Raw genomic sequence first — 223,123 nt, forward strand, 5'->3', positions numbered from 1 at the left:
TTTTTGCATTGACTGAGGTTATCTTTATTCATTATTCAAATTCATGATCTGAAACATTTAAATGCATACTATGCAACATTTTTCAGTTAATTAATGTGTTCCATACCGTTTTGGATGATTAAATGAGTCATTTCAGGTCGAACAAAGGTTTTCTCTGCCGCCCTGGGGGTCTGTGGGGGAAATATAGCACTTGCAATTGCAAGAGCTCACGGCCCGCACACACAGAAGTCTCGCTTTACGGCGAGAACTCCATGTGTTTTTGCCCTGCCATTCACTATATGCACGCGCGAAAGCAACAACAAAGAACCGCGTGTTAACGTCAAATAAACATGCAAGCATATTGAGTTTTATTATTATTATTATTATTTTTTTTTATTTTTTTTTTTATGTTGGCGAGACGCTACCGCGGCGGCTGCGGCTTGGCGAGGCGGCGGCTGCGGCTTGGCGAGGCGGCGGCTGCGGCTTGGCGAGGCGGCGGCTGCGGCTTGGCGAGGCGGCGGCTGTGGCCGCCTCGCCAAGATAGCGCTGCGGGAAGCTTGATGTTCATACCTTCACTGTGTTAGTCATTGTTTGTACTGCCGTTTTTTTTTTTTTTTTTTACTTTTCGTTGCGTTCGCCTGTCTGCTAAGCTCAAAACAACCGCGTCTTGCTTGACGGAGAAACCAGAACAGCTGAGCATCTTTACGACAGTGCACTTTTACTTTCGCCCTCTGGGGGGAGCCTCGCTGGAAAATCAACCCCGGTTGCATAGTATACCTTTAAGCGTGACAACGCAAGAGGAGAAATCTTTAAGGGGCATACACTTTTCAGAAAAATGTAATTAGAATCTCTTTAAAACAGGGTACTGCATGTTCTGTCTTCTTTCCTTTCCTAAACCATGCCAGTTTCTTTTTAAATACATCCATGCCAAGATCTACCTATCTATCTAACTAAAGTAGATTACTGCACATTAACTCCTGTAAACTACAGGATGAAATTGTAATCTGATGTATTTTGGCCACCAGCAACAAAATAAGATGCAGAGAGATGTTGATGCAGGAATAAATCGATGAAAGTGTTTCCTTATTATCTGCCTAATTGTTTTAAAGTACTTGATTAATCTTAAATATTTATTTGCTGTTGTATTAACCCAGCAAGGCAAGGGGAAAACAAACCCTCACAAAAAAGACAAGTTGCATAACTGAAATGTAAAAAAAAAAAAAAAAAAAAAAAACTTAGACCAAATAAACCTACAGCTGGATGAAAATTCAAAAAAGTACAAAATCAACATCACTTGACAGGAAGTGTGTGCAGGTTGTTATCTCCTAAAATACCAATTGACAATATTTACTCAGGACTCATGACTCAGGCAAGATGAAAATTAAAGCAATTTGATTTGAGATAAAGCAACCTTCCAGCGAACACCAAGACAGAAACCAGACAGCATCCTTCAACTCAACACCAGGAAGCAGGAATGTAATAACTGTTCTTTTCGGTTCTTACAGGCACAAAAATCCACTAAAAGTAGATATGTTGGCCTCTGTTTTAAGAAATAGGCGTATGTACAAGCAAATTACTTAATTTGAAACAGCTTGGAAATAAACATCAAAAAAGTAAGTCCAGACTAGAAATTGGGAGATGTAATTCCTAAAAATAACTAAAAACATCTTAAGGAAGATTGAGGGCCCTCACACAAACACACCCATTGAAAGGTTGAATGTGTTTTGCACATTGACATATTTGTATTGGCTGCTTTTTGCAGTGTTTAGGGCAATATTATTACCAAAACACCAGCAGTCCGACTCAAATATGGATCAGCCAGTAGTAGTAGAAGCATTATGTGAGCCGAGTAACCACAGAGGTTTGAGGAAGGATGTTGCAATGAATAGTAAATGTAAATTCCCGAATAATCACCCACGTTTTAAAAATGTGAACCGCTTTAGACGTTTTACATTTAAAGTTAATTATTTGCCACCTTTACGGATTAATTTAGGGAAATTTACAGCACCTTCCATAACTATTGATTCCAATCAGAGCTCCATAATAGACGATGTTACAATTCATTGTTGTAATGTCAATGTGTGCAAGACAATATCACCATCGCAAAGGATTGCTTGGTGCAATAACAGATAGAATATTATATTTTGAGAGCAACAAATGCTAATTCTTCATGCCACTGATGTTATTTGGCCCGTCGGGTGCTCAGAGAGTGGGGAAGAAAAAAGAGCGATCCTCTAAAGTTGTTTTTCCACAGTAGCTGTTCTGATGTTTTTAAAATGTTTCTGTGGCTGTAGTTATGAGCGAGTTTAGACCAATAACCAGTTTCTTGTTGCCATTTCCTGACTTCTGAATTTAAATGTTGCCTTACAGGAGTACGATGCTCTCTTGTCTTTCCCATGCTGAAAAATGCCATTCTAATGATGAAAAGTGTATGCACAGCCTTATCAGCAGAAAACACTAAATTAAATAAAGCTCCAGTAATAATCTATGACAACTACAAATGGCACAAACAGCTATGGTTCTAGTGATTCTCCTTAACATGGGTTATGCCTCCACCAAAGAAAAAAGTTACTCAAATCAAAAAGGTTAAATTTTCCTTATATCAGTGTTGGGTTTGGCAATTGGGGAAGAAGCATTTAACATTTAAGTAATTTCTCCCTGGGATCATTAAAGTATGTCTGAATCTGAATCTGAATCTGAAGTCTGAATAACCTTAAGCTCTTCACACATCTTTACCAAGGGTACCAAAAAGGTGTGTCCCAAGTTAGTAAAGCCTTTTATCCAGATGTTGATGCATTTAGTGTATTTTATTATATTATTATTATTATTATTATTATTATTATTATTATTATTATTAAATTACATATCTTAGTTTATGTGCCATTGATAACGTTTGCATTGCAATGTTTTATATTTGAATGTGTGTTTATATGTATTTCTATAAAAAACTAATAGTACTAATACTTGTACTTTAATATGCCATAACCAAAAACACTTGATGATTCAGCTTCTATTAATTTATAACATTTTCTATAATATCTATAAAATACGCTGTTAAGGATAACAGATTATGTTTCTCTGTCCACAGAACAATATGCCTAACGATTTTTTCCCCCAAAACGCTGAGAGACATTCAGTGCGCACAAGAGCTGAAACACTACACTACACCCCACGGGAGAAAACAAATGTCCCCAAAACGAAAACCACATTCCTTGAAAGAATCGGAAGGATATCACTCAAAGACACAGCAGCGATGCAGGTAAGAAACAGTCATAGACGCACCTTTAACGTCGTGACAAGTTGCAGATAGTTGTCACTCTTCATTGGGTACCCTTAGCTTTACTTCTTCTATTTTCCTCCAAAGTTCCTCTTGCATACCAACGTCGACCCTCCCGCAGCGGTTTTTAGATCCCCAGCCGCGGACGCATGTCTCCGCTGACGGTGGCAGGAATGCCGCGGATCCTGCTCCACCTGTCTGCTTGCCTGCCAGCCGTGTTTCCTGCCCAGGTGAGCCGTCTGCTGCGGATGACACGTGAAACCGCTCACAGACACAGATACCACGAAGCTCCTCTGACAGACTCCAGGTTTAGCTGCTGATGACGGTGGTTACCTGTGGGCTAGTGGGAGCCCAGGTGAGACAGGAGCCGCTGTGGAGACTCCTGGTTGAAAGCGAATAGGAGCGGAACACTGACAAGACTCACACTCGACGTGCCAGGTGTGTGTAGGCATAGGCGATACTGGTAGTTCTGCTCTGTCTCACCTGTTCACCGGATGTGAACCAGCCCAATCACGTGTCCCCTCCCAACCAATCACCGTTAGTTGCCCTTTTTTTTTCTTTTTCTGCCTTGTCCTTTTATTCTTAATCTTTGTTTTTATCCATCAACGTGAAATTTTGATCGTTTGTGTTGTCTTAACATGTCCACGTAGTTTAGGACATAACAAAAAGTAAATTTATTTCTATAAAATTTAGAGAAAAATCATGTCCTAAAGTGAAATCAGACATTTGTTGCAAGTGGGATATTACAAAGTCTATTTCCTACTTCTTTTTTTTTTTTAAATGCAGAAATGTCAGCCTACAAAAAATCATGTGCATGTAGCCTATTACAAAGGAAATGCACTTAATACACAGTCTGTTTTGCATGTGTTGTATTAGTAAGGGAAGTTCCGGGTGCTTTATTAGCGGCCTCTGCATTACAGTCTTCCTCTCGGAAATGCACAGCTTCTCAAAATGCTAGGTCAGGTCAGGTGAGATTGTTGGCCAACCATGCATTGTAATGCCATGGTCAATAAACCAGGTGTTAGTTTCTGTTGACAGTGTGGGCAGGTCCCAAGATGAAAAGGAAATCAGCACCTATAAAGCTGGTCAGCAGAGAGAAGCGGGAGATGCTGTTAAATTTCCTGGTAAAAGGCTGCACTGACTTTGGACCTGATCAAACAAACAAAGTGAACCGACACAGAAAGGTGTCACGGTTCCCCAAATCATCACTGAATGTGGAACTTGAAGTTCTTGCAGTTTGGATTCTGTTTGGGCTGCACAATGTTGCAAATTTATCTCTATTGCATCATAACTTCACGGCATGTGCAGCTTTTTGTCATGCCATATGTGCAGCATTTTTTTTTAATACTAGGTATTATGCTTTTAATATATTTGATTACATTTTTTTATCGTGGCATAAATATCTAAAAGCAAAGTGGCGGTATAGATGGTAAAGTGATTAAGAAACTACAACTACCTCGTTTCCTTGGCAAAACATCAACTGTCGAATAGCAACGATCTTTTCAACAAAACCCTGTTGTTCAGATATACGATAAAGATTTTTTTTCTCACTACTTAAATAGACGACTGGTTATTTGGAGCAGTACTTTTTTCTTCCTATGAACCAAAAACAGGACGACCTCAACACATTTTAATTGTTTATTTATTTCTAGCATACCAGCATTCATACCGTATATTGTATGTTTTCTTAAGAGCAATCAGCCCCTTTATTCTGTGACTTGATCTGGAATCTCAATTTACTTTAACTTGGAAAGAAGACGTTGTACCAAAGAGCAACAGACAGGTTTCCTTTTCTCATAAGTCCAGGGATGGTCAGATTATTCTGACGTTGTATCTCGTTCAGGAATGCAATAGTTGACTTAGTTTAAAATTAGCTTTTAATTTATCTTATTAAACCTAGTGTGTAGACCTGGTGTGATCTGTCTACGAGCTTTTGCAACACTCATGCCTGAATCTCCCCATGGCAGGACAATAAAGGTATTTCTATTCTATTGTAGCTCATGTCATTGGCGCCAATGTGTGGAGGCTCTTGATACTTAGACTCCAGTCTAAGTCCACAAATTGTGAAAATCTATCCAAATTATTAAATGGGCTTTGCTTCACAACCCTGGTTATCCCTTTTTCTACAACACTTTTTCCTTCCACTTAGTTTCCATGAATAAAGTACAGCCACTTTAATAAGATATTTTACAACTTGCCTTCCTTGTGCAGAGTGCTAATGACCAGATAAAGGGGTTTTCCCTTGATTGTGTATAAAATAATATTGGCATAACATACCACACCACAATTTTGTATAGTTTTATTGTTTTAGGCAATATTTAAAGTCTCCGTATAAGCCACTGCCATTAAAATGAAGAGATAAATGCATGAAATATACATCACTTTGTGGAAAACAGACCTTCATCAGACAATAGATTGTAATCTTCCTTTTTAAAATAAATTACAAGAGAAAATGAATGTTTCAAAAATATTGTAATTTTTTTAAAGGCAACAGTATTTGAAAAATGCTCAAATCCTTAGTCACCCTGCTGCTGGTGATGAGCTGGGTTTAATAATTAGAGGCAGAAGGCCCTGAGTTTAGAATGCCTTGTTTGCCTTCTGACATACCTTCTTCACTGCTCAAACAAACTTGTTCAATCATTGTAGTCTTGAAAACATGCAGAACACGAACAAACAAAGACCCAACTCAGAAGCAAAAAGAGAAACTGTTGAAGGACAGACAAGACAACGCTTCAACCATCACATTGTCGTGAAGAAATGTTCTCCTTACAGAGATTTCTGCAACTACATGTTAAAAAGAAAAGCTTTCTTTCTTTCTTTCTTTCTTTCTTTCTTTCTTTCTTTCTTTCTTTCTTTCTTTCTTTCTTTCTTTCTTTCTTTCTATTCCATGAATGGTCAACAGCCGATATGTTCGGCTTACCGAAGGACAAAAGGCGCCACCTTGAGCTAGACAGCAGTAAGTGAAAGGATGGCCATGTTACTTGCGTTTGAGCTAGTTGGGCATTTGCATTGTAAAGGACTGAAAAAGGTTACCTCAAACACTTGCTGCCAATTATGGTTAGTGTTGATCTATATTTGGAACGTTGGGTTGGAGAAAAATATAACAATTAAACCGTAAAGGGGAAAGTCTCACAGGTTTCCAGATAACACCTCATGACCTGATCTTCATCCTCCTTAGACTTGGCTCTTTTTGGAAGAAAAATCAAAGCAAACCATCTGAAGTTGTTTGGAGCCCATGCTTACAGCTTCAGAGAAAGTGTAGCTAGATGAACATTTTACTCAACAGAAAAAAGTTTCTCTAATTCTCAATTCTTTTCTTATATATATATATATATATATATATATATATATATATATATATATATATATGTGTGTGTGTGTGTGTGTGTGTGTGTGTGTGTGTGTGTGTGTGTGTGTGTGTGCATGTATTTCTATAACACACATAAATCAACACCTTATTTGACACCTTATTTGTCTTTATGATGGTTACTCTTTTGTAACTCCAAAAAGTCCCACCAATAACCTTCCTAGAAATTGCATAACCAAAATTTTGCAACACCTGTTTTCTGTGTGCTTTCACTTCAGTGTCTTTAATCCTGCATGTGTTAGTTGATTAGCCAATGGCCGGATAAAAGCAAGTTGCAAAACTTTTTGAAGGAGGCAAAACAACATCTGCAAAATACAGATTTCAGAAAATCACAAATTCAGTGCAACATATTGCTTCTGTGATTTACTTGCATAAAGAAGTGAGGCATGAAAATACTTTATTGATTTCTTTTTCACTATTTACTAGTTCCCCACAGAGAGGAGATCATTTTTTTTTTATCAGTCGAACAATTTCTCAACTGCTGCTGGGAATCTGTGTGTTCATCTATTTGTGTTTACGTATGCGCAAGCAGGAGTTGGACAGAAAGGACAGTAACGAGGGTAAATGTGGGAGGGGAGTCCTCAAAGCCAGAGCTTAGAGGATAAAAGGAGCAACCAGCAAAGGCTCAATCTACACTGGCAGCAGATCAGAATCAGGTCGGAGGATGAGGAGAACTCTACTGCTGCTGCTGGCCTCTCTGGCCTTTGCATCCCTGGCTCCACTGGCTGATGGAGCTGCCCTGTAAGTAAACCTGAAAGTGAGATAATAATTAATGAAAAACAATGGTCAAATAAATGTTTTGTAAGTTTTATTGATAATTTGAATATTACTGAAATTAGTTGCTTTATTTTGTCTCATAGTTGCACTTACATATAGATCTCAAAATTTATTGTGTCAATGCCTTAGAGGTTTGTTGAGTTTGTTAGATTTTTCAGACGGTTTATTTTCATCTTTATTTCTTCTGATGATGTATATCTGTCCATTTTGGCCCTTGTGTTACCCAAGGTCTTAGATTTAAGTGGTTCCGGTAAGCTGACCTAGATTTTGTTCTGTGTTTGCGTAGCCTTGCATTGCTCCAGACACAGCAAACAGAGTCAATGGTCATATCACCAGTAGATTCATTGAACCACAGCTGGATCTTAATCAAGACAATCAATGGATCATTCATTAAGTATAAAGTCCAGACTGCAGATCACAGACCTCTGCTGAACAAACAAGTTTAGAAATGTTGCACAAAACTAAGACAGTAAACAAAGTACCTGTCCTCAGTTTGACCTTAAGCCAATAGGAAAATACTAGTTAATTTGAAATTCTGTTTCTTTTCTTCAAAAACACAAGTTTTTGTCAAAAGGCCAAATAGCATGCAATTTGCAAGGGGAACAAGCAACTTATAAAAATATTTATTTTAATGTTCACTATTCTGTCTCCCATTATAAGTGTATAAAAACCGGGAAAGGGGGAAGTTTAAAATCTCCCTTTTGTTGTAATACATTACAACAATATATTAATAATATATTACAGCTTCCTAAAGCATATGTAGTGAAAATTCCTGCTTTTGATTGGTCATCTGTGATCCAGGGATCATATCTTTCAAAATAATTATATACCATATCATCTACCTGCAGCAAAATCATGTCTGCCCCCAATCTGATGCGAGTAGGGACAACAGAAAACATCTTTGTGGAATGTCAGGACTGCACCGGAGGTGACATTCTTGTCAACATCAATGTGATGAACCATCCGACCAAAAGCAAGAGAATAACTGGGACAGCGGTCACCCTCAATAGTGGGAATAATTTCCAGGCGTTTGGGAAAGTAACTGTAAGTAAAAATAATTGCAATATGTTTCTGTAATCGGGCTAGTAATGTGCCTTGAAAGAAAAGTATGGTTTTCAGAACATGGTCCTGTTACAGCTTCTGAAATAAAATCATTTTTTTTTTTTTTTTTTTTGATTACAGATCCCAGCAGGAGAATTTAGTAAAGACCCCACTATGAAACAGTATGTTTACCTACAAGCTAATTTTCCAGACGGCAATCTGGAAAAAGTTGTCATGGTCTCCTTCCAGTCTGGTTACATCTTCATACAGACTGACAAGACGCTCTATACTCCCAACAGCAGAGGTGAGCATCAGGCTCTTTTGAAAACGCGACATGTCCAGGGTCAAAATCCTGCATTTCAGAGGGCGCTGGCAAAAAGTTTAACCTTCACAGAAGTGAAGCAATGGACTCATGAAATGTATATTTGTAAAAAAGAAAACAAATCCAAAATAAATGTGCCGTAAAGGTGTTTTTTTTAACTCCATCCACATGATAAATCAACCCTGGACAGCTCTAAATTTCTAAATTTTTGATAAAGGCTTTGTGTTGCAATCTCTACCCCAACATAGAACCGCTTAAAGTCTCGCTTATTTGCTCAAAGTATGGGAATACGTTATGCTGCTGCACTGTAACTCTCAACTGAAGCACCAAATAGCTTTAAAGAGTGAAATACAAAAAGCAAACATCCCCGGCAATACATGTTTCTTTTTCACTGTTGATAAGCTGAGCTTGCACAAAGGCATACAAAGCACAAACTGAAATCCACTCACTTCAGCCATCCATCGTCTATACCTGCTTATCCAAGACACACTAAAAACAATAATGCACGAACACACTCACATTTAAGGGCAACTTGGAGAGACCAGTTAACCTGACAGTCATGTTTTTGGACTTTGGGAAGAAGCTGGAGTGTTCAGAGAGAACCCAAACATGCACAGGGAGAACAGGCAAACTCCATGCAGAAATGATAAAGCGAAATGGGCTAATATATATATAAAGCAAAGCAAATAGAACAAATGAATCAAAAATAATTGTCCAAACATCCTCGATTTATTGAATGTCTCATGTTATGTAGACATTGGTTTAATACATGAGTTAAAATGTAAAGGATCTGCCCACCTGTCTCTACGAGAAGAAAATTATATTTTTTTTCTTTCTTCATCAGTTTATTACAGGATGTTTGCCTTAACACCTCAAATGGAGCCTGTGGAAAGAAATGACCAGAACCAAATTGACGCTTCTATTGACATCGAAATTGTGGTATTGTGTTTTATTCTTTTTGGAGTATAATTCGCCACATATATGGATCACTTTGATGATTCAGTTTCACATTTGAATCCTGCTGCCTCCCTGTGGTGAAAACACAGAGTATAAAAAGCATAAATCAGCTTAAATAATTAGTTGGATTAGTCAGTCAATAATATATGTTGGACTGAGTTTTAAGAGCAGCTCAATGTATTTGTCTCTCTTTCTTTGTTGCTTTTTCTCTAGACACCTGACGACATCATCATACCGCTTGATTCAGTCGCACTTAATGCTGGTATGTTCTCTGGAGATTACCAACTTGGTGAAATTGTTAGGTGAGTGGTTTATGGCTTATTTACTTTTGAAGGCTAAAAGCTGACTTGAGTACCCAAAAATACTTGGAACTTTTCTGATCATATTTAACAATATAATAAGATATGTTAAATATTCAGGATCTGTATGTATGAAAATGTACACACAAACAGGAATTGTAATTTAGATATCAACCCCAAAACTATAATTTTGATTCAAAAAGCATACTGGATTATTTTCTTAAAATACATAGAATTTTTGTGCTCTTCAATTTAAAGAAAAAATATAATTTTGATGGTTAAAACATAATCCATCCTTTCATCCATCCATCCATCCTCTTCCGCTTATCCGGGTTCGGGTCGCGGGGGTAGCAGCTTCAGTAGGGAGGCCCAGACATCCCTCTCCCCGGCCACTTGGGCCAGCTCCTCCGGGGGAATACCAAGGCGTTCCCAGGCCAGCCGGGAGACATAGTCCCTCCAGCGTGTCCTGGGTCTTCCCCTGGGCCTCCTCCCGGTGGGACGTGCCCGGAACACCTCACCAGGAAGGTGTCCAGAAGGCATCCTAACCAGATGCCCGGGCCACCTCAACTAGCTCCTCTCGACGTGGAGGAGCAGCGGCTCTACTCCCTGGATGACTGAGCTCCTCACCCTATCTCTAAGGGAGAGCCCAGATACATTGCGGAGAAAACTAATTTTGGCCGCTTGTATCCGGGATCTCGTTCTTTCGGTCACGACCCAAAGCTCGTGACCATAGATGAGGGTAGGAACGTAGATCGACCGGTAAATCGAGAGCTTCGCCTTTTGGCTCAGCTCTCTCTTCACCACAACGGACCACTACAGCACCCGCTTCTCAGCAGAGGCCGCACCGATCCACCTGTCAATCTCCCGCTCCATCTTCCCCTCATTTGTGAACAAGACCCCAAGATACTTAAATTCCTCCACTATGGGCAATACACCCTCTCCAACCCGGATAAGGCACTTTACCCTTTTCTGGTTCAAGACCATGGTCTCGGATTTGAAAGGACACTGATCCTCATCCCGGCCGCTTCACACTCGTCTGTGAACCGCTCCAGAGAGAGCTGCAGATCACACCCTGATGAAGCCAATAGAACCACGTCATAGCAGAGACGTAATCCTAAGGCCACCAAAACGGATTCCCTCAACACCTTGACTGCGCCTGGAAATTCTGTCCATAAAAGTTATAAACAGAATCGGTGACAAAGGGCAACCTTGGCAGAGTCCAACTGTCACTGGAAACGGGTCCAACTTACTGCCGGCAATGCGGACCAGACTCTGACACCGGTCGTACAGAGACCTGACAGCCCTTATTAAAGGGCCCAGTACTCCATACTCCTGGAGTACCCCCACAGGTCGAATGCCTTCTCCAGATCCACAAAGCACATGTAGGCTAGTTGGGCAAACGCCCATGCACCCTCCAGGATCCTGCTGAGGGTGTAGAGCTGGTCCAGAGTTCCACGGCCAGGACGAAAACCACACTGCTTTTCCTGAATCCGAGATTCAACTACCCGACGGATCCTCCTTTCCAGAACCCCGACACAGGCCCCACAACATCCAGAGCCTTAAGGTACTCAGGGCGAATCTCATCCAACCCCAGGGCCTTGGCACCAAGGAGCTTTTTAATCACCTCGGTGACCTCAGCACCAGAAATGGGAGAACCTGACCCAGAGTCCCCTGGCTCTGCTTCCTCAATGGAAGATGTGTTGGTGGGATTAAGGAGGTCTTCAAAGTATTCCACACACAATGTCCCGAGTCGAGGTCAGCAGCACACCACCCTCACTATAAACAGTGTTGGTACTGCACTGCTTTCCCCTCCTGAGACGCCGGATAGTGGACCAGAATCCCCTCGAAGCCGTACGGAAGTCTTTTTCCATGACCTCTCCCAACTCTTCCCACACCCGAGTTTTTGCCTCAGCGATCAGCGACCAGCCGACCCGCATATCATTAAAACATAATGATATGCTAATTTTACCTGGCTTTTGTGCGACATTTTCCTGAATAAAAACAAATTATTGAGCAAAAAATTGTTTTATTTACTAAAAAAAAACCTCAGGAGCTCGGGAACAATAGGACTTGTCATTTTACTGGTGTTAAATAATTGCTGAGAGTTCCTAGTTCATATTAAATTTTTCTCAACTTATAGTGGTGTGTGTGTGTGTGTGTCTGTCTCTCTTTCCAGCCCTGGACAGTGGAAGGTGGTGGCAAAGTTCAAAAGCAACCCACAGCAGAGCTTTCATGCTGAATTTGAGGTCAAAGAATATGGTAAACATCCAGTTACCGAGGCTGTTTTCATTCTTGCACATGATTCGCTTACTTTTAATGCGGCATAAAATAAATTATTGTTTTTATTTGGCAGTGCTTCCCAGTTTTGAAGTTAAACTGCTGCCTCTCGTGCCTTTCTACTACGTCGACAGCGAACAGCTTATCGTCAACATCAAAGCAACGTGCGTGAAAGAATTTTATTGGTTATAAAATAAAAGGGGAGTCTTTTTTTGTTTCTCCTTACAGTATGGCCTTAAGAGTGGGCATTCATTTGGTTGCAGGTATCTGTTTGGAAAGGAAGTTTCTGGGACTGCCTATGTGGTTTTTGGCATAATGGAAGATGGTGTCAAGAAAAGCCTGCCACACTCTCTCACACGAGTCCCGGTGAGCGCTTGTAATACTTTTTGCTCTTTCCCTCCATTAAATACTATTTTCATGTAAACAAAAAGCCAGGCTCACCATAACCTGGTGGCGTTGACTTACAGGTCTCGAATGGAGAAGGGCAGGCCATACTGAAAAGGAATCAGATCGTTCAAAGTTTCCAAGATATTAACAGCCTTGTAGGCAATGCCATCTTTGTATCTGTCAGCGTGCTGACAGATAGTGGTGAGTAACAGCGACTGTGTTTTTGCATGTCAAGTAGCTTTTATCTTGAGTTGTGGTCATTTGCTGGCTAAAAAATGTGCAAGCGTGCTTTTAAAAAAGTAAAACAACACCTGATTTGTCAGTTCAATTGTATTTAAAGTTTTTTCTCCTGACCTGATGAGAGAAAAAATTGTGCATGTCACTCAGAGCCGAGGAATCTTTCTGTCACGAATTACGCCTGTGTTAATTTTGTCTGCTCTTTCTTTAATAAAACAACGTTCTCCAGATGGACAGAGATTAAACAGCGCTATTCTCTCCATGTGCTTATTTTTTTCATATATAGGCAGTGAAATGGTGGAGGCAGAAATAAGAGGCATCAAGATTGTCACGTCACCCTACACAATCACTTTCACAAGAACTCCCAAATTTTTCAAACCAGGAATGTCCTTTGATGTTGCGGTACTGAACCAAATGTTACCTTTCTTCTTTTACTGTTAAATTAACTAATGGCTCTAAACATCATAAATTACTCCTGTTCAATGACTCAATTAAGATACACCTACTTACACTGCATATTCTCTAAACTAAAATATGTACTGCAAATCTGGTGTCGTTTGAAGGCTAAATTAATCCAATGTTGTTAGAGTTTCATTAAATGTGGTTTGATAAGGTGTCCATAAACTGGCTAATTAATTTTTCTACACTGAATGGCAGGTTGAAGTGGTAAACCCCGACGACAGTCCAGCAGAAGGTATACCAGTGATCGTCACTCCCGGGGAAGTGAGAGGATTCACAGCAGCCAATGGGATGGCAAGGCTCACCATCAATACAGCAGCAACAGATGCAAGGCTGAGAATCACGGTAAGCAGGCTCAAAGAATCAATATTTCAGCACGGCTTGGTGAAAACTCAAATAAATAGATGTGAATAAATTAATAGATAAGGAAGTAAATAAATAATGGAAATTACATTAATGACGGAAACATTTATGTGAATGAAACAATGTCTCTCCCTCCCACACACACACACACTCACACACCCAAAAAATTTATAAAAACCACTGAGTGACTCACAGTAGGCTGTACTTTAAATTAACACTTGTTCACAGACTGGTGTGCCTGTGCATCCGGCACTTTTTTATTTCTGTGGCACTTGTGGCCATTTTTTATGAAAGTAGGCTTACAGTAGGGGAGCTGAGAGAGAAGGGAAAGCCATTTGGCAAGGGTTCACATGCTGGAGTCAAAACCGGGATGGCCACGTTTTGGACTAAGGCATCCATATATTGGTCACCCAAGCCCCACCGGCAAGTCCAAGTTTGGTATTTTAAAGTGGTGTTTGAAATCCGAACTGTAAATGTTTGATATTACCTGCAGCACTAGAAGCTAACACTATGCTCACCACACCATGGAATAGGCTAATACTATCAACAACAAAGTATTAGTAAGAAACTTTGGCTTTTAAATCAAACATTGTGCCATAACAGTATATTAGGTCATATAATATTACCTATGGTAGGTTAATAGTATTTACTGGGATCACATAACCACATCTCTATACAGTAGAATATAATAATAATAATAATAATAATAATAATAATAATAATAATAATAATAATAATAATAATAATAATAATAATAATAATAAATTCCAACAAGTTATCCCAATTATTTTAAATGAGTACCAGGGTTAGGATCTTTGTTTTGTGGAGAACACAGATTTGAACAATATCAATCAACACTTGGCTCCAGTTTAGTGTTTTAATTCAACAAAATGTGATGCAATATGACACTATATAAATATGTAAAGGAATACAATACAATACAATATGATGTCACCTGATACAATACAGTTTAATGTTTGTTGAAAAAGTTTAGGCAAAACCAACAAAAGCAACAGTTCTGGTATATAGATTTTAGACAATGATAAAGAGCTGATTGTAAAGCTTAAAAATTGCATGTGTACCTTTTAATTACAGGCAAAAACAAATAAACCTGATCTTATACCAGAAAGACAAGCATCTGCTGTGATGGATGCTACACCGTATTCAACAAAAAGCAAGAGTTACATCCACATAGGTACGTTTACTCTAAAATCAGTCCACACAGTCAAGAAAGAAGATGTTAGCTGTGTAGAAGAACCGTGCGTGTCATCAACCTGATCTTTTAGGTCTCAAAACTCTCTGCAACTTTCCAATGCAGGCATAGACACAGCTGAGGTGAAAGTAGGTGACAACATGAAAATAAACCTCAATCTCAACAACCTGCAAGGGGAAACGGATATCACATACCTGGTGAGGGTTGTTTTTTACATATGCAAGTTAACCTGTACATATTTGATATCTACTAATGTGTTATTCTGTCAACCGCAGGTCTTGAGTAGAGGCCAGCTGCTGCAAAACAAGCGTTACAGAACAAGAGGTCAAGCACTCATTTCCCTAATTCTTCCCATCACTAAAGGGATGCTGCCTTCATTCCGCATTGTAGCGTACTACCACACATCCAGTAATGAAGTGGTGTCAGACTCAGTTTGGGTGGATGTGAAAGACTCCTGCATGGGATCGGTGAGACTCTGAAGCTGCAAAGCAAATCTTGGCACAGCCATGTGTGTGGATGTTCGCCATTTCAAGAGGTATTTTGTGCTATTTCCTCAACACGTAGTTGACCTTGGAATCAGCAAGACCGAATCCATCGTATGAACCTCGCAGGATGTTTAGTCTGAAGGTCACAGGAGATCCAGGAGCCACAGTGGGGCTCGTCGCAGTTGACAAAGGCGTCTACGTCCTTAACAACAAGCACCGTCTCACCCAGAAAAGAGTAGATTCTGCAATATCTACAACAGCTGAAATTGGTTATGTATTCTTGACTTACACTCTGTAACCCCAAGCCTGGTCGTTTTCCTTCTGTACCCTGCAGGTGTGGGATCTCGTAGAGAAGCACGACACAGGCTGCACACCAGGTGGTGGGAGCGACAGTATGAACGTGTTCTTTGATGCTGGGCTGGTGTTTCAGACAACCACTGGTTCTGAAACTCCCTACAGACAAGGTGGCTTCATTTTACCATTAAGGAAAAGTATAAGTTTCAAACTTAACAAAAGTTTACGAGTGAAATAGCTGTACAAAGTGTAGTTACATTAAATTATACAGTGCCAAAGAGCTTGTGTAAAAGAGCTTGAAATACATTCATCTTTTGTTGCAGTAGGATAATCTTGCACTGAATTTTTTTTTAAACAAATTCACCTGTATTGTATTTCCATTTACAAATTGGTAAGAATACTACCCCTAATTTGAGTGTATGAATCATGGAGGACAACAAATTCACCAAATAATCCACAGTGGCACAATTGTTGGTTCCCCTGCTTTTAAATACATTTTATTGTGTATTATACCTGGAGTCGCAAGGTGTGCAGACTCCAGGTGTTGTGTAGACATATTTATGCTCTATTTGGGTCATATTTTATAAGCTGCTCAGTTTTCTCTCTGTTTTCTAAAACATTAATTGAACAATTACACCTCAGTATTTGCTGTGGAGCTGCTAAACAACATGATTGACTTCCAGCTTACCAGTCTCAGGAATCCGCCATTTTTATTTCTCCTTGCGATTTTGTAGTCCATGCTGAGGCTTGCCAAAGCTACAAGTGGATAAGTCAGAATGTTTGGTTGTTCATTGTACCGTTCCCCCTGCATTCTACAAAAATGGCTGACAAAGTAGAGTGGAAAGGAGTGGGTGGGCTGTGAAGTTCCTCCTTTAGATTTGAAGAGGCCGCACCAAAACGAGTTTGGACATGACAGGGGTGAATTAACTAGTAATTCAGACCAAAGCATTACAGTTACACTTTACATAGGGAAAAGGAAGAACTAAAAAATGTTTAAATGTCCTTTTTAATGCTTTGCATAATTCTTAGCAAGCAGGATAGAAAATTGTCTTCTCATATAACAATTCACACGACTGGAGCATAGAGGGACTACTTCACTTTACATCATTTAACCACATGGCCCAGAGTCCAGGGTCCTGCTTTATGTTGTGTTCTCTTTACCTTGTCTACCTTTTTGGGTCTTAGGACTGTGAGGTCCATTAAAATGTTTTAATTTTGTTTCTGGTGAGCCATATCTGTGTTGATTTAGCCCTATATTTAACCTAATTAAACTATTGAAGAGACAAATGATGATATATTTGCTCTCAGAATCCAACATATTCTTTTTTTCAAAATCTACAAATATTTAATGATGCTATATACTACAAAAAAGGTATCCAGTGTATTTTAAAGTGTTGCTGGCCCACAAAAATAGGTCTTTTTTTATATAAATATTTCCAGTTTATTATGTTGAAAATCAATCAGTGCTGTTTGCACTTGAAAAGCACAGTCTTAGATTAATTTGACCAAAATATACAGTTACAGGAAAAGCCCAAACAGTTTATATCTATGTTTGTGATGGCAGGGTACAAGGCGCTTTGTCATGTATCTCAGATAAACCACTGCAATATTTTCTTCAGTTGACCAACTGAATTTTAGATATTTATTTTCTTAAAATAACAAGATAATTATACTGCAATTAAAAATGCATAACTTTAAGACTTTGAAAATAAACATCACAAGGTATGCATATAAGTGTCTTAAAAGGTAACCAACACACTTATACTTTACCTGGAAAAATTACCTTTTTGATGTCAAGGCTAAATATAGTCATTGCTGTATGATCTCATTATTGTATATTTAATGTCTTAAACATTAGCTTTGAAGAAAATATTAGTCTGATTGCAGAGTGTTTAAATAGGTATCTGAAAGATGTGGTTTGTGTTTTATTTCAGACTTGAAATGCAAGACGAACGCCAAGCGGAAACGAGCCGCAACTATCATGGATGTTAGAACCACCTTATGTAAGAAGCAAAGCCCCAGATCAACTCAATAACCAAATATTATGTCATTTATTCAGGTCTCAAACTTTTAAGATTTGCTTAGGCATATTTATTTGTTTAAACTGCTCTCTTTTTACATATGCATCCTTCCTTTTTTAATGCATAACCCTTTCTTTGTTTCCGTAGTGAGTGAGTTTGACACTGAGCTGCAGAGGGAATGTTGTTTGGATGGCATGAAGGACATCCCGGTTTCATATACCTGTGAGCAGCGTAGTGAGTACATCGTGGATGGTGAAGCCTGTATTGCTGCCTTCATGCAGTGTTGTTCTACAATGGCTACACAACCCTTTGAGAAGAAAGAAGAAAACCTCAAATTAGCTCGCAGTAAGAAACTGGAACTAATCAGCGGATTTAGAGGATACTTTATCCTTTAAAAGACAATGACTGATCCTATTTATAACAACACTTTAGGTGAATCAGATGACAGCTACATGGACAGCAATGAAATTGTTTCCCGAACCAAGTTCCCTGAAAGTTGGCTGTGGACAGACATCCAACTTCCTAATTGCCCAGCACAAGTACCCAACTGGTGAGGCATTTGAAACTTATATAGACCCAGATAGATCCAGTATAGTGCAAACAGACAATTAGGTCACTTAATTTGCTCAGATTTCACATCTGCTTTCACCATTTTTTGTTTCAGTGAGGCCACATCAATGCAGAGAAATGTTCCTTTGCAAGATTCAATCACGACCTGGCAGTTCACCGGCATCAGTCTGTCAAGAACACTTGGTGAGGAGTCTTTAACTACAGTTTATGTTTTACCCAATGATTTACATTGCTACTCTATTTTGGTATCTCACTTTTTGGTTTCTTTCATCTTTAAGGAATCTGTGTGAGCGAGCCGTTGGAGGTCATTGTTCGTAAGGAGTTCTTTATTGACCTCCGTTTGCCTTATTCTGCCGTTCGAGGGGAACAGCTTGAAATTAAAGCCATACTTCATAACTACAGCCCAGAGCCTATCACTGTAAGTCAACAAAAAGCAATAAATAAATAAAAAATACAGCAATCCCCGGTGATTGAGAAAATTAAGATTTTAATACTCAAATTAGTTATCAAGATAAGAACCATTTTACCTGATTTAAATATGTCCATGAAAAACTGTACAACAAAGTTCCTGTATAATTATTAATGAGAACTTTAGAAAATCATCACTTTGAACATGATTAACAGTAGAGACATATACTAACATATGTAACAAGCTGCTATACAATGGATGCATGGAAGTTTGAATAACCTGCATGTACTCCAACTTTATATTAGGTATTAATCTTTTTTCTCGTGTATTTCAATGTCTTTCTCTAACTTTATCCCATTTTCAAGGCTCGTGTGGAACTGATTGAGGAACCGAATGTGTGCAGTGTAGCCTCCAAGCGTGGGAAGTACCGGCAGGAGGTCAGAGTTGGGGCCGAAACTACACGATCTGTACCATTTGTCATTATTCCCATGAAGGAAGGAGAGCGTAGCATCGAGGTCAAAGCAGCTGTTAAGGACTCATCCCTCAATGATGGAGTTATGAAGATGCTGCGTGTTGTGGTAAGAGAGACTAAGGGCTTATTTGGCTAGAGCCTTTCACATGTATCTATGGGCTGTAACAGAAAGCCTAAATACTTGAAAACAATTGGTCTATTGCTTAAATAAAAAGAATAAAAACAAAACAGTCCACAAACCATTATCTTATTTGCAAAGCATTCGGAAAAGGTTGATGATTAAAAAGCAAAACATAAAATTATTTTTGTATAAAAAAGCCCAAATGTAGACTTTGAGAAAAGGGTATGCTTATAACATGCCTCTTAAATTATTTAGTTAAAGGGCACTTATTCATTTTTTAAACTTTACCTTTACAGTGTTGTTCAGGCTAGTACCTCAAAATAGTTATATTAATTTCCATAACCAAAATCAAGAGCTATGTAAAAAAGCATGTAATGAAAGAAAATTAAGCACAAGGCAGTACCTAATGTACCTAATAGTTGATATCTCCTCTGAAAAGGAGACATTTAGAGACCCAATAAACTGGCACCGTACTGGTGGATAAATAGCAGTTTTACATCACCAGACTAGCTTACTTTATATCAGTAAGCCATGCATAAAATGCAATTAGTTCTGCTTTTAGTTGTGAAGGTTTATCCACCCTATAATAATACAGTTAAAATACTGTGTGTCACAGGCCTTAAACTCTATCGGCCTGCAGTTAATTTCCCCACATGTTGTAACGCCCTAAAACATTGCTGCAAGCTAATGTTATACAATTCTACGGAAAGAAGAAAAGTTAAATTACTAACATGTAAACAGACAACAGCTTCGGTGACTCCTGCTCCCTCATTTGGCAGAGACGGGGAGAAACATTAGAAAAAGCTGAAACTAAATATCGTGGCAAAATATGCAGAAGAAAGGATTAGAGAGAGCATTCACTCAATTTAATTGAAGGATGTTTTGTACTGATGGAGAACACATAAAAACTTTAAAGACTGGAAAATAATTTCCTTTCCTGATAAACTGAATGCTCACAGGTACTAAATGGGTTTAAAGTTGATATGCGTAAGATTACTTCTTTTTATGTCGTTGACTCTGTTAGGGTTAGTTTTGTACAGACTCAAATGCAGACTCAGACTCAGGATATAAAAATAAATAATAATTTATTCTTTAACATAAGACGCTTCCAAAAAGGGAAGGAAAACAAAGGGATGCAAGACTCTCCAGTTAACTTGCGTATGGAAACTCACAGGACAAGACTCTTCAAAAACTTGCAAACCTGGACTTGGAAAAAAGGCAAAACTCTCCAGTTTACTTGAATGTATCCTTGGCTGTCGGTTTGGCTGGCTGGCAGGCAGGCAGGCAGGCAGGCAGGCAGGCAGGCAGGCAGGCAGGCAGGCAGAGGAATCTGAGCGGAATCCAACTTCTCCAAACAAAATCAAGAAGAACAAACTGGCGCCTGCTGTCTGGTTTCAGGAGGTTAAATACTGTCAGGTTGATCTCAGGATTGCCAGCAGCTGCACCACAAAACCAGGAAGGAACCACCACTATGCCACGCCCACTTGCACTGCACAAGATCACAACAGACTCCTTTGTTTCAGCAAAGTTAATTTATAAAATCACTTGTGTGCATTAAAAACAACAGAGAGTATGACTATTTTTGTGACATATTGTTGTGATTTTCTGTCTGTAATATCTTATGCTTGCCCTTACAACAACTGTGTATTTTTGCTTTGACCCACCAGAATCATTGACTTCATACTTGTCTCTAATATTTCTCCTGTCTTTCTTTTTCTAGCCTGAAGGTGTACTGGTGAAATCTCCTCAGATTGTGACTTTAGATCCAGTTGTAAAAGGCCAAAGTATGTTTACATAGTAGCATTCAGGTTTTCAATGATAAAAGCTTTTATTGTTTTTGTCCTAACTGGTTCCACATGTTTTTCTCCCTTCAGATGGTGAACAAGTGGAAATCCTGAACAGTAACATTCCCCGGAAAGATTTGGTACCAAATGCACCGACCAGCACACAAGTTTCTGTCACTGGTGAGAGTTACTGTTACACGTATACAGGGACAGTGACTGACAAATAACTGTTTATTGATTTGGAATCAACCACCATGCTGTTAGTTTGTCTTTAACATCTCTGTTGATATACCCATTTTATTTTGTACATGCAGGCAGAGAAGGTGTATCTGGACTTGTGGAGAATGCCATTAGTGGTAAATCAATGGGTACTCTTATCTACCAGCCCTCTGGCTGCGGGGAGCAGAACATGATTCACATGACCCTTCCCGTCATTGCAACCACATATTTGGACAAAACCCTTCAGTGGGAGGCTGTTGGTTTAGGCAAACGTAATGAGGCTCTTGGCCACATAAAAACTGGTAAGGTCACATAGATAAAAAAGGAATCGATTTCACTTAAACAGATTCCTCTGTCTACAATTGACTAAAAGAATGCGGGAGTGTTTGTTGATAAGCGTATAATTTCCTCTCTGTTTAGGATACAACAATGAGCTAGCATACCGTAAAAATGATGGCTCATTTGCTGTGTGGGCTTCTCACGGAAGTAGTACCTGGTAAGACACTCAATATTCAGTGATTTTGTTTGACAAGAAGTATGCTCACAGTATTTATTCGACAAACAGTTTGCTGAACATAACCTTTACATTTTTTGTTCTCCACAAGGCTGACAGCCTATGTTGCCAAGGTGTTTGCTTTAGCTAACAACTTGATAGCAGTGAAAAGTGATCACATTTGTGGTGCTGTGAAGTATCTAATCCTCAACGCTCAGCAGCCTGATGGCATGTTTAAAGAAGTTGGAAAAGTGCATCATAGAGAGATGCAGGTTAGTGCACCACTACTTTGACTATATATATGCACTTGACACAGGTAGGGAATTTTTGTTTGGTCGATACTTTTGCTTCTTTGCTAAAAAAAAAAAATATATGTAAATATATAAATATATAAAGTTATTCCAAGCATGACTCTTGAATGTTAATAAATTATCGCATTTCCTCTTGTTTTTGTTTTTTTCAAAATATATCATCTTATTCAAGAAATATCATTAAACAAGAGTCAACAGCAGAATATGATGTTAGACATTCATAGTTAGAATATTACATGTTTTTACTTGCACAACACATATTTAGCTCTGCTGCTCAATGTGGGACTGCTTTATAAAAGAAACACACTTTCCAACATTATACGATTTATTTCCAAGAAGCATGGTAACATAAAGAAAATCAGCCAACACAAATTTCCTACCTTCCAAAACCCAAAAACTTATGATTCTCTTCTGAAGCAAAACCTAGCGTTGTGTTTTCTGGTTCATGAAAACAATTTTCCCTGACTTGTTGGTGTTTGAATTTTTGCTGATGTAGGGTGATGTGCTTGGCGGAGACTCAGATGCCTCCATGACGGCCTTCTGCCTAATTGCCATGCAGGAAACGCGCACAATATGCGGAGAGACCATAAATGTAAGTACTTAACCAGCATACTCTTTCCTAATTTCCTGCTTTGAAGTTATTAAGTTCATCACTTTTCAGAGAAGGTTTGTCAATGAATCGTGAATGAGAGGATGACAAATGATTCTTTTCACAATGATTTTCTATATGGGTTTCCAATAAGCTATTACATTTCTATGTTCTCCTTTTTATTTACCTAGAGCCTTCCATCCAGTATAGAGAAATCAGTCAGCTACCTTGAGAGACGTCTCCCTAGCCTCACCAACCCTTATGCTGTTGCTATTACATCATATGCCCTGGCAAATGAAGAGAAACTTGACCGGAAAGCCCTCTACAAGTTTGCTTCTCCTGGTATTTACATACTCATACGTGTGTGTGTGTGTGTGTGTGTGTGTGTGTGTGTGTGTGTGTGTGTGTGTGTGTGTGTGTTTATGTGTAGTGATTTCTTGTGAAAAAATTTATTTATTATCTGTGTCATAAATATTTCATAATCTTACAAAAGTTTTGTTTGTCAGCATTAAACCATTGGCCTGTACCTGGACAAAGAACATTCACACAAGAGGCGACAGCTTATGCTCTTTTGGCTCTGGTCAGAGCTAAGGTAAGCTTTCATTCCAAAAGTATAAAGCCATTACTATGTTTTCATTATTACATTGAGAGATAAATCGTAACTTCCACTGAAGCAATTCACAGGTGTTTTTTTTAATGAAAACAAATAAATTATCTATTTTTTAGGTGGGATTGTACAGAGCTGTTAAAAGCAGGTAGTATTTTATCTCCAGTGGACAGGAGTCAGGGCCATTTCAATTTGTAGCTTTAAGAGTCAATTATCCAACAGATGTAAAGCTAATAATTATCATTAATAAGGGAATTCAAAAGGGAATTTCAACAACTTAAAGACTATTTTTACCATTTTGAGCAAACCCTGTATTAGGATATGTTTGCATCAGTAGAAGTATGTCGTTACTTGCTTAGCTGAAAAGAAACATGCTCTGTGCTGTTTGGCATAGTTGCATGAAAAGCGGCTGCTCAGTGCATCCTAAGTTGGCTGTTTGTCTGATTTTATCTAAAATGAGCAAGTACAGACACTTGGAGACAAATGCATAAAGGTATTGGGGCATCATATGTCATGGGGGCCAGAATTGTCAAGTTGTCAAATTGTCAAGTTGAAAGCATTTGCTGGCCACAAAAATTATTTTAAAACATTTATTGTGCTTTTTTTTATTTTATCTGCTCAATAATAAACTAAATAGGCAACGTGTGCAGAATTGAAATTTTAGCTTTTAAATCTCTATTTTGTTGTTAGAGTTTTCTTTTGTTAGAAAAAGAAACCAACAAATTGTGTATATTTATGGTACATACAAATATCTTCGCCCAAATTTAAAGGGTATGCATCACTTGGGAATTGAGAATGAATCAAAAATGGAGCTCAATTTGCAATTGTAAATGCAATTAACTATAAAAGTGGTTTGATAATGCTTTTTATATGGAAATCAATAGTGCAAAAATTAGGCAAAAATTGCTTTATTTGTTATGAAAAATGAAATTTGAAGAAAAATCATAATGATAACTTGCCATTTATTTGAATTTTAATAAATAAAGAGAAGTGCTAATATTTACAATATTATAATGTTTCTCTTTTGTCTTGTGTTTTTACTACATTGCAACAAACCTTTGCTCAAATTGCACATTGTGAATGTGCAGATGAATGACTAAAGTTTGCCTAAGACTAAATCTAAAATATACATACACAGGAAAATGCCTATGGATCCAGGAAGGTTAACTAAATTATTTTAAAAAGCAAAACATTTATAAATATTACTTTTCCATCTGTTATTATTATAGGGAAAGAGAGAGCCGCTTTAACCTGATGAAAGATAGCTGCAAATTGTTCTTATAACATAGACTTCATGGGCAGGATTGCTCCAACATGTATTTAGCTCAAACTGCTGTGTGAATTTAATGCACAGGTAAAGCAAATACCCAGGTAGAAAGGAGGATATTAAAATCATAAGGCATACACAGAGAAGAAACTGTTGCTTACAGAGATGGACTCTAACCCCAATTTCAGGAACATTCAGCAAATTTCTTTGCTGAATTTGTATTGCGCTGAATGTTGCCATTAGCAGATAAGATACTCAGCCACTCCAACTAAGAGACAAAAGTGCTCCTTTAAAATGTTCATTAAATTAATAGATACATTTGTTGGTATCTAGACAGGCTCCAATCCTCTCTTATGTTCTTTCCATAAAGCTCTTTGAAGATGCAAGACCTGTGGTTAGATGGTTTAATGACCAGCAGTTTGTGGGTGGAGGCTATGGATCAACTCAGGTAACTCACAACTTTTGTTCGCGCAAACTTCCAGACTTGTTCTTAGGGACCTGGTTTGATTAAACTGGATTTTCTTCTTCTCTCATGTGTGATTTATCTTTCTACCTAGGCAACTATTATCGTGTACCAGGCTATAGCAGAGTACTGGACCAAGGCTAAAGAACCAGATTACGATTTAAATGTTGACATCTTGTTGCCGGGCAGAGCAAAGCCTGACAAGTTCAACTTTAACCGAGAGAATCACTTCGCCACAAGAACATCTAAAGTGAGATCACAACCTCCTTTTAACATTTTCAGCACTCTGAGTTTTCATTTGCATTTCCCTAAATCACAAATTTCAATTTTAACAGATTAATGACATCAACCAGAATGTGAAAGTTACTGCTACAGGATCAGGGGAAGCAACAGTAAAAGTAAGTAACTTTGTTTTAAATTCTGGACTAGTCCCAGTTATAATTCTTCGTTATTATTTTTTTTTGTCAAGTGTGGCAGTGTAGCGCTGAAAATTGCTTTCTAAGTGGCAAAGAGAGCTCAACAGATTTACTTTCCCAAGGGAAGCATTACTGATTGTGCTATAGTTCTCCGCTTGATCCTCATGCAAAAAACGTAATTGGACATTATTTTGGGATTATTTCAAATTCAATGGACACAGAAACAGAAAGGTAAAGGAGAAGGAAAGGAACTTAGAAAGGTGAGGCAAAATGTTAATAGGGAGGAAATCATGACAAAATTAGAGTAGAGGAGAGAGTGCAAGATAACATCCTTGGAATCTGCTTCTACGCCTGCAAAAAGAGATATAGAAAGGACAACAAAAAAACAGAAAAAAATATCACAAATAACTAATGTCTTTGATAAAAATCACTGAAGAATATGCAGTATTATTAAATACAAGATGTATTTAGTGACAGCCAAAGCTAACTTTAGAATGTATCTGTATGGAAGTATAGCTGTGTGCACGAGGATCCAAAAACCTGTGGGTGTTTGTGTGAGTATTCTTGTGTATGTAAGGTTTATCCATAAGAAAAATGCTCAGTATTGGTTGTGAGGGGGCAAAGACCTGCACCCAGCACCCACACTTGGGAGATGATCCCCAATGTATATCAGTGAAAGTATATCAAATTAGTTGTCACACTACAGAGCCTGTAAAGAGAAATTGAAGGGAAAAAAATTAAACAGATGTTCTCGAGTGCACAGAAGCTTCTTTGGCTGCCGTCTTTAACATCAATAGAATGTAACTATATGCTCTGAACAAGAAAGTTTGTCTTTTTTTGTTTGTTTGTTTGTTTTCAAATTTCCTTCAATGTTCCTTTAGCAGCTATGTATCACATAGATGTATAAATGAACTTTTTATTTTTATTTTTTTTTACAAAATAATGTTGAACTTTTCCTTTTTTGAGTTATACTGCACCATAGTCTTTAAAATATTATCTGTTTTTTGAGAAACAAACTGTATTACATTATGATTTATTATTTATAAACCCTTTATTTATAAACCCTGTATTTTTATCCTGTACTGTAATTCACTGCAAGGTATCCTGTAGAGTTACTGCAATTTTTCTGAGCTGTATGAAAACGAAATTTCGTTCTGTATGCACTCTGTGCATACAAAATGACAATAAAGAAAGTCTAAGTCTAAGTCTAAGTCTTTAGTGTGTTTGATGCAGATTTGTTTTACTCTAAACTTGTAAAAACATATTAGAATATATATCCTCCTCTTTGATTGTTCAGATAAATAATATGGAAAAGTAGCAGGAAATTAGGAACAACAGTGGTGGTGTTGTGCTAGAAGGAGTGTTAATGAGTTGTTTGGTATTCAGGGAGGGAGTGTAATTTAGTATGTTATGTTAATGTTGGAAATAACCTGTTTTTCTTTTAATTGAAGTCAGAAGAGAGAATTGATTGTCATAAATTAAACATCTGTAAACTGTTTAATTTGATCATAGAATATTAATATTTTCAACCAAGAGTTGTGGCAAACCAAACATTGTTGTAGGTAAAATCCATTATATAAATTATTTGTTTCAGTAGATAAAACCCACAGTTTAGACAGATTACGTCTTGATGTGACATCGCAATGCAATGATACTACTCTCTTGATGTTACAGATGGTGTCACTTTATTATGCCATCCCTAAGGAAAAGCAAAGTGACTGTCAGAAGTTTAATCTCTCTGTGGAACTAATCCCAGGTAAACTGTCATTCATTTGTTCTGTTTTTTAATTTGCTATAATTTCCTCTGTAAAAAGTGTATCACACAAAAATGTGTAATTTATGTGGAGTTAATATTTTGTCTCTGCAGAAAAATCAAGTGACGATGTTAAGACATATATGCTCAGGATAGATATTTTGTAAGTCTGGTTCAACACATGTCCGCTTGTGCTATATAAGTATGGGAATTTATCTAAATTGTTCCGAACATTTTGCCCACAGGTATAAGGACAAAAACAGTGATGCAAAAATGACGATCTTGGACATTGGCCTGCTAACTGGCTTCACTGTTGAAACAAAGGACCTGGACTTGGTAAGAGATTGAATGGGATACCATCAGTTCAATCCACATATTTATATACACTGTATAAAAAGACACGTGACATTTTTTGTTTCACTGCTCAACATTAAATCAAACTAAACCTTTCCTCTTCTAGGTCATTCAAAATTACCCAAATTATTTTTGTTTCCTAAATACTATTTCTTGACTCAGTGAGTTTCCTCATAAACTTCATGTCTAGGTTTAAATGTTTTAGGTTTCCAGGCACAAGCTGCTCACAATAGTTTGCAGGATGTTGGCCAATTCCTCCTGAAAAAAAGTGTTTTTTAGACTTGCTCATGTGCATCTTTTTAGTCATACCTACAAGTTTTACGACAGCACTGAGATCAGGGTGTTGTCATCCGTACTCCAAAACATTTGCTGTTCTTGAACCACTTTGCAACTACCATGGTGGTATAGTTAGGTTTGTTGTGCATTTGGAAAACCCATTTGTGCCCAAGGTTTAACTTTTTGTATGATGTCTTGAGATCTTGCATCAATTTTTCCACTGAGGGTCCTTTCCTAATGCAGTGCAGCATCCCTCTACAGAAAAACACCCAAAATGCATGATGCTGCCACTGCCTAACTTTACTGCTGGAATGGTGTTTTCAGGGTTTTTAAACTTCCTCCCCTTTCCACCCAATGTAACAATAGTTGTTATTCAATAAATTTCAATTCACTTTGATTATTTATATATATATATATATATATATATATATATATATATATATATATATATATATATATATATATATTTATATATATATCTATATATATATATATATATATATATATATATATATATACATACATATACATATATATATGTATATATATATATATATATATATATATATATATATATATATATACAGCAGCAATCCCTCATACCGAGCATGCATGTAGAGACAGTGGAGAGGAAAACTCCCCTTTCACATGATGTAACCTCCAGTAGAACCAGGCTTAGTGAGCGGCCATCCGCCACGACCGACTTGGGATTTCAGAAGACAGAGCAGAGACACAAAAATAACAGAGAAGCACACATTGATCCAGGAATACTTTCTAGAGAGGGTATTGGCAGACTAGTTCCATAGGTGGTTGTGTCTAGGAAGGAAACACAGATAAGCAGATAAGTGCTGAGCCAGTATAAGACCCATCACTAAAAATAATGGTATTTGCCCCTGTGTGTTATGCAGATTGCAAACTTTTCATATTGATTTTATCTTCCTTGATAAGAGGTCTTTCAGCACTCGGTGTGTACAGGACTTGTTTCAGTGTTCGTAATGACACTCTTGGGCTTCAGCAAGCATCTTCACAGTCTTTTCCTTTTGTTGTAAATTTGATTTTATTCAACTTTCTAAACAATATAATGGCTGGTCATGACCATGGTATTTATACATTTACTTATTTGAAGTGTGTGTTGCAGCTCTGACCTAAAATATGTCCACAGATGGGCTTGTAAACTAATTCAAGTGTTATGAATTAGATTGTTAGAAAGCAGACATCAATCACTGGGTTTTAGTAAACTTCTGAACTTAAAGAAAGCATTAAAACAATTAACAAAAAGATCTCCCCCATTATTATTACATGTAGCAAATCTAAAAAGTCAAAAGGAAAAGATTATCTAATCATATTTTAACTGATTTCATATTTTAATGCTAAATTAACAAGAGTTTAGCATTGATTAAGTTTCAGTCAATGCAAGTTCTGTTTTATAGTTTAAAAGATGACTGAGGGCACTTGTTTAAATGTGTGTGCAGTTGTCCAAAGGACGTGCCCGCACCATTGCGAGGTATGAGATGAACACAGTTCTATCAGAAAGAGGCTCGCTCATCATCTATCTGGACAAGGTAAGAATCCAGTCTTTTGTTTTTTGTTACATGTTTGTTTCTTCATTATTGTTCAACCCTTATTTAAATATCCCACCAGGTTTCTCACACACGAACAGAAGAGATCAGTTTCAGGGTCCATCAAACTATGAAAGTGGGCGTTTTACAACCAGCAGCTGTCTCTGTTTATGAGTACTATGAGCGTAAGTTTTAGAGTAATGGGCTATAGGTTTTGTCTTCTTAGTTTTTTTGTGGAATGGCCTTAATGCTATTCCTCATTCACTAAAAATAAATTGAATGAATGTGTATATATTTTTCCATCTCAGAAACACCTTGTGTGAAATTCTACCATCCAGAAAGGAAGGGTGGAAAACTGCTGCAGCTCTGTAGAAACAATGAATGCACCTGTGCAGAAGGTAAACAAAAATGGTCTGTATGAAGAGATTAGGATGGGTAAAACATAACTTACTGCCATGCATTCCCAAAACTGACAGTTATTTGCAAAAGTATCAAAAATCCCAGAAGAGTAGACACATTCAATTTCAGTTTTTGCAAAATGTGAAAAATGTGGCAAGTGTATGTATTCAACCCCCTTTTCTCTTTCACCCCTAACTAAAACTCAGTGCAAGCATGTGCCTTGAAAAGTAGCCTAATGTTAATCTTACGTTCTTTGAAGGTCTCAGTAATTTGACACAGAACATTAGAAAAGGAACTGTAAAGACCAAAGTCATTGAAATGCAGAGGAGCACACCAGGTTGGCCATAGTAAGGTTGTGGTATCTCTAGAGAAGCTCTATAGATACACGACTCAGATGACAGAATTGTTTAATGGGACCAATTTTGGATCATTAACTCCAAAAAATCTGCCCTTGGTTGAAGAATGGAATATAAAAGTGTCTGTTAAAAGAAAAACAAAAAAATTCTCATTTTCACTTTGCTGTTGGGGACATATAAAATATGTTGAAAAAGATGGAAGGATGAGACCAAAATTTAAGTTTTTGGCCTTTATGCATACATAACTTGTTGTGTTGCAGAAAACCAGCATTGCATATCCACCTGAATGCACCATCTCCACTGTGATGCATGGTGGTGGCAGCATCATGCTGGGGGATGCATTTTTGCATCAGGGACAAAGAAGATGACCTTATTGTACATCCTCAGCTACAATGGGTTAATTTAGATCAAACCATATTCTGTGGTTAGAATGGCTTATTCAAAGTCCAGACCTGAATCCCCTTGATAATCTGTGGCAGCATTTCTAACATTCTTCATCTAGTTTGACAAAACCTTTGCTATTCTGCAAAAATGAATAGATGACCATTTCAGTCTCTTGATTCGCAAATTGCGAATCGCAATGCTATTGGAGACATATACCAAAAGACTTGCCGTAGTTTGTACAGCACAATGGTCCTCTACAAAGTATTGACTTCAGGGCACTGAATACATATGAAACACTTTATATTTGTTAAAGAATACAAAGTATATTTTCTTCCACTACTTTGTTTTGGTTTATTCTAACACAATAAAAAATATAGAAATATTCAAACAAAATGCATAGATAATTTAATAATTTGAAATGTTTTGCAAGGCCCTGTGAATTATTTCACTGCACTACTACTTGTATTTCATACACACATTCATATTGATTGGCAGTCCTCTTCCTTCTTTCACACTATCACAGATCTGCAACATACTAAAACAGCAACTGTTTTTAAACCTTTTTCAGAGAACTGCAGCATGCAGAAAAAGGGTCAAATAAGCAACGATGAGCGCACAGCTAAGATTTGCGAGAGCACTGAGACCAGCAAAATTGAATTTGGTAAGAAACAACAAGAGTGGTGTGATTCATGAAAACCCCTCGCCCCCCCCCCCCCCCCCCCAAAAAAAATACTTTTTTAGAGGGAATTATGTATTATGCTGAGAGCTCAAACCTGTACATTGTCTACCCACAGCATACAAAGCCATGGTGGAAGGGAATGACTTCGAGTTGTCTACAGACTCTTACACAATGCGGATAGTGCAAGTTATTAAAGAAGGTGGGTATTGCTAACTTTTAACGGCATGAAAAGGTTTAAGAACAATACTGGTATGTTTTTTGTTGAACCTAATTGCTTAAAAATACACATATCTTGTGGAAATGTAATACTACCCAAGTCAATGTATAGATTATTTCTACTGTAGTGTAATGTAATACTAATATAGTAAGTGTATTTCTTTCTTTCATTCCCTCCTCTTTTTACAAAAAAGTTTTTTCATGTCTGCATAACGATTTGATCTTTTTAAAGGGCTCTACATTTAAAGTTTGAGCTGGTGTGTGTGACAAAGTTACATATTTCACCTTCAAACCCTCATGTATAAGCTGAAGCTCTTTGTCTCTTCTTTTTCTGCACTACCCCAGGAAGTATTGATGTTGGTCCTGGTGGTAAGCTGCGCACATTCCTCAGTTATCAGCATTGCAGAGACACTTTAAATCTGGTAAAAGGCAAAACTTACCTCATCATGGGATCATCCAAAGACATCCACAGAGATGACCAGAAGCAAACGTAAGCAGCTGTTAATGCAACGGGATTCATTTGAAAGCTTTTTTTTGCTCACCAAAAGGGACAGTTCCGGTCAGAGCATTACACATGCTCATTGCCCTGGTTGTCACAGGAACTTTTTACTTTTGATGATTTATTCAAAGGTTTTTGGTATAAGGCTCGACTGACAATAAAGCATAAAATGGATCACTTTTATAAACAAGAAGTGGGAGGACAACTTTAAATTTCCTCTCACCTATGCAGCATATACTTACATTAACCCACACTAATATCTGGACAAATGTCCCTTAGCAAGTTGCTCAGACACCATATTCTTATTGCAGCCTTCAAGAATCTCCTGCCAAAATATGTGGATCTACGTCAGCAAATAATTAGTTGACTTGTTAAAGTTCATTTATCTTTTGAGCTTGTTGCAGAAAATCAATAATGAAAAATGAAATCCCAGTTTGGTTTCAGTGCTTAATATAAAGAGATATGGAAAAGAAAGGATATGTACAGCTGCTCATGCTACCATCCTTCCAATCACAGGCATGTCCAACAGATGGATAGTTATGAGCTAGGTTTATGCTGATTAATTCTTGACATCAATTGACTAACATGTCACGGTATCTTATTTAATGCTGGCCAATCTGTATGTCATCCCAAATCTTATTTTGTCTGTGAAACTACTCACTTTACCTTTCCTTGTACCTCTGCCCATGCCTTTTCCAGGTTTCAGTATGTGCTCGGGGAGAGGACCTGGATTGAGTACTGGCCCACAGAAGCAGAGTGCCAGCTTGATGAACATCGTCCTACTTGCATGGGCATGGAGGAGATGGTCGATCAGTACACCAATTTTGCCTGTCAGCAGTAACTGAACTCAAGAAAACAAGTGTCATATATCCAAATATGTTTTTTTTCTCGATATTTGTAAATGATGGCTGGTATGGCTTGTACAAGGGATAAAATTAAAGTCTGTTAATTAAACTCTAATGATACTTTTTTGTCTCACAGTCTTGGCCTTTGATGATGTTTGCATGAAGTATATGTTTTAAATATGCTTTCTTTTTTTCCACCTAATTTGTTCATTTATTTCTCTGAAGAACACCAACCCATTCTTTATTATTACTTCATGACAAGGGAACCATTAAAGTAAACGAGCAAACAACTCCAATCCACAACTGTGAGTTGCGGATTCAGTCAAATATCTTCTTAATTTACAATTTATACATTAAAACTTAGACATCAAGAGGGTTTTTGAAGTGGAAGAAAATGCATCACTGAATGATAACACAATCTGCCCAACCAAAATTTAATTCAATTCATTTCAATTCAATTTTATTTATATAGCGCCAATTCATGAAACATGTCATCTCAAGGCACTTTACAAAGTCAAGTTCAATCATATTATACAGATTGGTCAAAAATTTCCTATATAAGGGAAACCAGTTGATTGCTTCAAAGTCCCGACAAGCAGCATTCACTCCTGGAGAAGCGTAGAGCTACAGGGAGAGTCGTCTGCATTGTCCATGGCTTTGCTGCAATCCCTCATACTAAGCAAGCATGAAGCGACAGTGGGAAGAAAAACTCCCCTTAAACGGGAAGGAAAACCTCCGGCAGAACCGGGCTCAGTATGAACGGTCATCTGCCTCGACCGACTGGGGGTTAAAGAAGACAGAGCAGAGAGACAACAAGAGAGACAACAAAGCACAGAAGCACACATTGATCCAGTAATCTGTTCTACATTAGATGGTAATAGCATGTGAGCCGTCTTCTCTGGATGATGTCACAGTTAACAGAACGCCAGACCAGGTGTACCTACTATGAAGATAAAATAGAGAGAACAGAAAGGTAAAGCAGAAATGACGACACACAATGCATAATTGAATAACAGTAGAACTCTATAGAGTGAGAAAATTAGATCCTGATGTCCTCCAGTAGCCTAAGCCTATAGCAGCAAAACTATATAAAGGTAGCTCAGAGTAACATGAGCCACTCTAGTTATAAGCTTTGTCAAAAAGGAAAGTTTTAAGATTAGTCTTAAAAGTAGACTGGGTGTCTGCCTCACGGACCAAAACTGGGAGTTGGTTCCACAGGAGAGGAGCCTGATAGCTAAAGGATCTGCCTCCCATTCTACTTTTAGAGACTCTAGGAACCACCAGCAGACCTGCAGTCTGAGAGCGAAGTGCTCTGTTAGGAACATACGGGGTAGTCAGAGCTCTGATATATGATGGAGCTTGATTATTAAGGGCTTTATACGTTAGAAGAAGAATTTTAAATTCTATTCTTGATTTAACAGGAAGCCAATGAAGGGAAGCTAAAATTGGAGAAATATGATCCCGCTTGTTGATTTTCATTAGAACTCTTTCTGCAGCATTTTGGATCAGCTGAAGACTTCGAACTGCATTTTGTGGACTTCCTGATAGTAAAGAATTACAATAGTCCAGCCTTGAAGTAACAAATGCATGGACTAGTTTTTCAGCATCACTCCTGGACAGAACGTTTCTAATTTTGGCGATATTCCGGGGGTGAAAAAAGGAAACTCTGGAAACCTGTTTAATATGGGATTTAAATGACATGTCTTGGTCAAAAATAACACCAAGATTTTTTACTTTATTACCAGAGGCCAAGTTAATGCCACCCAGATTAAGTGATTGGTTAAGAAATTTATTTTTTGAGGACTCTGGCCCAAATATTGCAACTTCGATCTTGTCTGAATTTAGATGCAGGAAATTTAAAGTCATCCAGCTTTTGATGTCATCAAGACATGACTGCAGTCGAAGTAATTGATTGGATTCATCAGGATTTATGGATAAATATAGCTGAGTGTCATCAGCATAACAGTGGAAATTAATTCCATGCTGTCTGATAATTTTGCCGATCGGAAGCATATATATAGTCAAGGGAAAATCGTACGAAACGATGCCTTCGGCCGTACAGCCGCAATGATTTTGAATACTGTACGTACGGATTTACACATACAATCTGTATGTATGTGTTCGTTACGAGGTAGTGTACGTACGCGCGCAATAAAAGCTCCAGCATTTCGCCCGCTTGGTCCAAGTCGGCGTTTCGTACGGGCGTGCCGCCTTCCGTGCACCATGTGATGGCGCTCTCTTCTAGATTTAGCGTATCGGGGGGTGTGGGAGGGGGGGGCGCGTACGAAAGGAAGGATAGCTGTACGTTACAACGGATTAGACCGCCCAGGATAGCGCCACCAACGTGTCGGAAAGTGCACTGCACGAACACAACTACGGAGGGGTGGGGAAGCTTCTGCTATTGGCCGAGACCGTGGCTTATTTAATTAGGGGCGTTTTTTAGGGGCCAAGGCGTACATAAGGAGGGAGGCTGTACAGAACTATTTCCATTGCTTTACAATGGAAGGTGTACAGAAGGAGGGAGGCTGTCCGGAACGGGTTCCATTGCTTTACAATGGCTTATTAGCCCACCCAGCATAGCGCCACCAACGTGTCGGAAAGAGCACTGCACGAACCAACTACGGGCGGGAAGGGAAAAGTGGGGAAGCTTCTGCTATTGGCCGAGACCGTGGCTTAATTAATTATGCGTGTTTTTTAGGGGCCAAGGCGTACATAAGGAGGGAGGCTGTACAGAACTGGTTCCATTGCTTTACAATGGAAGGTGTACAGAAGGAGGGATGGTGTACAGGCCTGTCCAAATATCAATAGCACCAATGGTGGTGGGAAAAGGTACTGCAGCATATGGCCAAGAGTGGAAATCTGGGCCCGTTTTGTTTCTGGAGCTATGCCACCAGCCAAGCAATATTTGATTTTTGATAATTGAGGCCTTTGCAGCTCATGGATTTGGACCAAACTTGTAAATGCTCATTTCCTGGAAATGCTCTACAACATGCCACTAACCACATCTTCTTATCTCATTGCTAAAAGGAAGTAGCTATAGGAAGGGGATACAGGTATGAGCTCTTACCCGTTGGTAGATGCCTCAAAGGGGCTCCTGTATGCCGAGTTTGAGCTGGAACAGACAAACCGTGTGTGAGCTGTGTGCCATCAAAGGTTGCAAATTTTCACCTTTTGACCCCCACTGTGTCCACATGGAACCACCCAGGGAGTTCAAAATCACAGGTTCTGCTCCTCATAAGGTCACCTACAAAATATGTTAAAATCAGCCTCCTGTGAAAAAAACAAAAGCTGTTTGCCCCAAAAAATTCAGCCAACTTCCTAAGGGTTCAAGACAGTATTTGAGTCTCAAAAGCAGAGGAAGAAAGGTTTATTTATGCGCAGAGATACCAAACTTTAGATACGAGTTCTAGCTCACCCCTCAACCGCTGTCTGTGATTTTTGTGCCTCTGGGTGCTTGCGTCTAAGAATGGCAACCGTTTGAAGTATGAAAAAGAGATGCACAAAACACAGAAGCAGTGTATTTTGTGCCACTGTTCAGCATAGAAGCAACAAAGGGTCACAAACTTGGTACCAAACAAAAGAGTCAATGGAGACGATCGAAACAAGCCCACTTGAGCCCATGTAGCTTTTTCCTTTGTCTCCCAGCAGCTTGTTTTTTCACCTTGCTTAGGAGGCTCAATGGGGCCTCCTATAAACCAGTGTTCTGTGCCACTGTTTAGCAAAGCAGCAACGTAGCCTCACAAACTTGGTACCAAACGAAAGAGTAAATAGAGACGATCGAAACAAGCCCACTTGAGCCCATGTAGCTTTTTCCTTTGTCTCCCAGCAGCTGGGTTTTTCACCTTGCTTAGGAGGCTCAATGGGGCCTCTTATAAACCAGTGTTCTGTGCCACTGTTTAGCAAAGCAGCATCGTAGCCTCACAAACTTGGTACCAAACGAAACAGTACATAGAGACGATCGAAACAAGCCCACTGGAGCCCATGTAGCTCTATATTTTGTCTGCCAGCAGCTGGTTTTTGACCTTAATGAGGCCTTAATCAGGGCCTCCTAAAAAGAAGTGTACCAAACTTGGTACTGTAATGGTTTTCAGATGACGAGCCCACATGCAGATATGATCGGGAAGCAAAGAAACAGTTTTAAGATGTTTATTTAGGAAACAGGCAGATATAACGGACGGGACTATGGACAACTCGGCAGGGTCAGAACGTCACGGCTGGAGAGACTGCAAAGAGAAGAAGAGCAAGTGACTCTGAAAGGTGAACCAGGAGAACTACTAGAAGCTGCACTGCTTACCATAAAGCTGGGCAGAAGTGGGTGACAGATGGATTGACCAGAGTGAGGGAAGAACCAGCAGGATCCAGAAGCACCAAAAACTGTGACAAAAACAGGGAGATCCAAAATTAGTCAAAGTTCAAAAACGAAAAAACTCACCAGCAGGTTTTCAGGAGTTGGGTCAGAGGCCACGTCGTACCACCACTGCTTAAGGCTCTGGCGTCTTCCATCTGTCAGCGCTCTGCTTAAGAAGCCAGAGGAAGCCGCCTGCAACGAGCTGCAGGTGTGGGCCACACCCCCTCAGCCAACTAGGCACACCTGAGGAGTAGAGTTAGAGCAGGACAACACAGAGGGCCAAGGTGTACAGAAGGAGGGAGGCTGTACAGGCAACATGGAAGTACAAAACGGTTCTCTGCCCCCTATATATAGGGGCTAAGGGGTGTAGCAGAGTGGATAACAACACTGCCTTCCACCCAGAGGAGCAGCATTCAAATCCCACCTCAGCCATCATATTCTCATTTACAACATTAAAGTAAATAAACAATTTAGACTGGAAATATTTTTCTAATTTCTTAATAGGGCTCTGGAAGGGAAATTTGGAAACAGATTTAATAATAATTTGAACATTATCTTTTAAAAAGTGGCGTTTTTTTTTCGATCCTAGATGTACATAACACGGTAGCAGACGTACATATAAATTGTACATAACACGGTAGGTTACGGGCTGAAGGTGGGACTCATTGGAAATCAAGCTCCACTGTTGTGTCTGAAACTGCACTACACGACCACAACTACCGGGGGAGGGGAACAGCTTTTGCTATTGGCTGAGAGCGTGGCCTATGTAATTATGTGGGTTAAGGAGGGGTCAAGGTGTACAGAAGGAGGGAGGCTGTACAGGAAACATGGAAGTACAAAACAGCAGAGTGGGTGTAGCAGAGTGGATAACAACATTGCCTTCCACCCAGAGGAGCAGGGTTCAAATCTCACCTTGGCCATCATATTTTCATTTACAAAATTAAAGCAAATAAATATCTTGTACTTTGAAATATTTTTCTAATTTCTTAATAGGACTCTGGAAGGGAAATTTGGAAACAGATTTAATAATAATTTGAACATTATCTTTTAAAAAGTGGCGTTTTTTTTCGGTTCTAGATGTACATAATGCGGTAGCTGACGTACATCTAAAGTGTACATAACGGCGTAGCTGCCGTACATATAAAGTGTACATATCGCAGTAGGTTATTTTTAATAAATATAAACTATAACCTGCTCTACCAAACATTTAGAGATGTTGCCTGATGTATGTCAGAGCTCCAGCAGGGGGGGTCATCGTTCCAGCACTCTAGCCCAGAGAGAGGCACTCTTCCTGGGGAGAGGTGTGTGACTGATACCCCCCCCAAGCCTGGAGGTGGAATTTTTAAATATGTGTCAAAATGTCTGTGAGTAGTGGTAAGAGCTTAACTTAGCTTATCACTCATTTATTTCCTACAGTTTTCTCAAAACAGCGCAGGTTTTGTGGATGAGATGCTTCCAAAACCTGTCCCCGGGGCAAAGATCGGTCAGCATCTCACTGGAATGAGCTCCAGCAGGGGGGGTCATCGTTCCAGCACTCTAGCCCAGAGAGAGGCACTCTTCCTGTGGAGAGGTGTGTGACTGAGACCCCCCCCAGCCTGGAAGTGGGAGATTAATTTTTTTTTTTTAATTTCACATTAGGGGTCTGGAAGCTATATTTGCAAACAGGTTAAATAATAATTTTAACATTATATTAAAATAAGTGGCGTATTTTTTTTGAGATCTGTCTCCAGCATGGCGTGGATACGAATTTAACAGGAGTAGCTCAAATTATGCCTATGGTAAGGCAGACTTCCAGAAGGGGGGGTCCAGTCAAGCACTCTAGCCCAGCGAGAGGCACTCTTCCTGGGGAGAGGTCTCTGACAGAGACCCCCCCAGCCTGGAAGTGGGAGATTAATTTTTTATTTTTTTATTTCACATTAGGGGTCTGGAAGCTATATTAGCAAACGGGTTAAATAATTATTTTAACATTATATTAAAATAAGTGGCATATTTTTTTTGAGTTCTGTCTCCAGCATGGCGTGGATACGAATTTAACAGGAGTAGCTCAAATTATGCCTATGGTAAGGCAGACTTCCAGAAGGGGGGTCCAGTCAAGCACTCTAGCCCAGCAAGAGGCACTCTTCCTGGGGAGAGGTCTCTGACTGAGACCCCCCCAGCCTGGAAGTGGGAGATTAATTTTTTTTAAAATTTCACATTAGGGGTCTGGAAGCTATATTTGCAAACAGATTTAATAATAATTTTAACATTATCTTTTAAAAAGTGGCGTTTTTTTTAGGTCCTAAATGTACATAACGCGGTAGCGTACGTACATATAAAGTGTACATAACGCGGTAGCGTACGTACATCTAAATTGTACATAACGCGGTAGCTGCCGTACATCTAAATTGTACATAACGCGGTAGCTGCCGTACATCTATAAAGTGTACATAACGCGGTAGCGTACTATGGAGGACCAATCCTGCCATAATTAAAAATACACACAGAAATAAATGAAGGACTTAATAATATAAAATGGCTTAAGAAAAGTGGCTAATAATATGAATTTGTGTGCCATTTAATGTGACAAAATAATAAAAATACGATATTTCTTCAACAATTCATCAATTATTCATCAAAAAATATCTATTTTAACTTACACTTTTATTTTTACTTTTCTTCTTGCTTTTACGCTGACTTATTTTTAACCCTTGTATTTCTGAAACAATCATTTATTTCTGCCTCTAACTTTTTTAAAGCATGTGGAAAAAGAGGAAGTAAAAAAACACCAAGTAGAAATACATGAAGTGGAAAAAGAGGAAGTAAAAAAACACCAAGTAGAAATACATGAAGTGGAAAAAGGGGAAGTAAAAAAACACCAAGTAGAAATACATGAAGTGGAAAAAGGGGAGAAGGAAATAAAAAGGGCAGGCAAAAATTGGGTTGGTAAAAAAACAGTTAGAAAAGTTAGAGGCAGAAATAAATGATTGTTTCAGAAATATAAGTTTAAAATAAAATAGAAAGAAATATTTATGGTGGAGGAAAAACATGCTTTAGAAATGTTGCTTTAAAAACAAGAAGTAGAAATACACAAAGTGGAAAAAGGGGAAAAGGAAATAAAAGGGCAGGCGTAAATCCTTTGGGTAAAAAAACAGCTAGAAAAGTTAGAGGCAGAAATAAATATATGTTTCAGAAATATAAGGTTAAAATAAAATAGAAAGAAATATTTATGGTGGAGTAAAAACATGCTTTAAAAATGTTGCTTTAAATACAAGAACTAGAAATACACGAAGTGGAAAAAGGGGAAAAGGAAATAAAAGGGCAGGTGTAAATCCTTTGGGTAAAAAAACAGCTAGAAATGTTAGAGGCAGAAATAAATGATTGTTTCAGAAATACAAGGGTTAAAAATAAGTCAGCGTAAAAGCAAGTAGAAAAGTAAAAATAAAAGTGTAAGTTAAAATAGATATTTTTTGATGAATAATTGATGAATTGTTGAAGAAATATCGTATTTTTATTATTTTATCACATTAAATGGCACACAAATTCATATTATTAGCCACTTTTCTTAAGCCATTTTATATTATTAAGTCCTTCATTTATTTCTGTGTGTATTTTTAATTATGGCAGGATTGGTCCTCCATAATAATCATGTTGAGGTTGTAACATTCAGTTTAATCGGCAGCTGTTTACAAAATTGTAAAATAAAAATAAACGATTGATTATATATATATATATATATATAATCTTATATATATATATATATATATATATATATATATATATATATATATATATATATATATATATATATATATATATATATATATAATCATATATATATATATATATATATATATATATATATATATATATATATATATATATAAGCCTGGCCTGGCCACGTGTGGTTTTGCTGCCAATCAGGAGCGATTTTACTTGTTTGAAATAGTGGTTTCATCCAATACTGAGTAGGTTATTCAAGCCAGACCTGGCCAGCCGCGCAGGTTCGCTGCATTCATATGCTAATTAGGGCCATTAGTACAGCTGATCGCTCTCGACATACGTCATTGTCCGGTTCCGACAATTTGTGGCACTGACAAACGCGACAAGCGCGGGTTGCAAATTGTCGTCAACTGCCGAAAATGAGGGAGATCTGCGGTAGTTTCCGGGGACGAAAATCTCACTTTTCATGCAGTGCATGTCAAAAATAGGGCCCCTGATCAAAGGGAATATCTCCTTAAACAACTTGGTTTGGATTGGGTCTAACATATAGGTAGAAGGTTTAGATGAAGCAAAAATTTTAGATAGCTCAGAAAGCTCTACTGCTTCTAAACAGTTTAGACACTGTGCAGGTTCTAAAGATTCCTCCAATGCTGCCTCACTCACTGAGGACGATGTAATCATGTATGGGAGGATGCCAATTATTTTATTTTTAATGGCATCAATTTTATTTATGAAGAATTCCATAAAATCGTTACAGCTAAGAGCTAAGGGAATGGGTGGATCAACAGAACTGTGGCTCTGGGTAAGTTTGGCAACTGTACTAAAGAGAAATCTAGGATTATTTTTATTCTCTTCAATTAATGATGAAAAATATGCTGCTCTAACTCTGCGAAGGGTCTTGTTTTACAACAATAGACTGTCCCTCCAAATTAAGTAGGATTCCTCTTGGTGTGTAGAGCGCCATTTTCTCTCCAATTTCCTAACATTGTGCTTCAAAGAGCGCAGCTCTGAATTAAACCAGGGAGCCAGCTTTCTGTGAATAATCACCTTCTTTTTCAAGGGAGCTACATTGTCTAATGCAGAACGTAATGAGGAAGTCACACTGTTAGCAAAGGTATCGATTTGTGAATGGGAAGAAACAGCATTGCTGCCATCTACAGGGCATTTCTGCAATACTGAGGATATTAAAAAGGGGACAGACTCTTTAAGTTTTGATACAGCATTATCCGATAAAGATCTACTATAATGGAACCCTCTTTTGGGGGTGGAGAACTCAGTTAGATTAAACTCAAATGTTATTAAAAAATGATCAGACAGGACAGGGTTGTGAGAGAATACTGTTAATCCTTCACAATCAATGCCATATGTCAGCACAAGGTCTAAAGTATGGAGCCAAGAGTGTGTCGGTTTATGCACATTTTGAGCAATACCAATTAAATCTTGTCATGGTTTTCAGATGACGAGCCCACATGCAGATACGAACGGGAGGCAAAACACAGTTTTAAGTTCTTTTATTAAAGGAAAAATAAGCAGGTTTATGGACGGACTACTGGTACTCGGCTGGGTCAGAACGTCAAGGCTGGAGAGACTGTAAGAGAGAGAGCACGTGAGTTCTTCATAATGAAAGCCAGAAAAACCGACTAAGAGTTGCGCTGCTTACCATTAGGCAGGGCGGACCTAACCGGGAAGAAGTAGCGTCAGGAGAACTCTATGTGACTACTCTGATGGAGATAGGTGGCTAGTGGCTGAGGGCGGCAGATGTAGCTGGTGAGGAATCCGAGATGACCTCATCGGCAGCGGTTGACAGATGGATTGACCAGAGTGAGCACAGAACCAACAGCACCCGGGAAAGGGGATCTCAGCCCTCGCTGGGTAATTTCCAGGAAGTATGAGGGGAGCGCCAGAGCAAAATCTGAGCCGACAGGTCTGCTGGTCTGTTTCTTCGGACGAGACGTCAAGACAGGTGAGTGCATCCAAGCACCAAAATCTGGAGCACAGAGAGGTACAAAAATTACTCAAAAAGATGAGCAACAAAAAACTCACAAGCTGGTTTCCGAGAGTTGGGACAGAGGCCACGTCGTACCACGACTGGTTAAGGCTCCGGCGTCTTCCATCTGCCAGTGCTCTGCTTAAGAAGCCAGAGGAAGCCGCCTGCAACGAGCTGCAGGTGTGGACCACGCCTCCTCAGCCAACTAGGCACACCTGCGGAGTAGAGTTAGCAGCCAACACAGAGAATCCTGACACTACCCCCCCCTCAACGGCCGCCTCCTGGCGGCCCAGACGAAGACGTGCTGGGTTGAGTAGACCAAAAGTCTCGGATCAATTCCTCATTGGAGATGGTGGCTGCAGATACCCATGAGCGATCCTCCGAGCTGCGACCCACCCAATCCACGAGGTATTGGTAACCCCTTCCACGTCGACGGGCATCTACAATCCTGGAGACGCGAGAACTCTGACTGTCCTGGGAGGGTGGAGGGGGTCCGGAAGGAGGGTAAGAATCATTGTCCAAAACAGGCTTAATCTGGGATACGTGAAAAGTGGGATGAACACGAGAGTGAGGAGGAAGACGTAAGCGGACAGTGGTGGGGTTGATGACTGTTTCTATTTCATAGGGACCTGTAAACCGGGGAGCAAGTTTCTTGGTGGATGGATTAGTCAAAACATCTCTGGATGATAACCAAACCCTCTGACCGGGGCGATAATGGGGAGCTGGTCTGCGGTGCTGGTCGGCAAACCTCTTGCTCCGCTCTGCGGTGCGAGTGAGGGCTGTAACTGTCTCTTTCCATACTTTCTGGCAGCGAGCGATATAATCGTTAACGGAGGTGAAGGGAATCCTGAGTTCGTCTGAGGGTAGGAGTGGTGGTTGATATCCTAATGCAACTTCAAAAGGTGAACGTCCCGTGGCTGAGGTGATATGAGAGTTCAGGGCATACTCTACCCAAGGCAAAAACTTGTTCCAGTCGGAAGGAGTAGATGACGTGAGGCAACGGAGGGTGGTTTCTAATTGTTGATTCATTCGTTCAGTCTGACCGTTGGTTTGAGGATGGTATCCGGAGGTGAGCGTGTAACGGGCACCCAGAGCAGAGCAAAAGTGCCGCCAGACCTGAGAAACAAACTGGGGACCCCGGTCAGAGAGAATGTCAACAGGAATTCCATGGAGCTTGAAAACATGTTTAATGAGGAGTTGGGCAGTCTGGAGAGCGTTAGGTAGCTTACGGATGGGTATGAGATGACAGGACTTAGAAAAACGGTCAACCACAGTTAAGATAGTTGACATGCCTTGGGAAACAGGGAGTCCAGTAACGAAATCGACAGCTATGTGGGACCATGGACGTTTGGGGATCGGAAGCGGATTCAATAACCCAGAAGGTGGCTGGTTAGACGACTTATTTTGGGCGCAGACAGGACAGGCTAAAACGTAGTCTCTGACGTCCTTGGTCCACGATGGCCACCAGAATCGCCGAGACACCTGAGACTGGGTTCTATAAATGCCCGGATGGGCGGAAAACTTGGCATCGTGAACCCACCGTAAAACCTCAGGACGAACAGATCGGGGAACATACTTTAATCCCGGTGGGCCCGTACCAGGATCCGGATCTAATAACTGGGCCTGATTAATCCTGTCCTCTAGGTCCCAATGCAAAGCTCCAACTGTGCATGATGGAGGAAGAATTAAATCCGGTTGTTTCTCTTGTTCCACTTGAGCAAACTGACGAGACAGCGCATCGGGTTTAATGTTTCGGGAGCCTGGTCTGTAGGTTATGGTGAGGTTGAATCGTGAGAAGAATAATGACCAACGGGCTTGCCTAGAGTTGAGTCTGCGGGCTGTTTGCAGATAGGAGAGGTTTTTGTGATCTGTCCAAATTATGATGGGCTGCTCGGATCCCTCTAGCCAGTGCCGCCACTCCTCCAAGGCTAACTTAATAGCTAATAATTCCCGATCGCCTACATCATAATTCTGTTCAGCAGGGGACAAACGACGGGAGAAGAATGCACAAGGGTGAAGTTTATTATCTGTCTCAGACTGTTGGGAGAGGACCGCTCCTACACCGGTGTTGGAAGCATCTATTTCAAGTGTGAATTGTCTGGAAGGATCAGGGTGAACTAGTATAGGAGCCTGGGAAAAACGGGATTTAAGGTTCTTAAACGCCTCATCGGCTTCAGGACTCCAGAAAAAAGGAACCTTGGTGGAGGTAAGAGCATGTAACGGGGAAGCTACTTGACTATAGTTCCTGATAAATCGCCTATAGAAATTAGCGAACCCTAGGAACCGTTGAAGCTGTTTACGTGACTCAGGAACTGGCCACTCTGTTACCGCTCTAATCTTTTCTGGGTCTGATCTTACTTGCCCCCCCTCCAAAATAAGACCAAGAAAAGAAACTGAAGTCTGGTGAAAATCGCATTTTTCGGCTTTTACAAACAGGCGATTCTCTAGCAACCGCTGGAGAACAAGCCTAACATGTTGTTTGTGTTGATCTAGGTCACGAGAGTAAATCAGGATATCGTCTAAATAGACGAACACAAAAACATTCAAGAAATCCCGCAGGACATCGTTCACTAATGCCTGAAACACTGCTGGGGCATTACACAAGCCAAAAGGCATTACTAGGTACTCAAAATGACCTAACGGAGTCTTAAAAGCTGTCTTCCACTCATCCCCCTGCCTCACCCGAACCAAATGATAAGCGTTGCGCAAATCGAGCTTAGTGAAAACCTTGGCATTCTGGACTGGCTCGAGGGCTGATGAATAATAGAGGAAGTGGGTATTTATTCTTGACCGTTATCTGGTTAAGCCCTCGATAATCAATACAGGGTCGAAGGGTTCCGTCCTTCTTTCCCACAAAAAAGAAACCAGCCCCTAATGGGGAAGAAGAAGGACGAATTAACCCCGTAGCCAAAGACTCACCAATGTACTTCTCCAACGATTGACGTTCTGACCTGGAGATGTTATAGAGTCGACTCGCCGGTAAAGGGGCCCCAGGTAACAGGTCAATCGCACAATCGTATGGGCGATGTGGGGGCAGAGAACAAGCCTGAGTCTTACTAAAGACCTGCTGCAAGTCGTGGTAATCCTCAGGAACGCGAGACAGGTCAATAACGTCTCCGGAATTAGTCAGGGAAGAGGAGACCACTACGGGTCGAGCAGACTGCAAGCAACGGGAATGACAAGAAGGTGACCATGACTCTAATCGGGACTCAGCCCAATTGAACTGCGGATTATGGACCCTTAACCAAGCTATACCCAAAACCACAGGTGAACGCTTAACCGGGAAGACAAAAAAAGAAAGTTGTTCTCGATGGTTGCCGGAAACTATCACCTCCAAAGGTCGTGTGCGATGAGTAATAAGGGTCAAATTCTGCCCATCCAATGATGAGACCTGGAGTGGTTCGGGTAAATGATCCACAGGTACACGAAGCTGGTCCACAACCGCTTGATCAATAAGATTAAAATCAGAACCTGAATCTACTAGAGCCGAAACATCAAAACTCTCCTGGTCGAATATTAAAGTAAGTGGTAGACAACAACGAGAACCAGATGAAACTTTAACAGTCTCCCGGGGAATAGATCCCAACTTGTCCACCGATCCCCCCGTTAAGAGCGGCGGACTCGATCTTTTGGCCGAACAGGACAATCTCTGAGGAAATGACCATCACCTCCACAATAAAGACATAAGTTATCTGAGAATCGCTGCTGACGTTCCTTCTTGGAAAGACCCACCTGCCCCAACTGCATGGGTTCGGGAGGAGGTGTAAAGGAACGGGGTTCCCTCCTGGTAGGAAATGAAGCTGTGGAGGTGGATGGTTGCAAGGCAAGGTTGGACTTAACCCGATTTCGGCTGCGTAACCGAGAGTCCAAGCGAATAGCTAGCGCGACAAACTCCTCAAAGTCCTCTGGTTCCACAACCCGAGCTAATTCGTCCTTTAATGACTCGTCTAGAGCCTGAAAGAACGCTGCCTTTAACGGTCTCGGCTGCCAACCTGCAACCGCAGCAAATGTACGAAACTCCACAGAAAAATCTGAAACTCGACGACCGCGCTGTTTCAAGGTGAGGAGATGTCGAGACTGTTGTGCCGAATCCAACTCAGGTGCAAAAATTGTCTTAAACTCAGTAATGAAATCCTGAAAAGTTGTCCCAAATGACTGACAATCAGGGAATCTAGCCTCAGCCCACCTAAGAGCCCTACCCGTTAACAGGCGTAAAACGTAAGATATCCTTACCTCATCAGAGGCGAAAGTCTGGGGTGAACGGTTGAACACCAGGTTGCACTGGAAAAGAAAACCTCCGCAACTTCCGTCGTCACCGGAGAATTTCTCCGGACAAGGTGACGTGCCCTCAAGTGGTGGAGTCCAAGCCTGATTCTCCATGCTCGGAGCGTCAGAAGGCGGGGTTGCGAGACCTTGAGTGACAAGTGACGTCTTCGCGGAAGTAACTGTGTCCACTAGTAGGCTAACCTGCGCGGCTAACCTCTGAAGTTGTTCCTGAGTGGAATTCACAGCAAAACCTAACGTCTGCATCTGTTCTTGATGTGCGGCTAACTGCCGCCCGAACGTATCCGCTGGACTTTGGTGGCCGGAGCCTTCTTCTGTCATGGTTTTCAGATGACGAGCCCACATGCAGATACGAACGGGAGGCAAAACACAGTTTTAAGTTCTTTTATTAAAGGAAAAATAAGCAGGTTTATGGACGGACTACTGGTACTCGGCTGGGTCAGAACGTCAAGGCTGGAGAGACTGTAAGAGAGAGAGCACGTGAGTTCTTCATAATGAAAGCCAGAAAAACCGACTAAGAGTTGCGCTGCTTACCATTAGGCAGGGCGGACCTAACCGGGAAGAAGTAGCGTCAGGAGAACTCTATGTGACTACTCTGATGGAGATAGGTGGCTAGTGGCTGAGGGCGGCAGATGTAGCTGGTGAGGAATCCGAGATGACCTCATCGGCAGCGGTTGACAGATGGATTGACCAGAGTGAGCACAGAACCAACAGCACCCGGGAAAGGGGATCTCAGCCCTCGCTGGGTAATTTCCAGGAAGTATGAGGGGAGCGCCAGAGCAAAATCTGAGCCGACAGGTCTGCTGGTCTGTTTCTTCGGACGAGACGTCAAGACAGGTGAGTGCATCCAAGCACCAAAATCTGGAGCACAGAGAGGTACAAAAATTACTCAAAAAGATGAGCAACAAAAAACTCACAAGCTGGTTTCCGAGAGTTGGGACAGAGGCCACGTCGTACCACGACTGGTTAAGGCTCCGGCGTCTTCCATCTGCCAGTGCTCTGCTTAAGAAGCCAGAGGAAGCCGCCTGCAACGAGCTGCAGGTGTGGACCACGCCTCCTCAGCCAACTAGGCACACCTGCGGAGTAGAGTTAGCAGCCAACACAGAGAATCCTGACAAATCTAGGATAGTTTTAAAGGCTACACTAAGGTTATCACATTCAGTGTGAACATGGATGTTAAAATCACCCACTATAATAACCTTGTCAGTATTTAACACCAAATCAGATAAAAAATCTGACAACTGATCCAAAAACTGAGTGTAAGGGCCTGGTGGACGGTACAAAACAACAAACAGAAGAGGTTTTATTGCTTTGCAGTTTGGATGAGGGAAACTAAGGGGTAAATGTTCAAAAGAACTGTAATTATTAATTGGCCTGGGACTAATTAATAAATCAGACTGAAATATAGTTGCCACTTCTCCTCCTCTTCCCATAAATCTGGGTATGTAGAAATTTAAATAACTGGAGGGAGTTGACTCATTTATACTAACGTAGTCATCTTGTAGCCAGGTTTCTGTGAGACAAAACAAATCAATCTGATTATCAGAAATCAATTAATTAACTAACAAAGTCGTTGGAGGGAGAGACCTTATATTTAATAGACCACATTTAATTATTTTATTTTTTGGTTCAAAGTGATCCGTATGGATTTTTATTAGATTTTTATGATTTGTTCCTTTTAGATCAGTTTTTGATCTGTTAAGTTTTGGCCGTGGGAAAGACACCGTCTCAATAGGATAATGGGTGGGTAACAGTACAGAAGCTGGAGAGAGGTGTGTTAAACTACGTCTCTGCTTCCTGGTCTGGACCCTGGGTTGTCAACATTTAGGAGAACTAATAAATCCGGCCAGATTCCTAGAAAGAAGAGCTGCACCATCCAAAGTGGGATGAATGCCGTCTCTCCTGATCAGACCAGGTTTCCCCAGAAAGTTTGCCAGTTATCAATGTAGCCCACGTCGTTTTATGGACACCACCTAGACAACCAGCGGTTGAATGACGACATGCGGCTAAACATGTCATCACTTGTCAGGTCAGGCAGGGGACCAGAGAAAATTACGGAGTCCAACATAGTTTTAGCAAACTCACACACCGAAGCAACACCAACTTTTGTGACCTCTGATCGGCGTGACCGGGTGTCATTACCGCCAACGTGAATAACAATTTTGCGGTATTTACGCTTATCCTTAGCCAGTAGTTTTAGGTAGGATTCTATGTCGCCCTGTCTGGCCCCTGGTAGGCATTTAACTATGGTCCCTGGTTTCTTTAGTGCCACATTTCTCACTATCGAGCTGCCAATAATTAAGGTCGGCTCCTTAGCGGGTGCGTCGCTGAGTGGTGAAAATCTATTAGAAACGCAGACGGACTGGTGGTGATCTGGGGGCTGGAATCTAGAGCTATGTTTCCTACGAACCGTCACCCAGCCAGCCTGGTTACCAGGCTGTTCGGGTGCGACTGCTTTTGGTTCGCTATGTGAAGTTACTCAATGCAGCTACGTGCTAACAAAGGAGCGGCAATCAGCTGTTTTTTCAACAGCACGGAGCAAGGTTTTCAATTCTGACACACTCGCCTCCAAAGCTACAAAAACACTACATTTATTACATGTACCATTATCACTAAAGGAGGCAGAGGAATAACTGAACATCTGACACAGAGAGCAGCAGATAGGAGACTTAGTCAGAGACGGAGAAGCCATTATGAGGCTAAGGCTTGGCTAACGCTAGGCTAAAGCTAGGCTAGCGCCCTGTTACCACGCCAAAGAACAAACCGTGTGAAACACGAGGAGTTCCCAAACGTGATGAGCAGCCACAGACAATGTTTTAAAAGTGCTTATGTTTGGAAACAGATGTTACAGCAAAGAGGTTTAAAGATAAAAAGCGTGAGAGTCTGAAGCAAAAGACCGTCGTTCACACAGCAACAGGAAGTGACACAATACGCCTTACTGCAAACAGGAGGTCAGCATCAGCCAATTATTGTCCTGATACAAACAATAAATGGGTGAGATATATAACTGTACTATAGTACACATGAATAGGCTCTAAATTAATTACATTTACTGTACATCCCATGCTGAAGCAACATGCACGGCTTGAGCTCTTTATATTGTAGCATACCTTACGCAACAGCATTCTCATCATGGTGGCCTAAAACAAGACACCCATCTCAAAACTGTCCTACAAAAATAGATAACAAGACACTATGTTCGCTTAAGCATTTAACAGTCCGTTTTTGAGAATCAATATTACGTAACTGCCTCAACTCAATCACAACTGTGCTTGCCTAGCTGCTCTCTGCTTTAGAGAGTGAAAATCCATTCCATTTGTCTGTTTCATTTGCTCAGCTGTTAAGATGACCAAAGGGTTTTAATATTGAATTTAAGCTGACAAGAGCTGATTGAGTGGGGGAAGACAACTGTGAGTTGCGGATTCAGTCAAATATCTTCTTGATTTACAATTTATACATTAAAACTTAGACATCAAGAGGGTTTTTGAAGGGGAAGGGGAAGAAAATGCTTGACGTCTTTATATTGTAGCATCCCATACGCAACAGCATTCTCATCATAAAACCATCATAAAACTGTCATACAAAAATAGATAACAAGACACCATGTTCACTTAAACATTTAACAGTCCCCTTTTGAGAATCAATGTTACATAATCGCCTCAACTCAATCACAACTGTGCTTGCCTAGCTGCTCTCTGCTTTAGAGAGTGAAAATCCATTCCATTTGTCTGTTTCATTTGATCAGCCGTTAAGATGACCAAGGGGTTTTAATATTGAATTTAAGTTGACAAGAGCTGAGTGAGTGGGGGAAGACATGCAGCAAAGGTCCACAGGCTGGGACCTTGGATGGCCACGTCGAGGACTATGGCCTCCATATATGGGTTTTATGGGCATTTTCCACTGGCAGGATTCCCCAGGGAAGACCCAGAACTCGCACCCGAAAAGATGTCACTGGGGGCAGGGATGTCTTGTTTGTTTTTGCTCTACAACCTGATCTTGAATATGAAGAAGATGATGGATGGATCAATGGATTGGTGGATGTTTGAGATAAAGTTTAAAGATACTCTCTCTACAGAATCAGTCTGTTTAAATTAAAACAAGAATGTGTTTTCTTGAAAATTAGAGATTTATATAACTGATTAGCATATTTTGTATGAATTTGTATCTTCATTTATGGCTATATGGTCATTGTGTGATTATCTCAGGTGTATTACTATCCATCCATCCATTTATTTTTTTCACCCTCTTATCTGTGTGGGGAGCCTAGAACCTTTCTCAGCATTCAATTGGTAAGAGGTGGGGTACACCGGGTGAGGGTGATGTATTACTAATAGTTTGCAAAATATTAAATTAGTTTTCTAACAGTTCTTTTAGCTGTTTATGCCACATAAGGACTTTATGTGGCATAAACACCCCAGTGTTTATGCCACAGGGACCCAATGCCGGCACTCTGGGTCCCTGAGCAAAACCCTTAACCCCGATTGCTCCCCAGGCGCCGCACAGTGGCAGCCCACTGCTCCCCAAGGGGATGGGTTAAGATGCAGAAGTGAATTTCTCTATTGTGAGATCAATAAAGTTTGTTTATTAGTAACTATTATTAAAGTGCCTTGAAATTATGTGTTGTAAATTGGTACTGTACAAATACACTAAATACACTAAATTGAAGGTGGTTGTTCCATGATGGATTGGTGACCTGTTGAGGGTGGGCCCCACCTCTCGCCCAGTGACCACTGGAGAAAGGCGCCAGCCCCCTCTCCCCCCTACAAGGATAAGCAGGTGTAGACAATGGATGGATGGATGAACTGAATATTACAATGAGAATGAGTGAATGTAGTAGTCACAATTTGTAACAGATTAAAATAAATTGGCTGAAGGAAACCAGATTTATGTACTCACAAACCATAAAAAACACAGCAGTTCTTTTGTACACAGCAACATGCTCATTAACACAAATCAAATTGTTGCACATAGGGTATGCCGTATATAGCATTAACCTGACTCCGCCAGATGGATTTGCTCCGCATATCCATCTGGAAACCTTCCGTTGAAGTAATTTTGGGAAGGGGTGAAAATATTGGTTAGCTGATTGGCCTATGTTGGTGATAAACAGGCCAAATAAACCAATTAGATCAACGAAGCATATGACGTACTAACAGCGACGACGAAAACACAACCACAAGCTCTTGCCGAAACCAGTCGGGAGAAGAGCAAAACACTGCTCTGGAGGCTTTTCTCAGAGAAAAAGATGTTTTTGCTGAGAAAAGCCTCCAGAGCAGTGTTTTGCTCTTCTTTCAGTGAAGAAATACTCTGTAATTTGGATAAAACTTGCTCAATAGCCACGCTAACGCTAGTTTCATCGGCTGAAGCTGCCATGTTCTTTAGACTGAACTGTCGCGCTTCTCGTTGTGTCACACCTCAACCCGCCTCAAAGCCAACGCTGATTGGACGTTCGTTTGGTGAACTGCTCCAAATTTTCTTTAACGGAAAGTAGCCAGACTGATCTGCGAGTGAAACCTTGAAAGCTCGCGAGATCAGAATTGTCTCACGAGGCTAGTATAGCATGACAGTTTGGTAAATGGACTGAATTTCATATGTTGCTTTTATTGTCAGACTGACCACTCAAAGTGTTTCACACTTCATCAGCAAATAACCCTCACACATTGAGCAAAAGTAAAAACTAGAAAATGGTTGCTTCACAGTCAATGTACTTTGATCTCTACAATGCTAGTAAACTGCAAGTTATCTTGTTGAATTTGCTCAGAAGTGAATCCCACCAGAAAACAAAGAGATGCAAGAACAGTGATGAAATTGTTAACCTAAAACTGGATGGTAAATATGTGACAGACTACAAGAACAAATAAGTTACTTGATCACACAGAAGGACAATTTCGATGCTACAACTTTAACAGTGTGTCAATGAACTAGTTATCTTAACCCTCCTGTTGTCCTCATTTTCTGTATACACCCTGTGTCCTCCGGGTCAAAATGACCCGTCTTCACTAAACCCCCACTATAAGCAGCTTAATTGAATTTTAAACACCAGATTTCATCTTGTATATTGTAATTCACCACAAAATGTGTGAATACTTGAGTTTTCCCTCTCCACTTGAATTTCTATAGCTTAAGAAAAGAAAACAATGTGCAAAAAGGAGTTTCGAATGCATTTTTATTCAATGACTCATTTTCTTTTACTTTTCTCCAGTGAACAATTTAAGAGAATGTACAATACAAAAATATGAAAAATAACATAACCCATTCAACTAATTAGCACATGTAGGGCAGTATGCAAGTGCACCGCCTTTGCATATATGTTTCTTACACCTGCAGCACACAGTATGTGTTTTACAGTCCTTCTTTTGAGGGCAGAACTGACATCTCTTCCTCTTACTTGCTCTAGCTGGGGAAGTGGCTGTGGTAGATGGATCCTCAGGTTGATCAGGAGTTGCTGCCCTCTGAATAGCTTTCACAACTGCTGCTGAGGCTTCTGTGCGGGGGACATGCTTCCTTCTTTCAATGAGTGGAGTTACAAGTGCCTTTCCTAGCTGCTCCAGGAACATCCTCCTCTTGTTGTGCTTACGAGACATCCAGGTTGGGTTGATCTCTCTCCAAATCACAAAGGCATTGTAGGAGGACACATCAATGATGTTGTGGTAGATGACCAGGGGCCAGCGTGCAGTCATTCTTCTGCAGCTATATGTTCCAATCACTATCTAGGTTGTGCATACCTCCTTTGTTGCGGTTGTATTCCAGGATGATGATTGGCTTCCTGTCCTCACGATCACTATTGTCGCCGTCTTTATGCAGTGTGCTCAGAAGAACTACATTCTTGTTTTTCTTTGGGAGGTAGGAAACTAGAGTGGTGGTGGGCGTGAAGGCAAACTTTGAGGAGAAGACCTCCCACGCAAGCAGTGCAGGTGGGAGCTCAGTCTTGTTCTTTCGAACTGTACCAACCATGGTGATCTTCCTCTTCAAGAGCTGCTGTCCAAGTTCATAAGAGGTGAAGAAATTGTCACATGTCACATTGTGACTCCTCAGTCCCTCTGTCACATCAAGCACAACTCGCATCCCCTGGTTCTTCTCTGGGCATCCACTGGTTGACTTCCCAGTATAGACTTGCATTTTCCAAGCATAGCTTGATTTGGCATCGTAAGCCACCCATGACTTGATCCCATATACAATGTTTTGTTCTGCATGCCTGCCGTGTTGGTCATATGCTGCTGAGGACCATGTTATTTTGCCATTTTTTGAAAGGAAAGTCTCACTTTCAGCTTCAGGGTTTTCTTCTTCTGAAGATGATTCATCATGCTCTGGGTTGTATTCCTCTCCATCTTCTTCTTCGGATACATCCTCTACTTCCTCTTCTGAATCAGGGTTGTCTTGCTGGACATGTGAGAAAATCACCTCTAAAGCCTCTTCAGTGTTGTAATGTACACTCATGGCTTCAGCACAGACACAATTCAGGGTCCTGTTATGCAGGACCTTTATAACCTCTGGAAATAACAGGTGGTCTTCTGAAGTCTGCGAGAACACCACCTGATTTGCCTTGTTTACTTCTGCTACTGATTGATCTGAAACTCTCTAAAACTTTGTAACATTCTGTGGTTTGTAAATAACTGTGACCTTGATTTCAACTCTATTTGCCTCACGGGTCATTTTGACCCGAAGACCATCTTTGTACCTTTTTTTGTACAGCTTACATGGAAATGTGAAAAGCAAAATTTAACTTTTTCTATTGTTTTGGCCAATCTAGGAAAAGTCTTAAAATCTCAAGTTAAAAAAATAACATTTAGTGGATTTTTTGGGGGGTTTTAACACAGTGGCGGGTCATTTTGACCCGAGGACAACAGGAGGGTTAAAAAGTTCCTGTAAGGTCAGTTTATGTTCTATTTTAATTTTATTTTAACCAATCAAATCAGTTCCACTAGATTTCATCATCAGGAATGAACACATGTTTTTTGTTTGTTCTAACAACACATCCAAATCCTTGAAAACTGGGTGGGACAGAAGAAAGAGGAGGAACTACTAAAACCATTTAAAAAGGAGCCACATAGTGAGTGGAAACACTCAGAGCAGCGATGGGATTTAAGATGAGGATGTTTTGGGTCCCGCTGTGGCTCATGGCCTGCCTTGCTTTTTCATCCCTTTTTTCTCCAACTACTGGATCTCCAATGTAAGTAGGCCTGCCATACTCTACACAAGGATTTTAGTTTAAATATATTTATCATGTTAGACATACCACATTTTATAGTCATAGATCATCTGTTTGCTTTTTTGAAAGAGGTGAAATATTATTTCTACATTAAATTTAGTTTTACTCATCTGTTTTCTTTTGGTGTTACTGTCAATTGCTTGTCTTGGTGCTTTCATTATAACATGGATTTAAGGACATGAATATTTTAAATGGTTCTGAAACTTTCTTTAACTTTCTTTAACAAAGCATAAATGTTGGATTGCCTATTTATTGACCAACCTGTACAGATCACCAAGACATAAAGTTAACCGGTCACGTAAATCCATAGACATTATTCTTATGGACTTTTAGCTGTTCCCTCCATCATAAGAAGATAACATAAATTCACTCGTTTTCAACATCTTTCAGTGTATATAGGTTAAAACAACAGGCAATGGGTGACAATGGTATTGGCTTCCACAAAGTATTTGTGTTATTTATTTTGACACAGAAGCCATAAACCTTTGTTTGTTCAAACCAAGTAAATTAGAGCACATTTTGTTTACTTGGAGAAACATTTTTTTTTAATCAGACTGACAGAGTCGAGAACAATGATGAAATGTTTTGTTTATCTAATCAATACTGGGTCTTGGTCTAAGGTCAGGCAAAAAGTGCTGATTCTGTTTTCAGTAAATACTCCATATATCTCCTTCTGCGCTATATGATGATTTTCCTTTTGACTCCAGCACTTTTTGTAAAAGCCTCTAAAAGCAAAATCCTCTTTGAGCATTTTTGTGCTGCCACTTTTTGTCACAACGTATCACTGGCAAGTAACTCTTTGCATGTTCAGTATTTCAAAGTTCAAAGATCCGTATTCTTCTTCCCTGAGTTTAGATGATTAAAGATGTCTGTGAAAGACTACACATCAGGCATGAAGAAAAACTAGTCAAATCGGAGGTGGAAAAAACGTCCAACTCTCGTTTCAATAAGCTAACTGTAGTCAATATCACATAGCTTCAGGGTTTCTTAATGAGTATTTCCCAACGAAACGTTGACATTACTTTCATAATTGTAATGGTCTAGTTAAATTTTATTAATGTTTTTTTTTTATGGTGTGAAAACCAAAGTCTAAGAGTGAGCTTTCACACTCCTGGGATAGACCTCTAAACTACGTGTGCTCTTTTCTCAGGAATGTGATGACTGCCCCCAACGTGCTGAGAGTTGGAACAGAAGAAAGGATTTTTATAGAGGTTCAGGACTGCGTGGAACAAAATGTGGATGTTAGAATATCCGTGAAGAACCATCCAACGAAAACCACAGAGTATGCATGGACCTCTGTGACACTTACAAGGCAAAATGATTTCCAGGCATTTGGAAAAATTGTGGTAAATTAGCATTTTTTTCTTGGGAGTATCTGGTTTCAGTGCAGCAAACTATTTTTTGTTTATGATGTCTCATATCTAGATTTAAAATTTAGCAGCTGTGTTTAAATATTCCCACAAGTTTAGTTGTTATCTTCGGCTAAAACATATTTACCTTCACTGCTTGCTAAACGGATGCTAGCCACCCTCATCCTGATTCCAGACCTCTGGTTTGACATGGATCCCAAACAAAATTTTGTCCTGCTCTAATGTCTTTTATCTTCTTTTATCATCTCTATCACTTCAAATTGTGATGTGAGCATCAGGAGTAGAGATGACAGAAAGAGAACCTTAGGTAGCCGAGGTGCTTTAGAGTTATTGATGACAGATTCTTTCTCTTCCTGTGGTAATGCGAGGCCTCCTGGTCCATACAGATGTACAGCTACAGCACCACTGTTCTGTACTTTTTTGTAACGATAACTAATTTCACCGCAAATGATTCGGATTTTCATGTTATAAAACAACACAAAGTGGTACAGAATTGCAAAGGGGATCGAGAATGGTATAGAGGTTGTTGTGCTTTTCGGAGGTGATAATAGAACCTGGAGAAAAAAGTGGTCTGCAGACGAATTGAGACTAGGTCGGAGGTTCAGCTTCCAGCATGACTCCATGAGCATACAGCCAGAGGTACATTGAGATGGTTTTTAGATCACCGTAAATCCAGTAAATGTCCAAGGCCCAGTAAATGTTGAGTTTCTGTACCAAGTCTTAAAAAATGTTTTTACTTTAGACATCAACATCCATTCCCACTGGAAATCAGCTATTTTGTAAAGATTACATATAATTTACCTTCTACTTCCTAGTAGAAGGAAAATGTTGGTGTATCCCATGATGCACCAAGATTGGTTGGTTGTTGTCTACTTTATATTGCCGTAACTTATGAAATCCAAACAAAATTAGCTGACAATTTTAGCAGTATTGTATGAAAATTTGAAAAACTTTTCAAGGCGATGCATGTTGTTTGAGTTGACTCACAGGTGGTCATTTACTATAACTTATTTTTTATCAACATCAACAAGAGAAGGGATTTTGTAGAACATGTTGAAATACAACTCTTTATTTTACATATCTGTTTAACATGGGTTGTAGAGATTATTTTAATAAAAGACGTGTAGAATTAGAATAAGCTCAGTCTATAAAATAATTTAGGCCACAGCTTGTCAAATCATATGATCACTGAAAAAAATTCAAATGTAGTGACTCAGAAGACAAACCTGTCTTAATTGTTTTGCTTCTCTTGCTTCTCTGAAAAGGTAAGTATTTATAAATTTGAATGTTTTTACCCAATATTTAAAGCAATTGTTTTTATTCCCAGATTCCCGCTGACCGCTTCGTCAACAATCGCAATGTAAAGCAGTATGTTACTCTACAGGCCCACTTTCCTGGTCATCTGCTCGAAAAAGTAGTGTTAGTTTCCTACCAATCTGCTTACATTTTCATTCAGACTGACAAGCCCATCTACACCCCCGGCAGCACAGGTGAGTCTTTTAAGATAAGATAAGATAAGATAGGCTTTATTGATCTCACATTGGAGAAAATCACATGTCACATCAGCTCAGTATTCAGTAATCATAGGAAGATAAAACAATCTTAGCAGAACAAACAATCTGCAGAAATTTCTTTTTGTAGAATTTTAGTCTTAACAATGAGTGAGCTTAACAAGATTTTATCTATAGGGATCATTCATACAAAGAGTAGTCAAGATTGCTACACTGGAAAAACATAAAGTATCACATAAAAACAAACATTATGAGGAAATCTTGTCAAAACAAAGCAAAGGTAAAATGGCAACATTTAAATACACATTTTTTTCTAATAAAAAGCCAAGACATGATAGAAATTATAAACTCTTGCATCTTTATGGTAACAGTTTGACAGTTAAGGTTTTTAGATTCTAGATGCAGCGTCTGACCCTGGAAAGCCTATGCAGCATTTATCTAGGTCCTGTTTTAAATAGAAAAAATACTAATCTTCCCTTTCTGTGACCAAAAAACAATGACTTGTGTCTTCTTTGCATTGAGCAATAGGAAGTTTTGAACGATACCTGCATGACGTGGAAAAGCTGACATGAAAAATATCGTTGTATCAGGATAGTTGTTTTAGGAGATATTGAGATATAACCCATAATCTGAGCTTGTGAGGTAATTTAACGTATTAATAAAAGCAGCCTTCAACAACAGTTGAACCAAAATACTGTGGCAATCATAAAATAAGATAAACAAGAGCAACAAAATAGCATTATATAAAACAAAAGCTTAAATATTGTAACACTCCAATTTAGTGGATATTAAAATGTGAAAACTACTGTAAAATACCATCTTACAGAGTTCCTTTATAACAAAACCTTTGGGGTTTAAATCATTTCTTATTTTCTTTATTGTTGTTTATTTAGATTTTTAATCTTATAATGTATTTTTTATCCCTATGTTCAGTATTTTTGTTTTGTTTTTTGTTGATAACGTAGCACACATTATGTTTAAAGGAGCAATAAGCAAAATTTCAATATTTCAGATAGAAAAAACAAAAATTGATAATAGTAATATTTTCAGAGGGACTATGGTATGAATTCACTTTGCAGCTCTCTCTGTTGTTTACATGCCCGGGCCGGACCGTGCATGTACATGCGCACGTGTGCTTGTACGTGCATGTGAACAGCTGCCGCTGAGCTGCCACTGCGTTGTTCAGAGCACGCCAGCAGATCAAGATGTTCTCTTGCTAAAAGAATTATCAAGTTATGACTTACTTACTTCTTCACTTGAAATGTCCCTCCGAAAGGTGAGGCTGTTTTGATGTGTTTTTGTCCTTTACAAATAGGGGCATAGAAGGCAACGCGTGAGAAGGGAAGGAGGGGTTGGTTGCCAGGTTGGAGCGAGGCTCTGGCTTGGAGCGAGAGGTGCAGCTTGGTCTACAGACTTGTTTTGGTCTACAGACAGTGCTCAATCACCACCTAGTGGTGAAATATCGCTTACTGCTCCTTTAAAATGTAAACTTAATTATTTAAAAAATGTGGAGATGAATAGATGGACGGACAGATGGATGGTGCTTTCTGAACTGAATGCCACTTATTTCAACGTGCCTTCAATTTGATGGCAATGAATGTTAAACTAAAAATATTACTAAACAAGAATGAAAAGTAGACCGTAAAAATCAAAATGGGTTTAAAATTAAAAGCTAGTTCCCTTTAAAAAAATGATAATATCAGATATACCTGCTTTTATTTTTTGCTTTAGAATATTTTAAACAAAAGACATCCCTAGAAACAAGATTCAAAGCAATGAAGGCAAAAAAAACTTGGTTAATATGTAAGTTAATTTAAAGTGGCTTGAGATGACGGTCTGTGAATTGGCGTAATATAAATAAAATTTAATTGAATTTATAATAGGAACTTATTTAGGAATATGCTTCACGGACACCTGTAACACTTTTAACATGAATAACAACATAGAAGTAGTACTTATAATGACTAGCAAAAATAATAATTCCAGTTATCTTTCTGTTCATAAATGATTAGTAAAATATGTAACAAGTTCTTTAGCTTCTTCATGAAACATTTTCCTGCTTTTGTTTTTGTAATGTTGAATTTTATCTTGATACTTCAGCACCAGATGAAATTGCATAATTTACACGTCTCTTCCTGTGTCTCTGACAGTTCGCTACAGGGTTTTTACGATGTGGCCTGACATGGAGTCTCCATCGGATTCTTCGATTAATCTTGATATTATGGTATTGTACAATATGTTTCATAAATACATTGCTCTTAAAACGTATTACTACATTTAGTAAAGGGATGTATGAACACTACCAGTCAAAGGTTTGGACTCAGCTTCTCATTCAATAGTTTGTCTTAAATTATATTACTACTTTTGGGAACGTCTTCATTCCAGGCTCATCAAGAGAGAAGAAAAGAGAAAAAGCTAAAATATATAAGTTTTTTTTCCACAATTGCTTGTTTGATACATAATTCTATATACTTTTGAGTCATACTTGATGTCTTCAGTATGTATCTGCAATGTAGAAAGTCATAAAAATAAGGAAAAGCCATCGACTGACAAAGGTGAGTCCAAACCTTTGACTGGTATTATATGTTTTTTATCTCAATGGTATTGGGTGTGTTTATTTAATTGGGGAAAATAATTCTTAAAATAATTATTTCACAGTTATTAGCCTTTATGGTTTTAATATTTTGTTTCAGCACATTTAGCCAATCAGACAGCATCTATTCATCTCTTAAAACATTTCATACAGTTGGTTTAAATAAAGTTTAACCATTCCTTGATCTGCAGGTTTACTACACTGCCCAGAGCCGCAGCACTGATTAACACAGGCAATATAGGTAGTTGCCGTGGTGGCAACTGACCACCAGATCAGAAAGTCTATATTTAACATCCCCTTCTTGTTGTTAAACATGGGGAGATTGGGTTATGTGCAGGATTTTATCCTCCCCTCAAATCTCAGATCATTTTTTTGGATTTCAATTGGTTGGGGTGCTCCCAAATGACAAGCTCACAAAGGGAACCCATTAATTTGAGAACCACTGCTGGCATACACCCTTGGGTTCTTTCTTCCCTTTAGCTCTCCATACAGGTATATATTGGTTTAAGTCTGGGGTTGTAAATGCTGATGGGGAAAACAATCAACGATTTGTATATTATTTTGGGTCAGGTTATTTGGATCATTATGCTGATGAAACACCCGATAGTTACCCACTTTTAGTTTTTAGCAGAGACCACCGTATTATATTAGATATTGAAAATCCTGCGGTACTTTAAAGAGTTCATGATGGCCTTGATTCCAACGGGCTATAGTATCAAAGCAGGACCTCAATAGTACAGAGCACCCATTATGTTTCACAGTTAGCTTTCTTCTGACTTTCCAATTTCCAAAGTGAACAAAATAAATAACAATGCTAATCTAGATTAAAGGTTTCCAGATGTTTTGTTAATATGAAACTGCAAAAGAAAAAAATGTAGGATTTAATTTAGGATTGCCAGTAAGAGTGGTCTATTAATAGTTAATTCTATATATAATTAAGTTGTCAATTTTTAATATATTGTTTTATTAAGTTGCATATTTATTTTATGAAATCAGGATTTTTCTATTTTTCTATGTTTAATTACTACAATAACAGATGAATATACACAGTTGTTACACATCAGACCAGAATACATGTTAACATAGACTTTCTTACCAGCATTTTAAGGCCACAGTCTGTTAAAAAAAAATCACTTGTAACATGAAACACATTTATGCTGTAAGGGAAGAAATGAAATCTGAATCAGTGAGTATCAGCTCTCATAGATGCAGAAACTCTTAATCCATTTAAATAAACTGTTCTACTCAAAGGAACAGACATGTGGGCTGCATAGCGCCTCAGCTGCGAGCACTGTTGCTTTGCAGCAAGAAGGTCCAAGTTTAGATCCCAACTTGGGGGACCTTCTGCATAGAGTTTGAATGTTCTCCCTGTGCATGCCTGTGTTCTCTCTGGGTGCTCTGACTTTATCCCGCAGTCTTGTTAGGTTGGTTACTCTAATTTACCATAGGTGTGTAATGCGTGATTGTATGTCATGTGCATGGATAAGAAGGTGTTGATAATAAATGGAATGTACTTGTTGTTTATTTTTAGACCCCTGATGGAATTGTGGTAGAGTCTAAAGTAGTCTCCCTGGGGTCAGGAATCTACTCGGAAACTTACACTCTGGGTAACATTGTGAGGTATGTTTAGACATCTTTGAAAAATGCATGATTGAATTATTTATCTCCATCAGAAAGTCATCTCATACTTGTTGTGCATGTGTGCAGCTTTGGAAATTGGAAGATGATGGCCAAATTTCACAGCAACGAAGCAGAGAGCTTCACTGCAGAGTTTGAAGTTAAAGAATATGGTAAGTCTTTTCTAAACTCTTCATTTTAATTAAGACGTTTTTACCTGTATACACACATCCAACAATGTTTTGTTTCTCAGTACTTCCTAGCTTTGAGGTTCAATTGTCAACCCCACCTGAGAGTCCCTTCTTCTATGTTGACAGCAAAGAGCTCCAGATCACCATCAAAGCTAGGTAGGTTGATGCAGAACTTTGATTGTCCTGTTTTTTTTTTTTTTTTAGTGACGTGTTGACCGTTCCTGTATGTTTTAAGGTATATGTTTGGTAAAGAGGTGGATGGAACAGCTTATGTGGTGTTTGGAGTTATACTTGGAAATGAAAAAAAGAGCTTCACAAGTTCTCTTCAAAGAGTCCCGGTGAGTAGATTTTGTTTGCACATTATGCAAATTTGTTTGCTGAAAGTTGTTGGGGATTTTTATTTTATCCTTCACCTACAAGCCCAAACAACTGCTGTCTCCACAAAGATTTACCCCCATTAATGAAAGCATTTAAATTTAACTAAGATCTTAGAGTGAGCATTTGAGAATAAAACTGATCAGTAATGTTTTCTTCAGACATTAATAAAAATAGTTATTGACATTAACATCTGGGTAAGGTTGAGGCCTTCATCAGAAAGAAAAAAGTTTTCAGACTCAGATAAATAATGTTTTTCAGAAACTTTAACATTTAAATTTTTTGGGAAGCAAATGTAATCAATTTTAGGTTGTCTTGATAATTAGTCAGATAAAAAGCAGGCTATTAGAAAGTTAATGATACCTGACTTAATTGCAATTGGCTCAGGGAAAAGTTTTTGTCAGCCATGTTTACATTCAAGTAAACGTGTTGTCATCGCTGGTTTGCATCAAGAATGCTTCACTACCAGGGACAATGCTGGAGGGCACCAAAGTCATATTAATTGTTTAGTATTTAAATTCACTATATCATATAAATAGTTTCTTAACACTAGTATTTTTCTTTATTTTGGAACTGTTTATTTTTAATAACGTAAATGACTCAATTATCACCAACTAAAACTAAGAGCATTTTCCAAACATGACCATTGCCATTTCAAAGGTGATGATTTTCAAAATATATTTTTCAAATATTGAAATTTTATTACCACAGCTCTTGACAATAACATTCAAGTTTTACTCTTCCTCTCAGGTGTTTGCTTGGTAAATGCTTATCAACCTAATTAGTCTTAAAGCAAGGACGCAGCATCTTCTTTCTGACAGGAAGTGTCTTCCAACATGATTTTTCTGGCAATGAAAAAAGTACTAGCAGCATTAGATACTGATTGCTAGAACATACCTACAACGTCCTCTGCAGCAGAGGATTTATCCAGGTTATTTAGCTGTTGCTAATTTTGGCCTAACTATTGCATAATATTTTACAGATCCAGAGAGGTAATGGAGAGGTAAAACTACTAAGGGAACACATCACAGACGTCTACCAAAACATCAATCAACTGCTCGGGAACTCTATATATGTATCTGTCAGTGTGCTGACTCAAAGTGGTAAGAGACACCACCTTTAACTCTGAAGGTGAGGTAGATAAACAAACTGACCTGAGGGGAAAAAAACACTCAATTCTAAGTCCCTCTGATGGTAATCTGATGGGACTTTTCCATCGCCCTTGTCTCACATCACTCTACTTGTCCCGCCTGCGCTCCGCTCCACTGTAGTGCTTTTGGTTTTCAACAGACCTGGTAAGGAGTGTTGGTGAACACCTCCTGGCGGCGGCTTTAAGACTCACCTTCTGTTTTGCGTCCCGTTGCTATTAAGCATTACTCTGCGGCAATACCCTCTAAAAAATGTGAGAAACGGTAAAATAAAATCATAAAGAAATCATTATAATAAAAACATAAATAAAACAAAAAATACAAATAATGTAAATGCAAGAATATCTTGAATTGTTTTAAATAATAAAATAATCCACAGGATGAGTATCTAGACCATACATTTAAAAATTTAGGGCTCCACACCGCAGTGGCTGCCGAGAGAGAAGACTTGGTGTCGGTGTGAAGCCCGGCCAGAAGCCTTCGCTCTCAAAACCCCAGCAGCCCCCACGCCGCCGGCGCCGGCACCTGGTCACTTGAACAATATTGCGGCACAGAAGACTGTTGCGGCTAAAGGCAGACGGCTTTTCTTTTTTGTTATTCATTTGTATGTTTTATCGCCACTGCAAGCTCTAATCAAATACAGCAGAGAAGAGCTACTGGGACGTTTTTCCACCCGAGATACAATGGACAATAGGACATCCGCTCTGTCCGCCTCTTAGGCCTAATTTCTGGAGGAGACACAGGAGGAAAAGACGCGGATCACAATCATGCCTCCACACAAGGCTAACGGCTAATCCACACAGGCCAGCTCTGCCTTGTTTCCTCCTAGCGAATGTTAGATCCCTCGCCAATCAAATGGACGATATCCATCTGAGGATTGCCACACGTAAATTGGACAGCTGTGTAGAGAGATTAATTATAAATACGTGTAACACGTGTTGCACAGCAATAAAAAATATCAGAAGTTTCTGCTTGCCTGAGCAGGAATACCTAACAGTTAAATGCAGACCTTTTAAACTGGCTAGAGAGCTCAGCTCTGTGATTATTATTGCTACATACATCCAGCCTAAAGCTAATGCTAAACTAGCCCTGGAGGAACTACATTGTTTCATCAGTGGATTTATGAACAGTGGTCCAGATGTGGCTGTGATTGTGGCAGAAGATTTTGATCATGTTGAAACCCCCCCATCAGCCTCTCATCAGCCTCTCATTCTGCAGCTGCATCAACTGACCTCCTCATTGAAGAGAATCAACACCAAAAAGGCTGCAGGTCCAGAAATGGTGCCTATATCATGTGCTGACCAGTTAGCAGGAGTTTTTTCTGGACATTTTCAACCTCTCCCTGTAGCTCTCCACTGTTCCTGCCTGCCTGAAATGATCAATTATTATGCTTGTCCCCAAGAAACCAATCATCACCTGCCTCAATGATTATTGCTTGCTCAGACCCCTGTCATCATGAAGTGCTTTGAGAGGATCCTCCTAAGGTACATCAAGGAAGCCATCCCTGCTGGCCTGGACAGCCTGCAGTTTGCCTACAGGGAGAATCACTCCATGGAGGTGCTGTCTGACCGGCACTGCACTCAGCTCTGACTCATCTGCAGCATCTCAACACCTATGTTAGGATGCTCTTCATGGACTTCAGCTCAGCATTCACACCGTGCTCCCAGACATGCTGGCTCTGAAGCTCCACGACCTGGGATTATCCACACCTCTCTGCTACTGGATCAATGACTTCCTCACCAAAAGGCCCCAGGTGGTGAGGATAGGGAAACGCACATCTGCCCCACTGATCCCCAACACAGGAACGCCGCAGGGTTGTCCTCAGATCTGCTTTATTCACCCTTTTCACTCAGGACTGTTCTGCTGTCCACCCCACACACAAAGACGGTGGTGGAGTTCACTTTTTTTATCCTGCAAAGTTACTTTACTATCCTGCAAAGTTACTTCATTTATCCTGCAAAGTTATTTTATTATCCTGCAAAGTTACTTTATTATCCTGCAAACTTACTTTATTTTCCTGCTAAGTTACTTTATTATCCTGCAAAGCTACTTTCCACTGCAATTCACTGAAATTCTTAAGCTGTATGCAAATAAAATTTCGTTCTGTACGCACTCTGTGCATGCAAAATGATAATAAAGTTTCTCTAAGTCTAAGTTAGTGAATGACACCACTGTGGCGGGTCTCATCTCTAACAATGATGAGTCTCACTGCAAGGATTAAGTCAGCAATCTGACACAGTGGTGCTCCAGGAACAATCGGTCATAGCGGACTACAGGAGGTCCAGGAGGACTGACACACGCTCCTCTCTGCATACAGGGGGGAAGTGTAGGAGCGTGTTTACAGCATTAGATGGCTAGTGGAAAATGTAGAGTTGGTTACCGCTATTTTCATTTCAACAGTGTAAACAACATTAGAACATTTATATTTTTCATCTAGTCACATATTAATTCCACACACCAATAACAAATACAAATAGTTACTCTACTAAGAAAGACAAAACTTCTCTTTATTTTTTTTTAATATTTTGCAGGTGTGAGGTTTAACACAACGATTTGACTGAGAGGACTTTAACTATACAAAAATGAAAATATTCCACAAAAGTCCAGCTTGTCTGATAAATGTGCACACAGTGTAGAGGAATTAGGCTTTATTACTCCATTTAAATGCTGCAGAGGTGGAAGAAGTTGCTAAACCTTTGTTTAAATTAATCATTTGTATGCATTTTTGACAGGTGGTGAAATGGTAGAAGCAGAATTAAGAGGAATCATGATCGTTGAATCACCCTACACAATCCATTTTAAAAAAACACCTGAATATTTCAAACCTGGGTTGTCTTTCGATGTAATGGTAAAGTACAATTTTTCATACCTTATAACATCAGAATTGTTACACTATAACAGATACTGTGTGACTGAAATCAACTTACAATTGTTATATACTAATAGGTAGGGAATTTATTAGATATATAGTATGTAAATGATATAGCATAATTGTATTATATAATAAAGTCCCCTTTTTTATTAATGACAGGTCGAAGTTGTTAATCCGGATGGCTCTCCAGCAGACAGTGTACCTATTTTGGTTAATCCTGGTGGAATATCGGCTGTAACTAAAAGCAACGGGATGGCAAGACTTCCCATCAATACTGAACCATCTTTGCAACGCCTGGAAATAAGTGTACGTTTTCAGAAATTTCCGACTTAATGTGTTCAATCAACCTTGTTTTTTTTATCTTTTAATATATTGTATATTACTTTCTTTGTAAATCATAGTTGTGTATTTATTTCTGCATTACACCTAAGCTTCTCCAACTTTAACATTTGCATTTAAATATGTTACCTATTTTAATGTCTTGACAGTATTTAGTGTAAAAGCAAATCTTTAAAATATGGCATTTGCCATTTAAGGGGCATATCTCATAATTAAGAACCTGATAGGTTAGGTAATAGGTTGCAGAGGTGGGTAGAATTGTACTCAAGTAAAGGTAGCACTATTTCAGCATATTGTTTTACTCTTAAGTAGAAGTAAAAAGCCAACGAAAAAAGTAAAAAAGTAATTGGTAAGAAAGCCACATGTACTGAGTAACCAATCATAATAAGTGACTTAATATTCAAAATGATGTAACCAGACAGACAAAAATATAAATTTGTACAAATTCTGGTATTTTAAAGAATGCAATACAAAAAAAAAAAATAATAATTTAAAAATACAGAAAATCTAGGTAGAGTAAACACTGTCATCCTGAGAACAATACCTGGTCCATTGGAACCCACATCAGAGCTCTGATGACTTGGACCCATGATGATGGTCCGGAGACCTGGCAGTAAGTGGGTCCACCTAGACTCCATGCCTATAGAGTCTAGGAATGTGGACAGGCACTGAGGGCTCCCACTTGATACCCTGAAATAGGATCTGAGGCATCCTCCTGACCCACAGTAAGAAAAATAGGATCTGAGGCGTTTCCCGGACCCTCAGCGACCAGAACAGGATGCTAAGCATCCTCCAGACCCCCAGTGGCCTGAGCAGAAGCTGTGGTATCCTTCAGCTACTGGGGGAAATTCTGCTGGCAATTCTTATATGGGAAACTCTACAGTGTCAGCTAACACAAATGAGCCCACTAGTCTCTAGTGACTAGAGAACATGTTGGAGAGGAAATGCAGAGCATGGCCATGGAGGACCCTGACACTACTTCCAGTGTTGGAAGCGCTGCCGCATGGGACAAATAGCTTCTTTGCTGATGGCTGGATATGTGACGGCAAGAAACAGCTCTGGGCAGGACGAGTTGGATGGTGATGCAGAGGCTTTGGTCTGCAGCGACAGTTAGGACTCTGCAGCCCAGGAGAGAGTTCCAGGGAGTTTCTGAATAAAATCAACCCACTAACGTATGACACTTAACTAGTGTAAAACAACGTATGACACTTAACTAGTGTAAAACAAATAGCAAGACAGAAACACAAGGAAAAAGAAGGCCTATTGGAGAATGAAATAGAATATCTATGCAGACAGATAACAAGTTTGCCGTAGAAAATGAAAACCATAGCTGTTTGTACTACATTATGAGTGATACCAAAAGAAAGGACCTGTCATGATTTGGATTGTTCTTTGTGCTTTTGGACTGTTTGGCTGAACTTTCTCAACTCCATGCTCCACCCTTCCCAGTAACTGTTCACCTCACAGTCATTAGTTTCACCTGCTGTTGCTAATTAGGCCAATTCATTCCACCTGTTACTCCACCTATTTATACCTGCCTCACTCACCACTCCCTGCCAGAACATCTCTTCTCGTCTCACAGCCAGCATGTGTTTTCCCCAGTGTTTGTGCCGCTCAGCCTGCTGTGTTCTTGCCCAGCCCTTGCTAGTTGGCTTCACTAGTACTTGTGTGTGCCACCTGGTTCAGGTTGCTCCAGCCATTCCTGCTAGTTTGAGTGGCTGTTTGCAGAAAACCTATGCTGAATCAGGACCATAACCTGCCCCATAGTCAGTGTGAGCCAGGCATTATTCTAAAGGGCAAAATATATTGATGGGCCCTTGCTCCCAGCAATAGTAACTTTATTCTGTAAAATGTTTCCAAAAGACCTGGGTAGGAGGAGATTTATGTGTCGATGTGAAAACCAGAATGGCACTTTCTGTTCAAGTTCATCCCAAAGCTGTTCTGCAAGGTTGAGGTCAGGAAGTTTCTAAGTGTCAGGGGTTTTCAAACCTGGTCGTCAGGACTCACTGTCCTACATGTTAGATGTGTCTCTGCTCCAGCACACCTGGATCAAATGATTGCATTACCTCTACAGCAGCCATCAAGTGCTGCAGTGGCTTCTTCTTATATGGGGGGCAGGGAAACACCTGAAATATGCAGGACAGTGGGTCCCCGAGGACCAGGAAAACCACTGCTCTACACCAAACGTTATACACCTGCAGTCATAGAAGTTATTGGATGAGTGCCCCCCCACCATTTCATCTTGCTTAATTTAAAATCAGAAAACCAAATTTCTGTTTTGCTACATTGGCATATATTTAATTGTTGCTTTTACTCAGCATCACTCTTTGTCATATTACAAGTGCAACAATGTAGTGCATTTTGGGAGAAAAAGATGACTGATGCAAAGTCTTGGTTTATTTAAATTTTAATGAGTCACAAAAGGGGATTGTAGAGGACAGTTGTACTGAATATTTTGGTGGTGGTAAAATTACTTATGGAATTTGAAATGCATAAGACTGTGCTATACCTTAGGCTTATCTATGTGTATTTTACTTCACTGGAGTTGTTTCTTCACAGGCAAGGACCAACCATCCCCAAGTTTTATCGCATCGGCAAGCAAAAGCCACAATGGTAGCTTTCCCTTATAAATCCCCAACTAATAGTTTACTTCACCTAAGTAAGTGTTGCTCCGAGTAAGTAAAATATAAGTAATGCCAAACATGAAAGTGCAGTGTATTAAATGTGTACAAAAATCTGTGAAACAATATTTCAGGTGTTCATTCAGCTGAAGTGAAGCTAGGTGAACAGATGAAAATCGACCTGTACTTTACCAAGCCAGAAATTGAGCAAAAAGACATCACATACATGGTGAGAGTTATTCTGCAGTTTGCACATGTGCATGAATCATAATTGTTATAAGTAATGAAGGATTAATGAAAAACTTTTTTTCCATAGATTTTAAGTAGAGGTCAGCTGGTGAAACATTTCAGACAAAGGGGCAATCTAAAACAGATGGCATTTATGGTTGATATTACAAAAGAAATGCTGCCATCATTCCGCATTGTAGCCTTCTATCACACAAACAAAAATGAACTGGTATCAGATTCTGTTTGGGTGGATGTGACCGACACCTGCATGGGAACGGTGAGAGAAACAACAATAATGATGTCTAAAGTTCATGTACATAAACTAAATAGATGGTGCATTATTTTGTAGTAAAAGATCAGGAAATGTATATTTTCTATTCCTGTTTCCTTTAGCTGAAACTAGAAATGACGAGGCCCACTGCAAGCTATGAACCTCGCAGGTCTTTCAATCTAAAAATAACAGGAGATCCAGGGGCCACAGTGGGGTTGGTGGCTGTTGACAAAAGTGTCTACGCGTTGAACAACAAGAATCGCCTGACACAGAAAAAGGTACATTTTATGGTGTTCAGGGTTTCCTCTAGAATTTTTTTAACTGTGGTGGTCGAACGGGTGTGTGTGTGTGTGTTGGGGGGTGATAATAAAATCTCATTGAAATGCAACATCCATTCACATTACTTTATAGAATAATGTATGAATTTGTATACCCATTGCCTGAATCCATGCTATGTACATCTAGTTTTACCAAAACCACAGTAATCAGAGGAACACACATTGAACAAGGTAAATAAATTTCATTTCATTTATTTATTTATTTGAATTAGGACAATGCACATTCATCAACATGTCAGCTTAAGGCATCAATGTAAATATGCCAAAATTAGCACAACAGCTAATTTGCATCCACTGTCCTAAGGCAGGTAAGAACACTGAACATTAAACAAGACACTACGGGAAAGAACAGAGTGGACACAAACATCTAAGATGCCAATAACATAAAATCACAATAGAATTTGGTTAACAGGCCCAAGGAAACAGATCAATTCACCTGTGAACACATGTCTGGTAAGTTTTCAACCAATGTTTCAAGGAGATTTTAAAACTTATGCAGGTTGCACAGCCCCTAACATGAGCTGGCAGTGTGTTTCATAACTGTGCTCCTCTGATGGACGCAACCATTTGGCCAAATTGGTCCTACGCCGCTGAACATTACAGTCTCCTCTGGTTAAAGCTCTGGTGTTTATTCTTGTAATGTTTTTTTTTGCTTATAAAATCTGTTAGAGGAGGAGGAGCAAGTCCATTTAAAACTCTAAAAACCTGCATCCAAAAATATCTGATGACGTTCAAAGTCTAAAATGTTGTACTTACGTAAAGTGATTCAAGGTGTGTGATAATCAGGTAATTGGTGCAACGGTTAGAGAAAAAAAGAGACTAGATTAAAAACTGTTTCATATCTATATCCAGTTTTGTAATCCAGGGCAGAATCATCACCAGCTTTAGGTTGTACATTTGCAATGTGAAAACAGAGCAGGTCTCCTCGCTGCTCTCTTTGCTCTGACTGTATGCAGGGCTGTCAGGAAGAGTCAACTGCCTGTAAGACAGCGCTGAGGGAAATAGAGAGCCCTCACGATCGCACAGCTCTAACAGCTGTCCTGACACAGTAATGGTAGACATGATGTACGTTGACAGGAAACAGGCTTAAATCGGAGGCAACCAAACTTTCGTTCAGTTCTTTCTGAAGAGGTTTTGCCACCTATCCAGGAGTCTTTGTCAATTCTGGTGTCTCGCACTTGAGCAACCTGTAGTTGGTGCACAGCTGTTTTTAAGGACATGGAGGCCCATCCTCCTCTGCACATTCTAAGTCAGAGATCTTCAGAAAGAACTGAACAAAAGTCCAGTTGTCTCTGATTTAAGCCTGTTTGCTGTTGTGATGACCCGGATAACTGAGAATTTGCACAGGCATATATACATAGATGCCTCGTTAAGTGCTTGAGCGCATCCTGTGTCACCGCCAAATTGGATGGGTTTCTCCAAATCAAGGCTTGCATAGCAGCCAATTGGAGTAAACGCAGAGGGAGAACCTTTACCCATATTTTCTGCAGCTTATAGTTAGAATAACCGGGGATAACTATCGAAAGTTGCAGATCACCATTTTGGGCTAAGATTGGTTCTAAAGCTGAGTTTGTACCTGGTGAGAACAATGCAGAAACCCAACAAATGGACCATAATTGTATGGTCATTAATCTGTCATCACCGTATTTCACAAATTAAGGCTGAATCACATTGCCAAATTAAGTATCCTGGCGTTACAGCGTACCAACACATGCAAGAAGCTGTGCAAAACAGTTCTTTTTCAGGGGTCTTGAGCTCAAGCCTTAGGTGCAAGCAATGTAATGTAAAGCATTGGAATGACCTGGAAATTTTAAAGAACATATTTCCAAGCATTAAAAAAAACTGTGTGTATGCGTAGCACTCAAAGATATTTTTGTTGGTGTGTAGAGAAGGCTCAGGCTTGAACATGTGAGCGAGTGAAATACATTTAAATTAACTTGTTTATTTACTAAAATATAAAATGTATTAATTATTATGTATTAATGTTTATTGATTAATTTGTAATACCACATGTCTCTTTGTTTAAGAGCATAAAACAAAGTATTTCTGCATGACACCACATATTTATTTACATATTTAATAATATGGCATACCACACGACTTTCTTTGTTAAATAGCATAAAACAAAGTATTTCAGTATGAAATCACATATTTATATGTTAAGATGCCATGTGTTTGTCTGTAAAAAAACATACATTTATGAAATACGTTGTTTAAACATCTTTCAGCATTAAAACATATTTTTATGTGCAACAGCATCCTGTATCATAACCACACATCTCTGCCATTTGTAACAAACTAACCCATGTGAAAATTAAGTGATTATTTACGGAGTTATGATTTATTTTAGTTGGGCAAACAGCTTCCTCAGTACAATTAAATGCACTGGGGCCGCTTGAGAGACCCATCCGACATGCGCTGAAACGTCACCTCCAATAGGCAGCGTCTACAGAGAAAAGGTCACTAGATTTGTTTCTAGTTGCTTTTTTTAAAAATACAAGTTGCTAGAAGAGTCTGAAAAGTCCCTAAATACAGTGAGAGTCGCTACGGTGGGCAACACTGTACTGTCGTCTCTAGTTTTCCTTCAGTTCCAAGAGCAGCGCAACACAGTAGCCTCCAGTAGCTTCATTCACTAGCAGCTTTGCAGCAAGACAGAGAGGAGCCAGTGATGTTAGTTTTTCTAAATAAAGTAAATTTTAACATTTCATGTTATTTAAATTAATTTTAAACTCTGATTATGATTAGAATAAATGTGCAAATATACAGTAGCTATGCTATATTATGAGCTTTACATTGTTTTTAACATATTTTGTAATTCATTCTGAAGGTGTGGCGGTTTTAATTTTGATGTGGCGGGGACCACCATCAATTACATGTAGCAGAAACCCTGGTGTTCAAGGATTTTTCAAATGTACAGAACAAAAACTATAAAAATCTGAAGCTAAATAAAAAGTCAAAAAATGTTGAAGCCAGTTCCGAGGCTTTTTGGACGTGTATAAATGACAAGCAAGGTATATGATGCTCATGGATGCTATGAAAAAAACGTGATTTTTCATAAGACATTTGCTGTAGAGGAATATGTTTTTAATGTGTTCATATACTGTTAGAAAATGTACTGATTCATCCAGTACTCCCCCTGATTGTCCATACCTGCTTATCCCTATGGGATTGTTTAATCGACAGTGCAGGCAGTGCATACTCACTTATGTCAGGTGTTTTGCGTCAAACTGCCATCTTTTTATATTTTTCTGTAATTTGTATGTCGTTACCACAGTTATGTGCCCCCAAGTTTTAGCAATACAATGCAAAATAACCTTCTTATGTCCTCATTAAATCTGCAGCTGGTGGGTGTTAGAAAACTGCTGAAGGAGCACATGAGAATCTCTTTAGTAGTTAGTGGCTTCAAATGAGTCAGATAATTTACAGAGATTCAAACAGAACGCCACCAACATTTTTAGGATTTGTTAATTCTGGTTGAATTTGTTTCATTCAACGAGAATGCACCTCTAGGTAATCATTCCTCGTGAGGATCTAAATCCAAATAACTCCTCTTTTCCAGAAAGCAGTATGGTTGCCCAAGCTTCTTTTGAGGGGAACCAGGCAGCAGCAGGCAAGGGGGAAGATTTAAGAACAAGTAGACAGAACAGGCTTAGTATGCAGCTATCCGAAAATCCAACAGAAGCAATATCAAAATCCAGTGGTGTTAGTAGGAAGACCGACACAGTTCATGCGCGAAGAAGCATAGATCAGATATCCCAGGGCTTAGCAAGGCTCTTTGGTCAGGGCACATAAAACAGGGTCCATGTACAGAGACGTTGGCAGAGGTTAGATTAGTCCAGGGTTGGTGTCATGGTTTTTGCCAAAGATTTAACCCACATGCAGAAAACACTTAGGAGATCAACACAGTTTTTAAAAGGTTTATTGAAATGATGTGAGTTGTCAGGACTTCAGAATTGGGAGCTCGGACCGAAGGGCAGCAGAGGCTCTAAAGAGGAATGGATAGTTAGGAAATTGATGGAGAGGGATATCGTAGAAATGAAGGCTTGAATTCTTGCTGGGGTTGAAGTGGAGATCCGCCAGGGAGAAATGAGTGGTGGTGTGTTCCAGTCCTTCAAACAGACTCTTGGATCAGTCATCATAATCTACACACTCTTGGATCAGTCATCTTTTGCATCACCGTCATCAAGTACACTACTGTGCCTGAATGCACAAAGAATCCTAAGACTAACCCCCAGATTCCACATCCACTGCTCTGTTCACGTCCGACCAACCGACTACATTATGTTAATTAATGAAAACAGTTCCATATTCTCCATGAGTACTCCGAACATCATCGATGGACACACTCTCCAATACTGTCATGATCCTTGGGGGTTTGTTGTTATTTCCTGCATGCTTTCCTTAGTTATTTTTCATTAAAGTATTTACATTGGTTCTTACTTTTGTGAAGGATTGGTATTTTAGTCCTTGTTTAATTAACAGTGTTATACGCACATTTAGTCTTTAGCGTGCATCAAAATGAAATATTTTTAAAAAGATAAAATCACTGTGGTGGAACTCCAATCTCATGTCATGTGGTTACATTTTGTTTCTTTAATCTACCTCTCTGATTAGATATGGGATGTAGTGGAGAAATATGACACAGGCTGCAAACCAGGTGGAGGGAAGGATGCCATGAACGTGTTCTATGATGCAGGACTGTTGTTTGTCAACAACAATGGTGTAACACCGGACAGAACAGGTAAACCTTTCTCCTGTTTTCACTTGAGTAATGTCAAACTAGTCTTGTGTGTATTTGTGTTGTCCTGTGATGGACTTGTGACCTGTCCAGGGTGTATGCTGCCTCTCACCCAGTGATTGCTGGAGATAGGCAAAAGCCATCCCCATGTAATACCCGGGTATAAAAAATTTATGAGTGGATAATGTGAATACTTTATTCTCCAGCATTTTTAGCATCATGCTGGGGAATAAAGCTTTAGAGGGAGCATGAATGTGCTCAACAAAGAAGTTTTGTTCCTCCATCTCTCCGGCCCTTTACACTATGTTAGAGGTCATAAATTAGCACACAATGATAATCGCTACTTGAAGCTAAATTCATCCACAGTCACTTGCCTGCTGCTGGACTTTTTAAGTCTGGTCAGGTCTGGTCCAGTCCAAGTACAAGTACCTTTATCCACTTTTTTACGCCGAGGAAATGTATTTTCAAATTAATATTTGCTAAATAAATGGTGGAATGTTTGTTTACAAGATCATTCTCTCTTGTCGTCTGACTTCTCCATATTTTTGAGTAACATTCTTTCTTGTGCATCTGTTGCATAAACTATGTCAGCTATGATTAGTCAACAAGACTCGTTTAATAGGTAGCGTAAAGTAAAAAGAACACTCCTAATGCAGAATTTCACAGTAAATGATTGCTGTGGATAGCTCAATGGCAGCCTGACAACATCTACTATAGTCTACAATAACAATTTTAAGTTACTAATATATATTTTAATTTGGGTATAAGTTGGGTATTTAAACTTTGATGTTGATTAATTTATGGTTACCTTGAAATAAGTTCACTGACCATACTGACAACTCATTTGAAATGTTTTTTATTACTCAATGCTGGTAGATAAGGCAAAAATGACTTGGTTAACAGTGTGAGCTTCACTATCACCATTTTAGCATCTTTGCTGTTGGGGGTTAGATCATCCTGATGTACATTTGCGGATGGGCGAAGCAATGTTACAGTTGCCATCCAGTCAATTTCCACTTGCTAACATTTTGAAAAATGTTCTTTTGACAAGTTGAAGAAAATCCATGGATTATTTTTCAGCTATTGACAAGGTTTTGACACAATTCTGGCTGGATGTTTGATCCCTCATATTGGCAATGGTGGAATTAATTTAAATACATCAGTTTCAAGACAGCAACTTGGCTTTTAACTGTGGCAAATTGTTACCAACGGGAGATGGTGGACCCAGTATTCAGGCCGGACAAGCAGGCTGAGTGAAAAAGCAGGTTTAATGGAGGCGATCTTGACAATACAGGGAAAGGCAGGCTCAGTGGTCTCTATGGCAGTCCAAAAATCGGCACGCGAAAAGCAGTCCAAAAACAGGCAGGAGTACAGACAGGGATAAGGCAAGCTCGGATAATCCTAAGGCAGATTCGGGTTGGTAAAACGGGTAAGCAGTCAGACAGGGCAGAAGAAACAGGTTCAGGATACAGGCTGGCTCAGAAGTCAAAAAACAAGCAATTGGGTAACGTCGACAGAAAGACACAACGGGACTGCTGGACAAAACTCACCAAGGGCTCATAAAGACAATGATCTGGCAGAGTGCAGGAGACAGAGGCAGGTATAAATAGGGGAGTGAGAAGGTGAATTGAGAAGAAACTAATTACAGGAAAACAGGTGGAACTAATCAGAGGCAGGGAAGTGACTGACAGAGAACCAAACTGATAGGTTGGTGACTGCTGACAGGGGAGTGACAAACTGATTGGGTAAAAACAGGGAGGTTAGTTGGCAGGTGAACAGAACTGAACTAAAAGCTTGCAGAACCCTGACTGATAATATAAAACGAAGAACAAAAGCAAACCACAACAAAACTCAAACTATTCCATAAACAAAAACTAAGACAGAACCTAAAACTAAGACAGAATCTGTAAAATAGAAAGAAGTACAAAACAAACCAATAACAAAACTCCAATCATGACACATATTTGATTTAGGTTATGGGCCACTCTGTCATGTTTTGGACATATTTGGCCCACATGCAGAAAACACTTGGGAAGACTGAGAGCAGTTAAAGATGTTTATTTAACAAGTGCAGAAGTGGCAAGACAAAATGCAGAGAGTCACAACAGATCTGAGCCCGAAGAGGGCCGGGGCCGGTATATGTTCAGTCTGGGGAGAAAGGACAGGAGTTAGACAGGTTCACGGTGAGGGAGTGACGTGACTAAAGAACCTAGAGCTTACCACATAGCACGGAAACCAGACCTGGGGGAGTGGAGCGGAGGAGAGAACTCAGCGCTGCCTCGCCGTCATGGAGATTGGTGACTGAGCGAAAGGTGGGCAGCATGAACATGAATGGGGTCTAAGCAGCGCCAGTGGTGGTCAGAAACAGCTGGAGGAACCAGGTGAGTAAAGCCCAGCTTGGTACGACCAAGGGAGCACGAAGATAAAACCAGAGAGGAATCCAGGACAGGATGAGCACGTAGGCTCGTCTTGAGAACGGCAGAGCACGTAGGAACCTTTGAAACGAGATTCGAAGCATGAGAAAACCTGGGAGAACAGGAGACACGAATTAGTGAAGAGCGCGAGACTGTCGAAAACAGTGGCCACTGAGGCATACCACTGAGGTTAACACTCTGGGATCCTCCAGCTGCTGAGCGGTGCTCTTATGCTCCCACACTCGCAGAACGAGCCACAGGTGTGCGTGCCCCGTCCACCAGTCAACTGCAGTCACCTGTGGAGAGAGCAGAGGGTACAGCGCCAGCAAAAAACTGCAAGGTGCTGCCTGTTGAGTTCCGAAACACTTCAGGAACTTAATTTTTTTGCTGCTTTATCCATTCCAGTTTATATAAAACCAATGGATGTCCTTTTGGAACACTCAAGTGGTTAAAAATTGTAAATATCCGAGCTAGATTGACACGTTCACAAAAAATTCTTAAGGATTTTTGGGAACAGACATTCAGGCACAACTAAAGTAAATCATAACTTGATAATGCTTTTGGCAAGAGAACATCTTGATCTGCTGGGGTGCTCTCTGCCATGTTGGTCCAACACTGTGCTGTTCTGATGGTGGTATTTTAGGGCAGGGAGGGGCTAAGCCCTGAATGGCAGCTGTTCACATGCACGTACATGTGCACGCACGGTCTGGCCCGGCTATGTAACGAGACTGGAGAACAACACAGATCTGCGGTGAGACATCATCCCATAGTCCATCCGAAATATTACCTTTAGTTCTTCACATCATTATTTTTTAGTTATTTTTATCTAAAATATAAAAATGTTGCTTATAGCTCCTTTAAGTTTCTGGAATGGCTCTGACGTCCTGCTCAGTAAGCTGGATTCTTGTGTTTTTCTGGGTTCACAAATGCACAAGAATCCATCCTGTCCCACTTCCACCTCAACCACCAGGGAAGCAACCCAGCACAAGTGGGCCAATCACATTGCAGTATTATTGTTTTAAAGCAGGACATACAGCTGTGAAAGCTAGAGGGGCAGAGTCTACAGACAAACCAAAATAAACATGGCAGCACAGCAGGACTCGTGTTCATGCTGCAAAAACAGCAAAAATCACTTAACGATATGATTACATCAGTGTCACTATCCATCTAAAATGTGCCTTGAGTAGCATAACGTGTTGTGGTTTCCCATGGCACCTGCTTCTTATGACATTTTCATTTGATTGTAAAAAACCCAACCGTTTGGTAAACCGAGAGTGCTACATATTATCAATTTGGTTTGCAGGGTTACATCTGTGACAGGATTCCAAATAATCAATGACCTCTACCAATTCTGCCAAGAGGAATAGTCAGATATTTAGCCAGTATTTGTCAGAGGTTTGTTAATCGATAAAAAGAGAGTGTGGTTTATATGAAACTTGCAAAGAGGCTTTTAGCCAAATTCTATTATGTTCTAATGTATTTGAATTGCTTTATTTAAAAGAAACTGCATGATAAATTTAAGTTTGTGCATCAATCTCCTGTTTTTTTAATTAGATTAAAGTTCTAAAAATACTACTCATTTCTAAAAGAGGAAATGCACTGAAATGCATCATTTGAAGTGTTCAAAGTTCTCTGATCAGAAATAAGTGAGCATTTTTTGTTACTAGCCTTTTACTTATTATATATATATATATATATATATATATATATATATATATATATATATATATATATATATATATATATATACTCACCGGCCACTTTATTAGGTACCCCATGCTAGTAACGGGTTGGACCCCCTTTTGCCTTCAGAACTGCCTCAATTCTTCGTGGCATAGATTCAACAAGGTGCTGGAAGCATTCCTTAGGGAGTTTGGTCCATATTGACATGATGGCATCACACAGTTGCCGCAGATTTGTCGGCTGCACATCCATGATGCGAATCTCCCGTTCCACCACATCCCAAAGATGCTCTATTGGATTGAGATCTGGTGACTGTGGAGGCCATTTGAGTACAGCAAACTCATTGTCATGTTCAAGAAACCAGTCTGAGATGATTCCAGCTTTATAACATGACGCCTTATCCTGCTGAAAGTAGCCATCAGAAGTTGGGTACATTGTGGTCATAAAGGGATGGACATGGTCAGCAACAATACTCAGGTAGGCTGTGGCGTTGCAACAATGCTCAATTGGTACCAAGGGGCCCAAAGAGTGCCAAGAAAATATTCCCCACACCATGACACCACCACCACCAGCCTGAACCATTGATACAAGGCAGGATGGATCCATGCTTTCATGTTGTAGACGCCAAATTCTGACCCTACCATCTGACTGTCGCAGCAGAAATCGAGACTCATCAGACCAGGCAACGTTTTTCCAATCTTCTATTGTCCAATTTCGATGAGCTTGTGCAAATTGTAGCCTCAGTTTCCTGTTCTTAGCTGAAAGGAATGGCACCCGATGTGGTCTTCTGCTGCTGTAGCCCATCTGCCTCAAAGTTCGACGTACTGTGCGTTCAGAGATGCTCTTCTGCCCACCTTGGTTGTAACGGGTGGTTATTTGAGTCACTGTTGCCCTTCTATCAGCTCGAACCAGTCTGGCCATTCTCCTCTGACCTCTGGCATCAACAAGGCATTTCCGCCCACAGAACTGCCGCTCACTGGATGTTTTTTTCTTTTTCGGACCATTCTCTGTAAACCCTAGAGATGGTTGTGCGTGAAAATCCCAGTAGATTAGCAGTTTCTGAAATACTCAGACCAGCCCTTCTGGCACCAACAATCATGCCAAGTTCAAAGTCACTCAAATCACCTTTCTTCCCCATACTGATGCTCGGTTTGAACTGCAGGAGATTCTCTTGACCATGTCTACATGCCTAAATGCACTGAGTTGCCGCCATGTGATTGGCTGCTTAGAAATGAAGTGTTAACGAGCAGCAGAAATCTATCAAGCAATGGATTGTAATTAGCCCGAGGTTGGTGTTCCATGTTTTACAGAAGAGGATAAATAACTCAACAACTTAAACCAAGGTATAAACGGGCTAATATATCAATTTAAGCATCATACAAGAAGACAATAATTACATGCGTACTCAGTATCTCACATATTCCTAAATTCAGTATTTCTTCATCTTAAAGGAAATTCCTTGCTGTGTACTCTCTACTTTTAGGAATTTGATTATAAAATTGTGTTTTGGTGTTTTTTTATCTCTAGATTTAATATGTCCTGCCCACACCAGGAGGAAGCGAGCAAGCACTGTCATGGAAGTCAGAACCAGTTTGAGTAAGAATATTTTTTCTAAGCAGTCAGTACCTGCATATATTTTTAAGTGAGGTTGACAAAGAATTATTTTATGTTTATCCACTATTTTATATACCTTTAGCATTTGGGCGCACCTGAATTTTTTCTTTCTTTCTAATGATGCATGACAATGGTGCTAATGTCAAAACCATTAATGTTTCTCTCATGTAGATTACATTTTGCCATGATTTTGTATATTAATAAAGTAACATTATATGTGATGTTTATTTAATTTGCATGGCGCAGAAATGTTTGACATGTCTAATATCTATGGCTGAGTGTTTTAACTGGAGATCAGGTCATAAGACGTATGTAAGAGTTTAAAAAAAAAGTAGCAACAAGGGAGCATTTTACCAGCACTCGGTGTGTGGACACTGTGATGTGTACCGTTTGGTAGTGCCACCAGAGTTTTTACATTTTCTTCATCACTGCTTCTTGATATTAAGACTGGTATTTGCTGTCACTTGGATTTATGAGATTTCTTTTGTATGGCAATGAAGCCATATGTGAGAATTGCATGTATTATCTTTTGCTGTGTGAGAGGTTAAGTCTGATATTATGACAGTTTGCAGTCTGTCAGTTTAAAAAGGGACAATTAGATTTTTTTTTAATAGATTTCAAATATTTGCAATTTGTCAGTCAATTTATCTTGGAGGTCTGTAATAAAGGCGGAACTGTAATCTTTATATACTTATTCCTCCTTATTTTATGCCTTTGCTTTTTTCTCCTTCCTTTTTAGTAAGTCAATATACAGACAAATTACAAAAAGATTGCTGTTTGGATGGTATGAAGGAAACTCCTGTATCATACAGCTGTAAGAGGCGTGTTCAGTACATTGTGGATGGTCCATCATGCGCGCAGGCCTTCCTGCATTGCTGCGAAGAGATGCAAAAGCAGAAAGATGACAAGAAGGTGGAAGTCCTACACCTAGCTCGCAGTAAGATATTACCACAAAAATGAGCGGTACTTGCAATTGATTCTTAGTGTGATTATAAATAACATATTCAAAATAAAAATGGCTGCTGTTTTTAATTTCTTCCCAAGGTGAGATAGATGATGGTTACACTGACCGAAATGATATAATGACTCGTACCAATTTCCCTGAAAGTTGGCTTTGGAATGATATCAGACTGAGTGGATGCCCTACCAATGACCCTAACTGGTAAGAACAACAACACAAAAAATGTCTCCCTACAGTTACATTTTATCTCACCAAAATCATATTTTCCTTTTCTTTCAGTAAAACGGTGACTTTGACAACCAAAACATTTCCCTTTCCAGACACGATCACAACCTGGCAGTTGACTGGCATCAGTCTGTCAAGAACTCATGGTACGGCTAGGTGGTTTGCACAGCCTGCTTTGTCTTTTTTTTCCATGTAATCCTTTAAGCTTTAACCTTCTGATTTGTGAAATGATCACTTAGACCTCTCTGATGATTATATTGACAAAAATGGGACAACTGCGTGTATGTCTATTGCACACCTGAATCATGTAAAATAGAAACTAGTTTATTAAAGATTTTTTATTATTATTATTATTATTATTATTATTATTATTATTATTATTATTATTATTTGCTTTATTAAAGGTGTCTGTGTGGCCAAACCATTAGAGGCCATAGTCTGGAAGCCATTCTTTGTTGACCTCAGGCTGCCCTACTCCGCTGTTCAAGGAGAGCAGCTGGAAATTAAGGCAATTATCCACAACTACAACGACGACACCATAACTGTGAGTTTGAGCTGTTCCTTTTTAAAATGCATGTGTTGCACACAGTGTGAAGGACTTTAAATGGTATGTATTCCAATATTCAGATTATGGCAATTCATTTGTATCTTGATTCTCAGTGAGCCAATTATAAACCATTGTGGAAGTTTCTGCATTTTTTGTTCTTTGTCTCCACTTTGCTTTAAATATTTGACTGTTTGTCTTTTTGTCTTCCCAACTCTCCATTTCAATCTGTTTAAAGGTCCGCATTGAGTTTAAAGAGGAAGATTATATCTGCAGTGCAGCTTACAATAAAAAGTGGTTTCAAGATGAGGTCCAGGTTGGAGCCCAATCTACGAGATCTGTACCATTTATCATTATTCCCATGAAGCACGGATCTTTTCCTATTGAGATCAAAGCATCTGTTAAAAATTCTTACCTCTCAGATGGAATTAAGAAGATGTTGCGTGTGGTGGTAAGAGAGACAAATGCAATGGTTTGCTCTATGCTGTTATTGTGCTGAAACAACCTACCTGCAAAGTAACAGTTGTTTGGACTACGTTTTACATCTCTGACGAATACAATCAATTAAAACCTTCATAGGTAATACATTTTTGACATATTCAGTGTTCAAAGATCAATGAAAATCTTCACTTGCTTGCTTGTAAAAATGTATGAACAAAGGTTAAACATACTGCATACTTGGAAAGCCATTCTCAAAAGTTCTGCATAGGGCAGCTCGTTCTTTGTGGAAGTTGTGGAGAGGGTCCACTTCCCTCATTCCGTGGGATAAGTTTTTCAAGTTTTCACTTGACTTCATTTAAACCTTGAATTGGACAAAACTGGTGAAAAGCAAAATTTGAGACAACATTTGAAGATCACTCCACCCTGATTATCCAATGTACCAAATTCAGCAACATCCCTCAAAGACTGTATGTATGTTTCTTTTCTTTTTTTTCTCAACATAACCACACATTGGTGAAGTTCAGGTAATATGAATGAACAAAAATTGAATAAATGGAATCTTGTCCTCAGTAAATTGTTGTAAAAAAAACTTCAAGTTCTGGTGTGGGATAAACAAGTACAACCTCACATTTATCCACAGTAAAAATAGCAAAAATAACACAGGTGAAGATGTTTAAAATGTAGTTACACAGCATTTCAAAGGAGCTGTCCCCTGTTTAGCAAATTATTTTGGTGTAGTCTTTACTAGAGCAGACATGACTGTGATAGTAAACGCCATAGTAAGACTTAAAGAGTTGTCTGAGGCCTTTAAAGTAAGGTTTTAGCAGCTTATTTCTTTAGCAATGTCTTATAAGAATTTTAAATAGCCATGCCACTGAATGTTCAAAACAACTAGCAACATGCTGGATTCTGGTTGTTCATGTAGGTATCTGAAGTCGCCAAACTCCTAAGAGCAATTACAGATTGTTCATCCTGTTGATCACAGTCAAAGTATCTTTATTAGTCTCCCTTGAAATAAATTTGCCTTGGTTACAAGGATCAGCTGCATTGTGCTACATATTCAATCACCAATAAAAGGAGTCTCAGTAAAATAATAAATAATATACAATAGTAACAACAGTTCATAAATCACAATGCAACTAAAACGATCATATTAAAACAATTCAACCTTTAAAAATATAATAATTTCAAACACCACTGCCCTCCCAGTTTGCTGCTGTAGAACACAAGAGACCATAGATGTGGCTACCTACGTGTCCTAGCGCTTCCCCTGGTAATCTTCTCATGACAAACCATGCGCTCATTAACAAGTTTAATATGAAGGTGCCTGATTGTACAGTTAGAGTCTGCACAGGTGTGACTTTCACATGAGGTGTGCATTCTAATAACACCCTCGAGATGAGACTAAAGATTACCAGAACGAATGCACACAATGACCCAGACATTTGAAACCATGTTCACAGACAGAATACTCAAAAATAGAATTATTTGCACACCAGAACATGTTTGGTATAAAACCAAATACAGCATTTCAGGACAAGAACCTAAGGTCAGCTGTTAAGCATGGAGTTGAATGTGTCATGGTCATGTCCTAGCTAAACTCTACCATGTTCAGCTAGGACACGCTGCTTGAAGGAAATAATAGACTAGCCGTAAAATAGCCCACCAAGGACTAGCTGAAAATTAAGAAAAGCAAAGTCATCAGCCCAGTCAAGGGCTAGATTTTGATCTCGTTAAAATACTGTGGGGTGACTCGAAACTGAACTGAAACAAGAGACGCGAGACGCTATACAAGTTTGCCCCTAAACCCCTCAAATATTTCACAGCTGAAGTCAGAAACTGGTCAACGGCAAAATCAGGTGTCTAATTAGGTTGATTCAATCAAAGAGAGCCAGTCCAGCCTTTATGGGGTATGGTGTAACATTATACTCATCCATTTTGTTGAAAGCTTTTCTTTAAAGCGTAAAACAATAATGATGTTTTGGTGTATACCTGCAATTAAATAATTTAAAGAAATAATAAAACAGACAATAATTTGTGTTGATTTTTTTCAAAGTACTGAATATTTGGTCTGATATTGATTTCCCCCTTAACTTTATGTTTGTCTATCTGCTTAATGACTGACCTATTCAAATTCACATTCCTCTGCAAAACAGTTACAATAAACGTTTATGAAGGCAGTGTTGGTTAATGATATCTTTGCCAGCTCTGTCTCAAAATATTCCCCCACTTGAGAAATTGTAGATGATGATGAATTTTAAAACAGATTTCTTCTGGTAAACTTTTGCTAGGCCTGAATCTTTATTTTATCTTTGTGTCTTGGTTACGCCAGACACCCAGATTTGTAAATAAATTAACACAAGGTTTTTCCCTCTTGGTTTGTTTTTCTAGCCTCAAGGCGTGCTGATGACAGAATCAACAAAAGTAACACTATATCCTGCTAGAAAAGGTACACTCAGAACACCACAATATACTAACTGTAATGTTTGGTTTCCTATTTGTGAACCTTTTATCTTGACGTTTCATCTCATAGGCGGCAGACAAGTGGAACTTATTAACAGTAACGTTTCCATGGCCGATCTGGTTCCAAGTACACCTATGAACACCCTAATATCTTTGACAGGTGAGAGAAAGTAGTACATACAAAAACTACTTATATTGGATTCAATTGTATCCATATAATGTTGCAGCACTAAATCCTAAAAATTATGACAGCTGTTGAAGATGCTAATACTTCAGCACCCTTGTCTTGTGATATGGGGAGAACAAATTCCACACAAAGTCCCCTGATTGGGCAGGATTTGAACCCAGGACCTTCTTGCTTTGAGGGCACAGCTGCAAACATTGGCAACAAACCAACACACTAGAAAATCCATTTTATATAAGCTAAATGTAATTTGATTTTCCGTTCGTCCGTCCATTTTCTTCCGCTTATCTGGGGTCGGGTCACGGGGTTAGCAGCTTCAGTAGGGAGGCCCAGACGTCCCTCTCCCCGGCTACTTGGGCCAGCTCCTCCGGGGGAATCCCAAGGCGTTCCCAGGCCAGCCGGGAGACATAGTCCCTCCAGCGTGTCCTGGGTCTTCCCCTGGGCCTCCTCCCAGTGGGACATGCCCAGAACACCTCAGCAGGGAGGCGTCCAGGAGGCATCCTGACCAGATGCCCGAGCCACCTCACCTGGCTCCTCTCGACGTGGAGGAGCAGCGGCTCTACTCTGAGTCCTCCCCGGATGACTGAGCTCCTCACCATATCTAAGGGAGAGCCCAGACACACTACGGAGAAAACTAATTTCAGCCGCTTGTATCCGGGATCTCGTTCTTTCGTTCACGACCCAAAGTTTGTGACCATAGATGAGCGTAGGAACGTAGATCGACCGGTAAATCGAGAGCTTCGCCTTTTGGCTCAGCTCTCTCTTCACCACAACGGATCGGTATAGCGCCTGCTTCACAGCAGACGCCGCACCAATCCGCCTGTCAATCTCCCGCTCCATCTTTCCCTCATTCATGAACAAGACCCCAAGATACTTGAACTCCTCCACCAGGGGCAGCACATCCTCCCCAACCCGGAGAAGGAACTCTACCCTTTTCCGGTTCAAGACCATGGTCTCGGATTTGGAGGCACTGATTTTCTTCCCGGCCACTTCGCACTCGGTTGCGAACTGCTCCAGTGAGAGCTGTAGATCACGCCCTGATGAAGCCAATAGGACCACGTCATCCGCGAATAACAGAGACGCAATCCTAAGGCCACCAAAACGGATCCCCTCAACACCTTGGCTACGCCTAGAAATTCTGTCCATAAAAGTTATGAACAGAATCGGTGACAAAGGGCAACCTTGGTGGAGTCCAACTCTCACCGGAAACGAGTCCGACTTACTGCCGTCAATGCGGACCAGACTCTGACACCGGTCGTACAGAGACCTGACAGCCCTTATTAAAGGGTCCGGTAATTACACACCCTCTGGGTGTGTAATTTGATTTTTTAAACATAAAATTACAAATAAATGCTCACTCATATTATTAACCAACAATAGATTAATATTTGCTTTTTGTTTCCATTTACCGATGTTTTCAATTGTTTACATTTTCCTAAATCTCATACCAACTGTTTTTTTTTACTTGCTTTTATTCTGGCTTTATTTACTTATGTATTATTCATGTAAAGCACTTCCATTGTCCTTGTATTGAAATGTGCTATACAAATAAATTTGACTTGCCTAAATGGTCGCACACTATGCAGCAGAACGTAAACGTAACGTGTGCAATTCAAATATTTTGATTGGACGATCAGAGCTTAGGGCCACAGGATTTGTGCCCTAAAAGCGTGTTGGGCAGGTGCCCTGTGATTTCAGATTTTCATCATAAACAAACGTTGGTTGTCTGGCCCCAATATCAAGGCGCCTCAAGAGGATTTAGCCTTCTGAACTTGTCTTTGTTTTGGCAGACTTAGATATATAGACACAAATGTTTATAACAGGATGTTATTGATAACGGAATCTGTATTTCTTTACAATATTGCTCTATAAAGAACGATCCTGTTCCACTGATTATTGTGAACATGGAGCTCCACAGCGCCATCCTGTGGGGCCTGGCCCCACTGGCCCCAAATGCAGAGACACCACGGCACAGATAGCTGGAGATGCATGTGTCCGTTTGCCAATGACAAGATTCTGGTAAAAACCTTTTTACTTTGTAAACACAGGAATCGGGCAGATGAATTCGTTGTTGGATAATGCCATTAGTGGGGAGTCTATGGGTACTCTAATCAACGAGCCTCGTGGTTGTGGAGAGCAGAACATGGCCGCCATGACCCTACCTGTCATTGCTGCCATTTATTTGGACAAAACCAACCAATGGGAAGCTGTGGGCTTTGATAAGCGCAACAAAGCTATACAACACATTAAAACTGGTAAGTTTTATAGACCGCTTCTTAGGCCCAGATACAAAAAGAAATTGTTACCTGCAACATAATAAACAGATTAAAAATATTTAATACACACCGTAGATTTCCTCAAATTTCAGTTTCATGTGATAGGTAAATGTTAATAAAATGTTTTTGTTGACTTTTTTGCAGGTTACGGAACACAACTTAAATATCATAAACCTGATGGATCCTTTGCTATTTTTTCATACTCTAAAAGCACCACCTGGTGAGATACACACTTGATGCCATATTTTAACCCCTTAGTGGTCACGGGGACACCGCTGTCCTTGTGGAAAGAATTTCTGACTTCTAAGCATTGTGGTTTTTGCTGTAGGCTTCCATTTTAAAGACTGTGGTCTCAAAATGGTTGTCACTAACTTGGTGTCTGTGGGCACCAAGTAGCCCCTGAGAACCACATGTGGCGCCCACAAGCACAATCCACCAGTGAGCTGCATCTAAAACATAATTTTTTCACGTTACTTTTCTTGTTTAATCACGTTTGCATTTATATAGATTTAAAAATGAAAATATCTATAACAAAGCCCAAAAAAATTATTTATTGTACATAAAGTTAAGGTGAACTCCGACTCTTCTAGTTCAAAGATCAGAACTGGTAGTCCTTCGTATGACACAACCCCAATGAAGCAGCCCTCGGTCTCAAAGTTTGGGGACCCCTGGCTTGGCCCTCGTCCCATGATTAACACCTCTGGTGACCAGTTGCATTGATCTGCAGATTCTCCTGAACCAATTGTATTAACCATAGGTTATTTTTGAAACTCCCTCCTCATCCTTTTCATGCATGTTGCTCGGGCCAGTCAGTGCAGACATTCATTCTGAGGCATGCAGGTTGTTAACCTGACTCTCGCCAGATGTATGTCGCTCCACTTACCTCCACTCACATCCATCTGGGACATCTCCCATAGAGAGTGATTTCTCCAACCAATTTTAATGTCTAGCCAATCAGGACGCAGGGCTGGAGTTTCATAGATGTGACGTAGTAGAGAAGCAACCGTGACGTGAGACTGTTTTAATTTAGACAGCAATGGCGGCTCGCATCGAGGAAGCAAGCGTTAACATTGATGCTGCTATTTCTTCCGTGTTGTCCAATCTACCTAATATTGTTTCATTAAAAGAACATCAGAGAACGTCTCTGAAGGCATTTGTTGGTGGAAACAATGTTTTCGCCCTTCTCCCGACCGGATTTGGCAAGTTTTGTTTTCCGGGGCGCGCCCGTGGTGGAGCGGTTTGCGCGAACCATGTTAGGAGGCCTTTAGTCCTCGACACGGTCGGCCCGGGATCGACTCCGACCCGCGGCGCTTTGCTGCCTGTCTTGCCCCCTCTTCCTGTCAGCTCACTGTCAATAAAACGCGTGCCACTAGAGACGCAAACACATTAAAATGTGAGTGGAGCTAGGCTGAGCGAAATCCGCTGAGCGAAATCCACATGCCGAGAGTCAGGTTAGCAGGTTGTAGCCATTAAAATTATTTTCACATGGATGTATCACTTCTGGGGCTGGATAATTAAATCCCCACAGCCACTGCTGTGGAGATTTAAATATCCAGTAGCAGTTATGATTTTTAATTCTATTTTAGTTTTGATTAGTTTTTAGTATTTGTTTGCTAGTTTAGTTTAGTTTTTTTTATTTTGAAAATGCTTAGTTTCAGTTTAGTTTTTATTAGTTTGTTATAGTTTTAGTCTTTTATGTAATACGACTTACATACCAGGGGAAAGACTGAAAAAAATAAATAGAAAAAGTTGTGTAAAACAAAATCCTAAAAGAATTCATAGATTTTGAGTAATGCATTATGATAAAGACACACAAATGAAAACTCAGTAAATTTTCTCTTAAAATTTTAATTGTTTTAATTAGTTTTGTAAACTCTTATTACAGTTTAATTTAGTTTCCGTTGTTTTTGTTTTTTTTGTTTGTTTGTTTGTTTATTTTGTTTTTTTGCAAGGTCTTGTTTTAATTTTTATTTCAGTTAACTAAAATGTTTTGTCTTACTTCTAGTTTTTGTAATTTCACTACTTTTAATTGACAATAATAACCTTGGTCTGGATCTCCATTTTAGCAAAGTTTTGGAGAACGCCTGATCATATTCACAGAAAAAAGATCCAGAAGAGTGTTTTATGCCATGTCATAGAAAAGACTTGTCTCTTTTGGATCCTCTTTTTTTAGCCAGCACTTCCTTGCTTCAGTCTGCAGCTGCAAAACAAAGAAAAAAAAAAAGCAAAACAAGGAAAAAGCGTAGTTTGTGTGTGTTCCAACTTCATTAACTAAAAACTGGTTACCAGTACATCAGATTAGACTGCTCATTTAAAAAAAATTAAGTGTTACTATTACAAACACACCAAATATCTACTCCAAAAGGTTCAAAAAGCACATCTAATTGATTTTGGATTTGCTTTTTAGGCCTTTTTGGTATTTTAGGGGTGACAGTTGAGAATATTTTTAAAATAAGTTGATTTACAAGAAAATAATTTTTCTCTGCTGTCCTCTTCTCACCTCTCTACTGGGAAGGCTGACTGCCTATGTTGCCAAGGTGTTTTCCATGGCAACAAGTTATGCCCGCATTGATTCCAGTGTGATCTGTGGCGCCATCAAGTTTCTGATTCTTCACACACAGCAACCTGATGGCTTATTTGTGGAAATTGGAGAAGTCTGGGATAAAAATATGATAGTGAGTAAAACTAATACAAATAATGGATCCTAAATAATGTACAAAACAGAAAACAGAAAAGTTTTGTATCCAATATTGCACAGGGGGATGTGGGCGGTGTAGATTCAGATGCCTCCATGACTGCTTTTTGCCTAATTGCCATGAGGGAGTCAAGTGGAATATGTTCTTCCAGTATTTCTGTGAGTAACCCATCTATACATAAAATTGTCAGATTTCTCATACTGTTTGTTCGACACCATTTATTTTATCATAAATTAAAATGATTCATCACATTATAGCTCAGTAATACACTGTTTTTAACTTTCTATACTCAATGCTTTGGCACGGTTTTGAATTGTCATTGACATAACAACAATTTAAAACAGGTGAGTCACATACCTCAACAATGTTTTAAGTAAAGAGACTCTTAGAGTGTGCACATTTAGATTGCTGGGTTTTTGGAAAGAAAAATGGACCATGATAAAACCTGCTTGCAGTTAGTTATGTCAAATATTGTTTATAGTACTGGCAGATATACATGTAAGAAATCTTCCATTTAGTCAGGAAGTTTGTGTCTGATATGAAATTATATAATTTTTGATTATTTATAACCTCAATAAACAATGGAAAAAAGATTCATGAGCATGATAACAAGCAAACCCCTTTTATAATTGCTGACTAGCTTTGTAGATGTCTACACTGACATTTTGACAATCTCTTTTGGTGTTGAGCCCCAAAAAACTTTTTTAGGGGTTCGAAGGTCTCCTTGCCGTCAACCTAATCTTTAGCTTCTTTGACAGATTTTCTTTCAAATTCAAGGTGGGATTATGGCAGGGCCAATCTAAAGCATTAATATTATGTTTGGTCAGAGGAGACTTGTTGGTAAAATAAAGTTACTTTAACTTTAAGCCATTCAGGGGTAGGGATAATTTTGGGCTTAATTGTAGAGGGAATCTGATTAAAAATAAAGCACAGCTGTCCAAATCAGATTTTCCAAATGTCCATCCTTTCAAGAGAGGTTCCAGCGATTATAATGTGATCTTTTCGCCATTGTTCCTCTTATCAGGGAACATAGTGAAGACAGTCATCTATAATTAGATAAATTGTGAGAACACAGGGATATTACAAACAGTGGCCATTTCTGCAAAGAGACAAAGAAAAACTCTGAAAGAAACTACTTAGACATGTTTGTGGGCTACTTGTGACAACAACCTTCTGTAATCTCCCTATGTCTAGACAAAGTTGTCGAGTTTTAAGTCCTTTTAGAGTTTTAGGTGGTAGCTTCAATAAAGTGTGTACTTGTTTGTTTAAAGATTATTTCATCTACATTTTTCCTCTTAAGAGATTTCTTTTTGTTGTTGTTTTTTGCCAAATTGTGGGTTTTTTTCACATCAATAGTGGAAAAATGTCTGTAGTAACCCTACATATTAGCATGGGTGTTTATGATTTGAGATCCACTGTATGTAGAAATACTAAATATAGAAAACGCTGCAGATGGTGTGCTACAAACACAAATTATATTTGTAACCTAAGTATACTTAACTTGGAACTTGTTCTTGCAAGGTGTAAACTGGTACATTACTCAACTTTTTATCTCTTTTTATTTACTTATTGTAAATCATTTTTCATATCTTTGCTTTTTGAAAAGAGCCTTCCAAACACCATTAGAAAAGCAGAAACCTACCTGGAACAGCGACTGGGGAGCCTCACCAACCCTTACGCTGTGGCGCTGACATCATACGCCCTGGCAATGAATAAAAAACTGAACCGAGAGATTCTCTTCAAGTTTGCTGCCCCAGGTGTTCTTTCATAATATTTCATATCAAAACCTCACAATGCAAAGTGTTTAAAAATACAGACATACATAACATTTTCAAGAAGCTCATCACACAAAAGGTGTCTTAATAGTGTGTTGATGTCTTTCACAGATCGATCCCACTGGCCGGTTCCAAGGGGAATTATTATTGCACGGGAGGCCACTGCGTATGCTCTTCTTGCACTTGTTAAGGACGGGGTGAGTGTCGTGGCAAATAGCAGAATAACACAAAACGTCAAGTCAATTTTTGTGCACACACTATTATTAACTTATGAGTCTTATGGCAAGGATGCCTACGGTCAGAAATTTCCAGGATAATTTAAACATAAGTCCTTCCCAGCAAGAGTCCCTCCCCTTAAACAGACCAAGGTGCAGAAGTTTCTCAATTATTTACACACAAGACTGACTATGCACCCAAAAAACATTTAATAATTTGGCTTGTAGCAGCCTGTGACATTAATCTTAAAATTAGTATTAAAATAAAAATGTAAAGGTAAAAAGAAGTTACAATTCTGCTCCAGCACTTATCATAAGAACTTGATTCAGTTATATCTCTTCTGTACAGGGGCCCTGACCAGTTCTACAGGGGTACTAGCCCCTGTTGGCCCCTGTCTAGACTTTAGTTAAATATTGGAGTATAGTCTGAAATCTCAAAATTTTCAGATCAGATTGAAATTGTACTCATAATATATGTCCACTTGCACAATTTATTACCATCTCCTGTGATGTATTGTTTTATGTACATGTGATTTATTTATGGGCATATCCCATACAGCACAGATAAATTGTTTCTCAAACTTTCTAGTAGCCTGAGCTGTATCATTTATTTTTACAGATGGAATAATGATTAAAAGCAAAAACAGGTTCTCTGCTCCCTTTGTACAGAGAACTCTTCCTTTTTTGTATCCATGTTCTGTTTGCTGCCTCATGGTTTAAGGCCCTAAATATTAAATGGTTTGATTATGTGTTGTAATTAGTGGATAGTGTCAGGATTTGTCCTGATGAACCCGAACACTACCACACACACACGGAGCTTTGTTTTTTGAGTTTTTATTGATTAAGATCAGTTGTGGAGGAAGGAACAGGTGAATGATGAATGCAGGAGCTGGAGGACTGGAGAGGGAGCTGGAGAGCCAGAGATAGCTGTAGAGCTGCGGATGCTGCGCTGCTGAGACAGGAAGCCTTCGGAGCTGGCGAGAGTTCGTAGTACGCCGGGGCAGCAGTAATCCAGCTGGGCAGCAGAGAGAGTTCTAGAGACACAGGGGTTGCAGTAAATCCAGCAGGGCAGCAGAGAGAGCTTACTTGGAGCACAGGGATAGCAGGAGATCCAGTAGTGCAGCAGCGAGCTTTCTTAGCTGACAGACGTGGTGTGAGTGGAGACTAAAGATGACCCGGCGACGAGGAGCAAACTGAGGGAGGCTTTTGTAGGGAGACTGGCAGGTGGAGTAAGTTCTGATTGATTAGTGCCTAACAGGTGTGACTGATTGCTGAGGGAGTGGATGGTGAGCTGAGTGAGAGGAGGACGAACAAGAAAATAACAGAGAAAACAGCCAGGCCAAAACTAAACCATGACAGATAGACAATCTAAACCTAACTTTGCTGGGCACAGAGGTGGCACAGGGGTGGCAGATGCGACCCATATACGAAGGCCTTAGTCTTCATTGTGGCTGACCTGAATTTGACTCTGATCTTTGGACCGTTGCTGCATGTCTTACCCCTCTCTCTCAGCCCCCCTTTCTGTCAGCCAACTTTCAATAAAATGGCCAATACTACCACAATAATGACTAAGTGAAAAAAATGAATGAATTTTCCTAGTCCCAAAGCACCTTAAATTTTTTTTCTTACATGCTTTTGTCAAAGGCCATTGAAGAAGCGAAACCTATTGTGCGATGGCTCAGCCAACAGCAGAAGGTGAATGGAGGCTATGGATCAACTCAGGTAATACAAAACTGTACATATATAAACAAAATGTCTATAATATATTTTTTGTGATTTAAAATTGTGATTGTTTAATCTGTTCTTTTTTATTTACTCTGAATTATATCTTCTTCCCCAGGCTACCATAATGGTGTACCAGGCAGTGGCAGAGTATGCCTCCAATGTGAGAGAACCCCCTTTTGATCTTAATGTGGACATAGCAATACAAGGCAGGTCACTGATCGACAAAATAAACTTCAACAATGAAAATCACTACACCACTAGAACATCTAAGGTAAGAACACATATAAACAAGTGCTGACAGTGCATACACTTTTTTTCTGATAAACTACAGAAAGGGATATTTATGCATTTTGCATTTTCACCTTAATAGGGTAATCATTGGGGTTTTTTGTTCCCCTGCTGTTTGCAGGGGGTGCTGTTGTCACATCTAGAAGCCCTGTTTTTTTCTGGACAAAATAAAAGCAGTACCATCAGTTTTCCACCGACCCAGTTTCCCAGGTGCTCCAAAAGAATAGAATGATCACAGTGTTGAATACTGCATGTAGGTCCAATATTACCACAGTCTTCCACAATCTGCATTTATATGGATGTCATTGAACACCTTGACAAGGGCAGTCTCTGCACTATGGTGAGCATGGAAAATCAGCTGTTTTGCTGACTCCTCCTGAAAAAACCCTTTTCCCCTCAAAGTGCACAAATTACGCAATCTCACAGCCCCAAAAGGACTAACAACTGTTAATGGAAAGAATATTATGTAATTTGGTATCTCTTTATTATGAATAGGTCACTTCATTACATACCAGATATCTTACGTTAACTTTTTCAGTTTTTTTTAGAGTTTTATGCTTAGTGTTTTAAATGCAAACAATATCTGTATTAATAAAGAATGCCACTATTAAAATCTGATATGAGGTGAACTTTGGTTTGCAAAGGCTATCTGTTAAAAAACTTTAATCCCTCTATACTGCTCTGCTGCTTCAGGGGTTATGAAAGGGTCAGCGAAACAGCGCCCTCTAAGGTTAGAATCAGATAGATCGGAGAAAATGGTTTAACATACAAATGTGTTTTCCTTTATAGTAGCAGCAGTGTTTCCTTTCTTCAGTCTGAGGCGCTTCATCAAAGGATGTTGATTGAAGATTGGCGCACACAATCTTTCAATTGTAGCATAAGTGAATCTGTGATCGACCTCATGGTCTTTTGTAGACAGCCAAGGACGTACATTTAGCTGGATTACTTACACCTGGCTTGACATAGTCAAGTTTCCTGAGCCTGGATTGGGCTTTGTGAAACAGATAAAACCAAGACGCATTGATCACGCTAGTTCAAGCCTGGCTTTAGTGCTTATCCCGCATTTCCAAATTCGGCTTTTATGAAATAGGCCTCTGTTTTGAATGATAGAAAGGCAATAGTGGGTTAAAAACTCATTAAAACCAAGGTATTGAGAATACCACCACTGAACACATCCAACCTTGCAAATGCACGGCAGCAGCAATACAGCATCAATACAATACATTAGGTTTTCTTGCCCTACATGGCAAAAGTTACCGGGACATGCTGGTCATTCTAAGTTCTGTAGACAAATTAACTTTTAAAGGGGCCTTTATGAATTTCTACGCTGCTAGCTAACTCTGGTTGCATACAAAGGTTTTCTGATTAAATTATGCTGCTCCGTCGGCTTATAATATTTTTCTATGTTTTACACTTTGTTTTTGCTCTATTTGTTAGTAAACAAAGGGCTTTTGTATATATTTGTGTATATTTAACATAAGACCATATAACCAGAAGAATGATATTGTGCACAATGATTTAATAAGAAGAAGCAATGGAGCCCGCAGACATATGATGTTTCAATGACATTATAATGAATAAATTCACTCATAAATATATGTTCATACTCAGTGAAAGCTAAATGCCAGTAGATCAGGTTCACACTGTAAATTGGTTGCTACAATTTCACACAACTCATCAATGACATATTTTCTTGGAATTGCTTCACTATGCTACTTTCAATATGGAGGCGATGTTAACATGTGACTCAGAGCTCAACGGGGCATCTGCATGCATGTCTGTGATGGACAGACATGTCACACACAGTGCGGGTGAAAAGACAGGTTAAGTAAACCTAGCCTTGCAGATGGGTTGGTCTTCGACCACGCCAAGCTGCAAATAATTGTAGGATGGTTTACTGGCTCGTACAGTAGCTGCGTTACTTGTCACCACCTTGCTTTCTGATCATTCCACAACACTGCTGGCAGATGGCAAAGTTTGTTTCAGGCACAAGTAAACACTAAGGGGATGAACACTTGCTGTATATTGTTTTATTTTAAGGTTAATATATAGTTTCTTGTGTTTTCTTTGTATGGTCAAAAAATGTGACTAGCCCTCTTTAAAGCACTGTTCAATACCATTTGAACAGTGCTTTAAAGCCATATAATATTAATTACTAAGGAAGGTTCTTTTTTTTCAAGCAGCAGAAACAACGGCTGTTGTTTGGTTGTTACTTACTTTGGACTGTCAGGGTTCAGTTTTGATTTGGGTTTTTATTTACTATTTTTCAGTTCTTCCTCCTGTCTGGGTTTAGTTAGGTTCTGGCTTTTGTTTTGATTAGTTCAGTTTCCTCCTACCACTCCCACTCAGCGTTCTACTGCAGTTAGTCACACCTGCTAGCCACTAATTAGCCAGACTCACTTCACCTGCCAGCCTCCCTACTTAAGCCTCACTCTGCTGTCACTCCTTTGCCGGTTTGTCATCATTTAACACCCTCTCCATGCCAGTTACCTGTGTGCCTTTGGAACCCTGCTTTTGTGTTTTCTCATCTAAGGTTAGTCCTGCCAGTTAAACTCTATGAAGCTCTGTACCCTGCCAGCTGTCTCTCGTAACTCTGAAGTCTGCCTGTCGTCTCAGAGAAGCTGTGGACATTACTGCCTGTAGCGGGCCTTTTAGTCTCTCACTCCGGGCCGTCAGCTCCTGCCTTCATCTGCACCCCTGTTCCTGTGTATTTCTGGATCACTGGTTATATCACCCACCATCCCATCGAACCTGTCAATAAAACTCCTCAACTTTAGTCCTGTGTGTGTGGTTCTGGGTTCATCAAAGACAAATCCTGACAGTACGAACCGGCCAAATGATGAACTCAGACCCCGCATGGGGCTTACCTGCAGGAGTTGATGACCCGGAGATCTTGGAATACCTGGAGCTATGCGAACGCCGCTGGAAAGAATCTTGGCCCAAGAAGGCCGATCCACCGACCAAGGCCGACGCCACTCCCCTAGTGGTCCAGTCGGGTTTTCTTGTGGCTGGTCCTGAGCGCAAGGAGGGATGTTGTCCCGCTGTCCGACGTCTCGGTCACCACCTCCTGGATTCTCAGCTGGTTCCTCGAGTTCGACAACCCATGACGTCAGCCCGAGCTCCGCACATCGAGGAGACCCAGTTGTGGAGATTTTGTTACGGTGACCGAGACGACCTCCTTCCCTGCTGGTCTGCTGCTGCTTCCAAAGCAGCCTCTGCTACGCCATCTGGCTCCTCCCGGCACAGACGCCAGCGTGTAAAGGTCTCAGAGGGAGCTCTTCCGCCCCCGTCCGAGGATGTTGTTCCGCCTCCGTCCAAAGTCGCCGAGGGAGTTACTCTGCTTCAGTCCAAGGCCACCGAGGAAGCCTGTAGCCCGGCGCCGCTCTCCGAAGCCTGTAGCCCGGCGCCGCTCTCCGAAGCCTGTAGCCCGGCGGCGCCCGGCGTAGCAGAGGAGATAGTTCCGCCCAAAGCCGCCAAGGGCTTTTGTCCATCTCCATCCGAGACCTCCGAAGGATTGGCTCCGCCGGCGTCCGAGGAAGCCGCTCCGCTGCCGTCCGAGGAAGCCGCTCCGCTGCCGTCCGAGGAAGCCGCTCCGCTGCCGTCCGAGGAAGCCGCTCCGCCGGCCGCCGAAAGCTCCGCTCCGCCGGCCAACGAGGAAAAGGACCCGCCGGCCGATGAGGAAAAGGACCTGCCGGCTGTAGTCACTTAGGGCACTGAGGAAGTTGCTCCGCGTCAGCCCGAGGCCGCTGAGGGAGTTACTTCGCAGCAGTATGGGTCCTCATGTGATGTAACTCTCGCTCCCTGTTCTTCTGGTCGGGGTCGCCGTTTGCGACGCCCGTTTCTGTTCGGCCGGGGCCGTCGTTTGCGGTGCCCGCGCCAGACCTCTGAACCCGGCCGGGCCCGTCGATTGTGGTCCCTGAGCCACCTAACTCAGCCCCGCCGGGGTCGTCCTCCGCGACGTTTCCCTCGGACTCTGCTGTTTTGCCAGAGCCGCAGATTGCGGTCTCCGCGCCTCCAGACTCTGCCTCGCCGGGGTCGTCCTCCACAACGCTCCCCTTTGACTTTCCGTTTCGACCGGAGTGGCAGACTGCGGTCTCCGAGGCGCTTGACTTTGCCTCGTCGGGGCCGCCCTCCTCGAGGCTTTAGACGGGCGATGCTGCTCCGCCGCCTGCCTCGGCCTGGTCGACCTCCTCGAGGGCTCTTTGTGGCTTAGCAGCCGTTTTTGCCTGCGCCCTTAAGGCCTGTGCTTGTTTGTTGTTTTTGTTCGAGCTCTGCCTTAGTTTTGAGTAATATTGAATTCCTCAGTTTTAGAGTTATTTAGGGTTTTTTTGCTTTCCTTAGAGTACTTGAGTTTCTATTGTGCTTTTGTTTTTTCCAGCTCTGTTCTAGTGTTCTAGGTTTGCCTTTAGTCTTCTGGGTTTTGCTTTAGAATTCTGTTTTTTTTTTACCTTAGTCTTCCAGTTATTGCTTTGTGTACTTATTCTAGCTTTAAGTTATCTAGTTTTACATTTGTTTTCCTGTACATGTCCTAGTTTCCTTGTTTTGATTTTCTAGTTTTAGCTTTAGTCTTTCCTTGGGTTACCCCAGCCCTAGTTTCTAGTTTTGCTCTACTTATAATTTTTTTAGTTTCTGTTTGGATTTTCTAGTTTTGCCTTTTGTTTTCCAGTTCTTGGTTTGATTCCTTGGCTCAGCACTTTTTAATCTCAGCGCTCCTTGGTCCTTGCATTCATTTAGGCTTCAGATCCCTGGTTCTGAGCTGTTTCATGCTCTTTGCTTTGGTTGGTTTGAGTTTCCTTAGTTTTTGTTTTGCCTCCTAGTTCCCCTGTTATTCCTTGTCCCTGTAGTTCACCCATGTTTTTTAGCCCTGTTTAGGTTTGCCTAGTCCCCTCTAGCCTTCAGTAGTTTTTATTTTGCTTTGACTTCCCCTGGTATCTGTTTTTTTTCACCTAGTCCTCTTAGTTCTTGTTTTTCTCTGTGATTAGGCGCCGCTAGAGCCCTCCGGCGTTCCAATGTCGCCGGCTGAGCCCTCTGGCGCGCCCGGCCAGTCGCTTCCCCGGCGCATGCAAGCCGCCGCCTGAGCCCTCCGGCGCTCATATGTCGCCGGCTGAGCCCTCTGGCGCGTCAGCCTGTTGTTGCCCAGCGCACTCTCCGTTCCCAAGTATTTAGATTTCGTGTGTCCCTGGCGTGTTAGGACGCCCTTTGTCTCCTTCCGTTTTAGTTTCTTAGGTTCCCTGGCGTGTTAGGACGCCCTTTGTCTCCTTGCGTTTTAGTTTCTTAGGTTCCTTTGTCTCCTGGCGTTTTAGTTTCCTAGGTTTCCTGGCGCGTTAGGACGCCCTCCGCTCTTGTTTCCTGGCGTGTTAGGACACCCTTTGTTCCTGTTTCTCTGGTGTTTTAGATTTCTCGGTTCCCCAGCGTGTTAGGATGCCCTCAGTCTCCTGGTGTTTAGCTTTCTTGGTTCCCCAGCGTGTTAGGACGCTCTCCGTTCCTTGGTATTTAGAACTCTTGTGTCCCCGGTGTGTTAGAGCGCCCTCTGTCTCCTGGTGCTTAGATTTCTTGTGTCCCTGGCGTGTTAGGATGCCCTCTGGTTCCTGCCATTTAGATTTTCTTTTGTTTCTGGATGTATTTGATCGCCCTCAGGTTCCTGATATTCTCTGTTTTGGTGTTGTAGATGTTCCCGTTTCCCTCACGCCCCAGCGGTCTTCCCCTGGCGTTTCCATGCGCCTGTTTTTCCCCTGGCGTTTCCATACGCCTGTTTTTTTTCCCCCCTAGCCTTTCCATACGCCTGTTTTTCCCCTTTGGCGTTTCCATACGCCTGTTTTTCCCCTTTGGCGCCGTCGTACGCCCGTACGTACGTTTGTTTGGGTTTAGCCCACCATCCACCTTCCCTCCACCCACCCTGGCTCGGTCACTTTTTCTTTATTTTTTTAGGCCGTCCGGAGACCGGCCTTGAGGGGGGGGGGGGGGGGGGGGGGTAATGTCAGGGTTCAGTTTTGATTTGGGTTTTTATTTACTATTTTTTAGTTCTTTCTCCTGTCTGGGTTTAGTTAGGTTCTGGCTTTTGTTTTGGTTAGTTCAGTTTCCTCCTACCACTCCCACTCAGCGTTCTACTGCAGTTAGTCACACCTGCCAGCCACTAATTAGCCAGACTCACTTCACCTGCCAGCCTCCCTACTTAAGCCTCACTCTGCTGTCACTCCTTTGCCGGTTCTCATCATTTAACACCCTCTCCATGCCAGTTACCTGTGTGCCTTTGGAACCCTGCTTTTGTGTTTTCTCATCTAAGGTTAGTCCTGCCAGTTAAACTCTATGAAGCTCTGTACCCTGCCAGCTGTCTCTCGTAACTCTGAAGTCTGCCTGTCGTCTCAGAGAAGCTGTGGACATTACTGCCTGTAGCGGGCCTTTTAGTCTCTCACTCCGGGCCGTCAACTCCTGCCTTCATCTGCACCCCTGTTCCTGTGTATTTCTGGATCACTGGTTATATCACCCACCATCCCATCGAACCTGTCAATAAAACTCCTCAACTTTAGTCCTGTGTGTGTGGTTCTGGGTTCATCAAAGACAAATCCTGACATGGACATGTCGCTGATCTGTGTTTCTGTTAATAGGTGTTTAAAAATGTGCTGGAACTTAATTGTTGTAAAACAATTTGAAAACATGACTTAATGTTTTTTGCTGAAAAATAAGGGCTACGATAAAGCTGAATACAAATTTTGACTGAATATGTAACTTTAAATGAGACCTTTATGTCTTAAATTTAAGGTACATTTTTCAGTTTTTTTATCTAATTTCCCAGCAATGTTGCATATTGAATATGTATTTAAATGTTTGTTTTTCTGTAACTGATGTCTTATTCTCCCAACAGTTTGATGGTATCAATAAGGATGTCAAAGTGACTGCAACCGGGACAGGAGAAGCAATGTTTAATGTAAGTTAAACTCTCCTTTTTATATTCTTTTTTGTGTGTTTATGTAAGCTCATGAGACATTGTAAATAAATCTAATTTTGTAACGTTTCACTCTAAAAAAACTTTCAATGCTTGGCCCCCTTTCTCCGGTTTCAAACTTTCTCAAAAACTTCAAGGGAACAATCATGCTTTTCAACCCTTTCTTTGCATATTGAAATCATTCAGTTGTGGTCTACATGAAGTGGAACTGAGATGCATTGTTATGACTAGGGTTGGGAATTGAAAAGATTTTCACGATTCCGATTCCCTTATCGATTCTGTGAAACGATTCGATTCCTTATCGATTCTCTTTTTGATTCCAATTTGGGGAAAAAAGGAGAACAAACAGTTTGATGATGAGCATCAACTTTGTTTACTTAACTATCACAGGACCTTACAAACTAACAAGGTCAAGATTTTCACAGCAAATGTGCAACTGGAGTAACAGTTATATTTGTTTAAATAAAAAAAGGAATATAAGAACAAACTCAAATACATTAGATGAGTTGTTTAGAATACAAGAAAATGTAAGTTTGTTGTGACAGTTGCTTATTAATCTCTTTAGATAACCTTAGTCATCTAAATCTAACGGAGAAGGTATCCGTTTATTGAATAAGCATTATTGTACAATTTTGGGAAATATTTTAATTTAATTTAATTTAAATAAACAAGCGTCACCTTTCTGCCGCTCCCTGAACTGCGGAGCAACTTCATAGCATGTTTCGTTACATCCATTACAATAGCTAGAATCATGTAAGAATTCCAGCTACCAGTAGTTCTAATTAAACATGCTTCCAATGAAGGGCTGGATTAACGAGAAAGGCACACTCCCTTAATAACCACAAAGAGAGGTAGGAAATTGGTTTATTTCCAGAAATGGCATATGATTTACTAGGAACCACATTAAGCACAGCCAGTGATGTAAAACTAGCTACTTACTACCAGAGTTGCCTTCCATGCTGGTTGTAACTTTAGCTTCTGTCCGGTGAGAATCAAAAACACGGGATTCGATAAATTGTATGCCATGTTGTGTGCGCAGGTGTTTCTGCTTGTTGGATGTATTTCGTCCAGCGGATGTAATTGTCACTTTGCAATGATTGCAAAGTGCCTCATTGCCATATTTCTTTTAAATTTAATTTCCTTAAAATGAAGCCAAATTTTCGACCGCTTTATCCGATGGGGTGGCATTTTATTTTCCGCCTGGTCACGTCGTACTTGCTTACTGAATGCCGTGTGTGTAACTTGCGTAAAAAACGTGACGTAACTTGCTACCGTTGTGCTGCTCAGAGCCGCAGCACGACGGAATCGAAAAGAGAATCGTTAAGCGAGCTGCCAAACTGTGCCATGGAATTGGAACACACGGAACCGGTTCTGAACAGGAACCGGTTTTCGATTCCCATCCCTAGTTATGACATTTTCATTAATTTATCCCCACATTCCCACTTTTTACCCCTGTCATGAGGTTCATCTGAGAGCTACTTGTTATGGGGCTGTCTCTTTAAAACTAAAGGAGGCACTTCATACCATGCTCTTCCATGTAGCTGGGTGTTTGGCCATTTTTGTAGAATGCTGACGATGTAATGATCAACCAATATCCACTTGTAGCTTCAGCATCTTTGAACATGGACTACAAAATCCCTGCAAGAGATGACCCAAAAAGAATATAAGATAAGATATAGTAAGATAAAGAAATCTACTCAGCTCCTAGGCAGACTCAAATTTTCTGCACTTCTATAGATCCCAAGTTTTCAACAAAATGTACTTAAGGCCTAAAAATTGGATTTTTGCATGATATTTCCTCTTTAAGAGGTTATGAAAACCTATCCCTTAAAAGTGTACAAATCAAATCAATAAACACTGAGGTTTTACATTCCATATTTTTTTCTGTGCTCTAGATGGTATCCCTTTATTATGCTATACCAAGTAAAGAGGAGAGGGACTGTGAGATGTTTGACATGAAACTGAAACTCATTGAAGGTAACTCTTTATGCCCAATATGTTGCTTTCTGTTTAAAGGAGCTATAATCATTTCTCACCTGGGATGGAAGTAACATTCCCTATAAACTATTGGTCCTCTCTATAAACAATGTCTTAATCACGTTTTTCTCCTTTCAAACCTAAAGAACTCCTTTGCTCAAAGTGTATCTTGGTACAAGAGCAGCAGCCTGCAAACATGGAAGCCAGCAAGAGAAGCAGAACAGAAGTAGAACAGAATACAACATCATAGACCTATCCTGTATTAGTAAAAATCCAGAAGGACTTCACACCATTTAATAATAATATTAGACTGTTGTGAATGGCAAGCTGTTGTACCGATTTGTGCCACAAGGTGTCAGTATTACTTATAGCTCCTTTAAATTTAATGCTTCATAATCTGGGGTCTGGTTGCATTGTCTTTCTTGTTTCCATTTTCTTTTCTGCCAAAAATGTAGCAATAACCAAATATCTTGTTTTTGCAGTGAACAGTGAAGAAGGTGCGAGAGTGTACAAGCTCAAAATAGAAATTTTGTGAGTACCTCTGTCCAAGAGATACATTTGTTCCATTACATTTGTGACATTAAATAAATCACGAATGCAAAAATACAGCAAGAATAGCATGACAACATAACTTTTGAGACATTATTTGACATTATATATTCCCAAAGTATATTTGTTGTCTGCCATTTCATTGTGCTAATCTCCATGAGATATATCCTTCATGCAGTATGGCCTGCAAGATCAAGAATATTATTCTTGTCTAGTTACCAGTTTATGCCAAGTATGGTTTACACATAGGCTTTGTTTCATGAATAAAACATCAATGTGTCAATTTGTGGGTCAGAGTAGTTCCACAAGTCCTGGTGCTTTAGTCATTAGGAAAGCTGAAGGGCAACTTGAAGCCTGGCCAGTCATGTGCAAGCTGAACTGGTGTATTGTTCTTTGGTCCATGTAAACCGAATAGTTTACATGGACCAAAGAACAATACACACCAGCCCCAGTGGCAATATCTTAACAGTAGCTTCTTAAAAGTACCATAAGCTTAGTCCATAGATGTTTGTGTTGCATTTAATTGTATTAAGTTATGCAAGAGAAGTTGCGGCACAGAGACAAAGTGAAAACTATTTCAGACACTTCGCTCTGGCAGGAGGCTGCGGTCCATCAGGACAAAAACCTCACGCCACAAGAACAGTTTCTTCCCTTCCGCTACCGGCCTTATCAACAAGGCCCAGAGCCCCCTGTGACACTTGATACTGCCTCTCTCCCTCCCCTGTTCAAGACCTACAAACTACACCAACGTAGCATCTCCAGACCTGCGCTACATTAACGCACAGTGTACTGTGTATATAGCTCTAGATTTGGTATATATACTGTATCTATTTTGTCTGCACCATCAACACCAAGTCAAATTCCTTGTAAGTGCAAACCCACTTGGCAATAAACTTGATTCTGATTTTGAGCTAAGTTTCTCAAATAAGAGGCTACTTGCAGCAAAATGTTTTAAAAAGTAAATTATTAAGAGGAAATTTGCAAACTTACAACATGGGAAGCTAAAAAGCATAAATAACGAATGGATCGCCAATCACAATGATAGGCTCTCATTGTGTCACTGAGACCGGAAGTAGGCTGACTCGTTTTGAGCAAATATAAATTCACTTTTTTTTTTGTGTGTGTGTGTGTATAGGTACAAAAACAGGGAAAAGAATGCATCCATGTCAATCTTGGATGTTGGTTTACCAACAGGCTATAATTTTAACAAAAATGACCTAGACGCAGTAAGAGTTACACACAGACAAGAACATGGGAAGAAATAATCTTGAATCAGATATTTTTTTGTACTAACCATGAGCATTTCTAAATTTGGTTGTGTAGTTGTCCAAAGGGCATGACCGCATCATTGCAGACTATGAGGCAAACACAGCTCTGTCAGAAAGGGGCTCCCTGATTATTTATCTGAGTAAGGTAAGAATGGATCTCTGGCCTAATCTTTCAAATTCATGAACTGACTTTCACAACATTTTATAACCTAGGTCTAGAGAAATAAAACCTTAAAGCAACCTCATGATGATTTTCAAAGGTTTACATCACTACCCATTTAGATGTGTTATTTGTAAATATCAATAATATGAAATAGATATGTAAAAGTGAAATTATGGGAGTAAAATAAATCACACTTGGAATACAACGTACCACCTCTCTCCACAGGTGTCTAACACACAGTATGAAGAAATAACTTTCAAGATCGAACAGCAGATGAAAGTGGCCTTCTTACAACCAGCTGCTGTGTCAGTCTATGAATACTATAACAGTAGGTTTCTAAATGACTACTAACTACACAAATAAATGTTAAATGTATTTTTGTTAACGTTACAAAATTATGCAATCTGTCTGTGTTTTGAATAAGTTAACAACTTCCATCTCTGCCCAGAGAGCAGGCAGTTCAGTCAAGAATATGTTTTTAAATTTCTAAATGTGCAAAAATTTACACAATATTAAAACTGCATACAAAGTACCTGGCTTCTTCTTCCTTGCTGCAGAGAAACGGTGCGTGCAGTTCTACCGCCCTGGGAGGATTAGTGGGGAGTTATTGACCTTTCATCACAATGACGGATACTTGTGCGCTGAAGGTGATGTAATTGCTTAAACTATACTTTAAGCATGGCTTTTATGACATGTCAATCTATAAACCATGCAACGTACCAAAATTCGCCTTGCAATGCTATTTTAAAAACAATCTTTGTTGCCTCTTTTCTTCTCATCCATATGCAACACTATTGAAAGTGACACAAATAGGGTTGAAAGAAGGATGCTACAAGTGTAACTTTAAGTTGAAGCTTATATTGTGGCTATGGACATCACATTTAATGTAGGGGAAAACGTAGTTTGGATTGGACATGTCCACTGCTGCTTTTTGTAAGCGAGATCAAGAAACAGCTGAATATATATATATATATCTATATCTATATCTATATATATATATATATATATATATATATATATATATATATATATATATATATATATATATATATATATATATATATATATATATATATATATATATATATTAATTACTCATTTGCTTCCTCAGCTCATGGATGCATCTTATTTTTTTTTTGTTTAATTTTAGAAAACTGCAGTAAACAGAAAAAGGAGAAAATCAACAATGATGAACGTACAAATAAAGCCTGTGAATCCACAGAATCAAGCAAAATAGATTTTGGTAAGGATCATTACTATAGTCTGAAATAGTTTGTTAAGCCCTGCTAATGAGCTAAATAATACATTTCTTCCTTCAGTTTACAAAGTGATTGTAGAGGATGTTTTCAACAATTACACGACTGACACCTACAGTATGCGCATCTTGGAAACCTTTAAGTTAGGTAGGTGTTCTCTATTTGTTTTGATAGCTTTTAGATTGGCAGAACTAGCTGCATTGGCTAAAAAAAATATTTTGGCCTGCTATTGTTATAAACCACAGGTTTATAATAATGTAGCATTTTTAATAAAGTGTGCTTATGTCTAAAGGAAAACTGCCTTTACTGTTTTCCATAGCTTTCTATTCAGTAAATTGTGATCTCAAGAAATGTAAGTTGTTGACATGCTTGTTGTTGTTGTTGTTGTTCTGTATTACACATTTTTTTACAACAGGAAGTACCGATGTTGCTCCGAAAGACAAACTGCGCCTATTCCTTGGTTACCAGCACTGCAGAGAGGCGTTAGGTCTGCAACCAAGCAAAACCTACCTGATCATGGGTTCATCATCTAATATTCGCATTATTGGCACCTCGTAAGTTTGTTGTATGTAATAAGGCTTGTTTCAATAGGTTCTAGATTCAAGTGTATGGTGAAGCAGCAGAACTGGTGTAGAAGAGGTTTATGTGACTGGGTGATTTTTTTTTTCTGAACTGTTTCAAAGTTTTCTGCAAGGTGACTGAAGGATAAATGTGTAGGTTTTATTTATTTAATCCATGGCTCCTCCCTTAAATCTGCAGCTTTTTCATTTCTCAAGACCTGGTGCACCTATCTTGGTCTGCCCTCTTATAGTAGTATAGCAAAGCAAAAAGCTGCAATATTGTTTATAAAAATTGATTGGAGATTTACAAAAATTAACCACTATTGGTCATTAAGCTCATTAAAGTTATTATTTGGACAGTAAGCTTAATAACCTTTCATGATTTGTGGTGTTCCCTTAATTGTGTGGGTAAAATCAAGAAGTACTCCATTCAAACCCAACTTATTTGGATTATTGCTCAAATATTGGTAATAAACAGCCAAGTTAAGGTTTGGGAAATGTTTTATTTGAGATGTTTTAGAAAAATTAGAGGTCATCTAGCATTTTTTGTACTCAGCCCTTTTTTGGTCTAATAAAAATATGAATCATTAAAAAATCTGCCTTTGTAAAAACTCAACATATCGTAATTTTTTCTGTTTAGATTCCAGTATATCCTTGGTGAGACTACTTGGGTCGAGTACTGGCCAACCACAGAAGAGTGCCAAACTGACAAACACCGCCCTACTTGCATGGGCATGGAGCTCCTAGAGGAGCAGATTGAAGATTTTGGATGTAATATGAAGTGATTTGAAATGGAATGTTAGTTATTGGTTATTCTAAAACCCTTCTGAATAATTATTGTACCTTAATCCAGTTCACACTTGTAAAATTAGGTCTTCATTTATGTTTAGCTACTGTCACTAATCAAGGGCTCCCCTAAGTAGATGTTTAATTGAAGTGTAAAGTAATTATAACTAAAATAACTAAAAAAGGTGAATATGAAGGTGCAAAATTATTTTCAGGAACTTTTTTTTGCTTTAAGGTTACCTATGAATGGATATCATTTTTTTTCATTTAAGTACAGTAATAAAATCAAACCCTGAATTTGTTGCTTATTTTTTGTTTTACATTTTGTAGACAACCTTTTACAACCGATGCATCATAGGAATGACATTAAAATTGTGCAAGATCAAAATGACATGATATCGAATTGTTTGGTTTTAAAATTTCAAGTTCAAACTCCTTGTCCTCTTTGTCCTCCACATAGCTTAGGATTTTAAATTGTTTCTCAAAGCCAGATATTGTTTACCTGACTCTGCCAGATAGATTTGCTCCGCATATCCATCTGGAAACCTTCCGTTGAAGTAATTTTGGGAAGGGGCGAAAATACTGGTTAGCTGATTGGCCTATGTTGGTGATAGACGGGCCAAATAAACCAATCAGATTCGTCGTCGCTCTGTTACGAGCGACGACGAAAACACAACCACAAGCCAAGCTACTCTTGCTGCTGCAGGTAAAGGCTCGTTAGCTCAGCAAAGAAATACTCTGTAATGCCGATAAAACTTGCTCGATAGCCGCGCTAACGCTAGTTTCATCGGCTGAAGCCGCCATGTTCCTTAGACTGAACTGCCGCGCTTCTCGTTGCGTCACACCTCAACCCGCCTCAAAGCCAACGCCGATTGGACGTTCGTTTGGTGAACGGCTCCAAATTTTCTTTAACGGAGAGTAGCCAGACTGATCTGCGAGTGAAACCTTGAAAGCTCGCGAGATCAGGATGGTCTCACGAGGCTAAGATATTGTGCTGCAGTAACAAATTAACTTATAGTCCTTATTTGTCCTGTTACAGTTTTTAGTCATATGTTTTTTACTAATCACTTTTAATGTTCAAATGCAATTAATTTGAGTGCGTACTTGGTTTAGATAGAAAAAGACAGCAACTCAGATTTATCATTTCCAAGATGTTTACTAAATTCACATTTACTGACACGCCATGATTTGGTTTAGGGAAAACCAAATGTAGAGTGGTGAAATCATCAGGGTTTTAATGAGAAAAATAAACAGAATTTGCAATGTTGATAAGAACAAGGCAGGGTAATGGAGCAATGAGGAACGTGAAATAAACGGAAGAAACCAACAAAGCTCAGATTCTTTTTCTTTGACATTTTAGGACAGATAGAGCCAAATTTGTTTTATTACTCTCAACCAAAATTATTCTTCTCCATGTCTCAGGATGTCTGTTGCTGATCAGGAAAGAACTATGAAAACCAGTGTGGCTATGCATTGTGGGAAGGTGTGGTTAATGACATGGACTACAGGGCCCTTTTTTAGGAAGCACGGCAGATCTACCCTGGGTAGGAAACAGCTACTCTGAGTAGTTCTACCTCACTCTGTCATATTCAACGTAACTAAACATAGACTCAACCCTGATTTAAGAACGAGCATGAGCGGAAAGATGAAAGACGCCCTCATCAATGAAATGCAGATAACGTGATTCACCATGGCAGCAGTGTGCATTTTTCATCAATAGAATTAGAAATCTTAATGGCAACATATGGAGAATATCAAGACATAATTACCAAAAAGAAACAATGCTGTGGCTGCTGAAAAAAAGCGCATGTTAGTGGTAGAGAACTGTTGAAAAAGTCAATTTGACATTTTTTTTGACAGAGAATTAAAGCTGTGATCCCATACTATAATCATTTAACAAATAAAAAATTGCAAACACCATGACGCTGTGGAAAACCACCCTTGAGGCCAACTTTACGTCAATTGCACAAATCTCCATCAAATCTGGAATGTACCAGAGAGATGCTCTGTCCCCTCTGCTGTCCATTACCCTTTCTAACAGAAAAGATTCCTGGATCAGTGTGAGATTCTGTACTTTTTGTGTCTCTGCTCTGTATTCTAAAATCCCCAGTTATATGGAGCGATATTTGTGCCTTCTGATTGAGCGTGCAGGAACCAATCTGAGCGCACAGTGAGACAACACTGTTGTCCGGTCTGGCGCGCGCTCAACTCTAAAAAACTTCTCAACCCACTGTCCTCCTCGCGCTCAGTTCAATCTCTGCTCGTGTGCTCAACCTTTTCCTTCCACGCTCAACACCAGCTGTGCGCTCGCTCGGCTCTACTGCATTCAGATGGATTAAATCAAAATGTTCGTGTTCTAGGTATGCAGAAAAGGCTGGAGCCAGAAGACCTTAGTGGTCTGGAGGGTTGATACACTGATAAAAAGTCTGTGATGTATTTAGGTGCTGAGCCATTCCGGGATTTATAGACTAACAGAAGTATTTTAAAGTCTATTATCTGAGATACAGGGAGCCAGTGTAATGTCTTTAGAACCGGGGTTATATATAAACCGTGTTCAGTCCACCCACCAGTGCCAGATCGTCTCAAGTCAACCGGTGAGAAATTTCCAGCCACTCTGATTGCTTGCCTGTCTGTCTGTCTGTCTGCATGTTGCCCGACCTGTCTCTGCCCTCTGTTTCCGAGCCTGCCTGACCCCATTCTGATTCTGCCTGCCCGCCTGAGATTTGTTCAGTTCGGCCTTTGGACCTTGGAACCTGTCAACCCTGGATTGCCCGCCTGTCCCTGACCCTGCCTGTCTGTGAGTACTGTAACCTGTCTAATCCCTGTGATTCTCTGAGCCTGTCAGTTACTGGGCCTGGACTGGACCTGGACCTGTCTTTTGGATTGCCCCTCTGTACTGCCACTGGACCTTTTGCCTCTCTGTTACCGAACCCGGACCTCCCCTGGATAATGCCCCTGGAAAGGTCCACACTATCTGTCTGCCTACCTGTCGGCCGCTCAACGGCTTCAGCCCTGTCAGCCTGCAGATGGACCTCCGCTCCCGAACCAGCTCGCCTGTTACAAGTTGGCTCTCTGCACCCTGGTTCTCCTCTCAGTCTGGTTAGTGACCCAACTTGTCTCACATTGTTAGTGACCATTGCTGGTCACTAACCTATCTCTCTGCCTCCAGGGGTTTCCAGCCCATAAGCACGAGCTGCATGTCCCGAGAGCCCACACTTGTTTTTCCATTTCAATAAAGCTTGTTTAAACGTCACTGACTTGTCGTGGTTGAATCTTGGGTCTGATTCTTGTGCATTACAGTATTTCTGGTTCTTGAAGGGAAAATACTTCAGACATTAGTGTCTCTGTGTGTCTACAGATTGTTCTACACATTTCACATCTTCAGATCTTAGCACACATTAGCAGATTTTTGCACACATTTGCATATCTTAGCACACATTGGCAATCTTAGTACACATTTACAAATCTTAGTACACATTTGTAGATCTGAATACAGATTTGTGGATTTTTTTACCCATTTGCAAACTGGATTACACACACAAGTTTTACACATTTGCAGATTCTCGTGCAAATCTCCTCACACATTTAGAGATTTATTTACACATTTTCAAATCCCGCTGCAGACACAAATTGAGATACAGACACACAACTCTCCATACACATTTGCAAATACTATTGCTCCAGTAATGCCCCCATAGCACAACCTCCTTTTAACATTTTTAGCACTCTGAGTTTTAATTTGCTTTTCAAAGCAAATTGCAATTTTAACCAATGAATCGCATCAACCAGAATGAAAAAGTTACTGCTACAGGATCAGGGGAAGCAACAGTGAAAGTAAGTAACTTTGTTTTGAAGTCCTGGTTATATTTTTTCTTTATTAGTTTTTGGTTCAGTCTGGCAGTGTTGCACTCAGAATTGCTTTCTTAGTGGCAAAGAGAGCTCAACAGATTTACTTTCCCAATTGGAGCATTACTGATTTTGCTATAGTTCTCTGCTTGATACTCATGCAAAAAACATAATTGGACATTATTTTGGGATTATTTCAAATTCAATGGACACAGAAAAAGAAAGGTAAAAGAGAACAAACGGAGAAAGGTGAGGCAAAATGTTAACAGGTATGAAAACGTGACAAAAATAGAGTAAAGGAGAAGGAGAGTGCAATATAATATCCTTGGAGTCTGCTTCTACGCCTGCAAAAAGAGAAATAAAAAGAACAACAAAGCAAACATAAAATATAAGATGTATTTAGTGACAGCCAAAGCTAACTTTAGAATGTATCTGTATAGAAGTATATCTGTGTGCAGTTGGATCCAAAAACCTGTGGGTGTTTGTGTAAGTATGCTTGTGTATGTAAGGTTTATCCATAAGAAAAATTCTCAGTATTGGTTGTGAGGGACCAAAGATCTGCATCCAGCACCCACACCTGGGAGATGATCCCCAATGTATATCAGTGAATGTATATCAAATTGGTTGTCACATTATAGAGCCTGTAAAGAGAAATTGAAGGAAAACAAAAACTAAAAAGATGTTCTCGAGTGCACATATGATTTTTTTGGCTGCCATCTTTAACATCAATTGAATGTAACTATATGCTCTGCACAAGAAAGATTGTCTTTATTTTGTTTGTTTGTTTTCAATGTTCCTTTAGCGGCTATGTATCACATAGATGTATAAATTACAATAACAAAATAATGATTAACATTTCCTTTTTCGAGTTAAACTGCACCCTTGTGTTTAAAATCTTAACTGTTTTTTGAAAAACAAACTGCATTTATTTATGATTACTTATTTAGAAACCCTTTAGTGTGTTTGATACATAATTGTTTTTACTCTAAACTTGGAATAAGGTATTAGAATATATATTCTGCTCTTTGCTTGTTCAGATAAATAATATGGAAGTAACAGGAAATGAGGAACAACAGTGGTGGCGTTGTGATAGATGGCGTGCTAAAGAATTGTTTGGTATTCAGGGAGTGTAATTTAGTCTGTTATGTTAATGTTGGATAGAACCTGTTTTTTCGTTTAATTGAAGTCAGAAGAGGGAGTTGTATGGCCTAAAATAAACATCTGTAGACTGTTAATTTGGGCATAGAATATCAATATTTTCAACCAAGAGTTGTGGCAAACCAAACATTGTTGTAGGTCAAATCCCTTATATAAATTATTTGTTTCAGTAGATAAAGCCCAAAGTTTAGACATATTACATCTTGATGTGACATCGCAATGCAATGATACTACTCTCTTGATGTTACAGATGGTGTCACTTTATTATGCCATCCCTAAGGAAAAGCAAAGTGACTGTCAGAAGTTTAATCTCTCTGTGGAACTAATCCCAGGTAATCTGTCATTCATTTGTTCTGTTTTTGAATTTGCTATAATTTCCTCAGTAAAAAGTGTATCACATAAAAATGTGTAATTTATGTGGAGTTAATATTTTGTCTCTGCAGAAAAATCAAGTGACAATGTTAAGACATATATGCTCAGGATAGATATTTTGTAAGTCTGGTTCAACACATGTCCGCTAGTGCTATATAAGTATGGGAATTTATCTAAGTTGTTCTGAACATTTTGCCCACAGGTATAAGGACAAAAACAGTGATGCAAAAATTACGATCTTGGACATTGGCCTGCTAACTGGCTTCACTGTTGAAACAAAGGACCTGGACTTGGTAAGAGATTGAATGGGATACCATCAGTTCAATCCACATATTTATATACACTGTATAAAAAGACATGTGACATTTTTTGTTTCACTGCTCAACATTAAATCAAACTAAACCTTTCCTCTTTTAGGTCATTCAAAATTACCCAAATTATTTTTGTTTTCTAAATACTATTTCCTTGACTCAATGAGTTTCCTCATAAACTTCATGTCTAGGATCAAATGTTTTGGGTTTCCAGGCACAAGCTGCTCACAATAGTTTGCAGGATGTTGGCCAATTCCTCCTGAAAAAAAATGTGGTTTGTAGACTTGCTCGTGTGCATCTTTTTTAGTCATACCTACAAGTTTTACGACGGGACTGACATCTGGGTGTTGCCATCCGTACTCCAAAACATTAACTTTGCTGTTCTTAAACAACTTTGCAACTAACATGGTGGTATAGTTACGTTTGTTGTGCTTTTTAAAAACACATTTGTGCCCAAGGTTTAACTTATTGTATGATGTCTTGAGATCTTGCATAAATATTTCCACTAAGGGTCCTTTCCTAATGCAGTGCAGCATCCCTCTGCAGAACACTCAAAATGCATGATGATGCCACCGCCTAACTTTACTGCTAGGATGGTGTTTTCAGGGTTTTTAAGCTTCCTCCTCTTTCCGCCCAATGTAACAATAGTTGTTATTCAATTAATTTAAATTCACTTTTTTTATATTTAAATAGCACCAATTCACAACACGTCATCTCAAGGCATTTTACAAAGTCAATTCTATGAAATTATACAAACCAATTGGTTTATTTGAGGACATGCAGCAGATGGCATTGAGTTGATGACTTTCAGCATTCACTTCTTCAGGATGGACATCTAGCCACAGTGGACAGTCGTCTGCATTGTTGTTGACTTTGCAGTGTTATGCCATAAGCTAGTTGAATATGCTTATTATTATTATTAATTATAATTTGGTATTATAATTTAAATAATAACTCATTCAACTCAAATTTCCGCTATAACAAATATAGTTCAAATGGTGGTGATGTTAGCTATAAGCTTGTAAGTATTTATGTCACTAATGCATTAGTTAATTTGCTGTTATGAACTCATTTATGCTGGAATAAATGATTAGGTCGGACTGTTAACCGACCAGGTTTATCCAGCAGGCTGTGAGAACCCCAATGTAACTGCAATTAGAGTTTAAATCCTTATTCCTTATCACCATCCAATGATATTGTCTCTGTATTAATATCAGATGTTAACTCCAAAGGAGGTTAGCTCTGATTTCTGAATAACCATGTAACTGTGAATTGGACTGAACACAAAACAATGTCTATTCCGCAGTGGTTGGTTTTATTGAACCAAAAGCAATTCCCTGTTACAGTAATTCTCTGATTCAAACAACTTTGGAATTCTTACTCATTACTAAACTAACATGCAAAATATATATGTGGAAATAAAGAACAAAACAAAAATAAACAATGGATTAAAATGAGCGGTTAGCAGATCTTAACTTAACTCAAAGTTGTTTAACACCGCCCTCGAAACACCGGCATTTCACGTATCAGCATTGATAGACAGAACAGCTTCGGGAATCTCACTGGACGCTTTGATGTCTTACACAAAGCTAGTTCAGCTAAGCTACCTACAGTTCAGATATACGTGACCCTCCCAAGATGGCTGCTACGATGACGTATGAGGGGAGGTCCTAATGACGTAACCACGCTTACGCTGATGGGGTAATGCCTCGCTTCGAGAGGGGGGGCAGCTAACTGGGAGTTTAAAGCAAAGCCCGCGACTTGAGCTCGGACAAAGAAATTAAACTAATAAGAAGAAGCGAAAAGAGAGAGGGGGGGGAAGCAGGGAAGAAGATGGAAAGGAATGAAGCAATAACCCACGGCGGGGTTCTTGATGAATCACAAATCAAACAGCAAAATCAATTGTAAAATGCATGCACATACAAAGAAAATGTTCAGCAAAATAATTCCAACTTCGTCGTGGAATAAAAGCATTAACCAACACCTACAAAGTTCTACGCCTGCCCAGGCACTTCTAAACACCCTGTTGGTGAGACAGAAATAAAAAGGGGAAAAACCCCGTTACTTTGAGGTGCCTCGGGGCTGGATTTGGAGCGCTCCGAGTGTTGCGGCTTTCTGGACGCGTCTTGACGAGCGCAGATGTCCACAGGCTGCAGCGAGACGGGGAAGAAGCTGCTTCGTTTCTTCCTCCGGGTTCAACAGTCGCTTTGTTGGCCAGACAAAGCGGGGTCCTCTTTAAAAGTACTTATTTAAGTCGACCTCCTGTTATAAAGCAGGGAATAACCGTTGCGTCGAAAAATCTCGGTCCAGCGAGCAATCGAACACGTGGCGTGGGAATCACCCAAACGGAATCAGCTGTGTGTGTGTCTTCTCGGGTTGGCCAAAAGCCAGGGAAGAAGGAAGGTTGTTGTGTGTGATCGGCTTTTATAGCCATCACCATAGCAACCTTATCTTGATCGGCGGCCATTTTGCCGTGTTGCGTGATGGGAGTTGGTGGCCATTTTGACCACATTGCATCATGGGTAACGTAGTCCATTACGTCCCGAATTTGATGCCCGCTTTCTGTCACGTCTGAACTGGCACAACATACCCCCCTTTAGCTTTGAAGAGTGGGATGCTGGTCACAGTCTTTAAAGCTACAACCAAGTCCATTCTGGCGTGACGAAAATCCGTTGTGCATGAGTGGAACAACCTAATAGTCTTTCTAGTAGTCCATTGGGATTCATGCAGTTCAGTTCATCATCCAAGAGGAGGAAAAACAAAGCATTCATTGTGCCTGGGTCAGTGACCTAGCCTGGGCAGGGCTAAGCTATAGCTAGTCATTTCTATTGGCTAATAAGGCAACAATAAAGTAATAATAAAAAAAAAAGAAATGCAAACTTCACAATCACCATTGTCAATACATTCATTGGTCATCAGGTTTGAACTTTGAACCAAAGAAAGGAGAGAAGGAAAAAGGAAAGGAAAGAGACAGCGGTTCGTAGTCTAATCAGCTTATGGCCTTCAAGGAGCTGGTGCTACGAATTTGGGGCGACAAAGGTGAGGGCGTCAATCCTGGTTTGCAACTGTTTGATCTGCTTGTATGCTGCATACGCCATCGCGGTAGTGATGGCCCATCCAAATACAAGGAGAACCACAATAATGGTCATAATGTGAGTGTCGGTCGACTCTGTAGCTCTGGGGAAGCGAAGCAGAGGGACCGAGCTTAACTCTGATGAAGTGAGACTGAATTTAATCAGCTGGGTGCCTGCAAGTAAAAGCTGTCTTTCAATGCCGACACCAATGCTGAAATTGTATCCCTTAAAGACATCTATTATTTCAATCTCTGAGTCATATTTGTCAACGTCAAGGTGATGCAGAACCATGTTTCCAATGTGGACTACAGCGCCTTGAGGTGGGGAACAGAAAATGGGTTGCTTGGGCATACCCAGTGGATGTCTTTGGTTTTGGTACACAAATCCAATTAGGGACTAAATAAAGTTTGGGGTCAGCATCATGATAGGCCAATATTGAGGGAGTTTGTAGGTGTACGTGGGTCTCACCTTGCCAAAAACCGACATTCAATACTGATTTAAGCCTATACACATTAGCTCCTTCAATGATGGGAAGGTTTAGCATAAATCCTATCTCCAAGTTGTCAGGATTTACAAATATCGGAATTGCACTACCTAGGCTGTACGCCAGGTGTGTTTGTGGTGGTTGCAGTGTTTCACTAGAGGCAGATTTGAGAACCTTTTCGACCAAATCTACTGGTACCAGGTACGGAGGAATCCGTCCTTCAGCAAGGCTATTTATGGATGAGCTAACCTCTCGAGTGAGGTCCTGCATTAAATCTCTAACAACCTGAGTATACATCATGTCATTCTTTACCACTTCTGTGAGCGTTTCCAAAGCAATGCATGGTGTTATGGCTGAGTGTGAAATTATAGGCGTGAAGTTATGTATGGACATTTACTTTGTTAGTGCATGTTTAAAATGTCCTAATTGAACATGCACTTGTCCTATTTAATGCTATGCATTGTTCTCTTCGGCGGGGGCGGAGTTAGGCTCCGTTCCCTGTGAGGAGAGTTTGGTGGACGATTTTGTTCAGTTCGAATGAACCCATGTGTACTCTGGACTTTGCACGCTGGCTTCTAGGTTCTTTCGAGGCCACGCGAAAGTCGTTCAGAGACGGTCTTTTAAGTCAGTGACGCACTGGTGTGCAGTGTAGACGGTTGTCACACTGACGCCTTCGGGCTGGTAGATGAGATTCAGGGGAAGTGTCCTTTGCCTTCCTGTCATCATCTGGAAAAGTGTCACCCCTGTGGAGCATGGTGAGGTAGAGCGGACTAGCATTAGGACCAGGGGAAGCTTTGTATCCCGGTCCCTGTCATGGCTGCTGACATGTTCCTTTAACATGCTGACCACGGTGCAGTTCATTCGCTCCACCTGTCCGGATGACTGTGGGCGGTAGGGGATGTGGAATCTAACTTCCACACCCAACATGTCAGAAAGCACGGTCAAGATGTTTGACGTGAAATGCGTTCCTCTGTCCGAGTCGATGGACAGGGGAAGGCACCACCGGCTGAAAACGTGATTTAGCAGCAGGGCTGCTGTGGTGACAGCGGTGTCATTCGGTGCCGGCAAACATTCGACCCATTCTGTGAAACTGCCTGTTATTGTCAACAGGTATTTGTTATTTCTTGACGATTTGGGGACTGGACCGATCCAGTCAGTCTGCAAATGTGACCATGGAAATATAACCCCCCTTTGCTGAAGCAGGGCTCGGTCTAGTGGCCGTGTGGGTTGTAACTGGCTGCAGGTTAAGCAGCCTTGTACATACTCCTGGGTGTCCTGGGCCGTTAAGGGCCGGGACGCCACCTGTTGGAGAGTTTTCAGATTAGCTTTGCAGCTTCTGTGTTCTCCTACTGGTGAGTCATGGACGTGTGTCAGTGTGATCCCAAGTTCGTTTGAATCTTTGGGCTGAATGGGCTGAAACTCATAAAACAGCTCCTTAAGTGCCGTTTCCTCTGTTTCAGTGGTCAGTGCATCAGCTTTTCCCAGCTGTTGCATAATTTCTGTTTCGAAACCAGGGCAGGGCTCAGTGGGTGAGTCTCGGTCCCCTGGTTGATTTGGTGCTGGTTCTGTTGGGTTGGTTGCTATCGCATACACCAACAGATTTCCTTCAGCTTCAAGCGTTGCACCACAAATGGATCCAGCAGGCAGAGCTTCGTGTCGCCTGATTTGGATCATGTTGGAAGGAAAAGTAAACACGGTGTCTGGAGAGTCCTGTCTGCCGGTCAAGGATAAGGGCAGGTCTCCGATGACGGGAATGCTCAACTCAAAGTCATGGAAAGAGCTTTCGATGAGCACCCCGAGAGGTTTCTTCTCCACCACTTGGATCGGCATGTGGGTTGGATTCTCCACTAACAGGTAAGCTGAGCGGTTGTTCAGCTCAAGCAGGGGTGTGCCCCGGATGACCAGGTTGGATTCCTGGAAATAAGAAAGGGGTTGAAAGAAAACCTGCGTGCTCTGCATTTGTTGTCCTTTCAGGATGGCTAATCTAATAGGTACACCTGCAGTCTGTGGTGGTATTAGCATGTTTGTTTCACTAGCCACCTGGCAAGCCTGTGGGATGGTTTGCCCTGATCGCATGGCTTCAGGGGTGCTCAGGAAGGAACTTGGGGTCACGTGAGCTTGGGCCCACAGGACCTGGTTACAAGTGTCCAGCTGTGCACCCAGCCGTGCCAGAAGATCAGCACCAACAAATACTGGAGGATGTAAATTCTCCACAATGCTGAAAGGATGAGAGAGCTGTCTTGTGCCAATCTGTGCATAAAGTATGCACACCCCCGTTGCTTTCAGAAGCCGGCGAGGCCAGTCTGCTGAGAGCAAGTAGTGGCTGTGTTTTGTTTCAGCCAGATGGGGCTTTTCACGGCACAGAGAGTTGTACAGATCTCTGCTGATCGCAGACTTCTCTGACCAAAGGGCCAGCAACACGTCTGTCATGAATGTGCTTTCCAGGTGGACACCTTCGGCCACTCTGGGGTTATAGGGTTCAACTCCAGAGTGTTTAAGTGAGCAGAGGAAAGATGTGTGGCTGCTGAGAGAAGTTCTCTGATCGCTGAGAAGCGGTGGTGTGTCAGAGGATTTGGAAATCGGCTCTGTTGAAGGCAGAAATGGTGCTAAAAGTTCTTTGGGCTCCTCGGAGCATGTCACCTGGTTGATGGGGACGGACAGTCCACTTCCAGAAGTAAGGGGTTTTGGAGTCCCCACTTGGGCCCAAAGATGACCATGATAGCAGTCAATGAGTGGGGCTAACCTGTTCAACAGGTCCTGACCCACAAGAAAAGGTTCTGTGTCCAAAGTACATATGTAGATGGGGTGCACCAGGGTCATGTCACGGAAAGTGATGTCTAACCACGCCTGTTTGGTGATGCATGACTGATCCTGAGTGTAGCTGGTGATGCCCACGTTACAGGTCTCCACCTGGAACGGTTTCCCAAGAGACACCATAGCTCTGGTCACCTCATCAAACAAATCTGAGCACATTAGACTGATCTCGGAACCTGTGTCTAAAAGAGCATTTGCAGTTACACATCCTCCGATAACTGTCGAGCAGTATAAGCGATGTGCATTTTCATGATGGTTTATCTCACCTAAAAACCTTAGAAAAGTGGCTTTCTGATCACCTGCTGATGGGATCTTAGAAGGTTGTTGGTGAATTTTCGGTTGGTCCCCCCCCTTAATCAGATAAACTCTGTTAAAAGGGGAAGCCTGGTCCACGCCTAGTCATGCTGACAGGGGTTTTGGGCCTGGCTTACCTGGAGGGTCGACAGGATTGGATGGTGGCTGGTACGGCTGCGGCGCGATCTGATGCACTGTTTCGGCGAGCGACCTGCGAAAAGTCTCCTCTATCTCCTTTCTCATTGACTCCTCCATGCGCAGGTTCCAGCCTTTGTTGTCATGTGTGCTTTTCGGCTCTCCTGGCCTGTCAGTTTGCTTACCGTATCGAGCTGGATCCGGCCTGTGCCATTTTTGAAACCTCTCACCTTCCATGCTGCCATGCTGACCTCTCCTATCCTGGGAAGCTTTCTTCTGCTGCGGCTCAAGACCATGTTGCTTCTTAGGGCCAAATCTAGTTTTAGGTTTGAAGGGAGGCATCTCATGTCCCTCCAGACCTAAACTCTTTTCTGGTTCGGCTTGAATCTGCAGAACCTTTTTATCACTATCGGCTCCCTTGTTGGGCCGGACACGTGTTTCCCATGCCACCTGCGCGTATTTCCTGATTTCCTGCATGGTAAGTTTCTTGGTTCTACAATGCATGGTAACCTCATAACGCACGCTTTCATGAAGATTATGGAGGAACAAAGATTTGAAAGTGTGGTCTTCCTCCAAGCCGGGAGCATTTCGTCCCTGAAAGTAAGCAGCCCGCAAGCGACGGTAGTACTCTTTTGGTGCTTCAGTTCTCTTTTGCTGAATTGCAAAAGCTCCAAGAGTTGCAGAAGCTGGGTCTGTAAACGCCGAATATTCTTCTCTTAAAGCCTGACAAAGAGCTGAATAACGGTCACGTGGAGCTGGAGGGAGGCTTTCTATGAAAACATGGACACTTCTGGACGTGGTTTTCCAGATAAGCCTCAACTTTTCTCGAGCCGAGGGGCTATATAAGTCTAGCAGACAGCGCTCTACCTCTCTGAGATAGTCATCAATGGTGGATTCTGAATTGCTAGGATCAAAACGCTCTATGTCTCGGGCCAGGGACTCAAGTTGACGCATCCGCAGTCCCTGTTCAGGGATCGGAGCTGGTCCATCTGAGTCCTCTCCTGACGACTCTTGCCTGTGGTAACCACGGTGGGAGGGAGGCTCCAGTTCTGACCACCTACCTGGCATCGGCGGCCGTTCGTGGGACGCAGGGGGACCCTCCCTGTCATGAACTCTTGTCTGTGGACGCAGTTCAGAGGAGTGGGGTTCACCTGTGTTCCAGGAACGGTGCTCTCGTCGCCCTGGTGGGGGGAAAAGATCACAGCGGACCGTGTCAGGGGTCAGGTGGGGAGCAGGTGTTTTCCCATGATTTACATCATGTGGATCAGTCCTGATTGCCACCCTAAGTTGTTTAGGCATTTCTTTCCGTATCACACTGCTATATCTGTCCTGACCTTCGCTTACCCTTCGCTCAGAAGGTGTCTGAGGGCCCAGTTCATCCAATGTCCTCCAGGTGTGATCTCCATGTTTTCCTTTGGAGTTCTCACACTCAGATCCTTCTGTCTGCAAGCTAATGCGATCCTCCTCTCGCTCCTCTGTGAGATGACAGCTGCCCCGAACACTTCTTTGTTCTAGCTCCCTAACTCTTTCCTCAGCTGCGATCCGCATCTCAACCTCTCTGTTACGCAGATTGGTCTCTAGCGTTAACCTTCGGTGGTATAACGCAGTTAATTCACCCAAAACATCTGCTACCAATCTATGTTTAGGTTTGCTCTGGACCTCCTCCACCAATTCCTGAATTCTCCTCTCACAGTCTTCTATGCTAAACTGATTCAGATGGGTTTGTTCGTCCGGTGTCATTTTAAGCAGTGAGCTAATGACATCCTGGGCCTCCATTCCAATGGAATGGTTTGGACCTTCAGCTCCTTTGACTGAAGAACCGCTACTATCCATTCTTTGTCAGCTATGGATAACAACACAACAAGTAACACTGTAGTTTAGCAGAGCGCTAAATGACAGACAATAAATAACAACGCTGTATTCTAGCTCAGCGCTAAACAACAACTGCTAACACAACTGTTAAGTGGCTTCACTTTAACTGTTAACAGCAAACACGCACTATGACTCACTTTACTGCAGTAAGTGGATTCAAATATGTGCGTTTAATTAGGCTGCGCAGGGGAAAATCAACCCTGCGACTTACAACTCCTTTGTTTTAGGAGCGGTTAATATGCTTGTTTAACTTTGAGAATATTAACTTTGAGTGACATGGACCACTAACCTTTCGGCCAGTAATTAAGTGATAAAGCTGTGGCTTTGTTTGTGATGTAAGTTATTTCAGAACAGGTGCTCTACACATGTGTGGAAAATAGCAAAGTGTTTTGGAGTTTCAGAGGTGGCAAAGAATGACAGTTGAAAACCGCTAAATTGCAACCTTAGTTTCAAAATCACAGCTCAATTTTGACCACTTATGATGAGCAGAAGGGGATAAGGGAGGAAAGAAAAAAAATTTCAAAATAAAATAATAATAAAAGTAGAAAAAAAAATTCAAGAAGGGAAAAAAAAAAAATTAAGGTATGATAATAAGTTGGGGAAAAATTAATAAAATAAAATTAAAATGTCAGGGCGTAACCATAAGGCAAGTTTAAAGAAACTGACTTTCAAAACGGTCCCTCCGGGACACTGAGCGATCTAAGCTGTCTTTAAAACCGTGACTGCAACTACCTATCCTGGCCGCCAGATGGAGGCAGGGTGCCCTTCACTTTGGGAAGACTGAGCCGTAATTACACACAATGTCTAGCAGATGGGGAATCGTATCCCTCTTTCAAACAATTATGCTGCAATTACAAACAACGTCCACCAGATGGAGGCAAGGTCTCTCTTTTCAAAGCAGAACACGACACAGACTCTGATTGACAAGTAGCAGACGCTGGCTGCTGTCTATTTCAATCTAGCTGACTTCCAGTCCAGAAATCAATATTCAAACCTCAGGTTACAACCTCAAACCACCACAAACACGTATATATTTAGTAATGATACCTCCTTAATCAATTATGACTGAATAGCCCTTTTGGCAAGGTGAGCAGTCAAAATGCTGGAATATGGATTGTGTTCATTCAATTCATAAGTTGCTGGTTATTCGATTTAGTCTAAAGGAACGCCAATAAGTAGACTCCAGCCCACCCAGAGACGCCAATTTATGTTATGCCATAAGCTAGTTGAATATGCTTATTATTATTATTAATTATAATTTGGTATTATAATTTAAATAATAACTCATTCAACTCAAATTTCCGCTATAACAAATATAGTTCAAATGGTGGTGATGTTAGCTATAAGCTTGTAAGTATTTATGTCACTAATGCATTAGTTAATTTGCTGTTATGAACTCATTTATGCTGGAATAAATGATTAGGTCGGACTGTTAACCGACCAGGTTTATCCAGCAGGCTGTGAGAACCCCAATGTAACTGCAATTAGAGTTTAAATCCTTATTCCTTATCACCATCCAATGATATTGTCTCTGTATTAATATCAGATGTTAACTCCAAAGGAGGTTAGCTCTGATTTCTGAATAACCATGTAACTGTGAATTGGACTGAACACAAAACAATGTCTATTCCGCAGTGGTTGGTTTTATTGAACCAAAAGCAATTCCCTGTTACAGTAATTCTCTGATTCAAACAACTTTGGAATTCTTACTCATTACTAAACTAACATGCAAAATATATATGTGGAAATAAAGAACAAAACAAAAATAAACAATGGATTAAAATGAGCGGTTAGCAGATCTTAACTTAACTCAAAGTTGTTTAACACCGCCCTCGAAACACCGGCATTTCACGTATCAGCATTGATAGACAGAACAGCTTCGGGAATCTCACTGGACGCTTTGATGTCTTACACAAAGCTAGTTCAGCTAAGCTACCTACAGTTCAGATATACGTGACCCTCCCAAGATGGCTGCTACGATGACGTATGAGGGGAGGTCCTAATGACGTAACCACGCTTACGCTGATGGGGTAATGCCTCGCTTCGAGAGGGGGGGCAGCTAACTGGGAGTTTAAAGCAAAGCCCGCGACTTGAGCTCGGACAAAGAAATTAAACTAATAAGAAGAAGCGAAAAGAGAGAGAGGGGGGGGGGAAGCAGGGAAGAAGATGGAAAGGAATGAAGCAATAACCCACGGCGGGGTTCTTGATGAATCACAAATCAAACAGCAAAATCAATTGTAAAATGCATGCACATACAAAGAAAATGTTCAGCAAAATAATTCCAACTTCGTCGTGGAATAAAAGCATTAACCAACACCTACAAAGTTCTACGCCTGCCCAGGCACTTCTAAACACCCTGTTGGTGAGACAGAAATAAAAAGGGGAAAAACCCCGTTACTTTGAGGTGCCTCGGGGCTGGATTTGGAGCGCTCCGAGTGTTGCGGCTTTCTGGACGCGTCTTGACGAGCGCAGATGTCCACAGGCTGCAGCGAGACGGGGAAGAAGCTGCTTCGTTTCTTCCTCCGGGTTCAACAGTCGCTTTGTTGGCCAGACAAAGCGGGGTCCTCTTCGATCACTGGGAGATGCGGCGTCTCTCAGTCTTTTGATCAGAGGGAATTTAAAAGTACTTATTTAAGTCGACCTCCTGTTATAAAGCAGGGAATAACCGTTGCGTCGAAAAATCTCGGTCCAGCGAGCAATCGAACACGTGGCGTGGGAATCACCCAAACGGAATCAGCTGTGTGTGTGTCTTCTCGGGTTGGCCAAAAGCCAGGGAAGAAGGAAGGTTGTTGTGTGTGATCGGCTTTTATAGCCATCACCATAGCAACCTTATCTTGATCGGCGGCCATTTTGCCGTGTTGCGTGATGGGAGTTGGTGGCCATTTTGACCACATTGCATCATGGGTAACGTAGTCCATTACGTCCCGAATTTGATGCCCGCTTTCTGTCACGTCTGAACTGGCACAACAGCAGCAATCCCTCATACAGAGCATGCATGTAGAGGCAGTGGAGAGGAAAACTCCCCTTTCACATGATGTAACCTCCAGTAGAACCAGGCTTAGTGTGATGTGTAAAGGGACTTGTTTCAATGTTCGTAATGACACTCTTAGGCTTCAGCAAGCATCTTCACAGTCTTTTCCTTTTGTTGTAAATTTGATTCAACTTTCTAAACAGCATAATGGCTGGACATGACCATGGTTTTTATACATTTACTTATTTGAAGTGTGTTTGCAGCGCTGACCTAAAATATGTCCACAGATGGGCTTGTAAACTAATTCAAGTGTTATGAATTAGATTGTTAGAAAGCAGACATCAATCACTGGGTCTTAGTAAACTTCTGAACTTAAAGAAAGCATTAAAACAATTCACAAAAAAATCTCCCCCATTATTATTACATGTAGCAAATCTAATTCATTTTGGTAATCCTAACTGAAAAGTCTAAAGGAAAAGATTATCTAATCATATTTTAACTGATTTCATATTTTAATGCTAAATTGTTTAGCATTGGACGAGTTGATAGTTTTTAGTCAATACAAGTTTGTTTTATAGTTTGAAAGATGACTGAGGGGATGTGTTTAAATGTGTGTGCAGTTGTCCAAAGGACTACCCGCACCATTGCGAGGTATGAGATGAACACAGTTCTATCAGAAAGAGGCTCGCTCTTTGAATTGGAAGAGTAAGGAGAATCTCAGTATCAATCAGTATAGAGATCTTTTGTTGGATCATATTAATCTTGAGACAGCATCTGCTTCCACATCTGATCGATCTCTTTGGGCTCCTTTGATTAGCACCATCACTTAGTGGAATGGGGGGCGATGGGTTGCTTCCTGCAGGGCGCAGTGGCTGGGTGGAGGGGTTCCTGGGGCTCTGGGGGCACTCTGAGTGGGGCGCTTGGTGGGTCTGACTCCAGGGTCTGTTGCCCCCATCTGGGAGGAGCTTGGGAGGCCTACGGGTGGCCTACAGCGCCGCTTGCGTCGCTCTTGGGGAGCTACGCGGTGACGGACGTGGGTTACTGACCTGGGTGGGTCTGGGGGCCTGGGGTCCCTGGGGCGCGCCGCCCTCGGGCGGGGGCCCCGGCGGGGCCTCGGAGTTCCGGTTCCGGGGGGTGTGCCGCTTGGGGTCTGGGCCGGCGTGCGCCCGGGTGTCTGCCCCTGCACAGGGCCTCTGGTGCGCTGGGGGGCCTCGGGGCCTATTGAGCTGGTAGGGGGGCATGGTCATTAACATCTCAGGGCAGATGCTCTTCCTTTTCTTTGGGTTGGCACTCTACTAGTGGGGGGAGGGGAGGGAGGGGGAGTAGTGACTTACCCAGCCTGGATTGTCTACTGTCGAATGTATGGTGAGTTGTTTGAATGTTAGTGTTGGGGAGGGGTTAAGTCTACGGGTGGGGGGGGGGGACGTTCTGGTGGGCTTGTGTCCGGCCCCCAGTCCCGGTCCTGGTCCGTGTAGTCTCCCGGTGCGGGTTTCGCTTGGGGGGTGGGGATTGGGATGGCTCTTGCGGGCTGGCTGGCCAGGGTCCCCCATCTTATTAATTTATTTGTTTATTTATTTATATATATATATATATATATATATATATATATATATATATATATATATATATATTTTATTTTTATTTTTATTTTTTTTATTATTATTATTATTATCATAAAAAAAAATTGGGGGGGAGGGGGGTTAAAGCCAGTAGGCTTGGTGGGTGGGCTGGGGGAGGTGGAGGTGTTGGTCCTGGTGGGTGGTTGGCTGGCGGGCCCTGCGGCCTCTCCCCGGCCCCCGGGCTATGGTGGTGCCGCTGGAGGGGCCCCTTTCTCCGGTTGGGGCTTTCGGGGAGCGGGGGTGCCTATTGGAGTCAGTAGGGGAGCTGGCTCCCTGGGTTGGCTCCCCAGTCCTTTGCTCCCCATCCCCGGACTCCTCCCTCTGCCTGCTCCATCATCTCCTCCCTCTGCCGCCACACATGTAGGTCCTTGGGGAGGGGGCGTTACTGGAGATTGCCACTTTCTGGTGACGTCCCTCTCCCCAATTTTATCATGCATTTTAGACACTTTCACCTCAAACATTTTCACAATGCACATTCATGTAGGCCACAATATGGGGGGTGGGGGGAAGACGTCTGGGGGGGGGGGTTATGTTGTGTGAGCCTCTCTTCGGATGGCTCCCTTTACCCCCTCTCGCATTTAGACATTGAGGGTTGTGGGTAGTTGCTTGGAGGGGGGGTGCTGGCACCAGCTTCCTTCCGGAGGGGGGTGAGTTGTGCCGTGCACCCCCTTCGGTGCTCCCAGTTTTAAACACACCTGAGATCAACATGCAACAACACAACATCTGAGCGGGCGTAGGGAGGATCGGGGGTCTTTTGCACACCCCGATCTCCGATTGCGGCACGGAGTCTGGGGCCTGGAGGAGGTGGGGGCCACTGGGTCCGGGGTCTTGGCGGGGGGCTGCTGCGGGTAGCCAGCTGCTTGCCGGGTCTGGGGCTGACGCCTCTGCTCTCCCCAGGAAGGGATGGGGGGCAGGGGTGGCTAGGGTAAGGTCGGGGTGGGAAGGGGTTTATTAGGTATATAGTGGGTGAGGGGGGGTTCTGGTCGGGTGGCCCGTACGGGTCATGTTGGCCCCCCCTCTTTGGGGGGCCTGATCCGGGGGGCGTCTGGTCCGGGGGCGGGGCCGGGGGTCAGGCACAGGCAGTCGTATAGTTGAATTGTGGTGACCCCCCCACTTGGGATTTTGGGATGTGAATGTTATGTGGGAATGTGTGTACAGTGTCCTTTTTTATGTCTGTGTGTGGTGAGTGGGGCACTAGGGAGGAATGGTGTGAATGAGATTTTTTTATTTTTTATTTTTTTTCCAGGTTCGGGTCCGGTCTGCTCCCCCTCCCAAGAACATCTCAAGTCTCCGATAGGTGCGGAGCCCATCCCCCCACATCCTGCCCTCCTCCGCTGCGTTGGTGGGCGCCTCTTCCTTTTATCTCTTCTTTCTTTCACCTCTTCTCTTTCTTTTTTTTCTCTTCTTGTTCTTCCTTTACTCTCCCACTTTCCCATTGTAGTGTCCATATAATTTGAAATTCTCCCTGCAGGAATCACAATAAAGCTATTTACATGCACAAATCAAGCGGAGCATTATGGCGAAAGCTGTTTGCTCCACTTGTGAAAGCAAAATCTGTCGAGCTCTATTTGGCATTAAGACATCAATTCTTATTGCCACGTTGCTAGACAGAACACTGGGGGAAAAAAAATAAAAAAGAAAGAGGCTCGCTCATCATCTATCTGGACAAGGTAAGAAGTCAGTCTTTGTTTTTTGTTACATGTTTGTTTCTTCATTATTGTTCAACCCTTATTTAAATATCCCTACCAGGTTTCTCACACACGAACAGAAGAGATCAGTTTCAGGGTCCATCAAACTATGAAAGTGGGCGTTTTACAACCAGCGGCTGTCTCTGTTTATGAGTACTATGAGAGTAAGTTTTAGAGTAATGGGCTATATGTTTTTTTTTCGGGGGGAATGGCCTTAATGCTATTCCTCATTCACTAAAAATAAGTATATTTTGAATGTATATATATTTTTCCATCTCAGACACACCTTTTGTGAAATTCTATCATCCAGAGAGGAAGGGTGGAAAACTGCTGCAGCTCTGTAGAAATAATGAATTCCAAAAAAAAAGTAAAAAACTTTAATGATTGATCAACTGAACCTGGAGAGAACCAGGAGAACCTCCTGGGTCTCCATGTTGCAAGCCGGTGGTGAACCCTCGGGGATAGGAGTGGGTCGGCTGTAGAAAGACTGGAGAGCCAATCTATAGTGACCCTCTACCTGTCTTAACTTAATCTCCAACTCCTCTGAATACTAGATGAACAGAGCCTCCCTGACACTCTTAATGATGGGGGCATAAGCTCTCAATTTGTACTCCAACAAGTTATGCTCAGCATCAGGAGTGCCACCAGGAGGAGCTGTGGGCGTCAAGGAGCCAGCAAATGGATGACGCTGGTCTGCCGTACAGGAAGTGGCAGCAGGAGCACCGGAGGCAGCGGAGGCAGGGAAAGAGGTGAAGGGGTAGACGGTTGCTGGCTGTGATGCTTGGGCAGAGCATCAGTATCACAGAGAATGGCTTTGCCTGAACGAAAAGTTTGTGTCGGGGACGGGTTTATACTGGACAGAACGTACTGTAATGATTGATTAATTGAACCCGATATTCGACCAGACACGGAAAAAATGTTCAAAAGGGTTTATTCAAAAAAGGGGCAGACAAAAACTGAAGACAAAGCTATGTCCTGAATAGACAGGGGAGGTATAGCCATGATAAACAAAACCAGACATAGGGGAGATATAAGGTGCAGGGGCAGAGCTCCAGCAATAATCCAGGCAGGTCAAACGAGTGAACAGACAGTCCTATCCTAGGAAACGGACCGGGTTCCTGAAGCCAAAAGTTCCTCCGACAAAGTACTCACAGGGTGACAGGTTCAGAGTCCAGAACTTAATTAATAAAAAAACAGGCAGGCTGACAGGATCAGGGAGGCTCTGCAGGCCCAGAGATAAAAATAACAGGGAGAACAGGTCGGGCAACAAAGAATAGGCTCACAAGCAAAAAGGTGCTGGAAGGTTCTTACCGGTGAAAGAGTAGAGATGTTCTGGCACTGGAGACTTCTTCTTCTTCTTCTTCTTCTTCTTCTTCTTCTTCTTCTTCTTCTTCGTGTGGGAGGAGTGTGAGTGAAGGAGTGGAAGAGAGAGCGTTTGAGAAAACTCTGTTTGAGTGGTTTTTCTTTCTTTTTTCTGTCCTTTTTCACCGGGTGAGTGTAAATATTGTGTATATAGTTGTTTTACTTTGGTTGTTAGGGTTTTTTTGGTGGGTTTTGTGGGGTTTGGTGGCCGTCGGGTTTTGCCCAGCGGCAGGTCGGCGTCTTGAACGCCATGGTGGTGGGTGGTGGTTCTGGCGTCTTCTCCGCGCTGACACGGAGGAACGGCATCAAGGTGGGTGCCGGGTCTCCGTGCAGCGTGGAGGACGTTTGTTTGGCGGTGGGTGAGGTTATTGGTCATGGTTCCATCAAGTCCGCGGCTCCGTTCATGCGAGCCGCGGACTTGTTGTTGTTTGTGTTGTTTGTTGAGCGGGTTGAGCAGGCGAACCTGTTGGTCGAGTCGGGCATTTCTGTGAACGGCTCGTTCCTTCAGGTGTTGCCGCTCACGCAGCCCGCTACCAGGGTGATTTTGTCAAATGTCCCTCCGTTCATTAGTGACGAGTTTCTCGTTAAAGAGCTCTCTCGTCACGGAAAGGTGGTTTCCCCCGTTAAAAAGATTCTGTCTGGGTGTAAATCACCTTTGCTGAAGCATGTTGTCTCCCACCGGAGACAACTCTTCATGATCCTCAACAACCGTGACGAGGAGCTAAACCTGCGTTTCCGGGTGAGAGTGGACGAATATGACTATGTCTTGTTCGCCACCTCATCCGGCATGAAGTGCTTCGGTTGTGGACAGGAGGGACATTTGATAAAATCATGCCCAAACAGAGCCGGGGCGGCTCCGTCGAGCACCGCGGAGCAGCAGCCTGCGGCAGCCGGGGAGCAGGTGGGTGTGTCCGGCGAGGCTGGAGCTCCTGCCGCGGTGGAGGAGTGTGGCGCTGCGCTGCGGGGAACTCCAGCGTAGCCGTGGACGAAGCCGTGGCGTTGGCTCCGGTTGCTGGAGACCAGCAGGAGAGTTTAGTGGAGGAGAAAAATGTGGATGAAACATCTGATCCACAAAGGAGTGATTGTGTGGTGAGTGAGGGCAGCACAGTGGTGTGTGGTGGTGGGGAAACTTGTGTGACTGGTGAGGAAGTGGAGAATCAGGGTGAGATGGAGCAGGAGCGCGTGTGTGAAGAGCAGGAGGGTGTGACTGGTGTGTGTGGAGAGCAGGGAGGGAAAGGTGACGCGGTGGCAGGTGGAGGGGAGGTGAGTGTGGAGGAGCATGTGGTGGCTCCTATGGTGGAGCCTGTGGAGGAGAAAGGCGAGGGAGAGCAGGTGATGGAGCAGGAGGCGCTTATGAATTTAAAAAGGCGCAGTAAGAGAAAAAATGTGATGACTGCTGTTCAGAGCAGTAAGCAGGTCAGCAAGCTGGCCACAGAGAGAAAAGATGTGTCAGACAGCAGCGACAGTGAGGGTGAGCTCTCTGACAGCAGTGAGGTGTCTCTGTCACAGGGTAGCAGTGCAGAGGCACGTTATCCTGTTGAATCTTTTAAAAATATTTTCCCAATTTAAAAATATTTTATTTCTCTGCGAGATATTATATTAGAAGAAAAGAAGAGTCTGGGTTTTCTGATCAGGAGGTTTTTAGACTGAAGAAAATTATGGGAAAAGTGAGAAAACTATTTTGAATAGAATGATGAGCACTAACTTATTATTTTTATTGTGCGTATTTTATTGTGTTGTTGTTTTTAGCCTTTTACCAAACATGGATAATTTTAAAATAGCTTCTTTAAATGTTAATGGAGCTAGGGAGGCTGTTAAACGCACCATGATTTATGAAATAGCAAAACAGAAAAGAATTAGTGTTTTATTTTTACAAGAGACGCACAGTGATCTTAACAATGAAGCAGACTGGCGCAAGGAATGGAAGGGAGAAGCTTTTTTTAGCAACGGCACCTCCCAGAGTTCTGGGGTGGGCCTCCTCTTTTCCTCAGCTTTCACCCCAAACTCTTTTAATGTAGAAAGTATCGTCCAGGGAAGGTGTCTTTTAGTAAAAGCTCAGTTTGACCATTTTAACGTAGTTTTTATCAATATTTATGCCCCTAACGTCGGTGCAGAGAGGAAGCGTTTTTTAGAGAAAATTGGGGAGAGGTTGGGAGATTGCGGGTCTGATGATTATGTTTTTTTAGGTGGGGATTTTAATTGTACAGAAAACGAATTGTTAGACAGAAATCACAAAGAGCCTCACCAAGCTTCCCAGCAAGCCATGCAGAAGCTTGTCTCGTCTCACGGCCTGGTGGACGTGTGGAGGAGGATGCACACAGGCTCCAGACAGTACACTTGGTCCCACAGTAAAGAAAACCGCCTCTCTTTAGCACGTATTGACCGTTTTTATTGTTTTAAATATCATTTTAATGTGTTTAAAACATGTCAGATTTTACCAGTAGCTTTTACAGACCACTCTTTGCTTTTAGGGAATGTTTTTATAACAAACATTTTACCTAAAAGCGCCTACTGGCATTTTAATCTGGCTTTAACTCATGATCGTAGTTTTAGAGAAGCTTTAAGTTATTTTTGGACTGTTTTTAGACAAAGAAAGGGTGATTTTACTTGTCTAAGGCAGTGGTGGGACCATGGAAAAGTTCAAATAAAACAACTTTGTCAACAGCATACTCTTAATGTCACTTGTGACGTCACCAGATCTATCAGAGATCTGGAGATGAATATAGTGGAATTAGAACATTTAAGTGAGACCACAGGAAATCGAGAGCATATTGAAGCTCTCAAATCCAAAAGGCTAGTTTTAGCCAACCTGCTGGAGTCTAAAGTCCAAGGCGTGTTGGTCAGGTCTCGGGTTCAGAACATCACAGAGATGGATGCTCCCTCTAGCTTCTTCTTCAGCTTGGAGAGGAAACACGGGCAGAGGAAGGTGATCCATTCCTTACTATCTGACACAGGGCAGCAGGTGAGTGAACCGGGCCAGATCAGTAGGAGGGCTGTTGAGTTTTACTCCTCTCTGTTTGAGAGTGAGTATAAGGAGAACGAGGAGCTGTTTAGGGAGTTCTGTGGTGGGCTGCCCCAGGTCTCTGAGGAGACCAACGTACAGCTGGAGCGCCCCCTGGGGGTACAAGAGCTCCATACAGCCCTCCTGAATATGCAGGGCCAGAAGGCCCCAGGTATCGATGGTCTTACAGTAGAGTTTTTCAAAGCCTACTGGGACATCCTGGCGGAAGACCTACTGGAGGTCTATAATGAGAGTTTGGCCACTGGTTCACTCCCGCTTTCGTGCCGCAGGGCAGTCATCACCCTCCTGCCCAAGAAAGGGAACCTGCAAGACATTAAGAACTGGCGCCCTGTGTCTCTCCTCTGCACCGACTACAAGATCCTCTCCAAAGCCTTTGCAACGCGGCTGATGGAGCTATGGAGCAGGTCATCCACCGGGACCAGACCTACTGCGTCCCCGGCAGGTCCATGGTAGATAACGTCTACCTAATTCGGGATGTTTTGGAGGTCACCGGTTCATTGGGTTTAAGAACGGGCTTGATCGCATTAGATCAAGAAAAGGCGTTTGATCGCGTCGAACACGGCTTCCTGTGGAAAACTATGGAGAGGTTTGGGTTCGGCGCTGGTCTCTTCGCCAAGATCCAGGTGATGTACAGTGGCATTGAGAGTATGCTAAAGATTAACGGTGGTCTGTGTGCTCCTTTTAGGGTGCGTAGAGGTGTTCGCCAAGGCTGCGCCATGTCTGGGATGCTCTACGCGCTCTCCCTGGAACCCCTGCTTCAAAAGATACGTTCTACTGTTCATGGTTTGGTTTTACCTGGTTTTAATAGTAGAGTGGTTTTATCTGCCTATGCTGATGACGTTGTTTTTACTAAAAACCAGCAAGATGTCGACGTACTGAACGAGATAACAACTAAGTTCTCTGTTTTATCTTCTGCAAGGGTGAACTGGGGAAAAAGTGAAGCCCTGGCAGTGGGCGAATGGCGTGAAGGGCTCCTGGTTCTCCCTCAAGGACTTTTATGGAAAAAAGATGGTTTTAAATATCTCGGTCTGTTTTTAGGCAATGAAAACACTGAAAAAAAGAACTGGGAAAATATGGAACAGAAAATAGAATGTAAACTAGAAAAGTGGAGATGGCTACACTCTCACATGTCGTACAGGGGAAGGGTTTTGGTTTTAAATAACCTTGTAGCATCTCAGCTGTGGCACAAACTTTCCTGTTTAGACCCACCGTCTGGTTTGTTGGCCAACATACAAGCAAAAATGGTCAACTTTTTTTGGAACGGTTTTCATTGGGTGCCACAGTCTGTGTTGTTTTTACCCAGAGAAGAGGGGGGCCAGGGCCTTGTCCACCTAGCCGGGAGAACAGCGGCTTCTAGATTACGTTTTGTTCAGAAATACCTGGCAGGGCCCTCTGACTTAGTGTGGAGGGACGTGGCTAGCTGCATCTTTAGAGGTGTAAATAACCTGGGGCTGGATGCGGCTCTGTTTTTAACTGATTTAAATCTTTTAAAGTTAAGGGGATTGCCGAGGTTTTATCAGGGTGTTTTTAAATCATGTGCCCTGTTTAAATTAAAGCCATCCCAAACGACTAACTCTCTGCACTGGCTTTTACAGGAGCCTTTAATCTGTGGGTCCAGGCTGGACATGTGTGACGGCGCTGGACCAGGGCTGTCGGAGGCGCTGCGCCGGTCAAAGATAACAACCGTGAAACAGCTGGTGGAGACTGCAGGACCGTCCCTCTCCAACGTCGAGGCCATGGGTTCCGTGATGGGGGTACGGTCTGCCAGGCTGGTGCGGCGCTTCCTGGACCTCCTGAGGGGAAAGATGTCGGCCAAGGAGAGGAGCCTCCTCCGTGACTATTGTGAGAGCCAGACCCGATGGACTCCTTTCCTGGCCTGATCCTGGATCCTGGGTTCCCGGAGAGAAGTGGACCTCTGCTCTCCAGCCTGGACCCACAGAAGATGGTTTTATCCACTATGGACCAGAAAACTGTTTATAGAGTTTGTTCCAAAGTGATAAATCGAAGACACTTTGAGAACCGCGCAGTCTGTGTATGGACTGATAGACTTGCTGGTAGAGCACCCCAGTGGAGGACTTTATATAAGCCTCCAATTAAAAAGAGAACTGGTGATCTCCAATGGAGGATTTTACACGGTGCCATCGCCACAAACTCTTTTTTATCCATTATTAATCGGGCTGTTTTAAATGAGTGTCCTTTCTGCAGTCTGTCTGAGAACGTTTTTCATGTTTTTATGGACTGTAACAGACTAAAGACCATTTTTAGCCTTTTAACAAATGTTTTTAGTCTTTTTGGCACTGTTTTTACTACTTCTTTATTTATTGGAGGAGTGTGCCAAAATAAAAGTACCAGGGCAAAGGCCAGACTTTTAAACATTTTAATCAGTGAGGCGAAAATGGCTATTTATTTGTCCCATAGAGACAGACTGCAGGGAGGACCTCACCTTGATGCTGTGGCTCTGTGGAAGTGCAACGTTAAAGCCAGAATTAGGCTGGAGTTTCACTTCCACAGAGCCATGCAGAACATGGAGGATTTTATGCAGTTGCGGGGTTTTAAAAAGATTTTATGTGAAGTGTCTGAAAGAAAAGAACTTCAATTTAACAAGCTTCTTATTTAAGAATTTTATGTAAATGACTCTTGGTTTTAACTCAATTGTTTAATTGTTTGGCCTTTTGAAATTAAAGTTTTGTTAAAAAAAGTCTCCTCTATCATGGCGGATCGCAAGCAACTTTAAGGTGCATACCGCCACCTACTGTTCATGAGTGTGTAGCAACACTGTTTTACATCTCTTAAATTCTATTTGTTAATTTTGTATTCTGAAGATAATAAATAATAAATAAATTATGCTTTCCTTAATCTATAAATATCCTTTATATTTCCTTTATTTCCCAATAATCCTTTAAGACTCCATTCTTGGCCTGTCCTTTTATTCCCAACAAGTTTGTAAAATTGTTGAAGTTACATTTTCATCCATACTACTTTTAATTTTCATCCAATATACTAAACCTAATTTCATTCTTCTGAATTCCAGTGGAGTTTCTCCAGTCTCTACTAAAATAGCGTTGATAGGTGTTGTTTTCACTGCTCCTGTGCATATACGTAAAGCCCTACTTTGTAATCTATCTATTCTTTGTATTGTTGTTTTAGCTGCTGCTCCATAAATAAAACATAATGTATTATTGATCTCATGATAGCCCTATATATGTTTAATAATGATTGACTATCTGCACCACAATTATTTCCAGCCACAGCCTTCAGTAAATTTATAACTTTTAACTAAATAACACATTTTACGAAGTGATCAGTCCACAAGTGAAAAACCAGGAGACTTGTTGATGAAAATTCTGGCCATGATGCTTTTGTCATGGCAATCAACCTTCAAGATTTCTGACAAAGCCATCACATCACTTCTTTTGTGCATCAAACATTTCATGTGGATACTTGGAAATGTTGTCTGTGTGTGCTAATTCCCTCACTGCCTTTGCAAGCAATATTCCAAAGACTTTATTCTCCTTGAGGAAATGGACTGGTGTCCTCCGTGACAACTTCTTACAGTATGTGGTTTGTCCAAAATGTATGACAGTATACATGCTTACTGAAACCTACGAGCTCAGACGCGATGGCACAAAGGTTTGTAAGACTTGTGGTCACATACCATTCTACAATCACCCACAGCTAAAGTCTGCATTAAGGAAGAAATGTGGCTCAGTCTTGCTAAGAAAGGAGAAACCTCCCCCTGCAACACTGATTTGCGTTTGTATAGCTCACAGCATTTTCATTTACATGTTAAAGGAGAAGTCCGGTCAAAATCAGAATTCAAACTGCTGAAAGTACTTTAAATATAAAAGTACTACATACTGTGCAAAAAAATATAAGTTTTTTTAATTATGAATAATTTTCATTTAATCATGTTTATGTGGAGGAATCCATCTTGGTCAAGAATAGTACTGTCACCTCCCATTTTTTGACGTCACTCGGCGGACCCGCAGTTGAGCAAGTTTCAACGCTCTGTTTGTCACGGCGCACTATTTTCCAACATGGTGACGACTGGTGTTCTGTACGAAGCAGAGAGTGATGAAGTACTTAATGACAGTGATGAGAGTTCCGTGGAGCTATCATCATCTGATAGCGATATGGATTTTTTTAGAAGAGTTTCTTGACAGAAACCGGACTTTTGACGGAATCCAGCTTACCTATTTCCAGTGCAAACTCAGTCGGGTCCTACAGTATATATGTATACACACGCGTGTGTGTGTGTGTGTGTGTGTGTGTGTGTGTGTGCGCGCTCCGCCGCAGCACGGCTTTGCCGGCGCTGCAGCGGAGCGCGCACACAGACACACACAGTGGAGGAGAGATGGCGCTGAAGTGACTTAAGTTATATATTTTCCCTCTAGTAAATAGGGCAGGTGGTCATTATTGTATAAATATTAAAATATAAAAGCGTTCCAGCACATGCTGGGGCGGAGGGATACCACATCGCATGTGGTATCCCTCCGCCCCTCTGCTCGGTGACCATCCCCGCAAATTCTAAATAAAAAATTCTAAAATAAAAAATAACTTACCGAAAATCCTCGCTCTCATGTCATGTTCAAAACATTCTTCTTTGAAATGGTCACTGCATATGACGTGTTTTCTCTCTGGCCAGAAGTTAGATGGCAAATCCGCTCTCTTCAAGTTGGCAATCCAGCACCGAGCCCGGTGGCTCATGATTTGGGAAGTTGAAATAAGCAATGTTTTTTTCTACTTTTACCAGTTGTGTTGGAACATCCGATGGCCATGCACGTGGGCATTGTTGCTGTAACAATAGCTCTTGGGAATGTCAGCGGTGAAGTCCTCTGGAAATCCGAAAAAATTATTGATGATCGCAGCTATGTAGAACGGCTCCTATTGACTTAGCATGGAAAGCGGAGAGAAATGCTGTCACCGCTTCCGCTTTTCCACGCCCCAGGATGTGATGTCAAACGCCCCTTACTGCCCAAATATGGGCAGTAATGTCAGCCCCCATACACAGTAATTCAGACGACAATTTATGTTTTTATTTTCTTATTGATTAAAGATAAGTTCATTAAATAACCACAAACGTATTAGTTTTCGTTATAGCTAATGATACCCTGATTTTTCCTTGTTGACCGGACTTCCCCTTTAAAGCCTCCCCTAGAATTAGGAGGAGGGGGGTCATGGGGGGACAACTCCCAAGGAAGGCCCACGTCAATTTCTGACAATTCATGGCAGTTTTCGGTGTTGACTGCAAATTACCGCGAACAGCCGTTAACCCGAACTTCCACGACAATCTACAGTGCCGCATAGTGACGAAAATCACACTTTTCATGCAATGATCCATCCATCCATTTATTTTTTTCACCCTCTTATCTGTGTGGGGAGCCTAGAACCTGTCTCAGCATTCAATTGGTAAGAGGTGGGGTACACCTGGTCAGGGTGATGTATTACTAATAGTTTGCAAAACATTACATTAGTTTTATAACAGTTCTTTAAGCTGTTTATGGCACATAAGGACTTTGTATATAGTGGTGCCAGAAAGTTGGCCTATATTTTTTCTGTGTTTGCATAGCCTTGCATTGCTTCAAATACAGCAAATAGTCTTTCGTTGCATGACAAAAAGCTTTTTTGACTGCTGGATTTAATAAAGAAAATAAATAGAACATTTATTAAGTATTAAATCCAAACAAGAGATCTCGGTCCTCTATTAAAAAAGTAAGCTTAAAATATTAACAGACTTCTAGTTTAATCACAGGATACTTAGAAGTATGAGGGATTGCTGCAAATTCAACTATTTAATGTAGACAACTGTCCACTATGGCTAAGCACTCTTTCAAGAGGAAGTGAATGCTGCAAGTCAATAACTCAATGCAATCAGTTGGTTTTCATTACATAGAAAAACCTTTTGACCAATTTGTCTGCATGATTTGATTGAATTGACTCTGACGCTATGCCTCAAGACTACATGTGTTGGAAATTGGTGCTATATACAGTACAGACCAAAAGGTGGCTACTTTGAAGAACCTAAGACATATTTTCAGTTGTTTCACACTTTTTTGCTAAGCATATAATTCCACATGTGTTAATTCATAGTTTTGATGCCTTCAGTGTGAATCTACAATTTTCATAGTCATGAAAATAAAGAAAGCTCTTTGAATGAGAAGGTGTGTCCAAACTTTTGGTCTGTACTGTAAATGAATTGATTTGATTTGATGTAGGGCACCAAATCCCCTGACCCAGCATCTCCGAAACCTTGCACCTTTGTATGTATGCCTCTTTATAATATGAAACATTGTTATGAATGCAGATAATCATTTCTAAAAGTGCATCAAAATTGGTGTCTTGGCTGGCATGTGTCATCTGTCTGTATGATTTGACAGAATTGACTGCACTCTGGGTTCCTGAGCAAGACCCTTAACCCCCGACTGCTCCCCAGGCGCCCTACTGTGGCAGCCCACTGCTCCCCAACGGGGATGGGTTAAATGCAGAGAAGGGGGGGTTCGTGGCCGAGTGGTTAGAGCAGCGCGCTTGCACTCAGAGAAGGATGCAAGTACCTGGTTCAAACCCCAGTGCCGGCACTCCGGGTCCCTGAGCAAGACCCTTAACCCCCGATTGCTCCCCAGGCGCCGCACAGTGGCAGCCCACTGCTCCCCAAGGGGATGGGTTAAGATGCAGAAGTAAATTTCTCCATTGTGAGATCAATAAAGTTTGTTTATTATTAACTATTATTAAAGTGCCTTGAAATGATGTGTTGTAAATTGGTACTGTACTTATACACTAAATACACTAAATTGAAGGTGGTTGTCCCTGTAATGAATCGTGGAGATAGAACCCAAATGTGAGCCAGACACGGAGCTGAGTGTTGAAAAAGGGGTTTAATAACAAAATCCAGGAGGCAAAAAAGGGAAACATACGGGATTCAAACAGGACCAGACATAAGCTAAACGCAAGCTGACGGGAGGGAACTACACAAGACATTCTGGCAACAGACAAATAACTAAAGTGGGCTTAAATAGGTGACGGAACAGGGGAGCAGGGCGGGACTAATTAACAACAACAGGTGGAAGTGATAAAAGGAGCACACTGACTGATGGACAAAAACCCTAAGGTAGAAAATAAGACCAAACAGACACCAACAAAACGAGGATCCAAACAAGACAGAACTCAAAACAACCAGACAATCAAAAACAGGAGAGAGAAGGAAAACTAAAAATAATAACATAAACCAAAACTAAAACCGGAATATTACAGTCCCATGATGGACTGGTGACCTGTTGAGGGTGGACCCCACCTCTCGCCCAGTGACCACTGGAGAAAGGCGCCAGCCCCCTCTCCCCCCTACAAGGATAAGCAGGTGTAGACAATGGATGGATGGATGAACTGAATATTACAATGAGAATGAGTGGATGTAGTAGTCACAATTTGTAACAGATTAAAATAAATTTGCTGAAGGAAACCAGATTTCGGTACTCACAAACCATAAAAAACACAGCAGTTCTTTTGTACACAGCAACATGCTCATTAACACAAATCAAATTGTTGCACATAGGGTATGACGTATAGCATGGAAGTTTGGTACTTGGACTAAAATTTCATATGGTGCTTTTATTGTCAGACTGACCACTCAAAGTGTTTCACACTTCATCAGCAAATAACCCTTACACATTGAGCAAAAGTAAATACTACAAAATTGTTGCTTCACAGTTAATGTACTTTGATCTCTACAATGCCAGTAAACTGCAAGTTATCTTGTTGAATTTGCTCAGAAGTGAATCCCACCAGAAAACAAATAGATGCAAGGACAGTGATGAAATTGCTGACCTAAAACTGGATGGTAAATATGTGACAGACTACAAGAACAAATAAGTTACTTGGTCACACAGAAGGACAATTTCGATGCTACGACTTTAACAGTGTGTCAAGGTACTAGTTATCTTGAAAAGTTCCTGTAAGGTCAGTTAATGTTCTATTTTAATTTTATTTTAACCAATCAAATCAGTTCCACTAGATTTCATCATCAGGAATGTACACATGTTTTTTGTTTGTTCTAACAACATATCCAAATCCTTGAAAACTGGGTGAGACAGAAGAAAGAGGAGGAACTACTAAAACCATTTAAAAAGGAGCCACATAGTGAGTGGAAACACTCAGAGCAGCGATAGGATTCAATATGAGGATGTTTTGGGTCCCGCTGTGGCTGATGGCCTGCCTTGCATTTTCTTCCCTTTTTTCTCCAACTGCTGGATCTCCAATGTAAGTAGGCCTGCCATACTGTACACAAGGAGTTTAGTTTGAATATGTTTATCATGTTAGTCATACCACATTTTATAGTCATAGATCATCTGTTTGCTTTTTTGAAAGAGGTGAAACATTTGTTTTTTGCAATATAAGCATTTCTACATTTATTACATTTAGTTTTACTCATTTGGTTTCTATTGGTGTTACTGTCAATTGTTTATGTTGGTACTTTTATGATAAAATGGCTTTTAGGGCATGAATATTTTAAATCATACCAAAACTGTTTCATATTTATTAAAGACTTTCTTTACCAAAACATAAATGTTGGATTGCCTATTTATTGACCAACCTGTACAGATCACTAAGACATAAAGTTAACCGGTCACGTAAATCCATAGACATTATTCTTATGGACTTCTAGCTGTTCCCTCCGTCATAAGAAGATAACTTCAATTCACTCGATTTCAACATCTTTCAGTGTATATAGGTTAAAACAACAGGCAATGGGTGAAGATGGTATTGGCTTCAAACACATTTTTTGTGTCATTTATTTCGACACAGAAGCCATCAACCTTTGTTTGATCAAGTGCAAGTAAATTAGAGCACATTTTGTTTACTTGGAGGTAAAAATTTCATCAGACTGACAGAGCCGAGAACAATGATGAAATGTTTTGTTTATCTAATCAATACTGGGTCTTGGTCTAAGGTCAGGCATAAAGTACTGATTCTGTTTTCGGTAAATACTCCATATATCTCCTTCTGCGCGATATGATGATTTTCCTTTTGACTCCAGCACTTTTTGTAAAAGCCTCTAAAAGCAAAATCCTCTTTGAGCATTTTTGTGCTGCCACTTTTTGTCACAACGTATCACTGGCAAGTAACTCTTTGCATGTTCAGTATTTCAAAGTTCAAAGATCCGTATTCTTCTTCCCTGAGTTTAGATGATTAAAGACGTCTGTGAAAGACTACACATCAGGCATGAAGAAAAACTAGTCAAATCGGAGGTGGAAAAAACGTCCAACTCTCATATCAATAATCTAACTGTAGTCAATATCACATAGCTTCAGGGTTTCTTAATGAGTGTTTCCCAACAAAACGTTGACATTACTTTAATAATTGTAATGGTCTGGTTCATTTTTTTATGTTTTCCTGGACTGTGAAAACCAAAGTCTAAGAGTGAGCTTTCAAACTCCTGGGATAGACCTCTAAACTATGTGCACTCTTTTCTCAGGAATTTGATGACTGCCCCCAACGTGCTGAGAGTTGGAACAGAAGAAAGGATTTTTATAGAGGTTCAGAACTGCGTGGAACAAAATGTGGATGTTAGAATATCCGTGAAGAACCATCCAACGAAAACCACAGAGTATGCATGGACATCTGTGACACTTACAAGGCAAAATGATTTCCAGGCATTTGGAAAAATTGTGGTAAATTAGCATTTTTTTCTTGGGAGTATCTGGTTTCCGTGCAGCAAACTATTTTTCGTTTATGATGGTCTCATAACTAGGTTTAAAATTTATCTTCGGCTAAAACATGTTTACCTTCACTGCTTGCTAAACGAATGCTAGCCCCCACTCCCCCCATCCTGATTCCAGACCTCTGGTTTGACATGGATCCCAGACAAAATTTTGTCCTTCTCTTTTGTCTTTTATCTTCTTTTATCATCTCTATCACTTCAAATTGTGATGTGAGCATCAGGAGTAGAGATGACAGAAAGAGAACCTTAGGTAGCTGAGGTGCTTTAGAGTCATTGATGACACATTCTTTCTCTTCCTGTGGTAATGCGAGGTCTCCTGGTCCATACAGATGCACAGCTAGAGCACCACTGTGGCCCTGTTCTGCACTTTTTTGTTTCCATCACTAGTTTCACCGCAAATGATTCGGATTTTCATGTTATAAAACAACACAAAGTGGTACGGAATTGCAAAGTGAATCGAGAATAGTATAGAGGGTTTTGTGCTTTTCTGAGGTGATAATAGAACCTGGAGAAAAAAGTGTTGAGTAAATGTCGAGTTTCTGTACCAAGTCTTAAAAAATGTTTTTACTTTAGACATCAACATCCATTCCTACTAGAAATCAGCTATTTTGTAAAGATTACATATAATTTACCTTCTACTTCCTATTAGAAGGAAAATGTTGGTGTATCCCACGATGCACCAACATCGGTTGGTTGTTGTCTACTTTATATTGCCGTAACTTATGAAATCCAAACAAAATTAGCTGACAATTTAAGCAGTATTGTATGAAAATTTGAAAAACTTTTCAAGGCTATGCATGTTGTTTGAGTTGACTCACGGGTGGTCATTTACTATAACTTATTTTTTATCAACATCAACAAGACAAGGAATTTTGTAGAACATGTTGAAATATAACTTTTTTATTTTACAAATCTGTTTAACATGGGTTGTAGAGATTATTTTAATAAAAGACATGTAGAATTAGATTAAGCTCAGTCTAAAAAATAATTTAGGCCACAGCTTGTCAAATCATATGATCACTGAAAAAAAAATGTAGTGACTCAGAAGACAAACCTGTCTTAATGTTTTTGCTTCTCTTGCTTCTCTGAAAAGGTAAGTATTTATAAATTGAAATGTTTTACCCAATATTTAAAGCAATTGTTTTTATTCCCAGATTCCCGCTGACCGCTTCGTCAACGATCGCAATGTAAAGCAGTATGTTACTCTACAGGCCGACTTTCCTGGTCAACTGCCGCTCGAAAAAGTAGTATTAGTTTCCTTTCAATCTGGTTACATTTTCATTCAGACTGACAAGCCCATCTACACCCCCGGCAGCACAGGTGAGTCTTTTAGCAGAACAAACAATCTGCAGAATTTTTTATTTATTTATTTATTTTTTTTGTAGAATTTTAGTCTTAACAATGAGTGAGCTCAACAAAATTGTATCTATAGGGATCATTCATACAAAGAGTAGTCAAGATTGCTACACTGGACAAACATAAAGTATCAAATAAAAACATTAACATTATGAGGAAATCTTGTCAAAACAAAGCAACGGTAAAATGGCAACATTTAAATACACATTTTTTTCTAATAAAAAGCCCAGACATGATAGAAATGATAAACTCGTGCATCTTCATGGTAACAGTTTGACAGTTAAGGTTTTTAGATTCTAGATGCAGCGTCTGACCCTGGAAAGCCTATGCAGCGTTTATCTAGGTCCTGTTTTGAATAAAAAAAATTCTAACCTTCCCTTGTTGTGACCAAAAACAATGACTTGTGTCTTCTTCCTCTGCATTGAGCAATAGGAATTTTTGAACGATCCTGCATGACGTGGAAAAGCTGACATGAAAAATATCGTTGTATCAGGATAGTTGTTTCAGGAGATATTGAGATATAACCCATAATCTGAGCTTGTGAGGTAATATAACGTATTAATACAAGCAGCCTTCAACAAGAGTTGAACCAAAATACTGTGGCAATCATAAAATAAGATAAACAAGAGCAACAAAATAGTATTATATAAAACACACCCAAGTAGATTAGGTGTACAAAAGATTAAATATTGTAACACTCCAATTTAGTGGATATTAAAATAAATAAATAATTTTATTTTTTGCTTTCTCATTGTTTATTTAGATTTATAATCTTATATAACATATATTATGTTTAAAGGAGCAATAAGCAAAATTTCAACATTTCAGATAGAATACTGAAATAGTAATATTTCAGAGGGACTATGGTATGACTTCACGTTGCAGCTCTCTCTGTTGTTTACATGCCCGGATCGTGCATGTACGTGCATGTGAACAGCTGCCGCTCAGGTGCCACTGCGCTGTTCAGAGCAGCGCAGTGTTGAAGCAAAGCGGCGGAGAGCACCCCAGCAGATCAAGATGTTCTCTCGCTAAAAGCATTATCAAGTAAAAACATTATCAAGTTATGACTTACTTCTTCACTTGAAATGTCCCTCCGAAAGGTGAGGCTGTTTTGATGTGTTTTTGTCCTTTACAATTAGGGGCATAGAAGGCGACGTGTGAGAAGGGAAGGAGGGGTTGGTTGCCAGGTTGGAGCGAGGCTCTGGCTAGGAGTGAGAGGCACAGCTTGGTCTACAAACTTGTTTTGGTCTACAGACAGTGCTCAATCACCACCTAGTGGTGAAATATCACTTACTGTTCATTTAAAATGTAAACTTAATTATTTAAAAAATGTGGAGATGGATGGACGGACGGATGGATGGAGCTTTCTGAACTGAATGCCACTTATTTCAACGTGCCTTCAATTTGATGGCAATGAATGTTAAACTAAAAATATCTCTAAACTAAAATAAGAATGAAAAGTAGACCGTAAAAATCAAAATGGGTTTAAAATGAAAAGCTAGTTCCCTTTAAAAAAATTATAATATCAGATATACCTGCTTTTATTTTTTGCTTTAGAATATAAAAAAAACATCCCTAGAAACAAGATTCAAAGCAATGAAGGCAAAAAATGTGGTTAATATGTAATTTAATTTAAAGTGGCTTGAGATGACGGTCTGTGAATTGGCATAATATAAATAAAATTTAATTGAATTAATAATAGGAACTTATTTAGGAATATGCTTCATGGACACCTTTAACACTTTTAACATGAATAACAACATAGAAGTAGTACTTATAATGACTGGCAAAAAGAATAATTCCAGTTATCTTTCTGTTCATAAATGATTAGTAAAATATGTAACAAGTTCTTTAGTTTCTTCATGAAACATTTTCCTGTTTTTGTTTCTGTAATGTTGAATTTTATCTTAATACTTCAGCACCAGATGAAATTGCATAATTTACACGTCTCTTCCTGTGTCTCTGACAGTTCGCTACAGGGTTTTTACGATGTGGCCTGACATGGAGTCTCCATCGGATTCTTCAATTAATCTTGATATTATGGTATTGTACAATATGTTTCATAAATACATTGCTCTCAAAACGTATTAGTACATTTAGTAAAGGGATGTGTAAACACTACCAGTCAAGCGGTTGGACTCAGCTTTTCATTCAATAGTTTGTCTTTAAATATATTACTACTTTGGGAACCGTATTATATTAGATGTTGAAAATCTTGCGGTACTTTAAAGAGTTCATGATGGCCTTGATTCCAACGGGCTATAGTATCAAAGCAGGACCTCAATAGTACACAGCACCCATTATATTTCACAGTTATCTTTCTTCTGACTTTCCAATTTCCAAAGTGAACAAAATAAATAACAATGCTAATCTAGATTATAGCTTCCCAGATGTTTTGTTAATATGAAACTGCAAAAAAAAAAAAAAAAAAAAAAACTTCAGTAACATATACTTTAGGATTTAATTTAGCATTGCCAGTAAGAGTGGTACCAGTCTATTAATAGTTCATTCGATACATAATTAAGTTGTCAATTTGTAATGTATTGTTTTATTAAGTTGCATATTTATTCTATAAAATCAGGATTTTTCTATTTTTTATGCTTAATAATACTACAATAACAGATAAATATACGCAGTTGTTACACATCAGACCAGAATACATGTTAATGTAGACTTTCTTACCAGCATTTTCAGGCTACAGTCTGTTAAAAGAAAATCACTTGTAACATGAAACACATTTGTGCTGTAAGGGAAGAAAAGAAATCTGAATCGGTGAGTATCAGCTCTCATAGATTGCAGAAACTCTTGATCCATTTAAATAAACCATTCTACTGAAAGGAACAGACATGTGGGCTGCACTGTTGCTTTGCAGCAAGAAGGTCCAAGTTTAGATCTCAACTTGGGGGACCTTCTGCATAGAGTTTGAATGTTCTCCCTGTGCATGCCTGTGTTCTCTCTGGGTGCTCTGACTTCTTCCTGCAGTCTTGTTAGGTTGGTTACTCTAATTTACCCATAGGTGTGTGATGCGTGATTGTATGTCATGTGCATGGATAAGAAGGTGTTGATAATGAATGGAACATACTTGTTTTTTATTTTTAGACCCCTGGTGGAATTGTGGTAGAGTCTAAACTAATCTCCCTGGGGTCAGAAATCTACTCGGAAACTTACACTCTGGGTAACATTGTGAGGTAGGTTCAGACATCTTTGAAAAATGTATGATTGAATTATTTATCTCCATCAGAAAGTAATCTCAAACTTGTTGTGCATGTGCGCAGCTTTGGAAATTGGAAGATGATGGCCAAATTTCACAGCAACGCAGCAGAGAGTTTCACTGCGGAGTTTGAAGTTAAAGAATATGGTAAGTCTTTTCTAAACTCTTCATTTTAATTAAGACAATTTTACCTGTATGCACACATCCAACAATGTTTTGTTTCTCAGTACTTCCTAGCTTTGAGGTTCAATTGTCAACCCCACCTGAGAGTCCCTTCTTCTATGTTGACAGCAAAGAGCTCCAGATCACCATCAAAGCTAGGTAGGTTGATGCAGAACTTTGATTGTCCTGTTTTGTTTTCTTTTAGTGACGTGTTGACCGTTCCTGTATGTTTTAAGGTATATGTTTGGTAAAGAGGTGGATGGAACAGCTTATGTGGTGTTTGGAGTTATACTTGGAAATGAAAAAAAGAGCTTCACAAGTTCTCTTCAAAGAGTCCCGGTGAGTAGATTTTGTTTGCACATTATGCAAATTTGTTTGCTGAAAGTTGTTGGGGATTTTTATTTTATCCTTCACCTACAAGCCCAAACATCTGCTGTCTCCACAAAGATTTACCCCCATTAATGGAAGCATTTAAATTTAACTAAGATATTAAAGTGAGCATTTGAGAATAAAACTGATCAGTAACATTTTCTTTAGACATTAATGAAAATAGCTATTGACATTAACATCTGGGTAAGGTTGAGGCCTTCATCAGAAAGAAAAAAGTTTTCAGATTCAGATAAATATTGTTTTTCAGAAACTTTAACGTTTACATTTTTAGGGAAGCAAATTTAATCAGTTTTAGGTTGTCTTGATGAACGGTCAGATAAAAAGCAGGCTATTAGAAAGTTAATGATACCTGACTTAATTGCAATTGGCTCAGGGAAAAGTGTTTGTCAGCCATGTTTACATTCAAGTAAACGTGTTGTCATCGCTGGTTTGCATCAAGAATGCTTCACTAGCATGGACAATGCTGGAGGGCAGCAAAGTCAAGTGTTTTTGAATTATTAATTGTTTAGTATTTAAATTCACTATATCATATAAATAGTTTCTTAACACTAGTATTTTTCTTTACTTTGGAACTGTTTATTTTTAATAACGTAAATGACTCAATTATCACCAACTAAAACTAAGAGCATTTTCCAAACATGACCATTGCCATTTCAAAGGTGATGATTTTCAAAATATCTTTTTCAAATATTGAAATTTTATTACCACAGCTCTTGACAATAACATTCAAGTTTTACTCTTCCTCTCAGGTGTTTGCTTGGTAAATGCTTATCAACCTAATTAGTCTTAAAGCAAGGACGCAGCATCTTCTTTCTGACAGGAAGTGTCTTCCAACATGATTTTTCTGGCAATGAAAAAAGTACTAGCAGCATTAGATACTGATTGCTAGAACATACCTACAACATCCTCTGCAGCAGAGGATTTATCCAGGTTATTTAGCTGTTGCTAATTTTGGCCTAACTATTGCATAATATTTTACAGATCCAGAGAGGTAATGGAGAGGTAAAACTACTAAGGGAACACATCACAGACGTCTACCAAAACATCAATCAACTGCTCGGGAACTCTATATATGTATCTGTCAGTGTGCTGACTCAAAGTGGTAAGAGACACCACCTTTAACTCTGAAGGTGAGGTAGATAAACAAACTGACCTGAGGGAAAAAAAACACTCAATTCTAAGTCCCTCCGATGGTAATCTGATGGGACTTTTCCATCGCCCTTGTCTCACATCACTCTACTTGTCCCGCCTGCGCTCCGCTCCACTGTAGTGCTTTTGGTTTTCAACAGACCTGGTAAGGAGTGTTGGTGAACACCTCCTGGCGGCGGCTTTAAGACTCACCTTCTGTTTTGCGTCCCGTTGCTATTAAGCATTACTCTGCGGCAATACCCTCTAAAAAATGTGAGAAACGGTAAAATAAAATCATAAAGAAATCATTATAATAAAAACATAAATAAAACAAAAAATACAAATAATGTAAATGCAAGAATATCTTGAATTGTTTTAAATAATAAAATAATCCACAGGATGAGTATCTAGACCATACATTTAAAAATTTAGGGCTCCACACCGCAGTGGCTGCCGAGAGAGAAGACTTGGTGTCGGTGTGAAGCCCGGCCAGAAGCCTTCGCTCTCAAAATCCCAGCAGTCCCCACGCTGCCGGCGCCGGCACCTGGTCACTTGAACAATATGGCGGCGCAGAAGACTGTTGCGGCTAAAGGAAGCCGGCTTTTTTTTTTTTTTGTTGTTTTTTGTGTTTTGTATGTTTTATCGCCACTGCAGGCTCTAATCAAATACAGCAGAGAAGAGCTACTGGGACGTTTTTCCACCCGAGATACAATGGACAATAGGACATCCGCTCTGTCCGCCTCTTAGGCCTAATTTCTGGAGGAGACACAGGAGGAAAAGACGCGGATCACAATCATGCCTCCACACAAGGCTAACGGCTAATCCACACAGGCTAGCTCTGCCTAGTTTCCTCCTAGCGAATATTAGATACAAATGTTAAATACGTGTAACACGTGTTGCACAGCAATAAAAATGATCAGAAGCTTCTGCTTGCCTGAGCCGGAATACCTAACAGTTTAATGCAGCCCTTTTAAACTGGCTAGAGAGCTCAGCTCTGTGATTATTATTGCTACATACATCCAGCCTAAAGCTAATGCTAAACTAGCCCTGGAGGAACTACATTGTTTCATCACCTGCCTCAATGATTATCGCTCTGACCCCTGTCATCATGAAGTGCTTCGTGAGGATCCTCCTAAGGTACATCAAGGAAGCCATCCCTGCTGGCCTGGACAGCCTGCAGTTTGCCTACAGGGAGAATCACTCCACGGAGGTGCTGTCTGACCGGCACTGCACTCAGCTCTGACTCATCTGCAGCATCTCAACACCTATGTTAGGATGCTCTTCATGGACTTCAGCTCAGCATTCAACACCGTGCTCCCAGACATGCTGGCTCTGATCCACACCTCTCTGCTACTGGATCAATGACTTTCTCACCAAAAGGCCCCAGGTGGTGAGGATAGGGAAACGCACATCTACCCAACTGATCCCCAACACAGGAACGCAACAGGGTTGTCCTCAGATCTGCTCTATTTACCCTTTTCACTCAAGACTGTTCTGCTGTCCACCCCACAAAGACGGTGGTGAAGTTTGAGGATGACACCACTGTGGTGGGTCTCATCTCTAACAATGATGAGTCTCACTGCAAGGATTAAGTCAGCAATCTGACACAGTGGTGCTCCAGGAACAATCGGTCATAGTGGACTACAGGAGGTCCAGGAGGACTGACACACGCTCCTCTCTGCAGACAGGGGAAAGTGGTGGAGCGTGTTGACAGCATTAGATGGCTAGTGAAAAATGTAGAGTTGGTTACTACTGTTTTAATTTCAACAGTGTCAGCAACATTAGAACATTTTTATTTTTCATCTGGTCGCATATTAATTCCACACACCAATAACAAATACAAATAGGTATTCTACTAAGAAAGCCAAAACTTTTTTTTAATATTTTGCAGGTGTTAGGTTTAACACAATGATTTGACTGAGAGGACGTTAACTGTACAAAAATGAAAATATTCCGCAAAAGTTCAGCTGTCTGATAATTGTGCACACAGTGTAGAGGAATTAGGCTTTATTACTGTGTTACGTCCACCAGGCTCGTTTGGTGGGATAACATTACAAGGAGACCACACAAGGATTTTCTGCTTAAATTAAAACTAAATTTTATTAAATTATACTAAAGAAATAAAATCCCAAAGAGAGATTACCTAAAATAAGAAACCATGACTAACCAGAAATAAGCAAATGCAAAACAAACCTAACAAAACCCAACCATAAGACAAGCTACAAACCAAACCAAACCAAACCAAATGGGGCTCTGAGAAGGGAGAGCAGGAAGAGAGCCTCCCCTCTGCTGCAAGCATAGCAGCTTTAAAGCAGCAGAACACCAATCAGGGAAATGCAAACCACCTGCAGAAGGCCTGTCTCTCGAACCCCTAAAAGGAAAATAAGGCCAGGACTGACTGGAGCCGTAACACCTCCCCCCTTAAAACAGAGGATCCTACCTAGGACCTCTGTAACCATTTTCCTTTTTATGTTTGGTCTATCATAATCCGAAATCTAAGAAGGAGCAGCAAAATAAGTCAGAAGGAGCTGAACTATTGAAACAAAACTGAATACAAATTGTTTAAAAACCAAATAACCTGATGTAATTAAAAATGCCCATTAAGAAAAAACACAAATGACTTAGATGATGGCAACATGTGACCCCAAAAAGGGAGCACAACAGTCAAATGGATTATTACACGAAGTTACCACACAATACCACAAGTGGCAACTAATAATCCAAACCAACTAAGAACTGTTGACACCACAACACAAATGGTCACACACACCAAGTGGTTTAAAACCCACAAGTTACCACGTCAACAAGTCACACAAGTGACCAACAAAATGTGGAGAGTCACACCAACAAAAAGGATCAACATCAGCATGGTCCACCGCCACACTCAAAAGTTACTGCTTCAGAAAGCCAGCAACACAAGATGTGATCCAACCACAAGTAGGCTAACCTCTCCACATCACCAAAGGTCACAATACAAACACAAGACAGACACTGAAGACGGACATCTCGGACAACAGGTTTATCACAACATGTCTTGCAGCTTCAAAATCAGTTTTAAAGTGTTCAGCTACTATACGGATCTTCTCCTTTGTAAGTTTCTCAGTAGCTTTACAGTTGGGGAAGACAAAAAAAACAGAACCCACAAAACCCATTTTTGAATAAAATAATCCAACTTACAAAACTAGTCAGAAAAACCAAACATTGTAACCAAACACTGTCAGGAAGTGCATGAGTGGTACAAACAAATGGCAAGTCTCCATTTCCTGCAGCTAACTGAGTGACCAGAACCCTGCCTAACCTTAGCCTAGTCTTCAGGCCTTCCTCCAAGAGCCAAGGCACTTGAAGCACCAAGATACCGTTGGCAGCAAATCCTTCCAGGTCAAAAACCTCTCAGGCAGCAACCACGGTGGTGCCCTCAGCCCAGAGTCCAGCCCAAAAATAACAAACTAAAATAATAAACAGGGTCATCTAAAATGGAGTTGCCAAAACCACCAACACAACACTTACCTAACAAAACAGAGACTTTTCTCTCCCCCCCTCCAAAAAAAGTGCCAGAATCCTCATGGACCTCCAACCACATACAAATGGAACATTAAAAATGTCCAAACTGTAGTAAGATTTCAAACACCTTAAACTAGCCCAAATATCTATCAGCAACCTGTAAACAGGACAAACACAGTTAGGGCATGTAACTGCATCCTGAACACAAAATGAGCCCAATCAAGCCTAATTGGTCCACTTAAATTTGGACGAGCCCCCACAAATGTTACGTCCACCAGGCTCGTTTGGTGGGATAACATTACAAGGAGACCACACAAGGATTTTCTGCTTAAATTAAAACTAAATTTTATTAAATTATACTAAAGAAATAAAATCCCAAAGAGAGATTACCTAAAATAAGAAACCATGACTAACCAGAAATAAGCAAATGCAAAACAAACCTAACAAAACCCAACCATAAGACAAGCTACAAACCAAACCAAACCAAACCAAACCAAACCAAACCAAACCAAACCAAACCAAACCAAACCAAACCAAACCAAACCAAACCAAATGGGGCTCTGAGAAGGGAGAGCAGGAAGAGAGCCTCCCCTCTGCTGCAAGCATAGCAGCTTTAAAGCAGCAGAACACCAATCAGGGAAATGCAAACCACCTGCAGAAGGCCTGTCTCTCGAACCCCTAAAAGGAAAATAAGGCCAGGACTGACTGGAGCCGTAACATACTGAAACGTTAAATACTGAGAAATGGCCCTAAAAAGTTCCATTTAAATGCTGCAGAGGTGGAAGAAGTTGCTCAACTTTTGTTTAAATTAATCATTTTTATGCATTTTTGACAGGTGGTGAAATGGTAGAAGCAGAATTAAGAGGAATCATGATTGTTGAATCCCCCTACACAATCCATTTTAAAAAAACACCTGAATATTTCAAACCTGGGTTGTCTTTCGATGTAATGGTAAAGAACAGTTTTTCATACCTTATAACATCAGAATTGTTACACTATTACAGATACTGTGTGACTGAAATCGTCTTAGTGATTTACAATTGTTATATACTAATAGGTAGGGAATTTATTAGATATACAGTATGTAAATTATATAACATAATTGTATTATATCATAAAGTACCCTTTTTTATTAATGACAGGTCGAAGTTGTTAATCCGGATGGCTCTCCAGCAGACAGTGTACCTATTTTGGTTAATCCTGGTGGAATATCGGCTGTAACTAAAAGCAACGGGATGGCAAGACTTCCCATCAATACTGGTTCATCAATGCAACGCCTGGAAATAAGTGTACGTTTTCAGAAATGTCTGACTTAAAGTGTTCAATCAACCTTGTTTATTTGTATCTTTTATTATATTGTATATTACTTTCTTTGTAAATTATAGTTGTGTATTGATTTCTGCATTACACTTGAGCTTCTACAACTTTAACATTTGCATCTAGATATGTTACCTATTTTAATGTCTTGACATTAATTTAGCGTAAAAATAAATCTTTAAAATATGGCATTTGCCATTTAAGGGGCATGTCTTATAATTAAGAACCTGATAATTAGGTTAGGTAATAGGTTGCAGAGGTGGGTAGAATTGTACTCAAGTAAAGGTAGCACTATTTCAGCATATTGTTTTACTTAAGTAGAAGTGAAAAGTAGCCAACGAAAAAAGTAAAAAAAAATAATTCGTAAGAAAGCCACATATGTACTGAGTAACCAATCATAATAAGTGACTTAATATTCAAAATGATGTAACCAGACAGACAAAAATATAAATTTGTACAAAATCTGGTATTTTAAAGACTGAAAGAAAAAATTGTAAAAAAGAAAAAAAAAACATTTAAAAATACAGAAAATCTAGGTAGAGTAAACACTGTCATCCTGAGAACGATACCTGTTCCATTGGAACCCACATCAGAGCTCTGATGACTTGGACCCATGGTGATGGTCCGGAGACCTGGTAGTAAGTGGGTCCACCTAGACTCCATGCCCACAGAGCCTAGGAACGTAGACAGGCACTGAGGGCCCGCACTTGACCCTGAAATAGGATCTGAGGCATCCTCCGGACCCACAGCAAGAAAAATAGGATCTGAGGCGTTCCCCGGACCCTCAGCGACCAGAACAGGATGCTAAGCATCCTCCAGACCCCAAGTGGCCTGAGTAGAAGCTGTGGTATACTTCAGTGGTTCTGGACAGGCCATGGATGCAGCTACTGGGGGACATTCTGCTGGCAATGCTTACATGGACAACTCTACAGTGTCAGCTAACACAAATGAGCCCACTAGAGAACATGTTGGAGAGGAAATGCAGAGCACGGCTGTGGAGAACCCCGCCACTACTTCCAATGTGGCATTAAGTGTTGGAAGCGCTGCCGCATGGGACAAATAGCTTCTTTGCTGATGGCTGGATATGTGACGCCAAGAAACAGCTGTGGGCAGGACAAGTCGGATGGTGATGCAGAGGCTTTGGTCTACAGCGACAGTTAGGACTCTGCAGCCCAGGAGAGAGTTCCAGGGAGTTTCTGAATAAAATCAACCCACTAACGTATGACACTTAACTAGTGTAAAACAAATAGCAAAACAGAAACACAGGGAAACAGAAGGCCTGTTGGAGGATGAAATATAATATTTATGCAGACAGATAACAAGTTTGCCATTGAAAATGAAAACCATAGCTGTTTGTACTACTTTATGAGTGATACCAAAAGAAAGGACCTGTCATGATTTGGATTTTTCTTTGTGCTTTTGGACTGTTTGACTGAACTTTCTCAACTCCATGCTCCACCCTTCCCAGTAACTGTTCACCTCACATTCATTAGTTTCACCTGCTGTTGCTAATTAGGCCAATTCATTCCACCTGTTACTCCACCTATTTATACCTGCCTCACTCACCAGCCAGCATGGGTTTTCCCCAGTGTTAGTGCCGCTCAGCCTGCTGATCCTGTTGACTTGTTCTTGCCCAGCCCTTGCTAGTTGGCTTCACTAGTACTTGTGTGTGCCACCTGGTTCAGGTTGCTCCTGGGGATTCTGTGTCTCGCTCTGCCCTTGGTAGGGACTCTTCGGCTGCTTCTGGTCAATTCTTTCTCTGCCTACATTATCTGGCTAAGTTAGTCTCTGTCTGTATCATCTGGTCATCTACGAGTTCCTGCCACAATCACCAGGCCAATCCTGACTCTGGTCTCCAGCCATTCCTGCTAGTTTGAGTGGCTGTTTGCAGAAAACCTATGCTGAATCAGGACCATAACCTGCCCCATAGTCAGTAAGCCCCGTCATTATTCTATAGGGCAAAATTTATTGATGGGCCCTTGCTCCCAGCAATAGTAACTTTATTCTGTAAAATGTTTCCAAAAGACCTGGGTGGGAGGAGATTTATGTGTAGATGTGAAAACCAGAATTTCACTTTCTGTTCAAGTTCATCCCAAAGCTGTTCTGCAAGGTTGAGGTCAGGAAGTTTCTAAGCATCAGGGGTTTTTAAACCTGGTCGTCAGGACTCACTGTCCTACATGTTTTAGATGTGTCTCTGCTCCAGCACACCTGAAAAAAAATGAGTGCATTACCTCTACAGCAGCCATCAAGTGCTGCAGTGGCTTCTTTTTCAACTTATTTAAGTCAGGTATATGGGGGCAGGGAAACACTTGAAATATGCAGGACAATTACTTATCGAATTGGAAATTCATAAGACTATGCTATACCTTAGGCTTATCTATGTGTATTTTACTTCACCAGAGTTGTTTCTTCACAGGCAAGGACCAACCATCCCCAAGTTTTATCGCATCGGCAAGCAAAAGCCACAATGGTAGCTCTCCCTTATAAATCCCCAACTGATAGTTTACTTCACCTAAGTAAGTGTTGCTCCGAGTAAGTAAAATATAAGTAATGCCAAACATGAAAGTGCAGTGTATTAACTGTGTACAAAAATCTGTGAAACAATATTTCAGGTGTTCATTCAGCTGAAGTGAAGCTAGGTGAACAGATGAAAATCGACCTGTACTTTACCAGGCCAGAAAATCAGCCAAAAGACATCACATACATGGTGAGAGTTGTTCGCCGGTTTGAACATGTGCATGAATCATAATTGTTATAAGTAATGAAGGATTAATGAAAAACTTTTTTTCCATAGATTTTAAGTAGAGGTCAGCTGGTGAAACATTTCAGACAAAGGGGCATTCTAAAACAGATGGCATTTATGGTTGATATTACAAAAGAAATGCTGCCATCATTCCGCATTGTAGCCTTCTATCAAACAAACAAAAATGAACTGGTATCAGATTCTGTTTGGGTGGATGTGACCGACACCTGCATGGGAACGGTGAGAGACACAACAATGATGTAGATGGTGCATTATTTTGTAGTAAAAGATCAGGAAATGTATATTTTCTATTCCTGTTTCCTTTAGCTGAAACTAGAAATGACGAGGCCCACTGCAAGTTATGAACCTCGCAGGTCTTTCAATCTAAAAAATAACAGGAGATCCAGGGGCCACAGTGGGGTTGGTGGCTGTTGACAAAAGTGTCTACGTGTTGAACAACAAGAATCGCCTGACACAGAAAAAGGTACATTTTATGCTGTTCAGGGTTTCCTCTAGGATTTTTTTTAACTGTGGTGGTCGAACGGGTGTGTGTGTGTTGGGGGTGGGGAGTGGGGGGGGGGGGGGGGGGTGTCAATAAAAATTTAATTGAAATGCAACATCCATTCACATTACTTTATAAAATAATGCATGAATTTGTATACCCATTGCCTGAATCCATGCTATGTACATCTAGTTTTACCAAACCACAGTAATCAGAGGAACACACATTGAACAAGGTGAATAAATTGAATTTAATTTATTTATTTATTTGAATTAGGACAATGCACATTAATAAACATGTCAGCTTAAAGCATCAATGTAAATATGCCAGAATTAGCACAACAGCTAATTTGCATCCGCTGTCCTAAGGCAGGTAAGAAAACTGAACATTAAACAAGACACTACGGGAAAGAACAGAGTGGACACAGTCATATAAGATGCCAATAACATAAAATCACAATAGAATTTGGTTAACAGGCCCAAGGAAACAGATTAATTCACCTGTGAACACATGTCTGGTAAGTTTTCAACCAATGTTTCAAGGAGATTTTAAAACTTATGTAGGTTGCACAGCCCCTAACATGAGCTGGCAGAGTGTTTCATAACTGTGCTCCTCTGTGCACTGTGCTCCTCTGATGGACGCAACCATTTGGCCAAATTTGGTCCTACGCCGCTGAACATTACAGTCTCCTCTGGTTAAAGCTCTGGTGTTTATTCTAGTAATGTTTTTTATTTTGCTTATAAAATCTGTTAGAGGAGGAGGAGCAAGTCCATTTAAAGCTCTAAAGTCTAAAATGTTCTTTCTCAAAGTGATTCAAGGTGTATGATAATCAGGTAATTGGTGCAACGGTTACAGAGAAAAAAAGAGATTAGATTGAAAACCGTTTCATAGTTATATCCAGCTTTGTAATCCAGGGCAAAATCATCACCAGCTTTAGGTTGTACATTTGCAATGTGAAAACAGAGCAGGTCTCCTCGCTGCTCTCTTTGCTCTGACTGTATGCAGGGCTGTCAGGAAGAGTCAACTGCCTGTAAGACAGCGCTGAGGGAAATAGAGAGCCCTCACGATCGCACAGCTCTAACAGCTGTCCTGACACAGTAATGGTAGACATGATGTACGTAGACAGGAAACAGGCTTAAATTGGAGGCAACCGAACTTTCGCTCAGTTCTTTCTGAAGAGGTTTTGCCACCTATCCAGGAGTCTTTGTCAATTCTGGGGGCTCGCACTTGAGCAACCTGTAGTTGGTGCACAGCTGTTTTTAAGGACATGGAGGCCCATCCTCCTCTGCGCATTCTAAGTCAGAGGTCTTTAGAAAGAACTGAACAAAAGTCCAGTTGTCTCTGATTTAAGCCTGTTTGCTGTTGTGATGACCCGGATAACTGAGAATTTGCACAGGCATATATATATAGATGCCTCGTTAAGTGCAGGAGCGCATCCTGCATCAATGCCAAATTGGATGGGTCTCTCCAAATCAAGGCTTGCATAGCAGCCAATGGGAGTAAATGCAGAGGGAGAACCTTTACCCATATTGTCTGCAGCTTATAGTTACAATAACCGGGGATAATTATTGAAAGTAGAGCATGTGTTGCAGATCACCATTTTGGGCTCAGATTGGTTCTAAAGCTGCGTTTGTACCTGGCGAGAACAATGCAGAAACCCAACAAATGGACCATAATTGTATGGTTATTAGTCTGTTATCACCGTATTTCACAAATTAAGGCTGAATCACATTGCCAAATTAAGTATCCTGGCGTTACAGCCTACCAAAACATGCAAGAAGCTGTGCAAAACAGTTCTTTTTCAGGGGTCTTAAGGTCTAGCCCTAGGTGCAAGCAATGTAATGTAAAGCATTGGAATGACCTGGAAATTTTAAAGAACACATTTCCAAGCATTAAAAAAACTGTGTGTATGCGTAGCACTCACAAAATATGAAGATATTTTTGTTGGTGTGTAGAGAAGGCTCAGGCTTGAACATGTGAGCGAGTGAAATACATTTAAAAGAACAACTTGTTTATTTACTAAACTATAAAATGTATTAATTATCAAGTATTAATTGTTTATTGATTAATTTGTAATACCACATGTCGCTTTGTTTAAGAGCATAAAACAAAGTATTTCTGCATGACACCACATATTTATTTACATATTTAATAATATGGCATACCACACAACTTTCTTTGTTAAATAGCATAAAACAAAGTATTTCAGTATGAAATCACATATTTATATGTTAAGATGCCATGTATTTGTCTGTAAAAAAAACATACATATATGAAATGTGTTGTTTAAACATCTTTCAGCATTAAAACATATTTTTATGTGTAACAGCATCCTGTATCATAACCACACATCTCTGCCATTTGTAACAAACTAACCCATGTGAAAATTAAGTGATTATTTACGGAGTTATGATTTATTTTAGTTGGGCAAACAGCTTCCTCAGTACAATTAAATGCACTGACATCGCTTGGGAGACCCATCCGACATGCGCTGAAACGTCACCTCCAATAGGCAGCGTCTACAGAGAAAAGGTCACTAGATTTGTTTCTAGTTGCTTTTTTTAAAAATACAAGTTGCTAGAAGAGTCTGAAAGTCCCCAAATACAGTGAGAGAGTTGCTAAGGTGGGCAACACTGGACTGCCGTCTCTAGTTTTCCTTCAGTTCCAAGAGCAGTGCAACACAGTAGCCACCAGTAGCTTCTTACACTAGCAGCTTAGCAGAGAGACAGAGAGGAGTCAGTGATGTTAGTTTTTCTAAATAAAGTAAATTTTAACATTTCATGTTATTTAAATTAATTTAAAACTCTGATTATGATTAGAATAAATGTGCAAATATACAGTAGCTATGCTATATTATGTGCTTTACATTGTTTTTAACATATTTTGTAATTCATTCTGAAGGTGTGGCGGTTTTAATTTTGATGTGGCGGGGACCACCATCAATTACATGTAGCAGAAACCCTGGTGTTCAAGGATTTTTCATATATTTTCAAAAACTATAAAAATCCGAAGCTAAATGAACAGTCAAAAAATGTTGAAGCCAATTCCGAGGCTTTTTGGACGTGTATAAATGACAAGCAAGGTATATGATGCTCATGGATGCTATCAAAAAAACTTGATTTTTCATAAGACATTTGCTGTAGAAGAACATGTTTTTAATGTCTTCATATGCTGTTAGAAAATGTATTGATTCATCCAGTAGTCCTACACTGATTGTCTATACCTGCTTATCCTTATGGGAATGTTTAATAGACAATGCAGGCAGTGCATACAGGGTTGCATACAGTCCAGGGTTGGTGTCATGGTTTTTGCCAAAGATTTAACCCACATGCAAAAAACACTTAGGAGTTTTTAAAAGGTTTATTGAAACGCTGTGAGTTGTCAGGACTTCAGAAATGGAAGCTCGGACCGAAGGGCAGCAGAGGCTCTAAAGAGTTAGGGATTGATGGAGAGGAATATTGTAGAAATGAAGGCTTGAATTCTTGCTGGGGTTGAAGTGGAGATCCGCCAGGGAGGTATGAGCAGGGGAGTGTTCCAGTCCTTCAAACAGATCTGGATCTTGAGAAGGGGAGCACGGTGGAGGGTGAGCAGGGCAGGAGGATTGAAAGTCCGGAGATTGCCAGCTGGGACTTGAAAACCGGGGAGTCTTCTGGAAGGTTTGCAGGTGGGTTCAGACGCTGAGAACTAAGCTGAAAAGTCATCATCATCTACACTATATCATCGTCGTCGTTGTCATCATGGTCATCGTCGTCATCATGTACACACTCTTAGATCAGTCATTATCATCTACACACTCTTGGATCAGTCATCTTTTGCATCACCGTCATCAAGTACACTACTGTGCCTGAATGCACAAAGAATCCTAAGACTAACCCCCAGATTCCACATCCTCCTTCCTTGCTCTGCTCCGTTCACGTCCAACCAACCGACTACATTATGTTAATTAATGAAAACGGTTCCATAATCTCCATGAGTACTCCGAACATCATCGATGGACACACTCTCCAATACTGTCATGATTCTTGGGGGTTTGTTGTTATTTCCTGGATCATGCTTTCCTTAGTTATTTCTTTTAAAAAGATAAAATCACTGTGGTGGAACTCCAATCTCATGTCATGTGGTTACATTTTGTTTCTTTAATCTACCTCTCTGATTAGATATGGGATGTAGTGGAGAAATATGACACAGGCTGCAAACCAGGTGGAGGGAAGGATGCCATGAATGTGTTCTATGATGCAGGACTGTTGTTTGTGAACAACAATGATGTAACACCGGACAGAACAGGTAAAACCTTCTCCTGTTTTCACTTGAGTAATGTCAAACTAGTCTTGTGTGTATTTGTGTTGCCCTGTGATGGACTTGCGACCTGTCCAGGGTGTATGCTGCCTCTCACCCAGTGATTGCTGGAGATAGGCAAAAGCCATCCCCATGTAATACCCGGGTATAAAAAATGTATGAGTGGATAATGTGAATACTTTATTCTCCAGCATTTTTAGCATCATGCTGGGGAATAAAGCTTTAGAGGGAGCATCAATGTGCTCAACAAAGAAGTTTTGTTCCTCCATCTCTCCTGCCCTTTACACTATGTTAGAGGTCATAAATTAGCACACAATGATAATCGCTACTTGAAGCTAAATTCATCCACAGTCACTTGCCTGCTGCTGGACTTTTTAAGTCTGGTCAGGTCTGGTCCAGTCCAAGTACAAGTACCTTTATCCATTTTTTTTACGCCAAGGAAATGTATTTTCAAATTAATATTTGCTAAATAAATGGTGGAATGTTTGTTTACGAGACCATTCTCTCTTGTCGTATTGTTACTGTCGTCTGACTTCTCCATATTTTTGAGTAACATTCTTTCTTGCGCATCTGTTGCATAAACTATGTCAACTATAATTATTCAACAAAACTCATTTTGAAAGGTAGCGTAAAGTAAAAAGAATACTCCTAATGCAGAATTTCACAGTAAAGTATTGTTGTGGATAGCTCAATGGCAGCCTGACAACATCTACTGTAGTCTACAATAACAATTTTAAGTTACTAATATATATTTTAATTTGGGTATAAGTTGGGTATTTAAACTTTGATGTTGATTCATTTATGGCTACCTTGAAATAACTTCACTGACCATACTGACAACTCATTTGAAATGTTGTTTCCCGTTTTGCTTTTTATGACTCAATGTTAGTAGATTGACCAAAAATTACTTGGTTAACAGCGTGAGCTTCACTATCACCATTTTAGCATCTTTGCTGTTGGGGGTTAGATCATCCTGATGTACATTTGCGGATGGGCAAAGCAATGTTACAGTTCCCATCCAGTCAATTTTCAATTGCTAACATTTTGAAAAATGTCTTTTTGACAAGTTGAAGAAAATCCATGGATTTTTTTTTTTTTGACAAAGTTTTGACACAACTCTGGCTGGATGTTTGATCCCTCATATTGGCAATGGTGGAATTAATTTAAATTGATCAAGTTCAAGACAACAACTTGGCTTTTAAGTGTGGCAAATTTGAATCAGGTTATGGGCCACTCTGTCATGTTACGCACGTATTTGGCCAACATGCAGAATACACTTGGGAAGACTGAGAGCAGTTAAAGATGTTTATTTAACAAGTGCAGGACTGGCAAGACAAAAGGCAGAGTCACAACGGATCTGAGCCCAAAGAGGGACGGGGCCAGGATACGTTCAGTCTGGGGAGAAAGGAAAGGAGTTAGACAGGTTCACGGTGAGGGAGTGACGTGACTAAAGAACCGAGAGCTTACCACAGAGCACGGAAACCGGACCGGGGGGAGTGGAGCGGAGGAGAGAACTCAGCGCTGCCTTGGGACAGCTGGAGGAACCAGGTGAATAAAGCCCAGCTTGGTACGACCAAGGGACACGGGGATAAACCCAGAGAGAAATCCAGGACAGGATGAGCCTGTAGGCTCGTCTTGAGAACGCCAGAGCACGTAGGAACCCTTGGAGCGGGATTCGAAGCACGAGAAAACCTGGGAGAACAGAAGACACGAGTTACTGAAAAGCACGAGACTGTCGAAAAACAGTGGCCACTGAGGCATACCACTGAGGTGAACACTCTGGGATCCTCCAGCCGTCTGAGCGCTGTTCTTATGCTCCCGCACTGACTCGCAGAACGAGTCGTATGTCTGTGCGCCCCGCCCACCAGTCAACTGCAGTCACCTGTGGAGAGAGCAGATGGTACAGCGCCAGCAAAAAACTGCACGTCGCTTCCTGCTGAGTTCTGACACACTCCAGAAACTTAATTTTTGGCTGCTTTATCCATTCCAGTTTGTATAAATCCTATGTATGTCCTTTTGAAACACTCAAGCGGGTAAAAGTTGTAAATACCCGAGCTAGATTAACACGTTCACAAGAAATTCTATTCTATTTTTATGGGAAGAGACTTTCAGGCACAACAAAATTTTGTCCAAGCCAATACGGCTTCTTGAACAAATAAGCCGTATTGATCAGATAAGTTACAAATTTAGTTATTGGACCGTGACAAAAATATTTTTGTATGTTTGCAGTTGTCAGGATGTGTTGTTCAAGCCTAAGAACTTAGTTGTGTATTATGGTATTATTCTGGGGTCTGTTTTAATACTAGTGGCACATGTAGATTTTACAAAATGGGGAAAATATAAATGGGGAAAAAACTGAGCCTCACCTTTTGGGGGAACATTTTAAGTGAAGAAGTAATTAAATCATAACTTGATAAGGCTTTTAGCAAGAGAACATCTTGATCTGCTGGGTGCTCTCTACCATGTTGGTCCAACACTGTGCTGTTCTGATGGTGGTATTTTAGGGCAGGGAGGGGCTAAGCCCTGAATGGCAGCTGTTCACATGCACGTACATGTACATGCACGGTCCTGCCCAGCTATGTAATGAAACTGGAGAACAACACAGATCTGCGGTGAGACATCATCCCATAGTCCATCTGAAATATTCTTTCCTTTAGTTCTTCACATCATTATTTTTTAGTTATTTTTATCTAAAATAAAAAATGTTGCTTATAGCTCCTTTAAATTTCTGGAATGGCTCTGACGTCCTGCCTGCTCAGTAAGCTGAATTCTTGTGTTTTTCTGGGTTCACAAATACACAAGAATCCATCCTGTCCCACTTCCACCTCAATCATCGGAGAAGGAACCCAGCACAAGTGGGCCAATCACAGTATTATTGTTTTAACATCATGTTGATGTTGCAAAAATGGCTAAAATCACTTAACGATATGATAACATCAGTGTCACTATCCATCTAAATAGTGCCTTGAGTAGCATAACGTGTTGTGGATTCCCACGGCACCTGCTTCTTACGACATTTTCATTTGATACCGTGATTGGAAAAAACCCAACCGTTTGGTAAACTGACAGTGTTACATATTATCAATTTGGTTTGCAAGGTTACGTCGGTGACAGGATCCCAAATGTCAATGACCTCTACCAATTCTGCCAAGGGGAATAGTCAGATATTTAGCCAGTATTTGTCAGAGGTTTGTTAATCGATAAAAAGAGAGTGTGGTTTATATGAAACTTGCAAAGAGGCTTTTAGCCAAATTATATTATGTTATAATGTATTTGAATTGGTTTATTTAAAAGAAACTGCATGATAAATTTAAGTTTGTGCATCAATCTCCTGTTTTTTTAATTAGATCAAAGTTCTAAAAATACTGCTCATTTCTAAAAGAGGAAATGTACTGGAATGCATTATTTGAAGTGTTTAAAGTTCTCTGATCAGAAATAAGTGAGCATTTTCTGTGGACACGCACACAAACAACACACACACACACACATGTATATATATATATATATATATATATATATATATATATATATATATATATAAGCAAAAGGCTAGAAATCTGTCAAGCAATGGATTGTAATTAGCCCGGGGTTGGTGTTCCATGTTTTATAGAAGAGGATAAATAACTCAACAATTTAAACCAAGGTCTAATATGTCAGTTTAAGCATCATACAAGAAGACAACAATTGGATGCGTACTCAATATCTCACCCATTCTTTATATTGCTTCTATAAGCCTAAATCCAGTATTTCTTAATTTTAAAGGAAATTTCTTTAATCCCTTGCTGTGTACTCTATACTTTTAGGAATTTGATTATAAAATTGTGTTTTGGTGTTTTTTATCTCTAGATTTAATGTGTCCTGCCCCCACCAGGAGGAAGCGAGCAAGCACTGTCATGGAAGTCAGAACCAGCTTGAGTAAAAATATATATTTTTCTAAGCAGTCTGTACCTGCATATATTTTAAAGTGAGGTTGACTAAGAACTATTTTATGTTTATCCACTATTTTATATACCTTTAGAATTTGGGCGCACCTGAATTTTTTCTTTTTTTCTAATGATGCATGACAATGGTGCTAATGTGTGCATCACAAACTATTAATGTTTCTCTTATGTAGATTACATTTTGCCATGATTTTGTATAATAATAAAGTAACATTATATGTGAAGTTTATTTAATTTGCATGGCGCAGAAATGTTTGACATGTCTAATATCTGTGGCTGAGTGTCTTAACTGGAGATCAGGTCATAAGACGCATGCAAGTGTTTAAAAAAAAAAGTAGCAACAAGGGAGCATTTTACAAGCACTCGGTGTGTGGACACTGTGATGTGTACCGTTTGGAAGTGCCACCAGAGTTTTCACATTTTCTTCATCACTGCTGTTTGATATCAAGACTGGTATTTGCTGTCACTTGGATTTATGAGATTTCTTTTGTATGGCAATGAAGCCATATGTGAGAATTGCATGTATTATCTTTTGCTGTGTGAGAGGTTAAGTCTGATATTATGACAGTTTGCAGTCTGTCAGTTTAAAAAGGGACAATTAGATTTTTTTTTAATAGATTTCAAATATTTGCAATTTGTCAGTCAATTTATGTGGGAGGTCTGTAATAAAGGCGGAACTGTAATCTTTGTTTACTTATTCCTCCTTATTTTATGCCTTTGCTTTTTTCTCCTTCCTTTTCAGTAAGTCAATATACAGACAAATTACCAAAAGATTGCTGTTTGGATGGTATGAAGGAATCTCCTGTATCATACAGCTGTAAGAGGCGTGTTCAGTACATTGTGGATGGTCCATCATGCGAGCAGGCCTTCCTGCATTGCTGTGAAGAGATGCAAAAGCAGAGAGATGACATGAAGGTGGAAGTCCTACACCTAGCTCGCAGTAAGATATTACCACAAAAATGAGTGGTACTTGCGCAATTGATTCTTAGTGTGATTATAAATAATATATTCTAAAAAAAAATGGCAGCTCTTTTTAATTTCTTCCCAAGGCGAGATAGATGATGGTTACACTGACCGAAATGATATAATGACTCGTACCAATTTCCCTGAAAGTTGGCTTTGGAATGATATCCAACTGAGTGGGTGCCCTACCAATGACCCCAACTGGTAAGAACAACAACACATTAAATGTCTCGCTACAGTTACGTTTTATCTCACCAAAATCATATTTTCGTTTTCTTGCAGTAAAACGGTGACTTTGATAACTAAAACATATCCATTTCCGGACACAATCACAACCTGGCAGTTGACTGGCATCAGTCTGTCAAGAACTCATGGTACGGCTGGGTGGTTTGCACAGCCTGCTTTTGTCATTTGTTTCTATGCAATCCTTTAAGTTTTAACCTTCTGATTTATGAAATGATCACTTAAACCTCTCTGATGATTATATTGACAAAAATGGGACAACTGCACGTGTGTCTATTGCACACCTGAATCATGTAAAATAGAAAGTAGTTTATTAAAGATTTATTATTATTATTATTATTATTATTATTATTATTGTTGTTGTTGTTGTTAATGTTATTATTCTTCTTATTATCATTGTCTTTTGCTTCATTAAAGGTCTCTGTGTGGCCAAACCATTAGAGGCCATAGTCTGGAAGCCATTCTTTGTTGACCTCAGGCTGCCCTACTCCGCTGTTCAAGGAGAGCAGCTGGAAATTAAGGCAATTCTTCACAACTACAACGACGACGCCATAACTGTGAGTTTGAGCTGTTCCTTTTTAAAATGCATGTGTCAAATGTAGTGTGAAGGAGTTTAAATGGTATGTATTCCAATATTCAGATTATGGCAATTCACTTGTATCCTGATACTCAGTGATCCAATTCTAAACCATTGTGGAGGTTTTTGCATTTTTCGTTCTTTGTCTCCACTTTGCTTTAAATATTTGACTGTTAGTCTTTTTGTCTTCCTAACTCTCCATCTCAATCTGCTTTAAAGGTCCGCATTGAATTTAAAGAGGAAGACCATGTCTGCAGTGCAGCTTACAAAAAAAAGTGGTTTCAAGATGATGATGTCCAGGTTGGAGCCCAAACTACGAGATCTGTACCATTTATCATTATTCCCATGAAGCACGGATCTTTTCCCATTGAGATCAAAGCATCTGTTAAAAATTCTTACCTCTCAGATGGAATTAAGAAGATGTTGCGTGTGGTGGTAAGAGAGACAAATGCAATGGTTTGCTCTATGCTGTTATTGTGCTGAAACAACCTACCTGCAAAGTAACAGTTGTTTGAACTCTGTTTTATATCTCTGACGAATACAATATCTGTATTCTTCCTCAATTAAAACCTTCATAGGCAATACATTTTCAGTTTTCTAAGATGAGTGAAAATTAGGGTTGGGAATTGATAAGATTTTCACGATTCCGATTCCCTTTTCGATTCTGTGAAACGATTCGATTCCTTATCGATTCTCTTTTCGATTCCAATTTGGGGAAAAAAGGAGAACAAACAGTTTGATGATGAGCATCAACTTTGTTTACTTAACTATCACACGACCTTACAAACTAACAAGGTCAAGATGTCCACAGCAAATGTGCAACTGGAGTAACATTTATCTTTGTTTAAATAAAAAAAGGAATATAAGAACAAACTTAAATACAGTAGATGAGTTGTTTAGAGTACAAGACAATGTTAGTTTGTTGTGACAGTTGCTTATTAAACTCTCTTTAAATAACCTCCGTCATCTAAATCTAACGGAGAAGGCATCTGTTTAATGAAAAAGCATTACTGTACAATTTCAGGAAATAAACTCATCTCCCCCTGATTTGAATAAACGAGTGTCACCTTTCTCTCGCTCCCTGAACTGCGGAGCAACTTCGTAGCATGTTTCGTTACATCCATTGCAATAGCTAGAATCATGTAAGAATTTCAGCTACCAGTAGTTCTAATTAAACATGCTACCAATAAAGGGCTGGATTAACGAGAAAGGCACACTCCCTTAATAACCCCAAAGAGAGGTAGGAAATTGGTTTGTTTCCAGAAATGGCATATGATTTACTAGGCACCACATTAAGCACAGCCAGTGATGTAAAACTAGCTATTTACCACTAGAGTTGCCTTCCATGCTGGTCGTAACTTTAGCTTCTGTCCGGTAAGAATCAGAAACACGGCATTCGTTAAAATGTATGCCATGTTGTGTGCGCCAGTGTTTCTGCTTGTTGGATGTATTTCCTCCAGCGGATGTAACTGTCACTTTGCAATGATTGCAAAGCACCTTGTTGCCAACTTTCTCTTCTTTAAAATTAAGCCAAACATTCCCCGACGGGGCGCCATTTTTTTTGTTTTGCTGTGTGCGTAACTTGCGTAAAAAAACGTTGTGCTACCGTTGTGCTGCTCAGAGCACGATGGAATCGAAAAGAGAATCGTTAAACGAGCTGCCAAACGGTGCCATGGAATTGGAACACACGGAACCGATTCTGAAAAGGAACTGGTTAAACATACTGTATACTTGGAAAGCCATTCTCATAAGTTCTGCATAGGGCAGCTCGTTCTTTGTGGAAGTTGCGGAGAGGGTCCACTCCCCTCATTCTGTGGGATTAGTTTTTCAAGTTTTCACTTGACTTCATTTAAACCTTAAATTGGACAAAACTGGTTAAAAGCAAAATTTGAGACAACATTTGAAGATAACTCCACCCTGATTAGCCAATGTACCAAATTCAGCAACATCCTTCAAAGACTGTATGTATGTGTCTTCTGATTTGTTTTCTCAATGTAACAACACATCGGTGAAGTTCAGGTAATACAAACAAACAAAAATGGAATAAATGGAATCTTCGCCTCAGTAAAATTGAAAAAAAAAATTAAGTTCTGGTGTGGGATAAACAAGTACAACCTCACATTTATCCACAGTAAAATTAGCAAAAAATAACAGGTGAAGATGTTTAAAATGTAGTTACACGGCATTTCAAAGTAGGTTTCCCCTGTTGAGCCTCTGACAATTATTTTGGTGTAGTCTTTACTAGAGCAGGTATGACTGTGATAGTAAACGCCATAGTAAGACTTAAAGAGTTGTCTGAGGCCTTTAAAGTAAGGTTATAGCAGCTTATTTCTTTAAAGATGTCTTATAAGGATTTTAAATAGCCATGCCACTGAATTTTCAAAACAACTAGCAACATGCTGGATTCTGGTTGTTCATGTAGGTATCTGAAGTCACCAAACTCCTAACTGAACTCCAACATGTTCAGCTTGGACACGCTGCTTGAAGGAAATGATAGACTAGCCGTAAAAATATCCCACCAAGGACTAGCTGAAAATTAAGAAAAGGAAAGTCATTGGCCCAGTCAAAGGCTAGATTTTGATCTCGTTAAAATACTGTGGGGTGATTCGAAACTGAACTGAAATGAGAGACGCTATACAAGTTTGCCCCTAAACCCCTCAAATATTTCACAGCTGATGTCAGAAACTGGTACACGGCAAAACCAGGTGTCTAATTATGTTGTTTCAATCAAAGAGAGCCAGTTAAGTCTTTATGGGGTATGGCATAACATTTTTCTCATCCATTTTGTTGAAAGCTTTTCTTTAAAGCGTAAAACAATAATGATGTTTTGGGGTATACCTGCAATTAAATCATTTAAAGAAATAATAAAACAGACATCAATTTGTTATGATTTTTTTCAAAGTACTGAATATTTGGTCTGATATTGTTTCCCCTCTTAACTTTATGTTTGTCTATCTGTGTAATGACTGACCTATTCAAATTCACATTCCTCTGCAAAAAAATTACAATAAACGTTTATGAAGGCAGTGTTGGTTAATGATATCTTTGCCAGCTTTGTCTCAAAATATTCCCCAACTTGAGAAATTTTAGATGATGATGAATTTTAAAACAGATTTCTTCTGATAAACTTTGGCTAGGCCTAAATCTTTATTTTATCTTTGTGTCTTGGTTACACCAGAAACCCAGATTTGTAATTAAATTAACACAAGGTTTTTCCTTCTTGGTTTCTTTTTCTAGCCTCAAGGTGTGCTGGTGACAGAATCAACAAAAGTAACACTATATCCTGCTAGAAAAGGTACACTAAGAGCACCACAATATACTAAATGTAATGTTTAGTTTTCTATTTGTGAACCTTTTATCTTGACGTCTCATCTCATAGGCGGCAGACAAGTGGAACTTATTAACAGTAACGTTTCCATGGCCGATCTGGTTCCTAGCACACCTATGAACACCCTAATATCTTTGACAGGTGAGAGAAAGTAGTACATACAAGAACTACTTATATTGGATTCAATTGTATCCATATATTCTTGCAGCAGTAAATATTCTCTCCTAAAATTGTGACAGCTTTTCTTGTGATATGGCGAGAACAAATTCCACACAAAGTCCCCTGATTGGGCAGGATTTGAACCCAGGACCTTCTTGCTTTGAGGGCACAACTGCAAACACTGCCAACAAACCAACAGACCAGAAAATCAATTTTATATAAGATAAATGTAATTAGATTTTTATACATAAAATTACAAGTAAATGCTCACTCATATTATTAATTTATTGAACAGAAAGGATTCACATCAACCCTTCAATGAGCGAGCAAGGACAACCAACACTAGATTAATATTTGCTTTTTGTTTCCATTTACCAATGTTTTTAATTGTTAACATTTTCCTAAATTTCATTCCAACTGTTTTTTTTACTTGCTTTTATTCTGGTTTTATTTACTTATGTCTTATTCATGTAAAGCACTTTGCATTGTCCTTGTATTGAAATGTGCTATACAAATAAATTGGACTTGCCTAAATGGTCGCACACTATGCACCAGAACGTAAACGTAACGTGTGCAATTCAAATATTTTGATTGGACGATCAGAGCTTGGGACCACAGGATTTGTGCCCTAAAGTTATCTACTGAGAGCGTGTTGGGCATGTGCCCTGTGATTTCAGATGTTTATCATAAACAAACGTTGGTGGGCGGGCCCCAATAGCAGTTCTCGCCTCCCTCAAAAGGGGTTTAGCCTACTGAACTTGTCTCTATTTTGGCAGACTTAGATATAAAGACACGAATGTTTATAACAGAATGTTATTGATAACGGAATTTGTATTTTTTTTTTTACAATATTGCTCTATAAAGAACGATTCTGTTCCACTGATTATTGCGAACATGGAGCTCCACAGCGCCATCCTGTGGGGCCTGGACCCACTGGCCCCAAATGCAGAGACGCCACGGCACAGATAGCTGGAGATGCATGTGTCCGTTTGCCAATGACAAAATTCTGGTAAAAACCTTTTTACTTTGTAAACACAGGAATCGGGCAGATGAATTCGTTGTTGGATAATGCCATTAGTGGGGAGTCTATGGGTACTCTAATCAACGAGCCTCATGGTTGTGGAGAGCAGAACATGGCCGCCATGACCCTGCCTGTAATTGCTGCTATTTATTTGGACAAAACCAACCAATGGGAAGCTGTGGGCTTTGATAAGCGCAACAAAGCTATACAACACATTCAAACTGGTAAGTTTTATAACACCCTCTTTAGGCCCAGATACAAAAGGAAATTGTTGAACATATTGAACAGATTAGAAATATTTAATATGCGCCGTAAATTTCCTCAGATTTCAGTTTCATGTGATAGGTAACTGTTAATAAAATGTTTTTGTTGACTTTTTTGCAGGTTACGGAACGCAACTTACATATCATAAACCTGATGGATCTTTTGCTATTTTTCCAAACTATAAAAGCACCACCTGGTGAGATACACACTTGATGCCACATTTTAACCCCTTAGTGTTCACGGGGAAATCGCTGTCCTTGCAGAAAGTATTTCTGACTTCTAAGCATTGTGGTTTTTGCTGTAGGCTTCTATTTTAAAGACTGTGGTCTCAAAATGGTTGTCACCAACTTGGTGTTTGTGGGCACCAAGTAGCCCCTGAGAACCACACGTTGCGCCCACAAGCACAATCCACCAGTGAGCTGCATCTTAAACATAATTTTTTCACATTACTCTTCTTGTTTAATCACACTTGCATTTATATAGATTTAAAAATTAAAATATCTATAACAAAGCCCAAAAAAATTATTTATTGAACATAAAGTTAAGGTGAACTCTGACTCTTCTAGTTCAAAGAACAGTACTGATAGTCCTTCATATGACACAACCCCAATGAAGCAGCCCTCGGTCTCAAAAAGTTTGGGGACCCCTGGCTTGGCCTGACTCTTGCCAGACGGATGTCGCTCCGCCTAGCTTCACTCACATCCATCTGGGACATCTCCAATTGAGAGTGATTTCTCCAACCAATTTTATTGTCTAGCCAATCAGGACGCAGAACAGGAGTTTCATAGATGTGACGTAGTGGAGAAGCGACCGTGACGTGAGATTGTTTTGATTTAGACAGCAATGGCGGCTTGCATGGAGGAAGCAAGCATTAACATTGATGCCACTATTTCTTCCGTGTTGTCCAATCTACCTAATATTGTTTCATTAAAAGAACATCAGAGAACGGCTCTGAAGGCTTTTGTTGGTGGAAACAATGTTTTCGCCCTTCTCCCGACCGGATTTGGTCGGTTAGCGCGAACCATGTTAGGAGGCCTTTAGTCCTCGATGCGGTCGGCCCGGGATCGACTCCGACCCGCTGTGTTTTTCCGCCTGTCTTGCCCCCTCTTACAGTCAGCTCACTGTCAATAAAACGCATGCCACTAGAGCCGCAAACACATAAAAGGTATACTATGCAACCGGGTTGATTTCCCAGTGAGGCTTCCCCCGGAGGGCGAAAGTAAAAGTGCACTGTCGTAAAGATGCTCAGCTGTTCTGGTTTCTCCGTCAAGCCAAGCGCGGTTGTTTTGAGCTTAGCAGACAGGCGAAAGCAACGAAAAGTCGAAAAAACGGCAGTACAAACAATGACTAACAGTGAAAGTATGAACATGCACACAGAGAGAGAGAAACCATTTCAATGTTACTTACAATCGCATCAGCAGAAACGCGAGGTCCGCGTCAGCCTTGCAGCCTTCTTTTTCTTTTAGCTCTCGCCATTCGGAAAAAGCTTGCCAGATGTTCACCCGTGTACGACTCCTCTCTCTGTCCAGAGCCCTTTTCCTCTTTCTTGCCTCCCTCCCTCCTCCTTTTCATTCATGTTGCTCGGGCTAGTCAGTGCAGACATTAATTCTGAGGAATGCAGGTTGTAGCCATTAAACTTATTTTCACATGGATGTATCACTTCTGAGGCTGGATATTTAAATTTAAAGGTTTAAATATCCAGTAGCAAATCAGTACCCTGCACCTAGCAAAGGTCTGTGCGTAAAAGCCAATTTTCTGTGTTAGACGTTTATTCTTCCATTACTGTATTTCGATCATGGGGACAGTCAATCTGTGCATAGAAAAGGATTCCTCTGGAAATTTATTTTCATTCAAGCCTGCACTGATGTCACTATGTAGAAGTAAAAAGGAGTTACCAGCCTTTTGAATTCAGGATCATGTTTTAAATACTTTTGAAATTTTCATTAGTTTTTATTTTGATTTAGTTTTGACTTGTGATTTTTAATTCTATTTTAGTTTTGATAGTTTTTAGTATTTGTTTGCTAGTTTAGTTTAGTTTTTTTATTTTGAAAATGCATAGTTTCAGTTTAGTTTTTATTAGTTTCACTTATAGATTTAGACTTTTATGTAATGTGACTTACATACCAGGGGAATGACTGAAAAAAATAATTAGAAAAAGTTGTGTGTAACAAAATCCTAAAAGAAATCAGAGATTTTGAGTAATGCATTATGATAAAGACACACAAATGAAAACTCAGTAAATTTTCTCTTAAAATTCAAATCGTTTTAATTAGTTTTGTAAACTCTTATTACAGTTTCAGTTAGTTTCCGTTGTTGTTTTTTTTATCATTGCAAGGTCTTGTTTTCATTTTTATTTCAGTTAACTAAAATGTTTTGTCTTACTTCTAGTTTTTGTAATTATAACCTTGGTCTGGATCTCCATTTTAGCAAAGTTTTGAAGAACGCCTGATCATATTCACAGAAAAAGATCCAGAAGAGTATTTTATGCTATGTCATAGAAAAGACTTGTCTCTTTTGGATCCTCTTTTTTAGCCAGCACTTCCTTGCTTCAGTCTGCAGCTGCAAAACAAAGGAGAAAAAGCAAAACAAGGAAAAAGCGTAATTTGTGTGTGTTCCAACTTCATTAACTAAAAACTGGTTACCAGTATATCAGATTAGACTGCTCATTTAAAAAAAAATTAAGTGTTGCTATTACAAACACACCAAATATCTACTCCAAAAGGTTCAAAATGCACATCTAATTGATTTTGGATTTGCTTTTTAGGCCTTTTGGTATTTTAGGGGTGACAGTTGAAAATTATTTTTAAAATAAGTTGATTTACAAGAAGATAATTTTTCTCTGCTGTCCTCTTCTCACCTCTCTACTGGGAAGGCTGACTGCCTATGTTGCCAAGGTGTTTTCCATGGCAACAAGTCATGCTCGCATTGATTCCAGTGTGATCTGTGGCGCCATCAAGTTTCTGATTATTCACACACAGCGACCTGATGGCGTATTTGTGGAAATTGGAGAAGTTTGGGATAAAAATATGATAGTGAGTAAAACTAATACAAATAATAGATCTTAAATAGTGTACAAAACAGAAAACAGAAAAGTTTTGTATCCAATATTGTACAGGGGGATGTGGGCGGTGTAGATTCAGATGCCTCCATGACTGCTTTCTGCCTAATTGCCATGAGGGAGTCAAGTGGAATATGTTCTTCCAGTATTTCTGTGAGTAACCCATCTATACATAAAATTGTCAGATTTCTCATACTGTTTGTACGACATCATTTATTTTATCATAAATTAAAATGATTCATCACATTATAGCTCAGTAATACACTGTTTTTAACTTTCTATACTCAATGCTTTGGCACGGTTTTGAATTGTCATTGACATAACAACAATTTAAAACAGGTGAGTCACATACCTCAACAATGTTTTAAGTTAAGAGACTCTTAAAGTGTACACATTTAGATTGCTGGGTTTTTGGAAAAGAAAAATGGACCATGATAAAACCTGCTTGCAGTTACTTATGTCAAATATTGTTCATAGTAGTGGCAGATATACATTTAAGATAACTTGAATTTAGTCAGGAAGTTTGCGTCTGATATGAAATTATATAATTTTTGATTATTTATAACCTCAATAATCAATGGAAAAAAGATTTATGAGCATGATAACAAGCAAACCCCTTTTATAATTGCTGACTAGCTTTTTGGATGTCTACACTGACATTTTGACAATCTCTTTTGGTGTTGAGCCCCAAAAAACTTTTTTGGGGGTTGGAAGGTCTCCTTGCCATCAACCTAATCTTTAGTTTCCTCAACAGATTATTCAAGGTGGGATTATGGCAGGGCCAATCTAAAGCATTAATATTATGTTTGGTCAGAGGAGACTTGTTGGTAAAATAAAGTTACTTTAACTTTAAGCCATTCAGGGGTAGGGATAAGTTTGGGTTTAATTGTAGAGGGAATCTGATTAAAGATAAAGTACAGCTGTCCAAGTCAGATTTTCTAAATGTCCATCCTTACAAGAGAGGTTCCAGCGATTATAATGTGATCTTTTTGCCATTGTTCCTCTTATCAGGGAAGACATTATCTATAAATAGATAAATTGTGAGAACACAGGGACATTACAAACAGTGGCCATTTCTGCAAAGTGACAAAGAAAAACCCTGAAAAAAACTACTTAGACATGTTTGTGGGCTACTTGTGACAACAACCTTCAGTAATCTCCGTATGTCTAGACAAAGTTGTCGAGTTTTAAGTCCTTCTGGAGTTTTAGTAGGTAGCTTCAATAAAGTTTATACTTGTTTGTTCAAAGATATACATGCTCTTGCAGCCAATTTATCACAACTCTTTTATTTCATCCACATTTTTCCTCTTAAGAGATTTGTTTTTGTTGTTGTTTTTTGCCAAATTGTGGGTTTTTTTCCACATCAATTGTGGAAAAATGTCTGTAGTAACCCTACATATTAGCATGGGTGTTTATGATTTGAGATCCACTGTATGTAGAAATACTAAATATAGAAAACGCTGCAGATGGTGTGCTACAAACACAAATTATATTTTTAAAGTAAGTATTCTTAACTTGGAACTAGTTCTTGCAAGGTGTAAACTGGTACATTATTCAACCTTTTATCTCTTTTTAATGACTTATTGTAAATTATTTTTTCATATGACCTGTCTTTGCTTTTTAAAAAGAGCCTTCCAAACAGCATTAGAAAAGCAGAAACGTACCTGGAACAACGACTGGGGAGCCTCACCAACCCTTATGCTGTGGCGCTGACATCATACGCCCTGGCAATGAATAAAAAACTGAACCGAGAGATTCTCTTCAAGTTTGCTGCCCCAGGTGTTCTTTCATAATATTTCATATCAAAACCTCACAATGCAACGTGTTTAAAAATACAGACATACATAAAATTTTCAAGAAGCTCATCACACACAAGGTGTAGTAATAGTGTGTTTAATGTCTTTCACAGATCGATCCCACTGGCCGGTTCCAAGGGGAATTATTATTGCACGGGAGGCCACTGCGTATGCTCTTCTTGCACTTGTTAAGGACGGGGTGAGTGTCGTGGCAAATAACAGAATAACACAAAATGTCAAGTCAATTTTGTGCACAAACTATTATTAACTTATGAGTGTTATGGCAAGGATGCCTACGGTCAGAAATTACCAGAATTTAAACATAAGTCCTTCCCAGCAAGAGTCCCTCCCCTTAAACAGACCAAGGTGCAGAAGTTTCTCAATTATTTACTCACAAAGACTGACAATGCATCCAAAAACCATTTAATAATTTTGCTTGTAGCAGCCTTTGACTTGTGTTATATATGCTTCAAATTTTGGATTAATAACACTCGCATCTAAAGAGGGGTGCGATGAAAATCCAATATAACCCAATTGCCTATTTAAAATTTGAGTCTAAGTGAGCCACAGAGCCATAGAGCCACTTGTGTCTGTGTAACTGCAGGTTGCATACCCCTGAAAACTGGGATCATGTCTCAACACAGCTGAAGCTAAAAGTAAAAAACATTAATATTAAAATTAGTATTAAAATAAAAATGTAAAGGTAAAAAAAAATGGGCCCAAGGGACCAACCAGTTACAATTTCTGTTCCAGCACTTATCATCATAAGAACTGGATTCAGTTATATGTCTTCTGTACAGGGGACATAACAGGGGCCCTGACCAGTTCTACAGGGGTACTGGCCCCTGTTGGCCCCTGTCTAGAACTGCCCATGAATAGACTTTAGTTAAATATTGGATTATTGTCTGAAATCTCTAATTTTTTCAGATCAGATTGAAATTGTACTCATAAAATATGTCCACTTACGCCATTTATTACCATGTCCTGTGATGTATTGTTTTTTGTACATGTGATTTATTTATGGGCATATCCCATACAGCACAGATACATTGTTTATCAATGTTCTGTTTGCTGCCTCATGCTTTAAGGCCCTAAATATTAAATGGTTTGATTATGCGTTGTAATTAGTGGATAGTGTCAAGATTTGTCCTGATAACCCGAACACTACCACACACAGAGAGCTTCGTTTTATGAGTTTTTATTGATCAAGATCAGTTGTGGAGGAAGGAAACCAGAGTCTGTTACCAGGAAGGAACAGGTGAATGATGAATGCAGGAGCTGGAGGACTGGAGAGGGAGCTGGAGAGCCAGAGATAGCTGTAGAGCTGCGGATGCTGCGCTGCTGAGACAGGAAGCCTTCAGAGCTGGCGAGAGTTCGTAGTACGCCTGGGCAGCAGTAATCCAGCTGGGCAGCAGAGAGAGTTCTAGAGACACAGGGGCTGCATTAAATCCAGCAGGGCAGCAGAGAGAGCTTACTTGGAGCACATGGATAGCAGGAGATCCAGCAGTGCAGCAGCGAGCTTTCTTGGCTGACAGACGTGGTGTGAGTGGAGACTGAAGATGAACCGGCGACGAGGAGCAAACTAAGGGAGGCTTTTGTAGGGAGACTGGCAGGTGGAGTAAGTTCTAACTGATTAGTGCCTAACAGGTGTGACTGATTGCTGAGGGAGTGGATGGTGAGCTGAGTGAGAGGAGGAGGTACAAGAAAATAACAGAGAAAACAGCCAGGCCAAAACTAAACCATGACAAATAGACAATCTAAACTTAACTTTGCTGGGCACAGAGGTGGCACAGGGGTGGCAGATGCGACCCATATACGAAGGCCTTAGTCTTCATTGTGGCTGACCTGAATTTGACTCTGATCTTTGGACCGTTGCTGCATGTCTTACCCCTCTCTCTCAGCCCCCCCTTTCTGTCAGCCAACTTTCAATAAAATGGCCAATACTACCACAATAATGACTAAGTGAAAAAAATGAATGAATTTTCCTAGTCCCAAAGCACCTTACATTTTTTTTTCTTGCATGCTTTTGTCAAAGGCCATTGAAGAAGCGAAACCTATTGTGCGATGGCTCAGCCAACAGCAGAAGGAGAATGGAGGCTATGGATCAACTCAGGTAATACAAAACTGTACATATATAAACAAAGTTATGTCTATAATATATTTTTTGTGATTTAAAATTGTGATTGTTTAATCTGTTCTTTTTTATTTACTCTGAATTATATCTTCTTCCCTAGGCTACCATAATGGTGTACCAGGCAGTGGCAGAGTATGCCTCCAATGTGAGAGAACCCCCATTTGATCTTAATGTGGACATTGCAATACAAGGCAGGTCACTGATCGACAAAATAAACTTCAACAATGAAAATCACTACACCACTAGAACATCTAAGGTAAGAACACATATAAACAAGTGCTGACAGTGCATACACTTTTTTTCTGATAAACTACAGAAAGGGATATTTATGCATTTTGCATTTTCACCTTAATAGGGTAACCATTGGGGTTTTTTGTTCCCCTGCTGTTTGCAGGGGGTGCTGTTGTCACATCTAGAAGGCCTGTTTTTTTCTGGACAAAATAAAAGCAGTACCATCAGTTTTCCACCGACCCAGTTTCCCAGGTGCTCCAAAAGAATAGAATGATCACAGTGTTGAATACTGCATGTAGGTCCAATATTACCACAGTCTTCCACAATCTGCATTTATATGGATGTCATTGAACACCTTGACAAGGGCAGTCTCTGCACTGTGGTGAGCATGGAAAATCAGCTGTTTTTCTGACTCCTCCTGAAAAAACCCTCAAAGTGCACAAATTATGTAATCTCACAGCCCCAAAAGGACTATGTGGGGGGTCATGGCTGAGTGGTTAGAGCAGTGCGCTTGCAGTCAGAGAAGGTTGTAAGTACCCGGTTTGATCCCCGGTCTCGGCACTCTGGGTCCCTGAGTAAGACCCTTACCCCAGACTGCTCCCTGGGCGCTGCACATGGCAGCCCACTGCTCCCCAAGGGTGATGGGTTAAAAGCAGGGAACAAATTTCGTTTCAATGTATATTTCAATGACAATAAAGGTGATATTACTATTATTACTAACAACTGTTAATGGAAAGAATATTATGTTATTTGGTATCTTTTTATTATGAATAGGTCATTTCATTACATATCAGATATCTTACGTTAACCTCTTTCAGGTTTTTTTTTTAGAGTCTATGCTTAATGTTTTAAATGCAAACAATATCTGTATTAATAAAGAATGCCACTATTAAAATCTGATATCAGGTGAACTTTGGTTTGCAAAGGCTGTCTGTTAAAAAACTTTCATCCCTCTTTACTGCTCTGCCACTTCAGGGGTTATGAAAGGGTCAGTGAAACAGCGCCCTCTAAGGTTAGAATCGGATAGATAGGAGAAAATGGTTTAACAAACAAATGTGTTTTCCTTTATAGTAGCAGCAGTTTTTCCTTTTCTTCAGTCTGATGTGCTTCATCAAAGGATGTTGATTGAAGATTGGCACACACAATCTTTCCATTGTAGCATAAGTGAATCTGTGATCGACCTCATGGTCTTTTGTAGACAGCCAAGGACGCGCATTTAGCTGGATTACTTACACCTGGCTTGATTTAGTCGAGTTTCCTGAGCCTGGATTGGGCTTTGTGAAACAGATAAAATCAAGACGCATTGATCACGCTAGTTCAAGCCTGGCTTTAGCGCTTATCCAGCATTTCCAAATTCGGCTTTTATGAAATAGGCCTCTGGTTTGAATGATAGAAAGGCAATAGTGGGTCCAAAACACATTAAAACCAAGGTATTGAGAATACCACCACTGAACACATCCAACCTTGCAAATGCACGGCAGCAGCAATACAATACATTAGGTTTTCCTGCCCTACATGGCAAAAGTTACCGGGACATGCTGGTCATTCTAAGTTCTGTAGACAAATTAACTTTTAAAGGGGACTTTATGAATTTCTATGCTGCTAGCTAACTCTGGTTGCATACAAAGGTTTTCTGATTAAATTATGCCGCTCCCTCAGCTTATAATATTTTTCTATGTTTTACACTTTGTTTTTGCTCTATTTGTTAGTAAACAAAGGGCTTTTGTATATATTTGTGTATATTTAACATAAGACCATATAACCAGAAGTACGATATTGTGCACAATGATTTAATAAGAAGCAGCAATGGAGCCCGCAGACATATGATGTTTCAATGACATTATAATGAATAAATACACTCATAAATATATGTTCATACTCAGTGAAAGCTAAATGCCAGTAGATCAGGTTTACACTGTAAATTGGTTGCTACAATTTCACGCAACTCATGAATGACATATTTTCTTGGAATTGCTTCACTATGCTACTTCCAATATGGAGGCGATGTTGACATGTGATTCAGCGCTCAACGGGGCATCTGCATGCATGTCTGTGATGGAGCTGAGCAACTCAGCAGCCCAAAGTGAGGGTGAAAAGACAGGTTAAGTAAACCTAGCCTTGCAGATTGGGTTGGTCTTAGACCACGCCGAGCTGCAAATAATTGTAGGATGGTTTACTGGCTCGTACAGTAGCTGCGTCAGTTGTCACCATCTTGCTTTCTGATCATTCCACAGCACTGCTGGCAGATTGCAAAGTTTATTTAAGGCACAAGTAAACACTAAGGGGATGAACACTTGCTGTATATTGTTTTATTTTAAGGTTAATATATTGTTTCTTATGTTTTCTTTTTATGGTAAAAATATGTGACTAGGCCCCTTTAATGTACTGTTCAATGCCATTTTTAGAGTGCAAGCAAGTTTACCACTTACCACTTAACATAATCCAGGCATTTCTTGCAGTGTTAAGTTGTCCAATTACTTTTAGGCCTAAAATGAGAACATTTAGAGAAATAATATAATATTAATTACTAAGAAAGGTCCTTTTTTTCAAGCAGCAGAAATAACAGCTGTTGTTTGGTTGTTACTTACTTTGGACATGTCGCTGATCTGTGTTTCTGTTAATAGGTGTTCAAAAATGTGCTGGAACTTAATTGTTGTAAAACAATTTGAAAATATGACTCTTAATGTTTTGGCTGAAAAATAAGGGCTACAATAAAGCTGAACACAAATTTTGACTGAATGTGTAACTTTAAATTAGACCTGTATGTCTTAAATTTAAGGTACTTTTTTCAGTTTTTTTATCTAATTTCCCAACAATCTTGCAGATTGAATATATATTTAAATGTTTGCTTTTCTGTAACTGATGTCTTATTCTCCCAACAGTTTGATGGTATCAATAAGGATGTCAAAGTGACTGCAACCGGGACAGGAGAAGCAATGTTTAATGTAAGTTAAACTCTCCTTTTTGTGTGTGTGTGTGTGTTTATGTAAGCTCATGAGACATTGTAAATAAATCAAATTTTGTAACCTTTCACTCTAAAAAAAAAAACTTTCAATGCTTGGCCCCCTTTTCCGGTTTCAAACTTTATCAAAAACTTAAAGGGAACAGTCATGCTTTTCAGCCCCTCCTTTACATATTGAAATCATTCAGTTGTGGTCTACATGAAGTGGAACTGTGATGCATTGTTATGACATTTTCATTAATTTATCCCCACATTCCCACTTTTTACCCCTGTCATGAGGTGCATGTGAGAGCTACTTGTTATGGGGCTGTCTCTTTAAAACTAAAGGAGGCACTTCATACCATGCTCTTCCATGTAGCTGGGTGTTAAAATCCAGCCCATTTGGCCATTTTTGTAGAATGCTGACGATGTAATGAACAACCAACATCCACTTGTAGCTTTGGCATCCTTGAACATGGACTACAAAATCCCTGCAAGAAATGACCCAAAAATATTATAAAGAAATCTACTCAGCTCCTAGGCAGACTCATATTTTCTGCACTTCAAGAGATTCCAAGTTTACAACAAAATGTACTTAAGGGCTAAAAACTGGATTTTGCATGATAATTATGAAGTTTATTTTGTTCCAGAAGTATTTGTGCCTTGTAAGCATGAATTTGAAGTTGTAGAGAGAGTCTCATTCCAAGTTTTGTATTTGTAGAATAAAAAATAAATAAATCACAAGTACAATTTTTTTTTACACCTGTTCAAATTATTATTTTTTCCTCAACACAAATACAAATCAATAAATACAACTGCACAAATCTTCTGCTGTGAGTCACAAATTCAACAGTACAAGTTACGCCTTCATTTTCACTTTTGACACAAATGTCTCAGCGGTAAAAATGATCTGTAACTTGTGGGTAGTACCCTTGATTGGACAGCAGGGGGCGCTGCCTGCACCGTCAGTCTGTACCAACCGGAAATACATATTTGGCTGCTGCCTTGTTGCTTTTTAAGTACCCTGCCCGCATATGCCTTCAAAGGACGCAGCTGTCACTGTCACTACCCGATCCGTGGTCCGTGTACCTTCAGGCAATTAGTTTTTTTTCTGGAAAACCAAAAACGGAAACCACTTCTGTTTTTCAATTTGCAAATCAAAACGTAAAAACGGAAAACAAAGCCATTTTTTCTTTCCTGTCACTACAATTTAGAAACGAAAAACCAGAAAAATTTAATGAAAAAAAAAACGCTCGCTTTTGGATTTCGCCAATAGGGCTCGGGATCCGCATTGCATTGTGGGACGTGGCGGCCATATTGACAGCAACGCAACGTTAAAATACCTCTGACATAACGTTGTTGAACGAAGAGACGTAGAAGTAGAGTTGAGAAAGAATAGATATAAAAAATATGTTAAAATCCCGAAAAGGATCTGAAATTTACCGGGACACATTAAATAGAGAAATCAGGGACCGGTATGTTGACAAAATCAGCATTATTATGGAGCGCCGACGACCACTTGTTGCCACTGTTTTGCATATCGGACGTCTTCGGCTGCCTTGTTTGCGATGTGAGCGCCTATACTTCAGAACAGTTCCAAAGCTACAAGTCCTTGGAGTCTCATGTGCAGTTTACGAATGGATGGGTTCAGGAGCTGCAGATCATAAAGCCAGTAAACAGAGGGAACACAGTAATTCGTACAAAGGTAAGCTGTGCTCAGACGGGCTCTGGCACCTGCTAACCGTTAGTGCTAACAACCACTCACGCATGTAATGTACTTTTAACTAGCTGCTATATGTTTCAAAGGTTTAGTTAGTAACGTTAACTGCCAACCCTCCCTAAACCCTCCGGGTTTCTCACGTATTTGAGCCTTTTCCCGCTGCCGTTTTAGTATTTATGTGCATGTATGTGGTGTCGCGGCTGAAGGAAAGAAACAATGTAGGCTATAAAATAAAACCGTGCATCTTTAACTTACCAGAATGAAAATGCAGGGAACACACTCTCATTGACATCGGGATACTGTGGAAAGTTATGATCGGTAGTCTTAAAGCCGCGATCCAAGCGAGCCGACGACTCCATTGAGCTTGCTGTCTCTCCCGTGGTTCCGCCTCCAGGCAGGAAAGTGGTGGAAAGTTAACCCATTTTCTATGTTTTTCCCATGGCGATCATGTGTTGCGCTGTTACAGCCCACAACACAGCAACGGTTTACCATGGTTGAAATGAAGTTACGGTAAAATTAATCAAATTAAAACACGGCTGAGAGAGGGAGTACAGTACGCGGTAGTCATAGGCAGTAGTCTGAGTAGCGGGGGCGGAGCCGCGGAGGCTTTCAATATGGCGGCCACACAAAGTAATACGTCATGACGACCAAGCCCTATTCATTTTTCCATTTTCTCCTTCGGATTAAAAGATGAAGATGGTTTCACGGCTGGCCCGGAAGTGCAGGGAAATATTTCAAAATAAAAGCATACATGTACGCATAACATAATGCAAGCCTAAAGAAAAAAATAATAAAGCATAGAGATGTCTTTTGAATGAAAAGAGGACCTTTTTACATTGCAACATGATGGTTTATTTTAGAGACATGAGCTTTATTACATTATTGTGTGTTTTATTGGTGGAACGTGAAGCATAAAAGCTAATCACATGCTGTAAACCAAAAATATAGAAGCAAAGTTTATTTTTCTCATCAAGCAAAACCCATCAAGCAAAACCCACCTTCGCTATAGGATTACTGTCTATATGTGTCTTGATTTTAGTGAAGAGTACATATTTTTGAAGCTAACAGAGAAATAAAGATTTTTTTTATTGATTTAATTAATCTATCTTCACTCACAAATAAAAACAAATACTGCCACGGGGATAGAGTGCCTCATATATTTCCTATTTGTCATACAAAAGATGCTAATTAAAAAGTTAAACTGTTCTCTGTCTGGGCTAGAAAAGCATCTATAGCGGCTTTCAAATTCATGCTTACAAGGCACAAATACTTCTGGAACAAAATAAACTTCACAGATAATTCCTCTTTAAGAGGTTATGAAATCGTTTTGTTTAAAAGTGTACAAATCAAATCAATAAACACTGAGGTTTTACATTGCATATTTTTTTCTGTGCTCTAGATGGTATCTCTTTATTATGCTATACCAAGTAAAGAGGAGAGTGACTGTGAGATGTTTGACATGAAACTGGAACTCATTGAAGGTAACTCTTTATGCCCAATATGTTGCTTTCTGTTTAAAGGAGCTATAATCATTCTTATTTCTCACCTGGGATGGAAGTAACATTACCTATAAACTATCGGTCCTCTCTATCAACAATGTCTTAATCACGTTTGTCTCCTTTCAAACCTAGAGGTATGGTCTGGAACTCCTTTGCTCAAAGTGTATCTTGGTACAAGAGCAGCAGCCTGCAAACATGGGAGCCAGTAAGAGAAGCAGACCAGAAGTAGAACAGAATACAACATCATAGACCTATCCTGTATTAGTAAAAATCCAGAAGGACTTCACACCATTTAATAATAATATTAGACTGTTGTGAATGGCAAGCTGTTGTACCGATTTGTGCCACAAGGTGTCAGTATTACTTATAGCTCCTTTAAATTTAATGCTTCATAATCTGGGGTCTGGTTGCATTGTCTTTCTTGTTTCCATTTTCTTTTCTGGCAAAAATGTTGCAATAACCAAATATCTTGTTTTTGCAGTGAACAGTGAAGAAGGTGCGAGAGTGTACAAGCTCAAAATAGAAGTTTTGTGAGTACCTCTGTCCAAGAGATGCATTTGTTCCAAAGCTCAGTTAAATGTCACCATAAGATTTTGATAAAAAAAAAAAAAACGTAAAGCCATAAGGAAGATGGTAGCCAAAATTCTATCTTGTCTTTGCACTGCTTTTTCATTTTTTAGAATAGGAACATGTTTAAATGACAGTTTAGCTGACTATTGATAACTAAATCCAAATGTTTTGCATGTTTCTCTCCCCTTAGGTAAAGATTTAGTTTACCATAAAAGCTCATTTATGTTTTTTCCATACACTAAAGTCCAGTTTCCTTAGCATTGTATACACAGAAAAAAAGATATAACCAATTTTGAGTCTTGCAGTCCACTTACTGTTTTCTCTCGTAAATGTAAAGATGTTGGGCTTGTGACATTGAATAAATCACAAATGCCAAAATACATACCATAGCTTTTTAGACAACATTATTTGATTATATATTCCTAAAGTATATTTGTTGTCTGCAAATTGATTGTGCTAATCTCCATGAGATATATCCTCCAGTTTACGTGAAGTATGGTTTACAAATAAGCTTTGTTTCATAAAACGTCAATGTGTCAATTTGTGGGTCAGAGTAGTTCCACAAGTCCTGGTGCTTTAATCATTAGGAAAGCTGAAGGGCAACTTGAATCCTGCCCAATCAAGGACCGCGGAACCGGTAGGGCCGGTAGGGCCGCGGCCCTACCTACTTTTGATGATCAAACATGTAAAATAATATATATAAATAAAATAAAATTATTCAATAGCTATTTTTTCAAATGCACAATAGTCTATGGCAGCAGCATCATTCTCCAATGAGAAAGCGATAAATCATCCCATCTAAAAATGTATAGGGTAGTTCACAGCTATTGTTTTCATCCGGGTTTTTCGCGCATGCGCGACTGGTAGGCAAAAGGCGAACACAATGGCGAACGCAAACAGAGAAACTGCTCCAGACAGCCGGAGGAGCGGCTGCTGCTGCTGTAGCAGCCGCTTCTGCGGCCCGTGTAGCGATCGCCACCTCCCCTCCGCCGCTATTTAAGTAGCACGATGACTAGAGCAGAATTAAGTTGTATTTACTGGAGATGGTGTTGTGCGCAATTCTGTTCCCCCATGGAAATCTGTTTCCCCTGTGTCGGGAGCGCACATTGCAGCGAGGGAGGCTGGGCTGAACACTGTCACGTCACTTCTCATAGATTTCTCGGTTAAAACCAAAAATTAAAAAAACTCAAGTCAAGGTTTTTAAATTTACTTTAATCGGTAGCTGTTTCCAAAATTATAAAATACACACCACAAATTAATAAAACAAGGTCTTTAAACATTTTCTTAACAGTAAAAAATCACGTGATGCACATTTGCATTATTGATTGAAGGACTAGCAAGTCCGCTGGGTTAACTCGCCACTTCTTCTAAAAAACAGCGTAGGAAGAGCCTGCTTTATTACTTTGTGATGTGTGTTTTATAAATTTGGAAACAGCTACCGATTAAAGTAAATTTTACAACCTTGACTTGAGGGTTTTTTTTATTATTTATTTTTTTAACGAGAAATCTATCAGAAGTGAAGTGAAAGACTTAAAAATAGCATAAGAAGACCCTGTTTTATTAATTTGTGGTGTGCGCACAACACCGGACCTGGACGTAGCGCTGACGTCACGCGTGAACTACCCTATTGGCTGATTGTGTCATGTGATGTAAACAAAATGACCGCTACTTCGTTTGCTTCGTTAGCTTAGCTAGCTTTAAGGCTGTGTCCACTGCAAGTGCTGAGAGGTGTTTCTCGTCCCTCCGTCGTATCAAGACCTATCTATCTGAGATCAACAATGACCCAGAAAAGACTAAATAGCTTGATGTTCGCCCACACACACAGGGATCTTTTGACCATAGTGGATGCTTTGAGGATAGGACTTCATCCAGCATAATGGCAGGCGGAGACACTTTTTCGGGAATATTTAGAGCAGGGGTGAGTTTGACTTTTCTTTTTAAAGTATTTTTATTCTGTAAATATTGTATTAGCTGTAATATAATGATTGTAAGTGGAAATAAATACGGGGCGTGTGTGCTGGAACGTCAGAAAAAAAAGTTAAATAAATGGGTAGTTCACTTTCATCCGGGTTTTTCGCGCATGCGCGCTGGACTGATGGGCCCAACCAATTTGAAATGCGTTCCGCGGTCCATGTGCCCAATCATGTGCAAGCTGAACCGGTCCATGTAAACTATTCGGACGGAGGGGAGAACAATACACGCCAGCCCCAGTGGCAATATTTTATAAGTAGCTTTTTTAAAGTACCATAAGCTTAGTCCATAGATGTTTGTGTTGCATTTAATTGTATTAAGTTATGGAAGAGAAGCTGCAGTACAGAGACAAAGTACAAAGCTAAGTTTATCAAAGAAGAGGCTTCTCGCAGCAAAATGTTTTGAAGAGTAAAACATTAAGAGGAAATTTGCAAACATACAACATGGGAAGCTAAAAAGCATAATTAACGAGTGGATCGCCAACCACACTGATAGACTCCCATCGCGCCACTGAGACCAGAAGTAGGCTGACTCGTTTTGAGCAAATATAAAACCAAACATTTAGACATTGTCATGATCATCATTCATTTGTGTGTGTGTGTGTGTGTGTGTGTGTGTGTGTGTGTGTGTGTGTGTGTGTGTGTGTAGGTACAAAAACAGGGAGAAGAATGCATCCATGTCAATCTTGGATGTTGGTTTACCAACAGGCTATAATTTTAACAAAAATGACCTAGACGCAGTAAGAGTTACACACAGACAAGAACATGGGAAGAAATAATCTTGAATCAGATATTTTTTTGTACTAACCATGAGCATTTCTAAATTTGGTTGTGTAGTTGTCCAAAGGGCATGACCGCATCATTGCAGACTATGAGGCAAACAAAGCTCTGTCAGAAAGGGGCTCCCTGATTATTTATCTGAGTAAGGTAAGAATGGATCTCTGGCCTAATCTTTCAAATTCATGAACTGACTTTTACAACATTTTATAACCTAGGTCTAGAGAAATAAAACCTTAAAGCAACCTCATGATAATTTTGAAAGGTTTACATCACTACCCATTTAGATGTGTTATTTGTAAATATCAATAATATGAAATAGATATGTAAAAGTGAAATTATGGGAGTAAAATAAATCACACTTGGAATATAACATACCACCTCTCTCCACAGGTGTCTAACACACAGTATGAAGAAATAACTTTCAAGATCGAACAGCAGATGAAAGTGGCCTTCTTACAACCAGCTGCTGTGTCAGTCTATGAATACTATAACAGTAAGTTTCTAAATAACTACTAATTACACAAATAAATGTTATTTTTGTTACTGTTACAAAATTATCCAATTTATCTGTGTTTTGAATAAGTTAACAACTTTCATCTCTGCCCAGAGAGCAGGCAGTTCAGTCAAGCATATGTGTTGTAAATTTCTAAATGTGCAAAAATTTACAAAATATTAAAACTGCATACAAAGTACCTGGCTTCTTCTTCCTTGCTGCAGAGAAACGGTGCGTTCAGTTCTACCGCCCTGGGAGGATTAGTGGGGAGTTATTGACACTTCGTCACAATGCCGGATACTTGTGCGCTGAAGGTGATGTAATTGCTTAAACTATACTTTAAGCATGGCTTTTATGACATGTCAATTTATAAACCATGCAACGTACCAAAATTCGCCTTGCAATGCTATTTTAAAAACAATCTTTGTTGCCTCTTTTCTTCTCATCCATATGCAACACTATTGAAAGTGACACAAATAGGATTGAAAGAAGGATGCTACAAGTGTAACTTTAAGTTGAAGCTTTTATTGTGGCTATGGACATCACATTTAATGAAGGGAAAACAGCAGTGTGGTTTGGACATGTCCACTGTTGCTTTTTGTAAGCGAGATTAAGAAACAGCTAATACAGTGGGAAGAACAAGTATTTGATACACTGTTGATTTTCCAGGTTTTCCCACTTGCAAAGCTTGAACAAGACTGTAATTTTTATCATAGGTACTCTTCAACTGTGAGTGATGGAATCTAAAACAAAAATCCAGAAAAATACAATGTATGATTTTTAAATAATTAATGTCCATTTTATTGTGTGAAATAAGTATTTGATCATCTATCAACCAGTAAGAATTTTGGCTCTCACTGACACGTTAGTTCTTCTTTAAGAGGCCCTCCTGTTCTCCACTCATTACCTGTATTAACTGCACCTGTTTGAACTCGTGACCTGTATAAAACCTGTCCACACCTGTCCACACACTCAATCAATCAGACTCCAGCATCTCCACAATGCCCAAGACCAGAGAGCTAAGTACATCAGGGATAAAATTGTAGACCTGCACAAGGCTGGGATGGGCTACAGGACAATAGGCAAGCAGCTTGGTGAGAAGGCAACAACAGTTGGTGCAATTATTCGAAAATGGAAGAAATACAAAATAACGAAAAATCTCCCTCGGTCTGGGGCGCCATGCAAGATCTCACCTCATGGAGCATCATTGATCTTGAGGAAGGTGAGGAATGAGCCCAAAATCACACGGCAGGACCTGGTCAATGACCTGAAAAGAGCTGGGACCACAGTCTCAAAGAAAACAATCAGTAACACTCTACGCCGTCAAGGATTAAAATCCTGCAGTGCACGCAAGGTGCCCTTCCTCAAGCCAACGCATGTCAAAGCCCTTCTGATGTTTGCAAATGACCATCTGAATGATCCAGAGTAGGAATGGGAGAAGGTCATAATGAGACAAAAATAGAACTTTTTGGTTTAAACTTCACTCGTCATGTTTGGAGGAAAAAGAATAATGAGTACAACCCCAAGAACACCATCACAACCGTGAAGCATGGCGGTGGAGACATCATTCTTTGGGGATGCTTTTCTGCAAAGGGGACAGGACGACTGCACCATATTGTGGGAAGGATGGATGGGGCTATGTATCGTGAAATTTTGGCCAACAACCTCCTTCCCTCAGTAAGAGCACTGAAGATGGGTCGTGGCTGGGTCTTCCAGCATGATAACGACCCAAAACACACAGCCAGGGCAACTAAAGAGTGGCTCCGTAGGAAACATCTTAAGGTCCTGGAGTGGCCTAGCCAGTCTCCAGACCTGAATCCAATAGAAAATCTTTGGAGGGAGCTTAAAGTCTGTGTGGCCCAGCGACAGCCCCGAAACCTGAAGGCTCTGAAGGAGATCTGTATGGAGGAGTGGGCCAAAATCCCTGCTGCAGTGTGTGCAACCCTGGTCAAGAACTACAGGAAACGTCTGATCTCTGTAATTGCAAACAAAGGTTTCTGTACCAAATATTAAGTTTCATTTTTCTGGTGTATCAAATATTTATTTCACACAATAAAATGGAAATTAATTATTTAAAAATCATACATTGTATTTTTCTGGATTTTTGTTTTAGCTGCCATCACTCACAGTTGAAGAGTACCTATGATAAAAATTAAAGTCTTCTTCAAGCTTTGCAAGTGGGAAAACCTGGAAAATCAACAGTGTATCAAATACTTGCTCTCCCCACTGTATATATATATATATATATATATATATATATATATATATATATATATATATATATATATATATATATATATATATATATATATATTACTCATTTGCTCCCTCAGCTCATGGATGCATCTTATTTTTTTGTTTAATTTTAGAAAACTGCAGTAAACAGAAAAAGGAGAAAATCAGCAATGATGAACGTGCAAATAAAGCCTGTGAATCTACAGAATTAAGCAAAATAGATTTTGGTAAGGATCATTACTATAGTCTGAAATAGTTTGTTATGCCCTGCTGATGAGCTGAATAATACATTTCTTCCTTCAGTTTACAAAGTGATTGTAGAGGATGTTTTCAACAATTACACCACTGACACCTACAGTATGCGCATCTTGGAAACCTTTAAGTTAGGTAGGTGTTCTCTATTTGTTTTGATTGCTTTTAGATTTGTAGAAATAGCTGCATTGGCTACAAAAATAATTATTTTGGCCTGCTATTGTAATAAACTACAGGTTTATAATAATGTAGCATTTTTAAGAAAGTGTGCTTATGTCTAAAGGAAAACTGTCTTCACTGTTTTATCCGTAGCTTTCTATTCAGTAAGTTGTGATCTTAGTAAATGTAAGTTGTTGACATGCTTGTTGTTTTATCCTGTATTACACTTTTTTTTTTTTTTTTTACAACAGGAAGTACCGATGTGGCTCCAAAAAACAAACTGCGTCTATTCCTTGGTTACCTGCACTGCAGAGAGGTGTTAGGTCTGCAACCAAGCAAAACCTACCTGATCATGGGTTCATCATCTAATATTCGCATTATTGGCACCTCGTAAGTTTGTTGTATGTCATAAGGCTTGTTTCCATAGGTTCTAGATTCAGGTGTATGGTGAAGCAGCAGAACTGGTGAAGAAGAGGTTTATGTTACAGTGTGATAGGATTTTTTTCTGAACTGTTTCAAAGTTTTCTGCAAGGAGACTGAAGGATAAATGTGTAGGTTTTATTTATTTAATCCATGGCTCCTCTCTTAAATGTACAGCTTTTTCATTTCTCTGAAGACTTGCTGCACCCAACGTGGTCTGCCCTCTTATAGTAGTATAGCAAAGCAAAAGCTGCAATATTGTTTATGAACGTTAATTGGAGATTTACAAAAATTAACCACTATTAATCATTAAGCTCATTAAAGTTATTATTTGGACAGTAAGCTTAATAACCTTTCATCATTTGTGGTGTTCCCTGAATTGTGTGGGTAAAATCAAGAAGTACTCCATTCAAACCCAACTTATTTGGATTATTGCTCAAATATTGGTAATAAACAGCCAAATGAAGGTTTGGGAAATGTTTTGGAAAAATTAGAGGTCATCTAGCATTTTTGTGTGATATACTCAGCCCTTTTTTAGTCTAATAAAATTATTAATCATTCAAAAATCTTCCTTTGTAAAAACTAAACATATCGTAATTTTTTTCTGTGTTTAGATTCCAGTATATCCTTGGTGAGACTACTTGGGTCGAGTACTGGCCAACCACAGAAGAGTGCCAAACTGACAAACACCGCCCTACTTGCATGGGCATGGAGCTCCTAGAGGAGCAGATTGAAGATTTTGGATGTAATATGAAGTGATTGGAAATAAATGTTTTTTTTTTTTTTTTTTTTTTTTTTTCAAAACCCTTCTGAATTATCATTTTCTAAGTAGATGTTTAATTGAAGTATAAATTAACTATAACTAAAATAACAAAAAAGGTGAATATGAAGTTGCAAAATTATTTTCAGGAACTTTTTTTGCTTTAAGGTTACCTAGATTTTTGTTATACATTTTGTAGACAACCTTTTGCAACTGATGCATGATAGGAATGACATTATAATTGTGATCTTTTATTATAATAAAAGATCAAAATGACATGATATCCAATTGTTTGGTTTTAAAATTTCTCTTTACAAGTTCAGACTCCTTGTCCTTTTTTTTAAACTCCATATAGCTTAGGATTTTAAATTGTTTCTCAAAGCCAGATTTTGTGCTGCAGTAACAATTTAACTTATAGTCCTTATTTGTCCTGTTACAGTTTTTAGTCATGTTTTTTTTACTGATCACTTTTAATGTTCAAATACAATTAATTTAAGTACATTCTTGGTTTAGATAGAAAAAGACAGCAACTCAGATTTATCATTTCCATGATGTTAACTAAAATCACATTTACTGACACGCCATGATTTGGTTTAGGGAAAACCAAATTTAGAGCAGTGAAATCATCAGGTTTTAATGAGAGAAATAAACAGAATTTACAATGTTGATAAGAACAAGGCAGGGTAATGGAGCAATGAGGAACATGAAATCAACGGAAGAAACCAGCAAAGTTCAGATTCTTTTTCTTTGACATTTTAGGACAGATAGAGCCAAATTTTTTTTTATTACTCTCAACCAAAATTATTCTTCTCCATGTCTCAGGATGTCTGTTGCTGATCAGGAAAGAACTAAGAAAACCAGTGAGGCTATGCATTGTGGGAAGTTGTGGTTAATGACATGGACTACAGGGCCCTGTTTCAGAAAGCAGATCTACCCTGAGTGGAAAGCTGCTACTCTGAGTAGTTCTACCTCACTCTGTCATATTCAACGTAACTAAACTCAGTGACCTATTAACCCTGAGTTAAGAGCGAGCATGAGCGGAAAGATGAAAGAAGCCCTCATCAACAGAATGCAGATAACGTGATTCACCATGGCAGCAGCAGTAAAAAAGAAACCTTTTTTCCATATTTATTTTTATTGGGTTAGAAGGGTGCAATACATTAATTTACATGAGAATACATTTCACCTATCTCCCACCCCTCTACATTCCCAGGAATACAGTAAAAAATGTTAACAATAAGCAAGCCTGATTCTCTCCCTCTTAACGAGAAAACAGGAGGGGAGAACAATTACCTAACCAACAAGCAAATTACATAAAATAATAATAATAAAATAAATAATAATAATAATAACAAACAAAATTTAGAGGAGGAATCTGAAATGCTTAGAAAGCAAAATCAAAAATATAATTATAGCAGTTATTATATGTTGTGCTTAAGGTTCGACCACCAAATCCCTAACCCAACCGCTGGTCTCTCTTAAAATCCTGGCTGGAAAATTAGGAGTGATTCAATTAGAGAGGGGGTATGTCAGAGTATCTTAATTAAAACCATACTTTTTAATCATCTAAGGAGCGAGTTGAATCAACTAAGGAAAGAATGGGATTCCAAGTTTTATAAAATTTGTCGACACATCCCCTAATGCTGTACTTGATTTTTTCTATGTGTAGGAGTGACATTAGATCCTTCAGCCAAGATTCAGGGGACGGAGGATTCTTATCTTTCCACTGAAGTAATATGCGTCTCCGGGCTACCAGAGATGCGAAAGCAATAGCGTTACTTTCCCTGTTCGTGAAGTGTGTGGATTCCTGAAGCACACCAAAGATAGAGGTCAAAGGACTCTGAAGAACTGGCTTGTTTAAAGCTTTTGTGAAAGTATTATAGAAAGAGGACCAGAATGAGCTTAATCTGGGACAGGAAAAAAACATGTGTGTATGACTGGCTGGTGACAGAGAACACCTGTCACATGTATCACTTGTATTAAAGAGTTTCTTAAGTTTAGCTTTGGAGTAATGTATTCTGTGTAGGACCTTAAACTGAATTAAAGTCAGACTGGCACAAGACGAGGTGGAGTTGACCCTGTCAAGGGCCCTCTCCCACCCCTCGTCTGACATGGTGCAGCCCAACTCCTTTTCCCATGAGTTTCTAGTCACCAGCGAGGGTGGTGTTGATGACAAGATTAATTTTGTCACGACTGAAATGAATCTGCGAGCGGCCGGGAGAGATAGAATGACGAGGAGGTTTATGGGGAAAATTGGAAAAGTTACAACGAACAAAGTCTCTAGCTTGAAAATACCTAAATAAATGAGATTGTGGGAGGGAAAACTTAGTTTGGAGGTTATTGAAGGAAGTGAAAATGTTCTTGTCATAAAGTTGAACAAAGTTTACCAGCCCCTTCTCTTTCCACAGAGAAAAAGTTGGATCAAGTGACGCGGGTGGAAATAAGTAATTTTCACAGAGGGGCATTAGTGGGGAAAGACAGGTGATTTTAAAGTGCCGTTTAAACTGTCAGGATTTTTATAGTAGATAATACAATCGGGTTGGAGGTGACTTTAGTGGGATGAGCATTTAGAGGGAAACATACTAAAGCTGATAACGAGACAGGGGTACATGAGTAAGCTTCCATCTGACACCAGTCTGTGTTGGGGGAGTTATACCAGGTATAGACTTTTTAAATATTGGCTGCCCAATAATATGCCCTGAAATCCGGCAATGTGAGGCCTCCCTTGTCCTTGGGTCTTTGCAATACTGAGTATTTTGCCCTTGGAGTCTTTCCTGCCCAAATGAAATGTGAAACAATCTTATCCAATTTGATGAAAAAAATGCACGGTCAGAGAATTAATTCTCTGTCAATTTTTTTGACAGAATTAAAGCTGTGATCCCATACTGTAATCATTCAACAGATAAAAAATTGCAAACTCCATGAGGCTGTGGACAACCACCCTTGAGGCCAACTTTAAGCCAATTGCACAAATCTCCATCAAATCTGGAATGTACAAGGGAGATGCTCTGTCACCTCTGCTGTCCATTACCCTTTCTAACAGAAAGGATTCCTGGATCAGTGTGAGATTTTGTACTTTTTGAGTCTCTGCTCTGTATTTTAAAGCCCCCAGTCAGTTATTGCAGATGGCCATTCACACTGAGCCTGGTTCTGCTGAAGGTTCCATCCATCCATCTTCTTCCGCTTATCCGGGGTCGGGTCGCAGGGGTAGCAGCTTCAGTAGGGATGCCCAGACGTCCCTCTCCCCAGCCACTTGGGCCAGCTCCTCAGGAGGAATCCCAAGGCGTTCCCAGGCCAGCCAGGAGACATAGTCCCTCCAGCGTGTCCTGGGTCTTCCCCTGGGCCTCCTCCCGGTGGGACGTGCCCGGAACACCTCACCAGAGAGGCGTCCAGGAGGCGTCCTGACCAGATGCCCGAGCCACCTCAACTGGCTCCTCTCGACGTGGAGGAGCAGCGGCTCTACTCTGAGTCCTCCCCGGATGACTGAGCTCCTCACCCTATCTCTAAGGGAGAGCCCAGATACACTACAGAGAAAACTAATTTCAGCCGCTTGTATCCGGGATCTCGTTCTTTTGGTCATGACCCAAAGTTCATGACCATAGATGAGGGTAGGAACGTAGATTGACTGGTAAATCAAGAGCTTCGCCTTTTGGCTCAGCTCTCTCTTCACCACAATGGACCAGTACAGCGCCTGCTTCACAGCACCAATCCGCCTGTCGATCTTCCGTTCCATCTTCCCTTCATTTGTGAACAAGACCCTAAGATACTGAAACTCCTCTAGTGAAGGTGTATTCCAGTTAAATGAGTTTACCTCTCCAATGTTGCAATATGCATACTCGGTATGAGGGATTGCTGCAAAGCCATGACAATGCAGACGACTGTCCACTGTGGCTCCACACTCTTTCAGGAGAAGTGAATGCTGCTTGCCTCTTGATGTCAAAAAGTTTCCTTTGTAGACTTTGTAAAGTGCTTTTAGATGTGTGAATTGATGCCATACAAATAAGATTGAATTGAAACTGAATTGAATGCACCTGTATCTTTGTGGTGCTTATTTGTTTGGCCCTTCACACTTGTTTGTCTTACTCAGTAGCTATGTTTACATGGACAAAAGTAATCAGAATAAAGGGCTGATCAGATTAAAAAAGCATCATGTAAACACACCGGTCGATATGATGATCAAATCAAGCTCAAACAGAGTGAAATTTTATTTCGAATGAGAGGGGTGGTTTATGGATTGTCAGGCACAAGTTATTCTAAATGTGGCAAACTGACCAGAGTGCACATGTGCGTCCGACGTAAACATGATGTATTTCCGTGTTGGTGAGTGGCAGAAATACATCGGGAAGCAAAACTGTCAGGGCTCCCGATAACACCTTTTATTAAAAAAAATGAAAGAGCTTAAAACTGTCAGTAACAATTCAACCATCATTAGAACCTTGTGCAAGTCCAGCCTGGACAAATGAATTGGTAAAATACTGCTTTGTTTACTATCTTTGTAGATTAGCAAAGATGGAAGTACTTCTGTGTTGTTTTTAGGGGAATTTGATAACTGTGCATGTCAGTGGGGTTCTATTCTGATTAAAGCCAGGTGCATACACATGCACTATGATCAGATTAATTAATTGTGTACCCATATAAATGGTACAATCCGATTATTTAATCCGAATACATTTTAATCCAGTTGCAAAAATTTGTGTGTGTAAACATAGCTTGTTAATTGTCTCTGTAACACTTCAACTCATCAGTTACTGACAATTTATATATTTTTTTTTATTCGGATGTTTATGGATTTGTAATCTAAATCAAACTAATATACAGTATTTCTATAGTATATGTGGCGCGCCCACACACACACAGTAGAACCCCCCACATGCATCATAAATTCAGCACCCCGCATGGGGGAGTTCAGGTTGAATAAATTCAAATATGTGTGAATCAATCTGAGAACTGACTTTTCAGCTACATTTCTGTGCAACAAAATCAGCACATTTGTGGTACCACAGCCTCCTTTTTTTCATTTACATGTGAGAAAATGGCTGTGCATACACAAATAAGTACATGCTACTAATTGTATCTTTATTTTTCTTTTCTCAAAAGTTTATGTATTAATATTTAATATATGTATGCTGTGAGTACTTGCAATCCATCTCTTGCACACAATCTTTGACAATAAAGCTGATTCTGACTGTAAAGTGTACATCAGATGGAAAGCCTGTGAGAAGAAACAGTCTCTATGGTGGCTGGTTTTTGAAAATTACCCTCTGTAGTGCCAACCTGAAGGTCTAACTCTAAGTTGGTTGTCTCTAGGTTTTTTGGGGTCAGCAGAGATGTGTGCTGCACTTTTACTGAACCTAGCCTGTACAAGTACAGGCTGGAAAGTCAGCCATGGCATTCCTCTCTGCAGAACTGTTTGTTGTGAGTTTGGCCCTGTTTTGTGAAAGAGCCAAACCACACAGTGATGGGTGTGCTCATGACAGACTGAGCAATGGCAGTGTAGAAGATGACCACCACCGCTTGTGGAAGGTTGAACCTATTGAGGTAATAATAATTGAACTTTATTGATCTCACAATGGCAGCCACTGTGTGGCTGCCAGGGTTAAGGGTCTTGCTCGCGGACACAGAGTGCAGGCAGTGGGGATCAAACCAGGTACTTGCAACCTTCTCAGAGCGCAAGCACACTGCTCTAACCACTAGGTCACCACTCCCCCAAGGTGTACTCTATGTGAGAGGTCCAGCAAAAGGGTGGCTTCTAGGAACGGAAGTGATCAACAGCAAAAAAATGGTGCTGTGGATGGGGGTGTGGAGTTCACAAGAAGTCCACCGCAATCTTGTCTGTCATCTGCAAAATTCAGGAGTTTCACAGCAGGGTCCACTGAGGTGCAATCATTTGTGTACAGAGGGAAGAGTGGGGAGAGAAAACACCCTTGGGGGCCAGTGAATTTATGATAAATAGGTTTGTTCAATGTAAAAAAGTATTCTTCAGAAATGTTAATTAATTAAATCTAGTCACTCTACCGTTATGTTCTGTAAGTGAATTGTATGGTTTATTTTAACAAGGACTTTTGTTATTTACTTAATTTTAGTCTGAAACACTCAACTGTCTCTCTTTGTATAATTTTTTTCACTATGTGATTGAAATCAGTTGATAGTATGTGTGAAACCCACTGATATTTCATGTTTCAGTTGCCATGTTGTATGGTTAAAAATACCTTTGAAGAGGGGGGGAAATCCCGTTGTCAACAGTTATTAACAGAGGGGTTGGTGATCAATTCCACGGATGTAATTTGTGTGTGTGTGTGTGAGAGTAGGTGGGGGGGGGGGGGAGTCATATCCCCCTTAATCCCCCCATATCCCCCTTAATCCCCCTTAATAAAAAGATGAAAATAAAAATTGGATCCAATCAACACAACCTCCAGCCCCCCAAAGTAACATTGCTATGATTTACAATGATAATTTGAAGGTTTCTTGATTTTTATTCTTCATATTGTAATATTCTGGTTCCTGTTCTGGGTTCTGTTTATTATTTGGTTAAGTTAAGCTCTTTTCTGTTTAGTCTGTTCGGTCTTGGTTTATTATCTTTAGACTTGTCCTGTTTGCTCCCGTAATTATTTCCATCTGGTTTTGGTTAATTAGTCCCTCCCATCCACCTTGTCTGCCCGCCTATTTAAACCCCTCTTAGTTTTCTGTTTGTTGCCGGGACATCACAATCATTTCATTGCCTGGATCCAGTCTATTTGCCTGTCTAATTCCCTCACCTTCCCTTCAATAAACACCGCAAAAGGATTACTACCGTGTCTGGCTGAACTCTGGGTTCATCTCCACATTAATCATCACAAATATTTAATTTCTATCTAAATAATAGTATGTTTAATCATCTGGTAATGTAACCCACTTGGTATCACCTAACCAACCTGCTTTTCGTTGTACCAAGAAAGATGACAAGAGCACCAAAAAGCATCCAGATAACATTTTTTTTACTGTTGGCCAGCATCCTGTCCTTGACAAAAGAGGAAAAGTCAAAATGAGGTGTGTGTATATATATATATATATATATATATATATATATATATATATATATATATATATATATATATATATTATATATATATATAGAGAGAGAGAGAGAGAGAGAGAGAGAGAGAGAGAGAGAGAGAGAGAGAGAGAGAGAGAATATATAGAAATAGAGAGAGAGAGAGTGTGTGTGTGTGAGAGAGAGAGAGAGAGAGAGAGAGAGACCTTTCACTGCCTAACAGAATAATAAATCTTTGACAATGAGCGGGGAAAAAAACATAATTTCCACATACGCGGCACCGTGACTGTGCAACTAAGTGCACCACCAGAGGTGGACTGAAAATTTATCCAATATGAAGAAGTCCAGAACGGCTATTGAGTCCATTGCCTGCCTCCATCATTACCTGGAAACTTACACTAATCAGCTCTAACAGGACTACATTAGGGGAGACAGCTCGTAAGAGCAGCCACAGAGTCAACAGACAGTGAGAGATTGTTGCGTGAGGTGTATAGGAACAGGTGGAAGCCGACGGGCATGACGCAGGCTGAAGTAAGTGGTAATACATGGATGCTGATTCATTCAGACATAATTGTAAGCTACAGGTAATCACTTATATTCGCAGAAAACGATGTGAAGAGGATGTTTATTCTAAACATCTTGAGGATCATGATGAGGGACAGAGATCGGGGGAACTTTAATCTGAGGCTGAGCTACCGTTAGAGTTAAATAGTCTGGTTTACAGGGGTAGAAACTAAATATACTGTAGCTCCCTCTATTTGAGCTGAATTTGCATTTGCATGATTTCAAAGGTTTTAGTCCTTTACATCAGTAAAACACAAAGTGCTTAATCCTAAAGTAGATAAATACTTTTAAAGGTTCTTCTGATCATCACATTGTGTCTCAATACCAACAGCCAATTTTACAGTCCAGTTCTACATGTAGGCAAAAAAGTGTTGCTCAATAAAATGAGCAAACAAAACAAAAGTGCAAAGGTTAGCGTCCTTCTTTTTTTTCATCTGTGCTGATCCTAAAAATAAATAAATAACAATAAATCCTGGAAATTAATTACAAGTGTATCATTAAGTAGTTAACTGTTTATTTCCTTGAATAATACATGTAACATTTTATAAACTTCTCTTTAAAAAACAAGTATACAGTTTACCGCTAGTAAAAGAATGCATATATATATATATATATATATATATATATATATATATATATATATATATATATATATATAAAGATGTAGTAAAACAGAACAGGTTGATAAAGAGGGAACATATTCTTATTTAAAGAATCATTTATAATCAAATGATTGCAAAGCTCTTAAAACAATTAAGAGAAATTAAGAGAAATCTTACCATTTGACTAAAAGATAAGGTTAAAGGCTACCGCTCCCTGTCGCTGGTGAAACACCCTGGGTGGAACCAGTTCGTTTGTACCCTTCAGGCGACCCCCACTTACATATTACTTTAGATGCAAGACGCATGAAACAGAAAGGTATACTTCAAGTTACTTTATCTACTAAAGACAGAAAAACAGTTACAGACACATCAGCGCTGATGGGCTCTTGATTGCAAAGAAGCCCCGATTGTTCATCACACAAACATTATAAAGGAGTTTAGGTTCACACCCATAGAGGGCCGTACACATCCAAACTGTGACATTAGTAGAGAAACTGTGTCACCTCCGGGGTCGTATCTGATAGATATGTGCCAATCTTTGGATCGGTGCTATCTAAGTGTACCATGCAGCTCCTACTTCAAGCTGGTCACTCTACTGATTTAGTTGATATCTTAACAATAAGAAAACCAACTTACTGTTATCTTTAGGGACAGGTTGGCTGTACTGAATTGTGAGCAGGGGTTGTCAAAATTGTTATGACATTATGACCTGATAAACCAACTCCCAGCATGCAACGGAGTTGGGACTACACCTGCTTGGTCTTGATGACTCTAAACTATCACCTAAGCTGCAGACTCTTAAAAATGACCAGATGTTATATGTGTAACTCTAGACCCATAAAGGAATGGTGGATTCTGTTGGTGTGACGATCTCGGCACTGGCTCTGATCTTTTCCTCTGTTCACCACACCTGCTCATTCTCCACCCTGCCTGCAATTAGTCCTCATCGGTTCCACCTGTTTTCACCTCCTTATAATCCCCGTGCAGATCCGAAGCCAGTGCCAGATTGTCTCAAGCCACCTGTACAAGCATTCCAGCATTTCCTTGTTCTGCCTGTCCGTGTCTGACCTGATTCTGCCCTCCGTTACCGAGCCTGCCTGTTCCCCGTTCTGTTTCTGCCTGGAGCCTTGACCGCCTGTGAGTACCGGATTCTGCCTTGCCCCTGTGATTATTCTGAGCCCGCCTGTTATCGGACCTGGACCGGACCTGGACCTCGCCTATCGGATTCCCTCTCTGTGCTGCCGCTGGATAACTACTGCTCTGTGATCGGACCCGGACCCCCCTGGATAACGCCCCTGGATTTCCCTGAACGGATCGTCTGCCCGCCTGTAGTCGCTCTACGGCTTTAGTCCTGGAACCCCGGCCCGAAGGTAAAGCCCAAGCTTCGGAGTCCCACTACCAGGTTAGTGATCCAGCCTCCCTCATTCTTGCCCGACACCACCAGCTGATCACTAACCTGTTGTCTCTGCTGCAGGGAGGTTTCCGGTCTCTAAGCGAGCAGCGAGCTCCGAGTGCCTGTGGCGGCGTATCTAAAATAAACTTGTTTAAAACGTCACTGACCTGTCTGGTTTGAATTCGGGATCCAGTTTCCTGCTCGTTACAGTTGGAGCATAGTCTACAGTCGCACGTCCATGTTTGTTCGTTGTTAATGTTAAAGTTCTGCTCTACTCAACTGGTTTTGAGACAAATGGCATAAAGTTGACGCTGCCCGTACTACTTAAATTTTGTTTTTAACTAATACAGGAGTGTATTAAGTGTTTATACACTGTATGTTATATAGTATATTGTTAATCTAGCTTGAAGTTGCTAGAATTAAATCAGATAGTCAAAGGAAGGCTACACACTGCCTTTGTACAGTTTTGAATTTTTTGCATATGTTGTTGTTAAGAATTTATAAGCAATTGGCAACCAGATGGCCAAAGGTGTGCCTTAACAAATGTTTCTTATTTCTGTATTTAATTTTATTTTATTCATTTTTCAGTTGTTTTTCAAATATTGTTTCGAGCAAATCTCTCTAAACTCTAATTTTTGGTCACCAACCAAGATTTGCTGATGCCCCCTGGTAATGTCGTATTAAAAGTTTTCTAAGTTATTTGTGACATTAAGATCTGTTCTTAATGTAATTTAAGCTTTTCTGAGTTTGAAGATTTGTACTATGGTTTATATTAAAAGATAAACAAAATTTTCAGTAAGTAGACTTGTTAATTATTTTTTTAAAAAAAAAAAAAAATATATATATATATATATATATATATATATATATATATATATATATATATATATATATATATATATATATAATACACCAGAAAGGTGTATGCAAAAATTCAGAATAGAAAAAAAAAACTAATTATTTTTTACTTTTGTGTCAATAGTACTTATTATCTTTAAGGCAATCAGTTGCCACACATATTTTAAGTTTGGAGTGAAATGATTTTGATTTGTAACAAGTCTATGCTTTTGAGTCATGTTTAATGAAAAGATTGAAAGAAAAAACTAATAAATGTTAAGTTCATTGAACCTAAAATCCTGAGTCTTCATACTTGAAATTATTAAATTTGCTGGAGTTATTTTAATGAGAAAGATAAATGAATATTCTAAGTAGAATAAACTGAAGAATTTTGAGTTGACAGATTGATAAATTTAATTACATTTTTATTTTAATTTACATTTGAAATAAACTCAAAATATATAAGTTCTGTCATACTCAAATATAGGAGTTTTAAAACTCAAAAGAATTGTGGCAACTGATTGCCTTACTTTTTTTGAGTACTGCCAACTTATTCGGGTTTACAGTGTGTTGGAGACGCTTCATCTCCCGTCACCATGGGGACAGGGACTGACCAGGGATAAAACCACAGCTGACAAAGAGATCTGTCTTCTTCTTTGCAGCACCACTGTGTTGAGAAGATGTTCAGCTGAATTTATGCGTGCTGCCTGCACGTGGTATGTGTCGCCCCAGAGGTTCCTTTCCTGGATTTCTCTCATAACATGAACAAAGTCCTTAAGATTGGTCTACAGTTGACATCCTCTCCACATATTAATTCTGAATACCGCAGTTCTGTGACTAAATCAGCATCTTCCAAAGGACGCAGAGGTCCAGATCCTCCTCTTCCTCTACATATCACAGAACATGCCTGTCCTGAAGACCTTCGGATAACTTCCTTGTGATATTCAGCGGGCCCTGGCAGTACGTTTATCAGTCAAGACCGCTTCCAGCATAAGCCTGGGCCTCCTGATGGAGAACATGGAATATCTGTTATGTTACGTGGCAGAAATAAGAAAAGCAAAAGGAAAATCAGTCGTACTTAAAAGTCATAAACTGTCAGATGCAACCTGCCACAGAGACATCATCAACCACCAAATCATATAAACTGGGTTTACTAAATATTAGATCTCTGTCAGGAAAATCCCTTTTAATTAATGACTTCATTATTGACAATAATCTTGATGTTATGTTTTTAACAGAAACATGGTTACATGAATTTAATGAAGCAGCCATTCTGCTGGAGTCGACACCTCCAAACTACAATTTTCTTTGTGAAAGCAGACAGCAAAGGAAAGGTGGAGGAGTAGCAACATTGTTTAATGATTCATTAAAGTGTTAAAAGGTGTTTTTGGGAAAATTTGACTCTTTTGAACATTTGGCTCTCCAGGTAAAGTGCCCGATACGAACTATATTTCTGAATGTTTACAGGCCTCCTAAGTCCACATCAAACTTTTTTAATTATTTTAGTGACCTGCTGTCTGTGATATGTGTTGATTATGACTTTTTAATTATTGTGGGAGACTTCAACTTTCACGTTGACAACCCTAAAGACAGAAGTGCAAAAGAACTGTGTGACACACTTAGAAACTTTGGTTTAACCCAACATGTTAAACAGCCAACACACAAACAGGGACATATTTTAGACTTGATCATCACTAAAGGTCTAAACATTTCACAGGTCAATGTACCTGATGTTGCCTTATCCGATCCCTTCTCCGTTACCTTTGAATGTATCATTTCCAGTGACTCATTTAGCCAAAGTGACATCGTAAGAAAACGCACCTTTAAGGACAATGCCACAGAAAATTTTATTCAAGCTTACTCTGCTACTTCAACCTTGGGCTGCAACTCAGTAGATGAGCTAGTAGATAACTTTCATTCTAAAGTCTCAGACATCATTGACATCCAGTTAAAGTGAAAGTTGTTTCCGGGAAGAAAAAATCTCCTTGGAGAAATGCTCCAGCAGCTAGAAGTGAAAAAAGGGAGTGCCGGAAAGCTGAACGCAGGTGGAGAAAGAACAGACTCCAGGTTCACTACGACATTTATAAAGAGAGACTTTACAGATATAACTTACAACTGAAAAATGCAAGAGAATCTTTCTTCTCAGAGATCATCAAGAAAAACATTAATAATGCTTGTGTCTTATTTTCCACAGTCGACAGGTTAACAAATCCTCCTGTGTTTGTGGCTTCTGAACTCCACTCCACCAGGGCCTGCAATGAATTTGCTAACTTCTTTACTGAAAAAAATCCTAAAAATTAGAGGATCAGTGTCACGGGTTCATTCCAAAAATAAACAAAAAAAATTATGGCTCAGTCATAAAATAGCCTTCGTGCTTTTCTTTTATTAGTCCCAGGTGAAAAAATTAAACAATGTTGATATTTTCAGTTGAGAAAAAACCCCCACAAAAACAAGTATTCACAAGACTACTTACAGGACAAACTTACTCAGACAGCCAACACTACCATGGGATCCAGCATAACCCTCTAGTGAGCTCAGCTCCCCTTTAAATACCCCTTTAGCCCCTCCCCCGGGTAAACCAAAATACAAATTAAGGGGTTTTAAGGACAAAAAAAAAAAAAAAAAAAAAAAAGAGGAAAATATAACAAGACTCAAAACAGTTTTCTGCATAGAAACTAAAAAAAAAAAATTAGACAAAAATGACTCCATACAAAATGACTCCATACAAATCTACAAAACGTCAGAAACATAAACAATATAAAAATACAATAGTAACACCCAAAATGGTTAAGTCCTTTGTCACGTGACTGGCGAAGCGCACTACTCTGCGCTATTTCCAGCATGACGCGGAAGTGGTCCGGTTTGGTCCCTGGACCAGGAACAGCTGGAATGAAGCGGAGGCGAGAGGTGAGTGTGTGGGAGCTCGGCGCCAAGTGCGCTCCCGGCACCGCGCTCCCCTGAGTCAGAGGGAGCGCGGACATGTTGAGTCTGGGATGGGCGCTTAGCGGCGCTCCATCACATTATCCGCCTCCTCCCCGAGGTTGACGACGTGCGGCAACCTGGAGAGATAATCGACCTCACCTCGACCCAGCCCATAGCCAAGGTATTGCACCTCCTCCTTGGCCCACTGACACTTGGCAGGATTCAGCGTCAGTCCCGCCTGCTCGATCTTGCCAAGGACCCTCTCCAGATGCTGCAAGTGCTGCTCCCAAGTGTCGCTGAAGATTACTACATCGTCCAGGTAAGCAGCACTGCAGTCACTGCAACCCTGTAAAACACGGTCCATTAGCCTCTAAAAGGTTGCGGGGGCCCCATGGAGACCAAACGGCATCACCGTAAACTGGAACAATCCAGCAGGGGTCTGAAACGCCGTATAGGGCCGACTGGACGGCTCCAGAGGCACCTGCCAATAGCCCTTGCAGAGATCAAGGGTGGTGATGAACCGGGCCCGGCCGATCTTTTCCAGTAGGTCGTCAATCCGGGGCATCGGGTATGCGTCAAACTCTGACAAGGCGTTGAGCTTTCGGAAGTCGATGCAGATGCGGAGCGACCCATCCTTCTTCACCACGATGACCACTGGACTACACCATTCGGACGTTGACGGCTCGATCACCCCCAGGGGCTGCATCTCCTCCACCTCCTTCAGTAGCTGCGCCACCAAATGCTGAGGGACCCGGTAGGACCGCTGGCGAATGGGCCCCTTGTCCTTCAGGCAGATGACGTGCTCGATCATAGCAGTCCTCCCCGGGTTGGCAGCAAACAGCTTGGGGACCCTCCGGAAGACCTCGCTGAGCTGGCTGGACTGGGTGATAGAAAGATGGTCGAGAGTGGGTGGAGGCGGCTGGTGGTGGTCCACGAGAGACAGCTCCTCATCACCCTCACTGTCGACCTCAACCACGAGAAGAGACAACACAGGAGCAGAGACTGGGGCGGCCTCTCTCCACTCTTTCAGCAGGTTGACATGGTAAGTCTGTTTGGCTTTCTTCTTGTCAGGGTGGTGTATTTCGTAAGTAACAGGGCCCATCTTCCTCAGGACAGTGTATGGACCTTGCCACTTGGCCAACAGCTTGCTGGTGGAGGACAGCAGCAAGAGCAGGACCCTCTGGCCAGGCTGGAGCTCTCGATGTCTGGCCTGTCTGTCGTACCAGGCCTTCTGTGTCTGCTGGGCCTCTCGCATGTTGACCTCAGCCTCCTCCCGATACTTGGCCAGGCGCTCTCTCATCTCCAGCACAAACTGCACCACACTCCGATCACTAGTAGCCGTTGTTGGAGCCTCCCAGGCCTTCAGCAGCAAGTCCAATGGGCCCTGGACGTCCCAGCCATACAGCAGCTCGAACGGGGAGAATCCGGTGGATGCCTGCGGCACCTCTCGGTAGGCGAACAGCACAAAGGGCAGCCACTGGTCCCAGTCACGTCCAGTGTCATCCACGAACTTCTGCAACATCTTCTTCAGGGTCTGGTTAAACCGCTCGACCAAACCATCCGTCTGTGGGTGATACGGAGTGGTTTTGATCGCAGAGATCCCTAGCTGGCGATGGAAGAGCTGCATGAGTCGGGAACTGAAGTTGGTCCCCTGGTCGGTCACGATCTCATCCGGAACACCGACCCTGGAAAAAAGTTGCACAAGACAATGCAGCACAGCAGGGGCAGTGACGGTGCGCAAGGGAAACGCCTCAGGAAACCGTGTTGCGTAGTCTGAGATCACCAGGATGTACTGGTAGCCCCCACTACTTCGCACGAGCGGGCCAACAATGTCCATGGCTATGCGCCGGAATGGGGTGGAGATGACAGGTAGCGGTTGGAGGCAAGCACAGTCAGATTGGCGGACAAAGCAGGTTTTTTTGACAGGTGGGACAGGTTTTGCAGTAAGTTTGAACATCAGAGTACATGGAGGGCCAATAGAAACGGGAAGCAATGCGCATGTATGTTTTGTTGCGACCCAGATGACCAGCCCAAGGCACGGTGTGAGCCAAGTGCATGATCCTTTGGCGGCAAGACGAGGGAACAACGAGGCGCTTGACAGAGTCTGACACTAAATACAGAACATCATTGTCATCGATAACATAATTATTTCTGTTCCCCTTGGCGCTGTCCAGCCCCCCAAGCACTTTGGTAAACACTGGTTTCAGGGTCTCATCCTGTCTCTGCACAGCCCCAATGTCCCCTGGTACCTCCCACCAGTCTTTGTCCAGCCCCTGAGAGTCTGGCTCCCTTGACTTCAGGCCCCTCTCGATCCTCCGCTGGCTACGTGATTTCCTTGGACCCTTTTTGCCCCCCTCAAACAGGTCACTGTCCACTTTGGAAAAAGGTTCAGGCTCCGGCTGCTGCTTTGTACTGGGTGCCACCCCTGCTCGGAACTGAGCCCGGGTTAACACAGGACCAGCCAAACCCCTGTCACAGCCACTCTCCTTGGCCCCCGCCTCCCGCAATAAATCCAGGAGTACAGGTAAATCCCAGCCCAAGACAGCAGCTACCGGTAACTTCTCCACCACCCCCACAGTAAGTAAGTATGGTTGGTCATCCACCATCACCGTCATGTCTGCTGTGGGGTAAGAATGTCTGTCCCCGTGTACACAACAAATGTCCTCCTGCTTACTGTAATCCAACAAGCCCGTTGGCACAAAGTCCCTCCGTACAAGAGTCATGAAGCTCCCTGAGTCCACCAGAGCAGTCACAGGTTCCCCATTAATGCACACCTCCTTGAACCACTGTTTTCTCCCTACCCCTTGCATGTCCTCAGCCCGTGGGGTGTAACAAGCCCCGGTAAGCTTAGCCTTTCTGATTGGGCACAGGGCAGCTTTATGTCCTGACTGCTGACAATAAAAACAGATGAGCTCCTTACCGGGACCACGTTGGCTGGGTGCAGGCCCGGGATCTCTAGGTGGGTTGAAGCTGGCTCTGGGTTGCGACGACGGCTGACGAACATCCTGGTAAGCAGCGGGGCCTCCCCTCCTCACGTTGCGATACTGCAGCGCGAGCCTGGCTGCAGCTAGGCCTTCTGTCGGCTCATGCTCCTTCACCCAGGTGCGGACGTCTGCCGGGAGGACGTGAAGAAGCTGCTCCAGGATAATCTGCTCCCCGATCTGCTCCTTGGAGTGCTGCTCCGGTCGGATCCAGCGCCGGTACAGCCCCTTCAGACGGTGGTAGGTCTCGGTCGAGCTCTCTCCAGCTGGCACTGATATGGACCTAAACTGCTGCCTGTAGGTCTCCGGTGAAACATCGAACTTGATCAGCAGTGCAGCTTTCAAGTCCGGGTAGGAGTGCGCCGACTCCTCATCCATGGCTGTATAAGCTTCTAACGCCTTCCCGGTGAGTAAGGGCACCAGCCGACATGCCCACTCACCTTCCGGCCAACCCCAAGTTCTTGCGATGCGCTCAAAGCGTAGCAGGTAGTTTTCAATGTCCTCCCCTGAGACATATTGAGGGATCTTGGGGTCGCCGTAAAGCTGGCCCTCATGTCTGGCGGGTTCAGCTCTCTCCATGCTGATCCTTGGGGCCTCCTTGGCGTAAGGCTCCTCTCCGAGGAGCTGGAGTGGGGGGGTCCACCCGGAGACTCGGTGTTGACTCCTCAAATGGTGATGCAGGTCTGGACACAGGGACAGACAGCTGTGGGGCTGGGAAGGTGGCCCGAAGCCCTCTCAGCTCCGCCAAAAACCCCTTGTCCCTCTGCTCCTGTCCTTTCAGAAATGTCCTCATGACCTCCACAAGCTCCTCCCTGGTACCTGGTGCAGGCTGCCTGATTGAGGTAGCGGCGCCACCTTCCTCATCTTCAGTTGCCCAGCCTCCGTCATCCACAGGTAAGTCCTGCTTCACTTTTTGTGAGCGCAGCCCTGTACGCATCACAGTAGGGTGCTTCCTGTCGACTGGCCATCCCACTCCTGACACCAAATGTCACGGGTTCATTCCAAAAATAAACAAAAAAAATGATGGCTCAGTCATAAAATAGCCTTCGTGCTTTTCTTTTATTAGTCCCAGGTGAAAAAATTAAACAATGTTGATATTTTCAGTTGAGAAAAAAACCCCACAAAAACAAGTATTCACAAGACTACTTACTCAGACAGCCAACACTACCATGGGATCCAGCATAACCCTCTAGTGAGCTCAGCTCCCCTTTAAATACCCCTTTAGCCCCTCCCCCGGGTAAACCAAAATACAAATTAAGGGGTTTTAAGGACAAAACAAAAAAAAAAAAAAAAAAAAAAAAAAGAGGAAAATATAACAAGACTCAAAACAGTTTTCTGCATAGAAACTCAAAAAAAAAAAAATAGACAAAAATGACTCCATACAAAATGACTCCATACAAATCTACAAAACGTCAGAAACATAAACAATATAAAAATACAATAGTAACACCCAAAATGGTTAAGTCCTTTGTCACGTGACTGGCGAAGCGCGCTACTCTGCGCTATTTCCAGCATGACACGGAAGTGGTCCGGTTTGGTCCCTGGACCAGGAACAGCTGGAATGAAGCGGAGGCGAGAGGTGAGTGTGTGGGAGCTCGGCGCCAAGTGCGCTCCCGGCACCGCGCTCCCCTGAGTCAGAGGGAGCGCGGACACGTTGAGTCTGGGATGGGCGCTTAGCGGCGCTCCATCACAATCAGTTTGTACATCCACACCAGCTCCAGAACCAAAGCCGTATTCAGCTGGAACTTATCCTGACAAAATATCCCAATTCAGCCAAATAAACCACAAAAGCTTAGAGCAGATCATTCAGCAGCTAAGTTCCTCTTCATGCTGCCTTGATGTTCTACCCACAGTTTTCCTTAAGATAGTTTTACCTGTCATAGCATCTGAGTTGACTTAGATAATAAACACGTCCCTTCTGTCAGGTGTTTTCCCCCAGTCCCTAAAAACAGCAATTATCAAACCACTGCTGAAAAAGAACAATTTAGACAAACTTCTACTCCAGAACTACAGACCCATCTCAAACATCCCCTTTATCAGTAAGATTATTGAAAAAGCTGTATTTCAACAATTAAACACCTTCTTAACAACGACCAGCCGCTTTGACGTTTTCCAGTCTGGCTTCCGTGCTCACCACAGTACAGAGACCGCCCTTATCAAGGTTTTTAATGACATCCATATAAATACAGACTGTGGAAGAACCACCGTGCTGGTTCTATTGGACCTCAGTGCAGCATTCGATACTGTTGATCACTCCATTCTGTTAAAGCGCCTGGAGAACTGGGTCGGTCTCTCTGGTACAGCTCTCAACTGGTTTAAATCCTACTTAAAGGACAGGACATTTTTTGTATCAGTAGGTAACTTTACATCAGAGATGACAAAAATCACATGTGGGGTTCCCCAAGGGTCCATCCTGGGTCCCCTCCTTTTCAATATCTACATGCTCCCTCTAGCTCAGATAATAAAAAATAACATCAGCTACCATAACTATGCAGACGACACACAGCTCTACATCACCATGTCACCAGGTGACTATGAACCAGTTCAGGCACTGAATAAATGCCTAGAAGAAATCAATACGTGGATGTGCCAAAATTTTCTTCAGTTGAATAAAAACAAAACAGAAGTAATAACATTTGGACCAATAGAGGAGAGATCAAAAGTTAGCACACAGCTCCAGCTGCTTCAGCTAAAAACCACTAATCAGGCCCGAAATCTGGGAGTAGTGATGGACTCAGACCTGAACCTCCAAAAGCACCTAAAGACAGTTACAAGGTCGGCTTTCTATCACCTGAAGAACATTTCTAGGATTAAAGGACTGATGTCTCAGCAGGATCTGGAAAAACTAATCCATGCGTTTATTTTTAGTCGAATAGATTACTGCAACGGTGTTTTCACAGGTCTGCCTAAAAAGTGGGTCAGACAGCTGCAGCTGATCCAGAACGCTGCTGCCCGCGTCCTTACCAAGACTAAGAAAGTAGAGCACATAACCCCAGTTCTAAAGTCCTTACACTGGCTCCCTGTATCTCAGAGAATAGACTTTAAAATACTTCTGTTAGTCTATAAATCCCTGAATGGCTTAGCACCTAAATACATCACAGACTTGTTATCGGTGTATCAACCATCCAGACCACTAAGGTCTTCTGGCTCCAGCCTACTCTGCATACCAAGAACCAGAACTAAACAAGGAGAAGCAGCATTTAGTTCCTATGCTCCACTTATCTGGAACAAACTTCCAGAAAATTGTAAACGCCTGAGTTCATTTAAATCAAGATTAAAAACACATTTGTTTAGGATTGCCTTCAACTGTTCTAGTTAACTGAATCACCACTCTTTTTGTTCTAATTTCTATCTACATTTTATTCCTACTTGCTTTGATTCTTTTTTTTTTTTTTTTTTTTTTTTTTAATAGCTTTATTATGATTCCTGCAAGGAGAATTTCAAATTATATGGACATGACAATGGGAGAGTAAAGGAAGAACAAAAAGTGAAAGAGAAAGAAAAGAAAAGAAAAAAAGAGGAGAGGTGAAAGAAAGAGGAGATAAAAGGGAGAGAATGATAAAACCTTCTCCATCTGCTCCGTCACCTGGAAAGAAAGATGCAAAAAGAACAGCACAACCAACAGACATAAAGCAACAGATACAATCGAATAACACCTGGATGCCATTGCTAAATCATATATATTATTATGTAAGCTGACATGTGTAATGTGATACTTGAAAAAAGAAAGTGAAAGAACATAAATAAATAAATTATAAGATTACTGTATATAAGTGAACACTTAATACCTGGGACCCAGCACCTGTGGGAGTTTGTGAGAGTGCACTAGTTTAGGTGAAAATTATCCAAAAGGAAATAGTTTGATAGTGATTGTGGAGAACCGAAGACCCACCTTCCCCGAGCACAGAGGCAGGCGTCAAGGGAACCCGTAACCTCGCGGGGACGAGCCCGTGGGCTCCGCCGGCAGCTAGCCCCGCTGAAGTGGTCCCGGCCATGGGCCCTGAGGGCCAGAGGCCCCAGGGGCGCCCCGCCCCCGCGACGGGGGCCCCGGCTGCCCCCCGGGGGGCCAGGCCCCGCGAAGAGGCCGCCGGGAGTGGGCCGGCGCACGCCCGGGAACCCGCCCCAAACCCGAAGCCAACCAATGCGCCAGAGGGCCAAGGCGCCCGCCAACGAAGTGGAGGAGGGCATGACGTGGGGGGATGGGCTCCGCACCTAGCGGAGACTTGAGATGTTCTTGGGAGAGGGAGCGGACCACACCCATACCTGGAAAAAAAAAAAAAAATGGAAAACTCATTCACACCATCCCTCCCTTGTGCCCCACTCACCACACACAGATTAAAAAAAAAAAGACGCTGTACACACATTCCCACATAACACTCGCATCCAACCAGACCAGACGCCCCCCGGACCGGGCCCCCCAAGAGGGCAGGCCAACACGACCCGCATGAGCCACCCAGCCAGAGCCCCCCTCGCCCCCTAAATACCTAATAAACCCCCTCCCTCCCCCACCTTACCCCCGCCCCTCCTGGGGGGAGCGGAGGCATCAGCCCCAGACCTGGCAAGCCGCTGACTACGCACCGCAGCCCCCCGCCAAGACCCCGGACACAGTGGCCCGCACCTCCTCCAGGCCCCAGACTCCTTGCCGCCATCGGAGAACGGGGGTGTGCAGAAGACCCCGATCCTCCCTACGCCTGCTCAGATGTTGTGTTGTTGCATGTTGTTCTCAAGTGCGTTTAAAAACTGGGAGCGCCGAAGGGGATGCACGGCACAGCCCACCCCACTTCCGGAAGGAAGCTGTTGCCAGCGCACCCCAGAACCCTCAATGTCTAAGTGGGAGAGGAGGTGAAGGGAGCCGTCCGAGGTGAGGCTCACACAACATAAGCCCCCCCCCCCCCCCCCCCCCAGACGTCTTCCCCCCACCCCCCACCCCCCCTACCATGGCCTACATGAGTGTGCGGTGTGAAAAATGTTTGAAGTGAAAGTGTCTAAGATGCATGATAAAATTGGGGAGAGGGGCGTCACCAGAAAGTGGCAACCTCCAGTAACGCCCCCTCCCCCAGGACCTACATGTGTGGCGGCGTGATGGAGCAGGCAGAGGGAGGAGTCCGGGGATGGGGAGCAAATGACTGGGAAGCTATCCCAGGGAGCCAGCTCCCCTACTGACTCCAATAGGCACCCCCGCTCCCCGAAAGCCCCACCCAGAGAAGGGGGGCCTCGCCAGCAGCACCACCGTAGCCCGGGGGCCAGGGAGAGGCCGCAGGGCCCGCCAGCCAACCACTCACCAGGACCAACACCTCAACCCCCCCCAGCCCACCCACCAAGCCTACTGGCTCCCCCCCCCCCAAAAAAAAAAACGAAATAAATAAATAAATAAATAAATAATAATAATAATAATAATAATAATAATAATAATAATAAATAAATAAGAGGGGGGGACCCTGGCCAGCCAGCCCGCACGAGTCATCCCAAACCCCACCCCCCAAGCGAAACCCGCACCGGAAGACGACACCAGGAGCGGGCCAGGGGGCCGGACACAAGCCCAACACTAACGTTCAAACAACTCACCATACATTCGACAGTAGACATCCAGGCTGGGTAGGTCCCTACTCCCCTGCCTTCCCCCTCCCCCCACTGGCAGAGTGCCTATCCAATGAAGGAGAAGAGCATCTGCCCAGAGATGTTAATGACCATGCCCCCCTACCAGCTCAACAGGCCCCGAGGCCCCCCAGCGCACCCGAGGCCCCGTGCAGGGGTGGACACCCGGGCGCGCGCCGGCCCACACCAAAAGCGGCACATCCCCCGGAACCGGAACCCCCGAGGCCCCGCCGGGGCCCCCGCCCGAGGGCGGCGCGCCCCAGGGACCCCAGACCCACCCTGGCCCCACCCAGCGGCAGCACAGCTACCAGGTCAGTAACCCACGTCCGTCAACACGCAGCTCCCAAAGAGCGCCGCAAGCGGCTGCTGTAGGCCACCCGTAGGCCTCCCAAGCTCCTCCCAGATGGGGGCAACAGACCCCGGAGCTGGATCCACCAGGCGCCCTACTCCAAGTGCCCCCAGGGCCCCAGGAACCCCTCCATCCAGCCACTGCGCCCTGCAGGAAGCAACCTACCGCCCCCTATTCCACTAAGTGATGGTGTTGATCAGAGGAGCCCAAAGAGACCAATCAGATGTGGAAGCAGATGCTGTCTCTAGATTAATATGATCCAACAAAAGATCTCTATACTGATTGATACTGAGATTTTGTTTACTTTTCCAATTCATGAGGATAGTTTTCTTTGTGATACATAAAGCAGTGAAAACCATGTAAACTATTTCTTTTTTCAGAGGACTTTCCTCAAAATTACCGAGCAAGCAAACTGATGGGGAAGGTGTAATTTTACAGCTCAAGCACTTTGATAAGTCCTTACATATCTGTGTCCAGAACCTCTGGACTGGTGTGCATAACCATAACGCATGAAAATAATTATCAGGATGATTGCCTATGCAGTGTGGGCAGATATTAGATTGTGCCAACCCCATCTTGAATAATCTTTGTCCTGTGTAGTGTACTCTGTGAAGGATTTTGTATTGTATTAGTTGTAAGTTGGTGTTTCTAGTCAATTTGAAAGTTCTTAGACATGTCTGAGCCCAGAAATTTTGTTCAAAGGTGCCTGATAAATCCTTTTCCCACTTCATTACAGGAAGAGATATCGAATCATCTATTTTAGTCAGTGTCCTGTATGATTTAGACAGTAGTTTGGGGGGGTTAAATCTAGGAACTCTAATATATTAGTTATATATTATATATGCTTATATGTATTTTTATTATAGATTTAAGTTGTTCATATTCCAAGAATTTATTTTTACTAATGCCATATTGCATATTTAGTTTAGCAAAATTGATGAACTCGGTTCCGTCAAGTAGATGTTCCAGATATTTAATACCTTTATTCTTCCAGTAAAGTATATCATTTTATTATTTTGTAGGATATCAGGGTTATTCCAGATAGGTGTACGACTGCATGGGATAAGGGATGACTTTGTCATTTTAAGGAACTCCCACCATGCTGTCATAGTAGAACTAATGTTGATATTTTTGAAGCATGTATGCCGTTTTATATTTGAGCTAATAAACGGCAGATCTGAAATCATGATATTATTGCACATTTCCTCTTCTATATCTAGCCAAGGCTCATCTAAAAGACTATTTTTTATCCATTTAGAGATGTATTGTAGCCTATTATGGAAGTTAGGCAGATCTAATCCTCCCCTATCTTTAGTCTTCTGTATTGTCTTTAAGCTAATACGTGGGGGTTTATCTTTCCAAAGAAATTTAGAAATGGCAGAGTCTAGAGATTTAAACCAGTCAGATGATGGTTTATTGGGGACCATTGAAAATAAATAATTAATTCTAGGTAGGACCATCATTTTTATTGAAGCTACCCTACCCATAAGTGTGATTGGAAGCGATTTCCACCTTTCAAGGTCCTCTTTTATCCTGTTTAAAAATGGGGCATGGTTAAGTTTAAGTAAATCCGTTAATTTATTCGACACAGTAATACCTAAATATTTAATATTTCCTGATTGCATTTGTAAATCTAGGGAGTTTTCGAGAGAGCAATTAATTGACAGTACCGTAGATTTAGACCAGTTTAACAAGTAATCTGATACTTTAGAGAAAGATTCTAGTATTCTAATTACTTGTAAAAGAGAATTATTTGAATGCTGGAGATAAAGTAATACATCATCCGCGTACAGAATAATCTTGTGCTCTATTTTCATGCATTTTATACCTTTTACAGCTTTTGTTTGTCTGATTGTTGCTGCTAGAGGTTCTATAAAGATGGCAAAAATTGATGGAGAAAGAGGGCATCCTTGCCTGGTGCCCCTCTGTAGACAAAAACTGGAAGATATTTGATTATTTGTCCTGACTTGTATAGAATTTTTAACCAATTTATTAATAAATCGCCAAAACCGAATTTATGAAGAGTAGCGAATAAAAATTTCCAATTTACTCTATCAAATGCTTTTTCTGTGTCTAAAGACAATATATTGGTTTTAATGTTTTTACTGTAGGAATAAACAATTAAATTAAGTAATCGGCGTGTATTTGTGGATGACTGCCTTCCTCTGATGAAACCAGTTTGATCTGGATGTATTATTAGAGGAGTTACTTTGTCTAATCTTTTTGCAAAACCTTTACAGATTATCTTAATATCCACATTAATTAAGGATATGGGACGATAACTAGTGGGCAACACAGGATCTTTGTCTGGCTTGAGCAGAAGGCTGATGGCGGCAGAGTTCATATTAGCTGGAAATCTACCTTTTTCCTGTATTTCCTGCAACATTCTGTGGAACGTTGGGGCTAGAATATTCCAGAACTCTTTATAAAACTCAGTGGGGAATCCATCTGGACCTGGAGCCTTTTTATTAGGCATGCTTTTAAGAGCTTCCTGGGTTTCAGCTGTTGTCAGCGGGGAATCCAGTGTCATTCTTTGGTTATCTGATAATTTAGGAAGTGTAATTTTATCCAGAAATTGCTTAATATCCTTCTCTGATGGATTTATCTGTGGTGTGTATAAAGATTTGTAGAAATCGCGGAAGGTATTATTTATTCACTTACTGTATTACCAGTTGAATCTGTAACTGCAAATATAGTAGTTTTCTCCTTATTTATTTTAAGCTGATTAGCTAGAAAGCTTCCTGACTTATTGCCATGTTCAAAATGTTCTATTCGGAGTCTTTGTATTAGAAATCTATTTTGCTTTTCAATATAGTGGTTCAGTTCTAATTTTACTTCACGGATTTTACCTAACTTTCCTTCTTCTTGAGAGGATTCTAGTAACTTAAGTTTTTCTTCTAATTCCTGAATCGTTTTGTTCTCTTTTTTCTTTTTATGAGATGAGAAAGAAATTATTTTACCTCTCATCACTGCTTTTCCAGCTTCCCACAATATCGATGCCGATGTACCTGGTTGATCATTGTATTCTAAGTATGAGGCCCACTGTTCTTTACTGAATTTTATAAATTCTTTATCTTTAAGCAGTGATGTATTAAATCTCCAGGTTTTGTTTTGTGTGGTTATTTTTTTATTAATTAAGGTGAGAGTAACAGGAGCGTGATCACTGATAGCAATAGGATGAATTACCGTCTCTGAAACAACCGACAGCAGTGAGCTACTTATTAGAAAGTAGTCCAGACGAGAGTACGAATGGTGAACATTTGAGAAAAAAGTGTATTCTTTACTATTAGGATGAAGAGAACGCCATGCATCGCAAAGACCAAAATCACTCATGTATTGTTTGACTACACTTACTGACTGCCAACTACGCTGAGCCCCTGTTTTTTATTCAACCTGTCTATATCGTTATTTAAACCAAAGTTGAAGTCACCTCCTATAATTAGTGAACAATCCCCGTGTTTTGAAAGTGCAAGGAAGAATTGGTGGAAAAAAGAGGGGTCATCAACATTTGGACCATATATACTGACAAAACATAGCTTCTGGTTATGGATAGCTATTTTAATTATTATGTATCTACCTTCAGGATCTATAGTTTTATCTAATATTTTAAAACTAACGTTTTTGTGGATTAAGATTGCTACACCTCTCTGTCTAGAGTTATAGCAGGCCACAAACACATTAGGGAACTCAGGTGAATTAAGCACACTTGCATTTGCAGCTGATTTGTGGGTTTCTTGCAATAAGACAACATCTGCCTTTAATCTAGTAAGCTGGTTAATGATCTTCATTTTTTTCTCTCTGGTGCCAGCCCCATGCACATTCCATGTCACAAACTTTACATTCGGTGTACCCAACCGTGAACAACAACCATACCAACGTGCTCTTGAGCTGTGCGTGTATTTAATTTATCACCGTGTACTGATCTGTGCGTCTTTTTTATTTATTTATTTTATTTATTTATTTTAAGTCATTGAAACATGCTTTAAGTCCACCTGTGGTGTAACTAATAAAGCCAAGGGGTGATCTTCTGATCCCTCAACAACTTTCCATTAATATAAAGTCTGTCAACCGATATGGTGGCTTTAACGCCCTCCATCATGTATTTCTTCCTGATTGGGAACAGCACTCGCCTGCGATCTAGGATTTCCTTAGGAAACTGATCATTAACACTAAAGTCTGTCCCTCTCAGTTCCCTGCCGCAACTTCTAACAAATTATTTTTGTTTATAATGCTCAAATTTAGCTATGATCGGGCAAGGACGGGTTTTGTCGGGTTTCTTACCTCCGAGCCGGTGGACTCGATGAAAAGTGATGTTTTTTACCTGATCCGCCGGGATTTTTAGCTTCTGCTGGAGAAAGTTCCGGACCGTTTCTTCTGCTATCTCTCCCTGCTGCTCCTGGATGCCTGCAAAGATGAGATTATCTCTCATACTTCGCGACTGTATGTCCAGAATGGATTCCTTCATTTTCTTATTTTCGCCGGAAAGCTGGATAATCCCTTCGGTCAGCTCCGTAACCTTCCCCCTCAGCGCGTCATTCTCGGCGGCCATAGCTGTTAGCTGGGCTTGGCTAAACTCCACCGATTCTCTCAGAGACTGAAACTCCTTATGTAGAACCTCTACCAAGGTGAGACGCGCGTCAAGGCTGGTAAGCTTCTTGTCGATGGATTCCAAGATGTCACTGAAGTTCCTGTCGGGAGACAGAGTGGATGAAGATGACGCACTGGTGGAATTAGAACGAGTGCGCTTAAGTGACGGTGTGCTAGCAGCCGTAGGCTTCTGGGCCTTCCCCATCACGATGCTATCAAAACACTCGTCCAGGTAGCACTCCAGGCTCGTCACGGTCTCTTCGTCCAGTTTGTTCCCTCGTAAAAAATAAGACAGTTGTAAATGTTTGGGCTTTAACTTTGTATTATTTTCAATTATTGGTTCGTTCTTACCTTAGCTTGTTTGATTTGAATTACATGAACGCCTCCATTTTACTTACGCACAGCTCTCGCGAGATCTCAGCCGCTCATCTCCGTCTCCGTGCTTTATTCTGTTTTAATTTGCTATATTTTAATCATGTAAAGCACTTTGCATTGTCCCTGTACTGAATTGTGCTATATAAATAAATTTGCCTTGCCTTGCCTTGCCTTGCCTTACCGTTAGCTGAACGCCACCGAACTACGAGTTAGAAGCAATCCGTACATGAACTAACATTGCTAGCGTCTAGTTTAGCCAGAAGCCTTCCCGTTCTCAGCCTCAGGCCTGTTTTGGTATACCAACTTTGCTACCTCAGAGCTATTTAGCCAGTATTCTTTCGATGCTGTTACCTCAAAGTGCTGACATGTTGATGTGATAGTCAGTGTTGATGTCAATAAGTTTGCAAGTCAACTGAATCGATTACAGATTGCGTCCTCTCAATTAATCCATTTTGATTGACTTATTTTCATTTGTTTTCTTTTCCAAGTTCTATTTAGTAGTGAGTAGTTTTTTCTAGTATTTTAGTATTGTTTCTAGAACAATTACTGTAACAGGGAATTGTCAGTTTAATACATCACTAGAAAAATCATAGGTGTTTGTGACTATTTTGAGTCAGTAATTGAATAGTGTCTAAGAGTTACAGAATTATCTCTTTTTGAGTTAAAAACTAAATAAACAGACATTTTTATTGGTTTATGATGAAGGAGTAACGGTTAAAAATCCAATTGCAATTATAATTAAAGTTGTCCAACCCAGTCAACAACTGGTTCGTGTTATGAACATATATAATCATTTATATGGTAATAGTGTATTTTAAAGTTATACAGATTTAACTTTTAACACAGTAACCTGGGATCGGGAGTTCTTTGCAGAACAAGGATTGCATTTAGGCTTCAGTAAATGGTGCCAGGCGCAGAACATCTCGGGAGGTATTTATGAGGGTTTGTAGATTAGTTAACGGTTTTGAAAACTTTCCCATGGCACTGAAGGTTATCTTAGTCCACTCCCAAGAAACAGGCCAGGGCCATTACTTACATCTAACGGCCGAACTGTCAGGAAGCGCATATCTGCTGGAGATTGGATGTCTCCAGAGGGGGGTTAGCCCAACCCCCTCAGGAGTCCTGGAGGGGTTAAAAAGACATGCTTTGGGTTTATACGATGAGACAACAACTTGCAATTGCGTTGAAGGCACGTCGGGATAAAATAGGCTATGCTCGTCGCTGATAAGTTTGTAAGTGCTGTCTCCCAATTTTGGAATTCCCAATTGCAATAAATATATGTATGTTTTAAGTGTTTGCTCTCTGATAATTGTCTCTTCCCTTGCTGCCAAATCATCAAACCGGATGGGTGAGACGGGCCGTGGTAAAATGGAGTAGGAACGGACCCGTAGTCTTAGCACTTGGTTGCCATGACCCGGATTTGGCTGTAAGTAGAGGAACCTTTTGAATTTGGGCACGAAGGAGGAATAGTCTACAGCACCACGGGTCGACCCGAAAAAAAGGTAAGGAGATTTTCGATTCTATGTTGGCCCAATATTAGACGTTTAGGCTAAATTTAAGTGGTGCTGTGGATGAGAGACTCTTTTCTCAAAATATCAGAGGTTGAACTGAACAACTCAATGAGAATGGAATTTATGTTGAAACCGAGAAAGGATTGAATGGGATTTATGTTTAAGTCTACGTCAAAAACGTAAAATAAGACAAAAACGAGAAAATATGAATAAAATAAAAGAAAAAAGATAAAATACAAAGATGAAAAATAGTTCTAAGGATTGGCCACCTTAACTCCAGGCTGAGGAGTATTTGTGATTTTTGAGGCCGAGATGGAGCGCTATCTCTGAGCAATGGAACTCTCAAATGAAGCGCAGCGATAGAAACGGTCAAGAGACGTTAACATCTTTAAAAGTTGAGACTAAGACAGCAAAGATTCTTATTTGGAGAAGCTGTTGGATAATAGAAGAGAAGAATAGAGATTGAATAAAAGGGATCCCAGAGAGATAAGTTAAATATCTCTTAGCCTCCAAACGGGGTTTGAAGGCACGGCAGTTAGATCATAAGGTTTGTTTAATACAAAGAGAGACGATTCTGATGAATACGGAAGGGGGATAAAGGTCTCTCTGTGACGTGCAAGCTGTCTGTCTTTATATGTTGTGTTTGTCATGTTTTGTCCAACATTTTGTCTCGGTTAAAATGGAAACCATTGTGTGAGAAACAAAAAGCGGAGTTCGCAGCTCCTAAGTATGGGTCTGTATATGTGTGTGTGTAGACACGAGGTTTGTGTGTGTGTGCGAGAGGTTATGTATGCTTATGTCTGGCTGTGAATCACGTTCGCACATGTGGTATTTACGGTGGAAAACTACTGTGTCGAGTTGAGTGTAATTTGGAGAAACAAGTAAGAAGGCGAGGATCATGGAGGGAGCATTTGATCAGGATATTCAGGATAATCAATGGGGCTCTGCTCCCTGGAAATCTTAAGGAGAGCAGGTCGAGGCG

The 223,123-nt window shown here is 40.6% G+C and overlaps 4 protein-coding genes and 1 long non-coding RNA gene across 7 annotated transcripts; 4 read left to right on the forward strand and 1 right to left on the reverse strand.

Moving 5' to 3' along the window:
• Window positions 1-7,246: 7,246 nt before the first annotated feature.
• LOC105918826 (complement C3) lies at window positions 7,247-32,919 on the forward strand. The gene is made up of 43 exons (XM_036137293.1): window positions 7,247-7,364; window positions 8,249-8,444; window positions 8,583-8,745; window positions 9,608-9,702; window positions 9,934-10,022; window positions 12,196-12,278; window positions 12,373-12,460; window positions 12,560-12,662; window positions 12,764-12,884; window positions 13,207-13,322; window positions 13,578-13,724; window positions 14,838-14,937; window positions 15,061-15,152; window positions 15,231-15,422; window positions 15,520-15,675; window positions 15,775-15,904; window positions 17,669-17,737; window positions 17,903-18,100; window positions 18,188-18,305; window positions 18,420-18,508; window positions 18,604-18,743; window positions 19,100-19,312; window positions 21,048-21,111; window positions 21,202-21,291; window positions 21,426-21,632; window positions 21,751-21,826; window positions 21,936-22,095; window positions 22,631-22,726; window positions 22,915-23,065; window positions 23,230-23,315; window positions 24,968-25,045; window positions 25,155-25,310; window positions 25,396-25,458; window positions 27,151-27,232; window positions 27,344-27,392; window positions 27,475-27,565; window positions 29,332-29,421; window positions 29,501-29,603; window positions 29,727-29,816; window positions 31,126-31,218; window positions 31,352-31,435; window positions 31,798-31,942; window positions 32,651-32,919. Exons 1-43 carry the CDS (start codon window positions 7,288-7,290, stop codon window positions 32,790-32,792), a joined length of 4,971 nt encoding a protein of 1,656 aa, XP_035993186.1. The 5' UTR covers window positions 7,247-7,287; the 3' UTR covers window positions 32,793-32,919.
• A 22,266-nt stretch (window positions 32,920-55,185) lies between these two features.
• Window positions 55,186-108,932, forward strand: LOC105922094 (complement C3). The gene is made up of 43 exons (XM_036137296.1): window positions 55,186-55,284; window positions 56,474-56,669; window positions 58,021-58,183; window positions 60,355-60,428; window positions 62,329-62,417; window positions 62,505-62,587; window positions 62,668-62,761; window positions 62,841-62,943; window positions 63,963-64,083; window positions 66,861-66,976; window positions 67,160-67,306; window positions 69,899-69,998; window positions 70,095-70,189; window positions 70,277-70,465; window positions 70,582-70,737; window positions 75,412-75,538; window positions 81,160-81,228; window positions 81,986-82,183; window positions 82,291-82,408; window positions 82,487-82,578; window positions 82,837-82,976; window positions 83,215-83,427; window positions 85,809-85,866; window positions 85,951-86,040; window positions 88,113-88,319; window positions 88,485-88,560; window positions 90,856-91,015; window positions 91,099-91,194; window positions 92,643-92,793; window positions 92,923-93,008; window positions 94,671-94,748; window positions 94,867-95,022; window positions 101,902-101,964; window positions 103,878-103,959; window positions 104,442-104,490; window positions 105,644-105,734; window positions 105,832-105,921; window positions 106,165-106,267; window positions 106,497-106,586; window positions 107,090-107,182; window positions 107,259-107,342; window positions 107,611-107,749; window positions 108,396-108,932. The coding sequence occupies exons 1-43, from the start codon at window positions 55,190-55,192 to the stop codon at window positions 108,538-108,540; spliced, it is 4,965 nt and encodes a 1,654-aa protein (XP_035993189.1). The 5' UTR covers window positions 55,186-55,189; the 3' UTR covers window positions 108,541-108,932.
• A 522-nt stretch (window positions 108,933-109,454) lies between these two features.
• Window positions 109,455-134,288, forward strand: LOC118563183 (complement C3-like). Of its 3 annotated transcripts, none has more exons than XR_004931080.1 (5): window positions 109,455-110,085; window positions 113,796-113,877; window positions 113,989-114,037; window positions 114,120-114,210; window positions 134,249-134,288. XR_004931080.1 is itself a non-coding variant. In XM_036137298.1 (5 exons), exons 1-5 carry the CDS (start codon window positions 111,491-111,493, stop codon window positions 134,255-134,257), a joined length of 381 nt encoding a protein of 126 aa, XP_035993191.1. In that variant the 5' UTR covers window positions 111,001-111,490; the 3' UTR covers window positions 134,258-134,288. The 3 variants fall into 3 exon arrangements, 1 of the variants encoding a protein (XP_035993191.1); XM_036137298.1 differs by lacking the exon at window positions 109,455-110,085 and adding an exon at window positions 111,001-111,640; XR_004931081.1 differs by lacking the exons at window positions 109,455-110,085; window positions 113,796-113,877; window positions 113,989-114,037; window positions 114,120-114,210 and adding exons at window positions 129,130-129,161; window positions 129,241-129,343 and having other exon boundaries at window positions 134,249-134,287.
• Window positions 134,289-141,428: 7,140 nt separating this feature from the next.
• LOC105918827 (complement C3) lies at window positions 141,429-193,676 on the forward strand. Its single transcript, XM_036137297.1, is given in 45 exon segments — window positions 141,429-141,513; window positions 141,648-141,813; window positions 143,030-143,225; window positions 144,430-144,595; window positions 146,601-146,674; window positions 147,731-147,819; window positions 147,907-147,989; window positions 148,070-148,163; window positions 148,241-148,343; window positions 149,376-149,496; window positions 153,859-153,974; window positions 154,166-154,312; window positions 156,757-156,856; window positions 156,953-157,047; window positions 157,135-157,323; window positions 157,411-157,470; window positions 157,472-157,567; window positions 161,743-161,869; window positions 165,728-165,796; window positions 166,565-166,762; window positions 166,872-166,989; window positions 167,068-167,159; window positions 167,446-167,585; window positions 167,825-168,040; window positions 170,843-170,900; window positions 170,985-171,074; window positions 172,131-172,337; window positions 172,498-172,573; window positions 175,250-175,409; window positions 175,493-175,588; window positions 177,064-177,214; window positions 177,345-177,430; window positions 179,267-179,344; window positions 179,466-179,621; window positions 182,479-182,541; window positions 185,657-185,738; window positions 186,238-186,286; window positions 188,946-189,036; window positions 189,134-189,223; window positions 189,467-189,569; window positions 189,794-189,883; window positions 191,939-192,031; window positions 192,108-192,191; window positions 192,467-192,605; window positions 193,250-193,676. Coding segments are annotated over 44 exon segments (4,959 nt in total). The 5' UTR covers window positions 141,429-141,513; window positions 141,648-141,730; the 3' UTR covers window positions 193,395-193,676.
• Window positions 163,210-163,961, reverse strand: LOC118563185. Its single transcript, XR_004931083.1, has 3 exons — window positions 163,645-163,961; window positions 163,349-163,573; window positions 163,210-163,276 (listed from the first exon to the last, which is right to left on the reverse strand). It is a non-coding gene; the product is annotated as an uncharacterized LOC118563185 (long non-coding RNA).
• Window positions 193,677-223,123: the final 29,447 nt, after the last annotated feature.

The sequence above is a fragment of the Fundulus heteroclitus genome, chromosome 5 (genome assembly GCF_011125445.2).
Source record: "Fundulus heteroclitus isolate FHET01 chromosome 5, MU-UCD_Fhet_4.1, whole genome shotgun sequence".
NCBI lineage: Eukaryota > Metazoa > Chordata > Actinopteri > Cyprinodontiformes > Fundulidae > Fundulus > Fundulus heteroclitus.

Coding starts and splice junctions, on each gene's coding strand:
- LOC105918826 (XM_036137293.1), top strand. CDS start 7,288: ATGAGGAGAACTCTACTGCTGCTGCTGGCCTCTCTGGCCTTTGCATCC. Junction 21,292..21,425: donor CACACAAGTTTCTGTCACTG/GTGAGAGTTACT, acceptor TTGTACATGCAG/GCAGAGAAGGTGTATCTGGA. Junction 23,316..24,967: donor TGGCTCTGGTCAGAGCTAAG/GTAAGCTTTCAT, acceptor CTTTCCATAAAG/CTCTTTGAAGATGCAAGACC.
- LOC105922094 (XM_036137296.1), top strand. CDS start 55,190: ATGGGATTTAAGATGAGGATGTTTTGGGTCCCGCTGTGGCTCATGGCC. Junction 62,944..63,962: donor GTTCTCTTCAAAGAGTCCCG/GTGAGTAGATTT, acceptor AATATTTTACAG/ATCCAGAGAGGTAATGGAGA. Junction 106,587..107,089: donor CGGATACTTGTGCGCTGAAG/GTGATGTAATTG, acceptor GTTTAATTTTAG/AAAACTGCAGTAAACAGAAA.
- LOC118563183 (XM_036137298.1), top strand. CDS start 111,491: ATGCCCCTGGAAAGGTCCACACTATCTGTCTGCCTACCTGTCGGCCGC. Junction 111,641..113,795: donor CTGGTTCTCCTCTCAGTCTG/GTTAGTGACCCA, acceptor TTGATGTTACAG/ATGGTGTCACTTTATTATGC. Junction 113,878..113,988: donor CTCTGTGGAACTAATCCCAG/GTAATCTGTCAT, acceptor TTGTCTCTGCAG/AAAAATCAAGTGACAATGTT.